Source organism: Andrographis paniculata, unplaced genomic scaffold, assembly GCF_009805555.1.
Source record: "Andrographis paniculata isolate CXL003 unplaced genomic scaffold, ASM980555v1 Contig66END, whole genome shotgun sequence".
NCBI classification, from domain to species: Eukaryota; Viridiplantae; Streptophyta; class Magnoliopsida; order Lamiales; family Acanthaceae; genus Andrographis; species Andrographis paniculata.
Window position 1 is genome coordinate 3739030 of NW_026137602.1, and position 270844 is coordinate 4009873.

Genomic DNA, 270844 nt, shown 5'->3' on the forward strand with positions numbered 1-270844 from the left:
AAAATATTTTTAACTTTTATATAACTTACAAATATATATTTATATATATATAATTAATTTATACATAAAATATAAAAAAATTAATTTATAATTAATTTTTGTATATACCAAAAGATCTCTTTGATTTCAGAGGAGAAAATATATATTTGTACATAATTAATACTATTATAAATCAATTTATAAAAATAAAGAATTTTAAGTTTATATGAATTTATGTGTTCATTCAAAAGAACAAAATAAATAGGATATTATAAGTGATTTCCCATTTATTTTTCTTAAAATAATTGAGATGAAAAAAAAGTAAAAATATAACAAATTTGTTTGTTTAGTGTATTGATTTGAATTTATTTTTTTTTTTTTAATTTGAGGTATATAGAATTGTTTCGTAATAACAAATAATAATTTATACTAAATATTATTTTTTATAAAAATATAATATATATATTAAGAATCATTTAAAAAACAATAATAAAATTGTGCAAACAAATCCAGTTGCTGCCAAGAGCCAACACCAACCTAACAACCAATTTCTAGACCATACTTATTACTATATAATATTCATTAGATTACGCCAAAATTAAGTGAATACTGCTGGAACGGACAAAATATATAATAACTGTACTTTGAATTATTATATATATATTTTTTTTTTGAAAAAAAAAAAAAAAAAAAAACACTTTGAATTATTATAAATAATTCCAAAAAAAAAAAAAAAAAACACAACCAAACATATCCAAAAATTTGTTAGGTGTTGTTTGGTAGCAAGGTTTGAAAGGTGAATTTGAGGTTAGAAATCATTAGTTTTTAATTAAAATAATTGTGTTCCATGTGTTTTACGTATGAATTAGTATAGCATGTTTTTTAATATAAAATTATTTTTAATACTCACTTCGTTCTAAAACTATGATTTGAGTTATGTTTGACATGGAATTTAAGAAATATTGATATTATATTGGTAGTGAGTAAAAGACTTTTTTGCCCTTGTAAGTATATTAGTGTAAAAAGTAGTGGCAGATGTGTAATCATAATAAAAAAAGTAAGGGTAGGTTTATAATAATATGATTATTTATGGAAATGAGACTATTATTTTGGGATGAACAAAAATAGTAAACAAGATTATTGTGTTGGGACGGAGGGAGTATAATATAAAAATTATTGTTTATTGCAATATTAAAAAAACTAAATAATGAAAATTGAAGAAAAAACCTACAAACACACATTAGTATACTACTTTTGTCCGGTTGCAATAGTTATATTTGTTTTTTTGTTTATTGATATTTAAATATTAATTATTATATCAAAACGTAGCATAAATTATAAAGAATATATAAAAATACTTCTATTAGTATTTTGTAATACTAATATAATGACATTTATATTAAAATTTTATACAAATATAAATAATGTTAAGTACAATGACGCAAAATATAAATTTAGCATGATGGATGAAGTATATTGTTTTGTTGTGATTTGAAATTAATTTGAAATATGGTCTAATTTGAGTTTTGTCAAAATAATATTTTGATGTGATATTTTATAAAATAATAATAATAATAATAATATATTTCTATTAAAAATCATGAAAATTAAATAATACTTCATCCGTCTTAATATAATAGTCTTGTTTACTCTTTTTGTCCGTCCCAAAACAATAGTCTTATTTTCATAAATAATCATATTACCATAAAACTACCCATACTTTTTCATTTTTATTATACAATTGCCACTACTTTTTACACTAATACACTCACAAGGGCAAAAAAGTCTTTTATCCATATTTTTTACCCATTACCAATATAATATCAATATTTCTTAAATAATGTGCCCAATCAAATTAAGACTATATTTATGAGACGGATGGAGTATTAGTTTTATTTTTTTAAAAAAAAATAAATAATACAAGCCTATTATATATTCTGTGTTCCTTTTATTAAAGTAAGAAAAAACAAAGGACATCCAACACTGTCTTTACTGTGGATAAGATGCATTCTTATTTGGCCTTTCTCAAATAATACACAGAATAAGGAATAAAGCAAAAGGAATTCATCCTAAAAAGAGAAAAACAACAAAGAATCAATTAAAAAAATAAAATCGAATAAAATAAAATATAATTTAATATATTTACACACACGTATTGGCAAATAAAAAATATTTAAAAATAAAAATATATTTGAAAAATGATTTATTTATAGTCATTCAAATCTTATCTTCACTAGCTATCGATTGTATGGCATTTTCCAAGAATTTGGAATTTTAGGATACCAACCAAACACGACCTTCCTCGGATTCTCACCACATTAAATAATATGGATAAGTAAATAATAAATAGAAATTGTTTTGAGATCCATGGACCTGAATACCAGTTTGATCCACGCCGTTCATGACCTAGATGCTTCAATATAAACGGTCTGGATCTATCTGGCGTTGCATTCCCTGAATCTCTAACGTGAAACTAAAGGAGAATCAACTTCTTTTTAATTTACATAAAGGGTTTTGTACTTGTATATATTTATGAAATACACCATTTATTTTTTATATATTTTCTATCAGTGCAAAATTCGGAGATACAATGATATTTTTCATTTTTTTTTTTTTTTTAACTATTTGAGGTATATATAGGTCTATAAATTATATATACTGTTTTTAAGTACATATTAAAATATGCAGTAACCATTAGATATTGATATCTAGTTTATTATTGAGACAAATATATTTTTCTTTATTATTATTTAGTCCCGTAACTGGACCCTTTTATCATTTTAGTCCTGTAAGTCAAGCCTGTCGTAAACTAGTCTCATAAGTGAAAATTTTTCGCTTTAGTCCTCCGGCGCCGGAGACGCCCACGTGGCTCACCGGAAGTGACGTCTCCGCCAGGTGTCCCGCCAGGTCAGCGACACCCGGCGGACACGTGAATTTTTTTTATTTTTTTAATTTTTTTAAATTGGACTAAATAAAAAAAATAAAAAAATACAAATAAAATTAAAAATAAGTTTTTAAAAAATTATAAAAATAAAATAAATAAAATAAATCCACGTGTCCGTCAGGTGTCGCTGACCTGGCGGACACGTCACCTCCGGCGAGCCACGCGGGCATCTCCGGCGCCGGAGGACTAAAACATCGAAAATTTTTTACTTATAGGACGAGTTTGCGACAGACTTCACTTACGAGACTAAAATGATAAGGGGTCCAGTTACGGGACTAAAAATACAGTTTACCCTTATTATTATTATTGAGTTCTCAAATTAAGAATAATATCGAGAAAAAAATAATAACATTAGGTGTTGATGTGAATATAATATAAACGTAAGAAATAAAAAAGAAAATAAATGCAGCAAAAACATTCACTAATCCTGTAACAAATGTTGGAATTAGTCACCGTGGATGCCCGTAATGACTACTGTGTCTGAATGGATGTTGTCCGTAGGATCGTATCGTTTGATCAACGGTGGAGAATGAACAGGGCGCAATGCACCGGGGGTAGCTGATATTAGATTCCAGAAGGGGGGGATTTGTCACAAGCTTTGAATGGTGTGCAGCATTTTTCCCCCTTGAGATAATCTCTTTTATTCACTTTCCATTTTATTTGAAAAAAACTGTACTACTCCAACCGTCTAAGAGCAAGTATGTCATTTATTTTTTGTATTTAAATTTTTTAAATATTACTGTTATAATAGTTTGCAGACAAAATGATAAAAATAACTTTATTAATATTGTGTAATATAAATTAATGATATTGTGTAATATAGTGCAAGTTGAAAGAGTATTTATTATGTTAGATAGGTAGTATAATTACTAAATTAATAAATGATAATTTTATTTTGAAATAGATGAAAATGAAAAATAACAATTTTTCAATGAGACGAAGAGGGTATTATTATTATTGTTATTATTATCATCTAATCCGCGAATACACATTGTAGAACCGCCTGAATTTTAAATTTAACATTGTATTAACAACAAATAATACATTAATATATTTCATCCGTCCCAATACAATAATCTTGTTTACCATTTTTGTCCGTCCTAAATCAATAGTCTCATTTTTATAAATAACTGTATTACTATAAAATTACCCTTACTTTTTCATTATTATTACATAATTGCCATTATTTTTTACACTAATTGACTCACAAGAACAAAAAAAGCATTTTACCCGTAGTTTTTACCCACTATCAATATAATATCAATATTTCTTAAATATTGTGTTTCAAATACAACCCAAACTATAATTTTGAGACGAGAGAGTATAATATTAATATTAATATAATATAAATATAATATATGAGCTAATAATACATCAAATCATATATGTCGTATAAATATATGCACATACTATAATTAATAATAATATTAATTAAAATTATGTCAAGAAATAATTGTTGGAAGAACACAATGGGTGTGTTTGTTTTGTTAGGTGATTGGAAAGAATTTTGTTACGTGAGTTATAGAGAATAGGAAAAAAATATAAGAATAATAAATTTCTATAATGTAATTATTTTTTTTTTTAAAAAAAACATATGCGTGAAAATAATATTAAAAGAACACACCCATTAGTGTGTTTTATTTCGGTCACTATTGAGTTTGGATATTTAATTTAAATAATATTTGATACGATATTTTATTTGATAAAAGGTTATATATTTTTTTTAAAAAAATATAAAATTTATCATATTAATTTCTTTTTAAAATATAAAATAAAAGCAAACGCATTCAAGAGTTTTTACATTAATTTTAATATTCATAATTTTTATTTTTATTTCTGAAAACTATTTATTTTTTATTTTATAATAGAATATATTATACTGGTAAGAGTTTCATTGATTTTTTTTTTTTAAATTGATATTTGAATATTAATTATTATATTAATACGTAATACTCTTTCCGTCTCGAAATTAAATATTTATTTTTTTCACGTAGTTTTAGAAATATTAGTATTATATTGGAATATAGTATGAATGACTAAAATAATTTTATTAGTACGTGTGATATAAAAGTAATGACATTTGTGTAATATATTGTAAGTTGTAAGAGTATTTGTAATGTTAGGTATATAGTACAGTTACTAAAAAAAGAAATGAATGCTTTGTTATATGACGAACTAAAATAGAAAAATGGATATTTTGTTATGGGACGGAGGAAGTACAAATTAAGAAATATGAAAGTCAAAAGTACTTCAGTCTCTTATAATACAAATATAATGACATTTGTAAAGTAAATTATACAAAAATAATAATATTTTTAATATTAAATACAATAACGCAAAAGACAAATAATATTCTTTTTATGGAATGAATGTAGTATTAAAATTTAATTTTAATGACGCAAAAAAAAAAATTACTTTGAACCGAAAAAAGAAAAAATATATTATATTTATTCATATTATATAAAACGATAATTTTAATTAAAAATTACTATTAAAAACTCAAAGACAGCATCAAAACCTCACCACCAAGACACATTTAAATAATTTCAATCGGTCCTCGAAAATGAGAATTTAGATAATTTTCGTTATCTTGCAATCTATTTTATTTTTTAAAATTTTTCTAAATAAATCTTTCTAGCATGCGACAAATTTTCTGTACACTGGCAGTTATAATTGAATGTTAGAAATATAATAAACAATACTCTATTGTATCATTTAATAATAATAATAATAATAATAATGATTAAGATATTTATTTACGTTCTTTTTTAATCATATAATCCTTTTATCCCATATTTATATATCCATTGATTTTTTGCACAAAGTTTTAAAAATATTAGTACTCCCTCCGTGTCTGATACTATGTCCACGCTGCCGTTTCTGTCCGTCCCACATACCATGTCACTTTCATTTTTTAAAAAATGATTACACACTTTAATCTCATTTTAAATTTTTAAATTTTATTTTTTTAATTTTAATTAAACTAATTAGTTATCTTAATCTTAATTTATAATTATTTATATTATAAGATAATCATTTTCACTAATACATTCTTAATTATTTACTAATTACACCCCTCCTAAAATACCGTGTCTACGGTGTAACAGACACGGTATTTGGGACGGAGAGAGTATTATATTGGGATAAAGTATAAATAAAAGTAAAAAAACTAAATTAACTCTATTATTATTGTATGATATAATAGTAATGACATTTTGTGTAATATATTATAAAATTGGAAGGGTATTTGTAATGTTAAGTAGATAGTACAATTAATAGAAAAAAAAAATGAATACTTTGTCCTGTCATATGACAGAGCAAAATGAAAAAATAAATAAATTGTCAAAGGGTATAGAAATTATAAATTAATTGAAAAATGAACGGAGGCGCAAATCATTAGTATTGATTTAATATTGAATTGACATTATTTTACAAAATAAAACAAGAGACATACATGCAAGAATAAGAAAATAAAAGTAAGAAGATAGATTTGTGGATGAAAAATCCTTAGTAGAAAATGAAAAATAACTTGAATGGGAAGGACTAAGGATTTGTTTCTTTTGCAAAAGTTTTCAAACAATATTTTTAAATATATTTTTTCAAAAAAATTAATACACAATTTTTATATTTTTTTCAAAAAAATTAATACACAATTTTTATATTTTTTTCAAAAAAATTAAATATATTAGGTATGTTTATTATTTTTATATTACATACACAATTTTTTATGACTCAAGTTATAATTGTTTCTTGACACTAAAATACAAAACAAACACATTCATATTTTTTTCAATTAAAAAGTTTTGTACACATTTTTTATTTACTGAACTATTATAAAACTAAATAATGTAAATAGTAAAATAAATAAACCAATCACGTTTTAAATAATACCTCATAAATGACCGCCCTAAATTGTATAATTAACTCTAATTTTTAGAGTGTGTTTGGTTTGGGTATCAAATTTAACTATTTACTGCTCCCTCCGTCTCATAACTAGATATTCATTTGTTTTTTGCACGTAATTTTATAAATGTTAGTATTATATTGGGATGTAGTAGGAATAAAATAGAAGTGACTAAAATAACCTCGTTAGTACGGTGTGATATAAAGGTACTGACATTTGTGTAATATATTGTAAGTTATAAGAGTATTTGTAATGTTAGGTAGATAGTAAAAAAAAAAATGAATACTTTATTATGGGACGGAGGGAGTATTATTTAGTCTAATTCTCAATAAGAAAAAAACTATTTTTTTTCTCGTAAAGTATGGTATCAAATCAAAATTTAAATAAAAATTCAAATTCAAACTAAAATCAATTAATGGCAACACATTTTTACTCATTTGGTACTATTCATTTTTCAAATAATATCATATCAAATACATTTTTCTTCTAAAAAAATATCAAATCAAATACTAACTTTTTACTTTTTCCAAACTTCCAAATTTCTAAAAACCCTTATCTAAACAAAAAGCTAAAAATACAATTTTTTTTTTTTTTTTTACAACATATTCATTTATTTATAACCTTTTTTCTACTTATTTGTTGTATGTCATTTAAAAATACATTCTAGAAAGTGAGTAAAATAAACACAAATATATCTAAACCATACAATAATAATAATAAAAAAAGGAACATGAATTTTAAATAGAGAATAAACAAGCATTTAATATAATATTTTTAGATATGCAATAATATTAGATATAACATATTTCTTAAAAATTATTATTGATTAATAATACAAATTTTTAAAGAATATGTAACTAAACAAAGAGTTTTATTTGTTTAGTGTTTTATTTATATATATATATATATATATTTTAATGTGAAAAATACGGAGAATTGTATCAATAATATAAATAATATTCCATCCGTTCACACACAAAGTAAATATTTACTTTTGGCGTGATGCTTAAAAAATATAGTTTTTTATTTATAGTGGGTAGTTAAAAGTAGTAAAATGACATTTTTGTCCTTGTTTTTTTGGTGTAAAAGTAATGATGTGATGTAAAGTAAGGGTATTTGTAGAAAAAAGTGGAGTATTTAATGAAATATTTATTTTGTAATTAAACGTCCTAAAATAGAAATATATATACTTTATAGCCGGATGGAGGGAGTATTATTTATGATAAATAATGATTTTTATAAAATAAAATACTCCCTCCGTCCTGGTGCAAGGTTGCCGTTTATTTTTTGCATGTAAATTTTTGAATATAGTATTATAATGAGTTATAGTGACAAAGACAAAAATGTCCCTATCAGTATTGTGTAATATAAAAGTAATATCATTTGTGTAATATAGTGTAAGTTGAAATGGTATTTATTATATTAGATAGATAGTACAATTACTGAATAAAAAATGACATCATTCGGAAGGAAAGGAGTATGGACGTTAAAAATCTCATTAAAAAAAAGAAACAAACCCAAACTCTTGATAATTGAATACAACAATGATAATTTATTTTATTAACAATAAATTTGGTGTCAAGACACCGACACTTTTTATTATTTTTATTTATTAATTAATCAACAGTTGGTCCTCCTCAACTATGGGATATCCTGATTTGTTTTTGTCCCCATTCATTATTATTATTATTATTATTTTATTTTATTTTTTTTGGTGACTTTATTATTTGAAATTTTGATTCCACCAACCAATAAACTGCATGCAAATTATTTATTTTTTTAAAAAGGACTACTGAGCCAGTAATTAAGCGAAAGATTTTCTTTTGCTTAAAGCAACGTGCAAAGCCATATATATATACATTTAATTATTTTATTTTTAGCAACGGACACAAAAAGCCATTGACAGACAACCTAATATAATTGTTTTATTTATTTTTTCTTAATATATTTTTAACATTGTAAATTTTCTTAAAAGATATACAGTTAATATATTTTTACTTAATATATTATATTTACATAAAATATAACCTCATACAACCTTTTAATATGTGATTTTTTTTTTAATTTTTTTATAAAGATACTAATTCTGATGTAATACTTAAAATATAACTTATTTATTACATCATTTATAATGCAAAATAGATATATATTTTTTAATATAAGAAAGATAGATTCTATACAAAAAATAAGATAGTAAATACGTACAACAAACTTGTTCGTCATTATTATTATTATTATTATTATTATTATTATTATTATTATTGTGAATAAAATATTTATATTTTAAATAAAGATCGAGGCCAGCTGGCAGCGTTTAATGTCCACCAGCAGAAATGAGGTAATATGTTATATCTAAAAAAACTGGACCAATTTTTAGTCCCTAATTATTTATGACCATAATAAAAAATCATTTCACAAAATTAAGCAGAAGGAAATAAAAGATAAATAACAACTAGCCCATATAAAATTAATTCAGTTATTCGTTATATTATTATTATTATTATTATATTTAAGAGATGGTATGAGAATAAACTTATCACCCTAAAATTATAGGTTCAACTTCGTGTAAAGATGTTGATGGCATATAGTTAGAATATTAAAAAATATATAAAGTTAATTTATTATAAATAAAAAAAAACAAAAAAGAAAACATATATTTGGTGACTAGAGAGAATACTAGTAGTATTATTTAGTGGAAGACTAGGCGAGGCCAGCATATTGCAAGCGTCTGTAGTTTGCATTACCATACGAGCTGAAATATTGGGCTTTATATGGCCGGTCCGGGCCGGGCCGGGCTGTGACAGTGTTTAATATAGGTCAGATATACATGGGCCCTATTATACTTGGACTGGGCTGGCCTATTTTGGGATGGGCCGGGCCGATTAGGGGCCAGCTAAATTTGAACTGGACTTGGGTAAAGCAGAGAACAGAACTAGGCTCAGTTGGGCAGAAAAGGGCAGGGAATTTGGACCGGGCTAATGTAGATCAGACCCGGTTAAAGGTGGATTAGGCTATACATCTTGGAACGGGATGGGCTCAAACGGATGTGCCAGGCTACCACACAGTTGGGCTGGTTGGGCCGGTCTAAAGTGGGTCGACCGGGCCATTATTGAACTGCGCTAGTGGATTTGGACCGTACGGACCAAATTGAGCCGGGCCGGTAATGAACTAGGCTGGGCTCATGTGGGGCTAAATGTAGGTAGATTGGTTGTGGGTGTTTTATTTATTTATTTTTTGATAGGAATTAGTGGTGCCTGTATGAACCAGTCTGAAGTTGGTTAAACATTAATTCACACGTATATATTTTTATATTTTTTATATTATTATAAAAAAATTATTTCAATTGAAATTTGTAATATAATATAAAAATAAATAATAAATATTTAATTTAAAATAAAAGTTGAATTGTAAAAATCAGATTAAATCATCCAACCAACACACAATATAAATTTAAATTATTTTATATTTAAAAATAATTTAAAATTTTAAAAATTACCCTCCCAATTGGAAAGGGTCTCAGCGACCAAAATGGTCAAGATTAAGATTGAAATTATTTTATTTAGCAAATGAAAATTTATTAATGCTCCCAAATTACTACTTCTAAAATATAAAAAATAATAAAATTGAATTACAATGTTTAAGTACAAAAAATTAAATTTGATAAATTTTCTTGACTTATTTATTTCTTGCCGTCAATGTCGATTCCTCCGTTAAATACAAGAGGGATCCACCCAACCGCCACCAAACAAATCCACACCGTCCACGAAGCACACTCCACATGATCAACGGTGATAACCCATCCTGCGCTCAGGTCCCGGGACCTCCCACAAACTGCACCAATCAATCAAGATCATCATCGGCCATGGAGTTGTGGGATTTACAAAAGTCCACGAACAAGCAAACGCCCAAACCTCCAGAAAGCAACAAATCTTTCCCCCAGAACCAAAAAAGTCACAATCGTTGGGCAATAAATTTCAACATTTCAGCAATTGGATAAATCTTCGATCAGCATTCCCAAGGAAGTGTTGAACCACACTCCCCCAAGTTCTTCGTTATAAAAAATTCCCCAAATTCGATTCTCCCCAGTCCATCCATCGATCGCGACCATGTCCGGGGAGGAATTGTTCGTCGGCTCCGTCGATCAAGGCACCACCAGCACGCGATTCATCATCTACGATGGATCGGGGAAAGTCGTCGGATCGCATCAGACTGAGTTCACTCAATTCTATCCCCAATCAGGGTAAAGAAGAAGAAAAATTGAATAGAATCGAATCGATTTCTAGGTTTTGCAATTTTATCCAGATTGTTTATTATTTATTACTAACCTGAATCGATCGATCCATGGAAGATGGGTGGAGCACGATCCGGTGGAGATTCTGGAGAGCGTGAGGCTGTGCATTGCGAAGGCTGTGGACAAGGCGACTGCTGCAGGCCATAATGTCGATAGCGGGCTGAAGGCCATTGGATTGACCAATCAGAGAGAGACATCTGTCGTTTGGAGCAAATCCACTGGCCGTCCTCTTTACAACGCCATTGTTTGGATGGACGTCCGTACAAGCTCCATTTGCAGGTCTCCATTTCTGCTTAAAACGCCATTGTTATTTTGGAATTTCATTTTGCTCTATAATTCAAGTTTATTGGAATTTCTTCATTTGGACTCTGTCCTACAAGAAAGCACATATTACTACACTAAGAGCACGTGCTATTTACACTAGATTAGATGAAACTAATTGAGTTTGTTCCATGAACATCGTAAAATGCATCGTTAATTACGTATTATATGATTTTCCAGCAAAGATTTAAATCAAATTTGTGGGCATAGAGCAGAGAAAGGAGAGTGTTCTTGAACTTGTGGATTGTGAGGTTTTTCATATGAGGTTAAGAAAAAGTTTTGATGCTAATCTTGGGCGTTAGCGAAACAGAGATTGTTTAACATAAATTCATGTTATAACATTCTTATTGTTCGATCTAGTCAATATTTTTCTTTAAATTTCTTTTTTCACTCGATGATCGTCGTTGTTTCTTGTTGTGTGGATTCCTTCTTGTAATCAATTCATATTAACAATGTAGTTCGAGGGAACTTTCGATTGAACGGTTAAGTGGGCTCTGTTTTGTGATTAGGATTCTTGTGTAATTCGAAATAAGGGATCTCAAGATCTATCGAACTTTTTTGTGACCCGTGATTGTTACTTTGTACAGAAAACTCGAGAAAGAGTTGCCGGGGGGAAGAACACATTTTGTGGAGAGCTGCGGGTTGCCGATCAGCACCTACTTCAGTGCACTGAAGCTCCTATGGCTTCTTGACAACGTCGACGACGTGAAGAAAGCAGTCGAGAATGGCGACGCGTTGTTTGGAACCATCGACACGTGGTTGATCTGGAACATGACGGGAGGGGCGAAGAACGGTTTACACATTACAGACGTGTCTAACGCCTCACGAACGATGTTGATGAACCTTAAGACCCTAGATTGGGACGAGAAAACTCTCAACATACTCGGGATCCCCGCGGGAATTCTTCCAAAGATCGTGAGCAATGCCGAGGTTATCGGGACCATCGGAAAAGGCTGGCCGATTCCCGGAGTCCCGATATCCGGCTGCCTCGGCGACCAGCACGCGGCAATGGTGGGACAGGTGTGCCGGAAAGGCGAAGCCAAGAGCACGTACGGGACGGGTGCGTTTATACTTTTGAACACGGGGGAGGAGATCGTTAAGTCGACTCACGGATTGTTGAGCACGATGGCGTACAAGCTTGGGCCGAAGGCAGCGACGAATTACGCGCTCGAAGGCTCGATTGCGATCGCCGGGGCGGCGGTTCAGTGGCTGAGGGACAGTCTCGGGATAATCAAGACGGCGAGCGAGATCGAGGTGTTGGCGAAGCAGGTCGAAAACTCTGGAGGGGTTTACTTCGTTCCCGCGTTCAACGGGCTGTTCGCGCCGTGGTGGCGCGACGATGCGAGAGGCGCGTGCGTTGGGATCACGAGGTTTACGAACAAGTCACACATCTGTCGGGCCGTGCTCGAGAGCATGTGCTTTCAGGTGAGGGACGTGCTTGACTCCATGCACAAAGATATCAGCGACAAGGGCGAGACGAAGAACGAGAACGGCGAGTTTCTTCTACGAGTCGACGGCGGCGCCACCGTGAACAACCTACTTATGCAAATTCAGGTAGTGTCTAATAGATCAAATTTATTCTTAACTTTTTTTTTTTTTTTTTTTTTTTTTTTTTTTTTTTCGGTCAGTTCGTCTAATGCCCACTATTATTATTACACATTATTCGTATTCTCTCTTTTCATTTTCCTTAAAGTATCGTAAATACTTCAAATTGCTTTACATTTTTATTATTTCATTTTCCTTAAAGTATCGTAAATACTTCAAATTGCTTTACATTTTTATTATTTTTTTAATAAAATATTCATGTGTCGTTCCTAACATTTTTATGCTTTTGACGACGCCACCGTAATCTCGTCGTTTTGGGGCATTGGGCAGGCGGATATTTTGGGGAGCCCGGTTTTGAGGCCGAGTGATATAGAGACGACGGCGTTGGGGGCAGCGTATGCGGCGGGAATCGGGGCTGGAATTTGGACGGAAGAGAAGGTGTTTTGTGCAGGTTTAGGAGGTGGGGAGAAGGTGGAGAAGGCTATAATATTCAGACCCGCCATTGAAGAAGAGGTGAGGAAGAAGAAGGTGGAGTCATGGTGCAAGGCAGTTTCGAGAACCTTTGATTTGGCTGATCTCTCTCTGTAATCATAAAATATTTTACTTCATTATGTGTTTTCTTGCTTTTCTTGTTGGGTTCTGAAATTACTTCTTGCTCTCAACTTTGTCGTGGACTGTTCATGGCTTTGATTATAAATAAATACTGTGAAAATTACGTTGAAAAAAAATAAAAATAAATCCGTAATATGATTGCTACTATATGGTGTGGTTTTATAAGTTTGTTTTATTTAATTGTGCTTTCAATGTATTTTTTCAACACTAGTGTAAAATATAAACCAACAATAATAGTGACTGATATGTTAACCAAACACACGAGTTAAAAAAAAACACAGAAATTTATAAATTGACCACACAAAGATGGTAATTAACATAAAAATCACATGTTAGATTCAATTTCAGACCATATTTATATTTATTCAAATCATGCTAATAAAGCACATTATTAAAATATGAACTGAAACGCACATGACATATATCATAAAAAGGAGAGGAGAATCATAGAACCTAAAGAAACAGATAACTGTAACAAATTCATGTAATCAAAGTTCTTCTGCTTTATTCATTCATTCATTCATATATCAAGCATTGATTTATGACGCCCTACAAAATAACAAAACTTGTAGGTCCGAAGGGAACACATAAACTAGAACACATCACAGCAGATAATGAACTCCAGAGAGCATTTGATCGAAAAAAAACAAAAATAAAGAAAGATATTTCTTACGAATGTTACCCGATGAGACGAGCGAGCGAGCGAGCAGAGCACACTTCAACGATCGATAAGAAATCCATTCCGAGTATCCTCACTTCAACGTACTGAAGCACAGATCGACTGCTGAGTATACAGCTCAGTGCTGGGGAAATGCTGCCGGTTTCGTCTCCTCTTGGTGACGAGAACGAACCCTTCCTGATCACAAGTTTTGTTGTTCATGTTCACGTCGACTCTTCTGGTGCTCGTGCTGTGATTCATCTCCGAGACAGCTGGCTCTTGCTTTTCATCATCTCCACCGGAAATCCTTATGATAGCACTGTCATTCGCGATTGCGTCGCCGGGATTAACATAAACCGCGTGCTTCCTGTCGTGTTCCGGAGAAGAATCCGAAGGGCTCTGAGTGGATTTCACTATGAAGCTGAGAAGTATCTGCCTAGCTAGCTCGGCTTTGTCGGTATCCAAACAGTTCTTCTTTGATCTTCCCCTTGAAGCCGCGGCTGCGCCTTTTTCATCGAGCTTCTCGCCTTGAGAGCTTGTGTATTCGACGCTATTGACATCAGAAGAAGAGGAATCGGAGTCAGCCAATGGTCGTCGATCTTCAGCAGCTGCTGCGGTCGATTGCCATGCTCTGCCGGGAACAAATTCCGGTGCATGAGGGTTCATTGTTTTCGGAAGCACAACAACTCCTTTTCTGTCGGAAACAGGAATGCGGTAATTCATAAATCCAGTTGGGAAACTCCGGTGGGCTCTCAAGTACACCGGAGATCTAGGACCGCGAGGAATCGGAGCCATGACTGCAGCGAACGAACAGTGTTCTGTCAGTGGACCTTGACTCGCCAAAACATCGTAGACGGAAGTAATGACTTGAGTGTTCGCTGGCTGAGTCAAAGGAGGGTAGGCGCCGGGACTGAATGGCTCGGCAGCAGCCGAGAGTTTGCTGCAATTTGTTTCTACGGGTTTCTCCTGGATAATGGAACATTGAATTTCTTCAGTGTCTGAATCCGAGCCTGTCTCAGAAATATCACCTTTGTGGTCTCCTTTTGTGACTTCTTCTTGAGCTGGTTCAGAAATCTCGACCTTACAATCTCCTGTCGGGGCTTCATGTTTTAGCGTCGAGTCATCTGTAGAAACTGGAACATTCTCAACTGGTTGCTCTGTCTTTTGAAGACCACTGATTATCTCGTCGTGATTTATTTCTTCAACTTTCTCTTGTCGAGGCTTTATGACCGTACCTGGCGCAGCCACTGCGACTTCTTTGTATGACAATGATTTGGAGGCCACTGTTAGATGTGAAACTTTTGGTACTAAAGTAGAACTCTTGGTTCCGGACATCTTTGCAGCTGCTCGACTCGAATCATTGATGGCATTTGAGGTTACAGTATCAGCTGAAACTCTCTTGAATGGGCCCTTGTGCACTGGCGAAACAGCCTCCTTTCGAGAGCCATTATCGAAGTGCATGGAGTTCAATTTTAACCTGGCAAGATCTTGTCGTTTCCTGTTGGACTTTCTAAAAACTCCATTTCCAGATCTTCCTCTTGGGGTAGCTTCTTGCCATCCCTCTTCTGAATTTGAATCATTCGTGAGAGCTTCATTAAGTAGATGATGATGCCCGGCCCGAGTGTCGGTATGTATTTCTTGGGGAGGTCTGGGATCTGCCATATCCCCTTCACTACTACTGTCTATCACTTTACTACCACTATTTTCCATATCTTCGACAATGCTGGTGGCGATTTCACTTTTTTCTATATCCTCGGAGCTGACGGGGTTTTCGCTCTTTCCTTCTTGCTGTTGTTGTCTAGGGAATTTATCGATACAAGCCTGAAAAAGTCGAAAGAAGGAAGGAGGTAAATTTGAAGCATAGCAGTAGAAAACAATCTGGGAAAGAATCTGGAATGTATCATCAATCATATGATATGGATGATCTTTCAGTACATAAATGGAATACTGTTTACTATTTCATTATAGTAGAACCTCCTTAATCACAAAAGTATTTTCCCAAGTTTGAGTCGAATAGACATTAATAAAATCGACTATTTTGTGCAAATAAGTATAAATTAATATTTTACTTATCCTAATCACATTTAATTTCAAAATGTAATGATTAGGAAGAAAGTATAAAACTTCATAAGATGTAGAGCTAATGTGCATGATTAATCAAGTCAACTAAAATATATTTATTCCGTCCGCCAATTTTATGTCAAAGTCTAGACTACGTACATTTTTCTTAGTTATGAATATGTATTAACTTATCAAACAAGTAATCTATTACGTAATTTGGTTTACTTTTGCTTATAGGCAACTCTTTCCAAATGTTGTGTGGTTCACTGTGGAACATAAGAAATCAAAACATATTTTATTTGCACATTTAAACAATAATACCTTGAGGCGCCTTTTCCTCTGAGCATCTGCAGCCTTCAACTCCTGATCAGGACTTATATAATTAAGGAGATCTGTCACACTGAACATAGAAGTTTAGGGCATTGTACTGCAGGGGTGTAACAGAAGATTCACAATTAAGTATTGAAATATCACAAGAATACCTCAAATGACCTTTGCTAGCAATGGATGCATCTGGCTTTGGGATTCCATTACGTGCTGCTTCCTGCTGTTCCAAGGCTTTCGACTCGAAGAATTCAAGCCAAGCAGCGGCATCCTGCAGGTACTTGGTATATTATATTTTCACCATTGCAGAATTTCAAAGCATATTACCATATTATATGCATAGAGCTGTTTTCAAGCCTTATACTTTCCAAATTTCCTATTAGTCTAGAAGCAGAAGCATCTGGCAGAAAGCTACATTCATGAATAGGTGTGATATATTCTAGTAAGAATAATCGCTATATAGATTCTATCGAAAAGCCTTGAGCAAATGTTGCAGCAAGGACCATTAAAGCAGAAGAACACCCTAAAAGAGGAAATCAAATTATATAATCTTGATATTTGAATAGAGAGCAGTTTTGAGAATATGAAGCACAAATACTAGCAGCGCAAAAAAGAATTTTATGAACCTGAGTGCGAAGATCGTCTGCTCCCAGTTTAGCCCGGAGAATTTGTAATGTAGTTTGTTCATGTTGCATGCTGAGGGTGTATGCATCCATCAACGAAAGAGCTATGGCTATGGCATGATAGCTAGCAGCAGTCTGTCAGATGCAGCAAATACCAAATTAACTTCTATAAACTTTCGACATTATATTTACATATGACATGAATGCTTAGCTGTACTGACTTATCAAGTGTCAGTCATAAAATGTGGAGAAACACATCTTGTGTTAATCAGATAGAAATGTAGTTTGTTAGAAAGATCAAAATAACAGTAATAGACCTGTATGTGGTCAGCTCCAAGTAATCTTTGATTGCACTTAAGGGCTTCATGAAGATATCTGAGAGCAACATTAACATTTCCCATGCCCTCTTCCATCATGGCAACATTTATGTACGTAGCTGCTGTGTTCGGATGTGAGAGACCACACGAGAAATGAAGAAGATATAATGCACGGTTCACATATCTGCGCAAAGTCATCAACAAACATTACCAAGCAAGTTGAGTTTAAAAACATGGACAGGAAAAGCACAAACAAAGAAAGGAGAAAATCATGACAAAGTGCAACCACTTCAGCACAACAATTATCTACCATCATATATTAAAGTATGTGCTAAATCAGTATTACATAAACTATATCAGATGTAAAATTTAAACAAAACAAACAAAACAAATCAAGGCCTAATACTATAAGTTATTATTGCCTTTCATTCTAGTTATGAGACGATAAGTTGAATTACATGAGGCAGAATCAGATGAAACACGAAGTTCAACTTACTTTAATGCCAATTCATAGTGCTGAAGACGGTAGTAAAAAACCGACAGATCCCCATAGCTCTTCATTGTATCAGGGTGGTCTAGCCCAAGCTCCCTCTCATTGATATCTAATGCTTTCTGCTGATATATAGTTGCCTGAACATTATAAAAGATGCGCTTCTATGAAAATGTGCATGATATGATCTTTCAGAAAAAAAAAAAAAATCATTCTTAAAAGCTGCAGTAGACCTAAGGGAAAAATCTATATGCATCAAAGAATACAAAACCTGATTAAAATCTCCAGTGTGATAAAGAACGACCGCCAGAAGACTGTAAGCACTTGCAGTTGTACGATGGTAAGGGCCACATACGGCTATCATTTTTGAGAGGGCCTTCAGATTAAAGTCAAATGTAATCCCATTATTGAGACATGAAACAATGCAAGAATATATAATATACAGATAGACCTGAGTCACCTTTGTTCCATTATTAACAGCATCATCTAGTTTCCCTTTGTCTAATGCAATCTTTGAAGACTCCAGTAGCGTTCGCCCATCAACAGAAGAGCACCCTACATGCTGTAAAGATAAAAGTAAATCAAAGGAAACAATGATTCTAGAAGTAAATTAAAATTTTCATGCATGTCCGCTCTACCTTGCAGATTGGCACTATGCTTATGATATCGGATTTTGTGAACGGAGTTGAGCAGTCCATGTCATAGTCTTTGGGGACCAATTCTAATCCAACCTAAAAATGTGGAACTCAATAAATTGTTGGAAGAATGAAAAATTGACAACATATTTTTTATGTAACATACCTTGTGACAAAGTCCTCTTAGAATTGATAACTTTCGCAAGTATTGGAATTCATCATTCATTCTCCAACCAAATTTTTTCTCCAAAAAAATTCGCAACCATTGTAACTTGAGAAGATGATCACATGAGCCATTGTTTTCAACATAGCCAGAATCAAACAAAAAATTTAAGGTTGTAGCTATAGTTGCTGACAAGTCATCCACACATTCAACAGAAGCAATAACAGCTCGCAGCACATGCTTAAAGGCCCTTGTTACCATTTCATGAATGCATATGAACTGTATATGAGGAAGCTTATCTGCAAGTTTTACCTGGTTCAAACAATTACAAAGTATTTTAACTTTTAAAGTTAGAAATGAGAACATATAAATATACACCCCATGCATTTGGAAAGTGAGATATTCACTCACCACATGTCCTAAAGAGCACATTTGTAGTCCTCTAAGATGCATGAAGTCAGTTAATGTACCACCATCAACTGGAGACAGTTCAAGTGATGCAAAGTCTGCAACCTGAAAAGATAATTGGTTACAACGCACATAGGGTCTATGCCAATTCTGCATGGCCACACAACTTATTGAAAATTGAGCTATTTATTAAACCATACCAGCTTAGGTAATGCAAGGTTATCATAATAATCATTTGCCATCCTCACCAGGTCGTCCGCTGACTGCATGTTTAAGCAGTAAATTAAGTTTAATCACAATATGAGAGTAATTCAAGAACAACACAGACAAAGACAACTAGAAAAAGTCTCACAAAACTACAATAATCTTAAAAATATCAAATATGAAATATATGTTCTAGCCATGCTTTGCGAGTATTCCAATTGCAATTGCTCTGGACCTCCAATCACCCTCACATACAAAAAATGATTTTCAAGTCAAGTTCCTTTTGTTGGTTCCCTTAAATTTTAATTCCAGCTCATTGGTTTCTGCCCCTCTCTTTCTACCCTTCTCCATACCTCAATTTTTTTAGAGGATGGCTAATTGCAGCAAGGGAGAATTATGTACAGTATATGCATGACAGGAAAGAGTTTACCTTTGTATGAAGGCACACACCAGTTTCTTTCAAGCGTAGTAATGCTTCCTTAGGAACATATTTCAGCAACTCCCAATTTGGTTCGCTGTTTTGTGTTTCTCCTCTGCCATTTTCTGCGTTTAGGCTTCCGGTTTCGGCAGAGATGTCCACACCCTTCCCATTAATACTGGATATTTTCTTTTCTATCTTCTTTAGCATCTTAAAATGTTCCCCAAGTCCTTTTACAGGTTCAAACTTGTTGTCGCTGTCAAGATTTCCAGAATTGTCTATAGTCTTCGTCTCCTGCTTTTGTAGATGCTGGACCCAACAAGAACCAAGCTCCCATCTCATGCAACTCTTTGGTATTGGTGGACTATCCTCGAGCTTTTTCAGAGAAGCTTTTACTATTTCTTGGACCATACATGTTGAAGTTGAAGGTTCTGTCAAAACAAGCTGACGAGTTTGGCGATTGACTGAGGATTCTGTACATGTTTTTTGGAGTATCACTCTTAAACTGCAAGACAACCCCAAATCATTTCATTATTCCATTTAGTTAGGTTACCACCCTTGCAAGTCCTATATCACCACAAGACATGCATAAGTAAAAGTTTCTTCTCATAGAACAGGCATTGCAATAAATCAAATTATGGCACCAAAGTGCAGAAGAAATTTTAATTTGTTTGACGTAAAAGAGCACAACCAAGAAATTACATAAGCCATATGGTTTGTTCTTTTTATGTTTGGTTTTTGGTTTAAATAGTAGTTGAATGTAATATTTTATGAGAGAAAATACTTTTTTTACAATTAATTGTGAGGATTGCATAATAACGAAGTTGGGAAAAAAAGATCATAACCAAAGTATTCCCAGTGTTAGATCGAAACACTTAAAAGATGATGAGTCACAAGACACAATTAGGTAAATTTCATTGCTGACCAAAGGATTCTCAGACAGCAAGCAATGACAAAAGGTGAATTGTGTAAACACTACCCTCTACATTATTAGACGTATAATTCCTATCAAAGCAGAGGCCTTCAATTCTACTGTAGCTTAGACAAGTTAATCAAGATACAGCCTAAATGTAATCTTCAAATGATTAATCCATCACAAATTATGTTTCTCTAATAGAGATATCAGGGTCTTTGTTAAGCATTTACGGAAGGCAAAGAAAGTTTGGAACCTGTTAATATTAAGTGCATTGGCCCCTCCATCAGGCTGGTCCTCAATATCAATATCTTGTATACAGTTATTCACTTTGTCCCAATTGGCATCAACCTTCACTGTTGCAGTGTAGCCACAATGTCTTACAACAACAATACCTAAAGAAGAAGTATCCTGGAAAGAGAGCACACATTTTCACTTTTCAGATAAGAGTAAATAGTGAGCTGAGAAAAGAGCACCTAACAACAGAGACAGATATTCAATGATTTCAAGCTCTCAAAAGAAATGACAATCTGCTGTGGTGAGTCAAATTGGAAAACCTTAAGCAAATCTATGTCTGTATATCTTACAGAGAAGAATCGAATATCGTCACTATCTATTCTTTTTTCAGAATACAGCTGTCATTTGCAATTTGATCAAATTAATTTAGCATGCAGCCTAAAGGAAGTAGATCTTAACATGGAAGCTATAGATCATTTAATCATATCGTTTTCACCTGATTCAATGACAATATTTGAATTGTACACACACATTATTTGCAAAAATTAAGCAAAGTTAAATATTTAAAACAAACACCAGATGTACATCATTTTTTAAGGACTGTCGGTGTTTCAGCTTTGCAAACAACATTATTTTTCTGCACCTATCACAACGGAAAACAAAATACAAGCGTGTATGAAGTACTGTCCTAGTTCACAGAAATTTTAAATCTTACAATATTGTTATTAATCGGAGAAGATCAAAAGCAAAGCCAAGTCTGAGAAGAATTGCTTACATGTACAAGTACGCTTTCATCAGCAGTTATTCCTTTAAGTAGATTTCTCTGAGAAACTTCCATGGAAGATTCATTGCATGATTTGCTGCCAATAATCTTAAGCTCCCTTTTCAATCTTACACCTACTTCATCTCTTTTGACTGTAATTGAAAGGTCACCAACCTGACTCTCAAGCACAACTGAGCCTGGATGATGTGTAGCCTTAGCAACCGAATTCATCACTTTATCTATGGATGAAACAGCTTTAAAAGCAGCCACATCAACAAAAAGACTATGAACCAAAAATGCCTTTCTGTCTCGAATCACTCTTTCTTCCTCAGTTTTACATGGTAGGCTAGCCAATAAAGCAAAGTATGTTGCCCAAGGTCTATTATCAGACTCTCCCAATCTTCCCTGTCCTCCACCATTTCCTCCCCAATTTTCATCTTCTGTAGGCAGAGGCACAACACGTGAAGCAGAGCAAAGAATGGAAGGAGGGGCAAGCCATGTATTGGCACGCAGACCGTACGGAAGATTACCAAACTGAAAAGAGAACAACAGAATTACTTGGATACAGTTAATAACAGTCAGATATGATAAAGCAAAAATTACCTTGTTGTGATCAACAAAGGCTTTCATCAAGGATGCATATGCCTGCACATAATAATCAAGATTATTCTCAAGAAATAGGATTTTAGCAGCATAATGCAGCAGAAAATATAACCGGATGTAATGATCTTAAACATGTCAAAATCATAAAAAGACTAGTAAGGTATTGTAATGATGACACTGCAATATACCCCTACAATATCAGCACTGCATTTTGGAGTAGCAAATTCATATTGAAATCACTTGCCTTAGCGAAAGCTTGACTTTGTTGTTGTAGAAGATCTGTCAGAGAATGGCTCAGCAAATATTGTTTTCCAGAAGCATAGAAACCCTTTGCTGATGCCATCACTTGTATTGTCTTCCCATTGCATATCTTTATCTGCAAACACATAGTATGATCATAAGTTCTACAACCCAGAAAAATATCCCATGGGAATTCGCAAAAGAACAACAAAAAACTTCAGCTTCCAACAACATTTATAGCTTAAAACTACAATCTCGCTGACCCACAAATCTCTATTTATCTTTATCTCTACAAAGCAAATGTAACTGGAGTAGTTGGCAAACCGGAAGAGGTTGATTAGTGAAGCAGAGTAACACGTTTTTATTTTTTTATTTTTCTTCATCATTTTAAGGTTAACGCTGTTACGATAACAAGCTGCAAATTGATTCTATCTATCTTCACTTACCAAGTTGATGACTCCACAACAAGCTTATTTTCGGTTCCATTCCTCCCCTAAGGTTGGTTCAAGGGGAAGGGAGGGGAGGGGAGGGGAGAAAGGAGGGCAAAAAATTTACTACCTCTGTTTGGTTAAAATTTGGAAATAAAATATAGATATTTTGCTTCCCCTCCAATTTTATTTTTTAAATTATTAGTATATTCTTAATATTATGTACAGTATGATACTATTTTTATTCAATTATATATAAATTATATTATATGTATTTTATAGTAAAAAATAAGTTATAATATTTTTAAATAATATAAAATAATTAAAATTATAAATCATTTTTATATAATTAAATTATTTTTAATCTAATTATTTAATTAAATCGGTAACAGTCTAGTCTAATTAATCTATCAAATTTTATTAAATATTTTTATTTTTTTATTTATATGCAAAATAATAAAAATTATTTTATTTTATTTCTCTTCTTATTTAATCAAACAAACAAACAAAAAAAACAAGTACTACTATTTTAATATTTGCTCTGCTATTTTAATATTTGCCTCCTTTCTTCGTGGAATCCCTCCCCACCCTCTCCTCCCGTCATTTAACCAAACAGACCTCTCGCATTCCGATAATAATAATAATAAAAAAAAGACCTCTCGCACGATGCATGATCTCTATCAAAAAATCACTGCTGGATTCCGGAAACGACAAAGTTACCTGCATTTCGAAATAATCACCATCCCGCCGCGTTGCACCATCTTTAGATTGGACTCTTTCAAGATCTGGAAATGACAAAATAAAGAAATACAAAGTTTAAAAAATTGAAGACTACTGCCATAATCCATCCAAGAAACAGATAGGAAGAAAATTAACCCACGTAGTATAGGTGGAGTTAGGTGAGAGAAAGAAAAGAACTCATAGAAATCCGACAGCTTCGGAATCGGGTGAATCGCCACCATATCATAGCTCGGGGATAACGCCGACGGAGGGTTCCCCGGAGACCGTAATTCTCCATCCGGCAGAGCTCCCACTGGCGCGCGCTGCTGAGCTTTACTTTTCTTCGATCGAGACTCCGTCCCTCCGCCGGAGACGCCGCTCCCGCACTTGGGCTTGCCGAAGCGCGTGGTGCACGCGACAAGATCGAGCAGCCTTCGCACGTGCGACAGCGCACGTGTCTCGTCTGAGTAGTCCTCTGCGGAGTAGGGGCAAAATATGTCAACAAATGTCACTTTACAAATTGAATCCCTAATTCCTTAGAACGCACAATTTACAAAAGCTCCCACATTTTTTCGGTTGGAATTTAATTTTTTTATTAAAATTTATTAAATTAAATTATTTTTTGTTTAAATCATATAAAAAAAATTATTTTTACTAGATTGGGCCATAATGGGGTTTGTTGTGAATATTGTGTGCAGGCACTAAGACTCAGACAGATGCCCCAATTGGACATTTTCTTGGGTCAACCCACGTTAATTGTTCAGCAGTCCTCGTTAAAAAGGAGCGTTAAAAACAATGTGGGTTGGAAACTCCTAAGAGCAATCAATAGGGTGTTAAATAACTGCTACTAAAGACAAACGTGTTTCATCTGCCAACCAATTAAAAAGTGCTTCGAAAAGAAACCAAAAAAACTCTATAAAAAACAATTACCTAAAGCATAATACGCCTGACAATATAACCAGAACTACAATTTTCAATTAAAGCAGTAATATAGAATTTAATGGTCTTGTCCCACAGGCAAAAATATACGTACACCAAAACTTTTTCAGTACATTTGTGGTCCCTATACATTGACAGTCCCAACTATATGGTTCAGTCTGTATGGGCCCCGAGTGCCAGGAACTCCTAACAAACTTCTGTTCCAAGAAATGGTATTTTAGATCAAGAATTTCGATCCCATTATATATATCCTTAAAATTGAATGATTTTAAAAATTCAATTAAACATGTATAGATCTCTAATGCTACTGGGTACTACACCTAAATCCTCACCCAAATCTAAAAATTTCCAGAGTGAATATGTTCTTTTCCCTGTGCACACAGAGAGGCATAGAAGTCTCCCCAATTTCAGAAAAAGGCCAAATTACTCATAAGCCAAAATAGCCGTAAGCAATAATGTCTATCAACTACGTGGCAGTATTAAATTACTAATGTGCAGCCAAGTATGAGGTTGAGGCATAATTTTGAGTAGCTCTACATTATTCGGTTTATCTTTACTGCTATCAAAAGCTGTCAATGTTGAATTCTTTAGGACTATGAGATGCATACGAATGGTTGAATTAAGAAATAAAATAATGGGTTATTAATTATTAGCAACTTGCAGGGTATCATAATCAAATTGGAATGCAGCATATACAGCCAATAATCTTGCCGTTTGATTATGTAAAGCAAAATTAGAAAGGCATGCGTTGATTGTTTATTTTTCTTGTTTTTTCCTTTGGTAGAGTAAGGGGTTGTACCAGCTGCATTGAAAGTAATACCTACCTTCAACCATTGTCAGCACACATGGCTTCAGTGTAACAACCTCTACCTTATCGCTCAGCCTCCGTCCTTTAACCTGCAGAACGAATAGAATCATTATTGAAGCTCCAACTGTCTGTCAATGGAGTTTTCTGATTGAATTTTGGTTAATGAAGGATTAATGATACAAACAAAGCCCCCAACAACACACACCAACACGGATACGTATGTGTCTGTGGGAATCTGATTTTCTGCTTACCTCATGAGCGAGGGAATATTCCGTGATGTGGCAGGTTTGTTCATTAACCGCCAGGAGCTTCTTCACGTCCAGTATCTTATCAGTGGAGATGCCCTTTCATCGTTTTTTAACCGAATCAAGCAGTCAGTGAGCTCAGACGTCTTCCATTAAAGATAAATTGTGTAATCAGGAAATCGAGGATGATGATATTCGAGTCGCGTACCTTGAGAACCAATTCAGTCTCATATGGCGTGATTACGGTTATGTCAACAACGCTAGGTACAACTGCAGAAGCACAAGAAGTTAATGAAGAAACTGGACGAACAGCGTTCGAATGAAGAATTCAAAAACAGATTCCGAGAATTAAGCGATTCCTCTACACACCTTTATCTTCTTTTTTCTTCTTCTCATTCCTGGATTTGTTTCCCTTGCCCCTACCTGACCTCGGAGCCATTTCCCCGACTCTTCTCTGCTTCCTCTGTAAGTTAACCAACAGCAGAAACGCTTTCGAATAACTAAACACCAAATGAAAACTCAAACAATGCAAATTCCAATACCAATACAACTATTGCATTCAGAATCTCGGCTTAAAATGAATACGCATAGAAAAGGACAAACAAAATATCTAATAATCATCGATAGCCGTATTTAGGTTAGGTTAGTGAAGAAAAACCCAAAGGTGAGGGAAGGCAACCTCCGGCAGATACAAAAATGGTGAAAAAAAATCTACAAACGCTTTACGAATGAAGAAAACAGCAGCGATAAAGCGAATGGATAAGGGAGTATATACCTCGGTCTGGACTGGATTCCTGGCAAGAAAATCCTGGCCTCACCTTCTTGCCGCCTTCGATGATTCTCTCTCTAGCACTGGCGAGCTCTCTCCCACCATACCCACAGTCCAGTAGGTGTTTTCTCTCTCTACACGCTCTCTGCAACGTCCTTTTTCTGAGAGCAAATGAAGCCCATGCGTTCAGGACGCAGACAAAGAAGTGTTGGGGAGTTGTGGGATCGGACGGCGGATAGTCCGCCACGTGGCGCCCGATGCTGCTTTGTTTTTTTCTCAAGCGTACAAATGGGTTTTGCCGTTATGATATTTTTTCCGGCTCATGTTGACTCGGGTTTACTTGGAAATTGTTTGATGAGAATCTTTGAACCGGTACGTAATTACGTGCTAATAGACTAATAATGACGCCTTTTTGGGGTTAGGAAAATTAGTAATTATGAATTTATGACATATTTGATTGGTTGTTGTATTTAAATAGGTTTACTGAAATTGATAATTGTGTTTGTTTGTGTTTTTTTTTAATTACTTTTCATGAAGTTATCATTTTCTATTTTCGTCCGTCCCAAAATAAGATTATAATTTTCTAATTTAGTAACGGTACTGTCTATCTAAGAGATAGATAATTAATACCCTTTCAGCTTACAATATATTACATAAATGTCATTATTTTTATATTTCACTGTATTAATAGGGATATTTTTTGTCTTTATCAAATGACACCCTTCTAATGAGACGAAGAGAATACAATATATCATTCATAAAAAAAAATTACAAATTAATATAATTTTTTTTAAAAAAAAAAATTGCTGACACTAATAGACATGTATGCATTGTAAGTAGACTTATAAAATATTATATTCCATATTAATTATGACTTATCTATATTTTTGAAAAATATGTATTGTGAAAAACATGCTAATTTTTATATAAAAATATTATATTAAAAACTATTCACCTCAAAATTAAAGTCTCATTTAATTATGTTTTTAAAATATTTTAAAAGTTTAAATAGATTTAAAAATAATAAAGTATTAAATAAAAAATATTTAATGTGAAATGTATATATATATATAATATTTTGAATATAATATTATTTTTTGAAAAATATTTTTATGAATGGTGTGAAAATAAGTTTAAAAATATAAATAATTATAATGCAAAATAAAAATAAAACACAAATACACATGTAGACAAAAAAAATTTATTGGTATGTTTATTTTGTATTTTTGAATAAATGTCTTCTCTATATATTAGGGATGATGTATTGTGTTCCAAATATAAAAAATAAATATTTTATTTTGTGTTAAATTTTAAATTTTTGTGAGAGAAATGAATATAATATATTATAATTGTATTTTTTATAATATTTATAGGGAATTGTGTCAAAAAAATATATTAGTTAAACAAGCTCAATATTTCAATTCTTAAAACTATAGTATATGGAATTATTGTTTTCTCATAAAATAAGTCTGCTCTTCTTGTCAAAATTTCTTTTACATATTTTCAAAATAAATTAATATATTACACATACTTATTATTTTTATATTACTTACATATTTTTTTTAACTTCATCTAACAAAAATTTTCCTCCAATCAAAATCAATATTATATATTTTGTATGATTTTCAATAAAAATATATTTTTTTTTACCAAAAAATTATTGAAACAAAAATTCAAATCTAACATCTTATTTCCAATTAAGTTTAAACTATAACCAAACATACCATTTTATGATTTTTTTAATTATTTATTGATAACTGTAAAATCAACCTGGGGAATTGTAATTTTTTTAATAAAGTAAATTTTATTATTTTTAAATTATTAATTTAAAATAATATATTTTTATTACAAAATATGAATAAAAATTTTATTATTAAGAAATGACATATAATTCTGTTCTGATTTAATACGAGCAGTGTTATATTTGTAAATTCATCAGTTTAGTTAATTGAAAATTATTTTTCTATAGTAATTTTAAGTTTTAGTTAAAAATATTTTAGAAATATAATGATTTTTTATTAAAGAAAATAATATATTTTTATAAATAAATTATAAATATTGCATAATATATACACTAGAATTCAAATTTTTAAGTAAAGAGAGGCTTGCTTATTTGTTTTCTTTAAAATAAAATAATTATTAACTAAAGATGTGTTCGGGTTAAGCTTATAGTAACAAAAATAATGTCAAACTTATGTTACGATTGATTGAAAAAATAATATCAATTTTAATTTAAAATTACAACAATATACATCTCATATTTATATTAAAAATTAATTTATTTTTATTGAAAATAAAAATACCATAACTAAATACAAAAAAAGTAAATTTATAAAATTGTTTGAAAAAATATTTTTTTATGTGATATATAAACAATATAAAAATAATAAATATACGATACTATATTAATTATTTTGAATAATGTGTTGATTTATTTTCACAAAACAAACAAATCAACTGTATAATTTAAAAATGTGTTTAAAGTTTTAATGTGGTATTTTTAATTCGAAAAAATATATAGAAAAAATATTTACATGCTAAAAAAATATCTATTTTATCTTCTTTTTTTATGATAACAAATAAATAATATTTATGTCTAATTACATTGGTCTATTTTTTAAAACTTGAGATATACTCTTTTGCTCCAAATCAAAAAGGTCCTTTTGGACTTTTATAGTACATTAAGAAGTAATATTCGATATTTTATTAGTTAGTGAGAATGTATAAAAGTTTTTGATATTTTAATTTTTTGACTTAATGTATAAAGTAATTGTATCTGTAGTGGTATGTTTGTAATTTAAGTAAAATATATAGTATTTTAGTATTAATGTATAATTATTTTTTTAAAAAAATAGAAAATAGATACTTTGAAGTGAAACATATAAAAATAATAAAAAGAATAAATTAAAATATGACGGAAAGAATATAAATTATATTGATAGAAAATTTGTCACCATTGAAATTCATAGTGTATCATACATTACAAACTGTTCCTAATTATTTTTTATTTGAATAATAGTTGGAATATAATATTATGTGATAAAATAATACTCCATCCGTCAAGTTAGAAAGTATATATATTTTTATTTTGGAACGTTCAATTATAAAGTAATTATTTTATTGAATACCTTGTTTTTTTCCACAAATACCCTTACTTTACATCACATCATTACTTTTACACCAAAAAAATAAGGACAAAAATATCATTATATTACTTTTAACTGCCCACTATAATTAAAATACTATTATTTCTTAAACACCGCGTCAAAAGTAAATGTTTACTTTCTGTGTGAACGGATGAAGTAATATATTTTTATAAAGAATTATAACGATTGTAGTAATAATAATAATAATAATAATAATAATAATAATCTCCCGATATTGGAATTGTCACATTCTCATGGGTTTGGATTTTGAATTGAGATTTGTAAAAATTTTGAATTTGAATAGTTGTATGATGTGATATAAATAGGTGTTGATGTGATTTTTTGAATGTAAAATTGATTTTTAATATAATATAAAAAATAAAAAATAGGTGTTTGATTTGATATTTTTTGAGAAAAAAATGAGATGAATAATGGAAATTAAATCCAATCCCCCAAACAAACACACCCTAGTAAATTTTCCGAAACTGATATGACATTGACGTAGCTAATTTGTTAATGCCAAATAAATTTTTTATTTTTTATTTTTTATTTTTTACGTGATTATTTATTAAATCCATTTAACGTTGACAAATTAGTCACGTAAGCAAATAATTTAATAATATGAATATTAGGTCAAGTGGCTCCTAATTATGGGTAATGAAGGTTTGATACGCCTTTTATGATAAGATATCTGTGTATATTTAGATATATTTCAGAAATATACTAAAAAATTGAATTTATTTAGAGTATGTTTGTTTGGGGGATTGGATTGGATTGAATTTACACTATTCATCCAATTTTTGCCTCTAAAAAATATCAAATTAAACATGTATTTTTATTTTTTATATTATACTAAAAATCAATTTTACATTTAAAACATCACATCAACACCTATTTATATCACATCATACAACTATTTAAATTCAAATTTTTTACTATTCAAATCCCAACTAAAAATCCAAAACCTCAAACAAACACACCCTTAGAAACTGTGAATTGTACATATTTTGACATTTTTATTTGGTTTCAAAATTAGGTATTGTGTGTTGGTTTGGGGTTTTTGGATTTTGAGTTGAAATTTGAATAGTAAAAATTTTGAATTTGAATAGTTGTATGATGTGATATAAATAGGTGTTGATGTGATGTTTTGAATGTAAAATTGATTTTTAGTATAATATAAAAAATAAAAAATAGGTGTTTGATTCGATATTTTTGGAAAAAAAAATAGAATAAATAGTATATTTAAAATCTAATCCTCAAACAAACACACCCTAATAATTTAACATAAAATAGATTTGTTGGTTTGTTTGTTTTGTATTTTGATTTGAATAATAATAACGTAAATTATAGAAAATTGAATAGATAATATAAATATAATAAATTTGTGTAATATAATATTATTTTTGAATAAATATATTGAATGTTTTTTTCGGAAAAAAGAACACACCCAATATTTTACATGCTTAGAAAATGAATGAATATGTTAATAGTCACGGCAAAAAACAAATTGAAACCATAAATAAACAAGACTTAACACACTCTATTGTCACTTTAGTTCAATAATGTTATTTGTAAATTTGCTCTCTCAATTAATTTTTTACCGATGCGGTTTGCAATATATATAATATATATTTTATTTTTTTACAAAAACATCAACATTCAATGTACGGTCATTTTTACTTTTATTTATATATATATTATCTGTATGATTCTCCATGTTTTACGTTAAAAATACTTCAATCTAAAACACTAAACAAATAAAAGTTAATTCATTGTTCATAATACATATAAAGATTTTCTCATAAACAACCATGAGGTCATGGGTTAAAACCTGATGCCTCAGGTCACCTACCTCTTGGTAAGTATATATTTTGTCATTTTTTATTGTCGAAACATAAGTATCTATTTTTTTCTATTAGTGTGTATGGAATATTGCATATTACAAATACTTTCATATTTATTTAAATTAATATCCTCACGGTAACTTAATACATCATAGGAATAAAATAATTTTAACATACAATAATTGTCATCGACTATCATTAAATTATATATAAGAAATGAATAGTATTTACTTTCTAAATAGGCAGAAAAAAGTATTATTTTTTTGTAATTTTTTTTTTAAAAAAATTATGTTAATAAAACACATCCTTAACAAAACAAAATACAATAATATAAAATGTCCTCTATAACTTCCTTTATACATGTATAGAGAATAATTAGAATGCTAATTAGTGTTAACTAACACAAAGCTTGATTAGTTGTAATTAATATGTGAAAATATAGACGACCAATATAGAATTAATATAATATATATTGTATAAAAGTGTTACTTATATACTGTATATTTTAATTTGTACGTATTGTATTAACATGTGTCGAAATCATTACATATGAATTTATTATATTTTAATATACATAACATAAAAAATACAATTTTATATTTTAAAAACAATTTTTCATACATAACATAAAAAACACATCTAACATAAAATACTATTTTTTATATTTTAAACATATTTTTTTATACATAATATAAAAACTACATCTATAAAAAAAAAAAAAAAAAAAAAAAAACACGCGCACATGTAGTTATATATTTTATTTATATTACATTAATATATACTTAATGTTATCAATTTATACCAATATAATCAAAATCAAATAATTACATTTTGGCCTCATACATGAAGACACTAACTTAGGCTAACTATAGAAATATCCCCTTGTTTTTTCAATATTATTTTTTAATTGTGATTCGAAAAAAGTAATACTCTTTTCATTTCAATACAATAGTCATATTTACTATTTTTGTCGGTCCCGAAATAATAGTCTCATTTCTATAAATAATTATATTACTATAAAACTACCCTTACTTTTTCATTATTATTACACAATTGACACTATTTTTTACACTAATGCTCACAAGGGCAAAAAAGTCTTTTACATGTACTTTTTACCCGCTACTAATATAATATTAATATTCATTAAATCTCGTACCAAACACAACCTAAACTACAGTTCTGGGAATGAGAGAGTAATAAAAAATACAAAATATTTTATATAAAAGTCAAAAAGTCAAAATACTAATTATAAAAAAATAAAAAAAAATCATTGTAAAAAGCTATAAAGTTAAATATTCAACATAACATAATATTTTATTTTATATTTTTTACCTAATTTTTCATATTACACAAAAAAAAAAAAATGAACAGAGCCATAATAGCATTTTTTTTCAACAAAATGAAAAACATGACATTACAAATATCTAATAATTAAAATAATATGGTTGCAATCTTGTTTAATTTTTTTTTAACAATTTCTTACAAATATTTTAAAAATAAAGTACATACGCACATTGATAATATATATTTTATCTATTTAAAACATTAATAATTTAATTAATATAAAGTAGTATTTCTTTTATATTTTTGACATTGTTTCATATTAACATAAAAAATATATTCATTCAAAATTATATATAGTTAAAATATCTTTATATTTAAAACAATAAATTTAATACATGTTTGATATTTAATTTTTTTTTTATTTTGTTGAAAATTATGACCTAATCCAAGTAATTCATCAGTAAATATTGATAATTGACCCATATTTTAGCTCGGCCTATCGGACTTGACCCAAACTTTTTAATCCAAATCAACCCTAAGCTTGAACCAAGTCATTAGCCATTTTGTTAGATTAGTTTTGATGAAGTTTTAAAGATACATAGAGAGAGAGTTTGGGGGCTTTTAGAGTTACTTTCGTCGTAGTAGAAACCGACCATCCGAGAGAGGAGATGAAGATTTGAAAAATCGAGCGTCTTTTGGTGAGGTTGAAAGATTTTTCGATGAGATTCATAATTTTTATTTTGTGCCGATTCTGGTGAGTGTCGATGTTTAAAATAAGGTGCCGATCTCCATTTTGAGCTAAGATTAACTCTGACCATTTCGCATGTTCATAATTTTTTATTATATTTTTATAATTTTTAATAATTAATAAAAAAATTAAAAATCTTAAACACCAATGAAATTTATTGTGATTTAAAATTAATTTAAAATGAAATATTGATTAAAATTTTGGTTAAATTTTGTATAGAATGAATATAATTAATTTGAATCTGAAAGAATAAATCCTAAATATTATAAGTTCAATATTGTGTGACTAATTTTTAAAGCCGAATGCCTTAGGTAGTTGAGGTGCTAATCGGCGGTAGGTGGTACGGATGGATATGGGTGTGTTTGTTTGGGTATTGGATTTTAAATTCACTATTCGTCCCATTTTATTTTTTTTTTAAAAAAATATCAAATCAAACATATATTTTTTATTTTTCATATTATACTAAAAATCAATTTTGCATTTAAAACATCACATCAACACATATTTATGTCACATCATACATCTATTCAAATTTAAAATTTTTACTATTCAAATTCCAATTCAAAATCCAAACCCCCGAACAAACACATATTCATCCCTAATTCTTGAAAATATATATTAAAATTGTATATAAGAAAATGTTCGAAGTCAATGGTTGGATTTTGTTTGTTTTTCAATAAAAAAAATAACGCAAAATTTTTAATAAAGATGCATTAATATCTATCATAAGACATTACATTAAACTATAATTACAAAAACTTAGGTTCCATTCCCATAGAAAATAGAGTTCTAGAACAAAAAAGCTATAATAGTAAAAAATATGAAATTTAGTAAGAAAAAATAAGTATTTAATGTAATATATTTATATATTATAGAAATTAATTTTGATGAATAATACTAATCAAAATTTTTAAAAATACTTTAGTAAGCAATATCTTAAACTTTATTTTAAAAACCCAAATCAAACACTTATGAACTTGGATATTGCATTGCGTTTTCAATTCTATGTTTACTTAGTATTTTGGTTTTATTGTTTTTACTATATTGTCTTATAAAGTACTCCATGTCCCATATAACATGGACGTATTACTGTAGACACTGGATTAGGTAAAGTATAATTAGTAAGTAATTAAGAAGTGTATTAGTAAAAATAATTATTATTTAGTAAAAATAATTATAGATTAAGATTAAAATAATTAAATAGTTTAATTAAAATTAAAAAAATTATAAAATTTAAAATTTAAAATGCGATTAAAGTGCATAATTATATTTCCAAAAATAGAAAGGACAAGTTATGTGGGACATACAAAAATAGAAAATAGGGACAAATTATGTGGGATATTATATATATATATGTATATTTCGTCCATCAACTCATAAGATATGCATTTCATTTTCAATTATAAATAAATTTAAATTTATTTATTTTTACATTAATACTAAAATACAAGACAAAATAAAAAAATATTTTCACACAAAAGATTAATAATTACTCCATCCATCCGTCCAATTTATATTGTCCTATAGTATATTTACAAGGTTTTTTTAGGTAATTGTTTTTTTTTTTTTTTATGAATTGAAAAATTTATCCTTAATTGTATGATAGAAATTAAAAGTAATAAATGAATAGAGGGTAAAAATGTAAAATTTGTATTTAAAAAAAATAAGAGAATAGTAGTTTAATATCCAAAATAGGAAAGTAGGATATTAGTTTGTGGATAAAAGAGTATTATTTATTAATCTCAGTGTAAAAAATAAATGTTTACATTGAGACAAAATTCACATTAATGTTATTATGTAAACCGAAATCTAAAATTAAAATACAAAATTAAACCCTAATTATTTAAAAGTAATATTTGAAACTTGTTGTATATTCTTATTGCCCCCTTAATGGTTTTATAAAAAGAAATTATTTCTTACACAATATATAAAAATAATAAAAAAATTATTATATCACTCTCACAATTTCACATAATGTTTTTATAATTCTTAATAGTTACTAACAAAACAATCTAAAAATCATAAGCATTAAAAGAATACAATATAATTATTAGCCAGACTTGCCAGGCCTGAGCCCAAAATTTCATGCCAATAGCCCGGTCCATAATATCATCAAATCCACAGAACGAGGCCCACGTGGCCCGGCCCGGCCGCGGCGTGCCAAAATATTTCCACTTCTTTAATGATTAAAATAACAGTAATAAAAATGTAGCTGATATTTGAAATTACAAAATTGCCCCTCCGCGCACAACAAAATGAGCGCGAAATCGGGAAGGAACCTAAAGTCGACTCCATCGCAGTTTTCAGCGTTTCCAGTCGGTCGACGGCGGCGGAGTGCGGCGGTTTTGCTGCGTTTGAACAATGCCAGAGCTTCCGGAGGTGGAAGCGGCGCGCAGGGCGGTGGAGGAACACTGTGTGGGGAAGAAGATCAATAAATGCACCGTAGCTGATGATTCGAAGGTAGTCGACGGCGTCTCCCCGAAGGACTTCGAAGCAGCGCTCGCTGGGAAAACTATAGTCGCCGCGCATCGGAAGGGGAAGAATATGTGGCTCGAGCTCGATTCACCTCCTTTTCCCACGTTTCAATTCGGTACTTTCCTTAAACCCTAAATTCCTTACGGTACTGTTTTCTTCATCATCGAGTAGTCCGTAATGTTATTGCCGCTTTCGTTTTCCAAATGTTGATTGTTATGGTGGCGCCTGGAATTATTCGATAAATTTAAAGCTATCACAACCAGAGTTTGAGATTTACTCCTTACAGAACTATAGAAGCCTCCTGCATTCTCAATTTCAATTGCACGTTGATCATATGCTGCAAAAATAAGAGAGTAAAAAACTTGATTGGATTGGAAGCATGGTTTCTGAACTGGTTATTTGAAACTGAGATATGCTTCTTGTTTGCTTAATTTCTATGTTTTGATGATTCATAGTGGGGGATAAACATTGGGGCTTTCTTATAATTGATCTTCATTTGTTTTATGAAGGAATGGCTGGAGCTGTATATATCAAGGGAGTTGCAGTCACTAAATACAAGAGGTGAGTGACATATTTATGGTCGTAAGATTGAAACAGGCTATTGAAAATTAACCCTAATGCATTATTTTTACGATAGAGGTATGCCCGTATCCTGTTTCAGGTTGTTGGGTGGTTTCTTATTTTTAGGCGCCCAACGAGAGAAATGATATCTTCGATTGGTTTAAGTTTTAAGAGTTTAATATAAGATACTAGAATCAGGAATTTAATGTGTATGGAATATGGATATATATATATATATATGTATATTTTGGAGTAATGCTATGGGGTTGAGAATCTGAGAATGGTTTCAAACTGTGCAGGGTGGAGGATATTTGGATGATCCCCAAACTTGGTCCTATAAAATCAATTATTCCCATTATTTTTGTTGTCTTAGATAATTTTCACATACCAATGAAAATTTTACATGTTGGAGTACTATAAAATTTATTGTGTCTGAGACAATGTAAGGCTGTGTGCATCTGATGTTTTAGGTTGTCAATTTTTAAGATTGTGTTTCTACTGATCATGACAGCATTTGCTATTATTGCCAGGTCTGCTGTAAAGGATACAGACGAGTGGCCCTCTAAGTATTCTAAGTTATTTGTTCAAGTGAGGTTCTGCACCTTGATTTGTTGATGGAAACTTCTAATTCTTAATGAATCAAACTGCAAAAATTTGCTTGTTATGGTGAAAGAAGACCTCATGCTTTTCCAAGCACTCACACTGTTATTTTCGTGTTCTCATAGGTCTTTAAGTTTTAAACTGTGAAATATATATAATGCATTTGATGCTATTATTACATTAATGCCGTGTTTCCATTTGTGTTTCAGCTAGATGATGGTTTGGAATTCTCTTTCACAGACAAGAGGCGGTTTGCTAAAGTCCGTCTGATTGACAATGTAATGTGTAACTTTACGTTCATTGCATTGTTTCTGTTCATCATATTCATCTTTCCAAGATATTTCCATAACAATGCTTTTCACAGCCAATTTCTGCTCCCCCTATCTCTGAGCTTGGTCCTGACGCATTAAAGGAACCCATGACGGAAGATGAGTTCTATAGTGCTTTATGCAAGAAGAAAATTGGGATTAAGGCCCTTTTACTCGACCAGGTTTTAGTGTTTTTCCGCTAGCACGTATATTTCTTAAGATTTGTTTTTTGAATGGCCTTATTCTGTTTATTGGGAAAGAACACTCTTTTTGGTTCTGAAAATCGGCTCAACTCATCTTTATTTGTTTGAAGATATGAACTGTCAGAAAATATAAAGCACTTTAAATTGACTTCCGGTTTGATTTTATATACGGTCAAATCAACGTCATTGGATGTGTTTACTGATAGAATCCGTTGTGTTTGTTGTTTTGTTGGTCAACCTGTTTTGATAGTAACTGAGTTTCAAATGGTGTCCGAAATTCTCTAATTCATTACATACCTCCTTTTCCAACGAATAGTATTGATTTAGTCAATGTGAATAGGTGAACAGTCTCGTTCAGTCGTTTGCATATGCCGATGCCACACTTATTTACTGTAACTTGATTGTTCTGTAGACGTAATTAGACATGTCTATTTAGCTGAAGAAGTAACTCAGTGTGTGATCGTTTGATATTATTTTGTATAAGAAAATCTGTTGAATTCATCAAGACTACTTTGAGTGTTTTAATTTGCTTCGCATGGTAGTTTTTTGAGACATTTTTATCCTGTCATTTCTGTCCAGAGTTTTATCTCCGGTATTGGTAATTGGATGGCTGACGAAGTGCTCTATCAAGTTAGTAAGCTATTTTTCTCTCCCTTTGATTTATGTGCTTTTACTGAAAAAAAAAAATACAAAAAAAATAAAAAATTTAGGCAAACTTATATATAACCCACTTGTGGTTTGAAAATTCAGTATCATTCTCTCTTGTGATTTAAAAAATGTATGGGGCTCCCTCATATTTTAGAAAATATTGCATAGAATCTTTTAAAAATTGTGCTAGATTCCTTCGTGTTTAAAAAATATTGCACCGAAACTCGTAAAAAAGAGATTTTGTGCAATATTTTTTAAAACATGAGAGATTGAGCAATTTATAAATCATAAGGGAGAATGGTACAAAAATATAGGTGGGGTACTAGCAATTTTGCCAAAAAAAAAAATAATAATAATAAATAAGTAGAAAGCAAAAGATGTACATTACTTCTTAAAAATTTCCTTTAATTTATCTGATTTAATGGATTAGCATATTGCTGTTCTTTTCAAAGCACTTTAGTGTGAAGCTAAGCCCCTCCAAAGTACTTCATCCTTTATGTAAAATTATATTTCGCCATGAATTTTAATATGGGTGGATAATAATTAGTATATTTTATTTTTTATAGTAAAAAAATTAAAAAAAAGTAGATATTATTTTATACTAAAAGGTGAAACTTAAAACATTTTCTTTTGACAAAAAAAGTGAAATATTACTTTGGATGAGAAAGAGTAATAATTTTTTATTTCAGCCATTTGAAATATCTATACTTCCCGACTTATTTTTAACCCTGGCATACATTAACGAATATATAACTTTATACCCGTATGAGAATTCCCATATTTTGATTTAACAGGCTAGAATTCATCCACAGCAAGCTGCTTTGAGCATGTCCAAAGATAGCTGTGCAACCCTGCTCAAGTCCATTAATGAGGTGGAAACATGTATATTTACATTGTTTGTTGAGTTAGTCTTATTTATTTTTCTTTTAGGTTTGTGTACATATAGATATTACTGGGGTTGGCACTCTTAGGTTACAATATTTGCCGTTGAAGTGGATGCTGACAGCCTCCGATTCCCTGTCGAGTGGTTGTTTCATTATCGCTGGGGCAAAAAACCTGGAAAAGTTGATGGTAAGATATTTTTTTCTTTAACAAACTGAAATTTAATGTTGAAGGGTTTATTTTACAGGTAATCGAAAAGGCTATTCACGTCGGGGCAGATAGTAGTCAGTTCCCTAGTGATTGGATTTTCCATTCCCGGGAAAAGAAGCCCGGCAAGGCTTTTGTTGATGGTTGGCTCTTAACCTGTGCAATGCCATTTTCTCAATTGCTGCCGTGATGTTTAAACGATCCTTTTTAGATAATTGATTATATTAGTAGTCCCGATGAAGATTAGGTTGTGTCATGTTGTTCAATTCAATACCTTATTATCAGAGTTCGAGTCTTGTATTACTCCAACTTAAGTTTTGCTTATGTGCCATAACTAATTTTTTTTCCACTTTCAGGGAAAAAAATTGCCTTCATCAATGCCGGTGGCCGGGTAAGTCTGTTGTCGTCAATGCTTGCTTTCGTATATGATTTTCACAAGTTTTTATGTTTATCTGCTGAGGATTTCATTCGTCTGCATTGCAGACGACAGCCTATGTGCCGGAGTTGCAAAAGTTGCCCGGTGATCAAGCTGTAAAAGAATCGCGGAAACTATCAAAAGGCGCATCGTCTGGCAATGGTGACGAATCTGGAAATGACGAGGAACTTGTGCCACCGAATCCCAAGAAGGACAAAAAGACTAGTCGAGCTAGGCAGCACTCCACGAAGAAGAGGGCGAATGGAAGTAGCGACGATTCTGAAGAAGATGAGTCTGGAAATGTATCTTCAAAGAGACCTGCTAAAAGAAAAGCAAAGGAGAACGACAAGGCGAGGAGACAAACAAGAGGGAGAACTAAAGTCGAGCAAATTGATGATGAGGCGAGCAACGAAAGTGGTAGTGAAGATGGAGAGGAAGAACCTCCGGATGTCAAGAATAGAACGCCGTCCAAAAAAAGGGCCGCGCCAAAACAAAAAGGGAGGCCGAAGCAGAAAGCAAAGTAATTCGCCCTCGCCTTATTTTATAGCCGAATGAACTTCCTCAGCCGTCACATCTCCTAATATTATGATCAAAAGAATGACTTGATGGTTCATAAGTTACACTAACCTTTTGCAGACTGTTCTCTTCATAGCCATGGCTGTTGTGTCTCAAACTGGTTCAGTTCATACATCTCTTGTATCATATAATATTTTCTGTCGGAACGGACACCAGGTAAGGCAAATCGATGCATGTTCAAAAGAAAGCTTTCAAGGCATCCACAACTTTCTCCGGCCTGTAAATGGTTGAAACATCGACGAGGGAGCTATTGAATAGGCAACATTATAAGGTAGCATATAAGATGTGCAAAAGTTAGGTTGTTTTGTGTTTCTTACCAGTCTTCCTGCGGCATGTGGCCGGCGCCTTCGATCATGTTAACCTTTACTATGTCGGGATTACCTTTCTGAAATTCTTCGGCTACAGATTTTGGAAGGTACTTGTCTGATATACCCCAGGCAACTAGAATTGGTTTCTCCCACCTGAGAAAGTTTTATACTTACTTTTGCCTCTTAAGATCTTGTAGTTTTATATAGGATCTATAGTTTCTTGCATACCTTCCGGAAGCGAACCCGGTCGATACTTGCCGGTTAGTTTCCTTGAAGTCAGCCTTCTTTGCAGCCTCCAGCAGAGCTGGAACACCAGAAAGGATATGAGTAAGACGTAATGTATTGGCCATGGAAGAAAGATTAATCAATGATATTTTGCAGATTGATCATTCTTAAGGGTGAGTATTCGGTCGGGGTTCGAACTGAACTTTAAGTATTGATTGGTTTTCGGTTTGAAAAAATCAAAACCGAAATCGAACCAAATTGTGTAAAACCAAACTAAACTAAACTAATTTGGTTTGATTTAAAACCGAACAAACCGTTTTTTTTTAAATTTTTATGATGTTTGAATTGGCAGATTCACCGACCAAATCCAGGTCCGCTGCTGGACAAATATGGCAGTCGATACACATCTGCCTTCTCCAGCTTCAAGGCATAGCTGCAATCAAAGTGAGTCTTGTTTATTACAGACCAGATAGAAAATTGAACAAATCTGATCAAGCATGCTTAGGGAAAAGAAGAAAAATAAACAAATAAATAAAAATGAATTCTTGATACATACGCGCTACCTGCTTCAATAAAACGCTCAGCCATGACTGCATTTTGGCAAGTGAATTCACCCAACAATGGAATCCTGCTCATGTACAAAGGCAAACAGTTACATGAGGCCTACAGCCTCAATAATAGGCATAAAAGGAAAACCTCAGTTGTTGAAACAGTCCAGGAAGAGGAGATGAGATCGTCAATGGAGTGTTCAGCACTGCAAGCTTTGAGATTCTGTCTTGATTTTTCAAAGCCCAAGTCAGTCCATAGGATCCCACCAGAAATCCCTGTAAAGGGGTACAATAGGAGAAGAATTCATAGGTACAAAATTTTAGCATCATTGCATTTTGAGGAAGAAAGACATACAATTGGAATGAATATATTGTAATGTTTCCTAAGAATGTTATTACCTGAACTACTAGGAAAACAGGAGAAGTAACCCCGAGAGTATCCAATAATTTGTCGAAAACTTCATGGAACTCTTTCTCTGTAAAATAAATTTTGAAAACACAGCCAAGTATGAGATAAAATATACACAAGAGGATGAAATGATGGTCACAATGCACAAGCCTGTGTAGTCAAATCCATATCCAGCCTGAGGCTTGTCGCTAAAACCGAATCCAATCCAGTCAGGTGCAAAGCAGTGGAAACCGGCACCTGCCATCTGAGAAAGGAAGACTCATCAGACATTAATGGAGGAAAATATACTGTATTCACGTTAAGACCTAAAAATCCATGCTAAAATATCCCAAGAACACGAGAAACAACTATGTGATGAAGATTATTTGATATCATGCATTCAAAATTAGAAAAACCAACAAACACCTGAGACATAACAACTCGATAACTGTAGGACTGTGTTGGAGCTCCATGGAGAAAAACAATCGTTCCGCGCCTGCTCGAGGGTGATCCTGCAATTGATGATATTGTTGAAACTTGATAGCTAAGATACAAATAACACACGACACTTATGCAATGCTTCACCTGTTTCTCTCACAAACCATCGGAAACCTCCAGATTTAATGTAAGAGCCATAGTCCTTTCCCTTGTCCTCTATTCTCTTTAACAATCAGACAAAATACACATATGTTAGCCTATTTCTCCGAAATAACAAAATGATTTTGAAGCAAGGAAACACCAAACACGATGAATATCCACATGAACATAGACAAAAACTATGATTCCGATACTATTGAATATTGAAAGCATCAATTTCTAGCCTCGAAATAATTTTAGTAACAGAGTGATAAATTATGAAAGACCAAAACTGCACAGTACATCTCAGCTGAATATCTTATAACAATCAATTCTGCAATGCATCATTAAAGTCTTTGATCATAAAATTAATAAGCAGAAACACTATTAACTGCTAAAGTAATGGAATGAAAAATTAAACTATGACAGAGTTGGTGCTTCAATCCTATGTTTGGAAAGGTAAGTAAATTACGTAGAGCATCTGTCCGACATTCCCGTCCTCCGCCGGTGATTCCGGAAGCTGAATGGCGCTGCGACTCGACGGATTATCAGTGACAAAACCAAACGGATTGAATGCCGGTTTGTCATCGTCTTCTTCAGAAGCCTTCGCGATTGTACGGACAAACCTTTTGTGCACAAAATATCTTCTTGAAGAAGAAAATCTAACAATCGGAGAGGCAAGATAAGACGGCGAAGCAATGAAAGTTAGAGACATCGCGATTGCAGCAAACCGCCGGCGCCGGCGGAGGAAGTTCGAATTTTAACGACCACAACTCACACTGGATACCGAATCTCCTCTGCGCTTATATATATCTATATAAAGACTATATTACCCCTTAGCTTATAGCAATACTCTGTTTTGCTTCGGAGCTTTTTAGGGGTGTTTTTGTCATTACATTTACATTGATAAATTGATTCCACGGAGGACCACGTGGCAGTTTATGTGGTGGAAATAGAAATAAAGAAAAGTAAAAGGACTAAAGGAGTAAAAGCTTGTAGGAATCCGCTAGGGTAAATACTAACCTCTCAGACTTTGACACAACGCACCGTCAACCTCTTCTCGATATATGGCCGACGATGCCGTTTTCTCCCCCGCCGACGAGGGCTTATCGCCGAATTCCGGCATCGAAATCACGGTAGTTTCTTATTTGGCTTTGATGTTGTTGCTGTTAGATGGAATTTATTCACCGGCGGATGAGTTTATCACTGCTCCGTCACTATCTATATATTGCGGCATTGTTTAATTTGGTTGATTTTTTCGCGGGGATTCAGTAATATCCGCTTGTAAACTAGTTTGGAGCTTCTATTTAATGCGTTGTAAGCTTAAAAAGGCGCTTAATTAACGGTAATTGAAGATTGGAGTTAATTTAATACGTCGTTTAATTGAATGATGTCAAGTTTGCACTATCGTTTCGAAGAGTGATGCTTCTCTCGGTAGGTTATGTTTGTGTGGCAATCGATTGAAAATTTTGATTGAAATTGCAAGATGATTCTGCGAGCTGGAGTCAAGGTTTGAGATGTGGAAAATGTCTGATTAGTTCATGTTATTTTGCTTTTGCTTCTGTTTTCGATCTTTAATCTGTTTAGTTTACATGCTAGGTAGGGGAAAGATCTGGGAATAGTGAAGAATTGCTGGATGATGATGGGGAGGAAGACTTTGATATCAATACCAGTGACCTTGGAGAAGAAGACGATCAAATGCTTGAGGTCAAGAGCAATGATCTCGAGAACGACATTCAACAAGTGCTAGAAATTGAAAGAGTTGATCTTGAGAATGGCGAGGAGCAAGTGGTTGAATACGAAACCAATGACCATGAGAGCAATGGCGAGCGGGTGCTTGAAATACCAAGCAGCAGTGGCCAAATGGATGGAATCTCCATCAGTGATAATGAGATGAACATAGCAGTTGGTCTGGGAAATCGAGGTGACGCTCAGTCTTATCCCCTGCCTGCTGTGGGAATGGAGTTTGAATCATATGATGATGCGTATAACTATTACAACTGCTACGCAAAGGAGCTTGGATTCGGCATTAGGGTCAAGTCGTCGTGGACAAAGCGCAATAGCAAGGAGAAGCGTGGGGCTGTGCTCTGTTGCAATTGTGAGGGTTTTAAGACAATGAAAGAAACGAGCACTCGAAGAAAGGAAACAAGAACCGGGTGTCTAGCAATGATAAGGTTGAGGTTAGTTGAGATGAACAGGTGGAGGTTGGATGAAGTAAAGCTCGAGCACAACCATTTATTCGATCATCAAAGGGCCCAAACTTCCAGGTCACACAAGAAGATGGAAACCGGGGCCAAAAGGAAGTTGGAGCCGGTTGTTGATGTGGAAGTACAAACTATCAAGTTGTACCGAACTCAAGCTGTTGATTCGGTTAGTTATGGAAGCTCAATGGACCAAGAAGTCAGCTACCATTTAGAGCCATTTAAGTGCTTGAAGTTCGGGACCAGCAGTGATCTTCTAGTGCTTCACGATTATTTTCGTCAGGCACAGCTTTCTGACCCAAACTTTTTCTATATTATGGATCTAAATGATGGCGGTTATGTGAGGAATGTCTTTTGGATTGATTCTAGGTCGAGGGCTGCCTATGGTTATTTTGGCGATGTGGTAGTGATCGACTCAACATGCCTGTCGAATAAGCACAATATTCCTCTATGTTCATTCAGCGGGTTGAATCACCACGGCAAAACCGTGTTATTCGGTTGCGGCTTTCTTGTTGATGAAACCATTGAGACGTACGTTTGGCTGATGAGAGCATGGCTTACGTGCATGTCAGGACGACCACCGCAAACTATAATCACACAGCAATGCCAGGCGTTGCGTAGTGCAGTATCCGAGGTATTCCCGAGAGCTCATCACCGGCTTTGCTTATCGCTTGTTATGCAAAGCATCCGAGAGAAGCTAGGCGAAGTCGGGGGATCGGAATTATTTCAAACATTTCTGAATAGAGCAGTGTACACCTTGCTCAAAGTAGAAGAGTTTGAACTGGCTTGGGAGGAGACAATTCGACATTTTGCCATCAGGGACGATGAATGGCTTCGAGCCTTGTATGAGGATCGAGAAAGATGGGTTCCCGCCTACTTGAAAGACTCCATTTTCAACGGAATTTTCAGCTTCCAACCCGGCGAGTACACAACACCGTTCTTCCACGGGGTTTTACACAATCAAATGACATGGAGTGAATTTTTCAGCGCGTACGAGCTGCTTCGACAAAGAGCGATTCAGAAGGAATCCCTCGATGATTTCGAGTCACGACAGTTCAGACCCACGATGAAGACAAGGTGCAGTTACGAGCTCCAGGCTTCCGATTTCTACACTAAAGATATATTCTTGAAGTTTCAAGATGAGGTAGTTCTAATGTCGAGTTGTTGCGGCGTAACGCAAGTTCAGGCGAACGGATCCCTCATCACGTACGTGGTGAAAGAGCGAAGCACCGAAGGAAACACACGGGAAGCGAAAAACTACGAAGTTGTGTACGACAAAGTCGGACCGGAAGTTCGCTGCATCTGCTGCTGCTTCAACTTCAAAGGATACTTATGCAGGCACGCCTTGACCGTCCTCCAATACAACGACGCGGAGGAAATCCCTTCTCAGTATCTCCTACAACGATGGAGTAAAGATGCAAAGCGCGTGTACGTTCCCGACTTCGGCTCGAACGCCATCGACACCAGCAATCCAGTGCAGTGGTACGAGCACCTGCACCGACTCGCCATGCGAGTCGTGACGGAAGGGACTGTGTCGTCGGAACATCAAATGGCTGCTTGGCAGGCGTTCAAGGAATCACTCAACAAGGTTCGTCTTGTTGCTGAGAAACCTCCTCTGTGAGTACTAAATAAGGTTGAAGATGAACTTTTATCATTGATCATTTACACAGAGTCAAAAGATGTTACTATATGTTACTGTACAGTGGAGAAATCTTGTTCCTAAGTGTATATAATTGATTTGATTGATTTTGAGGGTCCAATTGCAAAGCGGCTAAAAGTTTGGGGTAGAAGTGTAATATAAGAGAAGATTATTTTATAAATAAGGGGGGATATAAACGATGATTTGTTGATGTTTGTTGAAGCTGCCGGAGGCACGATTTGTCTGTGCGTCTCTACGTTTCGCCTGGGGATTGCTCCGCCGCGCCGCCACAACTTTGATGTGTTTCGTGCACGGTATTTACGTACTCGCACATTAGTATTCGTTTTGCTAATAGTGAATTCTCATGTACGATTGGAATTTGGATGTACATTTGTTCTCTGTTGGAAGTACAATTCTGGATTATAATTTAGTAATTTGTACGGTCAGAGTGATTTTCATTGTTGACTGTTGGTTCGTGAATGCAATTTCATGAGTATCATGTCATCAGGTGATTCTGATACCTCCGAACTAGATGGATTATGTTTCTTTCAATACAGATTTTCATTGTTGACTGTTGGTTCGTGAATGCAATTTTATGAGTATCATGTTTATCAGGTGATTCTGATACCTCTGAACTAGATGGATGATGTTTCTTTCAATACAGATTTGCAGAACCTACACGTTCAGATGCAGATGGATAATTGATGGAGAATGTGCTAGGGGAGGGTCTGTTGGTCAAATTGGTTATCCTTTGCTTGGTGAAAATCCTTGGCCTCAATCTCCTGGGGTGGAATTTGATCCTACGCCGATGTTTATTATTTCTGCAATTGTTATGCTAATCAGCACGGATTTGGAGCAAGTAATGCTTGATAGTTGGTATAGAGAGATCAAGGAGGAGTACAGAGGGAAGTTAAGCTACAACAATGCTGGCTTCAAGAAGAAAAGTGAAGCCAACAGGCTGCATGGCGCTGATTAAATTTAGGTTGAAAGAGAATACGAGGTGGACGAATATAAAAGAAGAGGTTAACGAGGTTGCAAAGTTTGACGAAATATAGGGGATTGTGGATTGCAAAATCAGGTTGTTTAGAGCAGTGCTCATTGAGGCAGAGGTTAACAAGGTTGCAATGTTTGACGATGGTGAATGTAGCAGCAAACTGAAGCTCAAAACAGGGGATTCTCAAGAAATGTTAACTTTTTTACAAGTACGCAGTTGAGTTATCCTAATTTCTTTGAGCAATGGATATTAATGAGAGTTTCCTATGGAATGTGTTCGCGACATTCTGCTTGTTGATACTACAGCTTCGATGGAAAATCCTGAGGTTCCTCTTGTGGCATTTACCGGTTTCGATCACCATACTCCGGCCAAACTGCAGAGTCATTTAAATGGCTCTTCAGAGCATGGCTAACCTACATGGTGGCGGGAGATGATCTTCAAACTGCCATTACCGGCCAATGTGAACCCATGCAAATTGCTAATACTGAGGCTTTCTCGCCAGGAATGATCACTTTCAAAGAGAATGAGAGAATGGCTTCACCTTGAAGAATATTTGGTTCTAACAGATTTCTCTTAAGCAGTGATTCTCCACCTATGATCTTGCTCTGCTTGAACTTGACCAACGAGAAACAATATCAGATGCAGAATCCAGAAATTCTGATTTGCAGCTTTCAAAACTATACACGAATGATATATTCAGGAGATTTAGGACGAAGTAGAGGGGATTTATAAATCGCATATTGAATTCTTGCAATACATATGGTGTCATCAAAATCCTACCGAAGTGCACTTACAAGGAATCAAGAACACCATGGCCTTCAGTTCGACCCTGGATCAAGCACAGGCAGTCTGCAATGTAGACTGATGGACTTATCTGTCTGCCTCGTGCGAAGAACTGAAAAATCACAACCAAACAAGATCCATGTAGGGCTTTGACTCCGTCGCCGTCAGTTACGCCTTAAACTTCATCTTCTCCGGCGGACGGTGGCGGCGGCGATGGCGCTCAACTGTGTGGTCTCAGAAATTAGGGTTTTAGGAGGATGTAGGTAGGGAAGTTAGGTGGCATATGTGGGGAGGTCCATGGAGCACAGCACCAGATAAATGTGCACCGTTGTTTATGTGGTGCCCCACCAGATTAACGGTCCAGATTCATCTGGTGCTGGATTAGGAGTAAGCTACTAACTCCCCCCATATAGTTTAATTATTATTTAATTTTTTATATATATTAATTGGTACTATTAGTTATTGACTAAAGATGTTTTTACTTAAGATAAGTAATTTAGGGCTAGCGTATTGACCCCCACAGAAAGAGTAATGCCACGTCGTACTCTTACATCACCCTCCAATTGGCCATGCAGCTTCTGACACCCTCATTGTCATGTGCGCTCCCCTTCTTCATCGCTGCAGCATTCATTCTCTAATAATTATTTATTTATTTATTTAATTATTTCAATTGCATGCATGTACATATTTTAAATTTGATGAAATTGGGGTCCCAATTACAGTGGCAGCAGAGAATTACAGTGCACGCTTTAGTCCCACACTCGAAAGTAAGTATACAGTAGGATTGATCATCATCATATTCACTTTGTGGAGATCTTGTAGCCTTAGCACCAATTTTTCTTATCATTTATTATTTCTTGGAATTGAGTATATTAATATATATATATATATATATTTGTGGCTTGGACAGTGGTGTGTCTTTTGGTAAATATTTTAAGGAGAAAAAATTGGATGACTGGCTTGGAAATAGGATGGGGTTTTCTTGAAGAGTGGAAAACCTTCTATTATGTGTGTACAGTGCAAATGTCTTGACGACATATGATGGGCTGCTGCTGCTACCAATCATCAGTGTATTTGCATCTGTCAATATTAAATGTGTATATATATATATTATAATATTATTTTCATTTATAATTAAATATAAAAATAATGCACACACACATGCACATATGTATGTAGTACGTACCCCACATATTTGTAAGTATTATAGAGGGAGAACGTGAAGGCAACCCTACCTTTCTCTCCCTCCACCTTCTTCTCTCTCTCTCTCTCTCTCTGCTAAAGCTGCATTTTTTCAATTACACATTAATTTGTTGGCTGAATTATACAGAGAAGTGGTCCTCCCTCCATTCCCCCTTTTCTTTTTTGTTTGATTGTTATATTCTTGCATTGGCTGTCTTTTGGATTTTATAAATACCATTATTGCCTTCTTTGCTTGCCTTCGTTGTTCCCATAAATTTGCATCAGTTCTTCTTCCTTTAGAGTCGTTTTGCCGTGTTCACTTTTCTTGAAATTCTTCTGATATTTCTACAAGTTGTGGTGCATATAATTTAGGGTTTGTGGTCATTATATGTATATGTATATACAATTGCTCAGTGGGTGAGGTAATTAATTAATCCCTTGTCATGCTTTTCCACAGCTTTCTTGAACTTCTTTATTTTGGGATAAATTAACAATTAATTTCAATAATTGATGGTGTTCATATTATCATCATCCCAAATGCTTCAGAAGTTCAAGAAAGCTGTGGGAAGACTTGGCAAAGTCTGGATTTTTGGTTGGCTATCAGTTTTCTTTTTACTTTATTTTTGCAGGTATTTGAAGCAACTTGTAACCAATGGATTCAAGAAACAGCAGCACCTTCCACTACATTTCCTTCCTTTTCATGGTTGATGTGAACATGGTAATTAATTTTATGACATAGTATTGTCCATTACATATTTAAAATTGCAAACTAATCTTTTACATAGGTTATTTACTTTTTCTGGGAATGTTTAATACTGCATATTCATCTTTAATTTAGCAATTATGCATGCTTTGTATAATATTAAGATTTTATTAAGGACATATGTATATTTTTATCTGAACTCAAGATTATCCTAAACTTCTTGAATCTGCTGCTTTAGTACTGTCTAATTTCCATAATTTAGGGGTTGATATTATACCTTTGGGACATGATTACTTATCAGAAGCTTTGCATATACACACACATATATATATATATATATATATATCTAGTATGAAGAAATTAAGTTGACCATAAATTAAATCTTGCATGCATATTAATTAGTTTACTTCTTCTTGGAGATATATGTCTGCATTTGTGTTGCTTGGGTTAAAAAGAATTCACTGAGAGGTAAAAAAAAGGGGCCATATAGGAAACACGTGAGCTTTCTAAGCCTCTGGTAATCTGATAAGTTGGAGACGGCTCGGTTCAAATATTCCTCAATTTTTTATTTTTTAGATTTTTTTTATGAGGTGAAATTCGAAAGTTTGAAAATATGACTTTATGGTCATGAATTCACCCCATAGTAGGTCATCCTTATGGACATTTCCTCAATTCTTGCAAGAAGATTGAGTGGTATGGGAACTTTGAACCATTGATCTTTGGAAGAGATGAAGAAAGTATACATACATACATATATATACACACACAAATATAACTGCTGAACAAGTGATAATTGGTGTATGTTAGTGTTGAAGAATGGCATAAATGGATTTATTTGGCCATGTGTATTATTATGTTCGAACAAGTGCTTTCTAAGCATTGCACGGTTCGTGTATTACTTTATCCGTCATATAAAAATATAATTATTTAGTTTGGACAGATCATGTATTTTTTTTCCTTTATATTAAAAAAATTACAAAAATAATTAAAAATAGTATTCCCCTCCATCTCAGTTATAATTTTTGTTTAAATTCTCTCATTTTTTTAGAAAAATGATTATATTTAAACTTTTTAAATTTAATTTTTTTAATTTTAATTATACTAATTAATTATCTTAATTTTAATATATAATTATTTTTATTGTATTATACTAATTATTTTTATTAATATATTTTTTATTATTTACTAATGGATGGAGTAAAAAGTAATACTTCATCTCCTCAGTCTTGTATATTTTGTCTCAATTATTGTAAATATAAGAATTTAGGTAAAATACACTAAATAATTCAAAAATACTACATGTTAGTAAACATATAATAAAAATAATTATAAATTAATATTAAAATAATTAAACTTGTATGGGACGAAAATAAAAAATATGGAGAAATTATATAAGAAGGAATGAGTATAAATTTTTACTGAAAAAATATATTCTTTAATAACAAACAAATAAAAAAATAAGCATAAATGTATATATATTTTTTATGATAGGGGAGTAAATATTATTTATTGAAATAGAGGTAATAAAATATTGACTTGATAACATTGTTAATTATAAATAGACAATGCATAACTTTATAAACAATGCATAAATTTAGAAACAACCAAAATTTTGAAAAAAGTTGACATCGTCTTTGCGGACAGAAAGAGTTATTCTTTTTCTTGAGAGTTAAATAGTAAAAAACGGGGTAGAAACGGTAAAGAAATAGGTCCCAATCATACATCATCAATTAAGCTCACTTCTTCTTTTACATTTTCTTCTTGTTGTTATAATTTTAGATTTTCATATATATATAAATATATGTGATGTCACGGTAACAAGAATTGGCAAGTTGTTTATGGCTGCATGAAGATTCAGCAAAGTATGGACATTTTTGGAGAAAGATAAAGGGGATGAGGTAACTTTTATTGCAAAAGTGTACAGATATGATCAGCTTTAAAGTCTCTGACTGAAGACGTGCACTTAGGGTTTATAAATAGAGTAGTAGTACGTACTTAGCTTAACTTCTAACAGCAGTATGTATACATATATATATAGATACTCAAAACAAAACCCACTATTTTATTTCTAAAATCAACACAGGATTCACTGTTGTTTTGAAGAAATTATTCCCTTGCTCCTCTTGTGGAATGGGAATCTGGAGCCTGGACAAGTCTGTTGATTGTCAGCTTCTTACATGAAAACACACACACGCATACACACATTCGTGTGTAAAAGTGAAAAGTGAAAAAGGGAAAATTGTTAGTTTTGGAAATTCCCCCCCACCTGCCTGCCTTCTTGGAATCCTCCCCAACTGCTGCTGCATGTGTGGTACTTTGCCCTTTGGCTGTTGTACCTTTCTCAGGACTCGTCGTCTTCGTCTCGTCCATGTTAAGGTGGTGTTTAATTTGTTTCTTTGTTTGTCTCTAAGGATTTTATTCTTGTTTTTAGGGTGGGAGTCCGGGAGAATATGCCCATAGTTTAGGGGGCATTTTGTAAATACAGCAAAAGTCTTCTGGTTCTGGGCGGTTGAAATTTGGGGATTTCCTCGTGTCGGGGATCAGTCTCAAAGAATTGAGAGCTGCGATGAATCTGTACGGGCTCGATTACACCTCCATCGACTTAGGGTTGGTGGAACCAGGCCTCGTTGATTATGTTTCTCCGTCGCGTGAGATGATCGTCGATAGAAGAAATAGAGATAGAGAGGTGGAGGATTTACTTAACCTCTCGAATTCACTGTTGCGGAGAAGCCAGCGGGAGATCAGTCCGCCGCAGCGTCGACACGACGGCACTTCGCCATTGCCGCTTGGAATGGATTGGAGCTCTCCTCCTGGTGTTTGGGTAAACTCGATTTCTCACTCTTTCTTTCTGGTAAATCACTTTTCTGATATTTTTCACACATATAGATGTTAAATTTTTTTCTGAAAAGTTCGTGAAATGATTTAATTGTTGCGCTAAAAGAATGTAGACAAGCTGATTAGCTAATGGAAGCATGTGAGCCTAGAACACTTGATTAGAACAAAGATCAAATAAGGATATATCTCAAGAACACGCTTTGTTTGTGTAGATAGAGTGATTGTACTGTGTAGATTTGTCTTATTTAAATTTTCTGCAATAAATCTGTGCCCATTATTATGGTTACGTTTAGATATGTTTTGGATGATGTTGGAGTTTTGGAATTTTTTCAGGGAATAATGAAAAAGTCAAGGAAATAGTTATATGACATGATATTTTCTTCAAAAAACTAACAGTATTGTGAAAAGTGATTTAGAAATGTATGTATATTTGTTGTGTTAAAGTTCACTTTAAGGACTAAGGTGGGTTATTGTATTGACTATCGAATGGTAAGCTGTACTAGTGATTGGCGCAAATGTTATATGAACAATTTCGTGTTTTAACTGTAGGACGGCCAAACACCGCGAGACCTCGTGATAATTTTTTGAAAAAGTTACAGTAGATAATGTCAAAAGTGTTTTTAAAAATACACATAAGCAGAGCCTTTATATTTGTTGTGTTAAAGTTCACTTTAAGAACTAAGGTGGGCTGTTGTATCAAGTGGTAAGCTGTAATAGCTAATGGTGCAACTGTTATATTAACAATTTTAAAATGTAGGACGGGCCAAACACCACCTGGCCTCATGATTTTCACACGGGATGGACTTATTGTGCTACGATACCTGGTTGGAGCTTCTTGTCCGAATCCGGAGGTTCAGAGCCTGGAGTGGTATGGAGTTTGTCCTTTTCATACATCTTGCTCTTGGCCCAAACATGTTTTTTGAGTTTCTCACCTCTCCAGCTTAACAACCCCACACCCTCTCCCGCAAAAATATGTACATATATATGTATGTACGTATAAGGACAAAAAATAAGAAATAAAAAAGGGTGATTCTGCGTAGCTGGACGAAGTATGAACAACTATCCTTGTTCAAGATTAATAAAATTAAAGGATTTTGGATGATGTAATCTATATATATATATATTTTGAACTAGATGTTTTTGGAGGATTTTCTGATATGCTAAGAAGAAGATGCGAGTCGATTCTTTGTTTATTCTAACATTTTTTGCGTCACAGTTTTACAGAGTCAAAGTAGGTTTGCAGTCTCCTGAAGGTGTTACCACCTCACGAGAAGTGCTGAGAAGGTTTAGTGATTTCTTGAAGTTGTCATCTGATGTAAGTCGGCAGATTTTCATCTATTCACGATAATTTGTAAATACTATTGAAGGATACTTAAGCATAAACCATTTATTTGTTCATCTATTTTTATTGGATTCGTTTTCATTTTATTTCCAGCTGCCACGGATTTAATTTTATACTCTCTGCAATGCTTCTTAATGATATTTTGACGAGTAATAAGATGGGCTATCACATTATTTATATTCTTTTGCAGCTCAAACAGTCCTACCGCAAGAAAAAGCTTCCCCCGCCTCCTTCAAAGGGCCTTTTCAAGTTGAAAAGTGAAACAGCTTTGGAGGAGGTTAGTATTTTCTTCAGCTTGTCTCTTCTTACTCATCTACTTGTGTGTGTAATAATTACTCGCGTTCGTCACAGCGTAGGAACTCTTTGGAGGACTGGATGACGAAAGTGCTCTCAGATATTGATCTCTCGAGAAGTGCTTCCGTAGCATGCTTTCTTGAATTAGAAGCTATTGCACGGTTATGTATGTATCTTCCTAATACACTATAAACATTTATATCTTTTGCTCTCGTCTTTTGCTTATTTCTAAAAAAGAAAAAAAAAAAAAAAACACTCAATTCCCAAATTATCCTTCAGCGTTTCGAGAGTCTAGCCACGACGTGCAAGATTTAAACTTGAGTTGCAATGGAAGTAGCCTTTCAACAGTAGCATCGATTCATGGTCCTAGGACTGAGGCATCTGAGATTGGCTCCGAGCAACATTTGAAGGGTGACAACTCAGAATTTGACAATGGACTACCGGACTCTCTTGATGATATCGGCCCAAATGAAGCATTGCACAAAACTGACAATGCTAACACATCTGAAGTATCCAGTGAAGGTACAAAATTAAAATCTTTGCAGAATTTGTTTGGTTGAAGAATGAACTTTATCTATAAGATTCACATAGGGGTTTCAATATGTTCTAGGACTCACAATGTTTCATAATTCACTTCTAGTTCTTCCCACAGGCAAGAACCAGTTTCAGACTGCCGTAGAACAGCAATTGAGGTCATCAAAAACCGATGTAGAAGATCTTGTAGCAAGATTAACCCAAGAGCGCGCCGTCACACAATATCTCACCATCAAGGTAGTAACATTCTGTATTTTAATTCACTAATTATTATTATCAAGATTTGACCCTCTTTGTCACCACTCACACATCTATAGCTTAATTTCTGCTTCGTAATCGTCATCCTAATCCGTCATGCTTAATTAACCATAAGTTTTATTCGCAGTAAACTTAATCATCATTCCTTGTTTCTGTTCGCTTACACTCAATTGGAATTGTGTCTCATATCGACTGGCCTTAAACGGGTAGATGCATTTCTTTGTTCAGTAGAAACATATATGTAGATTCCGACTACGAACTCTTTTACTTCTGCAAAATGTGCTAGAAGGAAAAATGGAGCTTCTTTAGAAAGAAGAAAGTATGAGAAGCATTTTAATAGCGAAGAAAGAAGCAGTCGAAGATATCTCTGTCTTTCCTCACACAACATAAACTGTAACGGATCGTTCAATGGCGTAATATACCAAACGATGAACTATTGTTACTGTGTCTTTGCAGATCAATGATTTGGAAACTGAACTTGAATCTACCAAGAAAAGTGTCGAAGAAAATCTGGAGCGCGCAATGTCTGCTGAGGAGGAAAGGATTACTCAAATGCAGTGTGATATGGAGGAACTCAGAAAAAGGTGCATAGAGATGGAATTAAGGTTGAAATCTAAACAGGTATGAGTCTCTTACCATACCAAATTTACCTGAGTTTTACTTTGGTAAAGTTCATTTAATATTTTCGGGAACAATGTCAGGACGAATATGATCATGATGGCACGACAACAACGGCTTCAGAAGAGATTGAATCTGTTAGAGAAGAGCTAAGGAATTTGCGGAAAAGCCATGAAGAAGCACAATTAAAATCGAAATCAGAAGTTGAATCACTGAGGTCGGAACTCGAAAAGGTGGCGAAAGAGAGGACAGAATTAGAGGTAGCATTTGCATTAGGAATTTCCTTAGTCTTTTAAGGAATTGCCGTGAAAGTTTTGGAATTTTTTTATACTATTTATCGAGTATTTTTTCTTTAAAAAAAATCACATCAAATAATCTTTTACTTAAAAGAACATTACATTTAATGTTTTATTTTTAAAATTTTTCAAAATTCTAAAATTTATATGAAAGAGAGCCTAAAGTCTCGGTTTCAGCTATAAAGCCATTCTGAATAGAATCATCCTGTAGATGAGGTTCATGCATGTTTGGAAAAAAAAACGCTAGGTGGATTGAAAAGCAATTAGTCTAGGCTCTCTTTGCATGGAGGCTTTTTAAGCTTTGAAAATTTTTAAAATAATAATTTATTTATATGCTAAAACTTAAAAAGTGTCTATAAATAGAGCTATAGTCTTAAAGAATTCTTGCGATTAAAGCGTGCATTGTATCTTACTTACCTTGGATTTAAAAAAGCTCTTAATTTTGACGCCATTCTTTGTTTGTAGGCAATGCTACGAAAGGAAAGAGCAGAAAGGGAGCATGTAAATGATGCCCATACAAAGCTGCTGCACGAATGTAAGTTGCTTCGTAGTCGACTTGAAGACGAAGAATTTGCCGTGAGCAACCAAGAAAGTAGTAACCCGAAAATAGATGTAGATGTTCACACTTCATTCGAGAACCAAATCGACCCATCTTGCTGAGGTACATAACTCCGATTCATTCATTTGCAATTAAGTTTCGACATTCAATAATTGCCAGTTCATTGCATCAAACAGGGTCAGAAGCTCCTCGCCGCAGCCCAAGTCACGAGTCAGAACAACAAGAATACAAACACACAATCAGTTCAAAATATTGCCTATTGACGTCAATCTAGAAAACAAGCATATTCTCTAATGCTATCAAACCATCGATCGAATCATCTCCGGGCAGCTGAAAGAATAATGCAAAAACAGATATATACAAATGAACGTAGCACACTATCCTAAAGCTACTATTGCTCGTGTTCAACTCATTCAGCTTAGCTCTTACTCAAAAATGTACGAGCAAACCACCAATATAACCTTCAATGATTATCCAAAATTTACGAGTTACCGTAGAGCATAGAAACTGTAGATGCAATTTCACAACGCCAAAAAAAAAAAAATACCAATTATTTATAGGTACATAAACATATATATATATATCATCATCATCAAATATCCAAAGTATAGTGTAGAAACAAAGTACCTGTGAAGCTCTAATTTTCGCCGCCTCCGAACATACCCATCATATCCTTGGCAGAGCCGCCCATATGCTTCATCAAATTCTGCAAGCCGCCCATGCCGCCAATCTGCTTGAGCATCTGCGGCGGGAGGACTTTACTCATGTGTTGTGCGTTCATGTTTCGCGACAATGCGCTCATTTCTCCCTTCTTTGGGATCTTGAGCCCCTTCATCTTGCTCCAGATCTTCGCCAGCCGCTTGTATTCTTCCAGCATGTCCATTACGTCCCTCACTGGTCGGCCGCACCCTCTAGCTATTCGCATTATCCGGGATTCATTCATGAGTTTGGGATTAGAACTGTCCAACTCTGCAGAATTATTTGTCGGCACGTTTGAATAATGTTGGTTTTAGTTAGTTATGTTTTGGATTGATAAAAAATGCAAGCAGTGTGTGTGTATATATATATATATATGTGTATGTACATATGACTTGCCTTCGTCGGTCATTGAGTCCATCATTGTCATGTATCTTTTAATCTTTGCCTGGCTTTCCTTCTCGTGGCCTTTGGGCATCAACTCTTGGCTAAATCCCGGAAGCATTGAAAATACCTGCAAATGTAGAGTTCGTGTAGGTAATCTTCAAACAAATGCATACCAGGGTAATGAATCGAAAGAGAAACTGTAGATGTCGAAGTTTTTCGTTAAGGTCAAATGTCAAAACAAAATTGTCAAGAACCTGAGTGAAAAGGAAATTCCGTGCCAATTGAATATAGATCACAACATGAATTACATGAAGGATGAACTAGGAAAGTTAACAACAATTATATACCTGACCAATGGGACCCATCTTGAGTATGTTCTGAAATTGCTCGTACATAATCCTCAAAGTAAAGTTGCCTTCTGAAAGCTTCTGGAGAAGCTCGGGCTGTTGATCCTTCGGAACAACTTCATGAATCTTATCCATGAATCCAGACAAGTCACCCATACCTATAGAAAGAGAAAACTTAGAATATTACTTCATTAAAAAACCATAAGCATCTTGATGGCGATTAGGTTAATGGATGCCGACCTAAAAGACGGCTGACAAATGGCTTCACATCGAATACTTCAAACTCATCCATATGTTCACCAGTTCCAATAAAAATAACTGGACTTTTTGTCGCTGCAACTCTGCAAATGTAGCACAAGGATCAGAGAATTTTCATTTTTCATAGATAATATAAAACTAGCAACTAAGGAACACACAACAAACAAGATATAAAGCATTTCTAATTGAAAATAATAACTTCGCAGATATTCTGCCCATACATTATTAAGCAATTTCAAATAGAAACTTATACTAATGGTGCCACATATATAGCTTATGCGGTTTTTTTATCGAATCTATTCAAAGTCCACGGCATAGCATCAAAAAGTTAGCAGTTCTGTTGCAAAGGGTGTATAGATTAACCATAAAAACCCAAACACAAACCGCAAAACAAACACACTTGAAGGGAACTTAACTTCCGAGTAGAAAGGCATTACCACGAAAAAAAGTTTGAGATGTTACGTACATAACGCTTATATTTTAATAGTATATAAATATTCAACAAGATTGTTTGACTTACGCACTAAGTGCACCACCTCCCTTTGCATGCCCATCCATCTTAGTGACAATCACAGCTCCGACTGCAACACTTTGCTTGAATGCTTGTGCTTGATCAAAAGCAGCTTGACCGATACTGCTATCCATGACAAATATGACAAGATCTGGTTTCTGCAATTTGAGAGAAATGGAACATTTGACGTTCGGGCAAAATGCTAAACATATGAAAGAAATAGGAGAAACAAAGCAAGATAAAAATTACCGTTGCTTCAGAAACTTGACGCATCTCCTCAAATAGAGCAGCTTCCTGTTTGTGACGTCCGCTGGTATCGACAATTATGAGATCACAATTTTCCTTCTTAAATCTTTCAACACCTTCAACTGCAATTCTCACAGGATCCGATTCGGTGTAACTGTTACAGATATATCAATTTAGTTATTCAGTTGGCTAGATGCATTAAATAGAACTAATAATGCTCACTTGCAGAGGTCAGCAGAGGACAGACCGACAGAAACATATATTCATTTGGATCAGATTTCTACCACAAAACGAAATAATAACTACTGCCGAGGTGGTAAGTTCTAGATAAAGTAAAAAAAAGCTATATATTTGATAATATTCTCTAGTGCAAAGCCACACTATTCAGGAAACAATACTTCTTTTGGGGCATTTAATAATCCATACGGATCGAGAAATGCTCTCAAAATAACCATCAAAAAATTGAAAGCAAATAAGCAAAAACCAAACAAATTTTACCTTTAATCCACTGATATTATAAAACAACAAACAAGATAAACGTATGGCAACCCAAGTATCCACTTTCCGGAGTTAGCACACAGAAAAACCCCTTTTCCCAATTAACCAAGCAACAAAAGAACAAATCCATTCTACGTCTCTAGCAGGGATGCTGCCCCATTATCATTGCTTTTACAGAACTTATAGACCCGAAGAAGAGTCTACACCAACAAAAAATAAAAAATACCTTCCGTAAAAAGGAATTTTAGCTTTAGTGGCATTTTGCTTCAACTGATCAAAGGCGCCAGCTCTGAATGTATCAGCACAAACCAATGCAGGCTTCCAACCCTTCTTTTGATGGTAATATGCATATTTTGTACATGTTGTTGTTTTTCCGGATCCTGTAACGAAAAAAATCAAGACATCAAAAGTTTTCTCATAAAGACATTAAAGAAGCCTATCGTTATTAAGTAAGATTGCGAACTACAGGGTCGATACAGCACAATATAGCAATCATGTGAAAGAATAATATCAACTAGTTAGCATACACTCGCTCGTCATAACAACAAACCTTGAAGACCGACAAACATTACAACACTAGTTTTCCCTTTCTTTGGGGTGAATGAAGGCTTCCCGGGATCCAATATCTTGCACAGCTCGTTAAAAATCGCCTGGCACAGAAATTGGACTTATTTGAGTCAAATGCGACGTATACTTAAATAAGTTTTCAGAATCGAAAGATTTCTACATTGCTTAAAACTTAGAAATGATAACATCAACTTCATTACAAAATCAAAATAAGGACCAGTAAAATCCTGATCGGATCAAATTCATTCCGGTGAGTTATTTATGTGTAACAGGAAACACTAACCACATGCAACGCAATTTGACGACAATATATCCAAGTGTAAGGATTCCAGATATCGAATTAATGGAGTTTCAGCAGATATTAGGAAACAACTGAAAAATGAAAGCAACTTATACATCAATAGCTTCGTACTAATTTCGATCTCGAATTAAAATTTGGCCACGCTATAATTTTATCTTATTTCTACAAAATCAAGTAAGCAATACAGAATACCTACATAAAGATAATTGAATCTCCCAAATCAGGAAATCCCCAAACGCCCCCAATTTCAAAAACACAAATCAAGATTCCGAAATGATAGTTCAATCATATTCAAATCTAGCAATCAATGGTGAATCATTTCCTCCGCCCACCTGTTGAATTATTTTACGCTTATTATGCCCCGCGGCGAGATCATCGAGATTGACTATCTTCTTGATATTTGTCTGCATCTCGCGAACGAGCTTGAACTGCACGTCGGATTGGAGAAGCGCGCGGGTAATCTCGTTGAGGCAATCACTGAGCACCTTCTCGTCGATAATCGTCGCATTGCTCATCTGCTGAATAGCACGAGAAATGCTTCCACCTAGCTGTGCGAGCACCATCTTCGCCGATTATCTGTAATCGCCGCCGCCGATCGGCCTGAATTGGAATTAGGGTTTGGGAATGGGAATTCGTCGTTGGGTTAGATAATGCTCGCCGGTCGACGGAATTACGTTTGACGAGACGAGACACGCCTTTCTTACAAATGTATCCAACCAAAACGACGTCGTAGTCAACAGTGCTCAAAATGTATGGGCCTCTTGAATGACTAGCCCAATTTTGCTCTAGGGCCCAAAATTTTTAAAAATTATTATGGACTTATTGTTAATTATTAGAAATATAAAATGATATTAAAATATTAAAAATTACTCTATTTGTCCCAAATAAGGTACAATATTTGTTTTTGCACGAATTTTTAGGTGGATAGTATTAAGTAGGATGGAGAGAGAAATATATATTTTGGATAAAGTGTGGGGTAGCGTATAATTAATTATTTCCTATTTTGGAAATGTTCCAAGTGCTTGGACATACAAATAGAAAATATTGTAGGGTGTTTGGGAAGATGGAGTATTACTTTTAAATATTTTATGAAAAATAAAATTATTTTTTTGTTGATATAAACATTTAAAGCAAATACACATTTTTTTGAATTACTTCTTTATTATATAACATAATTGTATTAAAACATTTGCGATTTGTTTCTTTTAATTTTTTTTTCCCACTAATTTTATTTACAACTTAATTAGCTTACGCTAACAAACTAACTTACTTAACTTTAACAAATAATCACTATTTTTTTTATGTATTCAACTATTGTTCTAATGCATAATAAAATATGACAAATCAACAGTATAAAAGTAAATTTTTCGTAAAAAAAAATTAAATAAATAAATATATATAGTGAATATTGACTTTATTTTGTAAAATAATGTAATATATTATATATGTTAAAAATCATATCAAACGGTACTATGTTTATGAATAAAACCTCAACCCTTGTAACTATTTCATATCTTCCCCCTCACCTGTTGTATATGCTTTAAGTTCATAATTACATGCTATATAAGAACATCTCATTTGTTGATAAAGTATATTGATAGTCATAAGTCCCATGATTTAAGTATTTATATTATTTGAGATATTTTTATTGATTTTGATTAGATTTTACCTGATTTGATTTGGGTATATATTATTTATTTATGATTTACAGGAAAAATAAAATAAAATAGTTATAATTAAGGAGAAAAAAGAACAAAAAAGTCCAAAACAAATTAGGGCAAATATAAAGAAAGAAAGAAGGAAGATGCGCGACTTATGTCACTTGCCAAGGAGAACACCGTGCAGAACAGTCACAAGGAGAAACCGTGCAAGAGCAAGAAGGAGAAAGATTCTTCCAAGAAGATTTCGAGTTCTATCCTTAGCAACGTCATTCTCAGCGATGTTTCTCTTTGCTTCATTTTCCTTTGTTCTTCCTCTTATGATTAGCGAGTAATTTACGATAATTTTATTGGATTTGATCATTCCTATACTAGAAAAATAAACTACTCTTTAATCATAAGAGAAAGAACAAAGGAAAAAAAAAAAAAGCAAAGAGAAACATAGAATAATTTTGGTAAGGATAGATCTCGGAATCCTATTGAAAGAATCTTTTTTCTTCTTGTCCGTTCTGCACGATGCATAAGTCGCCGCGCCTCCTTCTCTTGGACCTTTTTGTTATTTTTTTCCACTAATTATATCAATTTTATTATTTTTCTCTTGCATATTATAAATAAATAATATATACTGAAATCTAATCAAAACCAACCAAATATTGCAACGCATGCGATTTATGACTATCATATATTTTTAGTTTTGTTTTGTTTGTGAAAACACATTAACACCTATTATTGTACCATACAACTATTACAATTTACAATTTAAAATTTTATGGTCAAAATTCAAACCCAAACGACCAAAATATAAAAACTTAAAAATCACTTTAAAAAATAAATGGAAGATGCAAAAGCATAAAAAGCCATCCCAGGTCAGAAATAGAAGCAAGCAATAATTCCTTTGTATGCATAAACGTCTCAAATGTGAACTTCGTTCGAACTCAGCCCCAAACCAAATGACATGAGCATGTTTCTTACACCGTACATATATTTTATATATATATATATATATATAGTAGTATGGAACATTTTGCCAAACAACAAATTACATACTTGCTATTAGAAGACATCCGGATTGAATCGTCCAGGGATCGAATTGTTCTGTTGCGCCTGGCGCAAATGCATCATCAATGCGTAGTTGTTCACCTGCAGGAACGTTCCGTTGATGAAGCCATTATTTTAACAGAATAATTTAGCAAAGCATGATACCGAGCAATTCGTAGAAGTAACTTGACTTCTTATTATTTCTAAAAAATTTCAAAAACTCTGTCTAAGTTTGTGTACTAACCTCGAGAGTTCGCAGTTGCTCCTGGTACTGAGCCACCACCTGCTTCAGTTGCTGGACCTCTTTGTCTTTCTCGTCATACTCCTTTTGGCGTTCGTGCTGGATGGCAACTGCGCGTTTAAGAATGGAATTCTCCCGGAGAAGCGCCTCAATTTGTTCTTTCAGCATCAGATTTTCCTATAATGAAAAAAATAAATTGCTACTTCATTATTCACCATGGAAACAAATCGATTTGTGGGCGTAGTGCGAAAAGCATTACAATGTTCTATTTTCGGACAAAAGATTTCAATAGCACAAATTTCATCAGCATATGCTTAAATATATTATGTCTTGGACAACTACCTAATCTTCTATTTCGATATATAGTCCAAGATTCGATCTACAACTTTTATTAGGTTTGAGATAATATAAGAAGCAGAATTACAGATCCTTACCTTGTGGAAATTTTGCGCTGCCTCAGCACTAGCCCGAGAACTTATGGTTCTCTCGAGGCTCTCCAAGAAATTAGCTGCTCGGCATCTTGCATCATCAATGGTGGTGGCACTCATCATCTCATTCACGAATAAGTTCACCCATTCTGCGCCATCTTCCGGCAAGTTGTTCTGGACGTGAGGCTCTTGCATAGGCATTGCCCCCTCATTAGGAGGTGTTTCACCTGCAAGTGAAGTGGCATCATCACATCACAGTGCATTTGCTATAATGTCAAAACAAAAACTCAACCTGAAACCTGTAAAGGATTCGTTACTAACAGAAACAGTGTTTGAGACATCTGCTGTCACTTCACAATAAACCAAATTACTTTGTGTGCAGCCGAACACATAAATAGGATAAAGAAAAGAAAAAAAAAGTTGTTTTCTAGATCTCCAATTAATCATATCATCCATGTTATGATTCCCAGCACCCTTCTACTTATATAGTTACTTTTACACAAGCAAATCGGTAACATCTCCGACTAAAGCATAATAAAGTTCCCAGTTCAGATTTGTTTATTTGGATGTCAATTGGAGAGTTTCATACGGATATCTAATATAGATCAGTGGAAACAAAATCAGCTGATTAAAAAAAAAAAAGGCATATCTATTAAACACTGAAACAGCATTTGCAGGCTGCCTTACCTGGTTGAAGACCGATATGGGGGAGACATGTAAGGAAAAGTCAGAGGCAACAAAAAGAAGATATGAAAAAACAGGAAGGCAGCTGCTATGATGTCAAGAAACTTAACAAGAAATATAAAATTAAAACTTTCCATAACCTTATTTCATTTTAAAAACAATGTAAGCCCGAATTAATCCTAATTACGATCGAATTTGATTTTAAAAACAATGTAAGCCCAAATTAATCCTAATTAAGATCGAACCTAGTGCCACTTACCATGGCGCAAAGGCTGCGCCATTACGTTCGCCAGCTTGCCATTTACAAATGTGTTATAACATAAAGATAGAATAACATGCAAAGCTTGAAACCAAACGTGGAAACCGAAGTATATTGCCACGTGCCCTTGCTTTGATCATAAATAAAAAGACAAACCTTGATTGACGGTTACGTTTCCTTCAGTGGGGCCCACATTGTCATTAGAATATCCGATATGAAGTTTGTTGAGGTTTTGAATTGCCAAATCAAGATCATGGCCAGATTCTTCCATAGCTTTCTCTAGAAGCTGGAAAATAATGGTGGGATCAATAAGTGGATAAGATCTTACAAAGAAACAGTAAGAGATATAAATGTTTAACTACAACATGAGTAAATAACTAATCACCTGGAGTTAAAATTACAATCATTAATGTTCTAAATCTGTATCTATTCAACTACTCATCTATCGAAAATCGGGGAGATTCGTCTGTATAAGGATTCAAACTGGCATCACTATCCATCAAAGAATTTGGCGTATATGGAAACCCCTCAATGTATAAACTAAGTCAATTAGAACATAAGGTTGTTATTAGAAAATACCAGAAACAAACAGTACTGCATTTAAACAATTAAATAGGCATTTCCAATCAAACAAGATACGGGAGTTCATCTGTAAGATACATTGTTTCGAAGCAATGGATAACGGAAGTTTGTCCATAATTAAGGCCAAAAGTTCTTATCCTAAAACCCTTAGGCGAAATAAGGCGAAATTACCTACGCTTTAATCGGATCTAACAAACCCTAGTCCACAGAAAATCCCTAAACCCTGCTCGAAAATTTCTAAATAAAATGTTTAGAATTCACCTGAACATCAAGATCAGGAAACAATCCCCTGAGATGAGCAATCGGACTCGTTTGAACAGGCGGCGAGTAGGTAAACCTGACCGGCGACGTAGATGATGAGCACCGAAGCCTCTTTAGCGCCGGCGGCGATGCAGATGCAGGCGATGACGCCGATGGGTCGATTTCCTCAAAGAACGACCTCTTGCCGCAGAGAATTGCAGACATGATAATGATTTACAAAACAAAACAAAACGAAAACCAAATTAACCGATTCAACTAAAACCCTAACTTACACCTCCGATTGCACTTCGCTCGTGAAATTCAAACCAACAATAAACAAATAAATAAATATAAAAATAAAAGCGGGTAATTAGAGATTCTAGGGTTAATTCGAGACCCCAATCTTCCCCCAACGCATCTAGTTCTTCGTTTGCTTTCTTGGGGAGAACAGCTTTGGATTGCGGTGTAAGAGGTTAGGGTATTTATAGCGGTGAAGAATGGGCGGCGATTGGTATATTCACTCGTTGCTCACGCGACTTACAAGGCGCGTGGCGTTCAGTTTCCCAACTATACAATTGCGTGCAATTCACTGCTTAAGTGCTTAAAATCGTTTTTCAAGAGTCGCTATTGTCGGACTATAAAGGTTCATTTGGATGGCAAATTTGGTTTAAAAATTAATATAAATAAAATTACTTCATCCTAAAATACCGTATAACTAAATTATATTGGCATATACCGTATATTTAAATTATTCGCATCTTCACCGTGTCGGTAGACTATTAAATTCAACCGAAAAATAATTCGACTATTAGATTCGGCCGAGACGTTTACCCAAAACACACCAGAAAAATGGTGACTATTTGATGTATTGTCAGGACAATGCTATTAATTAACTATCCTTGGAAAGAGCCAAATTTCATTGCCAATTGAATTGTGCTGTGCTTTAGAGTGTTATTACAGTACATTCTTCTAAACATCTTCAACAACAACAATACTATAGCCGGGCTAACTTCTATACTCCGTCTTGCGAGGGCTCTGTAATCCCGGGTCCTTGATCAAGACGGTACCCGACCGGGCTTTACACTTCATCGAAAACTCGTGAACGGCGTCTTGAATTCCGACCAATGCAACAAGGAATTCAGCGGCATCCGTCTGGCTCAGCACCTTCCTCACCGCCAACTCCAGCGCCTTCATCCTGCGCCATTCATTAACAGACGACGTTAAGATCGATTACTAAAAGCTCAGGGAGCGCCAGTCAATCGATGAACTAACCTAAGGTTTTGGGCTTTAACGATGACGCCGTGTATTTTCTTGTACTCGGACATGACCTGGGCGAGAGGGGGGGCGACGACAACGTCGTCGCTTTTCCGAGGACCGAACGGCAGGTTAAGGATACAATTGGACTGGATCTCAGTCATCTCCTCGTCGATCACGGCTTCTTCGATTCGGATATCGTTGATCAGCTGGGAGAGGGTGAGTTCGATCCCGACAGGGTCCCACAGAAAGTGGAACAACGAGCGGAGGAGTTCGAGTACGGTGGACGGCCGCCAGTCTCCGAGCCAAGACACGGCCGCCAGTTCATGGGGTGGAATCCACTTGGGCATTAGAATTTGGGCCACATCGGCCATCCTCGTCGGGGCCATTGCCCGGCTGTAATGAGCCTGGAATTGTCCGAGCTGTTCGTCGATGAGTTTCTGAATTGCCCATCTCGATTTCAGCTGTTTCTTGAGCCTTGCTGCTCCTGCTCTCTGCCCCTGCTTCCATGACCCATATTTTCCTCCTGATTGTACAGGTAGAAGAAGGGTGATTCTTGCAGACTCCATAACAACCCAACTCCCAATCGAATCCATGAAATCGGTAGGATTCGTCGGGGAGTCGGGATTGCTTGGAGCCCACAAGAATCACGCTCGATGAATGAAATACAAATTGTTAGTATTGCCGATATGACAAAACTTAAAGTCTAAAATCTGAAAAGTAGATGAAACTCAAGATTCGTGCACCAAGAACAGATAATCCCTTTGTCGAAAATTAATTTTTTAAGAAAGGAGGAACAGTTTTTTACTTGGTCTTCTGGGATCTCGTCGGTGGAGTGAGATACAGGAGACTTGCTTTGCAATGGACTCAATATCTATGAATGCTCGGCCGCTGATTCTCGAATCCAGTCCATCCTCTTCATCCTCGTCGTCGATGGCTTCTTGAACATGTCTCCTGCAAAACAAAAACAAACCAAATCACGCTATCTATCTAGCTGAAAGGATGGGCGTTTCATAATCGAGGGATCGGATAGATTTTCGATGTGTTTACAGCAGCGGTTGAGATGCAGCTCTCCTCATTCTTCTTTCCTGAGAATTGTGAAGGGAGGAGCTGTTATGGTTGAAGGAAAGAAATTAGACTCTTGGACGAAACTGAATCTTTAATCAACTGAAGAAGTTATAAAGAGGAGCTTACTTGGGGCCTGGGGGGTCCCGGGATCTGTAGTCCAAGGGCCTCCCTGCTAATTGAGCTTACAAGTTGCATATATACCGTACTTATCATTCTATGCAAGCTATTAAATACTCGAATCGACAAAACCCGACGCCATAAAACAGTCATTCGAAGAAATAACCCATTCATTAATCGGAGTAAAGGTTTGCAGTATGTTCGCTATACAATCGGACCAGCTAAATACATTTTTATACACTAGAAGCATCAGCAGCAAGATAGCATTCAGAAAGATCGTAAAGTAGAGTTATATAGTCGTCAAATAGCATGCTGTCATAATTTACCACGTGTTATAACCCATAGAGGAATGAGATATTTCGTGAGAAAGATGAACCTGTGCATAGCCGAGAATTTGGTGTCTACGGGCCTTCTTTGAAGAGAATATTTGCAACGTTAGGCGGTAGCCACACCGAGTTGTTTTGGCCATCTTGGTTGGTTCCATCAGTCTGCTTCTGAGTAGTCTTTTTTCGGAGTCGGGCACCTATGTTTCTCCCAACAAAGATGCCGAGCTTTGTGGCTGTAAATATTCCGAGTGTGATTACTAGTGGCCGCACTGCCCAGTGAAAATCCTCGGCGTGTTGGTACTTCTCAACAATGCTAGGGCATGTATCAAAAGACACCCGGTCAACTTCCTCGGGATTAGCCAAGAAGCATTTGGGTTCATCTCCAAGAACAAATCTTCCCGGGAATGTAACTTCAAGACATCCATTGGGAAGAATTTGTGAGATTCTCCCACTGGCCCAAGACCCTCCTCTTTTATGGGGCCACGGAAATTGGGGGGTCGTGATATTAGCCTTCAACCTCACAAAATGCCCGACCAGAAACGGTTCCACAACTTTAAGCTCGGAGGAATGTCCCTTCCAGAGAGTTTCCAGCCCTAAAAAACCAACAGCAACGCTTCCATCACGTTGTATGGAGTGAAGAATTCCGAGAGTCGAATGGTTGCTATTTTCTTTAGTCGAGCGAACCCAATCCCCCATTGCGAAACCAGCAGTGACCCTCTGTAGCGCAGAAATGTTTACTCTGAGCTGATTGTGCATGCCGGGGATTTGGACGACAGCAAAACCATCCCGATCACTATCCTTCTCCAGTCCAACCACAACTCCTTCAGTTTCAGCTAGCCATTGAGGTTTAAAGGTGTTTAGACCCTTTCTTGGTCGAGCTGTATCACCAACTTGAAGATGATCTTTCAAGAGAAACCATTTGCTATAGCCGCTGCAATGCAATTTATCGGGATAGATACTGCCCCCCTCACCTCTCCATGACCCGTCACTGTCAAGAGCATTCCTTGAGCTGCAAGTTCGGGATTTAGTTTGAGACAAAAAAGAAATGAGATTAGATAACTATGTTATATGATCATTGAAAGGGAAATATAGTAGCAGCCACAAAACAAGAGTTGCTCTAGAGAAAATGAACCTTTCAAATGCTTGTAAAATGTCTGACATCAGTGGTCGGTTGCGAAAATCATACTCAAAGCAGCCCTTGAGAACATGTTCTAAAGCAGGAGGAAGACCACTTGGTACTTGTGGCTTTTCTTTACATATAACAACCAAGTGATGTATCTCGTCAGCAGATTTTGCAAACCAGGGTGGGGTTCCGGTCAGCAATTCAATCATGCTGCAAGCAAAACCCCAGGAATCGGTCTCGTAGGATATTGGACCTCTTGTTCTAGGTTGCCATTGTTCGGGTGCAATGTAGTTGGGGGTTCCAGACCTACTTGCCAAATCCAAATCGCGCCATGGAACCCCAAGAAGCAAGTATGGAATCCCAAAGTCTCCAAGGATAGCATGATCATTTTCATCAAGAAGGAAATTAGTTGGCTTGAGGTTCAGTATCAGGTGACCGATTTGGTGAAGAAATTGGATTCCTTTTGCTAGCTCAATGCCGTACCTGAAAGGGTTTTCATTTCGGGTTCATTAGTAAGCATCTTGAAACTTTGAAGTTTACACATAAAAGTAATATTATTATTATGATTATGATGCCCATTACCTTAGTACATCAGCTAGTTGAAGCTTTCCTCCTTGCAGACGCCCTATTCGATCACCTACCGAACCCTCATAATATCTCATAACAATGGAGATCTATAGGAAAGGCAAGGTGCCAACTTAATATTTTCATTGTGAAAATTATAGAACACAAATTTAATTGGTACATAATCCAAAGATTAACCTGGCCAGATATTACAGAGATACCATGCAACCAACAAACACCTTGCAATTGTTGTGACTTCAATTTTTTCCATAATTCTTCGAACTTATGAAGAAACTCATTTATGCGATCCTCTGCTGTTGGATGCAGCATCTTGACAGCAACTTCATGATACTCATCAAAGTCGGAGGCTGACTGATGATGTGTGGCTACCCAAACATCACCAAAGAGTCCATGACCAATTCTGTATTTGAGCTTCAGAGATGCAGGATCTATGTACCAATTCGGAAGGGCAGGAGAGGCATCAACAGTTATTAATTGGTCAGGATCTCCTTCATACAGCTCATAATCAAAAGGAATTTCAGGTGAGGAAGTCTCAATCTGCTCTGCCATGCTGTTCTCTGGAGATTTAAATTATCAAACAAGTTTAACAATTTATTTTTATTTTTTTCCTTTTTGGGTATATGCCCAAATAGAGATTCCTCACTCGTGAAACAGAAAAGTGACCAAGCAATTAGTATAGATTGTTCATTGCAAATACACAAACATAAAAAAAGTCTCTACAGCTTTCAAGTAGCACATGATCGGATGATCCATAACAATCCATATGTAATACTGAAATAAGTTAGAACATTATTTTCATTACGAATTAGAAAGAAAAATGTTCCTCAAGAACCAACCTTATACTTGATTTCTTCTCTCATTCCAAGAACATGATATAGATAAAGGAAATAAGTCGAACCTTTTTTCTTCTTTTTTTTTTTAATTAAAAGAGTTCAAGAAAACATTTCTTAATCCTCAAAATCGCTATCCTCTGAATTCTGAAATATTTTCCTATAAGGAGATGAAAACAGTGTAGGAGTCATAGCCTAAAAACAGATAATAGGAAAGAAATTTAGACAAAGCAAAATCATTGCCAAATCTCAAGGACCTTAAACTCTTACTAGTTTCCTTATTCCAATACAAAATTATGAAAAAAAAATTAAAAAAAAAAAATCAGGAGATAAATTACAAATCTAAAACCTAACCGCCATCGCTATAGCAAGTCGATGCTTAATTTCAATTTCACGCAGAAAAACACCATCAAATTACATGAACTTTTCTTCAACTAAAATCACCAAGTTGACGCAAACATAAGCAACTCGACGCGTGCAAGTATTTCCAAATCCAAATCAATTTCAAACTAACAATCGCTGAATCTGAAGCTTGCATCGTACAACAACAATAATTAATCAAGTAATTGCAAACACCACAAAAACTATTCCAGAACAAAAAAAAAAAGCACAAAACGACATACCAGCAGGGTAGAGGAGAGAAGGGATAACAAGGCACAGCTAGCCAGCTAGGGGCAGAGAGATAGATACAAGGACGATGCTGAAGCAGAAGGTCGCAGTCGTGGAGGCGTGGCCGTCAAGTGAAGTTCGCCTCCCCAGCGGAGGAGTGACCACTCAATAATAATTTCCCCAAAGTGGTTTACTACTGAAATTTTCTGATTTATAGCGTCACATCTAAAAAATAATAATAATAATAATAACAATACTGTATTATAACATCATCTAGGGTGGCCAGAGTGGTTGTTTTGGTTGAGATTGGGAAAATTTGATTTTGATTTGATACTAAAATTAAAATAATGTTTGATAAGATATTTTGTGAGAAAAAAATTAAGTATTTGTTTTGGAAACATAAAGTTTAAATAGTAAAATTTGAGAAATTTTGTGTAAATAAACATACTTATTTTCAAATTGAATTTTCGATTATATTAAATTTGATTAGAATATAAATAAATACTTCATCCGTCTCACTGTCTATTTAACATTACAAATATCCTTACAACTTACAATATATTATACAAATGTCATTACCATTGTATCACACTTACTAACGAGGTTATTTTAGTCATTTCTATTTTATTCCTACTATATCCCAATATAATATCAATATTCCTAAAACTACGTGAAAAAAAGCAAATGAATATTTACTTTTGGAACGAAAGGAGTATAAACATTGTATATTTGGTATTCCTTCAGCTTTATTTTGATTTTATATAATTTTGTGTTAATCAAATTTGATTAAATTAAATATATTTATATATTCTTAAATTTATATTTTAACTGCTTTATTTTGTAAAATGATTTGAAATAATAAATTGTATAACTAATATAAAAATAATAAATGTATAATATTTTTTCAATCGTTTGAATGTACTTTTAGTTGTAGAGTAAATTAATAAATAAGAAGTAAATTAATAAATTAAATTATTAAAAGTATGTAGTAGATTTTGATACTTTTTGTTTTAGTATATGATTATTTTACTAAATAAAAAATAAATATTTTTGAAAGAAAAACAAAATTATTAAAAAAATATATTTTGAATTAAAACAAAAAAACTATATTATTTTTTTGGCGAAAAATGTTGATTTGTTTTTATAAAACAAACCACCCATGTATTATTCGATTCAAATTGGTTAGTTTCAATTTCAAATATTTGTAAATATTTTAATTATTTTTATTGTATTTATAGTCACATTCAATAATGCTCGAATTATTTGTAAATATTGTTAATATTCTCAATTAACTTAAATTTTCTATTTAAATAAGATTCACAAATTTTAAAATACTTATTATATTTTGATTCAAATATCAAATATTATACATATTTAAAATTTTTCAAATTGTGTGCACCTCCTAGCATATGCAACAATGAAATTCAATAAAGCTCCTTAAGGGACTGTATGGTGGTGTAGAGGTTGGACTTGACCTTAGATCATCTGATTTTTCCATCGGGCTTAATTTGCAGGGTATTCATTTAGTTTATTTTGTGCATTTTTACTAAAATAATATGGTATTATATAATTTACCCTTATTTGTTTAGTGTTTTGGATTAATTTTATTTTAATTTTTACGTGAGATATTAAAAGTTATGTCGATAATATAAAAAAATAATATTTTATATTGAATATTGACTTTTGTAATAGAATAAAACATATATATATATATTCAAAATTCGCGTCTCGGAGAATAAATAATTGAACAAACAAACCCTTTATTTTCAAAATAAAATAATTTTTGTCTCCGACTTACTTGAGAAAAACTAAGTTGGCGTAAAATAAAAAAATGACTTGCATGCCAAAAAGAAAGGCCATGGGCATGGCCACTCAGTGGATAAGGCATGTAGGGTATGAGTTAAAATATTATTAACTATTTTATATTTTAGAAATATTGAGACAATAATAATATTAATTTCAATTTCAAAAAATAAAATAACAAATCGGAGTATATTTGATTAACGAGGATTAAAATGACATTATATTTTCCATAAATTTTCCAAATATTTGATTCATTTAAATTTGTTTTACTTTTATATGATCTCAATAAATATATATTTTATTAAAATATATTTTTAAAATATTTAAATAAACATTTAAAAATTATTTTAATTATATATATATTATGTTATAAATTTAATAAATATTATCAAAGTCAAGTATGCTTTATATATTTCATTAGTTTTATTTTCAGTAAAATCAACCAATTATTTGGACCCAGCCGACGTTATTTTTCATTGGCCCAATAAAGGCCCATTTAAAAATTAAGTTTATTTCATAAATAATTTTAATTTTATTGAATAAAAAGTATATTATTATTTGTAACTTTTCTCCATTCCAAAGATATATTATTGAGATTAATACCCAATTAATGGATATTGATTTAAATTTACCCAGATGTGACTATGGGACATAAAGCCAAAATATTTAAAAATATCCCATAAAGTATTAAGAAAAAAAAAAAAAAAAGCTAGCTAAAGAGCAATTTGATTCCATTCAAGAAAAAAAGAATTGTAATAAATATGTTACTTTTGGAAATATAACACACAATTTAAATATAATCAACTTAATTTTACTTTGTAAATTTTATTATAAAAACTATTGATGTGTTAGCTTTGTATTATTATTCTCAATACCTACTATTTTCAATAAAAATATTTATTATTTTTTATAGAATATTTTAAAATATAAAATAAATATTTTTATATTTTTCAAACAATAAAACCTCAAATATTCTTTAGAAAAACAAAACTTATAATTATAATAGAAAAAAACATAGACAAAATGGTGTTGGCTTTGTTTATCAAATACTTATTTTTCAGCGATTTTTTTTTTAAAAAAATAAATAAATCAATCAAATATTCATTACAAAAAATTAAAATATTTAATTCAAAATAATATATTTAATATTATTGATACAATAACTCATACCACGTACAAAATAATCAATTCATTTAAATTTTTTTTAAAACGAAGCCGTTATGTTATAAATTTTGTACATATGTAAAAAATTTATTCATTATTTGACTTAGCATAAAAGGATATGATGTAGTCCGCTTTATATATATATATATATATTTTATCTACATAAAAGATTCTTTAGAATATAATGAATGAAAATATAAAAAAAAATATATATTCCTTTCGTTTCATTGAAAGGTTGTCATTTTCTATTTTCGTCTGTCTCAAAATAAGGTTGTCATTTCATAATTTAGTAATTGTACTACCTACCTAACATAATAAATATCCTTCAAACTTACACTATATTACATAAATGCTATTACTTTTATATTACACAATACTAATAGGAGTATTTTCGTCTTTTTCACTGAATCCATTATAATACTAATATTCAAAAATCTATTTGCAAAAAGTAAACAATAACCTTGCACCGGAACGGACGAAGTATTTTAAATTAGAAGGGAGGAATTATTTAATTATCAATTTTAATATTGAATATAATATCTATTTATGTTATATTATACTATATTGTTTTTATTTTTTATTATTTTAAAATACCAAATCGCAATTAAATTATCAAACATATGAAATAAACGGGCTTGACTCTTATTTTATTCTATGTATTTATCTAAATATTAATATAAATATTGCAAAAATAAATAAATAAATAATTACTATAAGTGGGCAAATTATTGTTGTGTGATACGTATTTTTTAGATTTTTTTTTGTTAAAAAAAATAAATAAATATGAGGAAAGGATATAATAATTCCGACACAAAATCCCACTCAAAATAAAATATGTATTTATCTAAAATTCTAAACCTCAAGTCTGTCTTTTCTTACACCCACCAAGTTGCATAATTAATGTTCGCTCCTTTTAATAATATCTAAATCCCATCAATTAAAGCATCTAATTATTTTTTTCTTTTTAAACGAAAAGTTAATTACCGATAAAAAGAAAAAAAAAAAAAAATGACTGTTGGTTTTAAAAGGAAAAGGTAGAGAGTCTTTGCCACGTTTCTTTGAGATTTTTTTAAGAATTTTATATTTTTAATAATTTTTTTAATACTCTTCGTCTCGTAACGAAGTATTTATTTTTTTATTTTAGTCTGTTCCATAATTAAATATTCATTTCTTTTTTTAGTAATTGTACTACTTATTTAACATTACATATACTCTTACAACTTACAATATGTTACACAAATGTCATTATATTTATATCACACGTACTAATAAGATTATTTTAGCCATTTTTACTTTTTTCATATTATATCTCAATATAATACTAATATTTCTAAAACTACTTGCAAAAAATAAATTGATATTTACTTATGAGACGGATGAAGTATAATTTATAATAAATAATAATAATAAATATTTTTTTCATCCGTCGTATTTAATCTATTTGAACTTGATACAAGAATTAAGAAAAAATAATACTCACTCCGTCCCTTAACAATCTATCAATTTTTCTATTTTTGTCCGTCTCATAATAAAGTATCAATTTTCTTTTCTAATAACGGTATTTTCTACTAACATTAAAATTACTCCTACAACTTACAATATATTACACAAATGTCATTACATTTATATCAAACAATACTAATAACATTATTTTAGTATTTTCTACTTTATTTATACTATACACCAATATAATACTAATATTTCTAAAAAACTCCGTATAGAAAACAAACAGATAGATAGACGAGGGAGGGAAGGACCATGTTATTAAAAAAATAAAAAAAATGAAAAATATTTAAAAGTAATTTTAAAAATTTAATTAGTAATTAAAAAAATAAAAAAATATATAATAAAGATAATGCATTTGTAATAAATAAGTACTAAGTAAATAATACTCCCCTCCATTGACATTTTGTCAATTTTTTTATTTTAGTTTGTATTATAACAAAATATGTATTCTTTTTTAGTAATTTATAATATATTACATAAATATCATTATATTTATATCATACAATACTAATAAAATTATTTTAGTATTTTCTACCTTATTCATATCATACCTCAATATAATACGAAAATTCCTAAAATTTTGTACAATAAACAAATGAATAAATTGATAACGGAGGGATGAAATAATAATTATATATTACCTCCGTTATACACATACTTTTGGGCTATTGTACGTGACATTAAAAATATTATTATATTTGTATAATTTATTACACAAATATTATTGTATTAGTATTATAAAAGATTAATATATGTATTTTGCCATTTTATTTTTATTTGCATTATGTTTTGATATAATAATTAATATTTAAAAATCAATAAAAAAATCACAGTGTATTTTATGGCTGGACTTAAAGAAAATTTTACAATTTTTTTTTATTATTTCAAATATAATAGTGACATAAATTTGACGATTTAATAAAATAAAGATGGAGTATAATAGTCTATTCGTCCCATAAATATAGTATTAATTAAGTTGAATACAAGATTTAAGGATGATTGATATTATATTGGTAGTAGATAAAAAATATAGATAAAAGATTTTTTTACTTTTGTGAGTGTATTAGTATAAAAAGTAATAATAATTGTGTAATAAAAATGAAAAAGTAAGTATAGTTCTATGGTAATATAATTATTTATGAAAATAAAATTATTATTTTAAAATCGATAAAAATGATAAACAAAACTATTGAATTGGAACACCGGAATAGGAAGGATATATATACAAAAACAAGCTCTGTCGTCGGGAGCATTAATAACGGGTAGTACAGTTCAGTACAGGTCCCTCTCTTCTCTCTTATTTATTTCAAGGTTCGAAACCTCATCGCCGACACTCTCCACCGAGGGACCGGCGGTTGATGGACAACGGTCACCGGAGACTAACCTTCAAGATTTGAAAATTAACAACAGTTAAATAAAAATTAATTTAATATTTTAAATGTAACATTGATTTTTTATTTTTTTTATATAATAAAAAATGAATTTTTAATTTAATATTTAAAAAATAAAAAAACGATGTGAAAACAGTAAAAATCCCACAAATTAGTTTCAGACTGTAGTTTTCACTCAATTGTCGGTGGAGCTGAGAATTTCAAAGTCACCCTTTATTTAGTGGGCATTAAAATCCATCATCATTCATCAACCATCTTCCGATTCCATTTCTAAGTCTCTCCACTCTCTTCTCTTCTTAGTTATTTATTTGTGTGTTCCTTCTCCATAATTCTCTTCACTTCCAACAAAATCCAACTGGCAATAATTGATCCCCAATTGTTTATTCAACCTGTTTCTTGTTTTTCTTGCCCTAACAGTGGTGGGTAGGTGATCAAAGGGTTCGATTATTTCCAATTTTTTTTTTTAATGAGAAATTGCCTCTCAAGTGTGTTCTTCCACTATGGTTTTAATAATCTTTTAACATTTATCATTATTGTCACACTTTATTGCTATGCCTAATATGATTGTGGTGTTTATTTATGTGATCGATCATGAGAGTGGGGTTCTTGGTTTTATTTTTACCTAAAAAAAGAAAAAAAAATTAGTTGGGTTTTGTCTAGTTATTTCTTGGCTTATTCCTTGATTCTTCATGTCAGAAATTGGGTTCTTTTTGTTCTTGAACTTGTTCAATCATCTTCTTAAAAAGAAATAGCATTTTATGATTTTGTCTGTTATGTTTTCTTGAAATTTTTATGGTGATTGGGTTTATGGTAAATAATAGGGAATTATGGACCAGAAAACTTGGCTATGGAGGAAAAGATCATCGGAGAAGACAATAGTTGCAAATGGAGATGATGAAGTAAGAGGAAATTAAATATCTTTCTTACTTCGTCGCATGATCCTAATAAGTTGTCCAAACTCTTTCTAAGTGCTAATTTTTTTATCCATTTTTTCTTACAATTTTTGATCAGGAAAAACCTGTCCCAAAAGAAGCAGATCTGGAAATTTCTTTGAAAGAATTAAGTGAGAAATTGGCTGCTGTTGTTGATGAGTGTTCAGAGAAAGATAAACTTGCAGAGAGGTGTCAAAAAATGGCAGATGATGCCATTGCAGGTATGTGTCACTAAAAAAAACATATTTGTAACAAAAATCAGTGACAGTCGGCGTTATCTACGTAAATTTTAGGACAAACTAATGTCATTACTAATGAAAAAAAATGAATTTAGGGACAACCGGCGTTAGGGTTAGCTGCGTGAACTCTAAGGACAAAACTAATTTCGTTAAGAACAGAAAAATTGGATTTAAAAATGGAATTAGAGACATATGGCCGTTAGTTACTTGAATTTTAGGGACAGTAATTCCGACCCTAATGTAATATAGTAACAAAAAAAGAATGGATTTAAGGGACAGACTGGCGATAGCTAGGTGAACTTCTGGGACGAAACTAATTCCGTCACTCATGTCGTCGTTAGTAACAGAAAAAAATTGAATTGATTTAAGACATTAACAAAATGGAATTATAGGGACAAACCGTGATATTAGGTGAACTTTAAGAAGGATAATGTCATTAGTAACAGAAAAGAAAAAATAGATTTGAAAGGCAGAAAAATTTTATTACAAGAATATGGATTAGTTTCATGACATCGTTACATCACATACTTTAGTCTTCCAACAGTAGTTGTTGTAAGAATTTCGTTAAATCTCATTTCAGACAAGATCAAGGCCGAGGAAGAAGCCCATCGCTTGAAGGAAGAGCTCGATGAAGTCATCGAACAGCGCGGCGCAGCAAACGAGAGGCTCGCGAACTTAAACTCGGCATTTAAGGACTGTATGGATCAGCTGAACAACGTTCGAAACGATCAAGATCGAAAACTGAAAGAAGCAATAACGCAGACGTCGAAAGAGTCGAAAACGGCGCATAAGAAGCTGGAAGAGCAGCTGTCTGAAGCGAACAAACGCCTCGCGACCGCAGCCGCCGAGACATCGTATCTCGGAAAAGCTCTAATAGTGAAGGAGAAACTAATCAACGATCTTACAAAAATCAAGAATCAGACAGAAGCCGAGTTCGAAGCCTTGATGTCCCGACTCGATTCCACCGAAAAAGAAAACACTTTTCTGCGATACGAATTCCGCGCGCTCGAGAAAGAGCTCGAGTATTGCCGAGGGTCTGTAGAGGCTTCGAACAAACAAAATTCGGACAATGTCAAGAAGATCAAGAAATTGGAAGGCGATTGTCAAAGATTACGCGCATTGACGCGTAAACGCATTCCCGGGCCGACGATAATGGCGAATGTAAAGAGCGATATTGAAGTATACGCGGGTAGTCGGATCGATACCCGGAGGAAGTCCTTACATGGAGGTTTTATTACAGATTACTCTCCGGAAAACGTATGTAAGAAGCTCGGGGTGTTGACGAGTCGGGTTCGGGATTTGGAGAAGGAGAATGAGATTTTTAAAGAACTTTTGATGGAGAAAGAGGAGCAGCTCTTACATTACCAGAAACTGCAGATTTCGACATCCTTGGTCGCAGAGGAGAAGACGGAACACGAATGTAAGATAATTGGAGCTTCGGACATGAGTCTAATGGACGATTTCGTGGAAATGGAGAGGTTAGCGATAGTTGCAGTCGATCTACCGGTTGGCGGAGGTTCGTTTTCTTCGATGTCTGATTTGGACAGCCATATGAATGTCACGACGAAGGAGCTTGTTCCAGTGGGGATCGGGGAAGAACCGTCTTCGGATAAACCGAACGATTGGGTAATGAATGTTGCGAACACGATCGTCGAGCAACATAGGATTTCGAAAAAGAGCATCAACGACCTTCTTGGCGACGTCAAATTGGCTGCGAACGGCATCGCTGCTGCCGAGCCATCGAAATTGGTCCCGATCAGCGGGTACCTCACTTGGAAATCACCACCGTCGACTCCGAGATCCAATTCGCTTCACGAATCGAGCAACGAGCTACTACAGCCGGATTTGAGCGTATCCCTCGGAAAAATTATCAATATTGTTAGAAAATTTTACGGAAATTTGCCTGATGATGACAACAATTCGAAGGCGGGCGAGTGTAAAATTCATGTCTTTCGATGGAGAAGCCGCGAGCTAAGCGACGTTCTGATGGAATTTATCGGTAGTTGTAAGAATCTGTCGGATGGAATGATAAGTTACGACGGGTTCGTTCGACACTTAGCGTCAACGCTTGGATGGATTACCGACAACTGTGTATCCTACGACGATCGCTCGACGGTTAGAGATGAATTCTCGAAGCACTTGAGCGGGGAAGGTCCAGGGACTGCGATGGAGCTCGAGTGCGTGCAGAATCTTATGCTCGAAATAGAGAAAATACATTCGGCGCTGAAAGTAGAAATCAAAGCGCTGAAGAACGAGGTGAATCGGATGAAATTGTCGAAGAACGATCCCGAATTTGCGATTCTGCAAACCGAGATAGAAGTGTTGAAAGAGTCAGGGAGAATGACGGAGGATCGGATCGAGGATTTGAAGGCGATCAACGAAGATCTCGATACTCAGCTCACCGTTACCAAATCAAAACTCGGCGACGCCCTACAAAAACTGTCGTGCGTCGAGGTCGAGCTCGATAATAAAATCCATTGCTGCGAGGAATTGGAGGGGATTTGCCTTGAGCTTCAACTGCAACTCGAAAGGTACATTCGTTTATACATATATATATATCGATGTTTGTCGTGTTGTTGAAATATTTATATTCGATTTTACGGTTAACAGCACGACGAAAAACCAAAACTCGAAGAATGGGAGCGAAGAAGAGCTGCTGCAAACGGTAAGTTCTTATTTACGCTAAATGAATTTGACGGCGGGACCTAGTCGACCATTATTTTTATTTGTGTAATGAAATTGTCTTTTTTTTTTTTAATCAAAATAAGGGGTATATATATAAGTAATACAAAACAAACCTCAAATCATTTTATACATTTGGCAGGGTATGGAGATCACGAAAGCGTCGGCGAAGCTAGCGGAGTGCGAAGAAACGATTTTGAAATTGGGGAAGCAGCTGAAATCACTCGGTTCGTCAAAGGAGCTATCGGTTTTCGACAAGGTTCTATCGATAACCGGGGCAACGAGCAAGAAATTTAAACAGCGGTCATCTTTGCGCGAAATGCTGTCCGAAGATTATGCGCAACGGCTAAAGCACTCGAAGGAAATGACAACTACGGCTGCTGCGAACGGACAATCTATTTCTAGGACAAGCAGCCGGAGCTTTTCTTTCTCGGATAATCAAGCGGATAAGTATCTTGGGACAAGGAAAGATTCTAGAGCGGCGAAATCGGGGGCTTTGGTCGTTGTCCCGAAGAAAAATACGGGAGGAAGAGGGATCGGGTTTCTGACAACTCTACTGTTGAGAAGGAAGAAGAGTAGCAGCAAGAGTAAGTCCCTTTGGTAAATCGATTGGCTTTCATTGCAATAAGGAATTTGTTGTTTTTGTGAATAGATTTGTTTGTATGTATTGATGGTTTTCGACAAGATTGTTGTTGTATCATTTCATGAAAGATTGTTTTTGTTAATGTCTAGCATATGATCGAACATGGTTATTGTTCAGACCACATGAATGTTGGTTCAAATAAGTATTTGTAAATTAAACAAACCAATGTAGTAGTAGTAGAAACCGGCAAGAATTATCACGACACGATAATCCGACACAAAATAATTGGATTTGAGTCAAGTATTTTGATCCGATTATGCATATGGATTGACACGATAACAGACTCTCAATTCGAATTCGACATCACAGCCAGATTATAATATATTAATATAAGTTAAGTTCAATCTTAAATAATTCAACATAATTTAATATATACATAACACTATAATCGAAAACAACTAACATGATATGGCAATTTGACAAAAAAAAAAAAAAAAAAAGGATTTGGATAAAGGATTTCGACCCGATTACTTATATGGGTCAACACAAATCCGACACGATAATAAACGGATCAACACGAACCCGACACAATAAATAAATGGACCGGATTAGAACCCATTCAACGTGACACGAATCGACCCATTGACAGCTCTAAGTTGTAATAGTAAGTGTTAAAGAGGCTTTTTTAGATACCTTGAAAACTAGTAGATGCTTCTTCTTTCATTTCCATTAAGGCATCTTCGAAGCACTTTGCAAGAAGTTTAGGGTCCGGAATGATCTCCTTAGCTACGAGGATTTGCATGTCTGCAAATCCCGCGTAACTCAGCATATGCATGGTAATAGCCTACACAACATATTAATAAATCAAGTACCGATCGAGTTGAATTAGAACAAGAATGAAGAAGAAAACAAATTCATTACATGAGGAAGACTGCTAGTCGTAACCCTCATGTACTTAACAGGATTGCCACACAGTGTGATCTTCTCCCTCGGCCCGATGACGTTCGACACTGTGAATGTCGTGTTGCAGACCACTTGGTAATTCAGAATGCTGGTTAGCTGCAAATGCACAATCCAATAACACCAGATCAATTAATTACCAATCCTCATTGTATGTATTTATGTGTCTTTCGTATGATTCTTTCTTCTTCTTCCTCATACCTTGGCCCCAAATAAATGTGTAATAACATCCATGAGCATGTAAGAAAATGGAGCTTCTAAGGACAGCTTTTTCCTGTCAATCATTGCTTTGGCTCTTCTTACAAATAACAGAGGATCTGAACCTGAACCTGAACCTGAGCCAGAATTATGTTTGTGGTAACAAACAGGTAAGAGAATGATTCCGAATTTGTTGCCCCATCGAGATCCAGAATTGGCGTTGGTGTTCATCAGCTTCGACAAATCCTAGAACAACTACCGAATTGAATAGGAATAGGCTGTGCGACGATTGGACACAAAAGTACTAATTTTAGGTCAGAAGAGACATGTGAAGAAATGAAACCTGCAGGCCTGCCTGTGGTCTCAAATTCACCATGGCGACACCTGTGATCTGGTCCCCTTCTTGCAAACCTAAACCAGTTAAAAAATAAGAGATTCGTCAAATTCGTGCAACAGATCTCCCGCGAAGTTGGGGAAATTTAAATTTTAACTTACTATTGTTGGATCTGAGATCGAAGTATCGTGAAATCCCCATTTCGATTACACCGAAGAGGACGTCATTAATTGTCTGCACATTTTTGGACAACATTCACAACATGTGTATCAGCAGTCGGCCTGGTAAGAAACCCTAATTACTCGTAAACATGGAAATGGCAAAGTGAAATGGCCACACTTCGAACACCACATTTTATATATATACATATATATATGTATGTATTTTACTTGGAACACCACATTTAACTGCAAGAAAGATCACAGAACAAAGATACGTAAAACTGACCACCAACTGTAATAAATAAAAATTGAAGCACCTAGCTGCAAAACAGAATCAGCGAATGTCAGCCGTAGATCTCATAGGACCACTAGGGAGAGGCTTCCCGGGACCTCAGATCCCTGGACCTTTATAAAACCTTTCCATTTATACTACGGTGTGTTTCTTTGATTTGATTTGAGAAAAATGTACTCTTGCAGTTTTACTTTTATTTTTATTTACAACATCTATCTAATTAGCAAGTAATTAAATTTTTTTATATAATTAAAGCATATAATTAAATTTTAAAAAAATAATAATTAAATAGGACAAAACAAAAATAAAAATATTAAGCGGGACGGAAGAAAAAGTATTTTATTTTTATTTAAACTATAAGTATATCATCATTTATACAATTATTTTAACAAATAAAACAAGGATAAAAATATCAAAATCTATCATATACTTCAAATGTTTTTTTTTTTAAAATATTAAATTAAATAATTATTTTTTAATATATTATACTAAAAAATTATTTTACATTAAAAATATTAAATCAATTATAATATTTATATCACGTTAAAAAATTATTCCACTTTACTCGAAATCCAAACCTAGAGACAAACACACCTTTGGTGGTAAAGAGACATATTGGAAAGATAATTTATTATACACTATAATAATTAATTAATTAATTAATTAAAATGAGTAATAACTAGCGGGATCAAAATTGATCCAACGGTCAGGAATACTAACCGCCTCGGCGACGGCACGCTTGACGGTTTTCATGTCCTCAATTCTGAATCTCGCCGTCGCTAACCGCCGAGGCCAGAGCTCTACGCCGGAGCCGCCACTCACGGCGGTTGTCTTGTCGCTCAACCACATCAGCCTCAGAATCAACTCCAGAGAGTAGAGTAAAGTAAACCAAACCAATTTCACCACCGTCCAAACGCTCCACCGCTTCGGCAAAATCGCCGCCGCGCCGACGCCGGCGATCGCCGGCGCCTGCTCCGGATCGTCGAGTCTCCGGCAACACGACAGGAACATCGACATCAAGGAGATGCCATCCCCAAGCGCGTGGTGCACACGGAAAACCACAGCTCTGTGCGCCACGAGGACGTGCAGTTCCCAAAGCGGTTTCTCCTTCGAGAGCGGCGACGAGACGGTTAGATTCGCCACGTAATCGTTCACCGCATCTTCGTCGGAGACGAACTCCTCCTCGCCGGAGATCGGTTCGTGAATGATAATCACGTGCCTGTCGACGTCGACCTCAGTCCTCCGCCAGAATTGCCGGCCGGCGGCGTCCGTAACCATCACGCTGCAAAACCGAGGATGCTTAAGCATAATCGATTTCTGAATCTCCGATTTGATCGATTCGAGGTTAATCGCTGATTCTCCGGCGATTGCGCAGTTTATCACCTGATCCATCAGCGGCTGCGCGAAAAGTCTGCCGGCCGGCGTCACTGGCTCGTCGTCGTCGGTCTCCGCCGCAGGTACGCTCTGTTTTGCCATACCTAATTTATTCCACGAAGGCATATTAGAAATTATATATGCACGGGTGTCCTCTAAAATACGCCGCTGCTGCGTAGGATAAGACAGATGAAAAAACAATTAAAGAAGAAGAATCCGAGGTGCAGAATAGAAACACATTTGAATTCTGTATACAAAATAAAAGGCCTCACTTATAACCTCACCAAGAATTTTGGAGTTCATTTAATTTTGGAGTCTGTTTGTTTAATCTTTTGTGGTTTGGCTATTGTCCCCTTATAAATAGATTTAGACACGCACACAAATTTTTAATCTTCGAGTAAAAATTATTTTTCATCTTATTTAATATTATAATTATCAATTTTTGTCTTATTCAAATAAAATTTTATCATGATTTATTGTGACTGATTCCCACGCAACCGAGTTCAAGCCAACAAAATTGTGTTAAATCCCAATCAACATCGTAATAAATTTTGAGAAAGAATAATAACAAAATATTAAAGCCACACATGCTTCGCCTACATTGTCGAACCTAATTTGCAGGGTATTAGATTCGTCCGAGAGTTTACCTAATGCGGACTTCAAGTAGCTGCGAATTCCCACGATATCAAAATAATAATAATAATAATAATAAATAATATTATACAATGTGCTAAAAATTTAATTGCTCAATGGGCATGCATCTATTAAAATTCTGATATCATTCCTTGAAATGTCTTAATAGTGATTCTAGTTGGATTGGGGTTTTATTTCAATTATTGCAGCAGAACTTTGTTCTTTATATTCTTGATTATTTAGGTAAAGTTGATTTATGTGAATCTTTATATTCTTAAAAAAAAAAAAAAACCTAAGATATATTCGATATTTCAATTAACCATGTCAATGTGTTTTTGATTAGGCACGAAAATTAATTATTTATCATAAATAAAATAGACATAAATATACAAAAAGTATATTGTCATGCTTGTTTTGGGTTTGAATTTTAAGTTAGGATTTAATAGTAAAAAATTTTAATTTGAATAGTCGGATGATGTGATATTTTAACTATAAAATTTATTTTTAATATAATATAAAAAATAAAAATAGATATTTGATTTGATATAGAAAGAAATTAAATCAATAATACTCTCTCCGTCCTAAAAAAATATCCAAAGTTATAATTAAAAAGTATATAAATTATAAAATTTAAAATATAATTAAAGTATATAATTATATTTTTTAAGAAATGATAAACTATATAAAACGAATAAAAATAGAATAAATAAATACTTTATATTGGATCGAGGGAGTAGAATTTTGGAAAAATTGTTCAAACAAAACATCCTTGAATTTACAGAGAGTTGCCGCGTAATTGCATATTATATTATCGTCAGGTCAAAATATTATCAAACGCATGCTTAAAGACTAGCGGCTGCGAATTTCAGTGTAATAACAAAAAAAATTGAGAGTCCTAAGCCAAAACAATGTTAATTTTCATATGCGCCGATTATATAATCGTCGTTGCTCGGCTCATCTCCGGTGGAGCGCTCAAATGCCGGACAAAGTGAAGCTGCAAGAAAAGAATACTTTCGAATCCAAATAAAAAAACAACAATATAAATCAAATCAAACCATTCTACAGAGTATCCGATTTGATCGATCACCTGATCCCCGTCTTTGATCGAATACTTTCGAATCCCGGCTTTCTCATCGAGAAGCTTTTCGCCTTTGTAACATAAACAGAAGTGACTCCACACAACTGCCCTGCATTTTTTAACCAATTCATTACCAAAAATAAAAATAAAAACGACAGTGCCGACTTAGAGCAATTTGATTATAATTCAATTTGTGACGATCATATTCATATTCTTCAGTCATCGATAACTCAATTCCAAAGAGTATTTGATATTTTTATTGAAAACCCGTTATCCTTTCGATCTAAAAAACAAAAAGAAAGAAAAGATATCTTTATAGAAACCAAGATCCTGTTACCACAAGTGTTCTTCACCCTCCTTCAATGAATTTTTAAACTCTTCCTGAATGGATAATCTAAGATCACCCACTGTAACATTTCTCCCCACATTAACACCTGCAAAAAACCATTGTAAGAAAAAAAATGAACAATCTATTCTCAAAAAGAAAAAAAAAAAAATCCTGAAAAATCGAATCTTGAATTTACTGAAAGAAGATCCATCCAATTTCAGGACAGTAAGCCTGAGAAGCTGCCTAGGAAGCCTTGTGTATTTCAGACATCTTCTCTTGATCGAAAACGCGATTGAATTCCTGGTCGATCGATTCGAGTAATTTTTCACCATTAAAGCCCCTTTCTTGAAGCTTATTTCTGCAGAAGTTTATACAGAGAAGAATGGAGAAGACAGAGTTTTAAAAATGGCAGTTTCTCTGTGTGTGTGTCTATTTATAGCATAGGCAGTAGCCAGCAAGTCTAGTTAAATTTGAAAAAAGTTACCGTTGTGAATTTTTGAACGCTTCTGCTTGTTTGGCAGCACCTGAAATGGCGGATTCCGAAATTACAAAAAATAGAAATGAACAATGAATTGTAGAAGATGAAGAAACCGTTAAGAAACTGTAAAAAATTTCTTAGCCAAACAGATCATTAACAAACCAACACCAATAGTTCTACTCAAAACCACAAGCAAATAGTTTTTTCAAGAAAAATCACATCAAATTCCGATCTTTTTTTCGACGTCGAAAGTTCTCCGATCGATTTTGGCGAAAAAACGAGCAAACCGAGCAGAAAATAGTATCGATATTTCGACAAACTTTACGCAGACGTAGTAGTAGTAGCCATCGTCGTCTCGTAGAGCTCTTTAACATCTTCGATTTCTTGTTTCGCCTCCTTCTCCTTATCTTCCGACACGAATTCGGAGCTATCGTCGACGATCGAATCTGCCGCGACGTTTTTAAACATTTCGTCGTCTTCGATAGCTTCGAACTTCTCTTTATCCCCTTTCAGCAGCTCGACAACTTCGAGCATCGTCGGTCGTTTCTCGGGACGGTTATGCGCGCAGATAAGCCCGACGAAGACAACCCGTTTCAGCTCGTCCTCGACGTAATTCCCGTTCAGCCTCCGATCCGCAATTTCGTCGAACTTCCTCTCGCATGCAAGCGGAAGAGCCCAATCGGTGATCGCGCGTTTCATCGTCGAGCTCATCTTCTCGAGCGGTTTCTTACCGCTGGCGAGCTCGAGTAAAAGTATCCCGAAGCTGTAGACGTCGCAGCTCTCGGAGGCTTTTCCGAGCATGGCGTATTCGGGAGCGAGATACCCGAGCGTGCCCTTGACCCGGGTCGTCACATGCGTCGCGCCGTCAGGGATGAATTTAGCGAACCCGAAATCGGCGACCTGGGCCTTGAAATCGCCGTCGAGCAATACGTTGCTCGCCTTAATGTCACGGTGGATTATATGCGGCGTCGCGTAATGGTGGAGGTAACTACAAAAGGCGAAATCGTAAAAAAACAATCGAAAATGATCGGAATGAATACAGAGAATCGAAACTTACACGATGCCCTCGGCTGCGCCGATGGCGATGTTCATTCTCCGGGGCCAGTCGAGGTGGCACTCGGCGGAATGCTGGCCGTGGAGATGAGATAGGAGACTGAGATTGGTCATGTAGTCGTAGACGATAAGACGTTCTTGCCCCTCGGCGCAGTATCCCCGGAGGGTGAGCAGGTTCTTGTGGCGGACGCGGGCGAGGATCTCGACCTCGACGGAGAACTCCACCTCGGCTTTGTTGCTCCATGACTTGAGCCTTTTCACGGCTATCTGTACAATGCACAATTTCGACGACTAGAGTTTAGGCGAACATCAAATCCAACAACTATTTTTAACTCGTAAATTCAAATTCGAAACATCGAACGACTACTTTTTACGACTAAATTTTACGCCAACATTGCATCCGGCTGCTATTTTTACCTCTGAAATTCAAATTCGGATCATCGAACGACTATTTTCGACACCTAAATTTTACATCCGACCGCTATTTTTAACTGAAAAATTCAAACCCAAAACATCGGAAAACTATTTTCGACCGCTAAATTTTACATCCAATCGCTATTTTTAACTCGAAAATTCAAATCCAAAACATCAAACAACTAATTTCAACTACTAAATTTCACATTTGACCGCTATTTTTAGCCCAAAAATTCAAATCCAAAACATCGAATAACTATTTTCAACTACTAAATTTTACATCCAATCGCTATTTTTAACTCAAAAATTCAAATTCAAACTCAAAACATCGGAAAACTATTTTCGACTACTAAATTTTACATCCGACCACTATTTTTAACTCGAAAATTCAAATCCAAAACATCGAACAACTAATTTTGAGTACTAAATTTTAAATCCAACTGTTATTTTCAACTAAAAAATTCAAATCCAAAACATTGGAAAACTATTTTCAGACACCTAAATTTTACATCCAACCACTATTTTTAACTCGAAAATTCAAATTCAAAACATCAAACAACTATTTTCGACACCTAAATTTTATATCCGACCCCTATTTTAAACCCAAAAATTCAAATCCAAAACATCGAACTAACTATTTTCGACTCAAAATAAAGATCAAAATGCAAGTAGGGAACACACTGTACATAGCATTCATACAACATATACTGCTCCAATTCTCTCATCTGCAATTCAATGAAGATCTTAAATAAGACATAATTTCTAGAACAAAAGCTTTTCTGAACTCCATTATTACAGCAGCAATTAAGAACTATTCATATCCAGCAGATGTAACAACCTTCAATCCAATTACTACAGCAATTATGGTAGAGACGAAGAGGTGGTTGTTCTTACCTGAGAACCATCCCAGAGCTGTCCCCAATACACACTACCAAATCCACCTTCTCCAAGCTTATTATCGTAGTTAAAATTGTTGGTAGCTAATTGCAATTCTTTCAGTGAAAAAATCCTCCACGTCGCTTCCTTCTTACCTTGCTTTTTCCTGCCATTATTGAGCACCTCAAATTTCTCTTACAACATTCGCAAAAAAAATGAAAAATAATAGAAATACTAACAGGATACCGATACAGCAACAGCAGCAGCAGCAGCGGTCAAAGTTGAAAACATCAAACAAATCGAAGCAAAAGGAGGAAAGAAAAGAGACAAAAAAAAAAAAAAAGGCACGCACCGATCTGAGCTCTTGACGCAGCAGAACATCGAGGAGAAGTCCATCATGTCCGGGTCGGGTCAGGAACAGGGTCAGGGTCAACCCGAGTGCAAAAACGAACAAACCAGAGGCCTTTTCTGCAGATTTTACCAAATTTCAACCGTCGAAATCCATTTCAGACAGACGAAAAAACACTTCTGAGACAAAGTGAAACAGAGTTTGACGATTCCGAGGACGAGGACGAGACCGACCGGCAACAAAAACGGCTACGAAAAGGACCCCTGCAAGAAGAAGAAGAAGACGATGAAGAAGAAGGGGGCTGTGGTGTGGTGTGGTACTGGTGCATCGACTAAAGTCGTTCGATCGATTGTTCGATCGGACACACTTTTGTTCGAATGAATGGCGTGGGGGTCGGCGGGGCCCAGTCTGACAGGCTCGTCTGCGGACAACTTTCAAAATTTCAAACATTAATTGAGACGTGGCACCTACTACTACTACTCTTTTCTAATTATATTTGTAATTACCAAAATATGTGTTTGTAAATTCGAAGGCTGCGCCTTTTGTTTAGGAATCTTTGTCATTTTTATTACTCTCTCACTGTGTTGAAATTATGTAGTTATTATTATTATTATTATTATTATTATTATTATTATTATTATTATGTGATCTATTCACTCATAAAATATATATATATTTATTTTGAATTATCAAATAATTATTTTTTTACTAATAATGAATTTTACTTTTTCTTACAAATATCTAAAAAAATAGTATTTTAAATTATTAAATTACAAAGTAATTATTTTTTTTACTAATAATGAATTTTATCTTTTCTTACAAATATCCAAAAAAAAAATAATAAATAAACTAAATTTTTACGCTATTTTTAGTTACTTGCTATCATTTAAACAAGATGGATTCAATGTTGAATTTACATCATGGCTGAATTAAATCACAACCATCCATTAAAAATTTGTAATACAAGATGAGTGATTAAGATATAATTCAGCCTGAACTTAATTGTGAGCCAGCACATAATCCACAGGTTAATTAAAATACTATTCCCTGACGAGTTTATTTTTTGTTATCCTAATTGATATTTACACACTTTTTCAGGTAATTAGTTTTTTTTTTATATATAAATTAACAATTTTGTCTTTTTCGTGTATAGAAAATTAAAAAGTAAATAAAATAAAGACAAAAGAATAATTTTTGTGTATAAAAATATAAAGAGAACAATAATTGAACGTTCCAAATAGAAAAATTGAATATTAATTTATGGGCAGTGAAGTATTATTTTTGAAATTTTGGACCAAAAATAAATATATATATATATGTACTTTTAAAATTTGCGAAATTAGTGTCATTTTGTTATCAAATAGATTTATAATAAATAAATATTTTATTTATAATTTTATTATTTATATTTTAACAAATAATAACAAAATTATAATTGTATTTTTTACTTCTTTATTATAAAAATTAATATATTTATATTGGGAATTGTTAGTGTGTTTAGTTTTGATTTGAAATTTGTTTTTAAATTTTATTTTAAATAATTTTTATAATATTTTGTAAAGAAAAATAATATAAAAAAAATTATACGTAATAAAATAATATTTATTTGTATTTAAAAGATAAAACAAACAACTCATCTAATGTGTCTCTTGAAAATTATAAAAAATTAAAAGCAAAATATATAAATATGGGTGAACAATTTTTCTATTTAATACTAATTAATTTTAAATTAAAATTTTGAATTTCTTCTTAATATGATACCTGAGTCTTAAATCTCTAAACTATAAGTAATTGTTATTTTATACTCCCTCCGTCCCAGATACCGTGTCTGCTACACTGTAGACACGGTATTTTAGAAGGGGTGTAATTAGTAGATAATTAAAAATGTATTAGTGAAAATAATTATCCTTATAATATAAATAATTATAAATTAAAATTAAGACAACTAATTACTTTAATTAAAATTATAAAAAAAAATTAAAAATTAAAAATAAAATTAAAGTGTGTAATCATTTTCCAAAAAAAAGGAAAGTGACATGGTATGTGGGACGGACAGAACGTGGACATGGTATATGGGACGGATGGAGTATTATATTATTTTTTCTACGAAAATTATGAAAAACAAACAAACAAATAAAAGAATAATTGCAAAAAAAAGGAAAGGTAGTGAATATTTGTTTTTATTGTGGAAATGATGTTAAAAGGCAAGAATCATCATTGAGCTTAACAATAAGGATAAGGACTACACTAACTGCCTTTTTGTTATTAAATTTTCTTACCTATATAATAATGGAGTAATAATTTATTATCATATATATTAATTTAATAAATTTATTATTACTATTTTTTTATTTTTTATTTTTAATTTTTTTAATTTTATCTAACGTATATTAAAAGTAATAGTCATGTTTTCACTAATTTGTAATATATGTTTGTCATTTGTGCCGGTAGCCGACAGAGGCCTTCTTCCGCCTAATTTAGATATATATATTTTAGAAAATTTATTTAACTGTGATTTCCGTGGGAATATAAAAAATAAAAAATAATCGACAAATATAATTATGTGGTTCATAAAAATAATTTATCAGAATTTTGATTTAATTTTATTAGTTCAAATCCAAAAACTCTTTAACAAAAACAATTCAAATACTCCCACCGTCCCGTTGAAATGGTAGTATTCGCTTTTTGCAAATAGATTAAATAATATTAGTATTATATTGGATTTGTAGTAAAAAAACAAAAATTATCCCTATTAGTATAGTGTAATATAAAAGTAATAACATTTGTGTAATATATTGTAAGTTGAAAGAGTATTTATTATGTTAAGTAGGTAATACAATTACTAAATTAGGAAATGATAATCTTGTTTTGGAACGAACAAAAATAAAAAATGATAAATTTTCAATGGGAGAGAAGGAGTATATATTTTTTTTATAAAAATAATATACTAGGCATTGAACTATTTTCCATATAACTCAACAAACATATATTGGTTCCAGTACAATATCAGATTAAATAATTAAAAGATACCTTCCACCTGAGTAGGAACAATTTTTTTATTATTATTATAATTATTAAAAAAAAAAAAAAACCAATTTAACAACAATAATGGATGGAGTACCTTTTTTGTGGAGGAAGCTAGCAAGCAGCACTTTTACTCAAGATTTCAAAATCTGGAAAAGTGTGTGAGACAAACAGCACAACACATGTTGTGGAACCATATTATTCTATCTTTCCCACAATACCGGCTGTTTTTTACACGTAGTTTTAGAAATATTAATATTATATTAGAATATAATAAGAATAAAATAAAAATAACTAAAATAATTTTATTAGTATTGTGTGATATAAATGTAATGACATTTGTGTAATATATTGTAAGTTGTAAGGGTATTTGTAATGTTAGGTAGATAGTACAGTTACTAAAAAAAAATATATACTTTCTTATGGAACTTACTAAAATGAAAAAATTGGATAGTTTGTTATGGGACATAAGAGTATATTGTTGGCAAGAATGAATCTAACAATATAACAAAATATATTCTCCACATATATATTTATAAGAACATACAAAAAGTAGTCGTCATATTAGGGTTTGAGCGCAGAAACAATGAATAAATGGGTTCAATTGTGGTCCAGTGGTTAACCAAATCCATTTGGTTGAAATGGTTGTTGGGGTCCAACCGATCGGACAGATGGCCTTGCAGACAATATATTCGTTTGAGTGAAGGCTTTGGAACGGTTAATTACAAAAGTGACCGACGTGGAAGCGATTTTTTGGACAATTCAAAGGTAACAGACGTTGAAGCAGTTTTTGGATGATTCAAAAGTAACAGACGATGAAGCAGTTTTTGGACGGCTCAAAAATAACCGACGTGAAAACGTTTTTTTTGGACGGCTCAAAAATAACCGACGTGAAAACGTTTTTTTTGGACGGTTCAGATCAGTAACCGACATGAAAGTGATTCTGAAAAATTTAATTTGACACGTATATTAGTAGCCTCTGCGGTAGAGAACGGACGTCTTCAATTAAACAAAATTTCAAGAATCTCATGGGGATCATCACTGTTATTTTATTTCTCTTCAACTCTTGCTTTTACTATTCAAATTTGAAATATATTTTTAAAATTTTACTTTTTATTTGCTAAAAATATCATCAACACTAATATTTATTTAATTTCAATGCCAAGATTTCTCCCTTTCTAGATTCATTACATGTTCCATGTTCCAGCCAGCCAAATAGATTAATAGCCACAGCCCACATGAATGGCCGGCTCATCGGCATTCAACTGATACAAAAAGTCACAGAACAGCTCAAGTTTAGATCAATACACGAATTCTCAGACAGAAATAAATGTTTCATCCCTTACAAAAACATGTTGATTGTGAATGTCAAAATATGGTACGGCTGTCTCGACACTGAAGAACAATAACCAAAGAGACTTATTAAAACTAAATGTAATGACAGAACGATGAATAAAACACTTAGAATGTTCGAAAACTTTGTTGGGATAAAGTAAACATAGCGTAGCTTTGCACATTGACGGATGTAGGTTTCTATTTTTTTAGTTTAAAATAAATAAAATTTGTATAAATATATTATTTTGCCTTTCTTAAAATTTAAATTTATTATATATTTTGTTATTATTTTTAAATTTAATTTATATTAATATAATTATTTTTTATTTATATAACAATGTAATTTTTTATGCTAAATATAATTACAAGTATCTCTTTGCATTATCTTCTGGCATCAAAAGAAATCGAAGAAAATAAGATTGAAGTCGTATATAACAAAACCTGACCGACATACTTTTATAAATTTTTAAAATTTTTATTAAAAAAAATAAAACTATCTATTTAAATAATAATAACAAAAATCAACGATTCACGATTTGAAGTATGTTAAAATCAAAATCAAACCATAAAAACTCAATACTTATCGGACAGCTCTGTCCCTTAATTTCGGAAGCTAGTTCCGTCCCTGGCTATGCATAACATTTTGAAAAACAAGGACTAAAGTTGTAGCCAATCTTAATGTTGAATGAACTCAAAAAGACAACATTCGCAAAACTCACTTATAAGGTTGTCTCATTTCCTTATTCTAAATTAGCTTTGGCACCCAAATATCTTGAGAAATCATTTTTAGAAAATTTTCAATCACATTTTCTTCCTAGGAATATAAGAATAAAGATGAATTAAAAAAACAATGTATATGTTGAGGTGCAAACTCAAGTCCCACATTGGAAGTTGTGAAGAAAATTACACCCTTTGTAAATCTCAAGTGAACTCCACTAGTACGAGTCTTTTTGGAGAATATCCAAAAATAAATTCGTGCGGGCTCAACAAAAAAACGGACAATATCATAAGCTAGAAGAAATGATGCAAAAATATAATAAAAAATAATAATTTTACATTATTAAATCAATACTTATTTATATTATATCATATAATAATTTTAATTTATATTTTTTTATATTCAAATCATAACCTAAAATATAAATACCAAACAAAACACACCCTAAAATAGGAAGAAAAAAGTATGAAAAAATTGGAGCATATTTGGCGGGATGTGTGCACTTCTTTTTCTTCCTTTTATACTCTTATTTCATTATTTATTTTTTATATATACAATTTTCTATATTTTACATAAAAAAAAAAATCAAAAATCAAAAATCAAACCAAATCAAATAAACAAACTTAGTTTTTTTTTTTTCTTACAAAACATTGAGTTATACTTCCTCTTCCGTCCATTAAAATTAGCTAATTTGGACGCGGCACGAGAATTAAAAAAAAATGAATATTTTATTGAAAAGTGATATGTAGTTGAGGGTATTTTTGAAAATTTAGTTAAAAAGTAAAGTAAATGAACAGAGGAAATGTAATAAAGTTAGTAGTATTTATTGTAAATAAGTGTTGAATGTACAATAATAATTAAATATTTATTTGTTAACTTTGTCAAAATTAGTAGTGAGATAAATTTAGTGGACGAACTAAAAAAGAAAATAAAAATAAATTTGTGTGTTTATTTTGTATTTTTTGATAAATGTGGTTTTTTCATGTTGGTATGAAATATTTAGTTAATATAACAAAATAAAAATTTTTGTTTGAATTTTTTTAAATTTTTTGTGAATAAATAGAATATATAGTATAATATATATATTGGATATATATTATTTTTAATAACATTTATAGAAAAATATGCTAAAAAATGGGTGAACAAATACTATTTTCGATTTTTTTTTTTAAATTTTTTAAAAAATTATACTTTTCTGTCCAATTGAAAGAATAACGTTTGTTTGTTGTACGTAAATTTTTTAATATTAATATTATATTGTATTGTAGTAAAAAAAAATAGACAAAAATACCTCTATCGGTATTATATAAAAGTAATAACATTTGTATAATATATTATAAATTAAAATGATAATAATAAGGTGATGGATCACGTGCTGATTTTTTAATGTACTGAAAACTTTAAAATCTAATTTTTTTTATTTACTCTAATAAATAAAATAATTAGTATAATTATCTAAACTAAATAGGTAGTAGACATTAGCACATTATATGTAATCGATGATGAATTAAGAGATAGTAACTTTATTTTGGTACGAACCAAAATTAAAGAATAACAACTTTTCACTTAGTTGGAAGGAGTATGCAAATTGGGTCTAAATTAATACTGGTGTATTTGTTTGATTTAGATCTCAAATCATTTTTTTAAATTATTCAACCTACAAAATTTATAATAAAAAAAAATATATATATATATTTTATATATATTATAATATAATTTAAATTTCTTTAAAAAAGAAAATACAAACCATACCAGCCCAGTAATACACACCCAAATTGCAAAGTCAAAGGAGTCAACGAAACAGCATATGATTAATTAATGTGGAAATCTACAATAAATTGTGAATGTTCAATTCAACGTATATGCTGTGTAATAATAATAATTATTATTAAATTTATGTCACATTTTAATGATTGTGACAATGCTAGTGGTGAATATTAATTATTAAAACGGCATTATTATATAAATAAATAATTAATTTGATTACTATAAATGACACGTACCCAATTATTGCTCCTGTATGTGGAACAGAATTAATTGCCACTATCTAGGATGCATCTATTGAATAATTAAATAAATAACAAACTATTCATAAATGGTAACATTTAAATAATAATTAGAAAAGTATTACATTTGGTACGTTAAATTTTATTCAAATATTAATTTACTTTACCTAAATTCGAAAACACAATCTCATGTACATTATAAATTCGAGTGTAAGTATATATTTGAATTTTTATAATAGAATAAAAAATAATAATATTTTATTAATTAATAAAAATATATTAAATAATTTTGATTTTTTTTTTTTTTTGTATTTTATATATGTGTACAATAGTATATTTATAATTTATATACAAATTAAAAGTATTAATGTTTCATTATTTTACTATAATAAAAAATAAATAGTTTATAATAAACAAGTAACAAAATACTTTCAGTTTTTTAATAAAAAATATATATAATTAAATGGTTACTGTATAATTGGATAACCCAAAATAGAAAGATTATAACGGATTGAGTATTTAATTATTTTTATTAATATATTTCTTCACTATTTATTAATTATATTTTACTTAAATTTTCGTATATAACACAAGGGAGTATTTTTAATATTTCGACACAATTTTTTATAACTAATGTTGGATAATCGGTTATTTTGCAATCGATTATTTTGTGAGTGAAAATGCGACGGCTGTACCAAATTAATTTGGAATATGGTGTATATGGTTTGGTTAATATTTTGGCTATTTTGTCGGTCTCGAGATAAATCAAATTGTGCAACCCCAAATTAAATCCGAACATATGGCCTAAGTCGCAGTATTATTTGGATAAAATATTATCCGGAGAATCTTTAAAATTAGAATAAATTACGATTATAACAAACGGAAAGTTTGTAATTAGAATCAATTACGACGGCTTCAAACGGAATGTTTGAATTTAGAATAAATTACATTGATAATTAAGATCGTAATTGATCCCCTGTCGTTTTGGCCGAGTGGAAACGCCTATAACACAAACATCAATAATTCTCTCATCCTTCTCTCATCTCTTCTAACTTTTCGACAACTTTGCCAGCTCAGTTTCTCTCTCGTTTTTGTTCACTGAAGTTCAAACGATCAGAGGTGTTACTCTCATGGGAGACGAAAACCATTTTATCTTTGGGTTAGAACGCCAGCCACCAGAGGCACTATCGGAGCATATCTAATTTTCGGAAAGAGAACCCATCATCGACTCGGTTTCACGTTCATTCTAGCAATACCCATATATTCCAACAATACAAAGTGAACACAACCATCATCAGTGATGGAACTAGGTTCCGAAGTTAGAGGCGGAATTATAAAGTCAATTTCTATCTTATACGGTATCATTTGAAATTTAATACTCCATCCATCCAACTAAAAATATACATATTTCTATTTTGGTACGTGCAATTACAAAGTAAATATTTCATTAAATACCTCAATTTTTTTTTCAAAAATATCTCTACTTTACATCACATTATTACTTTTACACCAAAAAGTAAGTGCAAAAATGTCATTATACTACTTTAACTACCACTATAATTAAAATAGTATTATTTCTTAAACATCGCGCCAAAAATAATTATTTATTTTATGTGTGGACGGAGAAAATGTATTTTAAATTGTTAACCATCGATATTATGTTCAAAATCAATAGTTTATATTTATTTATTTTGGTTAAAAATTTAAAATTTTGTAAAAGCATGTCAATCAAATTCTCAAAAAAAAAAAAAAAAAAACAATAAAAAGCTACGAAAATAATAAAAAATATTTAATTTCTCTTCTTTAATTTCTCTTGTAAAAATTTTGTAAAAGCATTTTTTTATGGTATCTTTTAATATAAAATATAAAAAATTATAATAATATAAAAAATAATTTTTAGTATATGTATATAAAAGATATTTTATTTTTTCTCCTGTCGTAAACTAGTTCCATAAGTAAAACTTTTTTGTTGTTTTAGTCCTCCGGCGCCGGAGACGCCCATGTGGCTCGCCGGAGGCTACGTGTCGACCAGGTCAGCGACACCTGGCGGACACATGGATTTTTATTTTTTTTTCATTTTTTTCATTTTTTAAAAAAATTTATTAAGAATATATTTTTAATTTTATTTTTTTTATTTGGTTCAATTGAAAATAAAATTAAAAAAATTAAAAAATAAAATAAAATTTACGTGTTCGCCAGGTGTCGCTGACCTGGCGGACACGTGGCTTCCAGTGAGCCACACGGGCGTCTTCGGCGCCGGAGGACTAAAACAACAAAAAATTTTCATTTATGAGACTAATTTTCGACAAACTCCATTTACGAGACTAAAATTGTAAGGGGGTCCAATTACGAAACTAAAAAATAATTTACCCTAATATATATTATGATTTTTCACAAAAAATTACATTTAGAATAAAATATTATTTTTTATACTTTATATAAAAAAATATTTCAAACTAAAAACATTAAACAACCAAAATTCAAAATATATATGTTCACTCAACAATTTTTTTTTAAAATACGATTCTCAATGTATGTAATATTTATATTTTTTCACTCACAAAAATTAATAATTTAATATAAAATATTATTTATTTAATGATATTTTTTGAAAATAATTTTTTATTTGAAGTATAGTGAATTGTGTAAATAATGTAGTATAAAAATAATTGTGAAAGAACAAACTCATTATTTTTTATGTTAGCAACATGATTTCTCGTACCCTCGCACACAAACATATTTATTATATTATCCATACGATTATCCATAATTCATATTAAAAAAATTACTTCAAATTAAAACAATAAACAAGCACATAGTTACATATCACAATAAATATTTAATTTTTATTGCAATATTTTTTTATTCAGTTACACTACATCGAATGTCTACTCTTTTATTTAAATTCATATGTTTTAAAAATGTAATAATAATAATTTGCTACAAAATAAATAAATACTCTACAATGAAATGTGGTGTTCTTTTATCAGATTTTTTCGGATTTTTATTATTCATAAAAATATTTTTCTCAAAAAAATATTAAATCAATTATTTATTTCTCATTTTCTATATTAATAAAAATTATTTTTATATTCAACATATTGCATTAACACCTATTATATCACATCATACAAGTATTTAAATTCAAAATTTTTACTATTCAAAATATCAACTAAAACCTTAACAAACACACCCTTAATTTCCTTTATATTTCCATATTATTTAATACTCTTATTATATTACGTATGTCCCGCTCTAAGGGTTTCATTTACTTTTTGTCGTATTTATATTTGAATATTAATTATTATATCAAAATATAGTACAAATTAAGAAAAAAATTGCAAAAATTATTGTAATGCTTATAGAATGATATTTGTAAAAAAAAAATATACAAACATAAAAATATTTTTAATATTAAATATAATGACAGTAAAAGATAAATATGACCTTAAAGACCTACGGAGGAAATACATTTTATTTTATTTTATTTCTCTAAAATTGCTCACGACTTACTTTTTATAATTATTGATCCAAAATATAACCTCATTTCATAAATTTAATTTTTAAAATATTATTACAAAGTTAAAATGCGTATGAACGCACCCTTAAATTTTATAGTAAGTAATTTTATTTCACGAATAATTCATAGTAATAAATATATTTCACGATTTCTAAAATAAATTACTTTTTATTTAAATCATCGCGTCGAACACGCAATCTTATTTCATAATTTCAAGATTCAAAACACCGATTCAAAAGCAAACCGGGTATAAATGTGTCCGTGATGTAAATAGTAAGTATTTCACGAAGAATTCAAAAACAGTAAATATATTTCTATGTCTGCTAATATATATATATATACATTTATGATTTATTTTTCGCGGATTTTAAATTTTAAATACTATATTTATTATATAATCTATTTCGTAATATTTCAAATTTCAATTACTAAAACAAAATCAAAATTACTAATGTGAATCATCGATATTTATATAATTCATTAAAAATTCAAAAATAATAATTTTGTTTCTTTATTTGCTAATTTACATACGATTTATATTAACAAATTATGTAGTTACTAATTAAAAATTAAAGTATAAATGTATAAACAATGCATCTAATCCTCGCGTGGGGCGCGTGTTATACAATTAATTTAATTACTACTTATATTAAAATTTATTATTGTCTTTTTTTTTTTAAAAAAAAAAAAACTAATTACTATACATATTGTTTCGGTAAGTAATAAATCAAAATTTAAAACAAAGTGAGCGCGTTTGTTTGTTTGTTATATATATATATATATTTAAATAATAGTTTGATGTAATATTTTAATTATATAGTAAAATAATTGAAAAAATATAACTAAGACATACCATTGTGTGTTTGAGTTTTTATTATTTACCAAAATATCATCGTAGTTTTCAATAAAATTAAATTATTTTTTGTTTACAACATATAAATCAAACAATGGTACAATTATTACAATTTTTATTGTTAGTTATTGTAATTGTTTACAATTTTTATTGTAAAAATATTAAATATTATTAAAATAATTTTATTAAAAGATATGTTTTTATTGAAAAATCAAATAATATTAACCAAACACATATCCACATAAATTTCAGAAATAATATATAGGATATATTATGTTGCAATATAGAATATTCCTGGAATATAATATATTAATTTCATATATAATAATACTTTCTCCGTCCCGTTGGAAGGGTGACGTTTGCTTTTTGCACGTAAATTTTTGAATATTAATATTATATTAGATTGTAAATAAAAAAGACAAAAATACCCTCATTAGTATAGTGTAATATAAAAGTAATGACATTTGCGTAATATATTGTAAGTTGAAAGGATATTTATTATGTTAAGTAGGTAGTACAATTACTAAATTAGGAAATAGTAACCTTATTTTGGGACGGACGGAAATAAAAAATGGTAACCTTTTAATGGGACGGAGGGAGTATATATTATTTTTTATGATAAAAATGTCTTCTACCTTTATTCTTTCCTCTGAATTTATGTCCAAAATATTTTTATTTATTATATATTGTAGGTATGAAATATTCAAGTAATATATATCTATAATAATAATTTAATATATAATATGCTAAATTTAATCAACAAAAGTGTCTGAATCTTTCCATTTAATTTTTCTATATAAATTTAAAAGTATATTTATGCAAAATATATCTAAAAAAAAAATAAAGATTATCCACATATATTTTACTAGCAAATTATGTAATAAAATTTACAGTATATTATAGTTCTATCCCTTGGATAAAATAGAATAATTCAATAAATTAATAGTATTAATCACATGTGACTATAATTAAAAAAATAATTTACCCATCATAATCAAATCATAACAAACATACCCCCAAATAATTAAATATTTATTGACAGAAATCACAAGTAATCCAATTTTTGTCCAAAAAATTTATTAGGCTATGTTTGATGGGAAAGTTGGGAAGATTATATTTAAAATATTATATCAAATAATTATTTCAATGAAAAAATTTATCTTAAAATTAAAACCAAAAAAAGTGTTTGGTTAGATTTAATTTTTAAATAAAAAAATATTACAAAAAATTATTTAAACAAAAAAATCTATTATCTCTCTGTCCCAAAATAATACAGACATTTGAGATGATCACAAGAAATAAAAAATAAAAATATTATATTCACCATGGATAAAAAAAGTATTTATAAAAGACTAAAATACCTTATTTAAAGTAATTATTATAAAAAAAAATTGACGATAATTTTATAAAAAGACGAAGAAGTAGTTACCAAAATGACAAAATAGAACTATTTAGACGGAGGGATATTTTCAAATCAAAACAAACAAACAAAAAATCAAACACCAAACAAACAGATCTTTACTGTCTTTATTATAATTTCTATTTTATTCATTAAATGGTTTAAAAAACGAAGACTTGCTGACGTGGAATTGGACCGTGCGGTGCGTAACACAGGATAAAATCTCATCAAACTTAAAAAGTCATTGTCCACGTCACCTACAGAGTATAATGTTTTCAGCATAAACAACTGCCCACTCTATTTCTTATTCTCGAAGCACGTAAAGTTTGCCGAAATGAATGCACTTATCACTTATCACCAAACATAAGCACTTGTGCTTATCACGGAGATACGCATGTGATCTTATATAAGCGGTTTGACTTATCAGCACTCAGTTATAATGAAGTTTGAGGAATAAGAAGACCCACGCGCGTCTAAACCCAGAGCGGCGGTGGGTCATCACACGCGTCATCTCATCTATACCCACGTACTAAGCCGCGGTCACGCGCCACGACACGTGCCGAAATGTCCTACCAGGGAGGGGAGCGTTTGATGGCACGCGCGGGTAGGCGCGTGGGGATTCCTTTGATTATCTGTCGTTGCCCTTAATTTTCTTGTGAAAACACACAGTACTCGCTTTATAAAGGGCAGCCCCAGTGAAGAAAAGCGACTGCAAATCTAGAGAGAGACAGAGAGAGAAAGAAAGAGGAGAGAGACAGAGAGGATTTGTGCGCGAGCGCTTGAAGGAGAGGGGAAAAAAGGGGCAGAAGAAGAAAGTTGCGGGTGGAAAACCCGAAATCTCTCTCGATCTGTGCTTTTTAATTAACCCTCTTCAAGAGTTCCGAGGTAAAAAAAAATTGTGTATGGTTTGGTTTGGTTGTGCGTGTCTTATTTTGTTCAATGATGTTTTTGGTTTGTGTGTTTGTTGTCGCGCGGTTGTTTTTTTAATCTTGATGTTTTTTATTTGTTTTTTGCGGTGGGGATAGCGTGGATTGATGTGGTTTTTGATGAATTTGGGCAGTCCTGGGAGGGATTTCTGCGGTATTTCGGAATTCTGGAGCGTGGGGATTGCTTGATCGTTGGGGAGAAGATGAGTTCGTTGAGCAGAGAACTCGTCGTTTTAATCCTCCAGTTTTTGGATGAAGAAAAGTATAAGGAGACCGTACACAAGTGAGTTCTTCCCCTTTTACCATTGTTTGTTTTTGTTTATAATTTAGATTTCGTGTTTTCTTGGTGGGTGATCCAGTTTTGAATGTGTGTTGACTAAATGTTGATTTTGGGTGTTGGGGAATGATCGAAGACTGGAGAAGGAATCTGGATTCTTCTTCAACATGAAGTACTTTGAAGATATGGTGGTGAATGGAGAATGGGAGGAGGTCGAAAAGTATTTGTCGGGTTTTACAAAGCTTGAGGACAACAGATACTCGATGAAGATCTTCTTTGAGATCCGAAAGCAAAAGTATCTGGAAGCCCTGGACAGGTTGAATTTAATATATATATATATTTAAATATTTGTTTATTTGTTTATTATTCTTCACCTAATCTAATTAAGTTGTTGGAGGAATTAGAACTAAGTTTGATTTTGATTCAAAATCTCAGAAAGGATAATGCCAGAGCCGTGGAGATTCTTGTCAAAGATTTAAAAGTATTTTCATCATTCAATGAGGACCTGTTTAAGGAAATTGCATTGCTGTTGACCCTTCAGAACTTCAGGTATATAATAATTTGATTACATCAGATGTTTGTGTAAATCGAATGTTATTCTGCAATTGGTGATGGGCTTCTTTGAAAAACAATTTTCATTCACAAAGATTATGATTTTTTTAATTTTGATACCACAGAATGGGGCCAGTGGTAAGTAGTAGCATTGTTAAAAGCATTTAGATGTGTTCATTGTCCAGTAGTGCAAGGATGATGAGTTTCTGATATATCTATATGAGCTTGAATTCAGTCGGAAGTGATTTATGGCAAGCTCTCGGATGTCTCTTGCATTCAAATAATTTTAGATCGTGATATTTGTCAAGGCTATTTTATTTCAGTTCTTGATGCCTTGAATCTTATTTGGCTGTCAGATTGCATAAAAATTGAGTGTAGGAGTTCATGTTGTTCGGATGGTATTTATGGGGTTTAAATTTCTGTGAAAACAATGTGATTTTGCTCTTTTGGTGAAGGGATTTTCTCAGCTCCTCCATTTATGAACTCTATAATTGTTCCTCTGTCTTCCCTGTTTACGATTGAAGTAATGTTCATGGCAGGGAAAATGATCAGCTTTCAAAGTATGGCGACACAAAGTCAGCTAGAACTATAATGCTGAGTGAGTTGAAGAAATTGGTTGAGGCTAATCCTCTATTTCGTGATAAACTTCACCTCCCTCCATTGAAGAACTCAAGATTGCGAACTCTGATTAATCAGAGGTATAAACTCTTTCCATTTGCCTTATCTGTTAAATCTCAGAGGATATTGATATCATCATTATCATTGTTCTATGTATTACAGTCTGAATTGGCAGCACCAGCTCTGCAAGAATCCAAAGTCGAATCCTGATATAAAGACACTTTTTGTGGACCATGCATGTGGACAAGCAAACGGTGGCCAGGCTCCATCTCCAGCCCCTAATCCGCTGATGAGCCAAATCCCGAGTCAAATCCCAAGCCAAATCCCTAAAGTTAGCGGTTTTCCATCAATGGGCCCTGTTGTAAGTATTTGCAGAGAATTGCAGACTCCATTAATCATTCAAAAATTTATGATACGATTATTGTGACTTGATTAACAGGCATTCCAGCATGCACAAGCTCCTTTGGCTAATTCACTTGCAGGATGGATGGCCAATCAGACGATGGCCAATCCTTCAGTGGCCAATCCGTCAATGGCCAACCCGTCTATGTCCAATCAGTCGGCAGCGAATCCGACCTCTGTCCCGCATCAGTCTGTTCCTATAGGATCTATAGGCTTAACTCCCCCGAGTAATCCTGGTAATCTCTTTTGATCTTATTCATGATTACTTGTTGGGTTTTAGCATATTCATGTTATACTCAATTTTTGAGGTTTGGTAACATTATCTTTGAGAGTATGTGTATGTTTTCCATTTAACGAATACTGGCAGAACCATTGATAATTGACGAATTTTGTGGTATCCTCCTTTCACTTGGCCATGTATCTTCTACCTAATCCATTGTTGGTTTTGTGTCGAATTGTCATGATAGCATCTATGATAAAGCGTCCTAGGACTCCTCCCTCTAACATTCCCGTCATGGACTATCAAACTGCAGACTCTGATAATCTGCTGAAGAGGCAAAGACCCTATGGAATGCCTGAGGAGGTACCTTATTTTGATCGGATGTCCTGTTTTACATTTTGACATGAATTTGTTAATGGCATACATGGATTCCCCCCTGAGTATCATTGAAGTTTGTAATCTTATGGCCAGGATTATGGACTTTCAATTTCTGCAGTGAGCAATATATTCAGCCTCATTATCCGTTCTCATAATGCTTCTATTGACTATTTACAATATTTATCATTTCATACAAACATCATCTTCAGGTCAGCAATATGCCCGGCAATGTTATGCCTGGTATGTTTCCTGGTTTGTCCATCCATCCCTTAGGCGTCGCAACCGATGAGCTACCCAAGACGGTTATGGCAACTTTGAGACAGGGCTCCGCTGTGAGGACCTTGGATTTCCACCCAACAATACATAATATACTTTTAGGTAACCTTGCCCTGTTGTTGGATTTAATTTCCTGTTTTTCAAACTTGTTGACTGAGGAATTACGAAATGTGTGTGGGAATATGGCATTGGCTTCTTTCTTATGGTGTTTCTTCTGTTATTGCACCTATGCATCGGTTGTTTCATTCGCGTATAAAATGTAATGTTTGTTTGAACACGCAGAGACTAGTTTAGAAATACATGTTCCATTCTTTAGCATTGTGTTCTTTCTTTCTTGGCTTTCAGTGGGAACATATGCCGGTGAGTTCATTTTATGGGATGTGGCTAGCAAGGTGAGACTTGCAGTAAGGACTTTTACGTTGTGGGATAAGGCAAATTGCTCGGTGACACTTCAGGTATGATTATTGCATAGAGAAATTTAACTTTTTTTTATAATCTATGAGTGAATTTGTTAATAAGCAAAGACTGGTCCTTTCTTGTAGGCCAACATGATCAATGATGCTTATGCCTCAGTAAACCGCGTCATTTGGAGTCCTGATGGAAACCTTTTCGGTATGTGTTTCATTGTTTCTAATTATTTTCTGAAGCAATCTGAACCTGTGAGAATTGTACATGAAATATATTTGATTTTTCCATCATCAACCACGAGTGGCAAATCATAATCCTTCCTTAGGTGAGTTTGGCGACATGGGTTGGGTTTTGTTTGGGTTGCTAAGCTTGACTCAAACATTAACAATGCAGTGATGCTGACTATGGAACCACAATTGCTTTTCCAACTCATTTTAAACATGACCGTTGTTTGAAATTTGGTTATATAGTTAGAATCTGCAGAGTTTTCAACCAAGCAATGACATTAGTTAATATTCTGATCACATATTTTAGACCTTAGATAAATTCAATTCTTCTCGAGTTGAGCTTTTATGCTGTGACTTTGAGGAGGGTGTCATAATGTGCACTGGAGCTTTATATTATCACAATTGTTTTTTTCCCTTTGCATACGAATCATATTATCACCCTTTTTTCTTTCAGGTGTTGCATATGCAAAACACATTGTTCACTTATTTGCTTATATGGGCGGCGATGATATACGAGGCCACCTTGAGGTTTGTATCTGATTTCTTTAACTCTGTTCCTGATGTGATATCTTTTGACTTGATCTGATATTCTGAGGTGAGCGTTAAAATTGTTTGCCTATTATTTCAGATAGAGGCACACATGGGCAGTGTTAATGATCTTGCCTTCTCTAATCCGAATAAGCAACTGTGCATTATAAGTTGTGGGGACGATAAGACAATCAAGGTTGCAGTTAATTGTTTTTATCTGGATTGTGGTATATGACATCAGACACTACTTGCAGAAGATCTGAATCGTTTTGCTTTTTTTTAAGGTGTGGGATGCTGCCACCGGAGCTAAGCAGTTTACGTTCGATGGTCACGAGGCTCCTGTTTATTCCTTATGCCCACATAACAAGGAAAATATTGAGGTACTTAATTGCTCACGACATTTTCAAACATGTGTTGTAGAATCCCGCATATACAAATTGATTGATATTCTGTATCGCTTTAGTATCTAAGCTCGATTCCTATAAAGGTCATGTTGATGTTTGATTTTCCATGCCTGATCCCCCGCTCCCCTCCCCAGCCTCGGTTGTTTTCTGCGTCACAATGTATTTCTTCCTGTTTCAGTTCATCTTTTCGACTTCTATTGATGGAAAAATCAAGGCTTGGCTATATGATACTCTGGGTTCCCGAGTTGATTATGAAGCACCAGGCCGGAGTTGTACAACAATGGCTTACAGTAATGATGGAACTAGGTAAATACACTATTCTCTCTTTCTCGTATTTTTTCTTCACTAATTCAATCGAAGCCTGATTTTCATGGCATGCTTGTTGCTAAATTATTCTCGTCTTGGTTGTCTCAATAAATGTTAGGTTATTCTCATGTGGCACAAGCAAAGATGGCGAGTCATACATTGTAGAGTGGAACGAGACTGAGGGAGCTGTCAAGAGGACATATAATGGGCTGTCAAAACGCTCGGTTGGAGTGGTACAGTTTGATACAGCTAAGAATCGGTACTTGGCTGCCGGTGATGAGTGTAAAATAAAATATTGGAACATGGACAATTCAAACGTTTTGTGTAGCATTGATGCCGAGGGTAACTTGCAGGTAATGTTGAACCTTATGAACACCACTTTAATTTTTCAATGTTTTCGGGGTCGCATAATTAGATAGGAACTGTGATTTTCATTTATGTTGTCCACCAGGCTTCCCCTTCCATTCGGTTTAACAAGGCCGGAACACTGCTGGCTGTATCAACAACTGATAATTCTGTCAAAATAGTTGCCAATACTGACGGTATTCGACTGATGCGATCTGCAGAAAGTCGTGTTGGACCTTCAAAGGTAAAGATAATGTTTTTTTCCCTTATGTTTGAGTTGCTTGAACGCATTATTGTAATTAAACTGTTCTGTCCTGCAGGCACCTATCATTAGCCCGTTTTCTGCTTCTACTTCAGCACCGGGAACCAGCGTCGCTGCGGATCGGAGTTCGCCGAGGAACGTCGCTATCACACCCCCGGTGAGTCGCAGTTTTCCTTAAGTTACTTGCTGCAACATCTATTCATGACATCGGTTTTTCAACAACTATTTTTATCATTCGACAGAACGAATTTGGACCGAGTTTACCTGATTTAAAAGCCAGAATTCCCGATGAGCCTGAGAAACCCAAGCCATGGAAGATGACGGAATTTAGTGAGCCATCTCAATTTCGGGCGTCAAAGCTTCCTGATAATCTGTTGGCCGTGAGGGTAAGTAATCCATTCATTTCTTGTCGACGACAATATAAAACTTCTTGTTTATTTACAAAGGAAGCCACTCTTTTCATCTCAGATCGTGCGATTGATTTATACAAATGCTGGAAGTTCTATTCTAGCACTGGCGTACAACGCCGTCCACAAGCTGTGGAAATGGCAACGCTCCGAGAGAAATACTTCTGGAAAGGTTTGTTACTTATCTTCAACGTCGAATCTTTTTACGGAACGTCTCGTCTTGTCTTGTCCTTGTATAGTTCGACAATCCTCTCTTTTACAGGCGACTAGTTCTGTGCCACCGCAACTTTGGCAACCCCCTAGCGGAATCTTGATGACCAACGACATCAGTGATACTAACCTCGAGATGGCTGTTCCTTGCTTTGCGCTTTCGAAAAATGACTCTTATGTTATGTCCGCATCCGGAGGAAAAATTTCGCTTTTCAATATGGGGACGTTCAAGGTAATAATATAACATTCGATTTCATTTGATTCTTGCATATGGTTGGGGCCTTTATAACTTTGACACTCTTCTCTGCAGACAATGACATCTTTCATGCTCCCGCCGCCGGCAGCGACGTCTCTTGCCTTCCGACCCGAGGACAACAATATTGTCGCTATTGGTATGGAGGACGGCACCGTACAGATTTACAACGTCCGCCTTGACGAGGTTCTCCACTGCTCCCTACCGAATCTTTATTTTTACTATTTATTACCACAAAATCGAATTCGAATCATTTGGAATTGTTTGCAGGTGAAAACCCAGCTCAAAAGTCATCAGAAAAGGGTGACTGGCCTTGCCTTTTCGAGTACTCTCAATGTTCTCGTATCCGCAGGTGCCGATACTCAGGTATGTTTGCTTGCATATACATATCCTTTAGTTATTCATTCTGTGGTATTGAATATATATATATATATATATGTATATCGACGTCACCGTGTTCCTTCCAGTTATGTGTTTGGGGTACCCAAGAATGGGATAGGAAGGCGCATAAATCGTTGACGATTCCAACGGGTCGCACGCCGAAAGCTCTGGCGCAGACGCGGCTACAGTTTCACCCGGATCAGATGCATATACTCGTCATCCACGAGACTCAGATCGCCGTATTTGAAGCTCCGAAACTCGATCTCGTCCATCAGGTAAATTCTTCTTGACAAAACCTTTTCCAATGGAGAACCATGCATCGAAGAATTGACAAAAAAAAGCGTCGATTTTTATGACAGTGGATTACCCGGGATTCCAACTCTACGATAACCGACGCCGCATACTCGTGCGACGGCCAGTCGATCTACGCTACCTTTGACGACGGAAGCCTGTGCATCTTCACCACCGCAGGGCTGAAAATGCGATGCCGGATCACCCAGTCGGCATATCTAAATCCTGTCCCAAAGTACGTCTTATATACACATATTACTAACGAAAATCGTAAAAAACATTCGTCGTTATGCTAATGTCGATCGAAAATGCATTGCAACAGCTCGAGGGCGTACCCGGTGGTAATCGCAGCCCATCCATCAGAGCCATGCCAGTTTGCAATCGGGCTCACTAACGGGGAAGTGCATTTGATGGAGCCTCTCGAGACGGAAGGCAAATGGGGCGTCGCGCCACCACCAGAAAACCGTGCCGGAACGAGCGGGAGCCCCGCCGCTCCGTCGGCGGCGGATCAGTCTTCGAGGTAGTAAGGTACTCTCAACTTTTCATAAATAGCTTAAGCGTGCATGGATGGATAGATTGAAATGTGGATAGAAGAACAACATGGAGAGAGAGAGAGAGAGGAGAGAGAGAGGGGTGTTTTGGGGTTTTCAAGAAATTGATGAAAGTAAAGTAAAGGGCAAGAATGGATGACATTCACATCCTGGTTAGGGATGGACTTTGTAGAAGTTTAGGTTGTGGGGATGATGATATACTATTACTATTGCTATGAGAGATGATGATTCTTGTACTAATGTTTTTGTTCTTTGTCTTTTCTTTTTTTTTTTTTATTTGAAACCACAGTTTATCTTTAGTGTTTTTATTTTATTTATTTACTTTTTTTGTGTAGCTTGTGAAGTTTTATGTATGAAAAAGTTATATAATATTATAAAAGAGTATTTAATGTAATACCTTTTTTTGTATTTTAAGATGTCATTATTTTTTTGAACTCATGACCTACTAATCTAGACTAGATATCATTTGATTATACTATCAGGTCATTTAAATGATATTTTTGAATTTTTATATAATATTTTGCAATAATAGATAATACATTTTTTTCTGTTAGAATTGGCCTAACTCAAATATTATCTGCTTTGGGCTAAATTGTTATATATTTGTTTTTCAATTTTCTTCAAAATGGCTCATCGTGGGACTTATAAAGTACTTTTTTTTTTTCTTAAAATAATAATCCTATTTTGTCATTTTTGTTTTTTTCAAAATAATAATTTTATTTTTATTTTGTAATTATCTCTTTACATTTTTATAAAATTATCTTTATTTTTTCATAATAATTAAATAAAATAGGGGCATTTAAAATCTATTTTACACTCACTATCACTACTATATGAGTTATTTACGAAACGAAGACTATTTAGACAAAACCCATAATTGTGTCCCATCTGCCTAATATAAATGGGCAATAAATGCTTCTTCTATCACTCCACCTAAAATGTTTGGTTAGGAATTAGGAACACACTCAATTAATATCACATTTATTTAATACTCTTAAGTATTTCTTGTAAGGCCACGATATTTTTTATTGTAGATAATTAAAAAAAATACAGGATAATTTTATTTCTATAACATATAAAATAGTATGGCCATAATATTGTCCTTTAAAATGAATTCAATACGTAATTTATAAAACTTTATTCGATTTAATATTTACTATGAAAAACCACATTCCCATTCTACACTCAAACACATTCCCAGATAAATGTATATATTTTGTTATTTTTATTTATCTCATACCAATATACATACTGATCTCTGTTGGTATAAAAATTATTTTAATTTTTATATAAATTACAAATATACAAACATTTTCTACGAAGAATGTAAAGTACAAATTTGTCATTTTTTTTTTTTTTACATATTTCAATATTTCTTGATCTATTCTAAAAAAAAATAAATATATAGTTTGGATGGAAAAATAAGAAGTAAATAATCAGTATAATAGTTTTTTTTTTTTTTTTTTTTTAAGCTCAGTTTAGCACTTTTTTTTTTTTAAAAAAAAAAAATCTTTGTATACTATAATTTAGTTGTTCTACAAATATATGTATATATCAATTTTACACATTAAACATTATATTCAACTACTTTCTCATTAGTATAAAATTACATTTAAAATGTTTGGGTATGAAAAAAAAATAATCCAGTATTTTAATAATTTGTGTATATTTATTTATAAAAATAGAATTAGAATTTCATAGGATTGATTGATAACCAGGCTTGTTTCTTTTACCCAAAAATCTCAAATTTTTATTATTTGAATTTTACGATTTTTTACTAAAAATATATATATATTTTTTCAAAACATCTTAGTACATTATTTTATTATTAAACCCAAAACCAAACCAAAATTTGTTCAAATCCATAAAAAACAAATACAACCGTAAAATTTAAATTAAAATAGAATATATATATATATATATAAAAGAAATATACGAGATTCATTGGTAGTAATTGTATAAATAAATTTATAAAAAAAAAAACAAAAAAAATTAAACTGTCTTTTTATACAGACATAATAAAATCAATAAATAAACACTTTTACAAGGCATACTGGAGTACTATTTATTTTACCAAATTTTCTTGATTCAATCAAATAAATTTTCACTTTTATATTTTCCACACCTCAACTTGACCCGGCCCGGCCCGGCCCGCACCGAACACGCTCCAGCCTCACAAATAGTCCTCGAAATCTCCGCCACGAGGTCCCGTCCCTATAAATCCCCCCACCCCCGCCCCACCCACTGTCCCCTCCCAAACTACCACCGCCGACGATGACCGGCGCCGCCCCCCGCCTCCGCTCCCCTCCCCGAAACGGCGGAGTCCGACATTCCCCCGAAACAGCCCGCAAGAAGTCGCCGCCTCCGCCGCCGTCCTCCTCCGCCGGCGGCATCTGGGAGAGTGCGCATTTCCTGAAATGGACGGCGGCGGACGCGCTCCGGCTGCCGGTCCGCCACCCGATTCCGTGCGTCCTGGCGGCTTCCCTACTCTTCTTCATGGCGGTGGAATACACGCTCCGCATGATCCCGGCGACCTCTCAGCCGTTCGATCTGGGCTTCGCCGCCACCGCCGCCCTCCACCGCGGCCTCGCCGCCAGCCCCCGCCTCAATACCCTTCTCGCCGGCCTCAACACGGTACGGACGCCCCCCGCCTATACATACATTATACATACATACAGATAATTACAAACCCCCCTTGGCCCCCTCCTCTCTCTCTCTCTCTCTCTCTCTAGTATCTCTTTCTATATATCTATCTGTACATTACCTTAATTTCTACTAGTATTTATATTTGTATTTTATATGCTTCCATTTTTTACTAGTGTTTATTTTTTCATTTATATTTAAAATATTAAAATTCTTTCGTTCATAAATAATGTTTATATGTGTTGAGTTTTAATAACAAAGAAAACAAATACTCCTATAAATTTAATGAACGGAAATTACTATTTTATGAGAAAATGATAAAATAAATTTTTTTATTTTTTTTATCATTATTAGTCCCATTTGCTTTTTAATAGCTTTTTTATACAGGGTTTTTTTTTTTTTTTTTTGGATTTGAGAAACATTGATTTGAATTTAAGTATGAAAAAATAGTTTTTGATGTGAGACACAAAGTTAAATAGTAAAATTGGGACAAATTTGCTTAAAGAAGCAAACCCATGGTTTTGTAATATTGCCTCAAATTATTTTTGAATATTAAAAAATACAATTACTAAACAAATAAATCAATAAATTGATTTTGAATAATTAAAATAGTAAAACAAATAGATACATAGATACAATGGAAAAGGAAAGAAATCATAAATTTTCATCAATAAAGAAAAAAATATAAAATTGTTAGTACAGATGAGAGATTTATTCAGAGTAGGTAAAAAGGCTCCTTTGTTGTTTACATGTTAAACTTTTCCTCATTTGATGTTCTTTATTATTTTAAAAAAAAAATTATAATAAATATTATTATTATTATTATTTTTATAAAATATCAAATTAAATATTTTTTTTTTTTTTTCAAAATTTTAAATATTTCCAAAAATATCTATCTAAACGAAGTCCATGTTTGAGGGTTTAATAAAAAAATGAGTGTAAAAACTGTGACGAATGTATAACGGTGGAGTAATTAAGAAAATATATAGTAAGCAGTACTCCTTCTGTCCCCTTCACATTTATTTTTATGTAATTATATTTAATATTAAAATTATTTTTATATTTTATAATATATTTTTTTTACAAATATTTTTTTATTATAATCACTAGTAAAAATATTTTTATAATTTCTTTAATTTATATATAATAATTAATATTGAAAATAAGCGAAAACACCAAAATAAATTTGACTCTTGAAATTGGGAAAAAATAATATAATATGTATGTATTGAGAATGAAAGGTGTTTGTGGGGATGCAAACAATGTACATATTATGGACGTGGGTGATCGAGGGTCGGCCAAGATCCACCATTGCAGCCCTCTTCATGTTCACCTGTCGTGGAATCCTAGGATACGCCACCCAGCTCCCTCTACCCCAGGTCACTCACTCACTTATAATTAATCTAATTAATAATTCATTATTAGATAATTAATCAATTGATTAATTCATGACAGGGGTTCTTGGGATCAGGGGCGGATTTCCCGGTGGGGAACGTGGGGTTCTTCCTGTTCTTCTCGGGACACGTGGCGGCCTCTGTGATCGCGTCGCAGGACATGAAGAGGCTCCAGAGATGCCACCTGGCCCGCCTCTTCGACACCCTCAACGCGCTCCAGATCCTCCGCCTCTTGACCACGCGCGGCCACTACACCATCGACCTCGCCGCCGGACTCGCCGCCGGAGTGCTCTTCGACTCCATCGCCGGCGAGTACCAAATCTCCCACAAGCTCAACCACTAATTACTACTTATATTTTTAATACAATTTTCTATCTTTTATGTATATTATTATTATTATTATTATTATTATTATTATTATGGAGTGTGAATTAAAATGCAATGCTGCTGCTTCCGCTTTCTTACAGACTTTTCTTTCAAGTCTTGGTTTTATTTTCTATATGGTAAGGTTGGTGGGGGTGTAGGTGACACTGCAGCAGTGCTTATTTATTACAGTACGACAGCTCCCACGGACAGACGCGTCTGAACATAACTGCCCAAAAGTGTAATTGTAATGGTAAGAATTAAATAAATGAGACATGGCAGGGCAGTCTGGGCAGACTTCACCGAAACACAAACCCACACTCAAAACCGACACGTCATTCCCACCAACAGCGTAAATCTTTCTTCTGTTTTACAAATTATGTAATATTTTCGCCGTCACACACAAAGTAAATATTTAATGGGTAATTAAAAGTAATATAATGATATATTTCTCCTTGCTTTTTTTTTTTTTTTAAAGTAACAATGTGATATAAAGTAAGAATATTTGTGAAAAAAGTGAGATATTTAAGTAAAATGTTTACTTGTAATTGAACATTTTAAAATAGAAAGATATATACTTTTAGTTAGACGGAGAGAGTATATTTTTATATTTTAAAAAATACTGCATTAGAATTTTTTGTGATTTTTAAACTCCGTTCAAATTTTTATTTTACTTTAAACAATTGAATGACACTGTTTATATTTTTAAAAGTATTACATGAAATCTGCCGCTGTGCGAAACATATAGATAATTAATCATCTGATCATCGCACAACGAATGTTACATGATAGCGGAGTTCCATTTAACATTTATTAATATAAGGAGATGTCATTCAATTTTTTAAGGAAAATCATTTTAAACTCCAACGCTTTCATATTTTGTATACTATTGACTGAAAATTTAGTCGTGGCCGAACTCTAGGATGTCACATTCGATTTACACATTCACTGTATAATTAATCCATACAAAATACTATTTTCAAAATAAATGAAAATAGCAAATGCAACAAAATTTGTGTGAATAGATAATAATAATTAAATATAAAATTATTTATTTTATCAAAATTAGTAATAAAATAAATTTAATTTACAATTTTATTTTATTTTAAAAAAATTAACTAAAAAAAATTACTGTCTGTATGTATGTGTGTTTGATTCTTGCAATAATGATTTACCAAAAAAATCCTGACCGCAAGATCAAACAAGCTTCTTCTTCCATGGAATCCCTACATAAACCCTAAACCCTGTTTACCTTATCCAGTGCAGCCCCACGCCACGCCACGTAACCTTCAAATCTCCGCCACAATCATCCACCTTCCATGCCATCCAACCTCAGTGCCAACAAAAATCCCACCACCATTCTAAAAATTCAAAAATGGCTCTGTTCTTGGCGCCACCGCCGCCGAACCCTAAATACCCAAATCCAAACCCTAACCCAAACCCCCAAACAAAATCAATCACGCACAATCACAGGATTTTAATCCACCACGCATCCACCGCAAAATCGACGGGAATCCGCTGCTTGAGAAAAATCGTAAACGCCACGCCGCCGTCGATTGCGGAAGCAGACGGAAGGGATTCGAACTCCGGCGACCGGATTCCGCTCTCCGACGTGGCGGTAATTCGGCGACCGAACGTCTTCCGCCGCGGCCGGAAGTGGAATTCCCTCGACGTGGCGACGGTTGCCGTCGTCGTCGCTATGCATACGCTCTGCCTCTTCGCTCCTTTCACCTTCAATTGGAGCGCCATTGCCGTCGCTGCTGCTCTGTATCTCATCACCGGCCTCTTCGGAATCACTCTCTCCTTCCATAGAAACCTCTCCCACAGAAGCTTCAAAATCCCCAAATTTCTAGAATACCTTTTCGCTTACTGCGGCGTTCAAGCCCTTCAGGTCAATCAAATACATATACGTATATATATAGATTTGTATGTATAATTTTGCATTTGTGCAAATTTGCAGGGGAATCCAATGGATTGGGTGAGCACACACAGATATCATCATCAATTCTGCGATACAGAGAAGGATCCACACAGTCCAAAGGAGGGATTCTGGTTCAGTCACATGAGTTGGCTTTTCGACACCAACACTGTTCTTGAAAGAGTAATTTTAAATTTTTTTTTTTGTTAATCTGTCCTTGAAATTATATAAAACACCCTCTAGGATAAGAAAAAAATATAATATCTTGATGATACTTGATCATAATTTATGTTGAATAGTCATTTCATTTGTAATTGAATGATATTTATGCAAATAAGTGTGATCGAATGGTATTTGTAATGTGTATGGGATGGATAATTACCAAATAAGAAATGTATTTCTTGTTAAGTGGAAAATTATTTTGGAGATTTTGGACATGATTAACTTTGATTATCTATCTATCAAAGAAGTTGTGATCTAATTGTTTTTATTTATAACTATCTATGAACTATGATTTATATATTTCTTGCCATCTTGTTGATTTGAATGATAATTATGATTTACGAGATCAGTCTGATAAAATATTCTTACACAATTTTATTGTAAATTTGTACATATAATAAATTATATATATTCTTAAATTTTAAAATAGTTGTCATCCCGCAATAGAATTTCAGAAGTTGGCTATCCGAGATTAACAACTTCGGATGAATTGCAGTGTGGGAATTCGAGCAATGTTGGTGATTTAGAGAGGCAGCCATTTTACAGGTTTTTGAAAAGCACTTACATAGTTCATCCAATGGCTCTTGCAGCATTGCTTTATGCAATTGGAGGGTTTCCTTACATTGTTTGGGGAATGGTATGAACATTAATTAATTCAATTTTGATTGATTGATTCTTGTCCTGATCAAGATTAGGTTCTTATTTCATCCTTCAATCGAAATTGGATATTTGGATTGGATAATATGGATTGAATCTTGTGTAATGTTGCCAAGAATTCACACTCACACATTGGTATAATGGTAGGGCCATAAAGAACATGGTTTGAAGATCTTATGTTGTAGTAGACAGATCTAGATTGTTTCGTTTTGGGCCACTCGTTGATTGTGTGAAAAGAAACTATTATGCCTATGTGGTCCTCATTATCCGAATCCCGACAGCAGTGATAGCTTGTCTTTGTTTGTGTATTTTAGTGTAGAAATAACTTATCCGGCCCTATTGAATATACAACGGCGCATTTGTCTTTGGTGTTGTTCGTGAAAATGTGTTTGTAATTAAGCTATTCTATCATTTTTGAATTAACTAATATGTACATTGTTGACATGAGTAAAAAATTAATATATGTTCGTAATTTTTTTTTCTTGTAGTAGATTATGAAATAATAATATTTATTGGTTAGTAGATGTGTATAAGAAGGTTTTGTCATTTTTTATCTTTGTATTTTATCGATAAATTAATTGTATATGTAATACTACTTCCGTCCGGCTCTAAAGGTCCCATTTACTTTTTGCGCGTTGATATTTGAATATTAATTATTATATCAAAGTCGTAGTACACATTAAGAAAAAATTGCAAAAATACTTCAATTAATATCTTATAATACTAATAGAAAGACAAATATAAAAATATGTCTAATGTTAATACAATGCGCAAAAGGTAAATGTGACACGTAGAAGCGGACGGAGGGAGTAATATATTTGTAATATTTTTAAAATTAAAGATATTTTAGTACAAGTGTATGATTACTGATATATTTGCTTGGAACAGACAAAAATAGTTAAAATTTACATTAAATGGGGACGGAGCATGTGTTGTCCTGGTTCATACTTGTAAGCGTTGTCGTATGAATATATTTTTTGTGTTGAAATTAATGGCGTTACGTGTTTTGAGGGATTATGTCATGTGTTGTCGGTAGATATCTTGTATTTTTAATATGTTAAAATAAATCGTGTGCTATCGTTATATCATGTGCTGTCATTAAATGCGGTGTTGTCAGTACTGTACTGAATTATAACAAATGTCATGCTTCTGTTCGCTTCGTTTTTATTTACGACGTTTTCATCGGCGACATTGTAGGGTGTGAGGATCGTGTGGGTGTACCACATAACTTGGTTTGTGAACTCGGCGTGCCATGTCTGGGGACGACAACCTTGGAACACCGGGGACCTTTCGCGCAACAACTGGTATTCGTATTCTTCCTCTTCGATTCGACCAAGCTCGATCGATCGCGTTATCGAATAATCGGTATTGTATATGTACAGGTGGGTGGGTTTGCTTGCATTTGGGGAAGGATGGCACAACAACCACCATGCCTTCGAATACTCGGCAAGACATGGACTGGAATGGTGGCAGATCGACGTCACTTGGTACGTCATCAGACTTCTAGAAGCCGCCGGAATAGCCACCGACGTCAAGCTTCCCACCGCCGCCCACCGCCGGCAAAAGCTCCGTATGCTTTAACAGTCGTTTAACTTAGAAGTCTCGTACTCATTTTGCAATTTAATCCGATTTAATGATCCCACAATTACAATTTCACTTCATAATATTTGGTAAATAATTAATATAATATAAATAGATATTTGTCAAAATTCTACAAAAGGATCACAATTGAATTTGAAATTTATTAAAAATCTTTAAAAGAACTTGGATCTGAAATATGGCATTACCTTACCCAATTTGTGCAGCAATCAACCCCAAAATCGTCAATTAATTAATAGATAAAATACCACCTCAATTTGTGTTATATTGTACGTATTTTTTAAAAATATATTTAAATCTATTTTACCTAACAATATTTTACAAGTTAATTAAAAAAAAATGCATATAAAATAGTGAAAGAGTATAATTGTGTTCAAATAAAAATAAATGAAAAATATTTCCAAAATATAATAGTGGATTTGTTTTGTTGTAAGTTGAAGTATATGTGATTTTTTTCTTTCTAATACTCCCCTTTTTCTATCCCATAACTATGTATCAATTTATTTTTTGCACGAAGTTTTAGAAATATTAGCATTATATTAGGATATAGTATGAATAAAGTAAAAATGACTAAAATAACCTTATTAGTATTGTGTGATATAAAGGTAATTGTATTTGTGTAATATATTGAAAGTTGTAAGGGTATTTGTAATATTAAGTAGATAGTACATACTGACAAACCAAAATGAAAAAATTAATACTTTATTATGAAGAAATTCAAATAAAAAATGGATATTTTGTTATGAGATATAGCGAGTATAATATAAAAGATAAAAATTTGGTTTAATTTATAAAAATTACATATGTGAAAAATATAGCTTAAAAAAAAAATGACCTAAATGATTAATGGTAGATATATTTTAGATTAACAATTTTTGTTCAAATTATGTCATTTAATTTGAAAAAATTTGTCGTAGTATATATCATTCATTGTTATAATGTGACGTGTCCCATTCAGCTATATATATAGATAGGGTTCCGTGTACTATATATAGTAAAGATTTTTGTCCCAATAATTTGTGTACATGTTTCCAAAATTAGAGTGGGTTAGTTGATAGGTTGGTAGTTACAAATAATGCAAATCTAACGGCTACTTCTTGTCCTAATTTCCCATTCAATTATTACAACCGGAATAATTTGATGTGTTTTTTTGGGTTTGGTTCAAAATAATTTATTTTGAATTTGATATTAAAATAATATTTGATATATAAAAAAAAAATGTACGTTTTTTATTCCATATATCCTGCAATTGTTTGATTTCGGTATGTCTTACCTACACTATCAGTGTGTTTGTTTTGCGAAAATGATTTGAAAATATATATTTTTTTGTGTGAGATATGGGGAATAATGTTAAAAAAAATAACTATAATTTTTTTTTTCTCTTCACATCAACTAATTCTCAATTTATTATACTTAATACTGTCAATATAAATTCTTGTACCGAAAACTAAGGCTCCGATTATGCAATCAATTTTCACTCGTTTGGTATTATTCATTTTTTAAAACATATATCATATCAAATATATTTTTTCTCACAAAATATCAAATTAAATACTAATTTTTAACTTCTTCTTTTTTTTTTTTTTTTGTCCAAATTTTCAAAATTACAAAAATCTCCAAAAACTTATATCTGAAACGGAACGTAAATGTTTCACCATATGTGGGATAAAAGTAATATTTTACTTTTTTTTTTCAAAAAATGCATAATTCAAATAGTAAAATTTTAAATATATATAGAAACACAAGTACTTAAATAATTAAGGTTAATTAACATCATTATAATTAGCCATAATCAATATATGAAATATGAACCGCCAATATATAATTATTGTTGTACTACTTCTGTCCGGCTTTAAAGTTTTCATTTACTTTTTGCATGTTGATATTTGAACATTAATTATTATATCAAAACGTAGTACAAATTAAGAAAAAATTGCAAAAATACTTTCATTGGTGTCTTATAATACTAATAGAAGAATATTTGTACAAAAAAAATATATACAAGTACAATAATATTTTTAATGTTAAGTACAATAAAACAAAAAGTAAATGTAACCTTAGAGACGAACACAAAGAGTATTATTTATTTATACTATGTTAATATCCTTCTTGTGTTATTGTTTATATCCCATATATTATTCATATATATTTCATTTGAATGTCGGGATAATATTGATTAATCTCAATTAATACCATAAATGTAACTAGATACTAAATTAGATTTTTTCCGACGGACGGCGACGAGTCGGCTCTATTATTACTATGCGTTAAAATTCAAAGAGTAATAGCTAATCAATTTGTCATTTGGAAAGTTGTGTTGAAAATGATGTAATTACAACATTATTTTTCTTAATTATTTTTATACTCTCTCCGTTCACAAACTAATGTCCTACTTTCCTCTTTGGGACGTCCAACAACTATTGTCCTATTTTTTTTTTAAATACAAATTTTACATTTTTACCCTTCATCCATTTATTACTTTTCATATCTACCATACAATTAAAGGCAAATTTGTCAATTCATAATAAAAAGACAATCACCTAAAAAACCGAGCAAATATACTTTAGAACAATAGAAATTGGACGGAGGGAGTAATTTAGAATACTAATCATTTATTCAATTCAAAGTTGTGTTAAACAAGCTTTCTAGTTGTTTTCTAAATGTTCTTTTTTTTTTTTTTTTTGACACTATTGAAGGATAGACATGGTTTGTATAATTTTTTTGTCCCTATAACATCAAATGAAATATTTATTTATTTTATTATATCAATATTTTATTTCATATTCAAAATATAACGTTATTATATCCTTATATCACATTAAATAATTAGTCAAATTTAAAAATTTTAGAATCTACAACTAAAAACACTCTTATTTTTTACCTGAAACTTTATATTACATAAAATAACAAAGTAATTTTATTAAATGTTTATTCTAATTATATTTGTAAAGAAAATTTCAATTTTTAAATAAAAAAAAGACAGAAAAAAGAAGTTAGTACCCAAACCAAATGTATATCTAAGCAGTAAAACAATGAAAATTTAAATTTATTACTTTTGCTTTTGCTTTTGCTTTCACTTTTTTTTTTCCGTAAAACATTAAAAATATAAATAGGGAAATCTAAGGATATATACAACGATTTATTTATTTATTGAATTAAAAGGTGCAATAATAAAGTTATCTTTAATTATTCTTTATGTCAATTTAACTGGATACTAATGGTAATAAAAGTAAATAATAATAATTACTATTTTCGTCTGTCAACAAGAGTTTCATTTGTTTTTACAACGAATATAAAAAAATATTGTATTATAATATCTCTCGTCTTATCGAGAGTTATACGAGAATTAAGGAATAATAGTATTTAATTGAAAGTTGGTATAAAGTATGATGTAAATTATTAAAATGCCTTTGCTTTTTGAAGAATTTTAAAGAGTATGTTATAGTAATAATTAGGGATAGTATGGAAAAGTAAGAATAATTTTGTTATAAAATAGAGACCACGGCTACTAAATAAAGAAACAAGACAATTGTTTTGAGACGGACGAAAATGAAAAAATAAAACAAATCTTTTGGAACGGAAGGAGTAATAGTTTGTGGTATTTTAAATTAAATAATAAATTTATCTTTTGAATTTATTTGTAATGAAATTGTATTTGTGTAAATAACAGTAATTAGGCCATCTCCATCCCTCCACTCTATTTTTGCAATTGCTACAGTAAAAATGCAGTTGATCTACAGTAATTATTACAACCATAAACTTCAATTTTTACTCTAAAAATATATTCCCTATATATTCCTCTTTTATATTATTTTATATAACTTTTCATATTTATAAATTACAGCTCAACTTTAATTTATTTCTACATTAGATCCATACACATATAATTTATAAATTATTTAAAAATTACATATATAAAAATTAACATTTAAAAAATAAAATTATATATTACTTTCCAAAAACTAAAATTATATCACTTTTAAAAAATAAAATTATACATTATTTTTCAAAAAAAATAAAATTACATATAACTTTTTAAAATATAAAATTATATATCATCTACTAAAAAATTTAAAATTACACAATACACCAAAAAATACAAAAAATATAAAAACCACCACAAAAACTCCACTAAAAAAATGGAGTGGAATAACAGTGTTACTCCATGATTCCTGCAAAAATGAGAGGGGGATTTGGGGGTGGGTTGGAGCCCCTTCCCCCATTTTTGGTATTGATAATGAGTAGCTGAATAGATAGTTAATAAATGGGAAAATATAACTATTGCAAGTGGACATCCAAAAATAGAAAATATAACTCATATTCTTGATGAGTGAATTTTTTCTTTTTTAATAGTAAAAATAGCTGCAAAATTAGTATTTCATCCATACCACTTACACTATTTCATCTTTTTATTTTCGTATGTCTAATTTGTTTTTTCACATTTCTTTTTTTTAAAAGAAATTATGCATTTTAATTTCATTTTAATTCCTTTAATTTATAATTTTAATACCACTAATTAGTTATCTTAATTATAATATAAAATTACTATTAATTATTTACTAATTATACACATCTTAAATTCTCATATTTACAGTAAAAAGGAATATAATTACACAGTGGCAGAGACCGGAGGGAGTATTTTTTATTAAAAAAAGATTTTTTTTCTTCAATAATAATTCGAAAAGTAGACATAAATCTGAGAAAATAAAATATTTTTAATTTTTTTGAAAAAACTATCCTAGGATAATTAATTCAAAGGAGTAGATGCGGCCCCTTCACTCTCCATATATATATACACACAGGCATACATTTTCAGCTCAAAAATTGATTTCTAGATTATTCGATCGCATCCGATAATCGCCGGCGAGATCGACCATGAAGATTGTGGAGGAAGAATACGTCGTCGCCGGAGACGAAACGCACCTCACGGTAATGAAAACATCGCTCTTCTTCTCCGGCGACGGCTTCACGGCCTACGATTCCACCGGAAAGCTCGTCTTCCGAGTCGACTCGTACGGACCCGACGCCGCCGACGCCGGCGAAGTCGTCCTCATGGACGCCTCAGGCCGGTGCATCCTCACCGTCCGCCGCAAGGTAATTTAATTTAATTTAATTTTTTTAAAAATTTAATCCAACTCGCTGAGTCGAGTTGAGTTGAGGCGAGTTGACTCAGTGAGTTGCTCTGCCTTTTCCGACCGAGTTAGCGGCCGAGTCTGCACCACCGGTGGGAAGGCTTCGCCGGCGAAGGCTCGGAGGGGAAGAAGGCGCTCTTCAGCGTCCGTAGATCTTCGATGATCGGACGGTCGAGCGGAATGACGGTGGAGGTGTACACAGATCCGGCGGAGGAGTACCAGATCGAAGGCTCCTTCGCTTGCCGGAGCTGCACCGTTTTCAACGCCGGTAAAGAGGCCGTGGCGGAGATCCGCCGGAAAGTGGACGTCGCCGCCAATGTGGTGCTCGCGAAAGACGTCTTCGTGCTGTCTGTCAAGCGTGGATTCGACAGTGCCTTCGCCATGGGATTAGTGCTGGTGCTCGATCAGATCCACGGCGCCGCCGCCGACGACGGCGCGGAGGACGCCGCTAGGGTTTGCGTGGATCTCACCACCGAGGGCTCCAAAATTGATACGTAATATTTAAATTTCCTCCCTGTATTAATATATAATACTCTATTTTATTACGTAAATGTTTTTCTTATTATGAAAAAAATGTAAAATAATAATAAATAAATAAATATAAAATAATATATTAAATGTGAAATTAATTGTATTGGTACTTATGTCTTACCGAAGTCCGTCCTTGAGGTTCTATATCTATGTATTTGTTTTTTCACAAAATTTTAAAAATATTAATATTATATTAAAATATAAAGTAAAAAATATTAGAATAATTTTATTAGTACTGTACGATATAAATGTAATGATATTTGTGTAATATATTGTAAGTTGGAAAAGTATTTATAATGTTAAGCAGAAAGCACCGTGGCTAAAAAAAATAGATATTTTGCTATGTGAAGGACAAAAATAAAAAAATAAATAGATTGTTAAGGACCGGAGAGAGTATTAATATGTCCTTTGTATCGGACAAAATCATGTTATTTATTGACATTATATAATTTTTTCTAAAACTATTTTTTAAAACTTATAATGACTAATAATAAATTTCTCAAAAAAATCAACAAAAGTTATTCTAACACAATTTTTAATAAATTTATTTTATTCTTTTTAAAAAAAAATAATAATAAATCAACATTTAATACAATATATTATTTTTTATATTATCGATACAATTTTTCATAACTTACAAATATTATATATGTATTCCAAACTAAAACACTTATGCCTAAAACTCAATTTCATCACTTTATTATTAATTAATCCTTGATAGCATTTTTAGATTAAATATATATATATGAATAATACATAATATATAAATAACCAATAAATAGTTTATATTAATACAAAATAAATATAACACATAAATTGATAACATATTATTATAGTTCATAGAGCAAATACCACCACTAATATGATCACATATATATTAGCGTAATAAAGACAAATAACATATAATTTATGCTAATAAAATACAATGCAACATATGAACTGATAATAATTATATGTTGTGTATATCATTATAATGTGTTGATTAATAAGACAAAATTAATTGAATTAAAGAATATATATATATATAATATTGAATTATATAAATATTAATCCCTAAATTAAAAGTAGGCTAACTGCTCTCAATCAGTTCTTTGATGAATTATTTACCTACTTATATTATGTGTGACTGATTAAATAAAATTTGAATTAGTATATAGTAAATAATGGCCAGTGGGGAATTTTTTTTTGTTTTTTTAATTTTAAATCTAAAAGTATGAATTAATAGTGCTTGGAAAGTTGCAAAGTATTCTTCAAGATAATAATAATAATAAGAAAATAATAGAATGTGTGAAATTAAAGCAAAGGTTGAATGAATATGGGAAGCCACTTTATGACTAAACAGATGCATATTATTATTATTATTATTATTTTATTTTTTATTTTTGGAAGATGTGAGAATTCGCAGTCGCAAACTGGGTAAATCTCCAGTCAAACCTAATATCCTGTAAACCAGGTCCGATGAAAAAGTCACACTAGGCGAACCATGTGTGGCAGGTGACCTGAGGCGTCGGGGATTTGAAGCCATGACATTATTATTATTATTATATGGTAATGAAATAGTGTAATTCAGATAAAATTTATATAGTAATTTGATAAATTTTTGTATGTGATTGAATAATAAGATTTTATTGTATTTTTTATCATTTAATACCATTTTTTATAATATTATATTACTATTATAATGATGTTAAGGTTGTATTCAATAATCACATTTATATATATTATCAAATTAAAATTACATTATTTCACCATGATTTTTTAATAAAAATATATTATATTTTTTAAAAATTTATATGTCATATTAAAATATTATTTAAATTAAAATATAAATTAAACCCATGTATAGGTACTTTTGTATTATTGAAATATGATTAAAAAAAAAAAAGATTATACCCATTAGGCTATTATATATAGTCCATTGTATATTTATATTATATGAGAACCGTTTGACCATTAAAAAAAAAATTAACATCCACAATATAATGCCAAGTAAAGCTATTGTTTGAGCCGAAAGTGTCATATTCCAATTTATATTATTATTGTGTGAAATATAATTATTTAATTTTTTTTATAACGTGAAAATTCGCATTCATTACCCGAAAGTGGACACTGGGTAAACTTCCGATCGAATCTAATATCCTGCAAGCTAGGCCGACAAGACAAGTTACACTAGGAGAATCATGTGTACTTTTTGTTTATTTTTGTATGTGTATTGTATATAAATATGTTATGCGCTAGAATCTATGTTAGAAATTTTAGGAGAAAATAATGAGATTGTCTTGAATCATGATTTTGTCTACTATTGAAGTCATCTTTGTGCATCTATTTGCAACTTTGCGATCCGTCTGCTGCGTTTCTTCATAGTCATGTTTCTGATTGCAATGAGTGTCTCATATTCCAAAATGTAATCTTTGTTATTATTTTCGAAACGTAATTATACGAAATCGATCAAGAAGCCGCGGCCAAAGGAGGCCTCCGGAGACACATTTCTTGATGCAATTTTGAATATGAATTCTCCGACGACATTTCACACAACTGTCTTGTCGAGTCGTAACCCTCTTCGTTGTCATCTTCATCCTCGACATCCCACAAGAATCGAGCATATGAAGCCAATACATAACTGCAAAAACAAAAAATAAAAATAAAATCCGGTGTCAGATTCAATCCCCCAGTACCCATCAAGAGATCTTCACATTCGACAAAATGCACGAGCCACAAACATATATCTAACGATTGATCATTCGACAAGTCCAATTCGGTAGGATTTGTAGAATATAAATGAAAATAGCGCGAGATAGATGAAATCGAAACTTAATTTACACGGCTAAACAAGTCGAAATTTTATTTAAATCTAAATAGACATTTTAAAAACCCGATCACTAGAGTTGCTATTTGAATCATTGTTGCACAAAATCTCAATTCATTAATAATTACAACTAGTCGAGCTCAATTAGTTTTGCCTCAAGCTCAATTATTGAAAATCGAACAAACCATGATTATATTTCTCGATTTGTTAATTATACGAAACAACTCAAACTTGAACTAGAAAATTAAAATTTTTACTATATACTTTTGAAATAATTACTCAATAAATTTCTAACTATTTAACCAATTGAGCTCTAACTCGAAATATCAATAACGTTTAGAGTTAAAAAAAAAATTAAAAACAGTAATATTTTACAAGAAATTATAGATATTTAATAAGATATTTTTAAATATATATATAATATCAAAAACTCTAACGGTGTGTTTGTTTGTGGCTTTTAGTTTTTGAGTTTGGATTTTTAAACATTAAATAGTTGAATTTAAGTAATGTTAATGTGATATCGTGGATATATAATAAATTTGTAGTATAATATTAAAAAAATGGTTTGATTTGATACTTTTGAAGAAAAGAAAAAAGAATTTGAATAATAAAAATCAGTGGTAAAACTCACAAAGGAACACAATCTAAGTGTTTGTCCTTGGGTTTTAATTTTTTGGTTTGAATTTTTGAATAATAAAAAGTTGAATTTGAATAGTTATTTGATATAATAAAAATTTGTGGTAAAATCCACAAAATAACGCAAAAGTATTTATCTCGGATCCACGAGCTTTGTATATGTCATGGATGGAAATTCAGACAAAATTATCGACGAATAAATCGCGACTCACCAATCGTCGGGATGAGTTCTTACAGCCCGATCGAAATACTCGTCGGCTCTTTTAGCGTCGCCGTATATTTGCCACAGCAAATCGGCGTATACAGACATCATATAGTTAACATCCATAGGATCGGCCAAAATGGCCCTCCCACATACCTCCTCGGCCTTTCTCAGCTCTCCCTTAACCTACACCAACAAATTCCGACCGCCGGCCGTCGCCGATTAATCTCCATGTCCGAACACTAATAAAAGCTTTGTAAGAAAATCAATCAATGGCGGATTCAATTCGATTTACCTCTTTCAAAAATTTAGCATAATTCGACAGCAACAGAGGATTCCCTGGATTCGCTTTTATCATCGTCTCGTAATAAGCTTCCGTACAGCTCACCGGATCGCCGTCGGAGCTTCTCCCGTCGCCGCAGGTCCACCCAGAACCGCCGGCGCCTCCGCCGCCCAATCCGGAGCTCGACAGGAAAATGGACCCTCCGGCCGGACCTCCGTCTTTCGTCTCTTTATAATTAATCGTCGCCGGCGGCCACAGGCTTTTCTTCGAACTCGCCGGAGAATTCACCTCCGGTGAAGTCACATCCGCCGCCATCGTCGGGCAGAACAACCGGGTTCGGGTTATTGGGGATATAGTTTCGGGTGAGGACCCGGACCCGGTTACCGAACTGGGTTTCCATGGATTCAAAATTGGCGTGGAAGAACTCCTCAGTAACATAATTCAGCCTAATTAATGCGGTGGCCGGCGGCGGAGCTCCGCCGTGTTGAGGAGGCGGAGAAATGGCGGACACGGCGGCGAGAGGATTTATAGCGGGGAATGGAATGAGGGTAGGATTGGATATATATATGAGAGAAATCTGCAGAGATTTTTTCCCAATGGGTAAAAGAAGAAAAAGTTGGTCACGTGGAGGGGGTGGTGATGGTGACGGCGGCGGAGGTTTTAGGGTTTCGCCGACGACTTTACAGTTGGAAAGAGGGATTTGTTTGTTAGTAAAAAGATTAGACAATTAATTAAACATTTAATTTAGTGATTAAAGAAAAAGGCGGATTGAATTAGAACTGACAGCACAACTGATTTTAGGATAAGATGTTGACATCAAATACAAGTTTGTAAATAGGCTTCATTTATTTTGGAATTTGGAGTTTGTTATATTAACGTTTTAAATTTAAATTTTTTATTTGTATAATAATATTCAATAAAACAAATATTACTTTCGTCTCATTCTAGGGAGTATTATTACTTTCTTTCGTGTTGATTTTTAACTATTAATTATTATATTAATATATATTATAAATTTAAAAAAATAACAAAAATATTTATATTAGGTATCGAACCTCTATAAAGAGTTTTCCAATTCCAAGAGGAAATTTCTATTAAGAACAAGCAATTAAATTTGTTATCATGGGAGATGCTGACATTTCGATATATTTTTTATTCGAATATAGTTAGAATATATATTTAACCTTTGTAAATACTTTTTATAATTTGTTTGAAAGTTAAAACTCAAAATTAATGGTTTAATACCAGTGTAAATAAAGTCCATATACCAAAAATAAGAAAAATGTACGAGAGTGTATTAATTTTGGTTTTTAGATAAAAATCACTTTTAACATCAAGTATAAAAAATTATATCGATTATATAAAAAACAATATTTAATCTTATATTTTTAAATATATATATATATATACTCAAAATACTGATCGGGCTCGGGTGTTTGTTGATCGTTGAACAATCATGTGCCGACGCAAGGGTGGACCGCGCACCGTGTCCCATTTTTGGGCACGGGTCATGAGTTGTCCCGATCTATCTATCTTATTCTCCTCCAATGATCTTGAGCCATAATCGGTACACCCGACCTAAACATAGGCATGTGCTATCTCTAATTACCCGATTCATTATGGAAGGTATGGATGGGGATTGTCACTTCGACAACCTTACCCGCTATATTGTTGAATAGGCATACATAATACTTCCTACATTAGTTATCTGTAAATACATTTACTATTTGCAAATTGATATAAAAGAATAATAACACTCCCTCTATCCGACATCCGTATAAATATATGTTAGTTATAATTATGTGTATAATATATATTGATCCGATTAAATTAACATCACGCTAACTTAGCTTGACCAGCAGCCATATTTTTTTTCAATATCAAAATACTCATTGTTTCTTATAAAACATCGTATCAAATACTCTGCTTTTAATATTTTTAAAATTTTTCCAAAACTCAATCTCTAAAAATATCTATATGTAAATTGAAAGATACATCTCTTTTTTCTATAAATGACTCCACAATATAGAATAAATTTTTTCAAACTTACACTTATTTACATTAATATTATGTATCAAATTATAATACCAGAACAAAACAATCTTTACACACACATATATATAAATTATGTAATTAAAGTAAATGTATATCTTACAAATTAAAACCAATGGATTGTAAGGATTCACATCTAGTTCGAAATGTTTTACTTGATATGAATAAATATCTTATTACTATGGTAGAATTTATACTTACTAAATAAGAAAACATATCTATTGTTTGCGGTCGCTTTAAATAGCATAATATGTCTACTAGTCGGGGCGAAGGATATATTGCCTACTTCTATTAATCCTCGATCATTTTGAAATGCAACAAAACCAATGGCATAAGTAAAACAAGACAACGCCGAGGAAACCATACCTGGTCGAGGGCTGGATGTCTTCTGCATAATGTTCCGAGAGGAATTTTGAGTTTCTTCATCCAGGAGGAAGCAAATGGATAAGACGATGTCTGCTGGGCGAAGAGAAAACACGGTTATATACAAGAAATGAAGACATAAGAGTGATTGACAATTCTGGATTTGATTCAAGAAACAGCAAGCATACCTCAGTACTGTCGATCAGCTAGCAAATGGTGTTTCTATCGAGGGTTTTAGTAGAAAACAAGAATCTGAGTTCTATAATTCTTTAAGTTCTTATTACTGTAGATGGGCTCAATCGTGCCTGGATTAGAACGATTCTTAGTAACTACGACAGATCTTAATGTATTATTATATATACTTCTATTTTGGACTTCTATAAGTATGTATATATATGCACACATATCGTACAAGCGTAATGTATTATTTCCTATTTCGAGTTCTCTTATTAGGTCTGCCGTTGTTCCCTCCATCCCACGCAGAAGACCAAAAGAAAAGAGACATCCAGAATAGAACGGCGAAGAAGACCTGCAGAGTATCTTTAACTCTGGTGAAAGTTGCCGCTAGACCTGATAAAGATCAATCGAATAACACCCTTTAAAATCTTGCAACTGAATCGAGACACAAGGAAACGGAAGATGGAGTATTGAAATACCATGGAAGTGGAAGTCGATTAAGGTAGGGTGCGGAAAAATTTAAATCAAAATAAGAAACAGAAAAAGGAAACTAAAGAGTTAAAAGAAAGAAAAATCATTCAAAACTCAAGATTAATATTAGGTCACAATAAGCATAACAATAACCATATGAACTCAATTGTAATAGTAGTACCAATTAGTTCTTGCTGCACGAATCAAAATTCCTACCAAATTCAAGTGAGACATATCCAGCAAACATGCGTAACAGTATTGCATCTATGTCGATATGTTATGGGGACATTTACAAAATCTATGGCGCTCTATAAATTCAACCAGAAAATTGCTTGGAACGACCACAAACCCGTAAAAGGGCGCCTGTTCATAATTGCTTTATTATAAGATTAAGACTCCACCATTATAGAAACAACCTTCTTTACACACCATTCCGTAGCATCACGCAGCAACTCAGTTCTACTCGACTACTAACTGTGTGATCCTCCAAGAAACGTGCTCAAGTTCCATTTCTCATCAAGATTAACGTCATCAAAATTTATTCTCAAAGATAGTCAGTACACAAAAGAATCCTCGACTTTAAATTAACATGCTAGTAGCTTCATTCCACACAAAAAATTAAAGAAGACAATGGTGCAAACATTTTACAAGGGGAAACCATATCGAATTTCTTCAAAATTAGAACTCATAACCCTGAATTCAGCAATACAATAAAAAAGATTGGTTATTAGTTACATTACATTGTATAACATTATTTGTGCTGTGCTAACATGCGAAATGTGCAAGTTTGATGTAATACGTGTTGTATGTATTATTGTCAAGTGAAGTCCGTTCATATACAACAAATCACCATTACACAGTTACAATTAAATACACTATTTCTCGAACAAAAATTACATCAAAATACTATTTAAAATAAGAACCTCAATCTCAACCCCAAATCAAACAAACCCCATATCCTTGAATGCAATCCTATTGATACCTCCTACTAAAAACAGATTTACTCTGCCCCTGGTGATTTTATGCATTAATTTCTATGTAGTTAAACGTTAGGGATTAAGAAGGAAAAGGATTATTTCATCGAAAAAATTTCAACCTCACTAACTCAGTAACGCCATATGTTCTTCAATTGAAAGTTAAATCAATCAATGGATCATCCAGGACGCCTATATTTGACTGAATTTTAGTTACTATCAGTTCACAATAGAAATGAAAGGTTCCTGTGAGATTTTGTAAAGCATAAGCTCTTCAGAAATTACAATTAATTCTAGTCTAGGGCATAACTAAATGTTAAAAACGTGAGAATTCAACGAAATCCGCAAACGATACCTGAAGTGGAAGGTCGGTACTTCTCGGAAGGTGGCTCCGGTGGTGGAACGGCGGCGCGGCAACGGCCAGACCAATAATTACGCCTGAAGCGAAACGGACGGTGGAAATCAAATTTATAAGCGCCAACAGGAGTGGATAAGGGCGTCCGGTTTTCGGCGGCGCAATTGTAAATCGCGGGCTTTGTAAGGCTGCTCTGTCGCCGGGAATTGAACGCGGTGGGAAAGGGAAGGAGGAGGGACGCCATTTTTGCCGGTAACCTTTGCCCTCCCAAAGCTAAATTCTAGATTGTTCTTTGAAGTTACACTTTTAGCCAATAAAAAAAGTTAATTAATTAACTAAAACCGATTTTATTTTTTTTTTTAAATAGTAAATATCAAATAAATAATTTTCATCCGTATTCTAAATTTATAGTAATTTTTACATTATTATTCATTTTATTAAAATTTCATGCTCAAATATTTAAACAATGTCTTAACTGATAGAAGGATTAATACCTTCTGTTTTTATTTGACATAAAATATTAATATATTTTATTTCATTAGTTGGCCGACTTATTGATTTGTCTGCGGCTATTTTATAAGTATTATTTAACTTATTAATGAATACTTATTTAATTTAATTTTAAAATCAAGACTGAGGTAATTATGATTGGAGATCTGTTCGACACTCTAAACCTCAATATTCATCGGAATTAATCATCGAAAAGCCATCGGAAAAACTCGTTGGCTCCCCCAAATAACATAAATTACTTTTTATAGAAGATTGAGATTTTTAATTATAAATAAAAATATTTGTTTATTGATGAAAAATAAAATCAAAAAATTTTAAATGAATGTTAGATGATGCATGATTATATGTTATAAAGACAGTTAAATTGGTTTATATTTATTAAATATAATTAAATTAGTAAATTTTATCAAATAAAAAATATATATATATATAAGTTGCTCCATAAAAATAATCTAATGGAGCGAGGGTGGAATAGACACAGATAATAAAAAAATATATTTAATTGAAATTAAAAGAGTATTAGATTTTATAAAATATTAAATTCAAGTTGTTGTTTAAAAAGAAATTAAAACTAAAATAATATCAAAATAAAACGAAATGCCAAAAGAAAATATGAGTCGTTGATTTTAATTTGAATAATATTTTTTTATTTAATTAGTATTTTAATTTTGCTGTAATAATTAGTGATAAAAATAATATTTTTTTTAATTGAAAATAAATTTAATTGTAAACTTTTTTATTTAAAATATAAACAAATAAATACCCAATATTATAGCTTCACAAATGTGAAAGACACAAAGTATAAAAACATATTGAACTATGATACACAGTATAATTTACTCCATTCGTTCCACCACAATTGACACTTTTTTTATTTTTATCTGTCCTGTAACAATTGATACTTTTCTATTTTTGCGTAACATATTTAACAAATATAAATCAACTTAATTAACTACATAACATACAATATTATAAATGACGTAGGACTCACTCAAAACCCATTTATTTCTATATCTCTCTTAAAAAAATAAATATTTCTATCTATATTTAAAACTACACATCTTTTATAAAATTGATTTATGTTCATTATAAATAAACAAAAATATTTTTTTATTTACTTGTATTATAGAAAATTTTATTCTCTTACGAAATGATATTCATATTGCATATCTCTTTTAATTGCTATATAATTTTTAAATATTTAAATATATATTTTAATTTTTTTAATCATATATATTAAATTTACTTTAAAACTATAAATATTATTAATTATACAAAAAAATAATATAATAATATCATAACTGATTATTATTAAGTAATTAAATATTCTCACCTTAAATACCATATCCCTAATCAAATGGTTCAATTTCGGTGAGACGAAAATAGTATTTTATAAAAAGGTTATATCGTCATATTCAAAATTTGGACTGAGATTCAAAGAAATTTGAACTTAGGCAATTTCTTTCGATCTAAATCCAATTGTTAAAAACATATCTTAATTTTGAATGGACCTAAATTAATGATTCTACAAAGACATGAGATTTTTGAAATTGTGAAAATTTGAAAAAAAAATAAAAAAAAATCATACTCCCTTCGTCCCACATAATTTGTCCATTCATTTTTTGAAAATATAATTATACACTTTAATCTCATTTTAAATTTTAAATTTTATAATTTTTTTAATTTTAATTAAATTATTTAGTTATCTTAATCTTAATCCACAATTATTTTTATTAATACACTTCTTAATTACTTACTAATTACATTTTACCTAAATTCTCGTATTTACAGTAATAGACCCATAATACATGGGACGGAGGGAGTATTTGATTTGATATTTTGTAAAAAATATATATATTTAATGTAATATTTTTTAAAAAATAAATAACACCAAATAAGTAAAAATTATTTATGTAGGGTGTGTTTGTTTGAAGGATTTTGGTGGATTTCCACTATTCATCCAATTTTTTTCCCCAAAAAACATCAAATCAAACACCTATTTTTCATTTTTTATATTATACTAAAAATCAATTTTACATTCAAAACATCACATCAAACCCTATTTATATCACATCATACAACTATTCAAATTCATAATTTTTACTATTCAAATCCCAACTCAAAATGCAAACTCCCAAACAAACACACCCTAAGGAAAGCTAGTTTGTACATCATTGGAAAAAAAGAACTTACTAAAAATTCATTCACCTGTATTTTCCTCTTATTTTAATTAGAATATATATATATTTATTCAATAAAACACTATATTCATTATTTAAATTTTATTTTAAGCATTATTTCAATCTATTTCATTTTAAAATATCCCAAATTACCAAACTACTATGTACATCACACATATATATACATAAATTATGTATCTATAAACATGTTCACATGCATGATGACAAGAACTATGAAATCACGTGAACAAAAATCTTATCTGGTATTTACCCGTGCACATTTTCAGGTAGCGACGGCATATTTCTACATTATATAAAAAATAATGATAATAATAATAAAAATCTCATCTAATATTCAAATAATGAACATAAAAAAACCAAAAAATCGAATAGCAAAATTAATTTTCTATATATATATATATGTAGGGTCATAATTAATTTCAATTAAATAACTACTGTAAATTAAATTTCCCAATTTCAATTAAATAACTACTGTAAATTAAATTTCCCAATTTCAATATACGTGGGGTCACAATTTATTTCAATTGGTTTACAAATTAATTGAACGAGGGGTAAAATGGTCAAACGAACCTCCGGGGGAGTGCTGCGAATTTTCCGGAAATGGAGGGACTCTTCTGCAAAAAAGCCTCTGTCAGCCATGGGTGGACCTGCAACTGAAGTTTCTGGTTTCGTTCTGCACAAAAAATAATAAAATATTTCTGGCCAGAAATTGTGTTTCCCATTCACAAATCGACACGACAATTCATAAAGCCCTAAAATTTGGGGATTTTTTTTTTTTTTTTCACCAATTACAATTCTGTATTTACAACAAATCCCTGTTTTTTTCTACACAATTTGAACCGTCGCCGGAAAAGTTACAGAGAAACTAAACCAGAAGCATTGTCGCCGCCGCCGCCGCCGGAGATGGAATTAGTAAGAATATTCCATACGGTGGAGGCGATCCCGGAGAATCCCGCTGTACAGCGCCGCCCGATTCGCCGGCATTTTTTTCAGTTCGAGAGTTTCGTTGCCGCAATTGGCGGCGGCGGCGCCGTGATCGGATTCCCGGCGCCGCCGCCGGTAGATTTCTCCGTTTCCTTTGGATTCTTTGACATCCTCAGCGAATTGCACTCTTTTTTTGCTTTTCTTGTTTCCTAAAAATCCCCAAATTGAAACCCACTTTTAAAAATTAACAATTTATATATATATATATATAATTATATATATGTATGTATAGGTAGGGGTAGGGGTACCTGAAGAGAGGCAAGATTTGAGGGGGGGAGGATTCCGATTCCGATTTGGCGGCGGCGGCGGCGGCGGGTGGTGGTGGTGGTGGTGGGGGAAGTATTTGTCGCGGAGGAGATCGAAGAGGATGATGGTGCCGGCGGAGACGGCCATGGCGGTGGCGAAGACCAAACCTTGAGAGGTCAACATGGACGACATCAAGATCAAGAACTAACCATCAACAATTCCCAAATACCAAATAAAAATACAAATACAGATAGATATACAAATGCAAATATAATAATAATAATAATATTATTATTATAATCAATTTGTATTTATTTGGTGTTTAATAATAATATTATTATTGCTACTGCAGAAGGAAGGCTGTGTCCGAGTTGGTGTCCGGCCACGACATTAAAATAACACTAATAAGGCCAATAGCTCCTCCCCTCTGTATATAAATAGATAAAAAAATAAAGGGTTTTGTCCTAGGTCTTAAAATGTCACATTTATATTTTGTGTATTTAATATTAAAAAAAAATATTTTTATATTTATATAATATTTTTATAAATATCTTTATATTAGTATTATAAATGTTAATTGAAGTATTTTTATATATATTTTTTAATTTGTACTATATTTTGATATAATAATTAATATTCAAATATCAATACAAAAAGATATTTGTGAAAAAAATATATATATAAATTTTTTTCGAAAAATACAGAAATCAAATAATAAAAAATTGAGAATTTTGAGAATAAAAAAAGAGAAGAAAGATGAAGTGGAAAATGGGTTTTTTTTTATATTAAAAAATAAAAATGAAAAAGATAAATAAAATTGGAAAAGGTGGAATTAGGAAGTGCACCACACGGAAGGAGATGAGGCCTCTGGTTGGGAAGAAGGGTCAAGAGTTTATTAAATAAAAATAAATAAATAAATAATGGGTTTTTTTAATAAATTGATTTGTTTGGTTGTGACAAATATACATACACGAAATATTTAAATAAAAATTATATACTTTTTTTTCTTTCATCGAAAAGAATATTTATTATTATCTTATTTGGTCATTCACGACATATATAAGCATACTTAACAATGTTAGGTATGCTCATATTCATATTTAGTAAAAATACATTTTTTTAAATAAAAAAAAATAACAATTTTTTTTTTTTTTTTAGACAAATGTTCTATAAAATCTCAATTTCATCCTTACAAATAATACATAAATAATACTAAAATATTATTTTTCTTAATTCTTATGTCAACAAAATTTGAACATTATTTTATGGTGGGAATAATTTTTTTATCCATTTCTTACAAACAATGACTATACAATTAAACATATTGACAAAATACTTACTGTTTTTAATATACTTATCCGATTTTCTATATCTCAAATAAAAAAAAATATATTTTTCAAACAATTTTATTGAACAAACACAGTATATTTCTACTCGATTGAGAGAATATATTATACTCGCTTCGTCCCAATACAGTAGTCTTGTTTACTATTTTTGTCCGTTCTAAAACAATAGTCTCATTTCTATAAATAATCATATCACTATAAAACTACCTTTATTTTTTTATTATTATTACACAATTGCTACTACTTTTTACATTAATACACTCATAAGTCTTTTACCTGTATTTTTTATTCACTACTAATATAATATCAATATTTCTTAAATCTCGTGTCAAATCTAACTCAAACTATAGTTTTCGGAAGGAGGGAGTATATAACTATTACTCGTATAATTGCGTATGGAAACATACCTATTTTTTATACAAAAGGTAATTTTATTTATTTTTTATTTTTAAATAAACTCCTACAAAATTCAAATTAATAAAAAAATTGATGACCAAACCAAAACCTTTTTTAAAGGAAGGTTGTAGATGATGATGATATCAATGAATAATATTATACATATAAAGTAACGTAATTAAATAATAATAATTATAATAATAATAATAATAATAATATAATTAATATTTAATTATTTATTGGTGGGGTGAGGTGTGTGTTTTGTCATGTGAGGCGTGTGAAAGCATTATGTATGATCCATTTTTTTCTGGCAGTCCTTTTACTTTCTATTGGTTGCAATTTTTCACTTTACTTTTAATTCTTCCCTTTTTTACTAAATTATAATAAAATAAAAATAATAATAATAATAATAATTGAACACATATCATTCATCACCTCTACTTTATTAGTAATAATTCAATTTTAAATTTTAAACCATAATTAGTCAATAAAGGGCTAATATTAATTAATTTATAGTTGGTGGATTCTTCTAAACTGGAATATATTTCTATGATGGTAGCAGTTTTTTTAATTTTGATTGTTTTAATAGTGAAAGGTGAATCCCTCTCTCCCGGTGTAAGGTTACCGTTTACTTTTTGCACGTATATATTTTAATATTAGTATTATAATGGGTTATAATGAAAAAGACAAAAATACCTTTTTTTAGTATTGTGTAATATAAAAGTAATGACATTTGTATCATAGTGTAAGTTGAAAAAGTATTTATTATATTACTAAATTAGAAAATGGTAATTTTGTTTTGAGACGGACGAAAATAGAAAATGACAATATTTTTCAATAGGACGGAGGGAGTATGGTATTTTATGAAAAAAGATTATATAATTAATTCAATATAAAAAATATTAAAGATGATAATATTAATTCTTTTAATATATATATATATATAAATAGAATCTTAAAATTTTAAAGAATAATAAATATACTCTTTTTATAAAATAAAAATAAAGTTTTTTTTTTTCAATTTATTTTTCACATTATAATCTCAATACTATAATAAATATTTATTTTTTATTTATAAAATCTAATCAAATATCCAATGTGTGCGTGCGTGTGTTTTTAATTAATTAATTATTTTTTTGAATAATACTTTAGATGTAGGGTGTTTCTTTTTACAAGAAGTTTTCAAATTTTACTAATTAAACTTTATATTTTCTAAAAATATTATTATTTTTTTTTTTACAAAGTATCTCAATAATATTATTTTAAAAGCAAATTTAAACTAAAATTTTCTCCAACCAAACCCAAAAAACACACCTGTAATATTTTGTAGATATATATATATATAATATACTCTTATCATTTCAACTCAATATAAACATTTCAAAACTTAATATAACTTTGTCGAAGCCATAATTTAAAGTATGCAATAATAATAATCTAACATGTAAATGTAATAAGAAAATAAAATGAAAAAAAAATTCTAGAAAAAAAAAAAAAGAAGCATACATCACTTTCCACACCGTACATGTAACAAAGTGTCCAAACACTTGTCGGAAAATCAACAGAGACATAAACATACATCACCACTAATTGTACTAATCTTTTCCTCCTCACATATTGGCCGCACCCAATTTTATTTGTCGACAAATTTTAGATATTTAATTTTAAATTTATTACATTTATACTAACTCTTTGCCATATCATGAATGATATTTGCTTTTTACTTAATTGATTTTTTAATATTAATATTATATTAGTTTGTAGAAAAAAAGGACAAAAATATTTTTACTTGTATTGTGTAAAGTAAAAGTAATGACATTTGTATAATTCATTGTAAATTGTAAGAGTATTTATTATATTAGTTATGTAGTACAATTATATATATATATATAAAAAGTATCCTTATTCTAAGACTGATATAAATAGAAAATGTAACTATTTTTTTAGGGACGAAAGGAGCATTTAAATTTGATCATATTCATTAAATTAAATTGTTTATATTTGAGTAGACGGCGGGCTACAGTGCTGAATAGCACACGGTGTTACCATAAACAAAACACAGTATATTTTAATATAATACAAATACAAAACATAACTTAACAACACATGATATAGTCGCACCCAACACATACAATACTTGATTTCAGCATAAGACATTTCTATATTTTACGTGCGGTTTGATTTTCTAAATTTAACACCCTAACAGAGTACATAAATCAAATAATGCAAATTTGGAATTTTCATCAAATAATTTTATCACTATTTTCAATTTCAATCTCAATATCGAAAGACCCTTATATTGGATTTTCTTCCACCATTTATCCCAACAAATATTTAAAAAGAAAAAAAGAAAAAAGATTCCCAATCCAATGTCGACAAATACGTTGCCATATCGACATATTCCAAACATACACCAAATCGAACAAACAACGTACGTAAGTTGCCAAAGCGAACCCAACCCAACCCAACCGTTAGTCGATAGAGACACACGATTCAACCAAAAACAAAGTTCGATAATAGACACAAAATTAACAACAAAATTAAATTAAAGTACGCACAAAACATCTTCTTATTCATCGATAGAGAACCAAAACCCAGATCTTATGTCGTCAGAATCGGCGGGAGATAGTCCGATTTCATGCCGAGAATCCGCGCATTCGTGTCCGGGAAGAACTCCGCTCCCGGGAGTTCGGTGATCGTCCCGTCGCTGGCGACCCCGACAGGGTACCGGAGCAAGTGCCCAGGGAGGTCGTGCTCGAGTTCGTCGGCGGAGTAGAGGTCCCAGTACTTGTTGGCGATCTCGTTCACCTTCGCCGCGCATTCCTCGCTCGACGGCTCGAGGAACACGTTGTCGAGCATGCCGAGGTGCTCGTACCACAATGCCATTCGGAAACCGTGGATTTGGCCCCTCGCCGGCTGCCGATTCGCCAAATGGTACGGCTGATAAGCACCCATCGCAATCTCCGAATCCCTCGAACCGTCCATCGATCGTTGGTTGATGTTGGCGGACCCGATTATTATGTATTCATCGTCGACTGCAAAACAACGAGATATATATATATATATAAAACGTAACTAGGGATGAAAAAATATACTGAATTGTCGAAATAACGTGCATATCGTACTTAGAAAATATCAAAAGTTCGATATAACGTAAATTTCAATATGATCCCAAAAGAATTGTCTTATTTTTTTCATTTTTGTCCGTCTCAAAACAATTGTCTTATTTCCTTATTTAGTTACCGTGGTTCCCACTTTACAACAAAATTATTTGTACTTTTTCAATCTACCCTAATTATTATTATAATTTACTTTTTAAAATTCTCGTAAAACAAGGGTATTTTAGTCTTTTTATATTCTATTTTATATCTATTTTCAATTAAATATTATTATTCTTTCATTTCCGTGCCAATTCACACTAAACCACTTCTTTTGAGACGGAGGGAGTAAGTATTTTGCTATACAACAAAAATCCTATATACTATTTTGATATTTTGATATTCAATATATCGGTATATACCAAGAGTTTGGTATATTGATATAAAAATAATAATTTTAAATGATATATACCAATACCGTGCGGGAAATTCAGTATGCCGAATTATCGATATGGTATAAGCATATATATATCAAACCAAATTTTTTTGGTATGTCTTTTTAACATACCAAAAATTTCAGTATGGTTCGATATCTTCGGTATCACGTACCGAACGCTTCCCTATGAAAACATCGAATTCAATACGAATAATTTGAACTGTTACCGATCATCATCTTGGCATGAACGTAGATCATAAACCGACGGGCCTCCTGGGCTTTCAAGTAGTCGGAATCAGGCTCGGGTGTTTCGGCAGGCTCGTACTCTCCGCTCTTCTTTGCCTCCCGATTTCCGAGGCAGAAGAACGTCAAGTAGTTTCTTGGGTCCTCCTCGATTCCCTTAGCGTTAAGGGCCTGAATGATATCTTTGTACATCATCTCCATCGTTCGTCTCTGCCAGTCTAATATCGCCTGAACCGACGCGCTCTCCGGAATCCCTTCCGGCCACATAGGGACGACAATGTAGACGGTGAACCGTTCCCCGGCCTCGATCTTGCTCACGATCTTCAAAGAAAGTTCCTTCGGAATGAGATGTAGAGCCCCGATGTCCTCGACTTTAATGTCGTTGCAATCCCAGCTAAAACAGCCGCCGAGGAAATACTGATTCTCGATATAGATGAAATTCTTCGCGCGGCGGATAGCGTGGATATATGCATCCTGAATGCTCCGATCGATTATATTATCCTTCCCGCTGATAAGCCCGGCCCGGGCAGCCTCTTCCGGCGCCTCCGGGAACCCGAACGCAGCTCCGCCGTCGATAGATCGGAATAACTGAACATGCCATGTCTCGTTGTCGTCCGGGAACGTCGCCGGAGACGGGGGGATGATGATATCGGAAAGATCCCGTAAATTGAGAAGAACATCTTTCCCGCCTTGCTTCCTCCATCTCTGCTCGAAGTTAAACAATACATCCCAAGCGATGGGGCCTTCCAGCCGGGAGTGGATGTCGTGCCACGGCTCCCTCGGCCCGCCTTTCGTGATCGCAGCTCCGGTGAAATTCGGCTGATGGAAATCGTCGTGATGAGCAGTGTCCAAAGTCCGGAAAAGGGAATGGAAAGGGGTATCGTATCGCCCGTCACAAAGATCGATGCCTCCGACGAAGCTCACGATTCTCCTCCGATCGGAGTCTCCGTTCGGAAGCTCGCTGTCGACGACGATGATCTTCTGATGGTGAGTGAACATCGTCGAGATTTGCAAGTCTTGCACGAAGCTTCCGCCGTCGTCGGGATTACGCGGACACAACACGCAGTGCACGTCGGTATCTTGGAAATAGTTTCCTGTCTCCTCGTCGTGTGTCGCCATCAAACCGTCTTTCTTAAGAAGACCCACCGAAGTTCGATCGTCCCAAACGAGCATAAGAACCGTAACGCCTTCGCTCGCTTTCTTCTTAAGTAGCTCCCCGAGCATAATGTCGCCGCCCGGCTTCTGTCTCCGGGAGTCTCGTATCAAAGCAATTTCGGTATAAACGGACCAACCGGTGATATATATTAAGTGCTTCGCGTTCGTGATCGCATCGAAAACGTCTTCCCAACATCGATGGGGCTCGTAGTATTCTCCTCCGGATAGGGGAATCTTCGGAATAAAATTGTCCGGCACGTGAGCGTCCTGATAGAGCGAAACCCGACACCCCGTTCTCTGAGAAAAGAACGTGTAGGGGACCCCAGGGTACCGAGCACTTTTAATTCCACGAGCCCAATTACGATCTTGAGAGACGTCGAAAAACTGAAGCTTCACATGGATCTTGGACCCCACCTCGATCGGGTTCTTATTTTTATCAAGAATTTCGACCCACCTGTCGATTTCTTCCCCGTCCAGGAGTTCGGAAACGGGGACGTATGCTCTTCCTATCAATGTTGCGCCGATAGGATTGTCATCCTTAACAGTGAATATGACATCCGACGCCAAGTGCGCGCAGTAAATGTGGAAAGACTCGAACCATCTTGGATTTTCAGGTTCGTTGTCGAGTATTCTCGTCCTCCCAACTCTCGCTTTCCCCAAATCAACAGTCGCATACATTTTCGGAGTTCCTTTTCCGAGACCGACTTTCTCCTCAATGTTCTCCATAAACTGCAAGAATAAACTCCATGCATAAGATTTTGAACTAACTCGAAAACTTTCGCCAAAATATACAATGCTAGAGACAGAACACTAATTGTTTCGTCAATATAAGAACCGAGACTCGGTACACTTTCAAGATTCAAGAATAATAATATTAAGAATGAGCAACTTTCGAAATATGTGAGATTCTCGGACAAAGATGCCTTAAGATCATAACTATCAACATCCAAGATCGATCAAATTTAGAAAACAACTACATAAATTTCAATAATCATTATCACTAGGTATGAAAACAACATCTGATTATGATCAAGTGGCTTCAAAACACCATCATTCTTCGAACACGAAATAAGCACACATTAGAGATATATACATATACGTACACAAAAATCATCAGATCCAATAAGTTACCAACAAACTAAAGACAAAAACGATTCGCTCAAGCCTAATTCATGTCCACAAAAGCATTCTCTCAACACCCCAAATTGTGATCAAAATCTAGTGTCCCGGTTCAATGGATGCCACTCATTTGGATACCATCGATCGTGAAATGTATACCAAAGGCCCACAATCTCACTTAAGAGTGGTACCCCCTCCCCTGCCCCCAGTGAATATCCTCTTACAGCGCTCTCAAACTGATTCCACATTGTTTTCAGACATTAATTTTGGATAAACATTGAGAACCAACACTACCGAGAGGACCTACAGACGACGTAAACCAACAAAAATGAGAATCACAGACAGAGACTCACACCATGAAAGCAACACCACTGATCACTGATCTGTAATCAATTCTCAAACTAGATCTATCGGATTCATCAATGGCTACCATGAATTCAAAGTGCAAAGCAATCAAACTCAATTCAATTCAAGTCAAACCTAAAATCTAAGAGCAGAAACAGATCCATCAATTCGAAGTAGAGCCCACACTTCAGATAGCAACATCACTGATCTGTAATCAATTCTCAAATTGGATCGATCAGATTCATCAATGGCTACCATGGATTCAAAGTGCAAATCCATCAAACTCAATTCAATTCAAGTCAAACCTAAAATCTAAGAGCAGAAACAAATCCATCAATTCGAAGTAGAGCCCACACTCCATCCACAGATATAATCCAACTCAATTTTCCCCAACAAACCACAAAGAAACGATCAGACAAAAAAATAGATAAAATTCAGATCCGTCAATCCCCAACCTTGCCGAAGATGTTCCCGCTCCGACCGACTTCCAATCTGTCCACTTCATAGATCGTCACGTGAAGAGTGCCGTGGAGCAAGATCTGCGCCATCGAATTCCACCTGCGGAAAAAAAAAAAAAAAAATCAATCAAATGCTTCAAAACCCTAACTCAAAATTTTACTTCGATGATCCTTCCCTACCCCAAAACGCTAGAAATTTAAAGAGATCAGAGAGTTCTTACAGAGTTGTGCAACAACAAAAATTCCTTCAAAAATCAAACCGCGATTCGATCTCAGCTGCTCTGAATCTGAAACACAGAAATTTGGACAAGGGAACGCCGAAATCGGGGGATTTGTACAAGTGGAGTGATCGAGTCAATACGCGGTGGACTGAGTAACTATCCACGGATATATTTATTTATTATTAATAATTATTTTTACATCATTGTGGGATGAACCTCAACGCCACTTCCCTTAAAAACCAAATGGTAAAAAGATAAGGACACTTTTAGATAAAACTCTTATCGATCCTGTAATAAAAAAATCTATTTGGATCGGATAAAAAAAAATATTTTTTATTAAAAAATAAGAAAACAAAAAAAAAAATCGATAATAATTTTAAAATTTTATTTAATACTCCATCGGTCTCAAAAAAAAAAAAAAAGTCTTATGAGCACGATAATTAAAAAATAATACTCCCTCCGTCCCATTGGAAATGGTTTATTTTTTGTACGTAGATGTTTGAATATTAGTATTATATTGGATTGTAGTAAAAAAGATAAAAATATCCCTATTAGTATGGTGTAATATAAAAGTAATGACATTTGTGTAATATATTATAAGTTGAAAGAATATTTATTACGTTAAGTAGGTAGTACAATTACTAAATTAGGAAATGGTACCCTTGTTTTGGGATGGACGAAAATTGAAAATTGTAGCATTTCAATGGGACGGAGGGAGTAATATTTAATTGAAAATGAATATAGAGTAGAAGGTAAAAAGACTAAAATACTTTTGTTTTTTAAATGATTTTAGAAAGGTAAATTAGAGTGATAATGGATAGTTTGAAAAAATATGAATAATTTTGTTATAAAATGAGAACCACAGAAAACAACATAATTGTTTTGTAACATGCGAAAATAAAAAAAAATAAGACAAACTCTATTGGAACGGAAAGAATATTTAATAAGGATGAAAATATAAAAATAATAAAGATAATAATAATAGAGTACTATTTTCTTCCGTCTCGTATACAGAACTAATATTTGGATTTTGCAAGTAGATTTTGAATATTAGTATTATATTGAGTAATAAAAAAAAAAAAAAAATACATTTATTATTGATATTGTGTAATATAAAAATAACTATATTTTTGTAATTTATTGTAAATTTGAATGATATTTTTTTTTTTGGAACAAACGAAAATAGAAAATAAAATCTTTTTATGAGATTGAGGAAATAAAATATTACCAGTGATAAATAAGTATAGCTAAAGTTTTAATTTTGTAATAAATTATAGTGATTAATAAAGAAAAAAAAGTAGAAAATAAATTTGATAGACTAAACAATCTTGGGCGTGTTTTGAATTTTACATTTCTCATTTCATAAAATATTTTATTAAATACTTCCCGTCCTATAACTATAGTATTGGTTGTGTTAGTTGCATGATTTAATGAATATTGGTATTATATTAATAGTTGATAAAAAAAAAATATAGATAAATTTTTTTTTTTCCCTTGTGAGTGTATTAATGTAAAAAGTAGTGACAATTGTGTAATAATAATGAAAGAGTAATTGTAATTTTATAGTGATACAGTTATTTATAAAAATAAGACTATTATTTTAAGACGGACAAAAATAGTAAATAAAACTATTGTATCAGGAGCGACGAAGTATTATTTTAGGTAAGCATGTTTTTTTACTATTATTAGAGAAATTGTTTTTTCATGATTTGGTAGGATCTTCTTTACTTATTTTATTTCTAATTCTAATATCTAAAGAATATATATTTTCCTTTAATGATTCACAAACTAAAGGAAGTGGTTGGAGAGTAGAGGTTGGGATCATTTATACACAAAAAGAGTGTTTAAATTTTTTGGACACAAATATTACAAGAAATAATATTTTAATAACTTATGTCTATTTTTTTATATAGGTAAAATTGGACTTTTATTGAATTGGTAATGTATTTTATTAAATTTTTATTTTTTTAATATAGAAATTTGAACCTGAAACGTTGAAAATTTAAATTTATGATACGATTTTGTCCTCCAAACTATTAGGTCATTATTTATTACAATGTAAATTTTGAATAAAATAGACCCAATATAAAAAATATGTAAGGTATATTAGTAGTAACATACATGAATAAAAAATAGTAAATAATTTTTTTTTAAAATATATACGCTCTCCATCAGGTTGGAAGGGTGAAGTTTGTTTTTTTGCACGTAGATTTTTTAATATTAGTATTATATTTGATTGTAGTAAAAAAAAAAAGACAAGAATACCCCTATTAGTATCATGTAATATAAAAGTAATGACATTTATGTAATATATTGTAAGTTGAAAGGATATTTATTATGTTAAGTAGGTAGTACAATTACTAAATTAGGAAATGGTAACATTGTTTTGGGGCAGACGAAAATGAAAAATGGTAACATTTAAATGGGATAGAGCGAGTATTACTTCCTCGTTCGTCCCAAAAGTATAGTCTTATTGTGTTTGACACAAGATTTAAAGAATATTGATATTACATTGGTAGTTGGTAAAAAGTAAAGATAAATAAATTTTTTGCCCATGTGAGTATATTAGTGTAAAAAGTAATGACAATTGTGAAATAATAATGAAAAAGTAGGGATAGTTTTATGGTGATATGGTTATTTATGGAAATGAGACTATTGTTTTGGGACTGACAAAAATGATAAATAAGACTATTGTATTGAAACGAAAGGAGTATTATTTTTTATTAAATATGCTACGACTACAATGCCGCGTTCTTCAATTTAATTAATTCTTTTACATCTTTTTTTTTTTACTAAATATATATATTTTTAACAAAATATAATAATGTTTAAAATAAAAAATACTCCTTCCGTACCGGAATAGGTGTCTTATTGGAAGTTAACACGAGAATTAAAAAATAATAATATTTAATTGAAAGTGAGTATAAAGTAGAATGTAAAAGACTAAAATATCCTTATTTTTTGAAAGATTTTAAAAAATATGTTAGAGTAATAATTAAAGATAGTTTGAAAAAATAGAAATAATTTTGTTATAAATTCAAGACTACGATTACTAAATAGAAAAACAAAGACAATTATTTTGGAATTGACCAAAAAAACAAAACTCTTTTAGGACGAACGAAATATATATATATATATATATATATATATAAGACATGCCCAATCCTATACTACAAATACCCCTATTGGGCTTTGCTAGGCGGGTCATGAAATTAATTATCACCGTAACTTATCTACATTCATTTTTTGGGCTCAATGTAAAAAATCAATTTCTACTAAACAAACAGGTATTTGTATTTCAAGTTTTGTGTGATAAGTTAAAGGGTAAATGGTACAAAATTTATACGTGGTTTCACGAAGTTACGACCAAATCTTTCGTACTTTTAAAATTGTGTCAAGTTTTCTCGTAGTTTCATAAACTCTGCGTCTAACCCTTTCGGCGGTCTTTATTTAACGGTATTTGACTTAAATACGCTCAAACTGCGAATAAATTTTAGAATCTCAATTTCTAAATCCTTAAAATTACAAATATATTTATTTTTCTTATATTTAACCTAAAAAAATAGTAAAAATAAACTCTTAAAATTTGAGAAAAAATAACTATTTTTGAGGTTGAATATAAGAAAAACGAATATATTTGTAATTTTAAGAATTTAGAAATTGAGATTCTAAAATTTATTCTCACTTTGGTCGAATTTATGTCAAATACTGTTAAATAAGGACCGCCGAGGGATTAGACGGAAGAGTTCATAAAACCACAAGAAAGTTTGACACAGTTTTAGAAGTACAGGGAACTTGGTGCAATTTTATGAAACCACCTATAAATTTTGTGCAATTTAGCCTAAGTTAAATCGAAAAGAAGACACTATGTTTTGAATTCATGGTCTCATTATCACAAAATTTACTTAATATTAAAAATATATTATTTTATTTTACAAATATATTATTTTAAATTCAAATTAATATTATATATTCTGTATAATTTTTAATAAAAATATATTATTTTATTTTACAAATATCACATAAAAATACTTTTTGGATAATAACTCAAATCAATTTCAAACCATAACAAATAAATTATTTCTGTACCTAAGAGTATAATTAAACATTATTGAATTATATTTACATGGTAGGTAGGCCAAAAATACTTGATTTGTAATATGAAATTATGCATTTATTATTTCATAATACCAAAACAAAATATTTTTAGTCGTCAAACTTTTGTAAATTAAGTGGCGAAACATATTTGATTTATTTAAACAAAAATTTAAATTAATTTCAAATTATAATCCAACAAATTTTGTGAATAATGGAAAGTCACAAACAATTTAGAATATCCCAAATTTAAAATAATAGCAAAATATTTGAGATTGATCGATACATATAATAGTTAACTAAAAAAATTATTTCAAATTATATTTCTTTAGTTCAACTTAAAATGTTTTCTAAATACACTAATACTAAAATATTCTTTAATTTTTATATAAATTACAAAAATATAATAACAATTAAGTTATATACAAAATACAAAAATATAAAATCATCTTACACACTTCTATTAATCAATAAAATATTACTCCATCCGTCTCACATAATTTGTCTTAATTTTCTATTTTCGTCTATCCATATAACTTGTCATTTCTATTTTTGGAAATATAATTATGCACTTTAATCACATTTTAAATTTTATAATTTTATCAATTTTAATTAAACTATTTATTTATCTTAGTCTTAATATATAATTATTTTTACTAATACATTTTTTAATTACCTACTAATTATACTTTACCAAAATTTTCGTATCTACGGTAATAAGCTCAAAATATCTTGGACGAAAGATTATTATTTTTTAATTTACTATAAAAATTTAAAACAAATATTTTGCACAGGGAGTATGAAAAAATAATAATTGACATTTAAATGGGTTGTCCTTTTTTTCTTGCACATGCTTCATTAAATACCAAATTACTTTTAATGGTCCAAAACCTATTTTTGGGCACGTTAATGAATTAATGCATCCATACAGCTGGACCTTTACGTGCCTATATTAATTAATCGAATTTATTTTATTTAATTAGTTGTTACCTAAATGTTAATTTCATCCACAAAAATTAGTTATTTTGTACAACTTAGATTTATTTAAATTGCTTAGGTACAATTCATTTTAATGTTCTTAATTAAATCTTTCTTTCAATTAATAAATTTCATTAAATACAATAAATTAATTATATGACCCATTGTCACGTGACATATCGTCATACGTTATAAATTGAAAAGACAATTAGAACGAAATTCAAAATAATTATTTTTATCCAATTAATTCGTCTATATACGCAAATTGTATCTTTCTTTTTTCGGTTATATGTATTTTAATATAAATGGATATACTAATTAATGTATCAATTTTATTATTTCGAAATAGTTATAATTAATGTATCTATTTCACAAATATGATTTTCATATATTAATAAAATTTTGCATTTTAATTAAAATTATAATAATACAATTATTTATCAATGGCACGTGCCATAACATTTTAGTCCGTACATTCCCATGTATTGTTACAAATTTCATTATATTTGTAAACAAGTAGAGTTTTGAAAAAAAAAAAAAAAAAGCAAAAAACCTAGTATTTAATGTGATTTTTTTTTTCTAAAAAAATATAATAAAAAAATATCAATTTTGTATATATATGTTCATTTTGTATTTTTTATTTTGTATTTTTTATATTTGATTTTGCTCCCTCCGTCCAAGCAATAAGTATGTATTTATTTTTGTGAGAAATAATAATATTTTAATTGTAGTTGATATATAAAAGTAGTGTAATGATATTTTTGCTCTTATTTTTTTTTGTATAAAAGTAATGATGTGATGTAAAGTAAGGGTATTTGTGGAAAAAAGTGGGGTATTTAATGAAATGGTTACTTTGTAATTGGACGTCCCAAAATAAAAAATATGTATACTTTGTAGCTAGACGGATAGAGTATTTTTAAAAAAGTAATTTTACTTTATAAATAATAGTCTAATTTGATATTTTCTGTAAAATATGTATGGGTGTGTTTGTTTGTGGGTTTGAAGTTTTGAGTTTGGATAATTCAACAGTAAAATATGAAATTTGAATAGTTAATTGATATGATATAAATAGATATTCATGTGATGTTTTGAATGTAAAATAAATCTTTGTATAATATAAAAAAGAAAAAGTAAATGTTTAATTTGATATTTTTTAGAAAAAAAAGAATTTGAATAATAAAAAACTGTGGTAAAACTCAAAAAAAAAAAAAAAAAAAAACTAACTATATTAAAAATTCAAGAATAAAATAAAAAATTACAGATGCATCATTTGAGATGCTTGAATAAATTTTATATTTTATATATTTCTTCCGGTTTCACTTATCGTGTTTATTTTTTCATTTTCGTTTGTCTTAGTTATTCTGTCATTTTTATTTTTGAAAAAAAATTATACAATTTAATCTCATTTTAAAAATTTTAATTTATAATTTTCTAATTTTAATTAAATTTATTAGTTATCTTAATTTTAATTTTAAATTATTTTTATTATGTAATAATTATTTTTATTAATATATTTTTAATTATTTATTAATTATACTACCCCTTAAATTTTGATATTTACAAAAAAATACAATAGTCGGGCCAGAAAGGATATTTTATTAAAATTAATATTTAAAAAATATATATATATAATATTTATTTTAGTGAGGTGGGCCCCAATGTACGGACACAGGACCACATTGGCGGCCCGAAATATCGCCGACAGCAAACCCCTTCTATTCTCTACACCCCTTTATGCTTTCCACTTCCAAAATCAATATATGTACTTGTAGAAATTTACTAGTACTATTACATAAGGATAAATTAATTAAATACAATGAGAATATTTTTTTAATAGTAAAAAATTTAAATTGCGTGAAATATATCACTAAAAAAAAAAAAATAATAAATTGATTTTGAATAGACTAAAATAAAGAAAAAAAATTAATTTCGAATAGAAGGAACATATGTATATATTTGCATTAACACATAAGTATTTGCTATTCATTACATGGCTGTAATTAAATTAAGTATTCGATGAAGTATTAATATGTGTTGCGATGAAATCAATTGTTACATAAATTATTACTACATTCATCTGACTCTAAATGTCTCATTTACGTTTTACGTATTGATATTTGAATATTAATTATTATATGAAAATATAGTACAAATTAAGGGAAAATGATAAAAATACTCTTATTATTGTCTTATAATACTATTATAATGACATTGTGCAAAATATTATATAAATATAAGAAGATTTTTAATATTAAGCATAATTACGCAAAAAATAAATGAGACCTTTAGAGTCGGATGGAAGGAATATTACTTTTTGCAATACATAAGATATAAATCTAATACCGCGAAAATTATATTAATATATAATACAAATAAAATATACTTCATTTGTCCCATTCGAAAGAGGCCTCTGGGATTTTGTAATAAATTAAAAAAATAATAGTATTTTATTGGTTAGTAGAAATGGATAAGAGGTTGAGACATATTGCCCGACTTTATTTTTAAAGTAATTGTATGCGTAATTATATAGTTGTAATTTCGTATTAGTGTATGATTACTTTTTTTTAAAATAAAAAAAATATTTACTTAAATGATATAGACAAAAATAATAAAATTGATACTTTATATTGAGATAAGGAAAATATTATTTAATATTGCATGATAATAATTAGTAAAATACGTACGTTTTACCATTGATCTCAGAAAACGTACTATAAAATGTACATTACCCATATAATTGCAAATAGCTGAGTTTGTGTTGTGTTAATTGAAACAAAATTATTAAAAATTTTGGAAAAAAATAATAAGATTGTTTCATTAATTATCAAAATAAAGAATCTATACACGGACATTACAAAACATATTCAAATCTATGTAATAAACCAAATCTAAATATAAATTTACTAAATTTAAGACGAAATATATAAATAATTTCAACAACTATATTATCCGTCTATTTTTTTATTTGATGCTCCAATATATTATATATATATATATATTATATAAATAATTGAATCTCTGTGACTGTGACGCTATTCTTCGAATTTGAGACAACAACAAACCTTAACCTTAGGACCTTAAGTGCAGCTCCAATGGTGGTCCGTAAGAAGTTCAGAGGCGTCCGACAACGCCATTGGGGCTCCTGGGTCTCTGAAATTCGTCATCCTCTTCTGTAATAATCTTCTTCTACTACTACCATTTAATTTAATTTATGTATTTCAATTTTTAATTTTGAATTTGGCAGGAAGAGGAGGGTTTGGCTGGGGACGTTCGACACGGCGGAGGCGGCGGCGCGTGCCTACGACGAGGCGGCGCTGCTCATGAGCGGAAGAAACGCCAAGACCAATTTCCCGATTCCGGCGAATCCGGACATCTCCGACGGCGGAGGCGGCGGGGATGGTTGCTCTCCGGCGGCGGCGGCGCCGGATTCGCTTTCGGCGGTGCTCAGCGCGAAGCTCCGGAAATGCGGCAAACCGCCGTCGCCGTCGCTGACGTGTCTGAGATTGGACACGGAGAATTCGCACATTGGGGTGTGGCAGAAGCGGGCCGGGTCAAGATCCGACTCGAATTGGGTCATGACTGTGGAGTTGGAGAAGCGGAAGAACGGCGGGCATCGGAGTATTCCGACGGCGGGGAATAATCCGCCGCAAACGGCGGCGCGGGAAGGCGCCGCCGCCGTGGGGGGCGGGATGGAGGAGGAGGAAAGGGTTGCGTTGCAGATGATCGAAGAACTCCTCAACAGAAATTAATCTTAAGAAAATAAAATAATAATAATATTTTTAAATATTATGCATAATTCTGATGATGATTATTTGTTTAATTTGAGAATTTGTATTTAGTTCCTAGATTTAATTATCCTTGAGTGTCTAATGTTTATAATTTTTTATTGCTGAAATTAGTACACAAAACCGTACGCGTACTGTGTACATGTATTGTATGTATGTATGTATCTATGTATATTGTACGAGGTATAATGTACCTGTAGATACGATGATTTGATGTCCAAAACGCACCCCTACCCTACCCTACCCTACACCATTAGTTAATTAAAATGCGGTAGGAAATTATTGGAATATGTAAGGTGTGTTTGGTTCCTGATCGCATGATCCATATGGGTTTATTTATTTAATTAATGCAATGTTTAGAAAAAAAAAAAAAAAGTTCCCAAATTTATTCTTATTATTATTATTATTATTTAATTTGTCTACTACTAAATTTATTTTATTATTAATTTTGACCAAATCAATAAATCGGCATTTATATGTTTGGCTTGAGATCCTTTGTTGAAACTTTTACTTCAACATATATCCTAAACACTTCAAATTTAATTTCTATAATTACTTTAATTATATTTTCATTGACTTTAATTTATAATTAAAATTTTAAAAATATTTTCAAATATCTTATTATTTTTATAATTTTTTTAATAAATTATTATTATTATTATTATTTTTAATATCAATATTAGACCAAAGTGGACAAATTTTAATTAGGAGGGGGAGTAATATATTTTTAGAAAATTGAATAGTGATAATGTTAATTTCAAATAAAAATCAATAATTATTACTCAATTTGTTTCAACTTAAAGTACTATTTTTATTATTTTTCTCTATCTCACTTTAAAGTATTCATTTTTGTTAGTAAAAATAATCATATACCAATAACAAAATATTTTTAACTTTTACTTCATTTACAAATATACCATTACATATACAATTATTTTTTTACATAAAGTCAAATGAAAAAATGTCAAAACTTTTTGTACATTTTCACTTACTAATAAAATGTTATTATTTTTTAATCAATTTGATTCAACTTAAAGTACTATTTTTACTATTTTTCTCTGTCTCACTTTAAAATATTCATTTTTGTTAGTAAAAATAATTATACATCAATATCAAAATATTTTTAACTTTTACTTTATTTACAAATATACTACATATATAATTATTTTTTACATAAAATCAAATAAAAAAAAAAATGTCAAAACTTTTTGTACATTTCACTAAGTAATAAAATATTATTATTTTTTAATTTATTATAAATCTACAAATGACCATTTGAACTTAAACGGAGGAAATATTTTTAAATAATGTGAAGAACAAAAATCAATAATAATAATAATAATAATAATAATAATAATAATAATTGTATTAATAATATCAACATTTAGAGAGGTAGCTAGCTAGCTAGCTAGGAGCGTCGCCGGTGGGGGTCGACCCCTCTCTCTTCCCTCTGCTTTAATGTCCGAATTTTCCAAATCTCTCGCCAATCCAAAATTTCATCCGATCAAGCCACGATTCTGTCGGATCTCCACTCTTCTCTTGTTAAGGTTGTCCGAATCATGACGAGATTGCGTTTTCTTCTTCTAATTTCAGCGCTCATATGCCCTTCCGGCGAATCCAGATCCATTCTAACACGCGCGCGCGCCGACGAATCTGCTAAGGTTAGGTTTGATTATTTGTGTGTAGGAATTTGAGGAACTTCGCTGCTGATGCTGTTGAATCTGTTCCGACAGGACCATCAATTCTGTTGTTTTCGGACATCTATCTATCTAGCTAGGGATTTAAAATTGATTTTGCGGTTTTGATTTGATTCCAGATCGGAAACCGTTGTTCGTTTACGGTGATTGTAAGAACGAGCTGCTCTTCTCCTCGATCCACAAGCGACAGAATCAGCCTCTCGTTCGGCGATGCCTATGGCAACCAGGTTCGATTTTCGTTTGTTCATAATGTCCGTATTTTCTACGATAGAAATGGCGTCTGGATTGTGTTTGTTTGTTTGTTTGAGTTTTGCGGATATATTATGTGTAGAAGTGCTTTTGAGACTGTCATCTCTCTCTAACCAAACACACTTTAAAGCGAAAACTGATGATTTGGATGAAAAAGTGGTATATTATGTTGTTCGGTAATATAAAAATAGAGATTCTATATAATATATTAATTTTTTTCAAAAATATATTACTTCCTTCGTTCTTGTGCAAAATTACCGTTTACGTTTTGCACGTAGATTTTTAAATATTAATATTATAATAAATTATAGTGAAAAAAACAAAAATAAAAAATAACAACGACAAAAGAAAAATAAAATTTTTGTTAAAAGAACAAAGTCTATATTTGTACTTCTCCAGTAAAAAATCATATTTTAATATTATTAAATAAAAGGTAGAATATTAAAAAAAATTATTATAAATTTCATAAAAAATAGTAATAAATATATAAAATTTATTTATTATAAATAAATTGTACATAAATTTAGTGAATAAATACAAAAAAAAAAAAAGTGATAATTTTGACATAATTTTAGCAGAAGAGAAAATATTATTTACTAAAATTGATATATTTGAGACATATTATTAAATAAAGTAAAATGAATATTTTCTCTTGGATAGAAGGACTAGTAGTTATTTCATAATGGAAATAAGTATTGAATGTATACTTTTGTATAAAAAAAGTAAATTTAGATATATTTTGGAAGCTTTGTTTTGGATTTAAAGAATAGTGAAAATTGAATAATAAATATAAATACGATTTTAGATGTAATATTTTTAATATAAAATAATTTTTTAATCTAATATTCTAAATAAATAATCGGTTTTGAATGTAGTGTTTTTAATGTAACAATTTAAATGGAAAATAAGTTATAAATTTGTTATTTAAAAACATATATATCTTGTAGGTTTTTGACATAATATTTTAAATAATAAATTGAAATATAAAGAGTATTATATATTTTTTTTAGGTTTATGTTCCGCGGCTTGATAATCCTCGAGCCCACGCATTCGAGCGATGCTCGACCGATACGTTTCAAATTTACGGGCCGTGCACAAATCAAATATGTTATTTGTACCCTTATAGAGCTGGAAACGACGGGTGGATGCCTTCCGACGTAACGGTGTATGGGCACGACTCGAAGGCGGTCACGTTCTACTACAACGTCAAAATGCCGAGAGATAAATGGTACGGATTCAACAACTGCGGTCGCCGCGCGACATTGGCAACCGAGTAAGCGTTGTTTTGTTGCTCAGGGTGAGTCTTGAGTTGAATCTTGTGATGATGTAGTACTTATTGTTGATATTTCTTCGGCAAAATTACTTATAACTCCCTTGTGGTTTCGAAATTCGGCATAAATTTTTCCTTTACTTTAAAAATTGCATGACGTCTCTTGATACTTTAAAAAATGTTGCTTGAAATCTCACCGTGGTTTTAAAACTCAGCGTAAATTCCCACTTTACTTTAAAAAATTGTATGACGCTCTCTTATACTTTAAAAAATATTGCCCTGCCATGCAAAACATACAAATAGGAAATTATATTCTAATCATACAATAGAGTTTTCATGGTGGTGGAATTTTATATAACGTTTTTTAAAATACGAGGAGATGTCATGCAATTTTTAAAGTATAGAGAGATTTTACGCTGAAGTTATGAACAATTTTACCTATTTCCTCGCATTCGATTACTTGTCGTGTCATCTCGACTATTTTGGATTTACAAGTTTTGAATGTCCGGATACCTAAAGATCGAACATTTCATCTATTTTGATTACATGTTGCGTTCCTTCGTTACAACAGCGATAGGGATTTAGGAGAGACTTCCCATCGCTTGCGCTTTCTCGCGGAGGATGAATTTTTGAATCTTCCCGGTCGACGTTTTCGGAAGTTCTTGGAAAACGACGGTCTTTGGAGCCATATAATGAGGCAAATGATCTCGGCAGAAGTCGATAAGTTCTCGGGAAGTAACCTCGACGCCGTCCTTCAGCTTGACGAACGCACACGGAGTTTGCCCCCAATGGTCGTCGGGTCTCGCAACGACGGCAGCTTCGAGCACGGCGGGATGACGGTACAACACCGTCTCGACTTCGACGGTGCTGATGTTCTCCCCTCCAGAAATCACAATATCTTTCAATCGGTCCTTAATTTCAATGTATCCGTCGGGGTGTTTCACGGCGAGATCGCCGCTTCTGAACCACCCGCCGGCGAACACCGCCTCGGTGGCTTTCATGTCTTTCAGGTATCCGCTCATTACGGTGTTTCCTCGAAACATGATCTCGCCAACGGTCTCACCGTCCGCCGGTACGCTCTCCATGGTGACGGAGTCTCTCACGTCGACTTTCTCGAGCGCGAAATGCTCGACGCCTTGTCGAGCTTTGAGACGGTACCGTTCTTCGCGCGGAAGCAAATCCCACTCGGGTTTCCACACACAATACGTTCCAGGACCGTACGTTTCGGTGAGTCCGTACAAGTGGCTCACCCGGAAGCCAAGCTTCTCGATTCTTTCGAGGATCGACGGCGGTGGCGGTGAGCCACCTGTCATTATATCGACCGTATGAGGAAGGGGTGTTTTCTCGTCGTTTCCGGAGTTGATGATCTTGTTCAAGACAGTCGGAGCTCCGCCCATGTGACTAACCTTATGGCGCAAAATGGCGTCGAAGATGTTCTTCGGGGAAACGGTTCGGAGGCAAATGTTCGTCCCGCCGATCGCCGCCAAGCCCCAAATCAAACACCACCCGTTGCAATGGAACATCGGGACCGTCCACAAATAGACCGGCGTCGACGGCATTCCATGGAGGAATGTCGTCGCAAGCGCGTTCAAATACGCCCCGCGATGATTGTAGACGACGCCTTTGGGACGGGACGTCGTTCCCGAAGTGTAGTTGACGCTTATCGGGTCCCATTCCGTTCTCGGTCGCCTTACAGCGAACCCACCGTCTCCCCGACTCAACAAATCCTCGTACTCGTATTCATGTTCATGTTCGGCCAGATCGTCGTGCTCCTGAATCAGGACGAGAATCGGGAGCTCCGTATTGTTCTTAATAAGCAAGTCGAACGCTCCCCATGCGACGGGGAGCAGTTCGTGGTCGACGAATATGAGCTTCGCCTCGGAATGTTGCAACAATGCCGCGATCATGATCGAATCGTGCCGCGAATTCAACGTGCACAGCACTGCCCCGGCCATCGGCGCCGCGAAATGCAGCTCCACCATCGCCGCCGTGTTGGGGCCAAATGTCGCAACCTGTATTAGAAACTCCGATCAAATAAAGAAATATAGATTTTTTATTTTTTTTCCGTGAAAATTTGGAAGTTCTTGTATTATTTAAATAATTTTTTTTTTTTTAAAAAAAAATCAAACTAATCAATTATTTTTTATATTATACCTAAAAATTAATTTTATATTCAAAATTTTATATAACTATTTATACAATATCAAATAACTATTCAAATTTAAAATATTATTATTAAAAATACAAAATTCAAAGTGAACTGCAACTTTTAGATTCAAGTTTTGAAAAGTTAAAATAAATAATTTATAAATAATTATGGTTCCAATATTTAAAATATAAAGTTAATTCTTCATGCTTTTGGTCTCAAAAAATTATTGCATTTTATTATTTCTCTTCCTCCCAAATTAATGTGCCATCGTATCATCGTCAAATTACATCTTATCATTATTATTATTATATAAATACAGTTACTTTTTATACTTAAATTAAAACATTTTTATAAAGGCAAACTAGCTTTAATCAATAATTTATACATATTATCAATTAAAAAAAATAAAAAAATATGTTAAAAAAAAAAAAGAAAAAACTAAACTGAAATTCAAGATAGGCAAATGATCGAACACCTTGGGGGCACAAATACGTACCAAATCGCCTCTACAAATCCCCAATTGTGACAAAGCAGAAGCCAATTTGAGGCACCTCTTGAGAGTCTCTTCCCAAGTGAAGGTCCGGCCGCCGTCCACGACGGAGGTCCGGTCGCCGTAAACTCTGGCAGCTCTCTCGAGGAAACTGATGGGCGTCAATGGGGCGTAATTCGCAGGGGATCTCATCAGACCCTCCATTGAATTCCAGGAAGCTTCTAGATTCTCCGGTGACAAGTCGCACAGTGGCCGCCGGAAGGAGTTTGATTTCGGTGGTACGACGGCGTTGAAGAGCCACCGCCGGATTCCGGTCCGCCGGAGAAGATGAGACATGATCGGGCGTTGTAATTTGGGTAGAAATCGAAGATCTTGAATGGGAATTATGGAAGATTGGGAAGTTGTGAGGGAGGAACCGGTTAAGATGTCGATAGAGTTAGAGATGCGATACATGTCTGAAAATTCCTTTTTTTTTTATTTATTTATTTTGTTTTTATTTTTATTTTCTTAAAATAAAATAATTTTGTATAATAAAATAAGGTATGATCCGATAGGATCAGTGCATACTACGACCATGGATTATATATATGTGGCGCTCAAGCACAAGTATATAAAAAAGTAGATTGTTAAATTTAAAATTCAACATTGTATTTATCAACACATAGTGTGTTATTAAATAGTATATAATATAATAATAAAAAAAAAACATTGTATATGTTAATACTGTATCTGCATCCGTCCTAAAATAATAGGACATTTGAGATGAACACAATAATTAAAAAATAATAATATTATATTGATAGTGAATATAAAAGTGTTTTTAAAAGACTAAAATATTCCTACTTTATGTAATTATTGTGAAAAAAATTGGGATATGCTTGTAAAAAGGTGGGGAATTTGTTACCAAAAATAGAAATAAAACTATTATTTTAGAAATGACGAAAATAACAAAATGAGACTATTGTTTTGGGACGAATGAAGTATAATATATATATACAACATGAACAACAAAATACATGCTATAGTCTCAACAACGTAACATATATTGTCTGACAATACACAATATTACTACAGATAATACATTGTATATGTTAATATAATACAAATACTACAACATATGACCTAACAACACATGTTATAGTTTCATCCGACACACAACAGTTGATTTTAACACATGACATACATGTATACAACAACAACACACTTGTTATTTTTTTAAAAAACGCATATTTTTATTATATCCAACATGTGATGTATATAATATTAGTGTATGTTTGTTTGTATATATAACATATACTGATATGAAAAATCGGCGTGGTGGTGATTTTTTCAAATTAGCAACGTAACCATCCCCATAAAATAAATAACATAAAACAATATTTTTTTTCGTCCTGTGATAGATTTTTTTTGTTTGTCGATGACTATTTTCTATTTTTAGTAAATTTATTCATTTTAAGTATATTTAACAAATATAAATCAATTTAGTTAAATTTCTAACATCTTATACGTGGTCTAACTTAAAACTCCTTTATTCTATCTCTCTTATCAATAAATAAATATTTTTATCTATATTTCAAATTCCTTATTTTTTATAAAATTAGTTTTAAATTAATTATAAATAAATAAATAAATATTTTTTTGTATTATATAGAATTTTATTCTCTACAAATTAATATTCATATTGTATATATTTGTATTGAAATATAATGCTAAAAATATTTAAAATACCAATAATATTATTCATATAAAGAACAATAATACAAACACTACTCATATTTTTAAAAATATTTATTTATTTATAATAACTTAAATTAGCTTTATAAAAACATGAGCAGTTTTAAAGTGAAATAAAATATTTGTTTATTGATAAAAAAAATAAAGAGATTTTGAATGAATCATGCACATATACTTAAAATATTGAAAATTTAATTAAATAAATCTATATTTATTAAATATATTTAAAATAAATACATTTACGAAGAAGGCGGGACGGAGGAATCGATTTGCTGCGGTCGAAACTAAAGTCATTGTGGATGGAATTTTTTGAGTGAATGAGAGAGGCTGTGATATGTCTTACTTTTATGTCATTCTTTGCATGGATACATGAGTTTATAATTACATATTTACAGTAATATACAAAATTTTTAAATAAATTTAGTCATTCTTTGATAATTTTTTATAATATTATAAATTTATTGAACAAAACTCTATCATAGAATGACGTAATTTGTTGACTATTAAGTTTGATTGAAGTTTATTCATAGTACATTCGAAAAATAGCGATTACGGATTCTCGTTTCTCACATCATCAAAATATATTAATATATATTCCAGGTTGGGACGGTTATATGTTTGATTGAGTCTAATTAGCATCACGTTGATTAGCCCCAATCATAGTCTATTATAATGACAACACTTTATTGTTGTTGAAATACATTAAGGGGGGGGGGGTGTTTGTTCGAATAATTTGTTAGAATTTCCACTATTCATTAAAAAATTTTCCAAAAAATATCAAATCAAACACTTATTTTTTATTTTCTATATTATATTAAAAATTAATTTTACATTCAAAACATCACATAAACACCTGTTTATCCCACATCATACAACTATTTCTATTAACTAACATAAATAAAAAATCGAAAAGATCACACCAATGTGTTAGTAAATTTAATTAAGCTGACATTATCAACTTTTATGTATGATTGAAGGTTAGTTTGTATTTATTAATTAAAAGAGATGATTAATTCCAACTCAAGATTGTGAATACTTTTTCAAATTGGAATTTCTCAGTTTGAGCTCAAATTTTAATTTGTAAATACCAAAATTTCATCGAAATTAAACATTGCATTGAATTAGAGTTCCAAGAATATTAATTATTTGTCTAAAATTAACACACAATTATTTATGGCTTCGAAAAGGACAAACCTTACCAAAATTATTAGGTGTATTTACTTGTAAAATTTTACATCCCCGATTTTACTATTCCAACTTTCTTTTTCTTTCAAAAATATTAAATCAAACACCAAATTTTTATTTATTTTATTAAATTAAAATCTAATTTTATAATCAAAACATCACGTTAATACATATTTATATCACATCAAACAACTATTTAAATTTAAAATTGTACTGTTCATAATCAAAACCTCAGAAGTAAACACACTCATTGTTTTTAAGAAAAAGACAATAACATAATTAAATGATTGATTCATTTCAACATTGTTGAAAAATAAGTAACGACTTAACGTATAGTTAATTTGGTCTAATTAAATTAGTTAGACTTCACATCAAACAGCTTAGAGGATAATTCATTATTTAATCTTCATTTACTAATTAACACTTAAAAAATCAAGGTTTGCATTCAATCAACACCATATTTTATTAAAAAAAAATGATAGTTATATATATATTTTTTAAAAATATATATATTCTCTAAGCAACTATTTATATTAAATTAAATAGTTAAAAAATTTAGGAGTTTTAAAATTTTGAAATTTTAGAAATAATAAAGAAATTAGTAGGTATTTGATATGGTATGTGCGAGAAAAAAAATAAAAATTAATGGAGTATAATATTTTTTAGAAAAAAAGAATAATCCCAAAATTCCAAATATATTGTGTAAACAAAGCATTAATTTTTGGTGTTTGGCACTATTTTTTTTTTCTTTTTTTATTTATTTACAAACAACCACATCAAAAACTAATTTTTTTATTATTTTCGAAAAAAAATTAAATCTAAAAAAATATATAAATCTCGTCTTTAATTAGACAAAACATAAATAAACCTATCAAAACAAATGATTGTAATAAAATCATAAACAACATTTTTGTAGGCTTGTATTATATATATATATATATATAATGTTCCATTCAAAAGGTTAATTTTCAACGCTTAAGTTATATATATATTATATAAAATGCACTATTTATTCCATCATAAAGAAATATATATTTATACTCTTAGGTATATATTTTAATATGAATAAGTAATAATTATTACTTTTTATTTTTTTAATTATAAAAATACAAAATAACAAAAAATAGGTACAATTTTTTACTAATAAAAATAATACTCCCACGTACCATGTCACTTTCATCTTTTGAAAAATAATTATACACTTTAATCTCATTTTAAACTTTTTAATTTTATTTCTTTTAAAATTTTAATTAAACTAATTAGTTATCTTACATTTTTAATTATCTACTAATTACACAACTCCTAAAATACCGTGTCTACAGTGTAGCAGACACGGTATTTGGGACGAAGGGAGTAACACTTTTAGCAACCAAAAAAGGAAAAAAAAAAAAAAAATATATATATATATATTATATTATGGCAAACAGCGTATATCATACCACTCTATTTCAATCCAAACATTTGAATCTAAAACAATTTAAAATATCAAAAGCATCTGGAAATAAAGTAAAGGCTAAGATTACCTTACATGTGTATTTGAAAATATTGCACCACTTTTATTCAATGAATATGCTAAAGCGAATATTTGGCTACGGAATGGTCCGAAAAATGTGCAAGAATCACATGTGACTATTGCAATATTTTAGGGTAATAGTCAATAAATTGCATTGCACTACATGCAAACATTTATATGATAAGAATCTTCTAATATATATATATATATATATATGTCTGTAAACTATATGAAATAGGAGCAAAGAAAAAGCAAAGAAATATGTACTGGAGAGAACAAATAATCATATTATTGAATCCAAATCAATATATTTATGGGGAGAGGTTACTGTGTTGATTGGGGATGCCGACATTATAAATAGAAAATCAACAAATCAATCATATCCTGACAATTCTACTCACAAAATATGTTGTATAGACATTTTATATACTTAAATCAATGGTAGTTATATGTTGTGTGGACAAATGTCATCTATTACATTTGTATAATAATATGATGTACTTGTATGGTGTAATATTGCGTTGTTATATAACATGTTGTCAGCACTATGCTAAATTTTATTATGACTAATAAGCACCCTAACTATTCCCAACCTATAAACCTTCAAAAGTTCTTTCATATGGTTCAAACAAACTTATGATTCAACATATTAGCACCACAATTATTATGCAATTCAATACATCTTTAATTCTGAAATCCACTGAGTAATTAGAGAGAACAATTAGAAGGATGCAGAGTACACAAATAGGCTCTATAAAATGCTGTCTTTTCTAGATTATAGAAACGACAGAGCAGATACACATATATGATAATAAGCAGCAATAATAGTCCCCAGGATGGAAAATATTTTCTGAATTAATTAAACCTAGCTTAGCTTGTCATGTACTCCCTCCGTTTGCTTTTTACAGTGTGAAATATTAGTATTATATTGGAGTGTGGTATAAATAAAATAAAAAAAGACTAAAATAAGTAAGTATTGTGTGATATAAAGGTAATGATATTTGTTTAATATATTGTAAGTTGTAAAAATATTTTTAATGTTAAGTATAAAATACAGTCACTAAAAAAGAAATTGATACTTTTGTTATGAAACATAACAAAATAGAAAAATAAATAGATTGTTAAAGGAACGAAGGGAATATTCCTTAATAAGAGGGCACAAGTAGTAATTTTCTCTAAAACGATTATAAAGAAATAGTGCCTGAAATTTCACTCTTGACAGAGAACTATTTTACAGGCAGGACAAACTGATAACATGGCAGTTTGTACGGAATGCAATGCAGTGTGTTTTAAGCCAAAGCTATCTCCTAACATGCATGGTGATAACATATTAACATGTATGTGTGTGTGTGTGTGGAGGAGCTTTATATATAATGATGAAATGAAGACATAGAAACAAGAAAGAGAGAGAGAGAACTCACAATATACAAAGACGAAGAAGATGGGCTGTCTGAAACTACGCCGTCACGTCGTGATCAGCCTATTGTTGGCAATAGTCGTCGCTGCTGACTGTGCAACGGGGGGTGCCCTGACAATCTTCAATGTCCTGAGGTACGGAGCTGCTGGCAATGGAAGATCTGACGATTCACCGGTAAATTTACAGTCACTTTCCTGTTTTAGATAATAGCCTGGATTATATCTTTCAACGATCATAATGAAAGTTAGTTTTAATCGGGCGGGGTTTCAGGCATTCTTGAGAGCCTGGGAAGCAGCCTGTAAGGGCAACCCCACGAAGAATATACCTGTTGTGTATGTGCCCCCGAACAGGACTTTCTTACTCACCCCATTGGCCTTCCTCGGCCCTTGCAAGTCGCAGCGCATTTACGTGCTGGTGGGATTTCATCCATTCTCTGATCATATATGCATTTACGTAGATTGGATCAGAATTGTAATAGAATCAACTATTGCATGGATGCAGATGTCGGGGAAGCTTATTGCACCTGTGAAAAGAGAATGGAAGGGGAGTCCAGATGCCTGGATCCAATTTTTCGGCATCAATGGTTTGGTGATGAAGGGTAAGGGAGTGATCGACGGCCAGGGTTCCACCTGGTGGCCTGACAACACTTGTCGTAATGACCCTGACCCTGCCAAAGTATACACGCAAACGAACTTCCGTTAGATCACGACATAAATTGATTGCATTGAACTTGTGAATAACATGTGTGTGCTTTTTCTTTGTTGCAGGGTGTAGCATGTAAGGGACCATATGTAAGTTACTGGTTAGAAGTTAGAACTATATCTGTTAGTCGACATAACATGGCTGTTTTATAAAATCAGTGTGTGTGATTGCAGGGAATGATGTTCAGGAACTGTGACGGGTTGCGGCTGAAAGGATTTTCGAAGATAAATGGCCCCGGAAGCCATATCAAGATCACTAAGGCTAATAACACTGTTATATCTAACCTTTGGATAATTGCCCCAGGCGACAGCCCTAACACCGATGGAATTGACATCACCAGCTCCACCGATGTACAAATACGAAACTCTTTTATTGCTACTGGTAATACACAGATACATGAATACATGCACACACACATTTATATACATATATATGTGCTAATTGTATTTATTCATCTAAGTGATCACAAACAGGTGATGACTGCGTTGCTATTAACGCCGGAACATCGAACGTTTATGTCACCGGGATTACATGCGGACCAGGCCATGGCATCAGGTGATCTTTATTTCAAATCCAACACATTTCATTACAGTTCCTATAATTAACAGTGTTCTATGACAACAATTCAGCATTGGGTCCCTAGGACATGGTGGAGGGAATGATACAGTCGAAAATGTGCATGTTCGAAACTGCACATTGAAAGGAACCCTAACAGGAGTGAGGATCAAGACAGTGCAGGGTGGGAAAGGCTATGCAAGAAACATATCATTCAAAGGAATCAAATTTGAGGCAGTGGACAACCCCATTCAGATCGAGCAATTCTACTGCCCACTCAAAGTCAATTGTCGAAACTACGTAAGGATCACCTAATGACTCTTAAGACATTATATAATACACACATAAAAACGTATACAAGTATGTATATTCATAGCTTTTTAATGCAGACATCAGCAATCGCAGTAAGCGACGTATCGTTTGTTGGAATAAGTGGGACATCAGTGGCGCAGAACGTGATTAATTTGAACTGCAACCAGTTGTTTGGGTGCAAAAACATCAGGCTAGATAGGGTTTACATACAGCCCTCGATTGCGGGGAACAAGGTTTCGGCAACTTGTAATAATGCTCATGGAAAAGCTACTCACACTAGGCCTATGGTCAATTGCTTTCTGCCTTAGATCAATCGATTCATGTATTGTTATTTATCTACACATGCTGTCTAATTATTTCTTTTAACATGTAATTGGTTGATGGTTATTGAACATTTCTGTAATGATAATATGTGGATTCATGAGTAAAGTATATATACTCTTTGCCATTGTTTTATAACGATTTGTTGATGTTTATACTAAACGTGCTGCATGCCATAGTTTTGAATATCAGGCCCTAATATCAAACAGTACATATAATATATGTGAAATATAATACTAATAGAATTCATATCCAATTAGTGTTACAATTAGTTCTAACTCTATCTATTTGCTATTCTCATAAAAAGTATATTAGTAATTTATTTAAAATATTAATGTTAAATATTAGTGGAAAATAAGGCTAGTTATTCTCTTCACTACATCAAAACATTACATTCTACTATTCATTTAGATTTTTTGACTAGCTTATGAAAGTTAGTGGAGTTAATTTACTTGCAAGTAAAACAAGGAAAGAAAATTAACTGGCCAAATATCAATAAGATAGTTACAGTAAATAAAATTTTCCTCTAATAAACCAGAGAAAGCTCTAGCTAAGGATTTCAAACTATTTCACATGAAATAATATTCAACACGATATCAATCCCATTGGCACAAAATTCACTTCTGCATAAATTTTATTTTCCTCAAACTAACCAAAGCAGATTAGATAGGATCCTAAACACCTTTAAATTTTCGAAAGTTTCAATAATGCCTCATTATATTTAAGCTCTACATATCGGTTTTGAGACTTAACAACGTATCTATATTTGTTGAAAATGAATTAAAATTTTCTAATAATTATAATTGGGGGGCTCTTATTTCATGAGGTAGAAAAAGTATCTTATCAATACCTGATTATGAGAATTAATGCATATTTCCCAAACAACACATTCTAGCTCCTTAATATATCTATGTTGATTTTGGGTTGTTGTGTAAGAAAGTATTTCACGTACATGCATGGATACATACATACAAGCATATATATATGCACACAGTCATTTAGAGAATCTAATTAAAACGAAAACTATGGTATGAACTAAAATTCTAGCACTGCTTACGATTTGTAACATTGATTTTAAGTAGAAGTAATTTGAGAGAATTGAGATTAGCTTCTATAATTATGGAATGCAAAATAATCGTGATCTTATATATTTATATTGTGTGTAACTACAGTAGCCTCATTCGAATATTTGATCCATGCATATATACGATTTAAAAACAAGAAAGAAAGAAAAAAGGAAAGGAAAGTTCAGTTTAGTTTGTTATTTGATATATTTGTATATGTTAAATACATACACTCTCTAAACTTTAAGTAAAATAACTTCTGGCTCAAATTCGAAAACGTAGGAATACCTGGTGTATCTTCCAATCTTGTATTGGTCAATGTCTGAAATAACCATTGGAGATGGGAAGCCCGGCTTGTCATCAACAGCCACGCTGGAATCCACAATCACTGTCATGGATTATGGGGCCATAGGGGATGGAAAAACTGATGACTCAAAAGTAAGTAATTACACATGCCATAAATTAGATAAATCTGAATTATATTCTCCTTGCTGCATATACCAGATAAATCAAAACACACAACTAAAAATTGAATCAATTGTATTAATTCAGTACCTAAGAATTGATGGGTGGACTTCTGATTACCAAACAAAATACAGGCATTTTTATCGGCATGGGAAGCAGCTTGTAGTAACACGGGTACTCCTACAGTTGCAGTACCTAGTGGGAAGTCCTTTTTGATCTCTCAGGCTGAATTTCAAGGTCCCTGCCAGGCATCCAACATAACATTTCAGGTATTAGTTTAGCAACTTTATCAAACAAACAAAAAAAATAAATGTAAATGAAATCAAGACCTAAATTATCGATAGCAAACATAACATGTGCCGACAGATATTAGGAGCTATTATTGCACCGACAAAACAACAGTGGACAAGTAATTTTGAGGGTTGGATTAGATTCACTGGAGTGAATGGGCTTCACATTGCAGGAAATGGTCAGGGATCCTTTAATGGACAAGGGCAGTCATGGTGGAGTAACACTGTCAGTAATTTTTGGCACACTACATCTTGTTTCTTTAATTAATTTTTATTGCTCCATAAGCATTTTTCACTCTTCAATTACAGGGGGACAAACGACCATCTGTAAGTCCTAGCATCCAATGCACACCACTTACTATTTACAAGTTAAAGGGGGAATTTTCAATCTATATCTCATGAGTCCTTATTTTATGATCATTAATATGAAATGAGATCAATAACCTTCTCCAGGCAATCCGATTTTCAAAGTGTGACAACCTAAAAGTCACCGGATTGAAGCATGAAAACAGCCAAAAGAACCACCTCTCTGTAACAAATTGTAATCATGCTGAAATATCAGGACTAGAAATGACAGCCCCAGATTCAAGTCCTAACACTGATGGCATTGACATAAGTTCTTCAACTTATATAATTATCACAAACTGTACCTTTAAAACAGGTTCCTTAGCTATTTGGATATCCTTTTGTCCATCTTTTTAATGTCCTTAATATTTCTACAACCATCTTTCCAAGCAGACAAGACAATTTAGTACAGCATGTATTTTATATCTTGATTTTGACAGGGGATGACTGTATAGCAATCAATGGAGGTTGTTCAAATGTACATGTATCTGACGTAAACTGTGGTCCTGGACATGGCATAAGGTTTGTAATTAAATATTTCAACATCCATGCTCAAGTATATAACTAAAACATATTGGTAAAAAAACTGTCATCTTTCCAGCCAAGTCTTAACCCATTATTTTTGTCCTATTTTCTTTAAACAGTATTGGGAGTTTGGGGGAGAATGGAGAGCATGAAGAAGTAGAAACTATAAGTGTAGATAAGTGCAATTTCTATGGCACAACAAATGGAGCAAGGATCAAGACGTGGCAGGTAAAAATAATCATAACCAAATAAATTAAGGAGAAGAAAGATATGAAATCTCACAGTGTTGTCTCAATGTTGTCCTGTAGGGAGGCTCGGGTTTTGCTAGGAACATCAACTTTACCAACTTAAACTTCACAGAAACTGAAAATCCAGTAATCATTGATCAATTTTACTGCCCTGAGCACAATTGTCCCCCTAATGTAAGCAAAAACCATAAGCTGTGCAGTTAAGGTCGATCATTTCAGAGTCAAGAACTATATTATTTTATATATTACTTATACATATATATTGATTTTCAGAATCCTGCTGTGAAAATAAGTGATGTACAATTTAGAGGGCTATATGGAACGTCTAGCTGTAAGACTCCCACTATCAATATCAAGTGCAGCGAAAAGGAACCTTGCACCAACATCCAACTCGAAGATGTAAATATAAAATCAGCCGATCCAAAATGTTCAGCCACTGCAGAGTGCATCAACACCATTGGAACAATTGCCCATACATCAAGCCCGCTAGTCAATTGTTCGACTCCTTCTACATGGCAAAAGCCAACTACTTTTTAGTAATCAAAACTTGCGATGCAGAATGCTGGTTTGTGCTGATCATTTTTGTTATGAATAAAACTAAATATGTTGGCTTATGTAATAAAAACATAAATTACTGTCAGAAATAAATGACTCAAACTGCAACCTGCTTCGTGCGGCACTCTCTGTATATATATATATATATAATACGGGCATGAAAAGTGAATCACAGAACACATACACACATAAGCATGTCAATATTAGGCTTATTAGCAGTTGTTAAGTTGTCAACGGTTGAATGACTAAAAGTTGTTTCAAGAAAAGCAGATATCCATTTAATTATATCTTGCAACTAACAACAGTAACCAGTACTAACGAAATATTTCAAATATAATGCAGTTAACGTCATGTTTTGATCAACAAACTTCTGAATTCATCAATCTTTTTAATAAATACAACACTTTCCTCCTTACTTTTTGGTCCAAATTAAGAGATCAAGAAACTAATAAGTACTTGCAAAACAACAAAATTGTGGTAAACTGTTAATCTTTATTAATCATGTGTTTGAAGCAAAAAATGGATCAAGATAATTAGTTTAAATGGAGAAAAAAGAAGAGAGTAGAAAAAACAGAACAATGCAGAAAGGTTTTCAATTCAACACTTCACGTCATTGCATGAGTACAACTGATATTTATAGCTCTTAATACATATGTTACTGTACTTATTAGGCACACAACTCAACTAAATGGGTGTGTAACTAATGCATGTAGATTTCAATGTATGTGTAACCTTCAAGATACTTTACTAAATGCATGTTCAATTTCCAATATAATGCTGAAAATGGAGAAAGTACCCCAAGTTCCTAATCAAATAAATATCATCAATGTTAACACTTACCTTCATTGTCCTAAACACTAGCATTTCACTTATCATAATGTATATACTCAATGGCAAGATTTAGATTTTGACAAAAAATCAAGGGCTAGATTCAATAAATGGACAATGTAAACTATACTTCTAAAGAGTAAGTGTATTATCCACTAATCAAAAGAAATATCATGAATAGAAACACTATAAAGAGTTATTACCCAAGGAAAACAGGAATTAAGCATTCAAAGCTATCCAGGAATACCACATTTTGATAAAAAGAAATAATCATAGCAGCTAATAGAGCTGATATCTTCTCATATATCTATTCTTCATCCATCAGATATGTAATTATGTAATATTATTTTCAGATAAAAGTGCATTGTTCCTTTGCAGTGTAAAATAAATATAACAAGAATATCTCACACCCTATAGATCACAATAATCTGATCGGCCAAAAATGTTGTATCTGTTATCTGCAACATTCTCATACACAAAATTTCGGATGAATCTGCAAAAGAAATAGAAAGAACAAAAATAACCAAAGATGAATTTCTTTTTATACAGAACAATGAAAAGAAAAGTGGTCTTAACTCACAGTGGAATGAATTGCAGAAACAATGCCAGCTGAGGGAAGGGCAAATCTATGTATTCCATAATCTTTAGTACAGCTTCTGACTTTATATAAGACCTAAAATTAAATCCAAATCAATGTCTTAAGACTAGTGTTGGTTGTCTTCAAATAAAACCAACACAAGTGATATATAAGAATATGCAAACAAGATCCTCCTTCAAGCCAGGGTTTTGTGCTATGCAGTAAAAGTTTTGGGAAAACTCTTCTTACATCAATTCAATAGTTTCTTTGATATACTTGGCTATAGTCCCAACAAGCAAAAGTACAGTTTTTTATTTTTTTTTAATTTGCTTTCAACTTATAATTCCAACAAATCCGTAAAGCGGATACCACTATCTGGCTCACATAATTACAGGCGCAGCAGTTATTTTACCAATTGTATTTCAACAATTATACCTATCTTTTTCCACAAGAACTACGCTCGATATATCATCAGGCGCTCTTCCAGATCTCTGCAACAGTTTCTTGCCTGCTTCACTTTGTAGGGCTTCAAATCTAATATTCCTGAAAAAGAAAAAAGTTGAAATTGTGAATCGAAAGGGATATTAATTTAAGAAGAGAATAAAACAATGAGAAGGAATTGCAATCACACACAGTAAGTGGGTTAGCAAACACAAAGATAAAAATGACTGTTAAAGCTAAATAAAATCCAGAGGAATGTTAAAAAGTCAAGAAGATTTCCGTTAGCGCCCTCAACAGGGGTAGGTTATGCTTATGATCAAGATTGGCTTCTCTACATATTGAATTAAATTCATTGAAATACATTTTGACAAAGAAATCAGTAAAAGCTTGACAACAACATGTACAAGATTATATAAAAATAAATCCCATAAAGTTTATGCTATCTGCGAAATCAGAAACTGCATAGCAAGCCAGCCACAGAAAAACTGATATAGGGAAACTTATACTCAGAAATCCAAGCTGATTATCATAGAGGAAGTGTAATATGAAAGTCCAACCTTCGCTTATCGTGGTCACGGACAAACTTCACGCCTCCATTGCATAAATTGCATACACCTATCATGCGAAGTAAATAGCACACATCATATCCACATAGTTTCCAGCTCTCAATTTCACTACTACTGCTTTTCAATACAAACAGCATATAAATTGACATCAAAACCATATCAATCGGAAACTACTTCAACAACATCTCCAATACAAAATAACAATTAAATCGTCACTGGAAACTCATAATCAAACAAACAGATAGCAGAATCAATATGCTGCACTTTCTGGTAGTCAAGAACAGTAGAGGTACCGTCAAATAACATGATAGGGCGAGCATCCCGCTCGAAGAAGCTCGCAGTTTCCTTCACCCAGTCCACAGCCTCTGCATTTGTACGAGACACCGCAGTAGCGGAAACAGTCAGACGTCGGCCGAAAGTGCTAACGTGCGCCGGAAGCTGCGAATACGTGATCGGGAGGTTGAACGCCATTGATGAACTGAAACGTGAAAAGAAGCTGAAGACTGAACCAGTATAGTAAGGGGAAAAAAATTAATAAAAATTCATCGAACCAGGAAAAATATTGAAAAATATATATATTTTTTATAACTATCTGGCCTCAATAACCCACAGAATTACAAGAATGCCAAATGATCTGACGGTTCGGAGTGGTAATTTATAGGGGTAAAAAAGTATATTGATATTTCTGAGTTTTGAGCTCCATCTGTGGTGACGCGTGGAAATTCTCGCGACTCAAATATAAACGTGGCTAAAATAATCAATAAATATTAAAATAAATTATTTAAATAGGAATTGAGAGCTTTAGCTATCGAAAATAGAATTGATAAATATAAAATTAATATTTTGTATTGTAATCTTTAATTTTTTTTAATTAATAAACTAGAGAGCATATATTATATTAATATTAGTATACAATGTGTTTTTTACAATATTTATTAAAAGTAGTATTATGAAAAAAAAAATGTTGGGACGAACAAACTTAATATATACGGTAGAAGTTAGAATGTTAATTTGATCAAAATAGCAAGCTAATACTCCATCCCTCCATTTACAAGGGTTATATTTACTTTTGGCCCGAATAGTTAAAAGTGGTGTAATGATATTTTTGTCCTTACTTTTTTGTGTAAAAGTAACGATGTGATGTAAAGTAAGGGTATTTGTGGAAAAAAGTAGGGTATTTAATGAAATGTAAACTTTGTAATTGGACGTCCCAAAATAAAAATATGTAAACTTTGTAAGCGGACGAAGGGAGTATAATATAATTAGCAAATCATTACATATATATATATCATATTGTCAAATTAGCACATTAATTTTAAGTAATTAATAAATTTTCACAAGAAATATAGCATATATTGTGTTATTATTATATATATTATATTAATATATAACACATTAATATATGTTATATTGAATTACTATTGTGTCGAAATCACATTTTATGTTATATTGAATTACTATTGTGTCGAAATCACATTTTAGTTTGCTATGAAATCATAATTGCTATTTGTAATTACATGATGTTTTATTCAAAATACGTACTTATTATATATTATATCAATATTTATTATTTTCTTTACATATATTTGCTAATTGAATCCAATAAACACAAATATATATACTTCTTTTCTTATGTTGTTAATGAATATAACTATTATTATCAATCTAAATATGAAATATTTATATAGTAAACTTATATTTTGTTTATATTAATATCACTAATTTGTACTTATGATACTAATAATACGTTATTCTTTATATAAAACACATTTTATTATTATTTAAACATAATATTTCATTTGTCGTTTAAATATATACTTCATTCCTCCCATCACAATTGACACTATTTCAATTTTTGGCTGTCCCGTAACAATTAACACATTTTTATTTTTCGTAAAAATTATTAAATCAAAATATATTTAACAAATACTCCCTCCGTCCAAGCTAAAAGTATACAATTACTTTTGGCGCGGAGATTAAGAAATAATAGTATTTTAATTATAGTGAGTAGGTAAAAGTAGTAAAATGATATTTTTGCCCTTACTTTTCTGGGTATAAAAGTAATGATGTGATGTAAAGTAGGGGTATTTGTGGAAAAAATGGGGTATTTAATGAAATGGTTACTTTGTAATTGGACGTCCCAAAATAGAAATATGTATATTTTCTGACTGGACGGAGGGAGTATAAATCAACTTAATTAACTACATAACATACAACATCATAAATGATATAGAACCCACTTAAAACCCCTTTATTTTTACATCTCTCCTCATAAAAATAAATATGTCTATCTAGATTTAAAACTACACATCTTTTATAAAATTAATTTATGTTAATTATAAATAAACAAAAATATTTTTTTACTTAATTGTATTATAAAAAAATTTATTTTTTACCAAATGATATCCATATTGCATATATTTTTTAATTATTATATAATTTTTAAATATTTAAACATATATTTTAATCTTTTTAATCATATATATTAAATTTATTTTAAAACTATAAATATTAAAAAAAATAAATAAATAATAAATAAACGTATAGTTAAGTATTAAAAAAATAAAAAATAAATGTATAGTTAAGTAGCAGACATAAATATATAAAAACGAAAAACACGGTAGTGTACGGACAAATTAGCGAAATGCAAGAGACGAGAAAATAGACGATATGCCACGTAGGCATCATTGGACCAATCAGAAGGCGTCTATGGCGTCATCACACTTTCCACGGTAAAAACCGTTTCCCAAATCCACTTTTCACTTGCAGTCGTACTCGTCGTCTTCTTCTTCACCTTCGTTTCCCCTCACAAATTTCGACCTCCGGCGGAGCTTCTGCTGCACTCCAACATCTCAAAAACAGGCAGTTCGTCGAAAGCAAGGGGAAGACTCCTCCTCTACTGACCAGGTACCCATCAATGGGGTGGATTGGGGACACCGTCGATTCAATAAAGTCCATCAAAATACGCCAGAATCTGCATCAGGCAATCACACTTGGTTTGGATTTCTAACTACTCTGATTTCTCCGCTCTCCGAGTTTGAGTTTGTGCTGTTTATGTTTGTTAGGATGAGAGTGTTGTTTGTTGGAGAAATTAGGGCTTTGTTTATTTGATCGAGGATCGGATTGGATTTTTTATTTGATTAGGTTAGAGACGTTGCTCATTTTGTTCGACTTTGATGTTTTAGCTTGAGGTTCTTTGGAATTTGGATTGGAAACGATCATGCGATTCGTTGATTTTTGTGGATTGATTTGTTAGCAAAATATATGAATGCGTTTTTAGTCCGTTTTGGATTTGAATTTTTTGTCAATTGAAAGTAAACTTCATATTATAAATAGCAACTGTGTTCGATGCAAGTATTCTTTAGATATATGTTTAGAATAGTAGACGAAATAATATTTTTACAGTAAATTATATATGTATATATATATATAGTATGAAAATAAGGTCGACGACAGAAACATTGTATGTTACTGCTGTGGAGCCTTATTACAATGCCAATTCTTCGATGTATTTTGTAGACTATATATATATATATAATGAGGTTTGTGTTTATTCGAAGTTCTTTTTATCTACTTGATTGTGAATCCTAAGGTACCATTGCTGCATCTGCATTGATAATATGGAGGATGTATATTTTACAGACTATATATATGTATATATATACTGAGGTTCGTGTTTTAGTTTTCTTTTTGATATTCTGTTTGTCTATTTGATTGCGAATCCTCAAGGTACCATTGTTGCATCTGCACTGATAATATGGAAGGCGTTGATGTGCATAACCGGGACTGAGTCCCCTGTTGTTGTTGTTCTTTCCGGAAGCATGGAGCCTGGATTTGCTAGGGTAAAAAAGTCTGATTTTTACATCGTTTATGGGATTTTTTGCATTTGTTATAGACCCTTCAAAAGTGGTGAGATATGTTGCGATTTTATCTGCAGGGCGACATTCTGTTTTTGCATATGAGCAAAGATCCCATTAGGGCAGGCGAAATCGTTGTGTACAACATAGATGTAAGAGTATATTTATTTCCTATCGTCTCTCTTTTGACTTTATTGCTTGCTTCGATCGCCTCTTATCGCCTTCATTATGTATTTTCAGGGCCGTCAAATTCCTATTGTTCATCGTGTGATAAAGGTTAACTATAGTTAAACTTAAACTCCATTTTGAGCTTGGCCGGGTTTGTTCAAAACTCTTTTTTGTCTAAGACTCTATATCCTTACATTTCATCGCAGCTTCATGAAAGGCGCAATACTGGAGAAACCGAGATCCTCACAAAAGGTGCGCGGCTATCTTGCAAATGAGATGCATCATTTTGTAAATGTTTTTTTTTTTTTTTGCAGAACTTTTTTGTCTGAAACTGCAATGTCCTGCAGGTGACAATAACTATGATGACGATGTGTCACTGTATGCTCCCGGCCAAGACTGGCTACACCGGAAGCACATTATGGGACGAGCCGTCGGGTAAAGATTTATTTGTTTATGCTTTTTATTCGAAACTCGTCTAATTGAACGTAAGTTTTCAATATAATGTTTTAAATAGAAAATAAACATCGGGACCTAATATTGAATAGAAAATGGTTATGAAACGCAATACATTTTATTTGGAAATGGTTACAATGATGATTGAGACTCAACTCAGTAATTTTAGGTATTTTATAGTGAAATATAGAGAATACTAGTGGTGTGTTTGTTTGGGGGTTTGGATTTTGAATTGGGATTTGAATAGTTAAAATTTTGAATTTAAATAGTTGTATAATGTGATATAAATAGGTGTTGATGTGATGTTTTGAATGTAAAATTGATTTTTAGTATAATATAAAAAATGAAAAATAGGTGTTTGATTTGATGTTTTTGGGGGGAAAAAATGGGATGAATAGTAGAAATTAAATCCATTCCCCCAAACAGACACACCCTATTATAGTGAGTGATGCTTTGCATGTTTTTTATTCTTGTCGAATTTTATTATTACGTGTTTATATTTGTATAGTCTATATTATATTTTTTGAGAAATATTCTTGAAAAATCTTATGTAAGAATAAAATTCTAAATAAAAAACACTCAGTAGTTTGTAGTACATTGTTTGAATTAATACCACACGTGCTATATAAATTATTACAATGCAATGCACCTTATGTATAGAAATCAATCATGGTCGATATTATGTGGAAAATTGTCCGTCTCTTAGGTTTACATTTACTTTTTCCGTCATTGTACTTAACATTAAAAATATCGTATAATTTTTTGTACAAACATCATTATATTAATATTATAAAACACTAGTAGAAGTATTTTTGTCTTTTTTTTTTTTTTTTTTTAATTTATACTACATTTTGACAAAATAATTAATATTCAAAGTTCAAAGTATTTGTATTATACGAACTATTTTCATGTTAGTTAACTAGTTAGTTAAAAAATGGTTGCAGATTCTTGCCGTACGCTGGGTACTTCACCATTCTGATGAATGATTATCCACTGCTGAAGGTGTTTTTTTTTTTCTTCATTATGTTATGAGCTTAAATTTAAAAGAATGGATGTTGATTGTGAGATGGGGGTTTTGTTTTTGGTTGCAGTATGTTCTGATTGGTGGTTTGGGGTTGCTTGCCATGACTTCCAAAGATTAGCCTCACTCAAATTCATCAGGTATCATACATACATACACAAATACATTATACTCATTAACAAACTATTATTCATTTTTATTGATTTTGTAACAAAAACTTTTGGACTCAACTCAACTTGGCTGCCTATTACTACAATACAATGCTTTCTTGGTTCTTGGAATTAGTGTTGTTTTGTGAGGTGGGGGTTGGGGGGTGGTTTTGATTTTATTTTTTGTTTAAATAATATTTTATTATATGGTATTTTATGAGATGTGAAATAATATTTTATCGATTCTATATTAATTTTTTGCCACAAAAAATATGCATTTTTTGTTACAGCAAATAATTTTTAAGCACTTTTTAATTTATATTTTTCAATATTATCTTTATTTATAAATATATCACTACTGCTTACATTCTTAATTTGTCAAAGTGAACTTATTTTTGCTTAACTGCATTTGTTTTTATTACTGGAGTTTTTATTTTTATCTATTTTACATTCAAAATATATTAACAATATAAATTTATCATTTTATCTTATTGTACGAGGATTTTAGTTTTTAAAATTAAAAATAAATATATTAACTGGAGTATGTTTCAACTATTGATACTTTGTTTAAAGAAAAGGTATTAAAAAAAAAACTCATTGTCGTCAAAACTTACAAAAATATGCACGTAACACGTAAACACCAGCTTCATATTTTGTTGAATACTTCTCTTAGCCCACCTCGTTATTTCAATTAACGAGGCGGCGAGCTCAAACACTAAAAAGCCGAGACTTTTCAAGCAACTCCGCTATCTGATAAATTTTCTGATGATAAATGTTGAATGAAGAGTAAAAAAGCCCGTACAAAACCTCATAGCTTGAATTCACAGAAGCACTCCGGCAACGCCGATCCAAACCCCGTCGCAAACCGATCCCGGTGCGCCTTCCACAGCGCATCCATCAACGACTTCCTTGACAGCCCTTGCAGCGCCAGCACGGCAAAGTCCCTCCGGCTCAAGAACAGCGTTTGATGTGCGCCCCTCAGAGCCCGCATTGCCGCCACCATCTTATCCATGTTCCCGAAATACGTCGCCATGTAGGCGTCGCTGTGGACCGACACGTAGTAGTCCAGCGCAGCCTTGGTGTTGCCACGCATCGACGCGTAGTCGCTGCGCCGCATCAGGGCAGACATGGTGAAGACGCGGTGGTACACCGCCGTGAGGCCTCCGAGCTCCATCAGATCGTCGCCGGCCGCCAAATATATCGTCGTGTTTGTGGGTATCGACAGGGACTGAAGCACGAGCGCAGTTTCGTTCGGGGTGAGCGGGCACTTCCCGCGGCGTCGCCATGTACGGGCCTGCTCACCCATCCACGGTTTCCTGTCTCCTCTCGCCGCGTCTATCGCCCGAGCGGACGCGGGAGATAGTCCCAAGTATTGGCACTGGCTGTAGGCGACCATGTCGGGTTCGAATCTGAGGTGGAGTGAGAGGAAAGGTTTCGGTATAGCACGAAGCAGCTCGGAACCTTTCTTCTTGAGAGGTTCGGTTAAGCGCAGAGCCGTATAGCAAGCTTGGCAGAGTGCGGATTTCGCGTATTGCGGATACCTGCAATGATTTCAGAGATTTTAACTAAAACGATACGAGGTCGAAAGGGAAGAGAAATCAGAGCGTGGTTACCGATCCCTTCTTTGGCTCATTGCGGGAGCGATTGAGATGTATCGATGCAGCAGGAGCGACGGGAGCACGGATTCTATGTAATCGAATGAGCCTTTTCGCTTGCTACAATTAACTCTAAAAGGCTCTTTCGAAGAAAGCTCCAAAGGCAGCTCTTTCACGACGTGGATGAAGCTTTTCATTTGTTCGATGAAGTAATTGACGTCGAATATGTCGCCAAATCCACTGCGTAATCGAAAAGGATGATGGTTATACGACAATTAGAAGAACTCAAAACAAAACTATGCAATCATATTGTCGCTGTAAACTAATACAAAACTATGTCGTATAATGAGCAAAATTACTTATAATTCACCCGTAATTTGCACCATATTTCCTTGTGATTTAGAAATTACATCGTATTTTAAAAAATATTGCACATAATACTCTATAGATATTGCATTAGACTCTCTTCTGATCTCGAAAATATAAAGTAGTTTCATGTAATTTCTAAATTATAAAGAAGTAGAGTGCATACATTTCAAAGCACAGGTGAATTATAAACAATTTTACGATGAAATTCAGTTTCATGTCATGCGGACAAATTAACTTCACGCGACGACTGTATAACAGAAAAAGATCAAAAAACAAGACTTTGGCAAAGAAAAAGATTGTTGCGAGTCTTACTTCGATTCATTCCAATACGCGGCCACTTCGGATTTTGGTAACACAAGAGTAGCATTCAACAAGCGACCAATGCCGACACCATCACAGAACTGCAAGGATCTCGGTTGATGAAAAGGTTTTTTCTCCATAAATACCAAACACTAATGAAATCTTTTAAGTGATGAAAAATAGAACCCTTTAAAACACAAGATGAGTTAGGGACAGGACTCACATCCCTCCTCATCTGATTGAGCCCGCCATAACAATCGATTCGAAGATAGCCATTGCTCTTTTCTGGTAGAGCTGCAGCATTTCAACACAAAAAACCAAAGGAAACGTCTGCATTCGATGCCAATCAATGTCGACTTAGAAAAATTAAATACATAGCAAGACAACCATATCATAACAGTCATCAACTACACTTGCTTTCAACTCGATTATTGAACATAAAGCTATGGTTTGTTGTATTTTCGATCTTATTTTCGCCCCCATGGAATCTAAATTAGGTTAGTTTTTTCCACTAAAACAATTACATCCGTCTCTTATTTTTCACTTCAAACAAAATTCCGAAAACCAAACTAAGCCTATGTTAGTTATGGCTACATATTAAGAACAAACAATTGTAAGCTCAAACTGAAGACTAAAAACTCTAATTCACTTACATGATCGATTGCTTACCCTATCCATCATCGCGTCCAATTTCGTAAATGTTCAATGAATCAGAAGAAAAAAACTATGTTCCATAAGTGTAAATCTTACATTAAATCATAATTAACCAAATCTACACACTCTGAAAGTGTAAAAATCTTAATCGAAATCATAATTAACCATGTTACAAAATTTTGGTTGATGATAATTTTGGATAACAAACCAAATCAACAATGAACTTGAAAAATCACAGCATAAGAGCCATAAAATTAAATGCAGTAACCGCTAACCAGCAGGTCGGCCTTTCATCCACCAATCGCAAGGTCTCCATTCCACAATTCTCCGTACACTCCATATCTCCGCTCTCCCTGACCTGTTAATCAGTTTACACCGCCATTACAAAATACCACCGCCAAAATACACGAAAACCTAACGCCGCATCCACGAATCCGTACCTCCCCAAACTCACCTTCAAAAAAGATAAATAAAATCAAAAGTAACGTGACTTACAGTGAAGAACTGACCGACGCATCAGAAGATGGAAAAGAAGGCGAGAAGAAGAACAGCGCTAGAATTGCAGAGAGGCAAATCACCGCCGTAATCACCAGCGTTCTCCCCACCGTCGGAGCGATCATCGGAATTAACCGTCCGTCCGTTCGTACGTCTGCGTCGGTTTACGCTACATTGGTCTGTAAAATTAAACGTATAACCGTATTAAAGCCCAAAAGATCCAAACGGGGCCCAATCAAAATAAATTAGAATGTAGGCCCAATACAACGACGGGTCGGCTCATTTAAGAACTATTATTATTTGTAATTCATGAGGGTTTTTTTTCTTAAAAAAATTCATATTATTGCAAAAGTAGAATACAGGCTATGTTTACTACCCATTTTTTATTTATTTTTATTAAACTGAAATTTAATTTTACATTCAAAATATCATATTAATATATGTTTATATTAAATCAATCAATTATTTCAATTCAAAATTTTACTATTCAAATCAAAATTCAAAACCAAAGCTTCACCGGTAAACACAACCACACTAATCTTATAAAATTTTCTTGCTAAAAGTATGAGTTTGTTTCTTTGATCCAAACTCCTAATTTTTTACTATTGAGATTCTGCATTTCTCAAAAAAAATATATATTTTTATTATAAAATATCACATTAAATATTATTTAAGGTAAACTATTTTTTTAATTGTATCTGACCAATTTTATCATTTTAAGACTTTAAGTGGACTTTATCTGAAAATAGTCTCGTAAGTAAACTTTTTTCACTAAAATGTTCATCCGGTACCAGATTCACCATGTTGGTCAGCCGTTGTTGACGTGGTACTGACGCGACTAACATGTCATCTGCTCATCGTCACGTAGTTGCTACGTCGTCGGATGACCATTTAAGTAAAAAAATTTACTTACAAAACTATTTTCAAACAGAGTTCATATAAACGTCCTAAAAATGATAAAAAAATATCATATATTAAAAAAAATAGTTTACCAAAATATTTTGTAAAAAAAAAAAAAAAATCACGTATCGCTGACGTGACAATGACATGTTAGCCACATCAACGTCACATTAGCAACGGTGAGTCCTGCACCAAATGACTATTTTAGCGATAATTTTTAGTTACGAAATTATTTTGATACATAGTTCACTTTAAATTTTAAAATGATAAAGAAAATCATATTAGAAACTAAAAAAATAAATTTTCGTATGATTTGATATCAAACTCAAATCAACCTTTTTTTTTTTTCTAAACCAATAATTTATTTAATATAATCTGGAACGGAGAGTGTGTATTTATTTGTAAGCAATTATGATAGAGAGTGATTGTAAATTCTAAAACGACAAAAATTTGCTGTCCATTTTGGTCTTTGTAAGTAATTAATGATTGATGTCACAGACAGCAATTATCAAAATTGCATGCATGCATGTATTTGTCCAAATTACACATAATGAAATGAATGTTGGATAAATTTGTATTATTATTATTATTATTATTATTATTATTATTATGGCTCTAATATGTTTAATTTTAATTGTTTATTACATAATTTTTACTATTTTCTATAAAAATATATAAGGTGTATTTATTTTGTATTTCAAATTAAAATATTATTGTTCAGTCATATATATTTTATCTGACAAAATATCAAATAAAAATATTATTTAAATTTAAATTAATATTTCTCTTTTTTTTTTTATTTTGCAAAATACTCTATACCATAATTATTTATAATAAAAATATTAATACATAAAAACTAAAATAACGTTGAGTTATATGGTTAAAAGAGCATTAAAAGGAATATTTTTGTACTTTTACTTGAAATAATATACTACTTTCGTCCTACATTGGGTGTCTTCAGATACGAGAATTTAGAATTAAGTATAATTAATAGATAATTAAAAATATATTAGTGAAAATAATTAATCTATAATATAAATCATCATATATTAAGATTAAGATGACTAATTAGTTTAATTAAAATTTTAAAAATTAAAATTAAAAAATTAAAATGATATTAAGATGCTTAATTATTTTCCAAAAAAAAGAAAAATAATGAAACGAACAGATATGACAATATGGACATGGTAGGTGGGACGGAAGGAGTAATGTTTGTTGAGTTTTGTTGTTTTATAATTTTAAATCGAAATCAATGCTACAGTTTTTACCTAAAATACATTATTCTTTTATTATATTAAAATATTATTTAAATAAAATGTTTTATTTCAACTCAATTTTAATTAAATTCAAATTATGATAAAAATAAAAAATCCAAAAATAGAAAGTGCTTTTTTTAAGTTTGTAAAACCCTTTTGAGTGTAAAAGTAAACTCTAATTACAAAAAAAAATAAATAATTGATGTAACACCCCAACCACTTAATTTAAATTAATTGCTTTTATTACATGTTATTTGTCCATATATGGAATTTAATAAAAATTTGATGTTGATTGTTGCTTACTTTTATTATTTTAGCTACAAGAGCGAGCACAATTTGATTATTTGTAAATATAAATATATTTTATATTTGAATCAAATTGAACTAATAATCAAAATCGTAAATTGAATTTGAATTGAAATTGAAATTTTTTATTAATTTAAAATATTGCAATATTGGTAGATAATTTGAATAGAAACGAATTTAAAAACAATGCACTGCAAGATAACTAAAATTCTGATTACCTAAAAATATTTACAAATATTTTAAATCGAACCAAATATAATATAATCATATATTAATATAAAATACAAAACATAAATATATTTGATTCGGTTCAGTTAATAAAAATAAAATAAAATAAAATTGAAGTAAACAAATATCAAATATAATGCATTTATATTCGAACAAAATTTATTTGATTAACCGAAATTTTTGACTCAATTCGGTTCTACTAGACTGTTCATACTTTAATTCACTATTAATTTATATGTATTCAAAATATTATACTTTCTTCCCTCTATATAAAGTATTAATTTTTTTTATTTTTATTTGTTCCAAAATAAAATATTCATTTATATTTTATATATATTTTAATAATTATATTATATATCTAACATTAATTAATACGTCACATGACGTGACAAGTCAATTATACTATGCGAATTCATAACTTCACATTCATAATAAAAAAAATCAAAATTAATACGTTCCTAAATAATTTATCTATTTTTCAATTTTGGTTTGTCCTATAACAAAATATTCATTTTTTTTTTATAATAATTGTACTATCTACCTAACATTACAAATACTCTTCCAATTTACAATATATTACACAAATATCATTATATTATATCATACAATATTAATAGGGTTAATTTAGTCTTTTTACTTTTATTTCCATATTATCTCAGTATAATACTAATATTTCTAAAATTCCATGCAAAAACAAATGGATATATAAATACGGGATGAAGAGAGTATTATTTAATTTATACAGTTTTCAATAAAAAATTAAATTTTTATTATTTAAAAAATTTTCTACTGCCAAAACTAAAAAAATTTCAAAACTCCACGTAATAAGAGCCTCCAATTTTCAATTAAGATAAGGACGAAATCTCACTTAGCGTGTGATATTCTATTTTGGTGATTTGTTTAACATTTTATTTATTATTATTTTTTTGGTGTGTATTTTTATATAATTTTAAGTGAAAATAATAATTAAACGACTTATTTTGTGAAAAAATCAGTATCAATTCAACAATTAAAAAATACTAAAAATAATTATGGTATATAATATATTGAATAAAAATATATATATATTAAAATTAGTAAAGGTGTGTTATTTTGGACAAAAATATTCAAACATATTTTTTTTAAAAAATAAAAATTAATATAATGCATATTTCATTATTTTTATATTATCTACAAAATTTTTTATACGTCACATAAACATAGTCATATAAACATAGTTCTCTACCAACAAAAACATTAAGCAAACCCCCAACGCCTCAGGTCCACCTGCCACATATAGTTCACCTAGTGTGACTTTTCCGTCGGACCTAATTTGTAAGGTATTAGGTTCGGCCGAGGTTTACCCAATGCGCACTTTTGGATAGCGGTTGCGGTTCTCACACCATAAAAAAAAAAAAAAAAAAAAAAAAAAAAAAAAAACACCAAACAAAAAAAAACACGAGTTTGGATTTTGAGTTGGAATTTGAATAGTAAAAATTTTGAATTTGAATAGTTGTATGATGTGATATAAATAGGTGTTGATGTGATGTTTTGAATGTGAAATTGATTTTTAGTATAATATAAAAAATAAAAAATAGGTGTTTGATTTGATATTTTTTGAAATAAAAAATTTGATAAATAGTAAAATTTTTGCAAAATCTTACAAACGAAGACACCCCAAACAAACCCTAATTCTGATTTTAAAAAAGCCCTAATTATTTAGGAATACTATTGTTGGTGCTGTTTTTAAATCAAAAGCCCATTAGTTGACCATTGAGATAAGTTTATATAAATAATAATAATAATAATATAATAATAATAATAATAATAATAAAGGTCATCTTTTATGACTATATAATTAAAATAAATACTCTGTTCCAATACAATAATCTTAGTTTATCATTTTTGTCTATCTTAAAACAATAGTCTCATTTTCATAAATAATCATAATCACCATAAAACTATCCTACTTTTTCATTATTATTACACAATTGTCACTACTTTTTATATTAATATACTCACAAAGGTAAAAAAATCATTTATCCTTACTTTTTACCAACTACCAATATAATACTACATCCGTCCACCATCAATCTATCCATTTGCATTTGGCGTCATTGTTTTTAACATTAAAAATATCTTTATATTTGTATAATTTTTTGTACAAATGTCATTACATTAGTATTATATGACACCAATAGAAATATTTTTGTCACTTTTCCTTGATTTGTACTACATTTTGATATAATAATTAATATTCAAAGATTAACATGCAAAAAGTAAAAACGGATAGATTGGTGGTGAACGAAAGTAGTATCAATATTTCTTAAATCCCGTATCAAACACGATAAGACTATACTTTTAGTACACATAAAGTATCATTTTTGGATAGATATTGGTATAAGTTTATATAAATAAATAATAATATTGATAAAGGTCATATTTATTATATCCATTAAAATAAATGTCCATTTAATTATAATAATTCTTTAGAATAATTTTTTTAAAAATAAAAAATAAAATTTGAGAATATTTATATTCTTATTGTTGCAAGGAGAAAGAGGAAAATCCATCAAATAAAAATATCATTTCATCGTATTTTCATTGCAATTATTTTGTTATTTTTCCCTAGTTTAGTTGATTTTCGATATTTCTATCATCCATTTCCAATAATTAGTTTTTATGAATCAATTTAAGTTGTTCGTGACATCTTTCCAAGGGATTAAACATCATTTATCAACTTTTCCGCACGATTTAGAAAAAAATTAGAAATCATCCTTAGCTATTTTGCAAATGATTTGATCCATTCATTTCGAGTTGTGAAAAATTCTTTGAAATATTCTCGGGATCTGATATCGGCGAGATATTTGACGAACTACTCACAAAAAGGGATATTTGAGAATCCAACAAAATTCGCTGCAATCTTTATGAATTAAATAATTGGCAAAATTGTCCATAACTTCCCTGTGATTTCGAAACTCAGCGTAAATTTTTCCTCTATTTTAAAATTGCATGGTACCCTCTTATACTTTAAAAAATATTGCATGAAACCACTTTGTGGTTTCGAAACTCAGCGTAAATCCCCATTTTACTTTAAAAAATTGCATAACGCTCACTTATACTTTTAAAAGTATTGCATAAAACCCCCTGCCATGCAAAACATATAGATATGAAATAATTTTCTTATCACATGAGGAAAGTTTCATGGTTGTGGTGTTTCATGCAACGTTTTTTAAAGTATAAGGAGGTACAATGTAATTTTTAAAGTAGATGGAAAATTTAAGCTGAGTTTCGAAACCACAATGGAGTTATGAGCAATTTTGCCTAAATAATTAAAAAAAGAAGTTTGAAAAAATATAAAATATCATATTCGAAATTTATTCGTCGTTTAACATGTTAAATTAAACCATTTATTTTTATTTTATCATTTTACATCAAAAATACATATTTCTTCAAAATAAAAAAATAAAAAAATTACTAATCAAAATCACCAAAAAACATCACGTAATAGTTTCTTGTACTCCAAAATGACATATTTGATTGATCAATTATATATCAATACAAACTATTATAATCAATATGATATTTAAATCAAAATCAAAATGAAACAAACTCATAATTATTAATCCACAAGTGGGATGTGAGTATTTAACTGTTCTTTTATATTTTATATTGAAATTTAAAATTAAATTATTGATTGAATATAATGTTTTGAATAAAAATAAATAAATATTGCATACAGATTACTTTTAAGAAAAATAATATTTTAAATGACAAAAAGAACACATCCCAATTATATTTATATGTCAGTAGGTCTGCTTGGTTTGTGTCTTTATATAAATAATATTTTATAAAAAAAAATAATAATATACTTTTAATTAAAACATACAAACTGAATAAACAAATATTGGTTAGAAATGCAAACCAAACGAACCATCATTTACAAATAAAATACATTTACTTATAATCGTGTTAAGAAGGGATTCAGACATATGATAATCTCTGATATCTCATGTTAAGAAGGGATCCGGACATTCAACCTAAAACCAATTGGTAATAAATGGAGTGATCCTTCACCTTTATAAATTACGGGAGTTCCCACACATTTAGTAATGCGAGACAATATTCAACAGTTTGTTTGATTGTGTTAGGATGATTATTATTTCTGCACCATTAAACAAAATATATAAAACAATAATATTATTTTATTTTATTTTATTTTATTTACGATCTACAATAAAAAATATTATTTTTACTATTTTTTTATTTTAATTAAAAGTATTTATTTTTTTTTTTTTTTGTCCCATTAAAATTATTCACGTTAACTTGGATATAAAAATTTAAGAAAAATATAATTAATAAATAATTATAGATAAAAAATGAGATAAGTAAATAACTTAATTAAAATAAAAAATTTTAAAATTTAATTAAAGCATATAGAGTAATAATTTTTCAAAAATAAAAATGGACAAATTATACGAGACGGACATAAATAGAAAAAATAAACATTTTATATGATACGGATTGAATATTTAGTAAAATATCCTTTTTAACTTTTATATAAATTACAAAATACTACTACATCCGTTCCATATACCGTGTCTGCTACACCGTAGATACGGAATTTTACGAGGGGTGTAATTAGTAGATAATTAAGAATGTATTAGTAAAAATAATTATAAATTAAGATTAAGATAACTAATTAGTTTAATTAAATTTTTTTTTTAAAAAAAAATAAAGTGTGTAATTATTTTTCAAAAAAAAGAAAGTAACATGGAATGTAGGATAGACAGAAACGGTAACGTGGACATGATATGTGGGATGGAGGGAGTATTACTTATACAAGTAATTTATACATAACATACAAGTAACAAAAATGTCAAAACTAATGTATATTTTTTTACTATTTTTTTTGATCTCACTCAAAAGTATATTATTTTAATGATAGTAAAAATAATACATATATATATACTAAAGTACTCTTAATTTTTATAAACGTATTAATTTATTTCTTACATTCAACAGTAAAGATATCAAAATTATTTTACACATTTTTACTAATAAGTATTTTCTCCGTCCCACGTATCATGTCCACGTTGCCGTTTCTGTTCGTCCCACATTCCATGTCACTTTCAATTTTTTGGAAAATGATTACACACTTTAATCTCATTTTAAACTTTTAAATTTATTTATTTTTTAATTTTAATTAAACTAATTATTTATCTTAATCTTAATTTATAATTATTTATATTATAGAATAATTATTTTCACTAATATATTTTTAATTATCTACTAATTACACCATTCCTAAAATACCGTATCTACAGTGTAGCAGATACGGTATGTGAGAGGGAGAAAATACAATTATATTATTTCTTAATCTATAATAAATAAATAAAAAACCAAAAAAAAATACATAATTATTATTTTTATTAAAAAATATAATATAATATAAATTTAATTATTTATTATTATTGAAATAATAAATCGTTCTCAAAAAAACAATTTTAACATGCCCTTAACTTTTCGAATGAATTTTTTATTAAATAAATGGAATAAACAAAAATAAAATAAAATAAAATAATGGTGCAGGTGTCACCAAGTAGGTAGAAGCACCAATCACCAACATGGTTATAACAAAAATAAACGACACCCAAATGAAATTAAATTTATTAATAGATAATAGGAATACCAATAATTGAATAGTAAAATATTTGAAATCAAATTAACAATAAATAAATAAATTCATTAAGGAGTATGCTCAATTTTATTTTATTCCTGCATATTTTTTCCAAAATATTATTGAAAAAATATAATATATATAATATATAAATAAAAATAGAAGTCAATAGAAACATATAAGATCAATGTGGAGTATATAATCGCTTTCTTCTCGCAATAAATTTCTCAATTACGATTCTCATAAAATAATAATAAATAAATAAAAAGTTAAAAAGTTCAAATAAATTCTAAATACTCGTTATAAAAAAAATATATATTTAATTTAAAATAATATCGATTCATTTAAAACACTGGATGAACCGAGCTATTTAATTTTTATAATTTATATATATATATATATATCAACAAAAACATATAAAATTATAAATACTAAACAAAAACGCATTTGTTTAAATATCAATCTCTCTCTTTGTAAATTAAATTATTTTATGGTTAAATTGTACAAAATTTATCGGTGTTTTCATAAAATTGCGTCAAATTCTCTATATTTTTAAATCAGCGTTAAACTCCATCGTGATTTCATAAACTATGCGTCTAACTCCCTCGACGATCCTTATTTAATGTCCTTATTTAATGGTATTTGACTTAAATACGCACAAACTGCGAATAAATTTTATAATTTCAATTTATAAACCCCTAAAATTACAAATATATTCATTTTTTTTATATTTAGTCTCAAAAAATAGTAAATATACTAAAAATAGTTATTTTTCTCAAATTTTATGAGTTTATTTTTACCCTTTTTTTAGGCTAAATATAAGAAAAATAAATATATTTATAATTTTAGGGGTTTAGAAATTAAAATTCTAAAATTTATTTGTAGTTTGGACGCATTAATGTCAAATACAGTTAATTAAAGATCTCCGAGGGGATTAGACGCAGAGTTTAGCTTTATTTTTAAAAAATAATAATCAATTTATCATTATTTTTTTATCCATCTAATTATATTTTACCGTTATCCAAAAGTGTACATTGTGGTTTCCAAGTTACCCTAGGCAAACCATGTATGGTAAAAAAACTCTGGAGGCATCGGACTTTGAATTTATGACCTCACAGTCACAAATTCATTATCACCAGACCATCCCTTACGGAACAATAACATTTAGGATAAAAATAATATTAAAATAATATCATACTATCACTGTCATAATTGAAAGTACTTTTTTTTTTTTTTCATTTTTATCCGTCTCATTCCAAAGTATTTTTTTCATATTTTTAGTAAAAGTAATCTTATATTAGCACCAAAATATCTTTTAATTTTTTATTTAAACTACAAATAGATCATTACGCATGCAATTATTTTAACAAAAATGTCAAAATCTTTTATATACTTTCACTAACTAATAAAATACTACTTCCTCCGTCCCAAACTATAGTTTGGGTTAGGTTTGACACGAAATTTAAGGAATATTGATATTATATTGATATTGGATAAAAAAGTACGGGTAAAAGACTTTTTTACCCTTATGAGTGTATTAGTGTAAAAAGTAATGGCAATTGTGTAATAATGATGAAAAAGTAAATGTAGTTTAATAATGATATGATTATTTATAGAAATGAGACTATCGTTTTGGGACGGACAAAAATGGTAAACAGAACTATTGTATTGAAATGGAGTGAGTATTAATTTTTAAATTAATACAAAATTCTAAATGACCCTTTAGAATGAGACGAATGAAGTAATTTGCAATTATTAATTAATTAAATATGTTACTTCATTCGTTCTAAAATAATAGTTTTATTTTTTTATTTCCGTCGGTCTTAAAGCAATAGTCTTATTTTCAGTTTTAGTAACCAACCTCTCATCTTTTACGAAATCGTCATCACTTTTTTTATAATAATTTTATAAAATATGAATATTTTAATATTTTCAAAACACTTTGTACTAACTATTAATATAATACTTTTTCCGTCCACTTACAATGCTTATATATTTCTATTTTGGGATGTTCAATTACAAAGTTAATATTTCATTAAATATTCTATTTTTTTTCACAAATACCCTTACTTTACATCACATCATTCCTTTTATACAAAAAAAAAGTAAGAACAAAAATGTCATTACACTACTTTTAATTACTCACTATAATTAAAATACTATTATTTCGTAAATACTGCGCCAAAAATAAATGTAAACAGTGGACGGAGAAAATATTATTATTTTTTAATTATCATGTCAATCTCAAATATCCGTATTATTTTGGGACGAAAAGAGTATTTCATATTTCAAAATAAATACTATACTATTCAAAATAATAAGTAGCTGTCATATGGCTGGTCAATCATTTCCCTGTTGTAGTAAAGTTTTGCCTTTTTGTAGTTACCTCTAAAAAGGATGTCAGAATTCTATGTACATTCAACTATTTAACTCTATTTAATTATTGCCCCATCTCTTATTTTATTTTAAATTTTCATAAAAATAGAAATACCATAAAATAGCTAGTATTATTACTTACTGTTATAAATAAACATATGATTAAATAGAAGGATATAGATGTATCTATTTCTATTGAAATCAATTAAATATTTGTTATGTAAGATTATATTTATTTTTACATTATGTAATATCAACACAACACAATAACAACAATACTATATTTATATTATGTTAACATAGTTCGTCTAGTGTGACTTGTCCGTCGGACTTAGTTTGCTGGGTATTAAGTTCGATCGAAAGTTTATCCAGTGCGCACTTTCGAATAGGAGCTGCGGATTCTCACGTAGTAATAATAATAATAATAATAATAATAATAATAATAATAATAAATTATTAATTATTATTATTATTAAAATGAAAGGCATATACAATACAAACATAACCTAATTTGTTTAAAATATTGAATAAAGTACAATATTAAACAATAGTTTATTTCCCACCTCCAAACTGATCTTAGCCACTAGTTATTACCAATATTTAATTAAATAGAATTTACATATATTATAATTATTTATACACTTTAATTTATTAGCAAAATGGTCTTAACCTTTTATTATTTTAACATTTAGTTTTTTATTATAAAATACAACTTTGTAATTTCTCATGGAAAGACATTTTTTTAATTAATTTCTCAACTCATTAATCAAGATTCAAATTTAAAAACAAACCCTCTATTTTGACTACTTAATTTACAATAAATTGAACATTTGTTTTTATTTTTGAATGTTTTTAATACTTTAAAAGTAGTAATTTTTTAATTATTATATACTGAAAATAACATTAAATATAAAATTTATGTAGAATAAGAATGTATTGAAAATAATTTCCTTTTATTTTAAAGAATTAAGAAATGAGTGTTTTGTTTTTGTGATAGTAATATAAAATATAATATTTTGTGTTAAATTGTTAAATTTTTTGTGAGTAAATAATACTCATTCAGTTTCATTTACCGTATCCATCTTTCAATTTTAATCTGTCTCACTTATTCTGTTATTTTTTTAAAAAGTATTATAAACTTTAATCTCATTTAAAAAAAATAATTTATTTTTAAAATTTCAATTATACTAATTAATTATCTTAAGATTAATTTAAAATTAATTTTTATTAAATAATAATTAATTTATCTAATATATTTTTAATTATTTTTTAATTATATTTTTCTTAAATTTTTGTGTGAAAAATCATATATGGGACAAAAGGGAATATATATATATTATGGTAATTTGTATGTAAATTATATATTTTCTAAATAATATTTATAAATAATTATTCCAATAAAAAATTAAGTGTACAAACTTTGAAAAATAAAATTAAGAAAGTTAAAAAAAAAGATCCATTTTTAATTTATATTCAGGTAAGCTTTTGTTTGGAAAAGATTGTGTTATGCAAGAAAATAATAATAATAATAATAATAAAGATACCTTTTATTTTATTTAGGCCATATCTAACCATTAGTTTATTTTTCACCGGCTACAACAAAAATGCAATTTCATGTCCAATAATTTTATTTCAATTATAACCTTCAATTTCATTTTAAAAAATATATTATCTATATATTTTTCTTGTATATTATTTTATATAATTTTTTATATTTATAATTTACACTTTAACTTTAATTTATTTTTTGTTATAATCCAAATATATGTAATTTATATAATTTCACTTTCAAAATAATAAAATTATATCATTTTTTTAAAAAATTACATATTATTTTTTTAAAAAATTATATATCACTTTTCAAAAAGTAAAATTATATATCATTTTTAAATAAATAAAATAATAAATTATAACTTTCCAAAAAATAAAATTACATATCATTTTTAAATAAATAAAATTATAAATTATAACTTTCCAAAAAATAAAATTACATATCATTTTTAAAAAATAAAATTATATACTCCCTCAATCCCATAAATATAGTTTCAATTGAGTTGGACACGTGATTTAAGAAATATTGATATTATGGTAGTGGGTAAAAAGTATGAATAAAAGATTTTTTTGCCCTTTAAGTGTATTAGTGTTTAGTGACAATTGTGTTATAAAAATGAAAAAGTAGAGGTAATTTTATAGTAATATGATTATTTATGAAAATAAGACTGTTATTTTGGGATGAATAAAAATGATAAATAAGAATATTGTATCGAGACAAAAGAAATATTATTTTTCAACAAAATAAAATTACATATGACAATGGAGGGTTGGATGGATTTGGGGTTGGGTTGGAGCCCAATCCCTTCGGTATATTTTCTTGATATTTTTTATTATGTTTATCTTGTAAATTTTACTTTCCCATTTTTTTTTAATTATACTTAACTATTTGAACACAATTTTTAATATAATATGCATCTCTTTTATAGTAAAATTATAAAAAATAATATATTTTAAATAAATATGAAAATTAGAATATTGTTAAAAGAAAAAAAAAAGTAAAATTTAAAACCCACATAGAATATATTTATTGGATAATATTTCTAAAAACTTAAAAATCTAAGATTAAGCGAATACATTCTTAAAGCTTTACTATATGCCTCTAGAGATTTTTAAAACTTTTAATATTGTTACATTGTTTTAATTTAAAATACTATTTTTATTATTTTTGTATTTTTTATTCAAAAAACTATATATTTTTTATATTTTAATAAAAATAATTATATATTAATATCAAATTATTTTTAATTTATATTAAATATATAATTAATTTATACATAAAATTTAAAAATAGAAATATAATTTTTTTTACATATTTTAATTAAGTAATAAAATATTATTATTATTTTTTAATTTATTATAAATTTTTTAAAAAAAATACTTTAAAGTAGGAAGATGGAGTAATTTTTAAAAACATTATATGAAACCTCCCAACGTTAAAAACGGAAAATAAAAAAATCATCTTCTCATCATAAAAGAATGATTTACGTCGAGTTTCGAAGTCACAGACGAATTACGGACAATTTTGCTTTTTTCTTCTATTACAAAACTTCTTAGAGGAAAAGTGTGCTCTGTTTGTCAAAAATACCCAAAATATTTTATTAAAAAAAATTAATATATTATACACCCAAAATTCTCTATTTTTTTTGTAAATTTATTAATCTTAAACCCAATTAATAAATAATTATCCGTTTAAGTAAATAGTATTGTTAATGAATATTTTATTATTGGACGGAAAAAGTATAAATCAATTCAATTAAATTTATAATTTCTTACACGATTCAGTCAAAACTCATTTATTTATATTTTTTTTCTCAAATAACAAATATTTTTATTTATTTTTAAAACTCTCAGTGTTTTTATAAACTAATTCGTAGTAATTATAAATAAATATATATTTATTATATAAAAATTTTAAACACATATTTTTAATTTTTTAAAAGTATTTTAATAAATATTTTAATTTTTTTTATCAATGTACAATATATTTCTATACATTGGATTATTAAATAATTAATTTTTACTGTCTAAATAACTAATTTATAATAATTTAAAAATTGTAAAATAATTGTTAAAATAAAAATAAAAGACCTGATAAGAAGCCACACAATAAATGTTTAGGTAAAAAAAAAAAAATTAAAAGAAGACTTGATAAGAACCCACACAATAAATGTTCGGTAAAAATAAAAGTCTACCGCACATAATTGACAGCTGTAATTATGTTCATGCAACTAGAATACAAATTTTTACAAGGACCAGGTGACGTGTACGTGGGCCCACAATGGTTTGCTAAAACTGAGTCAGCAACGTTGGATCCACGTGTCCTAATAGACAGTTATCCGACACATGCAATTAACAGGAAGTCTTACGCCAAAATACGTATATATCCATTAAGGCCATTGCTTACTTTCACGAGGCCCCAGGACTCGAACGCCCGAACATATACCTTATGTAAAGAAACGCGTGAACAGAACACGAGGTCCCGGACCTCCGTACATACCCTGTCGAGAGCACCCGGCGCTCTATAAATACCGGCGCATATCGCCGATATTTTTGCCTCATTATTTCGTTATCAATTTTCTCTTCGAATTCCTCTTCGCGAAGCTTCCGAAATCCGAAAACTTCTCGTCGATTTCTTCGCGGATTTTGCTGTTGCAGGGGATTTTCTACTGGATTAGTGATCGGAAGTTTGGAATCGAGCCTGAGATTTGAAGAAGATGAAGGAGAGCAAGGGGAATCCGCTGCACTTATCGTCGCTCAATCACATCTCGTTGATCTGCAAATCTGTGGAAGAGTCTAGCGATTTCTACCAGAACGTTCTAGGCTTCATCCCTGTCCGGCGACCTGGATCGCTAAAATTCGACGGAGCATGGTGAGCGCGCGCGACGAACTATTACTAACTGTAATTGCGATTTCCGATTAGGAGTAGAAATTGTTGATATGCTGTGGTTGCAATTGTTCGCAGGCTGTTTGGACACGGAATCGGAATTCATCTGCTGCAATCGGAGGATCCGGAGAATATGCCGAAGAAATCAGCGATTAATCCGAAGGACAATCACATTTCATTCCAGGTAAGTAGGTAACTGCAATTTCTCTGATTCCGATCCGTGTTTGGTGAAATTTGATTTGTTGTTGATGGATTGGCGGAATGTGGCGGTTACAGTGCGAGAGCATGGGGATGGTGGAGAAGAAACTGACGGAAATGGGGATTGATTGGGTGCGGCAGCGCGTGGAGGAAGGCGGAATCTTTGTGGACCAGCTGTTCTTCCATGATCCGGACGGTTTCATGATCGAAATCTGCAACTGCGACAACATGCCGGTTGTACCTTTGGCTGGGGAGATGGTACGCCCCTGTTCTCGACTCAACCAGCTCAAACAGTCTCCACAGACGTCGCAGATCCAACGGCTCCCTGTCGTCCAGCCCTAGTAGCCGTCCGATTCGCTCCGGCTCGGCTCGACTTGAGCGGCTCACGCCGCGTTTTCTCTTCCTTATCGTCTTCTTTTGTCGTGTTTGTGTAGTACTCTAATGTAATAAGAAGCTAAGGCCGTGTTTGGCTCAGCAATTTCGGAAAAAATTAGATTTTTTTTTCTTTTCCATGTTATACTCTCCCCCATCCCTTAACCCTCTATTAATTTTTTTCAGTTCGTCCCATTTTTACTAATTGTATTATCTATATATAATATATATAATTATTTTTTTAACATACAATATATTACACAAATGTTATTATTTTTATGTTATACAATACGAATAAAGGTAATCTAATTCTTTTTTACTTTTATTTCTATTAGATTCCAATATAATACTAATATTCCTTAAACTTGAGGAAGTATGTCCCTTAAAAAATTATCACTTTTTTACCTATAAGATTTTTTATTTTGGTCTATTATTCATTTTTTTCTTAATAAATATATTATTTATTTAACATTTCAAATATTTTTATAATTTATAATAAATTACACAAATATCATTATAGTTATTTTTATTTTATTCAACTATATATTAATATACATAAACTATATCTAATTAAGGGACCAAGTAAATATATATATATATATATTTGAAGAGTTGATTAGAAGTTTTTGGATAATTGAAAATTATGTCCGTGACCGAATTGAATTTGTGACGAAATTTTAAGGTTTTACGTAAAAAAATAAAAATAAATTGAATGAGATATTTATTTCCTAGTTGGTGAAATAATTTGGAACTAGAGTTTTGTGCATGAAAAATGCTTCTGAAGAGAATGGTCCAAATGAAAGTGACATTTACACAACTTGTGACGGTCAATTATTGAATTTAATTATAAAAAATTGTTGGTGGGAAAAAATATAAATAAATGTTTCATTATTAATTAGGTTTGCGTATGCGGAGAAAAGGAAAATTTTGAATTAAATTCTTTTAGATTTTTTTAATATAATAAAAGGAAATTTTAAATAATGTAAGTAATATAAATTTGAAATATAGATAAATACAAAAATATATTATAATCTTTATTTCAGTTTTTTTTTTTTGGTTTTTTTTAAAGTCTTTTTCTATAACAATAGAAAAGTTTAAATTACTATTCAAAGTAAGAGTGCGTTCCAAAAAAAAAATCTATAAAATAAAAAAAAAATCAATATATTGTTTAAATTGATATTATAAAAATACTCCCTCCGTTCTACGTATCGTCTCTGCTACACTGTAGACACGGTATTTTAAGAGGGGTATAATTAGTAAATAATTAAAAATATATTAATGAAAATAATTATCCTATAATATAAATAATTATAAATTAAAATTAAGATAACTAATTAGTTTAATTAAAATTATAAAAAATAAATTAAAAAGTTTAAAATGAAATCAAAGTGTACAATCATTTTCCAAAAAAGAAAAGTGATACGATATATGAGTATATGAGACGGACAGAAACGACAACGTGGACATGATATGTGGACGAAAAGAGTATAATATATTCATATATTCAGATAAACAAATAATATATATATTCTATATACTACAAATAGGAAACATATACATAGGAAAAAAAAAGTATCAACTAAACACAATATTAAATATATATATATACTCCCCCAGTCAATATTTTTTTTTTCTCAAGTATATTTATACGATTTTTTAGATAATTATTTTTTTTCTATGAATTAAAAAATTTATCATTATTGTAAAGTAAAAATTAAAAATAAAAAAAAAATAAATGATAAAATATATATATATATATATATAATATAAAGACAATAGTTGTTAAATACTGCAACTAGAAAAATAAGAAATTAATTGGTGGAGACTGTGAGTATATAATTTCTTGTATGTTTTGGATGCCAAAAGTAGATTAGTTGTTGTATCACTTCAAAACCACTTCTAAAAACTTTCAAGGCCATAATTAGGCTTTTGTTGTCTATGTTTGTATTTTTTTCCATTTTCACTAATTTGATATATTATTTATTTTTCAGAAAAAAAATACGTTAAATATTTTTTTATTTTTTCGTAAAATATCACATTAAATATTAATTTTTTATTTTCTTTAAATTTTTAAAATTTCAAAATTTTCTATCTAAATAACTACTTAGATTTTGGAAATATGTTTGAATAAAAAATTGAATGCAATATTTTATTAAATGCTCTCAGTTTAGATTTCAATGTATATTTGTTTGGGTGTTTAAATTTTGCGTTGAGATTTAAATAATAAAAAATTTGAATTTAAATAATTGTATGATATAATATAAATAGGTATTGATGTGATATTTTAAATGTAAAATTAATTTTTAAAATAATATAAAAAAAATACGTGTTTAATTTAACTTTTTTAGGAAAAAAATTGGATGAATAGTTAAAATCTTTACATATCCTCCAAACAAACACACCACAACTATTAGTTAATGTAAATGTGTAATAGATTTTGACATTTTTGTCATTTGACTTGTATAGAGTAATTGTACGTGTAATGATATATTTGCAATTTAAGTAAAAGTTAAAAATATTTTTATATTAATGTATAATTATTTTTACTAAAATAAAAAATAAATACTTTTAAGTATAACAAACGAAAATAATAGTATTTTAATGGTAATAGTCAATTAAAAGTAGTGTAAAAAACATTGTCTTTATCTTTTAGTGTAAAAATAATAATGCGATTCTAAATTAAGGATTTTTATAGAAAAAAAAAAGAAATTCATTGTTACTGAAGAGGAAGATGGTCCAAATAGAAGTATGTATATATATACAAAAAAAATTGTATTAATTTTATAAACACAAAATTTGTATAAATTACATTTAATTGAAGATAAAATATATTATTTAATTGACCATACCATGAACTGAAGTTACGTTATCTCTCCGTCCAAATACAATATTCTTATTTATCATTTTTTATCTGTCCCAAAACAATAGTTTTATTTTTATAAATAACTATGTCACCATAGAACTACTCTTACATTTTCATTTTTATTTACACAATTATCACTACCTTTTACACTAATACATTCACAATGACAAAAAATTTTTTTATCCATATTTTTTACCCACTACCAATATAATATTAATATTTCTTAAATCCCGTGCACAATCCAATTAAAATTATATTTATGGAACTGAGGAATAGGTAAGATATGTTGTTTTGTTAATAGTGAACGACATCTATTGCTATTTAATTATTAAAAAAAATAAATAATAATTGTTTACTTGCCATACTAAATTATTGTATCAAAGTATTTTTATATTTATACATTCATATATATATATATATAGCTACTCATTCCATTTTCGATAGAGTCCAGATTAATGTAAATACAAAAATTTAAAATGATTATAATTAGTAATAAAAAGTGTAAAATAACTGTAGCATAATACAACTAGATTAAGATAAAAAAATAATAATTAAATAATTTAATTAAGATTAAAAAATTTATATATTATAAAATTTAAAATTTGATTAAAATATATAATTATTTAAAAATACAAAATTATGCGAGACAATTCAAAATAAAAATACTGAATATTTTATGTTGGACTGAAACAATATATAATAATCTTATTTTAAAATAATTATTCTTTTATTAATAAAATAATAAAATAATTCTTTTATGTATTAATTATAGTAATAGATGGGCGCTATAATTGCTTATAAAAAATAAAATAATAATAATAATAATAATAATAATAATAATAATAATAATAAAAGAATTAAAAAATAATAAAATATAGTAGTACTACTATGAAAATGGATCAATTTTTTTGGCGCTGGCACTTTAAATTCGTAACATAGTTGCAATAAAATAATAATAATAATAATAATAATAATCAAGAAGTAAATATTAAAAAAAATATCTCAATGTCGTTATCCACCACCAATTATGACTCATATCCTAGTCATTTTTTTGGGTTCCTTATGTTTGTATTCTAATTAAATTTTTTTATTATTCATTAAATTATTAATAAAAATATATTATTTTTTTTTAAAAAAATATTATTAGAAAAACTCGTACAAATACAAACTAAACAAATTTGTTCTCCAAATACCTAAAAATGAAACACCGAATGCGAAATGGCAATGGAAAAATAAAATAAAACATGGAAGGACCTTCTCTTAATGTTTGATTTTATTTACTCCAATTCTCAATAAAAACATAGTATTATTTTTATTTCATAAGATATTGTATTTAAAATATTATTTAAATAATAAAAAAAAACATATTATAAACGAATATATTTAAAGTTACATACTTTAGTTGTCTGCAATGAATTGGGACGTCCATTCTTTCTTGATGGACGGTCTGATCGACATACGTACATCGGGTCACGAATTCGCTGTTGTCTGCCGGGGCAGATATCGACAATGATCATTTCGCAGGTTCAATTATAAAATCCTTGTTACGAGTTCTCTTTTCTCTAAACAATAATTCTTACTAGACTTCTCGCGTTGACTCGGGTTCGTCGACTACCGTGTGCGAATCATCGCTCACAATATACGGCTGGACGACGGGTCCGTGAACGGCGGACAAGGTCGTCGTTCACAATTTTTGGACGCGACGTGCATTGCAGGAAATCCATTTTTGTTGCCTACATATTCGCGAAAATCCGCGCAGGAGTTTTTTGGGGCACCCACTCTGTCTCGATGGACGGCCTCATCGGCATTCGTATGTTGGGTCATGAATTCGTTGTTGTCTGCCGGGGCAGACATCGACAATGATCCTTTCGCAGGTTCAACCATAGAATCCTTGTTACGAGTTCTCTTTTCTCTAAACGATAATTCTTACTGGATTTCTCGCGTTGACGTGGGTTCGTCGGCGCCCGTGCGCGAATCCCCGTTCGTAATATACGGATGGACGACGGGTCTGTGAACGTCGGACAAGGTCGTCGTTCGTGATTTTGGCCGCGACGTGTATCGCAGGAAATCCATTTTTGATGCCTATATATTCGCGAAAATCGGCGCAGGAGTTTTTTGGGGCGCCCACTCTGTCTTGATGGACGGCCTGACCGGCATTCGTACGTCGGGTCACGAATTCGCTGTTGTCTGCCGGGGCAGACATCGACAATGATCCTTTCGAAGGTTCAACTATAGAATCCTTGTCACGAGATCTGTTTTTCTCCAAACGATAATTCTTACTGGACTTCTCGCGTTGACACGGGTTTGTCAGCGCCCGTGCGCGAATCCCCGTTCGCAATATACGGCTGGACAACGGGTCCGTGAACGGTGAACAAAGTCGTTCGCAATTTTTGGCCGCGACGTGCATCGCAGGAAATCCATTTTTGCTGTCTACATATTCGCGAAAATCGGCGCAACAGTTTTTTGGGGCGCCCACTCTGTCTCGATGGACGGCCTGACCGGCATTCGTACGTCGGGTCACGAATTCGCTGTTGTCTGCCGGGGCAGACATCGACAATGATCCTTTCGCAGGTTCAACTATAGAATCCTTGTTACGAGATCTTTTTTCTCTAAACGATAATTCTCACTGGACTTCTCGCGTTGACGCGGGTTCGTCAGCACCCGTGTGCGAATCCCCGTTCGCAATATACGGCTGACGACGGGTCCGTGAACGGCGGACAAGGTTGTCGTTCGCAATTTTTGGCCGCGACGTGCATCGCAGGAAATCCATTTTTGCTGCCTACATATTCGGGAAAATCCGCGCAGGAGTTTTTTGGGGCACCAACTCTGTCTCGATGGACGGCCTGACCGGCATTCGTACGTCGGGTCTCGAATTCGCTGTTGTCTGCCGGGGCACACATCGACCATGATCCTTTCGCTGGTTCAACTATAGAATCCTTGTTACAAGTTCCGTTTTCTCTAAACTATAATTTTTGTTGGACTTCTCGCGTTGATGCGGTTTGTCGGCGCCCGTGCGCGAATCCTCGTTCGCAATATACGGCTGGACGACGGGTACATGAACGGCAGAAAAGTCGTCGTTCGCAATTTTTTGCCGCAACGTGCATCGCAGGAAATCAATTTTTGCTTCCTACATATTCCCGAAAATCCACGCAGGAGTTTTTTGGGGCGTCAACTCTGTCTCGATTGACGGCCTGACCGGCATTCGTACGTCGGGTCACGAATTCGCAGTTGTCTGCCGGGGAAGACATCGACAATGATCGTTTCGCAGGTTCAACTATAGAATCCTTGTTACGAGATCTGTTTTCTCTAAACGGTAATTCTTACTGGACTTCACGCATTGACGCGGGTTCGTCAGCGCCCGTGCGCGAATCCCCGTTCGCAATATACGGTTGGATGACGGGTCCGTGAACGGCGGACAAGGTCGTCGTTCGCAATATTTGGCCGCGACGTGCATCACAGGAAATCCATTTTTGCTGCCTACATATTCGCGAAAATCCACGCAGGAGTTTATTGAGGCGCCCACTCTGTCTCGATTGACGGCCTGACCGGCATTCGTTCGTCGGGTCACGAATTCGCTGTTGTCTGCCGTGGCAGACATCAACAATGATCCTTCCGCAAGTTCAACTATAGAATCCTTGTTACGAGTTCTCTTTTCTCTAAACGATAATTCATACTGTACATCTCGCGTTGACGCGGGTTCGTCAGCGCCCGTGCGCGAATCCCCGTTCGCAATATACGACTGGACGACGGGTCCGTGAACGGCGGACAAAGTCATCGTTCGCAATATTTGGCCGCGACGTGCCTCGCAGGAAAACCATTTTTGCTGCCTACATATTCGCGAAAATCTGCGCAGGAGTTTTTTGGGGCGCCAACTCTGTCTCGATGGACGGCCTGATCGGCATTCATAGTCGGGTCACGAATTCGCTGTTGTCTGCCGGGGCAGACATCGACAATGATCGTTACGCAGGTTAAACTCTAGAATCCTTGATACGAGATCTGTTTTTCTCCAAACGATAATTCTTACTGGACTTCTCGCGTTGACGCGGGTTCGTCAGCGTCCGTGTGCGAATCCCCGATCGCAATATACAGTTGGACGACGGGTCTGTGAACGGCGGACGAGTTCATCATTCATAATTTTTGGACGCAACGTGTATCGCAGGAAATCCATTTTTGCCGCCTACATATTAGCGAAAATCCGCACAGGAGTTTTTTGGGGCACCATCTCTGTCTCGATTGACGGCCTGACCGGCATTTGTATGTCCGGTCACGAATTCGCTGTTGTCTTCCGGGGCAGACATAGACAATGATCCTTTCGCAGGTTCAACTATAGAATCCTTGTTACGAGATCTGTTTTCTCTAAACGATAATCTTATTGGACTTCTCGCGTTGACGCGGGTTCGTAAGCGCCCGTGCGCGAATCCCTGTTCGCAATATACGGCTGGACGACGGGTCCGTGAACGGCGGACAAGGTCGTCGTTCGCAATTTTTGGCCGGGACGTCATCACAGGAAATCCATTTTTGCTACCTACATATTCGCAAAAATCCGCGTAGGAGTTTATTGGGGCCCCCACTCTGTCTCGATAGACGGCCTGACCGGCATTCGTACGTCGGGTCACGAATTCGCTGTTTTCTGCCGGGGCAGACATCGACAATGATCCTTTCACTGGTTCAACTATAGAATCCTTGTTACGAGTTCTGTTTTCTCTAAACGATAATTCTTACTGGACTTCTCGCGTTGACGCGGGTTCGTCACCACTCGTGTGCGAATCCCCGTTCGCAATATACGGCTGGACGACGGGTCCGAAAACGGCGGACAAGGTTGTCGTTCGCAATTTTTGGCCGCGACGTGCATCGCAGGAAATCCATTTTTGCCGCCTACATATTAGCGAAAATCCGCACAGGAGTTTTTTGGGGCACCATCTCTGTCTCGATTGACGGCCTGACCGGCATTTGTATGTCCGGTCACGAATTCGCTGTTGTCTTCCGGGGCAGACATAGACAATGATCCTTTCGCAGGTTCAACTATAGAATCCTTGTTACGAGATCTGTTTTCTCTAAACGATAATCTTATTGGACTTCTCGCGTTGATGCGGGTTCGTCAGCGCCTGTGCGCGAATCCCTGTTCGCAATATACGGCTGGACAACGGGTCCGTGAACGGCGGACAAGGTCGTCGTTCGCAATTTTTGGCCGGGACGTGCATCACATGAAATCCATTTTTGCTACCTACATATTCGCAAAAATCCGCGCAGGAGTTTATTGGGGCCCCCACTCTGTCTCGATGGACGGCCAGACCGGCATTCGTACTTCGGGTCACAAATTCGCTGTTGTCTTCCGGGGCAGACAACGACAATGATCCTTTCGCAGGTTCAACTATAGAATCCTTGTTAAGAGTTCTGTTTTCTCTAAACTATAATTTTTGTTGGACTTCTCGCGTTGACGCGGGTTTATCGTCGCCCATGCGCGAATCCTCGTTCGCAATATACGGCTGGATGACGGGTCCGTGAACGGCGGAAAAGGTCGTCGTTCGCAATTTTTGGCCGGAACGTGCATCGCAGGAAATCCATTTTTGCTGCCTACATATTCGGGAAAATCCGCGCAGAAGTTTTTTGGGGCGCCAACTCTGTCTCGATGGACGGCCTGACCGACATTCGTATGTCCGGTCACGAATTCGCTGTTGTCTTCCGGGGCAGACTTAGACAATGATCCTTTCGCAGGTTCAACTATATAATCCTTGTTACGAGATCTTTTTTCTCCAAACGATAATTCTCACTGAACTTCTCGCGTTGACGCGGGTTCGTCAGCACACCCGTTCGCGAATCCCCGTTCGCAATATACGGGTGGACGACGGGTCCGTGAACGGCGGACAAGGTCGTCGTTCGCAATTTTTGGCTGCGACGTGCATCGCAGGAAATCCATTTTTGCTGCCTACATATTCGGGAAAATCCGCGCAGGAGTTTTTTGGGGCGCCAACTCTGTCTCGATGGACGGCCTGATCGGCATTCGTACGTCGGGTCTCGAATTCGCTGTTGTCTGCCGGGGCTGACATCGACCATGATCCTTTCGCAGGTTCAACTGTAGAATCCTTGTTAGGAGTTCTGTTTTATCTAAACGATAATTCTTACTGGACTTCTCGCGTTGACGCGGGTTCGTCAGCGTCCGTGCGCGAATCCCCGTTCACAATATACGGCTGGACGACGGGTCCGTGAACGGCGGAAAGGGTCGTCGTTTGCGATTTTTGGCCGCGACGTGCATCGCAGAAAATCCATTTTTGCTGCCTACATATACGCGAAAATCCGAGCAGGAGTTTCTTGGGGCACCGACTCTGTCTCGATAGACGGCTTGACCGGCATTCGTACGTCGGGTCACAAATTCGCTGTTGTCTACCGGGGCAAACATCGACAATGATCCTTTCGCAGGTTCAACTATAGAATCCTTGTTACGAGTTCTGTTTTCTCTAAACGATAATTCTTACTGGCCTTCTACCGTTGACGCGGGTTCGTTGGCGCCCGTGCGCGAATCCCTGTTCGGAATATACGGCTGGACGACGGGTCCGTGAATGGCGGACAAGGTCGTCGTTCGCAATTTTTGCCGCGAAGTGCATCGCAGGAAATCCATTTTTGATGCCTACATATTCGCGAAAATATGCGCAAGAGTTCTTTGGGCGCCCAGTCTGTCTCGATGGACGGCCTGACTGGCATTCGTACGTCGGGTCACGAATTCGCTGTTGTCTGCCGGGACAGACATCGACAATGATCCTTTCGTAGCTTCAACTATAGAATCCTTATTACGAGTTCTCTTTTCTCTAAACGATAATTCATACTTGACTTCTCGCGTTGACGCGGGTTCGTCGGCGCCCGTGCGCGAATTCCCGTTAGCAATATACGGCTGGACGACGGGTCCGTGAAAGACGGACAAGGTCGTCGTTCGCAATTTTTGGCCGCGACGTGCATCGCATGAAATCCGTTTTTGATGCCTACATATTTGCGAAAATCTGCGGAGGAGTTTTTTGGGGCGCTCACTCTATCTCGTGGGACGGCCTGACCGGCATTCGTACGTCGGGTCACGAATTCGTTGTTGTCAGCCGGGGCAGACATCGACAATGATCCTTTCGAAGGTTCAACTATAGAATCCATGTTACGAGTTCTGTTTTCTCTAAACGATAATTCATTCTGGACTTCTCACGTTGACGCGGGTTAGTCGGCGCCCGTACGCGAACCCTCGTTCGCAATATACGGCTGGACGACGGTGGACAAGGTCGTCGTTCGCAATTTTTGGCCGCTATGTGCATTGCAAGAAATCCATTTTTGATGCCTACATCTTCGCGAAAATCCGCGCAGGAGTTTTTTGGGGCGCCCACTTTGTCTCGATGGACGGCCTGACCGGCATTCGTACGTCGGGTCACGAATTAGCTGTTGTTTGCCGGGGTAGACATCGACAATGATCATTTCACTAGTTCAACTACATAATCCTTGTTACGAGTTCCCTTTTCTCTAAACGATAATTCTTACTGGAGTTCTCACGTTGAAGCGGGTTCGTCGGCGCCCGTGCGCGAATCCTCGTTCGCAATATACGGCTGGACGACGGGTCCGTGAACGGCGGACAAGGTCGTCGTTCGCAATTTTTGACCGCGACGTGCATCGCAGGAAATCCATTTTTGCTGCCTACATATTCGCGAAAACCCGCGCAGGAGTTTTTTGGGGCGCCCACTCTGTCTCGATGGACGGCCTGACCGGCATTCCTACATCGGGTCACGAATTCGCTGTTGTCAGCCGGGGCAGACATCGACAATGATTCTTTCGCAGGTTCAACTATAGAATCCTTGTTACGAGTTCTATTTTCTCTAAACGATAATTCTTATTGGCCTTCTCGCGTTGACGCGGGTTCGTTGGTGCCCACGCGCGACTCCGTGTTCGCAATATACGGCTGGACGACGGGTCCGTGAATGGCGGACAAGGTCGTCGTTCGCGGTTTTTAGCCCCGACGTGCATCGCAGGAAATCCATTTTTGATGCCTTCATATTCGCGAAAATCTGTGCAGGAGTTTTTTGGGGCGCCCACTCTGTCTCGATGGACGGCCTGACCGGCATTCGTACATCGGGTCACGAATTCGCTGTTGTCAGATGGGGTAGACATCGACAATGATCCTTTCGCAGGTTCAACTATAAAATCCTTGTTACGAGTTCTGTTTTATCTAAACGATAATTCTTACTGGACTTCTCGCGTTGACGCGGGTTCGTCAGCGTCCGTGCGCGAATCCCCGTTCGCAATATACGGCTGGACGACGGGTCCGTGAACGGCGGAAAGGGTCGTCGTTTGCGATTTTTGGCCTCGACGTGCATCATAGGAAATCCATTTTTGCTGCCTACATATTCGCGAAAATCCGCGCAGGAGTTTTTTGGGGCGCCACTCTGTCTCGATGGACGGCCTGACCGGCATTCGTACGTCGGGTCACGAATTCGCTGTTGTCAGCCGGGGCAGACATCGACAATGATCCTTTCGCAGGTTCAACTATAGAATCCATGTTACGAGTTCTATTTTCTCTGAACGATAATTCTTACTGGCCTTCTCTCGTTCACGCGGGTCCTTTGCCGCCCGTGCGCGAATCCCCTTTCGCAATATACGGCTGGACGACGGGTACGTGAACGACGGACAAGGTCGTCGTTCGCAATTTTTGGCCGCGAAGTGCATCGCAGGGAATCCATTTTTATGCCTACATATTCGCGAAAATATGCGCAAGAGTTTTTTGGGGCGCTCAGTCTGTCTCGATGGACGGCCTGACTGGCATTCGTACGTCGGGTCACGAATTCGCTGTTGTCTGCCGGGGCAGACATCGACAATGATCCTTTCACAGGTTCAACTATAGAATCCTTGTTACGAGTTCTGTTTTCTCTAAACGATAATTCATACTGACTTCTCGCGTTGACGCGGGTTCGTCGGCGCCCGTGCGCGAATTCCCGTTCGCAATATACGGCTGGACGACGGGTCCGTGAAAGGCGGACAAGGTCGTCGTTCGCAATTTTTGGCCGCGACGTGCATCGCATGAAATCCGTTTTTTATGCCTACATATTCGCGAAAATCCGCGGAGAGTTTTTTGGGGCGCTCACTCTATCTCGTGGGACGGCCTGACCGGCATTCGTACGTCGGGTCACGAATTCGTTGTTGTCAGCCGGGGCAGACATCGACAATGATCCTTTCGACAGGTTCAACTATAGAATCCATGTTACGAGTTCTGTTTTCTCTAAACGATAATTCTTCTGGACTTCTCACGTTGACGCGGGTTCGTCGGCGCCCGTACGCGAACCCTCGTTCGCAATATACGGCTGGACGACGGTGGACAAGGTCGTCGTTCGCAATTTTTGGCCGCTATGTGCATTGCAAGAAATCCATTTTTGATGCCTACATCTTCGCGAAAATCCGCGCAGGAGTTTTTTGGGGCGCCCACTTTGTCTCGATGGACGGCCTGACCGGCATTCGTACGTCGGGTCACGAATTAGCTGTTGTTTGCCGGGGTAGACATCGACAATGATCATTTCACTAGTTCAACTATATAATCCTTGTTACGAGTTCCCTTTTCTCTAAACGATAATTCTTACTGGAGTTCTCACGTTGAAGCGGGTTCGTCGGCGCCCGTGCGCGAATCCTCGTTCGCAATATACGGCTGGACGACGGGTCCGTGAACGGCGGACAAGGTCGTCGTTCGCAATTTTTGACCGCGACGTGCATCGCAGGAAATCCATTTTTGCTGCCTACATATTCGCGAAAACCCGCGCAGGAGTTTTTTGGGGCGCCCACTCTGTCTCGATGGACGGCCTGACCGGCATTCCTACATCGGGTCACGAATTCGCTGTTGTCAGCCGGGGCAGACATCGACAATGATTCTTTCGCAGGTTCAACTATAGAATCCTTGTTACGAGTTCTATTTTCTCTAAACGATAATTCTTATTGGCCTTCTCGCGTTGACGCGGGTTCGTTGGTGCCCACGCGCGACTCCGTGTTCGCAATATACGGCTGGACGACGGGTCCGTGAATGGCGGACAAGGTCGTCGTTCGCGGTTTTTAGCCCCGACGTGCATCGCAGGAAATCCATTTTTGATGCCTTCATATTCGCGAAAATCTGTGCAGGAGTTTTTTGGGGCGCCCACTCTGTCTCGATGGACGGCCTGACCGGCATTCGTACATCGGGTCACGAATTCGCTGTTGTCAGATGGGGTAGACATCGACAATGATCCTTTCGCAGGTTCAACTATAAAATCCTTGTTACGAGTTCTGTTTTATCTAAACGATAATTCTTACTGGACTTCTCGCGTTGACGCGGGTTCGTCAGCGTCCGTGCGCGAATCCCCGTTCGCAATATACGGCTGGACGACGGGTCCGTGAACGGCGGAAAGGGTCGTCGTTTGCGATTTTTGGCCTCGACGTGCATCATAGGAAATCCATTTTTGCTGCCTACATATTCGCGAAAATCCGCGCAGGAGTTTTTTGGGGCGCCACTCTGTCTCGATGGACGGCCTGACCGGCATTCGTACGTCGGGTCACGAATTCGCTGTTGTCAGCCGGGGCAGACATCGACAATGATCCTTTCGCAGGTTCAACTATAGAATCCATGTTACGAGTTCTATTTTCTCTGAACGATAATTCTTACTGGCCTTCTCTCGTTCACGCGGGTCCTTTGCCGCCCGTGCGCGAATCCCCTTTCGCAATATACGGCTGGACGACGGGTACGTGAACGACGGACAAGGTCGTCGTTCGCGATTTTTGGCCGCGACGTTTATCGCAGGGAATCTATTTTTATGCCTACATATTCGCGAAAATCCGCGCAAGAGTTTTTTGGGGCGCTCACTCTGTCTCGATGGACGGCTTGACCGGCATTCGTACGTCGGGTCACGAATTCGCTGTTGTCTGCCGGGGCACACATCGACAATGATCCTTTCACAGGTTCAACTATAGAATCCTTGTTACGAGTTCTGTTTTCTCTAAACGATAATTCTTACTGACCTTCTCGCGTTCACGCGGGTTCGTTGCCGCCCGTGCGCGAATCTCCTTTCGCAATATACGGCTGGACGTTGGGTACGTGAACGGCGGACAAGGTCGTCGTTCGCAATTTTTGGCCGCGACGTTTATCGCAGGAAATCTATTTTTTATGCCTACATATTCGCAAAAATCCGCGCAAGAGTTTTTTGGGGCGCTCACTCTGTCTCGATGGACGGCCTGACCGGCATTCGTACGTCGGGTCACGAATTCGCTGTTGTCTGCCGGGGCAGACATCGACAATGATCCTTTCACAGGTTAACCTATAGAATCCTTGTTACGAGTTCTGTTTTCTCTAAACGATAATTCTTACTAGCGTTCTCGCGTTGATGCGGATTCGTCAGCGCTCGTGCGCGAATCCCCGTTCGCAATATATGGCTGGACTACGGGTCCGTGAACGGCGGACAAGGTCGTCGTTCGCAATTTTTTGCCGCGACGTGCATCGCAGGAAATCTATTTTTTATGCCTCAATATTCGCGAAAATCCGCGCAAGAGTTGTTTGGGGCGCCCACTCTGTCTCGATGGACGGCCTGACCGGCATTCGTACGTCGGGTCACGAATTCGCTGTTGTCAGCCGGGGCAGACATCGACAATGATCATTTCGCAGGTTCAACTATAGAATCCATGTTACGAGTCTGTTTTCTCTAAACGATAATTCTTACTCGCCTTCTCGCGTTCACGCGGGTTCGTTGCCGCCCGAGCGCGAATTCCCTTTCGCGATATACGGCTGGACGACGGGTACGTGAACGGGGGACAAGGTCGTCGTTCGCGATTTTTTGCAACATTTATCCCAGGAAATCTATTTTTATGCCTACATATTCGCGAAAATCCGCGCAAGAGTTTTTTGGGGCGGCCACTCTCTCTCGATGGATGGCCTGACCGGCATTCGTACGTCGGGTCACCAATTCGATGTTGTCTGCCGGGGCAGACATCGACAATGATCCTTTCACAGGTTCAACTATAGAATCCTTGTTACGAGTTTTTTTTCTCTAAACTATTCTCTTACTGCGTTGATGCGGATTCGTCAGTGTTCGTGCGCGAATCCCCGTTCGCAATATACGGTTGGACGACGGGTCCGTGAACGGCGGACAAGGTCGTCGTTCGCAATTTTTTGCCGCGACGTGCATCGCAGGAAATCTATTTTTTATGCCTACATATTCGTAAAAATCCGCGCAGGAGTTTTTTGGGGCGCCCACTCTGTCTCGATGGACGGCCTGACCGGCATTCGTACGTCGTGTCACGAATTTGCTGTTGTCAGCCGGGGCAGACATCGAAAATGATCCTTTCGCAGGTTCAACTATAGAATTCTTGTTACGAGTTCTGTTTTCTCTAATCGATAATTCTTACTGGCGTTTTTCTCGCGTTGACGCGGGTTCGTAGCCGCGCGTGCGCGAATCCCTGATCGCAATATACGGCTGGACGACGGGTCCGTGAACGGCGGACAAGGTCGTCGTTCGCAATTTTTGGCCACGACGTGCATCGCAGGAAATCAATTTTTTATGCCTACATATTCGCGAAAATCCGCGCAGAAGTTTTTTGGGGCGGCCACTCTGTCTCGATGGACGGCCTGACCGGCATTCGTACATCATGTCACGAATTCGCTGTTGTCTGCCGGGGCAGACATCGACAATGATCCTTTCGCAGGTTCAACTATAGAATCCTTGTTACGAGTTCTGTTTTCTCTAAATGATAGTTCTTACTGGCCTTCTCGCGTTGACACAGGTTCGTTGCCGCCCGTGCGCGAATCCCCGTTCGCAATATACGGCTGGACGACGGGTCCGTGAACGGCGGACAAGGTCGTCGTTCGCAATTTTTGGCCACGACGTGCATCGTAGGAAATCAATTTTTTATGCCTACATATTCGCGAAAATCCGCACAGAAGTTTTTTGGACGCCAGCTCTGTCTCGATGGACGGCCTGACTGGAATTCGTACGTCGGGTCACGAATTCGCTGTTGTCAGCCGGGGTAGACATCAACAATGATCATTTCGCAGGTTCAACTATAGAATCCTTGTTACGAGTTTTTTTTTCTCTAAACGATAATTCTTACTGGACTTCTCACGTTGACGCGGATTCGTCAACGCCCGTGCGCGAATCCCCGTTCGCAATATATGGCTGGACGACGGGTCACTAAACGGCGGACAAGGTCGTCGTTCGCGATTTTTGGTCGCGAAGTGCATCGCAGGATATCTATATTTTATGCCTGCATATTCACAAAAATCAACGCAGGAGTTTTTTGGGGCGCCCACTCTGTCTCGATGGTCGGCCTGACCGGCATTCGTATGTCATGTCATGAATTCGCTGTTGTCTGCCGGGGCAGACATCGACAATGATCCTTTCGCAGGTTCAACTATAGAATCCTTGTTGGGAGTTCTGTTTTCCCTAAACGATAATTCTTACTGGAGTTCTCGCGTTGACGCGGATTCGTCAGTGCCCGTGCGCGAATCCCTGTTCGCAATATACGGCTCGACGACGGGTCCGTGAACGGCTGACAAGGTCGTCGTTCGCAATTTTTGGCCGCGACGTGCATCGCAGGAAATCTATTTTTTATGCCTACGTATTCGCGAAAATCCGCGCAGGAGTTTTTTGGGGCGCCCACTCTGTCTCGATGGACGGCCTGACCGGCATTCGTACGTCGGGTCACGAATTCGCTGTTGTCAGCCGGGGCAGACATCGACAATTATCCTTTCGCAGCTTCAACTATAGAATCCTTGTCACGAGTTTTATTTTCTCTAAACAAGAATTCTTACTGGACTTCTCCCGTTGACGCTGGTTTGTCAGCGCCCGTGCGCGAATCCCCGTTCGCAATATGCGGCTGGACGACGGGTCCGTGAACGGCGGACAAGGTCGTCGTTCGAGATTTTTTGCCGCGACGTGCTTCGCAGGAAATCCATTTTTGCTGCCTACATATTCGCGAAATTCCGCGCAGGACTTTTTTGGGGCGCCCACTCTGTCTCGACGGACGGCCTGACCGGCATTCGAACGACGGATCACGAATTCGCTGTTGTTAGCCGGTGAACACATCGACAATGACCCATTCGCAGGTTCAACTATAGAATCCTTTTCACGAGTTCTATTTTCTCTGAACAAGAATTCTTACTGGACTTCTCCCGTTGACGCTGGTTCGTCAGCGCCCGTGCGCGAATCACCGTTCGCAATATACGGCTGGACGACGGGTCCGTGACCGGAGGACAAGGTCGTCGTTCGCGATTTTTGTCCGCGACGTGCATTGCAGGAAATCCATTTTTGGTGCCTACATATGCGCGAAAATCCGCGCAAGAGTTTTTTGGGGCGCCCACTCTGTCTCGACGGACGGCCTGACCGGCATTCGAACGTCGGGTCCCGAATTTTCTGTTGTCAGCCGGGGCAGACATCGACAATGATCCTTTCGCAGGTTCAACTATAGAATCCTTGTCAAGAGTTCTGTTTTCTCAAAACGATAATTCTTACTGGACTTCTCGCGTTGACGCTGGTTCGTCAACGCCCGTGCGCGAATCCCCGTTCACAATATACGGCTGGATGACGGGTCCGTGAACAACGGACAAGGTCGTCGTTCGTGATATTTGGCCGCGACGTGCATAGCAGGAAATCCATTTTTGCTGCCTACATATTCGCGAAAATCCGCGCAGGAGTTTTTTGGGGCGCCCACTCTGTCTCGACGGACGTCATGACTGGCATTCGAACGTCGGGTCACGAATTCGATGCTGTCAGCCGGGGAAGACATCGACAATGATCCTTTCGCAGGTTCAACTACAGAATCCTTGTCACGAGTTCTGTTTTCTCTAACCGATAATTCTTACTGGACTTCTCGCGTTGATGTTGGCTCGTCAGCGCTCGTGCGCAAATCTGCGTTCGCAATATACGGCTGGACGACGGGTCCCTGACCGGAGGACAAGGTCGTCGTTCGCGATTTTTGGCCGCGACGTGCATAGCAGGAAAACCATTTTTGGTGCGTACATATGCGCAAAAATCCGTGCAAGTGTTTTTTGGGGCGCCCACTCTGTCTCGATGGACTGCCTGACCGGCATTTGGACGTCGGGTCACGAATTCGCTGTTGTCAGCCGGGGCAGACATCAACAATGATCCTTTCGCAGGTTCAACTATAGAATCCTTGTCACGATTTCTATTTTCTCTAAACGATAATTCTTACTGGACTTCTCGTGTTGACGCTGGTTCGTCAGCGCCCGTGCGCGAATCCCCGTTCGCAATATACGGCTGGACGCCGGGTCCGTGTACGGCAGACAAGGTCGTCGTTCGCGATTTTTGGCCGCGACGTGCAGCGCAGGAAATCCATTTTTGCTGCTACATATTCGCGAAAATTCGCGCAGGAGTTTTTTCGGACGCGAAAATCCGGGGCAGACATCGACAATGATCCTTTCGCAGGTTCGACTATAGAATCCTTGTCACGAGTTCTATTCTCTCTAAACGATAATTCTTACTGGACTTCTCGTGTTGAAGCTGGTTCGTCAGCGCCCGTGCGCGAATCCCCGTTCGAAATATACGGCTGGACGACGGGTCCGTGAACGGCGGTCAAGGTCGTCGTTCGCGATTTTTGGCCGCGACGTGCAGCGCAGGAAATCCATTTTTGCTGCCTACATATGCGCGAAAATCCGCGCAAGAGTTTTTTGGGGCGCCCACTCTGTCTCGACGGACGGACAGACCGGCATTCGAACGTCGGGTCCCGAATTCGCTGTTGTCAGCTGGGGCAGACATCGACAATGATCCTTTCGCAGGTTCGACTATAGAATCCTTGTCACGAGTTCTGTTTTCTCTAAACGATAATTCTCACTGGACATCTCGCGTTGACGCTGGTTCGTCAGCTCCCGTGCGCGAATCACCGTTCGCAATATACGGCTGGAAGACGGGTCCGTGACCGGAGGACAAGGTCGTCGTTTGCGATTTTTGGCCGCGACGTGCATCGCAAGAAATCCATTTTTGGTACCTACATATTCGCGAAAATCCGCGCAAGATTTTTTGGGGCGCCCAGTCTGTCTCGACGGACGGCCTGACCGGCATTCGAACGTCGGGTCCCGAATTTGCTGTTGTCAGCCGGGGCAGACATCAACAATGATCCTTTCGCAGGTTCGACTATAGAATCCTTGTCACGAGTTTTATTTTCTCTAAACAAGAAATCTTACTGGACTTCTCCCGTTGACGCTGGTTTGTCAGCGCCCGTGCGCAAATCCCCGTTCGCAATATGCGGCTGGACGACGGGTCCGTGAACGGCGGACAAGGTCGTCGTTCGAGATTTTTTGCCGCGACGTGCATCGCAGGAAATCCATTTTTGCTGCCTACATATTCGCGAAAATCCGCGTAGGACTTTTTTGGGGCGCCCACTATGTCTCGACGGACGGCCTGACCGGCATTCGAACGACGGATCACGAATTCGCTGTTGTTAGCCGGTGAACACATCGACAATGATCCATTCGCAGGTTCAACTATAGAATCCTTTTCACGAGTTCTATTTTCTCTGAACAAGAATTCTTACTGGACTTCTCCCGTTGACGCTGGTTCGTCAGCGCCCGTGCGCGAATCACCGTTCGCAATATACGGCTGGACGACGGGTCCGTGACCGGAGGACAAGGTCGTCGTTCGCGATTTTTGTCCGCGACGTGCATTGCAGGAAATCCATTTTTGGTGCCTACATATGCGCGAAAATCCGTGCAAGAGTTTTTTGGGGCGCCCACTTTGTCTCGACGGACGGCCTGACCGGCATTCGAACGTCGGGTCCCGAATTTGCTGTTGTCAGCCGGGGGAGACATCGACAATGATCCTTTCGCAGGTTCAACTATAGAATCCTTGTCACGAGTTCTGTTTTCTCAAAACGATAATTCTTATTGGACTTCTCGCGTGGACGCTGGTTCGTCAGCGCCCGTGCACGAATCCCCGTTCGCAATATACGGCTGGACGACGGGTCTGTGAACGGCGGACAAGGTCGTCGTTCGCGATTTTTGGCCGCGACATGCAGCGCAGGAAATCCATTTTTTCTTTCTACATATTCGCGTAAATCCGCACAGGAGTTTTTTGGGTCGCCCACTCTGTCTCGACGGACGGTCTGACCGGCATTCGAAAGTCGGGTCACCAACTCGCTGTTGTCAGCCGGGGCGGACATCGACAATCATCCTTTTGCAGGTTCAACTATAGAATCCTTGTCACGAGTTCTGTTTTCTCTAAACGATAATTCTAACGGACTTCTCGCGTTGACGCGGGTTCGTCAGCGCCCGTGCGCGAATCCCCGTTCGCAATACACGGCTGAACAACCGCTCCGTGAACGGCGGACAAGGTCGTCGTTCGCTATTTTTGGCCGCGACGTGCATAGCAGGAAATCCATTTTTGGTGCCTACATATGCGCGAAAATCCGCGCAAGAGTTTTTCGGGTCGCCCACTCTGTCTCGACGGACGGCTTGACCGGCATTCGAACGTCGGGTCACGAATTCGCTGTTGTCAGCCGGGGCAGACATCGACAATGATCCTTTCGTAGGTTCAACTATAGAATCCTTGTCACGAGTTCTGTTTTCTCTAAACGAATTCTTACTGGACTTCTCGCGTTGAAGCTGGTTCGTCAGCGCCCGTGCGCGAATCCCCGTTCTCAATATACGGCTGGACGAGGGGTCCGTCTACGGCGGACAAGGTCGTCGTTCGCGATTTTTGGCCGCGACGTGCAGCGCAGGAAATCCATTTTTGCTGCCTACATATTCGCGAAAATCCGCGCAGGAGTTTTTTGGGTCGCGAAAATCCGGGGCAGACATCGACAATGATCCTTTCGCAGGTTCAACTATAGAATCCTTGTCACGAGTTCTGTTTTCTCTAAACGATAATTCTTACTGGACTTCTCGTGTTGACGCTGGTTCGTCAGCGCCCGTGCGCGAATCCCCGTTCGCAATATACGGCTGGACGACGGGTCCGTGAACGGCGGACAAGGTCGTCGTTCGCGATTTTTTGCTGCGACGTGCATCGCAGGAAATCCATATTTGCTGCCTACGTATTCGCGAAAATCCGCCCATGAGTTTTTTGGGCGCCCACTCTGTCTCGACGGACGGCCTGACCGGCATTCGAACGTCGGGTCCCGAATTTTCTGTTGTCAGCCGGGGCAGACATCGACAATGATCCTTTCGCAGGTTCAACTATAGAATCCTTGTCACGAGTTCTGTTTTCTCTTAACGATAATTCTTACTGGACTTCTCGCGTTGACAGCCGGGGCAGACATCGACAATTATCCTTTCGCAGGTTCAACTATAGAATCCTTGTCACGAGTTCTGTTTTCTCTAAACGAATTCTTACTGGACTTCTCGCGTTGAAGCTGGTTCGTCAGCGCCCGTGCGCGAATCCCCGTTTGCAATATACGGCTGGACGCCGGGTCCGTGTACGGCGGACAAGGTCGTCGTTCGCGATTTTTGGCCGCGACGTGCAGCGCAGGAAATCCATTTTTGCTGCTACATATTCGCGAAAATCCGCGCAGGAGTTTTTTGGGCGCCCACTCTGTCTCGACGGACGGCCTGACCGGCATTCGAACGTCGGGTCCCGAATTTGCTGTTGCCAGCCGGGGCAGACATCGACAATGATCCTTTCGCAGGTTCAACTATAGAATCCTTGTCACGAGTTCTGTTTTCTCTAAACGATAATTCTTACTGGACTTCTCGCGTTGACGCGGGTTTGTCAGCGCCCGTGCGCGAATCCCCGTTCGCAATATACGGCTGAACGACCGGTCCGTGAACGGCGGACAAGGTCGTCGTTCGCTATTTTTGGCCGTGACGTGCATCGCAGGAAATCCATTTTTGCTTCCTACAAACTCACGAAAATCCGCGCAGGAGTTTTTGGGGTCGCCCACTCTGTCTCGACGGACGGCCTGACCGGCATTCGAACGTCGGGTCACGAATTCGCTGTTGTCAGCCGGGGCAGACATCGAGAATGATCCTTTCGCAGGTTCAACTATAGAATCCTTGTCACGAGTTCTGTTTTCTCTAAACGAATTCTTACTGGACTTCTCGCATTGAAGCTGGTTTGTCAGCGCCCGTGCGCGAATCCCCGTTCGCAATATACGGCTGGACCCCGGGTCCGAGTACGGCGGACAAGGTCGTCATTCGCCATTTTTGGCCGCGACGTGCAGCGCAGGAAATCCATTTTTGCTGCTACATATTCGCGAAAATCCGCGCAGGAGTTTTTTCGGACGCGAAAATCCGGGGCAGACATCGACAATGATCCTTTCGCAGGTTCGACTATAGAATCCTTGTCACGAGTTCTATTTTCTCTAAACGATAATTCTTACTGGACTTCTCGCGTTGAAACTGGTTCGTCAGCGCCTGTGCGCGAATCCCCGTTCGAAATATACGGCTGGACGACGGGTCCGTGAACGGCGGTCAAGGTCGTCGTTCGCGATTTTTGGCCGCGACGTGCAGTGCAGGAAATCCATTTTTGCTGGCTACATATGCGCGAAAATCCGCGCAAGAGTTTGTTGGGGCGCCCACTCTGTCTCGACGGACGGCCTGACCGGCATTCGAACGTCGGGTCCCGAATTCGTTGGTGTCAGCTGGGGCAGACATCGACAATGATCCTTTCGCAGGTTCGACTATAGAATCCTTGTCACGAGTTCTGTTTTCTCTAAACGATAATTCTCACTGGACATCTCGCGTTGACGCTGGTTCGTCAGCTCCCATGCGCGAATCACCGTTCGCAATATACGGCTGGACGACGGGTCCGTGACCGGAGAACAAGGTCGTCGTTTGCGATTTTTGGCCGCGACGTGCATCGCAAGAAATCCATTTTTGGTACCTACATATTCGCGAAAATCCGCGCAGGAGTTTTTTGGGCGCCCACTCTGTCTCGACGGACGGCCTGACCGGCATTCGAACGTCGGGTCCCGAATTTGCTGTTGTCAGCCGGGGCAGACATCAACAATGATCCTTTCGCAGGTTCAACTATAGAATCCTTGTCACGAGTTCTATTTTCTCTAAACAAGAATTCTTACTGGACTTCTCCCGTTGACGCTGGTTTGTCAGCGCCCGTGCGCGAATCCCCGTTCGCAATATGCGGCTGGACGACGGGTCCGTGAACGGCGGACAAGGTCGTCGTTCGCGATTTTTGGCCGCGACGTGCAGCGCAGGAAATCAATTTTTGCTGCTACATATTCGCGAAAATCCGCGCAGAAGTTTTTTCGGACGCGAAAATCCGGGGCAGACATCGACAATGATCCTTTCGCAGGTTCGACTATAGAATCCTTGTCCCGAGTTCTATTTTCTCTAAACGATAATTCTTACTGGACTTCTCGCGTTGAAGCTGGTTCGTCAGCGCCCGTGCGCGAATCCTCGTTCGAAATATACTGCTGGACGACGGGTCTGTGAACGGCGGTCAAGGTCGTCGTTCGCGATTTTTGGCCGCGACGTGCAGCGCAGGAAATCCATTTTTGCTGCCTACATATGCGCGAAAATCCGCGCAAGAGTTTTTTGGGGCGCCCACTCTGTCTCGATGGACGGTCTGACAGGCATTCAAACGTCGGGTCACGAATTTGCTGTTGTCAGCCGGGGCAGACATCGACAATGATCCTTTCGCAGGTTCAACTATAGAATCCTTGTCACGAGTTCTGTTTTCTCTAAACGATAATTCTTACTGGACTTCTCCCGTTGACTCTGGTTCGTCAGCGCCCGTGCGCGAATCCCGGTTCGCAATATGCGGCTGGACGACGGGTCCGTGAACGGCGGACAAGGTCGTCGTTCGCGATTTTTGGCCGCGACGTGCAGCGCAGGAAATCCATTTTTCCTGCCTACATATTCGCGAAAATCCGCGCAGGAGTTTTTTGGGTCGCCCACTCTGTCTCGACGAACAGCCTGACCGGCATTCAAACGTCGGGTCACGAATTTGCTGTTGTCAGCCGGGGCAGACATCGACAATGATCCTTTCGCAGGTTCAACTATAGAATCCTTGTCACGAGTTCTGTTTTCTCTAAACGATAATTCTCACTGGACTTCTCGCGTTGAAGCTTGTTCGTCAGCGCCCGTGCGCGAATCCCCGTTCGCAATATACGGCTGGACGACGGGTCCGTGAACGGCGGACAAGGTCGTCGTTCGATATTTTTGGCCGCGACGTGCAGCGCAGGAAATCCATTTTTGCTGCCTACATATTCGCGAAAATCCGCGCAGGAGTTTTTTGGGTCGCCCACTCTGTCTCGACGGACGGTCTGACCGGCATTCAAACGTCGGGTCACGAACTCGCTGTTGTCAGCCGGGGCAGACATCGACAATGATCCTTTCGCAGGTTCAACTATAGAATCCTTGTCACGAGTTCTGTTTTCTCTAAACGAATTCTTACTGGACTTCTCGCGTTGAAGCTGGTTCGTCAGCGCCCGTGCGCGAATCCCCGTTCGCAATATACGGCTGGACGACGGGTCCGTGAACGGCGGACAAGGTCGTCGTTCGCGATTTTTGGCCGCGACGTGCAGCGCAGGAAATCCATTTTTGCTGCCTACATATTCGCGAAAATCCGCGCAGGAGTTTTTTGGGCGCCCACTCTGTCTCGACGGACGGCCTGACCGGCATTCGAACGTCGGGTCACGAATTCGCTGTTGTCAGCCGGGGCAGACATCGACAATGATCCTTTCGCAGGTTCAACTATAGAATCCTTGTCACGAGTTCTGTTTTCTCTAAACGATAATTCTTACTGGACTTCTCCCGTTGACGCTGGTTCGTCAGCGCCCGTGCGCGAATCCCCGTTCGCAATATACGGCTGGACGACGGGTCCGTGAACGGCGGACAAGGTCGTCGTTCGCGATTTTTGGCCGCGACGTGCAGCGCAGGAAATCCATTTTTGCTGCCTACATATTCGCGAAAATCCGCGCAGGAGTTTTTTGGGTCGCCCACTCTGTCTCGACGAACGGCCTGACCGGCATTCAAACGTCGGGTCACGAATTCGCTGTTGTCAGCCGGGGCAGACATCGACAATGATCCTTTCGCAGGTTCAACTATAGAATCCTTGTCACGAGTTCTGTTTTCTCTAAACGATAATTCTTACTGGACTTCTCGCGTTGAAGCTGGTTCGTCAGCGCCCGTGCGCGAATCCCCGTTCGCAATATACGGCTGGACGACGGGTCCGTGAACGGCGGACAAGGTCGTCGTTCGATATTTTTGGCCGCGACGTGCAGCGCAGGAAATCCATTTTTGCTGCCTACATATTCGCGAAAATCCGCGCAGGAGTTTTTTGGGTCGCCCACTCTGTCTCGACGGACGGTCTGACCGGCATTCAAACGTCGGGTCACGAACTCGCTGTTGTCAGCCGGGGCAGACATCGACAATGATCCTTTCGCAGGTTCAACTATAGAATCCTTGTCACGAGTTCTGTTTTCTCTAAACGAATTCTTACTGGACTTCTCGCGTTGAAGCTGGTTCGTCAGCGCCCGTGCGCGAATCCCCGTTCGCAATATACGGCTGGACGACGGGTCCGTGAACGGCGGACAAGGTCGTCGTTCGCGATTTTTGGCCGCGACGTGCAGCGCAGGAAATCCATTTTTGCTGCTACATATTCGCGAAAATCCGCGCAGGAGTTTTTTGGGCGCCCACTCTGTCTCGACGGACGGCCTGACCGGCATTCGAACGTCGGGTCACGAATTCGCTGTTGTCAGCCGGGGCAGACATCGACAATGATCCTTTCGCAGGTTCAACTATAGAATCCTTGTCACGAGTTCTGTTTTCTCTAAACGATAATTCTTACTGGACTTCTCGCGTTGACGCTGGTTCGTCAGCGCCCGTGCGCGAATCCCCGTTCGCAATATACGGCTGGACGACGGGTCCGTGAACGGCGGACAAGGTCGTCGTTCGCGATTTTTGGCCGCGACGTGCAGCGCAGGAAATCCATTTTTGCTGCCTACATATTCGCGAAAATCCGCGCAGGAGTTTTTGGGGTCGCCCACTCTGTCTCGACGGACGGCCTGACCGGCATTCGAACGTCGGGTCACGAATTCGCTGTTGTCAGCCGGGGCAGACATCGACAATGATCCTTTCGCAGGTTCAACTATAGAATCCTTGTCACGAGTTCTGTTTTCTCTAAACGAATTCTTACTGGACTTCTCGCGTTGAAGCTGGTTCGTCAGCGCCCGTGCGCGAATCCCCGTTCGCAATATACGGCTGGACGACGGGTCCGTGAACGGCGGACAAGGTCGTCGTTCGCGATTTTTGGCCGCGACGTGCAGCGCAGGAAATCCATTTTTGCTGCCTACATATTCGCGAAAATCCGCGCAGGAGTTTTTTCGGACGCGAAAATCCGGGGCAGACATCGACAATGATCCTTTCGCAGGTTCAACTATAGAATCCTTGTCACGAGTTCTATTTTCTCTAAACGATAATTCTTACTGGACTTCTCGCGTTGAAACTGGTTCGTCAGCGCCCGTGCGCGAATCCCCGTTCGCAATATACGGCTGGACGACGGGTCCGTGAACGGCGGACAAGGTCGTCGTTCGCGATTTTTGGCCGCGACGTGCAGCGCAGGAAATCCATTTTTGCTGCCTACATATTCGCGAAAATCCGCGCAAGAGTTTTTTGGGGCGCCCACTCTGTCTCGACGGACGGCCTGACCGGCATTCGAACGTCGGGTCACGAATTCGCTGTTGTCAGCCGGGGCAGACATCGACAATGATCCTTTCGCAGGTTCAACTATAGAATCCTTGTCACGAGTTCTGTTTTCTCTAAACGATAATTCTTACTGGACTTCTCGCGTTGACGCTGGTTCGTCAGCGCCCGTGCGCGAATCCCCGTTCGCAATATACGGCTGGACGACGGGTCCGTGAACGGCGGACAAGGTCGTCGTTTGCGATTTTTGGCCGCGACGTGCATCGCAGGAAATCCATTTTTGCTGCCTACATATTCGCGAAAATCCGCGCAGGAGTTTTTTGGGCGCCCACTCTGTCTCGACGGACGGCCTGACCGGCATTCGAACGTCGGGTCACGAATTCGCTGTTGTCAGCCGGGGCAGACATCGACAATGATCCTTTCGCAGGTTCAACTATAGAATCCTTGTCACGAGTTCTATTTTCTCTAAACAAGAATTCTTACTGGACTTCTCCCGTTGACGCTGGTTCGTCAGCGCCCGTGCGCGAATCCCCGTTCGCAATATGCGGCTGGACGACGGGTCCGTGAACGGCGGACAAGGTCGTCGTTCGCGATTTTTGGCCGCGACGTGCAGCGCAGGAAATCAATTTTTGCTGCCTACATATTCGCGAAAATCCGCGCAGGAGTTTTTTCGGACGCGAAAATCCGGGGCAGACATCGACAATGATCCTTTCGCAGGTTCAACTATAGAATCCTTGTCACGAGTTCTATTTTCTCTAAACGATAATTCTTACTGGACTTCTCGCGTTGAAGCTGGTTCGTCAGCGCCCGTGCGCGAATCCCCGTTCGCAATATACGGCTGGACGACGGGTCCGTGAACGGCGGACAAGGTCGTCGTTCGCGATTTTTGGCCGCGACGTGCAGCGCAGGAAATCCATTTTTGCTGCCTACATATTCGCGAAAATCCGCGCAGGAGTTTTTTGGGTCGCCCACTCTGTCTCGACGGACGGTCTGACCGGCATTCAAACGTCGGGTCACGAATTCGCTGTTGTCAGCCGGGGCAGACATCGACAATGATCCTTTCGCAGGTTCAACTATAGAATCCTTGTCACGAGTTCTGTTTTCTCTAAACGATAATTCTTACTGGACTTCTCCCGTTGACGCTGGTTCGTCAGCGCCCGTGCGCGAATCCCCGTTCGCAATATACGGCTGGACGACGGGTCCGTGAACGGCGGACAAGGTCGTCGTTCGCGATTTTTGGCCGCGACGTGCAGCGCAGGAAATCCATTTTTGCTGCCTACATATTCGCGAAAATCCGCGCAGGAGTTTTTTGGGTCGCCCACTCTGTCTCGACGGACGGCCTGACCGGCATTCAAACGTCGGGTCACGAATTCGCTGTTGTCAGCCGGGGCAGACATCGACAATGATCCTTTCGCAGGTTCAACTATAGAATCCTTGTCACGAGTTCTGTTTTCTCTAAACGATAATTCTTACTGGACTTCTCGCGTTGAAGCTGGTTCGTCAGCGCCCGTGCGCGAATCCCCGTTCGCAATATACGGCTGGACGACGGGTCCGTGAACGGCGGACAAGGTCGTCGTTCGATATTTTTGGCCGCGACGTGCAGCGCAGGAAATCCATTTTTGCTGCCTACATATTCGCGAAAATCCGCGCAGGAGTTTTTTGGGTCGCCCACTCTGTCTCGACGGACGGTCTGACCGGCATTCAAACGTCGGGTCACGAACTCGCTGTTGTCAGCCGGGGCAGACATCGACAATGATCCTTTCGCAGGTTCAACTATAGAATCCTTGTCACGAGTTCTGTTTTCTCTAAACGGAATTCTTACTGGACTTCTCGCGTTGACGCTGGTTCGTCAGCGCCCGTGCGCGAATCCCCGTTCGCAATATACGGCTGGACGACGGGTCCGTGAACGGCGGACAAGGTCGTCGTTCGCGATTTTTGGCCGCGACGTGCAGCGCAGGAAATCCATTTTTGCTGCCTACATATTCGCGAAAATCCGCGCAGGAGTTTTTTGGGTCGCCCACTCTGTCTCGACGGACGGTCTGACCGGCATTCAAACGTCGGGTCACGAACTCGCTGTTGTCAGCCGGGGCAGACATCGACAATGATCCTTTCGCAGGTTCAACTATAGAATCCTTGTCACGAGTTCTGTTTTCTCTAAACGATAATTCTTACTGGACTTCTCGCGTTGACGCTGGTTCGTCAGCGCCCGTGCGCGAATCCCCGTTCGCAATATACGGCTGGACGACGGGTCCGTGAACGGCGGACAAGGTCGTCGTTCGCGATTTTTGGCCGCGACGTGCAGCGCAGGAAATCCATTTTTGCTGCCTACATATTCGCGAAAATCCGCGCAGGAGTTTTTTGGGTCGCCCACTCTGTCTCGACGGACGGTCTGACCGGCATTCAAACGTCGGGTCACGAACTCGCTGTTGTCAGCCGGGGCAGACATCGACAATGATCCTTTCGCAGGTTCAACTATAGAATCCTTGTCACGAGTTCTGTTTTCTCTAAACGATAATTCTTACTGGACTTCTCGCGTTGACGCTGGTTCGTCAGCGCCCGTGCGCGAATCCCCGTTCGCAATATACGGCTGGACGACGGGTCCGTGAACGGCGGACAAGGTCGTCGTTCGCGATTTTTGGCCGCGACGTGCAGCGCAGGAAATCCATTTTTGCTGCCTACATATTCGCGAAAATCCGCGCAGGAGTTTTTTGGGTCGCCCACTCTGTCTCGACGGACGGTCTGACCGGCATTCAAACGTCGGGTCACGAACTCGCTGTTGTCAGCCGGGGCAGACATCGACAATGATCCTTTCGCAGGTTCAACTATAGAATCCTTGTCACGAGTTCTGTTTTCTCTAAACGATAATTCTTACTGGACTTCTCGCGTTGACGCTGGTTCGTCAGCGCCCGTGCGCGAATCCCCGTTCGCAATATACGGCTGGACGACGGGTCCGTGAACGGCGGACAAGGTCGTCGTTCGCGATTTTTGGCCGCGACGTGCAGCGCAGGAAATCCATTTTTGCTGCCTACATATTCGCGAAAATCCGCGCAGGAGTTTTTTGGGTCGCCCACTCTGTCTCGACGGACGGTCTGACCGGCATTCGAACGTCGGGTCACGAATTCGCTGTTGTCAGCCGGGGCAGACATCGACAATGATCCTTTCGCAGGTTCAACTATAGAATCCTTGTCACGAGTTCTGTTTTCTCTAAACGATAATTCTTACTGGACTTCTCGCGTTGACGCTGGTTCGTCAGCGCCCGTGCGCGAATCCCCGTTCGCAATATACGGCTGGACGACGGGTCCGTGAACGGCGGACAAGGTCGTCGTTCGCGATTTTTGGCCGCGACGTGCAGCGCAGGAAATCCATTTTTGCTGCCTACATATTCGCGAAAATCCGCGCAGGAGTTTTTTGGGTCGCCCACTCTGTCTCGACGGACGGTCTGACCGGCATTCGAACGTCGGGTCACGAACTCGCTGTTGTCAGCCGGGGCAGACATCGACAATGATCCTTTCGCAGGTTCAACTATAGAATCCTTGTCACGAGTTCTGTTTTCTCTAAACGATAATTCTTACTGGACTTCTCGCGTTGACGCTGGTTCGTCAGCGCCCGTGCGCGAATCCCCGTTCGCAATATACGGCTGGACGACGGGTCCGTGAACGGCGGACAAGGTCGTCGTTCGCGATTTTTGGCCGCGACGTGCAGCGCAGGAAATCCATTTTTGCTGCCTACATATTCGCGAAAATCCGCGCAGGAGTTTTTTGGGTCGCCCACTCTGTCTCGACGGACGGTCTGACCGGCATTCGAACGTCGGGTCACGAACTCGCTGTTGTCAGCCGGGGCAGACATCGACAATGATCCTTTCGCAGGTTCAACTATAGAATCCTTGTCACGAGTTCTGTTTTCTCTAAACGATAATTCTTACTGGACTTCTCCGTTGACGCTGGTTCGTCAGCGCCCGTGCGCGAATCCCCGTTCGCAATATACGGCTGGACGACGGGTCCGTGAACGGCGGACAAGGTCGTCGTTCGCGATTTTTGGCCGCGACGTGCAGCGCAGGAAATCCATTTTTGCTGCCTACATATTCGCGAAAATCCGCGCAGGAGTTTTTTGGGTCGCCCACTCTGTCTCGACGGACGGTCTGACCGGCATTCGAACGTCGGGTCACGAATTCGCTGTTGTCAGCCGGGGCAGACATCGACAATGATCCTTTCGCAGGTTCAACTATAGAATCCTTGTCACGAGTTCTGTTTTCTCTAAACGATAATTCTTACTGGACTTCTCGCGTTGACGCTGGTTCGTCAGCGCCCGTGCGCGAATCCCCGTTCGCAATATACGGCTGGACGACGGGTCCGTGAACGGCGGACAAGGTCGTCGTTCGCGATTTTTGGCCGCGACGTGCAGCGCAGGAAATCCATTTTTGCTGCCTACATATTCGCGAAAATCCGCGCAGGAGTTTTTTGGGTCGCCCACTCTGTCTCGACGGACGGTCTGACCGGCATTCGAACGTCGGGTCACGAACTCGCTGTTGTCAGCCGGGGCAGACATCGACAATGATCCTTTCGCAGGTTCAACTATAGAATCCTTGTCACGAGTTCTGTTTTCTCTAAACGATAATTCTTACTGGACTTCTCGCGTTGACGCTGGTTCGTCAGCGCCCGTGCGCGAATCCCCGTTCGCAATATACGGCTGGACGACGGGTCCGTGAACGGCGGACAAGGTCGTCGTTCGCGATTTTTGGCCGCGACGTGCAGCGCAGGAAATCCATTTTTGCTGCCTACATATTCGCGAAAATCCGCGCAGGAGTTTTTTGGGTCGCCCACTCTGTCTCGACGGACGGTCTGACCGGCATTCGAACGTCGGGTCACGAATCGCTGTTGTCAGCCGGGGCAGACATCGACAATGATCCTTTCGCAGGTTCAACTATAGAATCCTTGTCACGAGTTCTGTTTTCTCTAAACGATAATTCTTACTGGACTTCTCGCGTTGACGCTGGTTCGTCAGCGCCCGTGCGCGAATCCCCGTTCGCAATATACGGCTGGACGACGGGTCCGTGAACGGCGGACAAGGTCGTCGTTCGCGATTTTTGGCCGCGACGTGCAGCGCAGGAAATCCATTTTTGCTGCCTACATATTCGCGAAAATCCGCGCAGGAGTTTTTTGGGTCGCCCACTCTGTCTCGACGGACGGTCTGACCGGCATTCGAACGTCGGGTCACGAACTCGCTGTTGTCAGCCGGGGCAGACATCGACAATGATCCTTTCGCAGGTTCAACTATAGAATCCTTGTCACGAGTTCTGTTTTCTCTAAACGATAATTCTTACTGGACTTCTCGCGTTGACGCTGGTTCGTCAGCGCCCGTGCGCGAATCCCCGTTCGCAATATACGGCTGGACGACGGGTCCGTGAACGGCGGACAAGGTCGTCGTTCGCGATTTTTGGCCGCGACGTGCAGCGCAGGAAATCCATTTTTGCTGCCTACATATTCGCGAAAATCCGCGCAGGAGTTTTTTGGGTCGCCCACTCTGTCTCGACGGACGGTCTGACCGGCATTCGAACGTCGGGTCACGAACTCGCTGTTGTCAGCCGGGGCAGACATCGACAATGATCCTTTCGCAGGTTCAACTATAGAATCCTTGTCACGAGTTCTGTTTTCTCTAAACGATAATTCTTACTGGACTTCTCGCGTTGACGCTGGTTCGTCAGCGCCCGTGCGCGAATCCCCGTTCGCAATATACGGCTGGACGACGGGTCCGTGAACGGCGGACAAGGTCGTCGTTCGCGATTTTTGGCCGCGACGTGCAGCGCAGGAAATCCATTTTTGCTGCCTACATATTCGCGAAAATCCGCGCAGGAGTTTTTTGGGTCGCCCACTCTGTCTCGACGGACGGTCTGACCGGCATTCGAACGTCGGGTCACGAATCGCTGTTGTCAGCCGGGGCAGACATCGACAATGATCCTTTCGCAGGTTCAACTATAGAATCCTTGTCACGAGTTCTGTTTTCTCTAAACGATAATTCTTACTGGACTTCTCGCGTTGACGCTGGTTCGTCAGCGCCCGTGCGCGAATCCCCGTTCGCAATATACGGCTGGACGACGGGTCCGTGAACGGCGGACAAGGTCGTCGTTCGCGATTTTTGGCCGCGACGTGCAGCGCAGGAAATCCATTTTTGCTGCCTACATATTCGCGAAAATCCGCGCAGGAGTTTTTTGGGTCGCCCACTCTGTCTCGACGGACGGTCTGACCGGCATTCGAACGTCGGGTCACGAACTCGCTGTTGTCAGCCGGGGCAGACATCGACAATGATCCTTTCGCAGGTTCAACTATAGAATCCTTGTCACGAGTTCTGTTTTCTCTAAACGATAATTCTTACTGGACTTCTCGCGTTGACGCTGGTTCGTCAGCGCCCGTGCGCGAATCCCCGTTCGCAATATACGGCTGGACGACGGGTCCGTGAACGGCGGACAAGGTCGTCGTTCGCGATTTTTGGCCGCGACGTGCAGCGCAGGAAATCCATTTTTGCTGCCTACATATTCGCGAAAATCCGCGCAGGAGTTTTTTGGGTCGCCCACTCTGTCTCGACGGACGGTCTGACCGGCATTCGAACGTCGGGTCACGAACTCGCTGTTGTCAGCCGGGGCAGACATCGACAATGATCCTTTCGCAGGTTCAACTATAGAATCCTTGTCACGAGTTCTGTTTTCTCTAAACGATAATTCTTACTGGACTTCTCGCGTTGACGCTGGTTCGTCAGCGCCCGTGCGCGAATCCCCGTTCGCAATATACGGCTGGACGACGGGTCCGTGAACGGCGGACAAGGTCGTCGTTCGCGATTTTTGGCCGCGACGTGCAGCGCAGGAAATCCATTTTTGCTGCCTACATATTCGCGAAAATCCGCGCAGGAGTTTTTTGGGTCGCCCACTCTGTCTCGACGGACGGTCTGACCGGCATTCGAACGTCGGGTCACGAACTCGCTGTTGTCAGCCGGGGCAGACATCGACAATGATCCTTTCGCAGGTTCAACTATAGAATCCTTGTCACGAGTTCTGTTTTCTCTAAACGATAATTCTTACTGGACTTCTCGCGTTGACGCTGGTTCGTCAGCGCCCGTGCGCGAATCCCCGTTCGCAATATACGGCTGGACGACGGGTCCGTGAACGGCGGACAAGGTCGTCGTTCGCGATTTTTGGCCGCGACGTGCAGCGCAGGAAATCCATTTTTGCTGCCTACATATTCGCGAAAATCCGCGCAGGAGTTTTTTGGGTCGCCCACTCTGTCTCGACGGACGGTCTGACCGGCATTCGAACGTCGGGTCACGAACTCGCTGTTGTCAGCCGGGGCAGACATCGACAATGATCCTTTCGCAGGTTCAACTATAGAATCCTTGTCACGAGTTCTGTTTTCTCTAAACGATAATTCTTACTGGACTTCTCGCGTTGACGCTGGTTCGTCAGCGCCCGTGCGCGAATCCCCGTTCGCAATATACGGCTGGACGACGGGTCCGTGAACGGCGGACAAGGTCGTCGTTCGCGATTTTTGGCCGCGACGTGCAGCGCAGGAAATCCATTTTTGCTGCCTACATATTCGCGAAAATCCGCGCAGGAGTTTTTTGGGTCGCCCACTCTGTCTCGACGGACGGTCTGACCGGCATTCGAACGTCGGGTCACGAACTCGCTGTTGTCAGCCGGGGCAGACATCGACAATGATCCTTTCGCAGGTTCAACTATAGAATCCTTGTCACGAGTTCTGTTTTCTCTAAACGATAATTCTTACTGGACTTCTCGCGTTGACGCTGGTTCGTCAGCGCCCGTGCGCGAATCCCCGTTCGCAATATACGGCTGGACGACGGGTCCGTGAACGGCGGACAAGGTCGTCGTTCGCGATTTTTGGCCGCGACGTGCAGCGCAGGAAATCCATTTTTGCTGCCTACATATTCGCGAAAATCCGCGCAGGAGTTTTTTGGGTCGCCCACTCTGTCTCGACGGACGGTCTGACCGGCATTCGAACGTCGGGTCACGAACTCGCTGTTGTCAGCCGGGGCAGACATCGACAATGATCCTTTCGCAGGTTCAACTATAGAATCCTTGTCACGAGTTCTGTTTTCTCTAAACGATAATTCTTACTGGACTTCTCGCGTTGACGCTGGTTCGTCAGCGCCCGTGCGCGAATCCCCGTTCGCAATATACGGCTGGACGACGGGTCCGTGAACGGCGGACAAGGTCGTCGTTCGCGATTTTTGGCCGCGACGTGCAGCGCAGGAAATCCATTTTTGCTGCCTACATATTCGCGAAAATCCGCGCAGGAGTTTTTTGGGTCGCCCACTCTGTCTCGACGGACGGTCTGACCGGCATTCGAACGTCGGGTCACGAACTCGCTGTTGTCAGCCGGGGCAGACATCGACAATGATCCTTTCGCAGGTTCAACTATAGAATCCTTGTCACGAGTTCTGTTTTCTCTAAACGATAATTCTTACTGGACTTCTCGCGTTGACGCTGGTTCGTCAGCGCCCGTGCGCGAATCCCCGTTCGCAATATACGGCTGGACGACGGGTCCGTGAACGGCGGACAAGGTCGTCGTTCGCGATTTTTGGCCGCGACGTGCAGCGCAGGAAATCCATTTTTGCTGCCTACATATTCGCGAAAATCCGCGCAGGAGTTTTTTGGGTCGCCCACTCTGTCTCGACGGACGGTCTGACCGGCATTCGAACGTCGGGTCACGAACTCGCTGTTGTCAGCCGGGGCAGACATCGACAATGATCCTTTCGCAGGTTCAACTATAGAATCCTTGTCACGAGTTCTGTTTTCTCTAAACGATAATTCTTACTGGACTTCTCGCGTTGACGCTGGTTCGTCAGCGCCCGTGCGCGAATCCCCGTTCGCAATATACGGCTGGACGACGGGTCCGTGAACGGCGGACAAGGTCGTCGTTCGCGATTTTTGGCCGCGACGTGCAGCGCAGGAAATCCATTTTTGCTGCCTACATATTCGCGAAAATCCGCGCAGGAGTTTTTTGGGTCGCCCACTCTGTCTCGACGGACGGTCTGACCGGCATTCGAACGTCGGGTCACGAACTCGCTGTTGTCAGCCGGGGCAGACATCGACAATGATCCTTTCGCAGGTTCAACTATAGAATCCTTGTCACGAGTTCTGTTTTCTCTAAACGATAATTCTTACTGGACTTCTCGCGTTGACGCTGGTTCGTCAGCGCCCGTGCGCGAATCCCCGTTCGCAATATACGGCTGGACGACGGGTCCGTGAACGGCGGACAAGGTCGTCGTTCGCGATTTTTGGCCGCGACGTGCAGCGCAGGAAATCCATTTTTGCTGCCTACATATTCGCGAAAATCCGCGCAGGAGTTTTTTGGGTCGCCCACTCTGTCTCGACGGACGGTCTGACCGGCATTCGAACGTCGGGTCACGAACTCGCTGTTGTCAGCCGGGGCAGACATCGACAATGATCCTTTCGCAGGTTCAACTATAGAATCCTTGTCACGAGTTCTGTTTTCTCTAAACGATAATTCTTACTGGACTTCTCGCGTTGACGCTGGTTCGTCAGCGCCCGTGCGCGAATCCCCGTTCGCAATATACGGCTGGACGACGGGTCCGTGAACGGCGGACAAGGTCGTCGTTCGCGATTTTTGGCCGCGACGTGCAGCGCAGGAAATCCATTTTTGCTGCCTACATATTCGCGAAAATCCGCGCAGGAGTTTTTTGGGTCGCCCACTCTGTCTCGACGGACGGTCTGACCGGCATTCGAACGTCGGGTCACGAACTCGCTGTTGTCAGCCGGGGCAGACATCGACAATGATCCTTTCGCAGGTTCAACTATAGAATCCTTGTCACGAGTTCTGTTTTCTCTAAACGATAATTCTTACTGGACTTCTCGCGTTGACGCTGGTTCGTCAGCGCCCGTGCGCGAATCCCCGTTCGCAATATACGGCTGGACGACGGGTCCGTGAACGGCGGACAAGGTCGTCGTTCGCGATTTTTGGCCGCGACGTGCAGCGCAGGAAATCCATTTTTGCTGCCTACATATTCGCGAAAATCCGCGCAGGAGTTTTTTGGGTCGCCCACTCTGTCTCGACGGACGGTCTGACCGGCATTCGAACGTCGGGTCACGAACTCGCTGTTGTCAGCCGGGGCAGACATCGACAATGATCCTTTCGCAGGTTCAACTATAGAATCCTTGTCACGAGTTCTGTTTTCTCTAAACGATAATTCTTACTGGACTTCTCGCGTTGACGCTGGTTCGTCAGCGCCCGTGCGCGAATCCCCGTTCGCAATATACGGCTGGACGACGGGTCCGTGAACGGCGGACAAGGTCGTCGTTCGCGATTTTTGGCCGCGACGTGCAGCGCAGGAAATCCATTTTTGCTGCCTACATATTCGCGAAAATCCGCGCAGGAGTTTTTTGGGTCGCCCACTCTGTCTCGACGGACGGTCTGACCGGCATTCGAACGTCGGGTCACGAACTCGCTGTTGTCAGCCGGGGCAGACATCGACAATGATCCTTTCGCAGGTTCAACTATAGAATCCTTGTCACGAGTTCTGTTTTCTCTAAACGATAATTCTTACTGGACTTCTCGCGTTGACGCTGGTTCGTCAGCGCCCGTGCGCGAATCCCCGTTCGCAATATACGGCTGGACGACGGGTCCGTGAACGGCGGACAAGGTCGTCGTTCGCGATTTTTGGCCGCGACGTGCAGCGCAGGAAATCCATTTTTGCTGCCTACATATTCGCGAAAATCCGCGCAGGAGTTTTTTGGGTCGCCCACTCTGTCTCGACGGACGGTCTGACCGGCATTCGAACGTCGGGTCACGAACTCGCTGTTGTCAGCCGGGGCAGACATCGACAATGATCCTTTCGCAGGTTCAACTATAGAATCCTTGTCACGAGTTCTGTTTTCTCTAAACGATAATTCTTACTGGACTTCTCGCGTTGACGCTGGTTCGTCAGCGCCCGTGCGCGAATCCCCGTTCGCAATATACGGCTGGACGACGGGTCCGTGAACGGCGGACAAGGTCGTCGTTCGCGATTTTTGGCCGCGACGTGCAGCGCAGGAAATCCATTTTTGCTGCCTACATATTCGCGAAAATCCGCGCAGGAGTTTTTTGGGTCGCCCACTCTGTCTCGACGGACGGTCTGACCGGCATTCGAACGTCGGGTCACGAACTCGCTGTTGTCAGCCGGGGCAGACATCGACAATGATCCTTTCGCAGGTTCAACTATAGAATCCTTGTCACGAGTTCTGTTTTCTCTAAACGATAATTCTTACTGGACTTCTCGCGTTGACGCTGGTTCGTCAGCGCCCGTGCGCGAATCCCCGTTCGCAATATACGGCTGGACGACGGGTCCGTGAACGGCGGACAAGGTCGTCGTTCGCGATTTTTGGCCGCGACGTGCAGCGCAGGAAATCCATTTTTGCTGCCTACATATTCGCGAAAATCCGCGCAGGAGTTTTTTGGGTCGCCCACTCTGTCTCGACGGACGGTCTGACCGGCATTCGAACGTCGGGTCACGAACTCGCTGTTGTCAGCCGGGGCAGACATCGACAATGATCCTTTCGCAGGTTCAACTATAGAATCCTTGTCACGAGTTCTGTTTTCTCTAAACGATAATTCTTACTGGACTTCTCGCGTTGACGCTGGTTCGTCAGCGCCCGTGCGCGAATCCCCGTTCGCAATATACGGCTGGACGACGGGTCCGTGAACGGCGGACAAGGTCGTCGTTCGCGATTTTTGGCCGCGACGTGCAGCGCAGGAAATCCATTTTTGCTGCCTACATATTCGCGAAAATCCGCGCAGGAGTTTTTTGGGTCGCCCACTCTGTCTCGACGGACGGTCTGACCGGCATTCGAACGTCGGGTCACGAACTCGCTGTTGTCAGCCGGGGCAGACATCGACAATGATCCTTTCGCAGGTTCAACTATAGAATCCTTGTCACGAGTTCTGTTTTCTCTAAACGATAATTCTTACTGGACTTCTCGCGTTGACGCTGGTTCGTCAGCGCCCGTGCGCGAATCCCCGTTCGCAATATACGGCTGGACGACGGGTCCGTGAACGGCGGACAAGGTCGTCGTTCGCGATTTTTGGCCGCGACGTGCAGCGCAGGAAATCCATTTTTGCTGCCTACATATTCGCGAAAATCCGCGCAGGAGTTTTTTGGGTCGCCCACTCTGTCTCGACGGACGGTCTGACCGGCATTCGAACGTCGGGTCACGAACTCGCTGTTGTCAGCCGGGGCAGACATCGACAATGATCCTTTCGCAGGTTCAACTATAGAATCCTTGTCACGAGTTCTGTTTTCTCTAAACGATAATTCTTACTGGACTTCTCGCGTTGACGCTGGTTCGTCAGCGCCCGTGCGCGAATCCCCGTTCGCAATATACGGCTGGACGACGGGTCCGTGAACGGCGGACAAGGTCGTCGTTCGCGATTTTTGGCCGCGACGTGCAGCGCAGGAAATCCATTTTTGCTGCCTACATATTCGCGAAAATCCGCGCAGGAGTTTTTTGGGTCGCCCACTCTGTCTCGACGGACGGTCTGACCGGCATTCGAACGTCGGGTCACGAACTCGCTGTTGTCAGCCGGGGCAGACATCGACAATGATCCTTTCGCAGGTTCAACTATAGAATCCTTGTCACGAGTTCTGTTTTCTCTAAACGATAATTCTTACTGGACTTCTCGCGTTGACGCTGGTTCGTCAGCGCCCGTGCGCGAATCCCCGTTCGCAATATACGGCTGGACGACGGGTCCGTGAACGGCGGACAAGGTCGTCGTTCGCGATTTTTGGCCGCGACGTGCAGCGCAGGAAATCCATTTTTGCTGCCTACATATTCGCGAAAATCCGCGCAGGAGTTTTTTGGGTCGCCCACTCTGTCTCGACGGACGGTCTGACCGGCATTCGAACGTCGGGTCACGAACTCGCTGTTGTCAGCCGGGGCAGACATCGACAATGATCCTTTCGCAGGTTCAACTATAGAATCCTTGTCACGAGTTCTGTTTTCTCTAAACGATAATTCTTACTGGACTTCTCGCGTTGACGCTGGTTCGTCAGCGCCCGTGCGCGAATCCCCGTTCGCAATATACGGCTGGACGACGGGTCCGTGAACGGCGGACAAGGTCGTCGTTCGCGATTTTTGGCCGCGACGTGCAGCGCAGGAAATCCATTTTTGCTGCCTACATATTCGCGAAAATCCGCGCAGGAGTTTTTTGGGTCGCCCACTCTGTCTCGACGGACGGTCTGACCGGCATTCGAACGTCGGGTCACGAACTCGCTGTTGTCAGCCGGGGCAGACATCGACAATGATCCTTTCGCAGGTTCAACTATAGAATCCTTGTCACGAGTTCTGTTTTCTCTAAACGATAATTCTTACTGGACTTCTCGCGTTGACGCTGGTTCGTCAGCGCCCGTGCGCGAATCCCCGTTCGCAATATACGGCTGGACGACGGGTCCGTGAACGGCGGACAAGGTCGTCGTTCGCGATTTTTGGCCGCGACGTGCAGCGCAGGAAATCCATTTTTGCTGCCTACATATTCGCGAAAATCCGCGCAGGAGTTTTTTGGGTCGCCCACTCTGTCTCGACGGACGGTCTGACCGGCATTCGAACGTCGGGTCACGAACTCGCTGTTGTCAGCCGGGGCAGACATCGACAATGATCCTTTCGCAGGTTCAACTATAGAATCCTTGTCACGAGTTCTGTTTTCTCTAAACGATAATTCTTACTGGACTTCTCGCGTTGACGCTGGTTCGTCAGCGCCCGTGCGCGAATCCCCGTTCGCAATATACGGCTGGACGACGGGTCCGTGAACGGCGGACAAGGTCGTCGTTCGCGATTTTTGGCCGCGACGTGCAGCGCAGGAAATCCATTTTTGCTGCCTACATATTCGCGAAAATCCGCGCAGGAGTTTTTTGGGTCGCCCACTCTGTCTCGACGGACGGTCTGACCGGCATTCAAACGTCGGGTCACGAACTCGCTGTTGTCAGCCGGGGCAGACATCGACAATGATCCTTTCGCAGGTTCAACTATAGAATCCTTGTCACGAGTTCTGTTTTCTCTAAACGATAATTCTTACTGGACTTCTCGCGTTGACGCTGGTTCGTCAGCGCCCGTGCGCGAATCCCCGTTCGCAATATACGGCTGGACGACGGGTCCGTGAACGGCGGACAAGGTCGTCGTTCGCGATTTTTGGCCGCGACGTGCAGCGCAGGAAATCCATTTTTGCTGCCTACATATTCGCGAAAATCCGCGCAGGAGTTTTTTGGGTCGCCCACTCTGTCTCGACGGACGGTCTGACCGGCATTCGAACGTCGGGTCACGAACTCGCTGTTGTCAGCCGGGGCAGACATCGACAATGATCCTTTCGCAGGTTCAACTATAGAATCCTTGTCACGAGTTCTGTTTTCTCTAAACGATAATTCTTACTGGACTTCTCGCGTTGACGCTGGTTCGTCAGCGCCCGTGCGCGAATCCCCGTTCGCAATATACGGCTGGACGACGGGTCCGTGAACGGCGGACAAGGTCGTCGTTCGCGATTTTTGGCCGCGACGTGCAGCGCAGGAAATCCATTTTTGCTGCCTACATATTCGCGAAAATCCGCGCAGGAGTTTTTTGGGTCGCCCACTCTGTCTCGACGGACGGTCTGACCGGCATTCAAACGTCGGGTCACGAACTCGCTGTTGTCAGCCGGGGCAGACATCGACAATGATCCTTTCGCAGGTTCAACTATAGAATCCTTGTCACGAGTTCTGTTTTCTCTAAACGATAATTCTTACTGGACTTCTCGCGTTGACGCTGGTTCGTCAGCGCCCGTGCGCGAATCCCCGTTCGCAATATACGGCTGGACGACGGGTCCGTGAACGGCGGACAAGGTCGTCGTTCGCGATTTTTGGCCGCGACGTGCAGCGCAGGAAATCCATTTTTGCTGCCTACATATTCGCGAAAATCCGCGCAGGAGTTTTTTGGGTCGCCCACTCTGTCTCGACGGACGGTCTGACCGGCATTCAAACGTCGGGTCACGAACTCGCTGTTGTCAGCCGGGGCAGACATCGACAATGATCCTTTCGCAGGTTCAACTATAGAATCCTTGTCACGAGTTCTGTTTTCTCTAAACGATAATTCTTACTGGACTTCTCGCGTTGACGCTGGTTCGTCAGCGCCCGTGCGCGAATCCCCGTTCGCAATATACGGCTGGACGACGGGTCCGTGAACGGCGGACAAGGTCGTCGTTCGCGATTTTTGGCCGCGACGTGCAGCGCAGGAAATCCATTTTTGCTGCCTACATATTCGCGAAAATCCGCGCAGGAGTTTTTTGGGTCGCCCACTCTGTCTCGACGGACGGTCTGACCGGCATTCGAACGTCGGGTCACGAACTCGCTGTTGTCAGCCGGGGCAGACATCGACAATGATCCTTTCGCAGGTTCAACTATAGAATCCTTGTCACGAGTTCTGTTTTCTCTAAACGATAATTCTTACTGGACTTCTCGCGTTGACGCTGGTTCGTCAGCGCCCGTGCGCGAATCCCCGTTCGCAATATACGGCTGGACGACGGGTCCGTGAACGGCGGACAAGGTCGTCGTTCGCGATTTTTGGCCGCGACGTGCAGCGCAGGAAATCCATTTTTGCTGCCTACATATTCGCGAAAATCCGCGCAGGAGTTTTTTGGGTCGCCCACTCTGTCTCGACGGACGGTCTGACCGGCATTCAAACGTCGGGTCACGAACTCGCTGTTGTCAGCCGGGGCAGACATCGACAATGATCCTTTCGCAGGTTCAACTATAGAATCCTTGTCACGAGTTCTGTTTTCTCTAAACGATAATTCTTACTGGACTTCTCGCGTTGACGCTGGTTCGTCAGCGCCCGTGCGCGAATCCCCGTTCGCAATATACGGCTGGACGACGGGTCCGTGAACGGCGGACAAGGTCGTCGTTCGCGATTTTTGGCCGCGACGTGCAGCGCAGGAAATCCATTTTTGCTGCCTACATATTCGCGAAAATCCGCGCAGGAGTTTTTTGGGTCGCCCACTCTGTCTCGACGGACGGTCTGACCGGCATTCAAACGTCGGGTCACGAACTCGCTGTTGTCAGCCGGGGCAGACATCGACAATGATCCTTTCGCAGGTTCAACTATAGAATCCTTGTCACGAGTTCTGTTTTCTCTAAACGATAATTCTTACTGGACTTCTCGCGTTGACGCTGGTTCGTCAGCGCCCGTGCGCGAATCCCCGTTCGCAATATACGGCTGGACGACGGGTCCGTGAACGGCGGACAAGGTCGTCGTTCGCGATTTTTGGCCGCGACGTGCAGCGCAGGAAATCCATTTTTGCTGCCTACATATTCGCGAAAATCCGCGCAGGAGTTTTTTGGGTCGCCCACTCTGTCTCGACGGACGGTCTGACCGGCATTCAAACGTCGGGTCACGAACTCGCTGTTGTCAGCCGGGGCAGACATCGACAATGATCCTTTCGCAGGTTCAACTATAGAATCCTTGTCACGAGTTCTGTTTTCTCTAAACGATAATTCTTACTGGACTTCTCGCGTTGACGCTGGTTCGTCAGCGCCCGTGCGCGAATCCCCGTTCGCAATATACGGCTGGACGACGGGTCCGTGAACGGCGGACAAGGTCGTCGTTCGCGATTTTTGGCCGCGACGTGCAGCGCAGGAAATCCATTTTTGCTGCCTACATATTCGCGAAAATCCGCGCAGGAGTTTTTTGGGTCGCCCACTCTGTCTCGACGGACGGTCTGACCGGCATTCAAACGTCGGGTCACGAACTCGCTGTTGTCAGCCGGGGCAGACATCGACAATGATCCTTTCGCAGGTTCAACTATAGAATCCTTGTCACGAGTTCTGTTTTCTCTAAACGATAATTCTTACTGGACTTCTCGCGTTGACGCTGGTTCGTCAGCGCCCGTGCGCGAATCCCCGTTCGCAATATACGGCTGGACGACGGGTCCGTGAACGGCGGACAAGGTCGTCGTTCGCGATTTTTGGCCGCGACGTGCAGCGCAGGAAATCCATTTTTGCTGCCTACATATTCGCGAAAATCCGCGCAGGAGTTTTTTGGGTCGCCCACTCTGTCTCGACGGACGGTCTGACCGGCATTCAAACGTCGGGTCACGAACTCGCTGTTGTCAGCCGGGGCAGACATCGACAATGATCCTTTCGCAGGTTCAACTATAGAATCCTTGTCACGAGTTCTGTTTTCTCTAAACGATAATTCTTACTGGACTTCTCGCGTTGACGCTGGTTCGTCAGCGCCCGTGCGCGAATCCCCGTTCGCAATATACGGCTGGACGACGGGTCCGTGAACGGCGGACAAGGTCGTCGTTCGCGATTTTTGGCCGCGACGTGCAGCGCAGGAAATCCATTTTTGCTGCCTACATATTCGCGAAAATCCGCGCAGGAGTTTTTTGGGTCGCCCACTCTGTCTCGACGGACGGTCTGACCGGCATTCAAACGTCGGGTCACGAACTCGCTGTTGTCAGCCGGGGCAGACATCGACAATGATCCTTTCGCAGGTTCAACTATAGAATCCTTGTCACGAGTTCTGTTTTCTCTAAACGATAATTCTTACTGGACTTCTCGCGTTGACGCTGGTTCGTCAGCGCCCGTGCGCGAATCCCCGTTCGCAATATACGGCTGGACGACGGGTCCGTGAACGGCGGACAAGGTCGTCGTTCGCGATTTTTGGCCGCGACGTGCAGCGCAGGAAATCCATTTTTGCTGCCTACATATTCGCGAAAATCCGCGCAGGAGTTTTTTGGGTCGCCCACTCTGTCTCGACGGACGGTCTGACCGGCATTCAAACGTCGGGTCACGAACTCGCTGTTGTCAGCCGGGGCAGACATCGACAATGATCCTTTCGCAGGTTCAACTATAGAATCCTTGTCACGAGTTCTGTTTTCTCTAAACGATAATTCTTACTGGACTTCTCGCGTTGACGCTGGTTCGTCAGCGCCCGTGCGCGAATCCCCGTTCGCAATATACGGCTGGACGACGGGTCCGTGAACGGCGGACAAGGTCGTCGTTCGCGATTTTTGGCCGCGACGTGCAGCGCAGGAAATCCATTTTTGCTGCCTACATATTCGCGAAAATCCGCGCAGGAGTTTTTTGGGTCGCCCACTCTGTCTCGACGGACGGTCTGACCGGCATTCAAACGTCGGGTCACGAACTCGCTGTTGTCAGCCGGGGCAGACATCGACAATGATCCTTTCGCAGGTTCAACTATAGAATCCTTGTCACGAGTTCTGTTTTCTCTAAACGATAATTCTTACTGGACTTCTCGCGTTGACGCTGGTTCGTCAGCGCCCGTGCGCGAATCCCCGTTCGCAATATACGGCTGGACGACGGGTCCGTGAACGGCGGACAAGGTCGTCGTTCGCGATTTTTGGCCGCGACGTGCAGCGCAGGAAATCCATTTTTGCTGCCTACATATTCGCGAAAATCCGCGCAGGAGTTTTTTGGGTCGCCCACTCTGTCTCGACGGACGGTCTGACCGGCATTCAAACGTCGGGTCACGAACTCGCTGTTGTCAGCCGGGGCAGACATCGACAATGATCCTTTCGCAGGTTCAACTATAGAATCCTTGTCACGAGTTCTGTTTTCTCTAAACGATAATTCTTACTGGACTTCTCGCGTTGACGCTGGTTCGTCAGCGCCCGTGCGCGAATCCCCGTTCGCAATATACGGCTGGACGACGGGTCCGTGAACGGCGGACAAGGTCGTCGTTCGCGATTTTTGGCCGCGACGTGCAGCGCAGGAAATCCATTTTTGCTGCCTACATATTCGCGAAAATCCGCGCAGGAGTTTTTTGGGTCGCCCACTCTGTCTCGACGGACGGTCTGACCGGCATTCAAACGTCGGGTCACGAACTCGCTGTTGTCAGCCGGGGCAGACATCGACAATGATCCTTTCGCAGGTTCAACTATAGAATCCTTGTCACGAGTTCTGTTTTCTCTAAACGATAATTCTTACTGGACTTCTCGCGTTGACGCTGGTTCGTCAGCGCCCGTGCGCGAATCCCCGTTCGCAATATACGGCTGGACGACGGGTCCGTGAACGGCGGACAAGGTCGTCGTTCGCGATTTTTGGCCGCGACGTGCAGCGCAGGAAATCCATTTTTGCTGCCTACATATTCGCGAAAATCCGCGCAGGAGTTTTTTGGGTCGCCCACTCTGTCTCGACGGACGGTCTGACCGGCATTCAAACGTCGGGTCACGAACTCGCTGTTGTCAGCCGGGGCAGACATCGACAATGATCCTTTCGCAGGTTCAACTATAGAATCCTTGTCACGAGTTCTGTTTTCTCTAAACGATAATTCTTACTGGACTTCTCGCGTTGACGCTGGTTCGTCAGCGCCCGTGCGCGAATCCCCGTTCGCAATATACGGCTGGACGACGGGTCCGTGAACGGCGGACAAGGTCGTCGTTCGCGATTTTTGGCCGCGACGTGCAGCGCAGGAAATCCATTTTTGCTGCCTACATATTCGCGAAAATCCGCGCAGGAGTTTTTTGGGTCGCCCACTCTGTCTCGACGGACGGTCTGACCGGCATTCAAACGTCGGGTCACGAACTCGCTGTTGTCAGCCGGGGCAGACATCGACAATGATCCTTTCGCAGGTTCAACTATAGAATCCTTGTCACGAGTTCTGTTTTCTCTAAACGATAATTCTTACTGGACTTCTCGCGTTGACGCTGGTTCGTCAGCGCCCGTGCGCGAATCCCCGTTCGCAATATACGGCTGGACGACGGGTCCGTGAACGGCGGACAAGGTCGTCGTTCGCGATTTTTGGCCGCGACGTGCAGCGCAGGAAATCCATTTTTGCTGCCTACATATTCGCGAAAATCCGCGCAGGAGTTTTTTGGGTCGCCCACTCTGTCTCGACGGACGGTCTGACCGGCATTCAAACGTCGGGTCACGAACTCGCTGTTGTCAGCCGGGGCAGACATCGACAATGATCCTTTCGCAGGTTCAACTATAGAATCCTTGTCACGAGTTCTGTTTTCTCTAAACGATAATTCTTACTGGACTTCTCGCGTTGACGCTGGTTCGTCAGCGCCCGTGCGCGAATCCCCGTTCGCAATATACGGCTGGACGACGGGTCCGTGAACGGCGGACAAGGTCGTCGTTCGCGATTTTTGGCCGCGACGTGCAGCGCAGGAAATCCATTTTTGCTGCCTACATATTCGCGAAAATCCGCGCAGGAGTTTTTTGGGTCGCCCACTCTGTCTCGACGGACGGTCTGACCGGCATTCAACGTCGGGTCACGAACTCGCTGTTGTCAGCCGGGGCAGACATCGACAATGATCCTTTCGCAGGTTCAACTATAGAATCCTTGTCACGAGTTCTGTTTTCTCTAAACGATAATTCTTACTGGACTTCTCGCGTTGACGCTGGTTCGTCAGCGCCCGTGCGCGAATCCCCGTTCGCAATATACGGCTGGACGACGGGTCCGTGAACGGCGGACAAGGTCGTCGTTCGCGATTTTTGGCCGCGACGTGCAGCGCAGGAAATCCATTTTTGCTGCCTACATATTCGCGAAAATCCGCGCAGGAGTTTTTTGGGTCGCCCACTCTGTCTCGACGGACGGTCTGACCGGCATTCAAACGTCGGGTCACGAACTCGCTGTTGTCAGCCGGGGCAGACATCGACAATGATCCTTTCGCAGGTTCAACTATAGAATCCTTGTCACGAGTTCTGTTTTCTCTAAACGATAATTCTTACTGGACTTCTCGCGTTGACGCTGGTTCGTCAGCGCCCGTGCGCGAATCCCCGTTCGCAATATACGGCTGGACGACGGGTCCGTGAACGGCGGACAAGGTCGTCGTTCGCGATTTTTGGCCGCGACGTGCAGCGCAGGAAATCCATTTTTGCTGCCTACATATTCGCGAAAATCCGCGCAGGAGTTTTTTGGGTCGCCCACTCTGTCTCGACGGACGGTCTGACCGGCATTCAAACGTCGGGTCACGAACTCGCTGTTGTCAGCCGGGGCAGACATCGACAATGATCCTTTCGCAGGTTCAACTATAGAATCCTTGTCACGAGTTCTGTTTTCTCTAAACGATAATTCTTACTGGACTTCTCGCGTTGACGCTGGTTCGTCAGCGCCCGTGCGCGAATCCCCGTTCGCAATATACGGCTGGACGACGGGTCCGTGAACGGCGGACAAGGTCGTCGTTCGCGATTTTTGGCCGCGACGTGCAGCGCAGGAAATCCATTTTTGCTGCCTACATATTCGCGAAAATCCGCGCAGGAGTTTTTTGGGTCGCCCACTCTGTCTCGACGGACGGTCTGACCGGCATTCAAACGTCGGGTCACGAACTCGCTGTTGTCAGCCGGGGCAGACATCGACAATGATCCTTTCGCAGGTTCAACTATAGAATCCTTGTCACGAGTTCTGTTTTCTCTAAACGATAATTCTTACTGGACTTCTCGCGTTGACGCTGGTTCGTCAGCGCCCGTGCGCGAATCCCCGTTCGCAATATACGGCTGGACGACGGGTCCGTGAACGGCGGACAAGGTCGTCGTTCGCGATTTTTGGCCGCGACGTGCAGCGCAGGAAATCCATTTTTGCTGCCTACATATTCGCGAAAATCCGCGCAGGAGTTTTTTGGGTCGCCCACTCTGTCTCGACGGACGGTCTGACCGGCATTCAAACGTCGGGTCACGAACTCGCTGTTGTCAGCCGGGGCAGACATCGACAATGATCCTTTCGCAGGTTCAACTATAGAATCCTTGTCACGAGTTCTGTTTTCTCTAAACGATAATTCTTACTGGACTTCTCGCGTTGACGCTGGTTCGTCAGCGCCCGTGCGCGAATCCCCGTTCGCAATATACGGCTGGACGACGGGTCCGTGAACGGCGGACAAGGTCGTCGTTCGCGATTTTTGGCCGCGACGTGCAGCGCAGGAAATCCATTTTTGCTGCCTACATATTCGCGAAAATCCGCGCAGGAGTTTTTTGGGTCGCCCACTCTGTCTCGACGGACGGTCTGACCGGCATTCAAACGTCGGGTCACGAACTCGCTGTTGTCAGCCGGGGCAGACATCGACAATGATCCTTTCGCAGGTTCAACTATAGAATCCTTGTCACGAGTTCTGTTTTCTCTAAACGATAATTCTTACTGGACTTCTCGCGTTGACGCTGGTTCGTCAGCGCCCGTGCGCGAATCCCCGTTCGCAATATACGGCTGGACGACGGGTCCGTGAACGGCGGACAAGGTCGTCGTTCGCGATTTTTGGCCGCGACGTGCAGCGCAGGAAATCCATTTTTGCTGCCTACATATTCGCGAAAATCCGCGCAGGAGTTTTTTGGGTCGCCCACTCTGTCTCGACGGACGGTCTGACCGGCATTCAAACGTCGGGTCACGAACTCGCTGTTGTCAGCCGGGGCAGACATCGACAATGATCCTTTCGCAGGTTCAACTATAGAATCCTTGTCACGAGTTCTGTTTTCTCTAAACGATAATTCTTACTGGACTTCTCGCGTTGACGCTGGTTCGTCAGCGCCCGTGCGCGAATCCCCGTTCGCAATATACGGCTGGACGACGGGTCCGTGAACGGCGGACAAGGTCGTCGTTCGCGATTTTTGGCCGCGACGTGCAGCGCAGGAAATCCATTTTTGCTGCCTACATATTCGCGAAAATCCGCGCAGGAGTTTTTTGGGTCGCCCACTCTGTCTCGACGGACGGTCTGACCGGCATTCAAACGTCGGGTCACGAACTCGCTGTTGTCAGCCGGGGCAGACATCGACAATGATCCTTTCGCAGGTTCAACTATAGAATCCTTGTCACGAGTTCTGTTTTCTCTAAACGATAATTCTTACTGGACTTCTCGCGTTGACGCTGGTTCGTCAGCGCCCGTGCGCGAATCCCCGTTCGCAATATACGGCTGGACGACGGGTCCGTGAACGGCGGACAAGGTCGTCGTTCGCGATTTTTGGCCGCGACGTGCAGCGCAGGAAATCCATTTTTGCTGCCTACATATTCGCGAAAATCCGCGCAGGAGTTTTTTGGGTCGCCCACTCTGTCTCGACGGACGGTCTGACCGGCATTCAAACGTCGGGTCACGAACTCGCTGTTGTCAGCCGGGGCAGACATCGACAATGATCCTTTCGCAGGTTCAACTATAGAATCCTTGTCACGAGTTCTGTTTTCTCTAAACGATAATTCTTACTGGACTTCTCGCGTTGACGCTGGTTCGTCAGCGCCCGTGCGCGAATCCCCGTTCGCAATATACGGCTGGACGACGGGTCCGTGAACGGCGGACAAGGTCGTCGTTCGCGATTTTTGGCCGCGACGTGCAGCGCAGGAAATCCATTTTTGCTGCCTACATATTCGCGAAAATCCGCGCAGGAGTTTTTTGGGTCGCCCACTCTGTCTCGACGGACGGTCTGACCGGCATTCAAACGTCGGGTCACGAACTCGCTGTTGTCAGCCGGGGCAGACATCGACAATGATCCTTTCGCAGGTTCAACTATAGAATCCTTGTCACGAGTTCTGTTTTCTCTAAACGATAATTCTTACTGGACTTCTCGCGTTGACGCTGGTTCGTCAGCGCCCGTGCGCGAATCCCCGTTCGCAATATACGGCTGGACGACGGGTCCGTGAACGGCGGACAAGGTCGTCGTTCGCGATTTTTGGCCGCGACGTGCAGCGCAGGAAATCCATTTTTGCTGCCTACATATTCGCGAAAATCCGCGCAGGAGTTTTTTGGGTCGCCCACTCTGTCTCGACGGACGGTCTGACCGGCATTCAAACGTCGGGTCACGAACTCGCTGTTGTCAGCCGGGGCAGACATCGACAATGATCCTTTCGCAGGTTCAACTATAGAATCCTTGTCACGAGTTCTGTTTTCTCTAAACGATAATTCTTACTGGACTTCTCGCGTTGACGCTGGTTCGTCAGCGCCCGTGCGCGAATCCCCGTTCGCAATATACGGCTGGACGACGGGTCCGTGAACGGCGGACAAGGTCGTCGTTCGCGATTTTTGGCCGCGACGTGCAGCGCAGGAAATCCATTTTTGCTGCCTACATATTCGCGAAAATCCGCGCAGGAGTTTTTTGGGTCGCCCACTCTGTCTCGACGGACGGTCTGACCGGCATTCAAACGTCGGGTCACGAACTCGCTGTTGTCAGCCGGGGCAGACATCGACAATGATCCTTTCGCAGGTTCAACTATAGAATCCTTGTCACGAGTTCTGTTTTCTCTAAACGATAATTCTTACTGGACTTCTCGCGTTGACGCTGGTTCGTCAGCGCCCGTGCGCGAATCCCCGTTCGCAATATACGGCTGGACGACGGGTCCGTGAACGGCGGACAAGGTCGTCGTTCGCGATTTTTGGCCGCGACGTGCAGCGCAGGAAATCCATTTTTGCTGCCTACATATTCGCGAAAATCCGCGCAGGAGTTTTTTGGGTCGCCCACTCTGTCTCGACGGACGGTCTGACCGGCATTCAAACGTCGGGTCACGAACTCGCTGTTGTCAGCCGGGGCAGACATCGACAATGATCCTTTCGCAGGTTCAACTATAGAATCCTTGTCACGAGTTCTGTTTTCTCTAAACGATAATTCTTACTGGACTTCTCGCGTTGACGCTGGTTCGTCAGCGCCCGTGCGCGAATCCCCGTTCGCAATATACGGCTGGACGACGGGTCCGTGAACGGCGGACAAGGTCGTCGTTCGCGATTTTTGGCCGCGACGTGCAGCGCAGGAAATCCATTTTTGCTGCCTACATATTCGCGAAAATCCGCGCAGGAGTTTTTTGGGTCGCCCACTCTGTCTCGACGGACGGTCTGACCGGCATTCAAACGTCGGGTCACGAACTCGCTGTTGTCAGCCGGGGCAGACATCGACAATGATCCTTTCGCAGGTTCAACTATAGAATCCTTGTCACGAGTTCTGTTTTCTCTAAACGATAATTCTTACTGGACTTCTCGCGTTGACGCTGGTTCGTCAGCGCCCGTGCGCGAATCCCCGTTCGCAATATACGGCTGGACGACGGGTCCGTGAACGGCGGACAAGGTCGTCGTTCGCGATTTTTGGCCGCGACGTGCAGCGCAGGAAATCCATTTTTGCTGCCTACATATTCGCGAAAATCCGCGCAGGAGTTTTTTGGGTCGCCCACTCTGTCTCGACGGACGGTCTGACCGGCATTCAAACGTCGGGTCACGAACTCGCTGTTGTCAGCCGGGGCAGACATCGACAATGATCCTTTCGCAGGTTCAACTATAGAATCCTTGTCACGAGTTCTGTTTTCTCTAAACGATAATTCTTACTGGACTTCTCGCGTTGACGCTGGTTCGTCAGCGCCCGTGCGCGAATCCCCGTTCGCAATATACGGCTGGACGACGGGTCCGTGAACGGCGGACAAGGTCGTCGTTCGCGATTTTTGGCCGCGACGTGCAGCGCAGGAAATCCATTTTTGCTGCCTACATATTCGCGAAAATCCGCGCAGGAGTTTTTTGGGTCGCCCACTCTGTCTCGACGGACGGTCTGACCGGCATTCAAACGTCGGGTCACGAACTCGCTGTTGTCAGCCGGGGCAGACATCGACAATGATCCTTTCGCAGGTTCAACTATAGAATCCTTGTCACGAGTTCTGTTTTCTCTAAACGATAATTCTTACTGGACTTCTCGCGTTGACGCTGGTTCGTCAGCGCCCGTGCGCGAATCCCCGTTCGCAATATACGGCTGGACGACGGGTCCGTGAACGGCGGACAAGGTCGTCGTTCGCGATTTTTGGCCGCGACGTGCAGCGCAGGAAATCCATTTTTGCTGCCTACATATTCGCGAAAATCCGCGCAGGAGTTTTTTGGGTCGCCCACTCTGTCTCGACGGACGGTCTGACCGGCATTCAAACGTCGGGTCACGAACTCGCTGTTGTCAGCCGGGGCAGACATCGACAATGATCCTTTCGCAGGTTCAACTATAGAATCCTTGTCACGAGTTCTGTTTTCTCTAAACGATAATTCTTACTGGACTTCTCGCGTTGACGCTGGTTCGTCAGCGCCCGTGCGCGAATCCCCGTTCGCAATATACGGCTGGACGACGGGTCCGTGAACGGCGGACAAGGTCGTCGTTCGCGATTTTTGGCCGCGACGTGCAGCGCAGGAAATCCATTTTTGCTGCCTACATATTCGCGAAAATCCGCGCAGGAGTTTTTTGGGTCGCCCACTCTGTCTCGACGGACGGTCTGACCGGCATTCAAACGTCGGGTCACGAACTCGCTGTTGTCAGCCGGGGCAGACATCGACAATGATCCTTTCGCAGGTTCAACTATAGAATCCTTGTCACGAGTTCTGTTTTCTCTAAACGATAATTCTTACTGGACTTCTCGCGTTGACGCTGGTTCGTCAGCGCCCGTGCGCGAATCCCCGTTCGCAATATACGGCTGGACGACGGGTCCGTGAACGGCGGACAAGGTCGTCGTTCGCGATTTTTGGCCGCGACGTGCAGCGCAGGAAATCCATTTTTGCTGCCTACATATTCGCGAAAATCCGCGCAGGAGTTTTTTGGGTCGCCCACTCTGTCTCGACGGACGGTCTGACCGGCATTCAAACGTCGGGTCACGAACTCGCTGTTGTCAGCCGGGGCAGACATCGACAATGATCCTTTCGCAGGTTCAACTATAGAATCCTTGTCACGAGTTCTGTTTTCTCTAAACGATAATTCTTACTGGACTTCTCGCGTTGACGCTGGTTCGTCAGCGCCCGTGCGCGAATCCCCGTTCGCAATATACGGCTGGACGACGGGTCCGTGAACGGCGGACAAGGTCGTCGTTCGCGATTTTTGGCCGCGACGTGCAGCGCAGGAAATCCATTTTTGCTGCCTACATATTCGCGAAAATCCGCGCAGGAGTTTTTTGGGTCGCCCACTCTGTCTCGACGGACGGTCTGACCGGCATTCAAACGTCGGGTCACGAACTCGCTGTTGTCAGCCGGGGCAGACATCGACAATGATCCTTTCGCAGGTTCAACTATAGAATCCTTGTCACGAGTTCTGTTTTCTCTAAACGATAATTCTTACTGGACTTCTCGCGTTGACGCTGGTTCGTCAGCGCCCGTGCGCGAATCCCCGTTCGCAATATACGGCTGGACGACGGGTCCGTGAACGGCGGACAAGGTCGTCGTTCGCGATTTTTGGCCGCGACGTGCAGCGCAGGAAATCCATTTTTGCTGCCTACATATTCGCGAAAATCCGCGCAGGAGTTTTTTGGGTCGCCCACTCTGTCTCGACGGACGGTCTGACCGGCATTCAAACGTCGGGTCACGAACTCGCTGTTGTCAGCCGGGGCAGACATCGACAATGATCCTTTCGCAGGTTCAACTATAGAATCCTTGTCACGAGTTCTGTTTTCTCTAAACGATAATTCTTACTGGACTTCTCGCGTTGACGCTGGTTCGTCAGCGCCCGTGCGCGAATCCCCGTTCGCAATATACGGCTGGACGACGGGTCCGTGAACGGCGGACAAGGTCGTCGTTCGCGATTTTTGGCCGCGACGTGCAGCGCAGGAAATCCATTTTTGCTGCCTACATATTCGCGAAAATCCGCGCAGGAGTTTTTTGGGTCGCCCACTCTGTCTCGACGGACGGTCTGACCGGCATTCAAACGTCGGGTCACGAACTCGCTGTTGTCAGCCGGGGCAGACATCGACAATGATCCTTTCGCAGGTTCAACTATAGAATCCTTGTCACGAGTTCTGTTTTCTCTAAACGATAATTCTTACTGGACTTCTCGCGTTGACGCTGGTTCGTCAGCGCCCGTGCGCGAATCCCCGTTCGCAATATACGGCTGGACGACGGGTCCGTGAACGGCGGACAAGGTCGTCGTTCGCGATTTTTGGCCGCGACGTGCAGCGCAGGAAATCCATTTTTGCTGCCTACATATTCGCGAAAATCCGCGCAGGAGTTTTTTGGGTCGCCCACTCTGTCTCGACGGACGGTCTGACCGGCATTCAAACGTCGGGTCACGAACTCGCTGTTGTCAGCCGGGGCAGACATCGACAATGATCCTTTCGCAGGTTCAACTATAGAATCCTTGTCACGAGTTCTGTTTTCTCTAAACAGGAATTCTTACTGGACTTCTCGCGTTGACGCTGGTTCGTCAGCGCCCGTGCGCGAATCCCCGTTCGCAATATACGGCTGGACGACGGGTCCGTGAACGGCGGACAAGGTCGTCGTTCGCGATTTTTGGCCGCGACGTGCAGCGCAGGAAATCCATTTTTGCTGCCTACATATTCGCGAAAATCCGCGCAGGAGTTTTTTGGGTCGCCCACTCTGTCTCGACGGACGGTCTGACCGGCATTCAAACGTCGGGTCACGAACTCGCTGTTGTCAGCCGGGGCAGACATCGACAATGATCCTTTCGCAGGTTCAACTATAGAATCCTTGTCACGAGTTCTGTTTTCTCTAAACGATAATTCTTACTGGACTTCTCGCGTTGAAGCTGGTTCGTCAGCGCCCGTGCGCGAATCCCCGTTCGCAATATACGGCTGGACGACGGGTCCGTGAACGGCGGACAAGGTCGTCGTTCGCGATTTTTGGCCGCGACGTGCAGCGCAGGAAATCCATTTTTGCTGCCTACATATTCGCGAAAATCCGCGCAGGAGTTTTTTGGGTCGCCCACTCTGTCTCGACGGACGGTCTGACCGGCATTCGAACGTCGGGTCACGAACTCGCTGTTGTCAGCCGGGGCAGACATCGACAATGATCCTTTCGCAGGTTCAACTATAGAATCCTTGTCACGAGTTCTGTTTTCTCTAAACGATAATTCTTACTGGACTTCTCGCGTTGACGCTGGTTCGTCAGCGCCCGTGCGCGAATCCCCGTTCGCAATATACGGCTGGACGACGGGTCCGTGAACGGCGGACAAGGTCGTCGTTCGCGATTTTTGGCCGCGACGTGCAGCGCAGGAAATCCATTTTTGCTGCCTACATATTCGCGAAAATCCGCGCAGGAGTTTTTTGGGTCGCCCACTCTGTCTCGACGGACGGTCTGACCGGCATTCGAACGTCGGGTCACGAACTCGCTGTTGTCAGCCGGGGCAGACATCGACAATGATCCTTTCGCAGGTTCAACTATAGAATCCTTGTCACGAGTTCTGTTTTCTCTAAACGATAATTCTTACTGGACTTCTCGCGTTGACGCTGGTTCGTCAGCGCCCGTGCGCGAATCCCCGTTCGCAATATACGGCTGGACGACGGGTCCGTGAACGGCGGACAAGGTCGTCGTTCGCGATTTTTGGCCGCGACGTGCAGCGCAGGAAATCCATTTTTGCTGCCTACATATTCGCGAAAATCCGCGCAGGAGTTTTTTGGGTCGCCCACTCTGTCTCGACGGACGGTCTGACCGGCATTCGAACGTCGGGTCACGAACTCGCTGTTGTCAGCCGGGGCAGACATCGACAATGATCCTTTCGCAGGTTCAACTATAGAATCCTTGTCACGAGTTCTGTTTTCTCTAAACAGGAATTCTTACTGGACTTCTCGCGTTGACGCTGGTTCGTCAGCGCCCGTGCGCGAATCCCCGTTCGCAATATACGGCTGGACGACGGGTCCGTGAACGGCGGACAAGGTCGTCGTTCGCGATTTTTGGCCGCGACGTGCAGCGCAGGAAATCCATTTTTGCTGCCTACATATTCGCGAAAATCCGCGCAGGAGTTTTTTGGGTCGCCCACTCTGTCTCGACGGACGGTCTGACCGGCATTCGAACGTCGGGTCACGAATTCGCTGTTGTCAGCCGGGGCAGACATCGACAATGATCCTTTCGCAGGTTCAACTATAGAATCCTTGTCACGAGTTCTGTTTTCTCTAAACGATAATTCTTACTGGACTTCTCGCGTTGACGCTGGTTCGTCAGCGCCCGTGCGCGAATCCCCGTTCGCAATATACGGCTGGACGACGGGTCCGTGAACGGCGGACAAGGTCGTCGTTCGCGATTTTTGGCCGCGACGTGCAGCGCAGGAAATCCATTTTTGCTGCCTACATATTCGCGAAAATCCGCGCAGGAGTTTTTTGGGTCGCCCACTCTGTCTCGACGGACGGTCTGACCGGCATTCAAACGTCGGGTCACGAACTCGCTGTTGTCAGCCGGGGCAGACATCGACAATGATCCTTTCGCAGGTTCAACTATAGAATCCTTGTCACGAGTTCTGTTTTCTCTAAACGATAATTCTTACTGGACTTCTCGCGTTGACGCTGGTTCGTCAGCGCCCGTGCGCGAATCCCCGTTCGCAATATACGGCTGGACGACGGGTCCGTGAACGGCGGACAAGGTCGTCGTTCGCGATTTTTGGCCGCGACGTGCAGCGCAGGAAATCCATTTTTGCTGCCTACATATTCGCGAAAATCCGCGCAGGAGTTTTTTGGGTCGCCCACTCTGTCTCGACGGACGGTCTGACCGGCATTCGAACGTCGGGTCACGAACTCGCTGTTGTCAGCCGGGGCAGACATCGACAATGATCCTTTCGCAGGTTCAACTATAGAATCCTTGTCACGAGTTCTGTTTTCTCTAAACGATAATTCTTACTGGACTTCTCGCGTTGACGCTGGTTCGTCAGCGCCCGTGCGCGAATCCCCGTTCGCAATATACGGCTGGACGACGGGTCCGTGAACGGCGGACAAGGTCGTCGTTCGCGATTTTTGGCCGCGACGTGCAGCGCAGGAAATCCATTTTTGCTGCCTACATATTCGCGAAAATCCGCGCAGGAGTTTTTTGGGTCGCCCACTCTGTCTCGACGGACGGTCTGACCGGCATTCGAACGTCGGGTCACGAACTCGCTGTTGTCAGCCGGGGCAGACATCGACAATGATCCTTTCGCAGGTTCAACTATAGAATCCTTGTCACGAGTTCTGTTTTCTCTAAACGATAATTCTTACTGGACTTCTCCGTTGACGCTGGTTCGTCAGCGCCCGTGCGCGAATCCCCGTTCGCAATATACGGCTGGACGACGGGTCCGTGAACGGCGGACAAGGTCGTCGTTCGCGATTTTTGGCCGCGACGTGCAGCGCAGGAAATCCATTTTTGCTGCCTACATATTCGCGAAAATCCGCGCAGGAGTTTTTTGGGTCGCCCACTCTGTCTCGACGGACGGTCTGACCGGCATTCGAACGTCGGGTCACGAATTCGCTGTTGTCAGCCGGGGCAGACATCGACAATGATCCTTTCGCAGGTTCAACTATAGAATCCTTGTCACGAGTTCTGTTTTCTCTAAACGATAATTCTTACTGGACTTCTCGCGTTGAAGCTGGTTCGTCAGCGCCCGTGCGCGAATCCCCGTTCGCAATATACGGCTGGACGACGGGTCCGTGAACGGCGGACAAGGTCGTCGTTCGCGATTTTTGGCCGCGACGTGCAGCGCAGGAAATCCATTTTTGCTGCCTACATATTCGCGAAAATCCGCGCAGGAGTTTTTTGGGTCGCCCACTCTGTCTCGACGGACGGTCTGACCGGCATTCGAACGTCGGGTCACGAACTCGCTGTTGTCAGCCGGGGCAGACATCGACAATGATCCTTTCGCAGGTTCAACTATAGAATCCTTGTCACGAGTTCTGTTTTCTCTAAACGATAATTCTTACTGGACTTCTCGCGTTGACGCTGGTTCGTCAGCGCCCGTGCGCGAATCCCCGTTCGCAATATACGGCTGGACGACGGGTCCGTGAACGGCGGACAAGGTCGTCGTTCGCGATTTTTGGCCGCGACGTGCAGCGCAGGAAATCCATTTTTGCTGCCTACATATTCGCGAAAATCCGCGCAGGAGTTTTTTGGGTCGCCCACTCTGTCTCGACGGACGGTCTGACCGGCATTCGAACGTCGGGTCACGAATTCGCTGTTGTCAGCCGGGGCAGACATCGACAATGATCCTTTCGCAGGTTCAACTATAGAATCCTTGTCACGAGTTCTGTTTTCTCTAAACGATAATTCTTACTGGACTTCTCGCGTTGAAGCTGGTTCGTCAGCGCCCGTGCGCGAATCCCCGTTCGCAATATACGGCTGGACGACGGGTCCGTGAACGGCGGACAAGGTCGTCGTTCGCGATTTTTGGCCGCGACGTGCAGCGCAGGAAATCCATTTTTGCTGCCTACATATTCGCGAAAATCCGCGCAGGAGTTTTTTGGGTCGCCCACTCTGTCTCGACGGACGGTCTGACCGGCATTCGAACGTCGGGTCACGAACTCGCTGTTGTCAGCCGGGGCAGACATCGACAATGATCCTTTCGCAGGTTCAACTATAGAATCCTTGTCACGAGTTCTGTTTTCTCTAAACGATAATTCTTACTGGACTTCTCGCGTTGACGCTGGTTCGTCAGCGCCCGTGCGCGAATCCCCGTTCGCAATATACGGCTGGACGACGGGTCCGTGAACGGCGGACAAGGTCGTCGTTCGCGATTTTTGGCCGCGACGTGCAGCGCAGGAAATCCATTTTTGCTGCCTACATATTCGCGAAAATCCGCGCAGGAGTTTTTTGGGTCGCCCACTCTGTCTCGACGGACGGTCTGACCGGCATTCGAACGTCGGGTCACGAATTCGCTGTTGTCAGCCGGGGCAGACATCGACAATGATCCTTTCGCAGGTTCAACTATAGAATCCTTGTCACGAGTTCTGTTTTCTCTAAACGATAATTCTTACTGGACTTCTCGCGTTGAAGCTGGTTCGTCAGCGCCCGTGCGCGAATCCCCGTTCGCAATATACGGCTGGACGACGGGTCCGTGAACGGCGGACAAGGTCGTCGTTCGCGATTTTTGGCCGCGACGTGCAGCGCAGGAAATCCATTTTTGCTGCCTACATATTCGCGAAAATCCGCGCAGGAGTTTTTTGGGTCGCCCACTCTGTCTCGACGGACGGTCTGACCGGCATTCAAACGTCGGGTCACGAACTCGCTGTTGTCAGCCGGGGCAGACATCGACAATGATCCTTTCGCAGGTTCAACTATAGAATCCTTGTCACGAGTTCTGTTTTCTCTAAACGATAATTCTTACTGGACTTCTCGCGTTGACGCTGGTTCGTCAGCGCCCGTGCGCGAATCCCCGTTCGCAATATACGGCTGGACGACGGGTCCGTGAACGGCGGACAAGGTCGTCGTTCGCGATTTTTGGCCGCGACGTGCAGCGCAGGAAATCCATTTTTGCTGCCTACAATTCGCGAAAATCCGCGCAGGAGTTTTTGGGTCGCCCACTCTGTCTCGACGGACGGTCTGACCGGCATTCGAACGTCGGGTCACGAACTCGCTGTTGTCAGCCGGGGCAGACATCGACAATGATCCTTTCGCAGGTTCAACTATAGAATCCTTGTCACGAGTTCTGTTTTCTCTAAACGATAATTCTTACTGGACTTCTCCCGTTGACGCTGGTTCGTCAGCGCCCGTGCGCGAATCCCCGTTCGCAATATACGGCTGGACGACGGGTCCGTGAACGGCGGACAAGGTCGTCGTTCGCGATTTTTGGCCGCGAGGTGCAGCGCAGGAAATCCATTTTTGCTGCCTACATATTCGCGAAAATCCGCGCAGGAGTTTTTTGGGTCGCCCACTCTGTCTCGACGGACGGTCTGACCGGCATTCAAACGTCGGGTCACGAACTCGCTGTTGTCAGCCGGGGCAGACATCGACAATGATCCTTTCGCAGGTTCAACTATAGAATCCTTGTCACGAGTTCTATTTTCTCTAAACAAGAATTCTTACTGGACTTCTCCCGTTGACGCTGGTTCGTCAGCGCCCGTGCGCGAATCCCCGTTCGCAATATACGGCTGGACGACGGGTCCGTGAACGGCGGACAAGGTCGTCGTTCGCGATTATTGGCCGCGACGTACAGCGCAGGAAATCCATTTTTGCTGCCTACATATTCACGAAAATCCGCGCAGGAGTTTTTGGGTCGCCCACTCTGTCTCGACTGACGGTCTGACCGGCATTCGAACGTCGGGTCACGAATTCGCTGTTGTCAGCCGGGGCAGACATCGACAAAGATCCTTTCGCAGGTTCAACTATAGAATCCTTGTCACGAGTTCTGTTTTCTCTAAACGATAATTCTTACTGGACTTCTCGCGTTGAAGCTGGTTCGTCAGCGCCCGTGCGCGAATCCCCGTTCGCAATATACGGCTGGACGACGGGTCCGTGAACGGCGGACAAGGTCGTCGTTCGCTATTTTTGTCCGCGACGTGCATCGCAGGAAATCCATTATTGCTGCCTACAAATTCGCGAAAATCCGCGCAGGAGTTTTTCGGGTCGCCCACTTCTCTCGACGGACGGCCTGAACGGCATTCGAACGTCGGGTCACGAATTCGCTGTTGTCAGCCGGGGCAGACATCGACAAAGATCCTTTCGCAGGTTCAACTATAGAATCCTTGTCACGAGTTCTGTTTTCTCTAAACGATAATTCTTACTGGACTTCTCGCGTTGAAGCTGGTTCGTCAGCGCCCGTGCGCGAATCCCCGTTTGCAATACACGGCTGGACGACGGGTCCGTGAACGGCGGACAAGGTCGTCGTTCGCGATTTTTGGCAGCGAGGTGCAGCGCAGGAAATCAATTTTTGCTGCCTACATATTCGCGAAAATCCGCACAGGAGTTTTTTGGGTCGCCCACTCTGTCTCGACGGACGGTCTGACCGGCATTCAAACGTCGGGTCACGAACTCGTTGTTGTCAGCTGGGGCAGACATCGAAAATGATCCTTTCGTAGGTTCAACTATAAAATCCTTGTCACGAGTTCTGCTTTCTCTAAACGATAATTCTTACTGGACTTTTCGCGTTGACGCCGGTTCGTCAGCGCCCGTGCGCGAATCCCCGTTCGCAATATACGGCTGGACGACGGGTCCGTGAACGGCGGACAAGGTCGTCGTTCGCTATTTTTGTCCGCGACGTGCATCGCAGCAAATCCATTTTAGCTGCCTACAAATTCCTGAAAATCCGCGCAGGAGTTTTTCGGGTCGCCCACTCTCTCTCGACGGACGGCCTGACCGGCATTCGAACGTCGGATCACGAACTCGCTGTTGTCAGCCGGGGCAGACATCGACAATGATCCTTTCGCAGGTTCAACTATAGAATCCTTGTCACGAGTTCTGTTTTCTCTAAACGATAATTCTTACTGGACGTCTCCCGTTGACGCTGGTTCGTCAGCGCCCGTGCACGAATCCCCGTTTGCAATATACGGCTGGACGACGGGTCCGTGAACGGCAGACAAGGTCGTCGTTCGCGATTTTTGGCAGCGAGGTGCAGCGCAGGAAATCAATTTTTGCTGCCTACATATTCGCGAAAATCCGCGCAGGAGTTTTTTGGGTCGCCCACTCTGTCTCGACGGACGGTCTGACCGGCATTCAAACGTCGGATCACGAACTCGCTGTTGTCAGCCGGGGCAGACATCGACAATAATCCTTTCGCAGGTTCAACTATAGAATCCTTGTCACGAGTTCTATTTTCTCTAAACAAGAATTCTTACTGGACTTCTCCCGTTGACGCTGGTTCGTCAGCGCCCGTGCGCGAATCCCCGTTCGCAATATACGGCTGGACGACGGGTCCGTGAACAGCGGACAAGGTCGTCGTTCGCGATTATTGGCCGCGACGTACAGCGCAGGAAATCCATTTTTGCTGCCTACATATTCACGAAAATCCGCGCAGGAGTTTTTGGGTCGCCCACTCTGTCTCGACTGACGGTCTGACCGGCATTCGAACGTCGGGTCACGAATTCGCTGTTGTCAGCCGGGGCAGACATCTACAAAGATCCTTTCGCAGGTTCAACTATAGAATCCCAGTCACGAGTTCTGTTTTCTCTAAACGATAATTCTTACTGGACTTCTCGCGTTGAAGCTGGTTCGTCAGCGCCCGTGCGCGAATCCCCGTTCGCAATATACGGCTGGACGACGGGTCCGTGAACGGCAGACAAGGTCGTCATTCGCTATTTTTGTCCGCGACGTGCATCGCAGGAAATCCATTATTGCTGCCTACAAATTCGCGAAAATCCGCGCAGGAGTTTTTCGGGTCGCCCACTTCTCTCGACGGACGGCCTGAACGGCATTCGAACGTCGGGTCACGAATTCGCTGTTGTCAGCCGGGGCAGACATCGACAATGATCCTTTCGCAGGTTCAACTATAGAATCCTTGTCACGAGTTCTGTTTTCTCTAAACGATAATTCTTACTGGACTTCTCGCGTTGAAGCTGGTTCGTCAACGCCCGTGCGCGAATCCCCGTTCGCAATATACGGCTGGACGACGGGTCCGTGAACGGCGGACAAGGTCGTCGTTCGCGATTTTTGGCCGCGATGTGCATCGCAGGAATTCCATTTTTGCTGCCTACAAATTCGCGAAAATCCGCGCATGAGTTTTTCGGGTCGCCCACTCTGTCTCGACGGACTGCCTGACCGGCATTCGAACGTCGGGTAAGGAATTCGCTGTTGTCAGCCGGGGCAGACATCGACAATGATCCTTTCGCAGGTTCAACTATAGAATCCTTGTCACGAGTTCTGTTTTCTCTAAACGATAATTCTTACTGGACTTCTCGCGTTGAAGCTGGTTCGTCCGCGCCCGTGCGCGAATCCCCGTTCGCAATATACGGCTGGACGACCGCTATGTGAACAGCGGACAAGGTCGTCGTTCGCGATTTTTGGCCGCGACGTGCAGCGCAGGAAATCCATTTTTGCTGCCTACATATTCGCAAAAATCCGCGCAGGAGTTTTTCGGGTCGCCCACTCTGTCTCGACTGACGGTCTGACCGGCATTCGAACGTCGGGTCACGAATTCGCTGTTGTCAGCCGGGGCAGACATCGACAAAGATCCTTTCGCAGGTTCAACTATAGAATCCTTGTCACGAGTTCTGTTTTCTCTAATCGATAATTCTTACTGGACTTCTCGTGTTGAAGCTAGTTCGTCAGCGCCCGTTCGCGAATCCCCGTTCGCAATATACGGCTGGACGACGGGTCCGTGAACGGCGGACAAGGTCGTCGGTCGCGATTTTTGGCAGCGAGGTGCAGCGCAGGAAATCAATTTTTGCTGCCTACATATTCGCGAAAATCCGCGCAGGAGTTTTTTGGGTCGCCCACTCTGTCTCGACTGACGGTCTGACCGGCATTCGAACGTCGGGTCACGAATTCGCTGTTGTCAGCCGGGGCAGACATCGACAATGATCCTTTCGCAGGTTCAACTATAAAATCCTTGTCACGAGTTCTGTTTTCTCTAAACGATAATTCTTACCGGACTTATCGCATTGACGCTGGTTCGTCAGCGCCCGTGTACGAATCCCCGTTCGCAATATACGGCTGGACGACGGGTCCGTGACCCGCGGACAAGGTTGTCATTCGCGATTTTTGGCTGCGACGTGCATCGCAGGAAATCCATTTTTGCTGCCTACATATTCGCGAAAATCCGCGCAGGAGTTTTTTTGGGCGCCCACTCTCTCTTGATGGATGGCCTAACCGGCATTCGTACGTCGGGTCACGAATTCGTATTTGTCAGCCGGGGCAGACATCGAAATTGATCCTTTCGCAGGTTCAACTACAGAATCCTTGTTACGAGTTAAGTTTTTTCTAAACGATAATTCTTACTGGACTTCTCGCATTAATGCTGGTTCGTCCGCGCCTGTGCGCAAATCCCCGTTCGCAATATACGGCTGGACGACGGGTCCGTGGCCGGCGGACAAGGTCGTCATTCACGATTTTTGGCCGCGACGTGCATCGCAGGAAATCCATTTTTGCTGCCTACATATTCGCGCAAATCCGCGCAGAAGTTTTTTGGGGCGCCCACTCTCTCTCGATGGATGGCCTAACCGGCATTCGTACGTCGGGTCACGAATTCGCTGTTGTCAGCCGGGGCAGACATCGACAATGATCCTTTCGCAGGTTCAACTATAGAATCCTTGTTACAAGTTCTTTTTCTCTAAACGATAATTCTTACCGGACTTCTCGAATTGTCGCTGGTTCGTTAGCGCCCGTGCGCGAATCCCCGTTCGCAATATACGGCTGGACGACGGGTCCGTGACCGGAGGACAAGGTCGTCGTTCGCGGTTTTTGGCTGCGACGTGCATCGCAGGAAATCCAATTTTGGTGCCTAGATATGCGCGAAAATCTGCGCAGGAGTTTTTTGGGGCGCCCACTCTGTCTCGACGGACGGCCTAACCGGTATTCGAACGTCGGGTCCAGAATTCGCTGTTGTCAGCCAGGGCAGACATCGACAATGATCCTTTCGCAGGTTATACTATAGAATCCTTGTCACGATTTCTGTTTTCTCTAAACGATAATTCTTACTGGACTTCTCGTGTTGACGCTGGTTCGTCAGCGCCCGTGCGCGAATCCCCGTTCGCAATATACGGCTCGACGACGGGTCCGTGATCGGCGGACAACGTCATCGTTCGCGATTTTTGGCCGCGACGTGCATCTCAGGAAATCCATTTTTGGTGCCTACATATTCGCGAAAATCCGCGCAGGAGTTTTTTGGGGCGCCCACTCTGTCTTGATGGACGGCCTGACCGGCATTCGTACGTCGAGTCACGAATTCGCTGTTGTCAACCGAGGCAGACATCGACAATGATCCTTTCGCAGGTTCAACTATAGAATCCTTGTTACGAGTTCTGTTTTCTCTAAACGATCATTCTTACTGGACTTCTCGCATTGACGCTGGTTCGTCAGCGCTCGTGCGCGAATCCCCGTTCGCAATATACGGTTGGACGACGGGTCCGAGACCGGCAGACAAGGTCGTCATTCGCGATTTTTGGCCGCGACGTGCATCGCAGGAAATCCATTTTTGCTGCCTACATATTCGTGAAAATCCGCACAGGAGTTTTTTGGGGCGCCCACTTTGTCTCGATGGACCGCCTGACCGGCATTCGTACGTCGGGTCACGAATTCGCTGTTATCAGCCGGGCAGACATCGACAATGATCCTTTCGCAGGTTCAACTATAGAATCCTTGTCACGAGTTCTGTTTGCTCTAAACGATAATTATTTCCGGACTTATCGCATTGACGTTGGTTCGTCAGCGCTCGTGCGCGAATCCCCGTTCGCAATATACGGTTAGACGACGGGTCCGAGACCGGGGGACAAGGTCGTCGTTCGCGATTTTTGGCTGCGACATGCATCGCAGGAAATCCAATTTTGCTGCCTACATATTCGCGAAAATCCGCATAGGAGTTTTTTGGGGAGCCCACTCTGTCTCGATGGACGGATTGACCGGCATTCATACGTCGGGTCACGAATTCGCTGTTGTCAGCCGGGGCAGACATCGACAATGATCCTTTCGCAGGTTCAACTATAGAATCCTTGTCACGAGTTCTGTTTGCTCTAAACGATAATTCTTTCCGGACTTATCGCATTGACGCTGGTTCGTCAGCGCTCGTGCGCGAATCCCCGATCGCAATATACGGTTAGACGACGGGTCCGAGACCGGGAGACAAGGTCGTCGTTCGCGATTTTTGGCCGCGGCATGCATCGCAGGAAATCCAATTTTGCTGCCTACATATTCGCGAAAATCCGCACAGGAGTTTTTTGGGGAGCCCACTCTGTCTCGATGGACGGACTGACCGGCATTCGTACGTCGGGTCACGAATTCGCTGTTGTCAGCTGGGGCAGACATCGACAATGATCCTTTCGCAGGTTCAACTATAGAATCCTTGTTACGAGTTTTGTTTTCTCTAAACGATAATTCTTACTTGACTTCTCGCATTAACGCTGGTTCGTCCGTGCCCGTGCGCAAATCCCCATTCGCAATATACGGCTGGAAGACGGGTCCGTGACCGGCGGACAAGGTCGTCGTTCGCAATTTTCGACCACGACGTGCATCGCAGGAAATCCATTATTGTTGCCTACAAATTCGCGAAAATCCACGCAAGAGTTTTTTGGGGCTCCCACTCTGTCTCGATGGACGGCCTGACAGGCATTCGTACGTCGGGTCACGAATTCGCTGTTATCAGCCGGGCAGACATCGACAATGATACTTTCGCAGGTTCAACTATAGAATCCTTGTCACGAGTTCTGTTTGCTCTAAACGATAATTCTTTCCGGACTTATCGCATTGACGCTGGTTCGTCAGCGCTCGTGCGCGAATCCCCGTTCGCAATATACGGTTAGACGACGGGTCCGAGACCGGGGGACAAGGTCGTCATTCGCGATTTTTGGCCGCGACGTGCATCGCAGGAAATCCACTTTTGCTGCCTACATATTCACAAAAATCCGCGCAGGAGTTTTTTGGGGCGCCCACTTTGTCTCAATGGACGGCCTGACAGGCATTCGTACGTCGGGTCACGAATTCGCTGTTATCAGCCGGGCAGACATCGACAATGATCCTTTCGCAGGTTCAACTATAGAATCCTTGTCACGAGTTCTATTTGCTCTAAACGATAATTCTTTCCGGACTTATCGCGTTGACGCGGGTTCGTCAGCGCCCGTGCGCGATTCCCCGTTTGCAATATACGGCTGGACGACGGATCCGTGACCGGCGGACAAGGTCGTCGTTCGCGATTTTTGGCTGCGACGTGCATCGCAGGAAATCCAATTTCGCTGCCTACATATTCGCGAAAATCCGCGTAGGAGTTTTTTGGGGCGCCCACTCTGTCTCGATGGACGGCCTGACCGGCATTCGTACGTCGGGTCACGAATTCGCTGTTATCAGCCGGGGCAGACATCGACAATGATCCTCTCGCAGGTTCAACTATAGAATTATTGTCACGAGTTCTGTTTGCTCTAAACGATAATTCTTACCGGACTTATCGCATTGACGCTGGTTCATCAGCGCCCGTGAGCGAATCCCCGTTCGCAATATACGGCTGGACGACGGGTCCAAGACCGGCGGACAAGGTCGTCGTTCGCAATTTTTGGCCGCGACGTGCATCGCAGGAAATCCAATTTTGCTGCCTACATATTCGCGAAAATCCGCGCAGGAGTTTTTTGCGGAGCCCACTCTGTCTCGATGGACGGCCTGACAGGCATTCGTACGTCGGGTCACGAATTCGCTGTTATCAGCCGGGCAGACATCGACAATGATACTTTCGCAGGTTCAACTATAGAATCCTTGTCACGAGTTCTGTTTGCTCTAAACGATAATTCTTTCCGGTCTTATCGCATTGACGCTGGTTCGTCAGCGCTCGTGCGCGAATCCCCGTTCGCAATATACGGTTAGACGACGGGTCCGAGATCGGGGGACAAGGTCGTCATTCGCGATTTTTGGCCGCGACGTGCATCGCAGGAAATCCACTTTTGCTGCCTACATATTCACAAAAATCCGCGCAGGAGTTTTTTGGGGCGCCCACTTTGTCTCAATGGACGGCCTGACAGGCATTCGTACGTCGGGTCACGAATTCGCTGTTATCAGCCGGGCAGACATCGACAATGATCCTTTCGCAGGTTCAACTATAGAATCCATGTCACGAGTTCTGTTTGCTCTAAACGATAATTCTTACTGGACTTCTCGCGTTGACACGGGTTCGTCAGCGTCCGTGCGCGATTCCCCATTTGCAATATACGGCTGGACGACGGATCCGTGACCGGCGGACAAGGTCGTCGTTCGCAATTTTTGGCCGCGACGTGCATCGCAGGAAATCCAATTTCGCTGCCTACATATTCGCAAAAATCCGCGTAGGAGTTTTTTGGGGCGCCCACTCTGTCTCGATGGACGGTCTGACCGGCATTCGTACGTCGGGTCACGAATTCGCTGTTATCAGCCGGGGCAGACATCGACAATGATCCTCTTGCAGGTTCAACTATAGAATTATTGTCACGAGTTCTGTTTGCTCTAAACGATAATTCTTACCGGACTTATCGCATTGACGCTGGTTCGTCAGCGCCCGTGAGCGAATCCCCGTTCGCAATATACGGCTGGACGACGGGTCCAAGACTGGCGGACAAGGTCATCGTTCGCGATTTTTGGCCGCGACGTGCATCGCAGGAAATCCAATTTTGCTGCCTACATATTCGCGAAAATCCGCGCAGGAGTTTTTTGGGGAGCCCACTCTGTCTCGATGGACGGCTGACCGGCATTCGCACGTCGGGTCACGAATTCACTGTTGTCAACCGAGGCAGACATCGACAATGATCCTTTCGCAGGTTCAACTATAGAATCGTCGTTACGAGTTCTGTTTTCTCTAAACGATAATTCTTACTGGACTTCTCTTGTTGACGCGGGTTCGTCAGCACCCGTACGCGAATCCCCGTTCGCAATATACGGATGGACGACGGGTCCGTGAACAGCGGACAAGGTCGTCGTTCGCGATTTTTGGCCGCGACGTGCATCGCAGGAAATCCATTTTTGCTGCCTACATATTCACGAAAATCCACGCAGGAGTTTTTTGGGGCGCCCACTCTGTCTCAATGGACTGCCTGACCGGCATTCGAACGTCGCCTCACGAATTCGCTGTTGTCAACCGGGGCAGACATCGACAATGCTCCTTTCGCAGGTTCAACTATAGAATCCTTATCACGAGTTCTGTTTTCTCTAAACTATAATTCTTACTGGACTTCTCGCGTTGACGCTGGTTCGTCAGCGCCCGTGCGCGAATCCCCGTTCGTAATATACGGCTGACAACGGGTCCGTGAACGGCGGACAAGGTCGTCGTTCGCAATTTTTGATCGCGACGTGTATCGTAGGAAATCATTTTTGCTGCCTCCATATTTGCAAAAATCCGCGCAGGAGTTTTTTTGAGCGCCCAGTCTGTCTCGACGGACGGCCTGACCGGCATTCGTACATTGGGTCACGAATTCGCTGTTGTCAACCGGGGCAGACATCGACAATGATCCTTTCGGAGGTTCAACTATAGAATCCTTGTTACGAGTTTTGTTTTCTCTAAACAATAATTCTAACTGGACTTCTCGCGTTGACGCGGGTTCGTCAGCACCGGTGCGCGAATCCCCGTTCGTAATATACGGTTGGACGACGGGTCCGTGAACGGCGGACAAGGTCGTCGTTCGCTATTTTTGGCCGCGACGTGCATCGCAGGAAATCCAATTTTGCTGCCTACATATTCACGAAAATCCGCGCATGAGTTTTTTAGGGCGCCCACTCTATCTCTATGGACTGCCTGACCGGCATTCGTAAATCGGGTCACGAATTCGCTGTTGTCAACCGGGGCAGACATCGACAATGATCCTTTCGCAGGTTTAACTACAGAATCCTTGTTACGAGTTTTTTTTTCTCAAAACGATAATTCTTACTGGACTTCTCGCGTTGACGCTGGTTCGTCAGCGCCCGTGCGCGAATCCCCGTTCGCAATATACAGCTGGACGACGGGTCCATGACCGGCTAACAAGGTCGTCGTTCGTGATTTTTGGCCGCGACGTGCATCGCAGGAAATCCAATTTTGCTATTAACTTTTACGGTGTGAATTAAATATTGTGCTATGTTGTAATAAAATGTTCTATTTCGGATGTGTTATTTTCAATACACAAATTATTTTTTCGTGTGTAGAGCTGTTAACAATCCGAGCCGAGCCGATCCAAATTTTAAGTGTTCGTTAACATTCGCAAACAAGGCTCGTGTTCGTTCGTTAAGCTTTCGAGCTCGTTCGTAGTGTTCGAGCTCGGCTCGTTAAGAAATTTTGTTGTTTGAGCTCGTGTTCTTGTTCGGCTCGTTTAAGCTCGTTCGAACTCGTTTGTCTTACTTTTTTAAATTTATATATAAATTATAAAGAAATTTTAAATTATTTTATTTATATATTTTAAATTAATATTTTATTTATTTATAAATTATAATTTTATATGTATATATAATATTTATAATAAATATATTATTTAAACGAACGTTTGCGAACAAAGCTCGGACTCGTTCATTAACTAAACGAGTCTGTTTTTGTTGTTCGGCTCTGTTGAGATATTTTAGATATTCAGTTTTAGATTTAGTAGATTTATATCTAGATTTGATCTTATTCATAGATTAGATTACTTAGATTTGAGTCTATCGAGTTTGTTTTGTATTGCCTATATATAGGCTCCTTATTTTGATTATCAATAAGACAATTTCATTATTTTCCCCCAAAATTTCTAACATGGTATCAGAGCCTACTTTTCTCATGCCGTAGATATAGCCTACGAACCTGTGTTTCTCCGGGTACATTCAACCTACATTTTACCCGGAGGTTTTGTGATTTTGAGATCTTTCTGTCATCCACTGCTTGTCATTCGCTGCTTGTCTGTCGTACAATCAGAAACCTGTCGCCTGCTTGTCTGTCGTACAATCAGAAACTTGTCTGTGATCTGCCATATATCCATCTGCCATATGTCCGCTGCTTGTCTGATGTCTGCGTCCGATCTGAAACCTGTCTGCGATCTGC

The 270844-nt window shown here is 36.8% G+C and overlaps 31 protein-coding genes and 1 long non-coding RNA gene across 71 annotated transcripts; 16 read left to right on the top strand and 16 right to left on the bottom strand.

Moving 5' to 3' along the window:
* The first annotated feature begins 10731 nt into the window (after positions 1–10731).
* Positions 10732–13743, top strand: LOC127263071 (glycerol kinase-like). The gene is made up of 4 exons (XM_051292009.1): positions 10732–11067; positions 11176–11397; positions 12027–12993; positions 13315–13743. Exons 1-4 carry the CDS (start codon positions 10934–10936, stop codon positions 13570–13572), a joined length of 1581 nt encoding a protein of 526 aa, XP_051147966.1. The 5' UTR covers positions 10732–10933; the 3' UTR covers positions 13573–13743.
* A 338-nt stretch (positions 13744–14081) lies between these two features.
* Positions 14082–26744, bottom strand: LOC127262935 (protein REDUCED CHLOROPLAST COVERAGE 3-like). Its single transcript, XM_051291805.1, has 24 exons — positions 26569–26744; positions 26163–26256; positions 26002–26063; positions 25800–25892; positions 25565–25637; positions 23962–24276; positions 23802–23866; positions 22658–22789; positions 22414–22455; positions 21823–22344; positions 21067–21221; positions 19910–20402; positions 19476–19538; positions 19279–19380; positions 18871–19179; positions 18708–18800; positions 18530–18631; positions 18341–18445; positions 18076–18209; positions 17580–17763; positions 17266–17397; positions 16798–16910; positions 16637–16715; positions 14082–16075 (listed from the first exon to the last, which is right to left on the bottom strand). The coding sequence occupies exons 2-24, from the start codon at positions 26230–26232 to the stop codon at positions 14354–14356; spliced, it is 5160 nt and encodes a 1719-aa protein (XP_051147762.1). The 5' UTR covers positions 26233–26256; positions 26569–26744; the 3' UTR covers positions 14082–14353.
* A 9105-nt stretch (positions 26745–35849) lies between these two features.
* On the top strand, positions 35850–40407 carry LOC127263074 (formamidopyrimidine-DNA glycosylase). 5 transcript variants are annotated; one of them, XR_007841365.1, is made up of 11 exons: positions 35850–36174; positions 36569–36620; positions 37151–37208; positions 37430–37498; positions 37585–37710; positions 38311–38361; positions 39174–39251; positions 39351–39450; positions 39509–39611; positions 39825–39859; positions 39952–40105. XR_007841365.1 is itself a non-coding variant. In XM_051292017.1 (11 exons), exons 1-11 carry the CDS (start codon positions 35946–35948, stop codon positions 40405–40407), a joined length of 1350 nt encoding a protein of 449 aa, XP_051147974.1. In that variant the 5' UTR covers positions 35851–35945. The 5 variants fall into 5 exon arrangements, 4 of the variants coding, with proteins under 4 accessions (XP_051147973.1, XP_051147974.1, XP_051147972.1 ...); XM_051292017.1 differs by having other exon boundaries at positions 35851–36174; positions 39351–39443; positions 39952–40407; XM_051292015.1 differs by lacking the exon at positions 39509–39611 and having other exon boundaries at positions 35851–36174; positions 39952–40407.
* A 78-nt stretch (positions 40408–40485) lies between these two features.
* Positions 40486–43276, bottom strand: LOC127263076 (uncharacterized). Its single transcript, XM_051292018.1, has 11 exons — positions 42977–43276; positions 42514–42589; positions 42355–42440; positions 42100–42193; positions 41940–42016; positions 41689–41816; positions 41549–41620; positions 41355–41425; positions 40996–41071; positions 40777–40920; positions 40486–40676 (listed from the first exon to the last, which is right to left on the bottom strand). Exons 1-11 carry the CDS (start codon positions 43217–43219, stop codon positions 40637–40639), a joined length of 1107 nt encoding a protein of 368 aa, XP_051147975.1. The 5' UTR covers positions 43220–43276; the 3' UTR covers positions 40486–40636.
* A 246-nt stretch (positions 43277–43522) lies between these two features.
* On the top strand, positions 43523–47785 carry LOC127262880 (protein FAR1-RELATED SEQUENCE 8-like). Of its 5 annotated transcripts, none has more exons than XM_051291730.1 (4): positions 43523–43640; positions 44104–46293; positions 47009–47546; positions 47644–47785. In XM_051291730.1, the coding sequence occupies exons 1-3, from the start codon at positions 43572–43574 to the stop codon at positions 47318–47320; spliced, it is 2571 nt and encodes an 856-aa protein (XP_051147687.1). In that variant the 5' UTR covers positions 43523–43571; the 3' UTR covers positions 47321–47546; positions 47644–47785. The 5 variants fall into 5 exon arrangements, with proteins under 5 accessions (XP_051147687.1, XP_051147688.1, XP_051147690.1 ...); XM_051291731.1 differs by lacking the exon at positions 47644–47785 and adding an exon at positions 46568–46658 and having other exon boundaries at positions 47009–47193; XM_051291733.1 differs by lacking the exon at positions 47644–47785 and adding an exon at positions 46568–46658 and having other exon boundaries at positions 44104–46322; positions 47009–47152.
* Positions 47786–52432: 4647 nt separating this feature from the next.
* On the top strand, positions 52433–57326 carry LOC127262883 (PX domain-containing protein EREL2-like). Of its 2 annotated transcripts, none has more exons than XM_051291736.1 (11): positions 52433–52827; positions 53599–53709; positions 54058–54156; positions 54374–54460; positions 54535–54643; positions 54757–54999; positions 55118–55248; positions 55726–55890; positions 55971–56147; positions 56649–56844; positions 56919–57326. In XM_051291736.1, the coding sequence occupies exons 1-10, from the start codon at positions 52573–52575 to the stop codon at positions 56841–56843; spliced, it is 1572 nt and encodes a 523-aa protein (XP_051147693.1). In that variant the 5' UTR covers positions 52433–52572; the 3' UTR covers position 56844; positions 56919–57326. The 2 variants fall into 2 exon arrangements, with proteins under 2 accessions (XP_051147693.1, XP_051147694.1); XM_051291737.1 differs by having other exon boundaries at positions 55130–55248.
* Positions 57181–61240, bottom strand: LOC127262884 (signal recognition particle 54 kDa protein 2). Its single transcript, XM_051291738.1, has 9 exons — positions 60886–61240; positions 60236–60335; positions 59912–60065; positions 59191–59341; positions 58951–59099; positions 58413–58513; positions 58173–58330; positions 57838–57952; positions 57181–57711 (listed from the first exon to the last, which is right to left on the bottom strand). Exons 1-9 carry the CDS (start codon positions 61114–61116, stop codon positions 57380–57382), a joined length of 1491 nt encoding a protein of 496 aa, XP_051147695.1. The 5' UTR covers positions 61117–61240; the 3' UTR covers positions 57181–57379.
* A 1821-nt stretch (positions 61241–63061) lies between these two features.
* On the bottom strand, positions 63062–66147 carry LOC127262886 (uncharacterized). The gene is made up of 5 exons (XM_051291744.1): positions 65705–66147; positions 65018–65147; positions 63925–64145; positions 63494–63667; positions 63062–63351 (listed from the first exon to the last, which is right to left on the bottom strand). Exons 1-5 carry the CDS (start codon positions 65906–65908, stop codon positions 63265–63267), a joined length of 816 nt encoding a protein of 271 aa, XP_051147701.1. The 5' UTR covers positions 65909–66147; the 3' UTR covers positions 63062–63264.
* Positions 66148–66550: 403 nt separating this feature from the next.
* Positions 66551–68642, bottom strand: LOC127262885 (uncharacterized). 4 transcript variants are annotated; one of them, XM_051291741.1, is made up of 5 exons: positions 68499–68607; positions 67988–68047; positions 67746–67891; positions 66956–67463; positions 66551–66878 (listed from the first exon to the last, which is right to left on the bottom strand). In XM_051291741.1, the coding sequence occupies exons 1-5, from the start codon at positions 68504–68506 to the stop codon at positions 66689–66691; spliced, it is 912 nt and encodes a 303-aa protein (XP_051147698.1). In that variant the 5' UTR covers positions 68507–68607; the 3' UTR covers positions 66551–66688. The 4 variants fall into 4 exon arrangements, with proteins under 4 accessions (XP_051147698.1, XP_051147697.1, XP_051147699.1 ...); XM_051291740.1 differs by lacking the exon at positions 68499–68607 and adding an exon at positions 68132–68296 and having other exon boundaries at positions 67988–68025; XM_051291742.1 differs by lacking the exon at positions 68499–68607 and adding an exon at positions 68132–68279 and having other exon boundaries at positions 66552–66878.
* LOC127262881 (E3 ubiquitin-protein ligase KEG-like) lies at positions 68275–71789 on the bottom strand. The gene is made up of 5 exons (XM_051291735.1): positions 71610–71789; positions 70334–70713; positions 70154–70245; positions 69581–70054; positions 68275–69457 (listed from the first exon to the last, which is right to left on the bottom strand). Exons 2-5 carry the CDS (start codon positions 70703–70705, stop codon positions 68524–68526), a joined length of 1872 nt encoding a protein of 623 aa, XP_051147692.1. The 5' UTR covers positions 70706–70713; positions 71610–71789; the 3' UTR covers positions 68275–68523.
* A 5905-nt stretch (positions 71790–77694) lies between these two features.
* On the top strand, positions 77695–82076 carry LOC127262978 (filament-like plant protein 7). 4 transcript variants are annotated; one of them, XM_051291865.1, is made up of 6 exons: positions 77695–77897; positions 78281–78358; positions 78471–78612; positions 79211–81161; positions 81241–81295; positions 81455–82076. In XM_051291865.1, exons 2-6 carry the CDS (start codon positions 78287–78289, stop codon positions 81914–81916), a joined length of 2682 nt encoding a protein of 893 aa, XP_051147822.1. In that variant the 5' UTR covers positions 77695–77897; positions 78281–78286; the 3' UTR covers positions 81917–82076. The 4 variants fall into 4 exon arrangements, with proteins under 4 accessions (XP_051147822.1, XP_051147819.1, XP_051147821.1 ...); XM_051291862.1 differs by having other exon boundaries at positions 77695–77882; XM_051291864.1 differs by having other exon boundaries at positions 77695–77878.
* Positions 82077–82306: 230 nt separating this feature from the next.
* Positions 82307–85550, bottom strand: LOC127262979 (wax ester synthase/diacylglycerol acyltransferase 11-like). 4 transcript variants are annotated; one of them, XM_051291868.1, is made up of 7 exons: positions 85499–85550; positions 84561–85318; positions 83549–83621; positions 83397–83464; positions 83057–83299; positions 82817–82954; positions 82307–82739 (listed from the first exon to the last, which is right to left on the bottom strand). In XM_051291868.1, exons 1-7 carry the CDS (start codon positions 85515–85517, stop codon positions 82581–82583), a joined length of 1458 nt encoding a protein of 485 aa, XP_051147825.1. In that variant the 5' UTR covers positions 85518–85550; the 3' UTR covers positions 82307–82580. The 4 variants fall into 4 exon arrangements, with proteins under 4 accessions (XP_051147825.1, XP_051147824.1, XP_051147826.1 ...); XM_051291867.1 differs by having other exon boundaries at positions 84561–85385; positions 85499–85530; XM_051291869.1 differs by having other exon boundaries at positions 84561–85122; positions 85224–85521.
* Positions 85551–86582: 1032 nt separating this feature from the next.
* Positions 86583–87585, bottom strand: LOC127263188 (U11/U12 small nuclear ribonucleoprotein 25 kDa protein-like). The gene is made up of 4 exons (XM_051292206.1): positions 87450–87585; positions 87263–87359; positions 86935–87034; positions 86583–86841 (listed from the first exon to the last, which is right to left on the bottom strand). Exons 1-4 carry the CDS (start codon positions 87583–87585, stop codon positions 86779–86781), a joined length of 396 nt encoding a protein of 131 aa, XP_051148163.1. The 3' UTR covers positions 86583–86778.
* A 240-nt stretch (positions 87586–87825) lies between these two features.
* Positions 87826–90767, bottom strand: LOC127263187 (PTI1-like tyrosine-protein kinase At3g15890). The gene is made up of 4 exons (XM_051292205.1): positions 90427–90767; positions 90093–90240; positions 88789–89051; positions 87826–88719 (listed from the first exon to the last, which is right to left on the bottom strand). The coding sequence occupies exons 1-4, from the start codon at positions 90471–90473 to the stop codon at positions 88053–88055; spliced, it is 1125 nt and encodes a 374-aa protein (XP_051148162.1). The 5' UTR covers positions 90474–90767; the 3' UTR covers positions 87826–88052.
* A 13212-nt stretch (positions 90768–103979) lies between these two features.
* On the top strand, positions 103980–111753 carry LOC127263018 (topless-related protein 4-like). 2 transcript variants are annotated; one of them, XM_051291932.1, is made up of 26 exons: positions 103980–104163; positions 104339–104487; positions 104618–104797; positions 104917–105030; positions 105573–105731; positions 105814–106012; positions 106091–106289; positions 106521–106636; positions 106861–107029; positions 107273–107382; positions 107470–107539; positions 108017–108090; positions 108191–108286; positions 108375–108470; positions 108673–108800; positions 108919–109153; positions 109252–109389; positions 109466–109564; positions 109650–109793; positions 109876–109986; positions 110077–110256; positions 110335–110463; positions 110548–110643; positions 110745–110933; positions 111018–111184; positions 111272–111753. In XM_051291932.1, exons 2-26 carry the CDS (start codon positions 104408–104410, stop codon positions 111471–111473), a joined length of 3480 nt encoding a protein of 1159 aa, XP_051147889.1. In that variant the 5' UTR covers positions 103980–104163; positions 104339–104407; the 3' UTR covers positions 111474–111753. The 2 variants fall into 2 exon arrangements, with proteins under 2 accessions (XP_051147889.1, XP_051147890.1); XM_051291933.1 differs by having other exon boundaries at positions 106587–106636.
* Positions 111754–113734: 1981 nt separating this feature from the next.
* Positions 113735–116003, top strand: LOC127263202 (phosphatidylcholine:diacylglycerol cholinephosphotransferase 1-like). Its single transcript, XM_051292229.1, has 3 exons — positions 113735–114134; positions 115385–115522; positions 115599–116003. Exons 1-3 carry the CDS (start codon positions 113775–113777, stop codon positions 115878–115880), a joined length of 780 nt encoding a protein of 259 aa, XP_051148186.1. The 5' UTR covers positions 113735–113774; the 3' UTR covers positions 115881–116003.
* Positions 116004–117133: 1130 nt separating this feature from the next.
* On the top strand, positions 117134–120384 carry LOC127263211 (palmitoyl-monogalactosyldiacylglycerol delta-7 desaturase, chloroplastic-like). Its single transcript, XM_051292244.1, has 5 exons — positions 117134–117791; positions 117861–118001; positions 118537–118677; positions 119895–120001; positions 120080–120384. The coding sequence occupies exons 1-5, from the start codon at positions 117276–117278 to the stop codon at positions 120276–120278; spliced, it is 1104 nt and encodes a 367-aa protein (XP_051148201.1). The 5' UTR covers positions 117134–117275; the 3' UTR covers positions 120279–120384.
* Positions 120385–125052: 4668 nt separating this feature from the next.
* LOC127263054 (protein LURP-one-related 12-like) lies at positions 125053–126082 on the top strand. Its single transcript, XM_051291988.1, has 2 exons — positions 125053–125390; positions 125501–126082. Exons 1-2 carry the CDS (start codon positions 125172–125174, stop codon positions 125924–125926), a joined length of 645 nt encoding a protein of 214 aa, XP_051147945.1. The 5' UTR covers positions 125053–125171; the 3' UTR covers positions 125927–126082.
* A 2000-nt stretch (positions 126083–128082) lies between these two features.
* On the bottom strand, positions 128083–132396 carry LOC127263122 (uncharacterized). The gene is made up of 4 exons (XM_051292086.1): positions 132305–132396; positions 129899–130463; positions 129614–129789; positions 128083–128579 (listed from the first exon to the last, which is right to left on the bottom strand). Exons 2-4 carry the CDS (start codon positions 130322–130324, stop codon positions 128408–128410), a joined length of 774 nt encoding a protein of 257 aa, XP_051148043.1. The 5' UTR covers positions 130325–130463; positions 132305–132396; the 3' UTR covers positions 128083–128407.
* A 162-nt stretch (positions 132397–132558) lies between these two features.
* Positions 132559–134578, bottom strand: LOC127263123 (uncharacterized). The gene is made up of 2 exons (XM_051292087.1): positions 134279–134578; positions 132559–132871 (listed from the first exon to the last, which is right to left on the bottom strand). Exons 1-2 carry the CDS (start codon positions 134520–134522, stop codon positions 132726–132728), a joined length of 390 nt encoding a protein of 129 aa, XP_051148044.1. The 5' UTR covers positions 134523–134578; the 3' UTR covers positions 132559–132725.
* A 2907-nt stretch (positions 134579–137485) lies between these two features.
* On the bottom strand, positions 137486–138625 carry LOC127263050 (uncharacterized). Its single transcript, XM_051291979.1, has 2 exons — positions 138222–138625; positions 137486–138122 (listed from the first exon to the last, which is right to left on the bottom strand). Exons 1-2 carry the CDS (start codon positions 138409–138411, stop codon positions 137899–137901), a joined length of 414 nt encoding a protein of 137 aa, XP_051147936.1. The 5' UTR covers positions 138412–138625; the 3' UTR covers positions 137486–137898.
* Positions 138626–142319: 3694 nt separating this feature from the next.
* On the bottom strand, positions 142320–147204 carry LOC127262951 (phospholipase D alpha 1). The gene is made up of 4 exons (XM_051291823.1): positions 147037–147204; positions 146813–146915; positions 143723–145622; positions 142320–142996 (listed from the first exon to the last, which is right to left on the bottom strand). The coding sequence occupies exons 2-4, from the start codon at positions 146903–146905 to the stop codon at positions 142563–142565; spliced, it is 2427 nt and encodes an 808-aa protein (XP_051147780.1). The 5' UTR covers positions 146906–146915; positions 147037–147204; the 3' UTR covers positions 142320–142562.
* Positions 147205–155145: 7941 nt separating this feature from the next.
* Positions 155146–156238, top strand: LOC127263078 (ethylene-responsive transcription factor WIN1-like). Its single transcript, XM_051292020.1, has 2 exons — positions 155146–155281; positions 155354–156238. Exons 1-2 carry the CDS (start codon positions 155202–155204, stop codon positions 155856–155858), a joined length of 585 nt encoding a protein of 194 aa, XP_051147977.1. The 5' UTR covers positions 155146–155201; the 3' UTR covers positions 155859–156238.
* Positions 156239–157281: 1043 nt separating this feature from the next.
* Positions 157282–160816, top strand: LOC127263104 (embryo-specific protein ATS3B-like). The gene is made up of 3 exons (XM_051292058.1): positions 157282–157555; positions 157711–157818; positions 158851–160816. Exons 1-3 carry the CDS (start codon positions 157454–157456, stop codon positions 159115–159117), a joined length of 477 nt encoding a protein of 158 aa, XP_051148015.1. The 5' UTR covers positions 157282–157453; the 3' UTR covers positions 159118–160816.
* LOC127263103 (butanoate--CoA ligase AAE1-like) lies at positions 159562–162245 on the bottom strand. Its single transcript, XM_051292057.1, has 2 exons — positions 161756–162245; positions 159562–161122 (listed from the first exon to the last, which is right to left on the bottom strand). Exons 1-2 carry the CDS (start codon positions 162200–162202, stop codon positions 159692–159694), a joined length of 1878 nt encoding a protein of 625 aa, XP_051148014.1. The 5' UTR covers positions 162203–162245; the 3' UTR covers positions 159562–159691.
* A 5377-nt stretch (positions 162246–167622) lies between these two features.
* Positions 167623–169607, top strand: LOC127262838 (probable polygalacturonase At3g15720). Its single transcript, XM_051291673.1, has 8 exons — positions 167623–167772; positions 167869–168012; positions 168100–168273; positions 168366–168389; positions 168474–168681; positions 168774–168855; positions 168930–169155; positions 169245–169607. Exons 1-8 carry the CDS (start codon positions 167623–167625, stop codon positions 169473–169475), a joined length of 1239 nt encoding a protein of 412 aa, XP_051147630.1. The 3' UTR covers positions 169476–169607.
* Positions 168124–175930, bottom strand: LOC127262839 (DCC family protein At1g52590, chloroplastic). Of its 4 annotated transcripts, XR_007841318.1 has the most exons (10): positions 175686–175930; positions 175384–175441; positions 174821–174928; positions 174389–174481; positions 174219–174301; positions 172799–172933; positions 172460–172540; positions 171108–171258; positions 170841–170924; positions 168124–168265 (listed from the first exon to the last, which is right to left on the bottom strand). XR_007841318.1 is itself a non-coding variant. In XM_051291675.1 (6 exons), exons 1-5 carry the CDS (start codon positions 175861–175863, stop codon positions 174220–174222), a joined length of 519 nt encoding a protein of 172 aa, XP_051147632.1. In that variant the 5' UTR covers positions 175864–175930; the 3' UTR covers positions 172593–172933; position 174219. The 4 variants fall into 4 exon arrangements, 2 of the variants coding, with proteins under 2 accessions (XP_051147632.1, XP_051147631.1); XR_007841317.1 differs by lacking the exons at positions 168124–168265; positions 170841–170924; positions 171108–171258; positions 172460–172540 and adding an exon at positions 172578–172594 and having other exon boundaries at positions 172727–172933; XM_051291675.1 differs by lacking the exons at positions 168124–168265; positions 170841–170924; positions 171108–171258; positions 172460–172540 and having other exon boundaries at positions 172593–172933.
* On the top strand, positions 170871–172962 carry LOC127262901 (probable polygalacturonase At3g15720). The gene is made up of 9 exons (XM_051291766.1): positions 170871–170990; positions 171152–171286; positions 171384–171533; positions 171617–171634; positions 171761–171968; positions 172093–172174; positions 172297–172405; positions 172486–172599; positions 172699–172962. The coding sequence occupies exons 1-9, from the start codon at positions 170871–170873 to the stop codon at positions 172960–172962; spliced, it is 1200 nt and encodes a 399-aa protein (XP_051147723.1).
* Positions 175931–178145: 2215 nt separating the features above from the next.
* LOC127262842 (uncharacterized) lies at positions 178146–181172 on the top strand. Its single transcript, XM_051291676.1, has 8 exons — positions 178146–178388; positions 179122–179234; positions 179330–179401; positions 179490–179525; positions 179624–179669; positions 179765–179852; positions 180815–180872; positions 180962–181172. The coding sequence occupies exons 1-8, from the start codon at positions 178310–178312 to the stop codon at positions 181010–181012; spliced, it is 543 nt and encodes a 180-aa protein (XP_051147633.1). The 5' UTR covers positions 178146–178309; the 3' UTR covers positions 181013–181172.
* A 427-nt stretch (positions 181173–181599) lies between these two features.
* On the bottom strand, positions 181600–184616 carry LOC127262843 (O-fucosyltransferase 13-like). 2 transcript variants are annotated; one of them, XM_051291678.1, is made up of 6 exons: positions 184454–184487; positions 184234–184316; positions 183528–183634; positions 183317–183405; positions 182654–182875; positions 181600–182581 (listed from the first exon to the last, which is right to left on the bottom strand). In XM_051291678.1, exons 3-6 carry the CDS (start codon positions 183537–183539, stop codon positions 181849–181851), a joined length of 1056 nt encoding a protein of 351 aa, XP_051147635.1. In that variant the 5' UTR covers positions 183540–183634; positions 184234–184316; positions 184454–184487; the 3' UTR covers positions 181600–181848. The 2 variants fall into 2 exon arrangements, with proteins under 2 accessions (XP_051147635.1, XP_051147634.1); XM_051291677.1 differs by having other exon boundaries at positions 181601–182581; positions 183528–183598; positions 184454–184616.
* A 14650-nt stretch (positions 184617–199266) lies between these two features.
* On the top strand, positions 199267–200326 carry LOC127263175 (glyoxylase I 4-like). Its single transcript, XM_051292184.1, has 3 exons — positions 199267–199601; positions 199695–199800; positions 199893–200326. Exons 1-3 carry the CDS (start codon positions 199447–199449, stop codon positions 200154–200156), a joined length of 525 nt encoding a protein of 174 aa, XP_051148141.1. The 5' UTR covers positions 199267–199446; the 3' UTR covers positions 200157–200326.
* Positions 200327–225731: 25405 nt separating this feature from the next.
* LOC127262936 (uncharacterized) lies at positions 225732–263980 on the top strand. Of its 17 annotated transcripts, none has more exons than XR_007841343.1 (5): positions 225732–226067; positions 257789–259188; positions 260237–260737; positions 261087–261436; positions 261787–263980. It is a non-coding gene; the product is annotated as an uncharacterized LOC127262936 (long non-coding RNA). The 17 variants fall into 17 exon arrangements; XR_007841346.1 differs by lacking the exon at positions 225732–226067 and having other exon boundaries at positions 257536–259188; positions 261787–262862; positions 263563–263980; XR_007841341.1 differs by lacking the exon at positions 225732–226067 and having other exon boundaries at positions 257536–259188; positions 261787–262834; positions 263185–263980.
* Positions 263981–270844: the final 6864 nt, after the last annotated feature.

Excerpts from the sequence above, each read along its gene's own strand:
- LOC127262842 (XM_051291676.1), top strand. The coding sequence starts at position 178,310 with ATGGGGTGGATTGGGGACACCGTCGATTCAATAAAGTCCATCAAAATA. Across the intron at positions 179,235-179,329 it reads TGGAGCCTGGATTTGCTAGG|GGCGACATTCTGTTTTTGCA; the intron begins GTAAAAAAGTCT and ends TTTTATCTGCAG. Across the intron at positions 179,526-179,623 it reads TTGTTCATCGTGTGATAAAG|CTTCATGAAAGGCGCAATAC; the intron begins GTTAACTATAGT and ends ATTTCATCGCAG.
- LOC127263122 (XM_051292086.1), bottom strand. The coding sequence starts at position 130,324 with ATGTTACTGAGGAGTTCTTCCACGCCAATTTTGAATCCATGGAAACCC. Across the intron at positions 129,790-129,898 it reads ATGCTAAATTTTTGAAAGAG|GTTAAGGGAGAGCTGAGAAA; the intron begins GTAAATCGAATT and ends TTGTTGGTGTAG. Across the intron at positions 128,580-129,613 it reads AGAACTCATCCCGACGATTG|TTATGTATTGGCTTCATATG; the intron begins GTGAGTCGCGAT and ends TTGTTTTTGCAG.
- LOC127263175 (XM_051292184.1), top strand. The coding sequence starts at position 199,447 with ATGAAGGAGAGCAAGGGGAATCCGCTGCACTTATCGTCGCTCAATCAC. Across the intron at positions 199,602-199,694 it reads CTAAAATTCGACGGAGCATG|GCTGTTTGGACACGGAATCG; the intron begins GTGAGCGCGCGC and ends AATTGTTCGCAG. Across the intron at positions 199,801-199,892 it reads ACAATCACATTTCATTCCAG|TGCGAGAGCATGGGGATGGT; the intron begins GTAAGTAGGTAA and ends TGGCGGTTACAG.
- LOC127262843 (XM_051291677.1), bottom strand. The coding sequence starts at position 184,578 with ATGATCGCTCCGACGGTGGGGAGAACGCTGGTGATTACGGCGGTGATT. Across the intron at positions 184,317-184,453 it reads GCGTCGGTCAGTTCTTCACT|GTCAGGGAGAGCGGAGATAT; the intron begins GTAAGTCACGTT and ends ACTGATTAACAG. Across the intron at positions 183,406-183,527 it reads TCAATCAGATGAGGAGGGAT|TTCTGTGATGGTGTCGGCAT; the intron begins GTGAGTCCTGTC and ends AGATCCTTGCAG.
- LOC127262881 (XM_051291735.1), bottom strand. The coding sequence starts at position 70,705 with ATGGCAGAGCAGATTGAGACTTCCTCACCTGAAATTCCTTTTGATTAT. Across the intron at positions 70,246-70,333 it reads TCTCTGTAATATCTGGCCAG|ATCTCCATTGTTATGAGATA; the intron begins GTTAATCTTTGG and ends CCTTTCCTATAG. Across the intron at positions 70,055-70,153 it reads CAACTAGCTGATGTACTAAG|GTACGGCATTGAGCTAGCAA; the intron begins GTAATGGGCATC and ends AAACCCTTTCAG.
- LOC127262886 (XM_051291744.1), bottom strand. The coding sequence starts at position 65,908 with ATGTCTGCAATTCTCTGCGGCAAGAGGTCGTTCTTTGAGGAAATCGAC. Across the intron at positions 64,146-65,017 it reads AAACGTAACCGTCAATCAAG|GTGAAACACCTCCTAATGAG; the intron begins GTTTGTCTTTTT and ends CTTCACTTGCAG. Across the intron at positions 63,352-63,493 it reads AGCAACTGCGAACTCTCGAG|GTGAACAACTACGCATTGAT; the intron begins GTTAGTACACAA and ends ACGTTCCTGCAG.
- LOC127263187 (XM_051292205.1), bottom strand. The coding sequence starts at position 90,473 with ATGATGGACTTCTCCTCGATGTTCTGCTGCGTCAAGAGCTCAGATCG. Across the intron at positions 90,241-90,426 it reads TGCGTCAAGAGCTCAGATCG|GAAAAAGCAAGGTAAGAAGG; the intron begins GTGCGTGCCTTT and ends CAATAATGGCAG. Across the intron at positions 88,720-88,788 it reads GGCGCAGCCGAGGGCATCGT|TTACCTCCACCATTACGCGA; the intron begins GTAAGTTTCGAT and ends CGCCTTTTGTAG.
- LOC127262951 (XM_051291823.1), bottom strand. The coding sequence starts at position 146,905 with ATGGCGCAGATCTTGCTCCACGGCACTCTTCACGTGACGATCTATGAA. Across the intron at positions 145,623-146,812 it reads GCGGGAACATCTTCGGCAAG|TTTATGGAGAACATTGAGGA; the intron begins GTTGGGGATTGA and ends TTATTCTTGCAG. Across the intron at positions 142,997-143,722 it reads TCATGCCAAGATGATGATCG|TCGACGATGAATACATAATA; the intron begins GTAACAGTTCAA and ends GTTGTTTTGCAG.
- LOC127263211 (XM_051292244.1), top strand. The coding sequence starts at position 117,276 with ATGGCTCTGTTCTTGGCGCCACCGCCGCCGAACCCTAAATACCCAAAT. Across the intron at positions 117,792-117,860 it reads GCGGCGTTCAAGCCCTTCAG|GGGAATCCAATGGATTGGGT; the intron begins GTCAATCAAATA and ends GCAAATTTGCAG. Across the intron at positions 120,002-120,079 it reads GACCTTTCGCGCAACAACTG|GTGGGTGGGTTTGCTTGCAT; the intron begins GTATTCGTATTC and ends GTATATGTACAG.
- LOC127263074 (XM_051292017.1), top strand. The coding sequence starts at position 35,946 with ATGCCAGAGCTTCCGGAGGTGGAAGCGGCGCGCAGGGCGGTGGAGGAA. Across the intron at positions 38,362-39,173 it reads CTGACGAAGTGCTCTATCAA|GCTAGAATTCATCCACAGCA; the intron begins GTTAGTAAGCTA and ends TTGATTTAACAG. Across the intron at positions 39,252-39,350 it reads TGCTCAAGTCCATTAATGAG|GTTACAATATTTGCCGTTGA; the intron begins GTGGAAACATGT and ends TGGCACTCTTAG.
- LOC127262884 (XM_051291738.1), bottom strand. The coding sequence starts at position 61,116 with ATGGTGCTCGCACAGCTAGGTGGAAGCATTTCTCGTGCTATTCAGCAG. Across the intron at positions 59,100-59,190 it reads GTCAAGTTTCTGAAGCAACG|AAACCAGATCTTGTCATATT; the intron begins GTAATTTTTATC and ends CTCAAATTGCAG. Across the intron at positions 57,953-58,172 it reads AGATGGGTCCCATTGGTCAG|GTATTTTCAATGCTTCCGGG; the intron begins GTATATAATTGT and ends CTACATTTGCAG.
- LOC127263054 (XM_051291988.1), top strand. The coding sequence starts at position 125,172 with ATGAAGATTGTGGAGGAAGAATACGTCGTCGCCGGAGACGAAACGCAC. Across the intron at positions 125,391-125,500 it reads TCCTCACCGTCCGCCGCAAG|CGGCCGAGTCTGCACCACCG; the intron begins GTAATTTAATTT and ends CGACCGAGTTAG.
- LOC127262839 (XM_051291675.1), bottom strand. The coding sequence starts at position 175,863 with ATGGCGTTCAACCTCCCGATCACGTATTCGCAGCTTCCGGCGCACGTT. Across the intron at positions 174,929-175,383 it reads CGTGACCACGATAAGCGAAG|GAATATTAGATTTGAAGCCC; the intron begins GTTGGACTTTCA and ends TTTCTTTTTCAG. Across the intron at positions 174,482-174,820 it reads GTTCTTGTGGAAAAAGATAG|GTCTTATATAAAGTCAGAAG; the intron begins GTATAATTGTTG and ends ATTTAATTTTAG.
- LOC127262880 (XM_051291730.1), top strand. The coding sequence starts at position 43,572 with ATGGCCGACGATGCCGTTTTCTCCCCCGCCGACGAGGGCTTATCGCCG. Across the intron at positions 43,641-44,103 it reads ATTCCGGCATCGAAATCACG|GTAGGGGAAAGATCTGGGAA; the intron begins GTAGTTTCTTAT and ends TTTACATGCTAG. Across the intron at positions 46,294-47,008 it reads TCAAGGAATCACTCAACAAG|ATTTGCAGAACCTACACGTT; the intron begins GTTCGTCTTGTT and ends CTTTCAATACAG.
- LOC127262838 (XM_051291673.1), top strand. The coding sequence starts at position 167,623 with ATGGGCTGTCTGAAACTACGCCGTCACGTCGTGATCAGCCTATTGTTG. Across the intron at positions 167,773-167,868 it reads GAAGATCTGACGATTCACCG|GCATTCTTGAGAGCCTGGGA; the intron begins GTAAATTTACAG and ends GCGGGGTTTCAG. Across the intron at positions 168,856-168,929 it reads GGACCAGGCCATGGCATCAG|CATTGGGTCCCTAGGACATG; the intron begins GTGATCTTTATT and ends ACAACAATTCAG.
- LOC127263104 (XM_051292058.1), top strand. The coding sequence starts at position 157,454 with ATGACGAGATTGCGTTTTCTTCTTCTAATTTCAGCGCTCATATGCCCT. Across the intron at positions 157,556-157,710 it reads GCGCCGACGAATCTGCTAAG|ATCGGAAACCGTTGTTCGTT; the intron begins GTTAGGTTTGAT and ends ATTTGATTCCAG. Across the intron at positions 157,819-158,850 it reads GCGATGCCTATGGCAACCAG|GTTTATGTTCCGCGGCTTGA; the intron begins GTTCGATTTTCG and ends TATTTTTTTTAG.
- LOC127262978 (XM_051291861.1), top strand. Across the intron at positions 78,359-78,470 it reads TTGCAAATGGAGATGATGAA|GAAAAACCTGTCCCAAAAGA; the intron begins GTAAGAGGAAAT and ends ATTTTTGATCAG. Across the intron at positions 81,296-81,454 it reads AAGAAGAGCTGCTGCAAACG|GGTATGGAGATCACGAAAGC; the intron begins GTAAGTTCTTAT and ends TACATTTGGCAG.
- LOC127262883 (XM_051291736.1), top strand. The coding sequence starts at position 52,573 with ATGAATCTGTACGGGCTCGATTACACCTCCATCGACTTAGGGTTGGTG. Across the intron at positions 54,461-54,534 it reads GTGAAACAGCTTTGGAGGAG|CGTAGGAACTCTTTGGAGGA; the intron begins GTTAGTATTTTC and ends CGTTCGTCACAG. Across the intron at positions 55,000-55,117 it reads ATCTGAAGTATCCAGTGAAG|TTCTTCCCACAGGCAAGAAC; the intron begins GTACAAAATTAA and ends ATTCACTTCTAG.
- LOC127263123 (XM_051292087.1), bottom strand. The coding sequence starts at position 134,522 with ATGGCGTCCCTCCTCCTTCCCTTTCCCACCGCGTTCAATTCCCGGCGA. Across the intron at positions 132,872-134,278 it reads GTACCGACCTTCCACTTCAG|GTCTAGCGGCAACTTTCACC; the intron begins GTATCGTTTGCG and ends GATCTTTATCAG.
- LOC127263018 (XM_051291932.1), top strand. The coding sequence starts at position 104,408 with ATGAGTTCGTTGAGCAGAGAACTCGTCGTTTTAATCCTCCAGTTTTTG. Across the intron at positions 108,287-108,374 it reads GGGACGATAAGACAATCAAG|GTGTGGGATGCTGCCACCGG; the intron begins GTTGCAGTTAAT and ends CTTTTTTTTAAG. Across the intron at positions 109,390-109,465 it reads GTCGTGTTGGACCTTCAAAG|GCACCTATCATTAGCCCGTT; the intron begins GTAAAGATAATG and ends TCTGTCCTGCAG.
- LOC127263103 (XM_051292057.1), bottom strand. The coding sequence starts at position 162,202 with ATGTATCGCATCTCTAACTCTATCGACATCTTAACCGGTTCCTCCCTC. Across the intron at positions 161,123-161,755 it reads GGATTTGTAGAGGCGATTTG|GTTGCGACATTTGGCCCCAA; the intron begins GTACGTATTTGT and ends TTTCTAATACAG.
- LOC127263078 (XM_051292020.1), top strand. The coding sequence starts at position 155,202 with ATGGTGGTCCGTAAGAAGTTCAGAGGCGTCCGACAACGCCATTGGGGC. Across the intron at positions 155,282-155,353 it reads GAAATTCGTCATCCTCTTCT|GAAGAGGAGGGTTTGGCTGG; the intron begins GTAATAATCTTC and ends TGAATTTGGCAG.
- LOC127263071 (XM_051292009.1), top strand. The coding sequence starts at position 10,934 with ATGTCCGGGGAGGAATTGTTCGTCGGCTCCGTCGATCAAGGCACCACC. Across the intron at positions 11,398-12,026 it reads CGTACAAGCTCCATTTGCAG|AAAACTCGAGAAAGAGTTGC; the intron begins GTCTCCATTTCT and ends TACTTTGTACAG. Across the intron at positions 12,994-13,314 it reads ACCTACTTATGCAAATTCAG|GCGGATATTTTGGGGAGCCC; the intron begins GTAGTGTCTAAT and ends GGCATTGGGCAG.
- LOC127262979 (XM_051291867.1), bottom strand. The coding sequence starts at position 85,340 with ATGCCTTCGTGGAATAAATTAGGTATGGCAAAACAGAGCGTACCTGCG. Across the intron at positions 83,300-83,396 it reads GACCACAGGCAGGCCTGCAG|GATTTGTCGAAGCTGATGAA; the intron begins GTTTCATTTCTT and ends TAGTTGTTCTAG. Across the intron at positions 82,955-83,056 it reads CACATTTATTTGGGGCCAAG|CTAACCAGCATTCTGAATTA; the intron begins GTATGAGGAAGA and ends GTGCATTTGCAG.
- LOC127263202 (XM_051292229.1), top strand. The coding sequence starts at position 113,775 with ATGACCGGCGCCGCCCCCCGCCTCCGCTCCCCTCCCCGAAACGGCGGA. Across the intron at positions 114,135-115,384 it reads TTCTCGCCGGCCTCAACACG|GTGTTTGTGGGGATGCAAAC; the intron begins GTACGGACGCCC and ends TGAGAATGAAAG. Across the intron at positions 115,523-115,598 it reads CCCAGCTCCCTCTACCCCAG|GGGTTCTTGGGATCAGGGGC; the intron begins GTCACTCACTCA and ends AATTCATGACAG.
- LOC127263076 (XM_051292018.1), bottom strand. The coding sequence starts at position 43,219 with ATGTCTCTAACTTTCATTGCTTCGCCGTCTTATCTTGCCTCTCCGATT. Across the intron at positions 42,017-42,099 it reads ATATGGATTTGACTACACAG|AGAAAGAGTTCCATGAAGTT; the intron begins GCTTGTGCATTG and ends TTTATTTTACAG. Across the intron at positions 40,921-40,995 it reads ACCGGGTTCGCTTCCGGAAG|GTGGGAGAAACCAATTCTAG; the intron begins GTATGCAAGAAA and ends AAACTTTCTCAG.
- LOC127262901 (XM_051291766.1), top strand. The coding sequence starts at position 170,871 with ATGTCTGAAATAACCATTGGAGATGGGAAGCCCGGCTTGTCATCAACA. Across the intron at positions 171,287-171,383 it reads CATCCAACATAACATTTCAG|ATATTAGGAGCTATTATTGC; the intron begins GTATTAGTTTAG and ends ATGTGCCGACAG. Across the intron at positions 172,406-172,485 it reads CAAGGATCAAGACGTGGCAG|GGAGGCTCGGGTTTTGCTAG; the intron begins GTAAAAATAATC and ends GTTGTCCTGTAG.
- LOC127263188 (XM_051292206.1), bottom strand. The coding sequence starts at position 87,585 with ATGGTGAAAAATTACTCGAATCGATCGACCAGGAATTCAATCGCGTTT. Across the intron at positions 87,360-87,449 it reads ATTGGATGGATCTTCTTTCA|GTGTTAATGTGGGGAGAAAT; the intron begins GTAAATTCAAGA and ends GGTTTTTTGCAG. Across the intron at positions 87,035-87,262 it reads GAGGGTGAAGAACACTTGTG|GGCAGTTGTGTGGAGTCACT; the intron begins GTAACAGGATCT and ends TAAAAAATGCAG.
- LOC127262935 (XM_051291805.1), bottom strand. The coding sequence starts at position 26,232 with ATGGCTCCGAGGTCAGGTAGGGGCAAGGGAAACAAATCCAGGAATGAG. Across the intron at positions 19,381-19,475 it reads ACCTTGCATTACCTAAGCTG|GTTGCAGACTTTGCATCACT; the intron begins GTATGGTTTAAT and ends TTATCTTTTCAG. Across the intron at positions 18,632-18,707 it reads GCATAGTGCCAATCTGCAAG|CATGTAGGGTGCTCTTCTGT; the intron begins GTAGAGCGGACA and ends TTATCTTTACAG.
- LOC127262885 (XM_051291740.1), bottom strand. The coding sequence starts at position 68,296 with ATGAATGGGTTATTTCTTCGAATGACTGTTTTATGGCGTCGGGTTTTG. Across the intron at positions 68,026-68,131 it reads CGGGACCCCCCAGGCCCCAA|GAAAGAAGAATGAGGAGAGC; the intron begins GTAAGCTCCTCT and ends CACAATTCTCAG. Across the intron at positions 66,879-66,955 it reads GTTAAAGCCCAAAACCTTAG|GATGAAGGCGCTGGAGTTGG; the intron begins GTTAGTTCATCG and ends TGAATGGCGCAG.
- LOC127263050 (XM_051291979.1), bottom strand. The coding sequence starts at position 138,411 with ATGTCGTCCATGTTGACCTCTCAAGGTTTGGTCTTCGCCACCGCCATG. Across the intron at positions 138,123-138,221 it reads CAAATCTTGCCTCTCTTCAG|GAAACAAGAAAAGCAAAAAA; the intron begins GTACCCCTACCC and ends GGGGATTTTTAG.